This window comes from Mobula hypostoma, chromosome 7, assembly GCF_963921235.1.
Source record: "Mobula hypostoma chromosome 7, sMobHyp1.1, whole genome shotgun sequence".
Lineage (NCBI taxonomy): Eukaryota > Metazoa > Chordata > Chondrichthyes > Myliobatiformes > Myliobatidae > Mobula > Mobula hypostoma.
In genome coordinates this window covers 136,374,892-136,663,249 of record NC_086103.1, presented here as the reverse complement: position 1 = coordinate 136,663,249, position 288,358 = coordinate 136,374,892, and the positions used below count along the sequence as shown (strand labels likewise).

Here is a 288,358-nt window from a genome sequence, read left to right as displayed (position 1 = left end):
TTGAGTTCTTTTTTGTTCTACTTTCATACAATTTCATTGTTCATCATTGTGTTTCTCAGATCTCTTATTTTGGAGAATTTTATGCAAGGTGTAAGTCAGCTTGGAGTCACGGCATGAAAGTGAAAACCGACTACCTGAAGATGACAGCTCTGACATCAAAGCTGATAAGATAACTGGATGTTCTTGATGTCGCAAGCGATGATCAGTGAGATGACACCCCAAATTCAGAAACTACTAAAGCTGACATCTCGGACTCTGGCGGGATATGCAGGCACGACTATGTGTTTACAGTGGTACAGCTGACTGTTGAAATGTGGCTTAGATTTAAAGTCACCCAGCTTCTGTGATTGCCAACTTAAGGAAAGTTAGGTTGGTAAAAATAAATCAAAGCCACCAAAGAATAAAAAAAAATCTAATCTTAACAAATGATGACTTCTTCTTGCCGAACTCGTCAGCAGAAATTGCAGATGTGGTTAGCCAATATTCGACATACAGCACATGCAGAAAGAAAGGTGGCACAGAACATTACAAATCAGAAACAACTATTTTTCTGTGTAAAAGTGGCAAACTACAGCAGCCAATTAAAAATAGAGGAAGAAAAAGCCATTATGGTGTACTGGTTTGTACTACTGACCTACTGACCGAGCAGATTATTGACCTTAACCAAATTGCTCAGAAAATGACCTTGAATCTCATCATGGCAAAAAGTATATAAATTCAGTTCAAAAAGAAAGCTAGAAATAAAAGCTTGACATCAATCAGTAGTTTAAAACAGCATGGTTTCACTATTGTCAATTAGTGAATGAAAGCTGTTGTCCTCAGATGTGACTTGATTCCTATTGATTCACTCCCAACTGTCTCCTGACATGAGCCACAGCCAAACCAAGCAAACTCATAACTAGAGACTTGAACAGAGACAGTGAGGTGACCGGATTTCCAAACAAACATGCATTGATTTGTAAAGCATGATCGTAGCTGGTGTGGATGGAGTCACCTTGTTGACAACATTGTCCTCCAGATTGTTAATATAGATGACCAACACAACATCAACAAATTTCTAGTACATGTAAATGTATTTGGCGAATAAAGTCGATCCTTGAACTTGATCCAAATTGCAGTGCACACAGCACCGATCCCTGTGGCAACCACTAGTCACAGGCCTCCAACATGAATAACTACCACCCACTGTCTCCTTCCATCAAGCCTGACTTCACATGCTGTCTGTGTGAAGTCTGTACCTTTCTTCCTGAGATTGCATGTGTTTATCTGCGTGCTCTGTTTTTCTCCCCCATATCCCAAAGACATACTGGTAAATTAATTGGCTTCTGTACCTACTGCTTAGTGTAAGATAGTGGCAAAGGGATCTAAGGGTATTTGGTAGACATGAGAGGAAGAATAAGGTGGAGTTCAATGGCAGTATGGGATTGCTCCATTGACAGCCAGTATGGATTTGATGGACTAAGTAGCCCCCTTTGTCACAGTGAATGAGTAAGCTCTGCTGTAGAAGCCATGAAAGATGCACACAGATGCTGGAGGACCAAAGCAGCCGGGTGATGTCTATGAACCCGAAGTGTGTATTCAATTGAATAATGCTGAAATCAACAGTTTTATGCATTAAATTTATAAATATTTGACTTTCTAATAAAACCATTTCTTACTGAAATCCCTTACTTTTCTTGTGTGTTCTATCAAGTCTCATTTTTACTTATTATTTTACATATTGCCTAAATGGAATTAAAGGGGAAGAATCAAAGCTAAAGAGAGTCTGCTGAAAATACAAATTTGAAATAACAATGTAGATTATAACTGTTGGAGAATGACTCATAACAAAGCTATTATGCAAGCAAGGACAATCAGATATTAAAAACCCTAACGACATTCTTTAATATGTCTTACCAATGGATTTTAGGCCATGATCAAAAGAGACTTGAAGCGATTGGTGTGCCAGTTTATCATCTGGTATATGGCATATGTCACAGCAGTTAAAATGCCTTTTGGGGGAGTCAGTAGATTAATGCATTATTATTTATATTCATGTGTTGAAAACCAGTAGCTGTACAGATGGTTTTATGAGAGTAACCCTTGTAATCAAAGTTAGCATTTAGGTATAATTATACCACTTCACATGTGTAAATAATCGGTCATTCTATTATCTTCTCCATCATCTATTAGATTGTTGCTGCTTGTTTACTTCCATCTCCCCACATCATGTTGTGCATTTTAAACCTGATTGAGTCATTTCTTGTGTTGCCTTATTAGTTTTTATTTAGGTCTGTTAACCCAATAGAGCTCAATTCAATTAATATCAGAAACTGTTTTTTTTTTAATTTTTCTTGGGCAATTCAATAGGTTAAGAATGATTTAATTCCACTCCCGTTCATCAAATTCTGAAGTGGTTGATGAAACCAATATGGGGCCCACAAATTCTGCCTTCAACTCCTGATGGAATGTATTCTGTAACGATGGTAAAGGAAAGGCCTTTTGCTTCTTACTATGCAACTTGAAACCTGGCTCTGTGATTTCATTTAAATTCTATCTGATAGTTAATTAAGCATCATGGCAAAATAAATGCAATTTGACGAAACAAAGTCAAAAAATTTCATAATTTGGTACATGAGCAAATGAATTGTTATAAACTCATTCTGTATTCTCCTGTGTTTCTCATGAACAATATCAAGAGATTATAAAGTGTGTTTCTGACAGACAGTTTTAAGGTTAACTTTATTCAGATTACTTTGCAAGATTTGATGGTATGGCCAGAAGTTACAATAACCAGTGTTACCATTCCAATAGAAACTCCAATCATTTGATTTATTTATATATGAGTCAGAGTATAAATATTGTGGTGTTTGAAGCCCTACATTGGCTGGGGCCAACCATAGAAGTTGTGTCCCAGCTGTCAAAGTAATATGCAGGTCAGTACGCAAGGCAGGACAGTACGATATGAAGAGCAAGTTGTTTTTTATGTATCAGGCTCCCCCTCTCCACGCAGCTGATGAATCCAAAGAAAAAGCAGAGACCAATAGTTTGGCAGGAGTTGCCTGTCAGCATTGAATTCAACGTAGGACTGCCTTAGGGACTCCAGCTCAGTGTTTATCCCAAAGCCTTCCGCAGGAATAGGTATAGCCGCAAAGGAGCGAAGGTTTGAGATCAGAGTTTTCCTTCTCCTAGATGAACTGCCAACCACAGCTGGTGAGCCCCATATGCCCGAAGTGACTGGTTTTAAGGAGCCAGTAATCCACCTTGCCCATTCTCCTGTCAGTAGAAATGGTTTCTCCAGGCTTAATAGCTAAGCTACACCTGAAGGCCAGGAGTTGGACTTGGCTATCAGAGGGTAATTGAGACACACAGTATTGGGAGCATTTAATAGGTGGTGGGAGCTTATCCCCGCTACCACTCCCCGGCTATAGCAACCTTAAGGAACCCATTATGGTCTAGGTCAGGGGTCCACAAGCTTTTTTATGCCATGGACACCTACTATTAACCGAGGAGTCCACAGACCCCAGATTGCGGACTCCTGGTCTAGAAGGTAAATATACTAAGGAGCACAGAATTAAAAGGCACCACTTCAGTGATATTGCAAAATATTTGCCAAAGTTTTCTTATTTAAACCTGTCATAGCACAAACAAAATAAGCAAATGTGGCCCAATGAAGTCTTAATTTGATTCAAGCCTTACCAGTCACCAACATTTAAACTTCATCCTTTTCATCATGGTATTCCCCAAATTATTTTCTTTGGGAAATCTTAACTCTACAATTCTAATTTAATTCTAAACCAAAGTTAATTAGAATATTACATCCAAGATACACTTAACTCGACAAAATCAACTTTTGCTTTAAATGTCTTCTAATTTTAGACCAAAGTCAAGCTTTTCGTAAAAAGTAATATTTGAGTAATGTACTAAAATCCAAATAACTCTGCTCTTTGAAGGTCACCAATTAACCAAACCTCAACCTTTGAAAATAGTCATCTGTCAATCAGTGTAGAAACTGGTCAAAGCTTGATGTGTTTTCCATTATTAAAGATGAGGAAAATATTCTCATTCTCTCTCATTCTCTCTCTCTCTCTCTCTCCCTCCATCTGCACAGAACATCAGTTCTGTCAATTTACTAGGAAAAAAAGAACTGCTAGAGCAACTCAACAGGTTGAACAGCATCTATGATGGGAAAGGAATTGTCAACACTTTCAATCAGGGCCCCAGAATCGGTGCTCCTAATTGGTCCAGGTTCCAACAACTGCAGTTTCCTGTGTCTCTTGAAACAAACTGTGGCTCATCTACAACTAAATGACAAATAAACAGGAAAAGAGGGGAAGGTCAAAGGGTGGAGATGAGGGGGCAGAACAGAAAACAAATGTCATCATTATATACTTGGATACCAACCTTGCCTTCCAATATTGGAACAAATAACAGGTAAGAAAAAGTAGGATGCCAAAGATTTACCTGAGGAAGATGCCATCAGTAACTGTACAGAGAGAATATGGCAGCACGGTGGTTAATTTCCCGGACTATAACCCAAAGACCAGGACTGCTAATCCAAATATGTGAATTTGACCTTGTTGGACTGGGGTGTAGAATTGTTATTTTCCTAGCATTAACTTTCCTAACTCATGACTTTTTTTTTCATTTTCCTTATAGAGTCATAGAGTCAAAGAAAGCTACAGCACAGAAACGAGCCCTTCAGCCCATCTAGTCCATATTGAAGTACTATCTTTTAACTTAATTTTGCACTAACCACTGTGTTACCATGGCACCTACTATTAATCTGCCTAGTCCCATCGACCTACACCCAGACCATAACCCTCCATACCCTTATAATCCATGTACCTATCCAAATTTCATTTAAGTATTAAAAACAAACCTTCATCCACCACTTCTGCTGGCAGCTCATTCCACACTCTCACCACACTCTGAATTCACCCTCATGTTCCCCTTAAATATTTCATTTTTCACTTTTAACCCATGACCTCTAGTTCTAATCTCACCTAACCGCAATGGAGGATGCCTATTTGCGTTTACCCTATCTATACCCCTCATAATTCGGTATACCTTTATTCAATCTCCCCTTGTATTTCTACCCTCTAGGGAATACATTGCTAACCTATAACTTCCCTAAACTCAGGTCCTCAAGTCCTGGCAACATCCTTATAAATTTTCAGTCTTCAATATATTGACATCTTTCCTGTAGGCAAATGACCAAAACTACAAATTAGGCCTCACCAATGTCTTATAGAACTCCAACATAGCATCCCAACTCCTGTACTCAATACATTGATTTATGAAGGCCAAGGTGCCAAAAGCTTTCTTTTCAACCCGATGTACATATGGCACCACATTCAAAGTTAAACGTTCAAAATAAATTTATTATCAAAGTACATATATGTCACCATATACAACCCTGAGATTCATTTACTTGTGCGCATCCACAGTAAGTATAAGAAACACAAAAGAATCAATGAAAGACCACCCCCACTAGGATGGATTAACAAACTGCAAATACAAAAGGAAAAAAAGAATTGATAATAGTAACAATAAATAATTAAGCAATAGATATCAAGAAGACAAGATGAAGTGTTTTTGAAAGAGAATCTATAAGTTGTGGGAACAGTTCCGTGATGGGGTGAGTGAAGCTGAGTGAGGGTATCCTCTCTAGTGCAAGAATCTGATGGTTGAGGGGTAATAACTGTTCCAGACTTGGTAGTTTAGGTCCTGAAACTCTTGTACCTTCTTCTTCATGGCAGCAGAGAGAAGAAGGCATGACCTGGATGATGGAGGTCCCTGATGATGGATGCTACTTTCCCGCAATAGGGCTCTGTGTGGATGTGCTCAATTGTGGGGAGGGCTTCACCCGTGGTGGACTAGGCCGCATCCACTACTTTCTGTAGGATTTTTCCATTCAAGGGCATTGGTGTTTCTGTACCAGGCTATGACGCAACCAGTCAATGTACTCTCCTCCACACATCCATAGAAGTTTGTCAAAGTTTTAGGTGACATGCTGAATTTTCGCAAACATCTAGGAACGTAACAGTGCTGCTGTGCTTGCTTCAGAGTGGCATTTCCATGTTGCACAGAGAACAAATTCTCTGAAATGATAACACCGAGGAATTTGAAGTTGCTGACCTTTTCCACCTCTGATCTCCTGATGAGAACTGGCTCACAGATCTCTGGTTTCCATCCTCCTGAAGTCAATAATCAGTTCCTTGGTCTTGCTGACATTGAGTGAGAGGTTGTTCTTGTCAGCTAGATTTTCAATCTCCCTCTTTCACGCTGATTCATCACCACCTTTGATTCGGCTAACAATAGTGGTGACATTAGCAAATATAAATATGGCACTGCAGATGTGCTTAGCCTCACAGTCATTAGTGTAAAGCGAGTAGGGCAGGGAGCTAAGCACACAGCCTTGTGGCGGACCTGTGCTGATGGAGATTGTGGAGGAGATGTTGTTGCCAAATGGGGTCTGCAAGTGAGGAAATTGGGGATCCAGTTGCACAAGGAGGTATTGACGCCAAGGTCTAGTAAGGACATATTCAGCACCACTTTGTGGATGAAGGGCCTGCATTGTGCTGTAGGTTTTCTATGTTTTATGTCTAGAAGCTTGTTGTTGTTGAGTGCCGTTGAGTCACCGTTGAGTCACCGTTGACTCATGGTGACCCTATAGATAGCGTAGTTGTCCATATGGTTTTTGTGGCAAGATACGGAGGCAGATTGCCAGGCCTTTTTCTGCACACATACTGTCTGCTGCCCTTGTTGAGATCCAACAAGATTCGAACTCAGGACCATTGCCCTGAAGCTCAGTGCTGATGTCACTATACCACCGGCTGTCCCAATTCATTAATTATTAATTAGTTTTGAAGGGATGATAGTATTGAATGCCGAGATGTAGTCAATAAAGAGCATCCTGATATATGCATTTTTGTTGTCCAGATATTCCAGGGTTGAGTGAAGAACCACTGAAAAATCATCTGCTGTTGATCTGTTGTGATGGTAGGCACATTTGGAAAAGATCCAAATTGCTTCTCAGGCTGGAGTTGATGTGTTTCTTCACCAACCTCTCAAAGCACTTCATCACAGTGGATATAAGTGCTACTGGACAATAGTCATTGAGAGAGGTTATCACATTCTTCTTAGGCACTGATATAATTGAAGTCTGCTTGAAGCAGGTGGGTACATCAAACTGCCGAAGGGAGAGGTGAACGATTCAGTGAACACTCCAGCCAGTTGATCAGCACAGGTCTTTAAAACTTGGGCAGGTAGCCCATCTGGGCCGGATGCTTTAGTCATGAAAGATGTTCTCACATCGGCTTCAGAGACTGAAATCTTAAGGTCATCAGGGGTTATTTGAGTTTCTTATGGTGACCTCATGTTTTTTACGGTCAAAGTGAGCATAAAGGCTTTGAGCTCATCTGGGAGTGAAGCCTTGTTTTCACCTATGTTGCTTGGTAACACTTTGTGGGAGGTGATAGCATTCAAGCCCTGTCACAGCAACTGAGCATCCTTCAGTGACTCAAGTTCGGTCCATAATTGTAACTTTGCACATGAAATGGCTTTCTGAAGATCGATCGTGGACCTTTTGTATTTTACTTGGTCTCCAGACCTAATAGAGCTAAGTGCCATTGATTTGGCCCTCAGCAGATTGCACAACCTATGGTTCATGCAGGGCTTCTGGTTGGAGAAGACTCTGAATGATATTGTGGGAACACACTCATTTACAACTGTTTTACATGACTACTGTCATGTATTTGCTCAGATCTCTGAAAAGTCCTTGAACGCGGCCCAGTCCACCAACTCATAGCAATTCCATAGCTCAAGGAATTATGGATCTGTATTCCCAGATCCCTCTGTTCTACCACCCTTCTCAGTGCCCTACAGTTCACTGTGTAAGTCCTACCCCGTTTTGCCCTTCCAACCTGCAATATCTCTCACTTGTCTGCATTAAGTCCATCTACTACTTTTTTGCCCCACTTTTCCAACTGGTCCACATCCAGCTTCAAGCTTTGATAGTCTTCTTCACTGTCCACAACACCCCCAATTTTGGTGTCATCTGCAAATTTGCTGATCCAGTTTACTGCATTATCATCCAGATCATTGATATAGATGATAAACAACAACAGATCCAGCACCAATCCCTGCGGTACACCACTAATCCCAGGCCTCCAGTCAGAGAAGCAATCATCTACTACCACGCTCTGGCTTCTCCCACAAAGCCAATGTCCAATCTAATTTACTAGCTCATCCTGATTGCCAAGCAACTGAACCTTCTTGACCAGTTGCCCATGCAGGACCTCGTCAAAGGCTCAGGCTAAAGTCCATGTAGCCAACATCCACTGACCTGCCTTCGTCAACATTCCTGGTAACTTCCTTGAAAAACTCGAAGATTGATTAGACACTGCCTACTACACACAAAGCCGTGTTGACTATCCCTAATTAGTCCCCATCTATCCAAGTACTTATATATCCAGTCCCTTAGGATGTCTTCCAATATCTTACCCACTACTAATGCCAGGCTCACTAGCCTATAATTTCCCGACTTAATCTTAGAGCATTTCTTGAACAACAGAACAACTTTGTTCTCGCAGCTCCCTCCTGTTCATTTTCCATTCTTATAAAGTTTAATAAAATGACCATAAACAATAAGTTTCATGCTTCATCCTTGACTTCTGAAGAAATTTTGGAACCCAAAAAGCATCAGGTTCTAAAAAATCCCCATGACAGATACTGGACAACTTAAATTCAAGTGACTTCATAGATCAAGGGTATAGATATGGTTGAAGTAACAGTGCTCATAAATCATTTAGATTGCCTTAAAACCCTACCACCTTTATGAGCATTCTTTGAAGAAGGAAATGTGTGGTTGCTAACACAGCATGGTGAGTACATGATTCCAGAATTGTTCTATGAAACATTCATTGCTCGGGGGATTCAGGGAGAAGAATGAAATGTTCACTTTCCAGCTCAGGGTACCTGTATTCCTTGAATCAATCTATTAAAAAAACAACTATTTCTAGAGCCACTCTATCTATAATTAAAATGATCTAAGAGAAGCCAGATGTACTCAATTGGAAATAAAGCAAAGGTCATAGCAGAGAATAGTGTGGTCAACCAATGCAGAAAGGCTGTGGTATATAGAGAGTGAAGATACATCACATTCACAGAAAATACTGTAAGTGTAAATGTTGTGCTGTGATGAATGAAACCCCATCTGAAGGGATTCCAAAAGATTGCCGCAGCAAAGATGGGGTTGGATTTGAGAAGCAACTGCAGTATATATCCAGATATTTTGTGGAAGAAGAGCTGGGTGGCGGGGGGGAGGTGTGGGGAGCAGGCCTGTGAGGATGGAGGCACTTAGGCTTGGGATGATATTGGCAGTTCAGGGAATAAAGGCACAGCCTGATGAAAGAGTAATATTTTCTGTGTCAGGAAGAGGAAATATATTTTACGAATAAGCTGACATCAGAAAAGGCGTGGAGATAAATATGACAGAAACAGAGAAAGATAGAAGTTCAGGTCAAATATCTGAAGGTAAATTGTTATTAGTGGGAGTTAAAAAAACTGAAAGAGCCGAACAGAATAGCTGACTTGTGGTATTTTAGGTTTGAAGTTAGGGTGAAGAGAGGCTTAAGAAGAAATTGTAGTCTTTGCTGGCTGGAATAGTTAAGTGTTATGTAGGAGTGATTTTGACAAATTAAAATAAGGACTTTTGGGGCCTTGAAGGGTTAACTCAGTTAATAAGCATTGGTGTGTGAACCAAGTTTCTGCTACCTATGGTAAGGAGAATAAATGGAAAGGGAGTTAAGGTTTGGTTGAAGGAAGAGCATTAAGTAGAGGTGAATGAATAATGGCAAAAGCTAAGTGGTTTGGAACTAATGAAGAGAAAGCATTAAGGAGTTGGTATTTAAATCAGGAAGTTAGGAAAACAAGAAATGAAGGAAGTTAATCTTATCAGCGATAGGATCAATGGAAGTGAAGTGGAAAAAGCAAGATCAAGGATTACACAACATGAGAAATGCAGGGAAGATAAAAAGAGTCATTCTCAAAGTTTCAAGTCTTGTCCCAAAACTTCAACTGTTTGTTCATCTCCATAGATGCTGCCTAACCTGCTGAGCTCCTGCAGTATTTAAGTTCAAAGAAAAGAAAGAAGGTTGCACGGAAGAATTAAATCATCAAGCAGTTGTGTAGAGACTGAAGAAAAATAGAAAAGATACATGAGAGGGAAATGAAGTTGATTTGGCTCTGGCAAGTAAAATGGCAGCACCCTGGATTTTGTTACATTTTCATAGCAGCTCTTGTAAGTCCAAACATGGAAGCCCTGTTCTTACTGGCTCTGATAGTGAGTTCCCAATTGTGCTCACTCATTGAACTCCTTGGGAAGCCAAATGGCCGAGCAGCAGCTTGCTAAGATCCCCCAGCAAGTAACCCTTGGGTTCTGCAGCAGGATTATCATTGGAGGGAGACTGTAGGACTGTGGGAAGAAAAGATTCATGCAATTTTTGTATGATTTATCATTTTAGTTACTTAAAAATAAGAACATAGTATATAAGAAATGGGAGCAGGAGTAGGTAATTCGGCTGCTAAAGCCTGTTACGCTGTTTATTAAGTTCACTACCTCAATGCCATTTTTCTGCACTATTTTTCCTTTTCCAACTTTTTTTTCTGCTTGTCATATTAAGAATGAAAGGTGTTGACCAACAGCAAAACTTGGAGCAGGATTTTGCTCAGTGTCAGTGGGTGGGACTAGTTCTGATCAGCACTTGTCACCTGACAGCATTATCAAAGCACTTTCAGTGCTCACAGGCTCATTGATTAACTCCGGGACTACCTGAACCACTAGCATTCGCCTTCAAGATCCAAGGCGGGAAGCATGGGGCAAGCAGCAAAGATACGCTCTGATAATGAGCCACATTCAGGAAAATACAAGCCATTTTCTTTGATGATGAGAAAAAGAAAGCCAAAATTTCATTTGATAAGCGCCAAAATAGGATTTGTTGTGTGTATGCAGAATAGTACGTCCTTATGAGTTTCCCCAGTAAGGGTAAGTTGCTGAGGCTTTTCAGCTAAATTTCTGATAATAGAAGAGTGAAGATAATAGTATCTTTGTTCACAGGTCAGCAGACATCCTGAAGGAAAATGCAAAAAGATGTTAATTGTTGATTGTCCAGCAGAGTCCCAAGTGGGCAATAATGAGTGAAGTAGGTGGAATGAAAGAGAATGAGAATGTCAAGAGAGACATTGAAGCTAGCTGTACATTTGGTCAAAGAACACTCAGGAGTGTTGGAAGACGAGGGAATCATGATGGATTGGGATCAGGATTAGAGAAGGAAAGCATCTGATATTGAGGGAGTTACAGATGCATGGCTGGCTGATTGAAACAGGAGAACAGATGAGAGAAGTGACCAAGTAGAAGAGGAATGGTAAGCACGTAGTGATTATAGATTACTTGACAGCTTTCACTTTTGGAGTACACTAGAATGGTGTATACTTGCTCACAGTGCTTATAATGATATCAACGGAAAACATAGTTTTCATTATTTGAGGTGAAATGGAGAAGAGATCAGTGTGCTTTTACCCATTATCATTTTTCATTGTACAACTGAATTTATACATTGACGGATTTGTTTTGGAAAGCAATTCCTGATCTGCCTTTCCATTTAGTGGTTAGGCAAGCCATTAATCTGCAATGGTCATAGTTTAAAACATCTGTCCATGTTTATAGCCAACTTTCCAATGTGGATAACCATAATTGTCTCCTTTATTTAGCTCCAGACTGTTTTTATTTTCAGTGTCCATATGTTTCTTCTAATGGTTTATTCTAATTATAGCATTCCTTAGAAAGTAACCACTGATAGTTGAACTTCTTCAGAGTGAGGCGAAAATCTATGATCCACTCCTAAAAGATTCAGTAATCCTTATTTATATACATTAACAATGAAGAGTTAAAGAGAAAAATGCACTTAACCACCATTTAAGTCTGAGGCCTCTGTGTATTATGCTCAACAGAATAAACAGTAATTAGTTGAAGATTTGTATGGTTAGACATTGTGGAAAAGTGATTAAAGTGGAGCTTCCCCCCCACCCCCATAATAGCCACTCCTTAATCTATCTCTGCTGACCTGCTGAGTTCCTTCAGCATTTTGTATGTTGCTCTATCTCTACTAAAACTAGGTCAGGACTGAACATAAGAACATAAGAAAAAGGAGCAGGAGTAGGCCATCTGGCCCATCGAGTTTACTCACCATTCAATAAGATCATGGCTGATATGGCCATGGACTTATCTCCACCTACCTACGTTTTTCCCATAACCCTTAATTCCCCTACTCTTCTTCATGGATTGTCATCTTGTTGTGGTGGAGAAGCTTATGTGGTCCTGTGATCCCGAGAGCAGTGCCGTCTGGAGCTATGCTCCTGATAGGGTCACCCATGGCGGTAAGGTCGAGGGTGAGGTCCCTGACAAAGAACAATCCAACCAGGACCTCAACGGTGGAACAGGCAGACAAAGTTACTTCGAACTCAGTGGCTGTGAAGGCGGATGAAGGCTGGAACAAATCCATCAGCTCCAATCGTCATGGTTTCCATGCCATTGGAATCAGTTGGTTGATTTGTGAAGTATCCTGTGCTTCTTGGAGTGCAACATCAAGTACACGTTAAACAAATACACACACAGGTGTCTTCACTCTGTGGGCCACTTCTTCCGAACGAAGACCATCATCCTTGACCTCGAGAGATAGCCACGACGAATTCCCCTACTATGCAAAAATCTATCCAACCTTGTATTATTTACTGAGGTAGTCTCCACTACTTCATTGGGCAAAGAATTCCACAGATTTACCACTCTCTGGAAAAAGCAGTTCCTCCTCATAGAAACCACAGAAAAACTACAGCACAGAAACAGGCCTTTTGGCCCTTCTTGGCTGTGCCGAACCATTTTCTGCCTAGTCCCACTGACCTGCACAAGGACCATATCCCTCCATACACCTCCCATCCATGTATCTGTCCAATTTATTCTTAAATGTTGAAAAAGAACCCGCATTTACCACCTCGTCTGGCAGCTCATTCCACAATCCCACCACTCTCTGTGTGAAGAAGCCCCACCTAATGTTCCCTTTAAACTTTTCCCCCCTCACCCTTAACCCATGTCCTCTGGTTTTTTCCTCCCCTTGCCTCAGTAGAAAAAGCCTGCTTGCATTCACTCTATCTATACCCATCATAATTTTATATACCTCTATCAAATCTCCCCTCATTCTTCTACGCTCCAGGGAATAAAGTCCTAACCTATTCAACCTTTCTCTGTAACTGAGTTTCTCAAGTCCCGGCAACATCCTTGTAATTCTTCTCTGCACTCTTTCAACCTTATTAATATCCTTCCTGTAATTTGGTGACCAAAACTGAACACAATACTCCAGATTCAGCCTCACCAATGCCTTATACAACCTCATCATAACATTCCAGCTCTTATACTCAATACTTTGATTAATAAAGGCCAACGTACCAAAAGCTCTCATTATGACCCTTTCTACCTGTGACGCCACTTTTAGGGAATTTTGTATCTGTATTCCCAGATCCCTCTGTTCTACTGCACTCCTCAGTGCCTTACCATTTACCCTGTATGTTCTACATTGGTTTGTCCTTCCAAAGTGCAATACCTCACACTTGTCTGTATTAACCTCCATCTGCCATTTTTCAGCCCATTTTTCCAGCTGGTCCAAGTCCTTCTGTAGGCTCTGAAAACCTTCTTCACAGTCCACTACGCCTCCAATCTTTGTATCATCAACAAATTTGCTGATCCAATTTACCACATTATCATCCAGATCATTGATATGGATGACAAATAACAATGGACCCAGCACTGATCCCTGTGGCACATCACTAGTCACAGGCCTCCACTCGGAGAAGCAATTCTCTACTACCACTCTTTGGCTTCTTCCATTGAGCCAATGTCTAATCCAATTTACCACCTCTCCATGTATACCTAACAACTGAATTTTCCTAACTAACCTCCTATGCGAGACCTTGTCAAAGGCCTTACTGAAGTCCATGTAGACAACATCCACGGCCTTCCCTTCATCTACTTTCCTGGTAACCTCCTCGAAAAAGTTCAATAGATTGGTCAAATATAACCTGCCATGCACAAAGCCATGTTGACTCTCCCTAATAAGTCCTGTCTATCCAAATGCTTGTAGATTCTGTCTCTTAGTACTCCCTCCAATAACTTACCCACTACCGATGTCAAACTTACCGGCCTATAGTTTCCCGGATTACTTTTCAATCTTTTTTTAAACAACGGGACAACATGAACCATTCTCCAATCCTCCGGCACCTCACCCGTAGACACGGACATTTTAAATATTTCTGCCAGGGCCCCTGAAATTTCAACACTAGTCTCCTTCAAGGTCCGAGGGAATATCCTGTCAGATCCTGGGGATTTATCCACTTTAATTTGCCTCAAGATAGCAATCACCTCCTCCTTTTCAATCTGTACAGTTTCCACGATCTCACTACTTATTTCCCTTAATTCCATAGACTTCATGCCAGTTTCCTTAGTAAATACAGACAGAAAAAACCCATTTAAGATCTCCCCCATTTCTTTTGGTTCCGCACATAGTCGACCACTCTGATCTTCAAGAGGACCAAATTTATCCCCTACAATCCTTTTACTCCTAATATACCTGTAAAAGCTCTTTGGATTATCCTTCACTTTGACTGCCAAGGCAACCTCATGTTTTCTTTTAGCCCTCCTGATTTCCTTCTTAAGTATTTTCTTGCACTTTTTATACTCCTCAAGCACATTATTTACTCCCTGTTTCCTATACATGTCATACAACTCTGTCTTCTTCTTTATCAGAGTTGCAATATCCCTTGAGGACCAAGGTTCTTTATTCCTATTCACTTTGCCTTTAATCCTGACAGGAACGTACAAGCTCTGCACTCTCAAAATTTCTCCTTTGAAATCTTCCCACTTACCGATCACATCCTTGCCAGAGAACAACCTGTCCCAATCCACACTTTTTAGATCCTTTCTCATTTCTTCAAATTTGGCCTTCTTCCAGTTCAGAACCTCAACCCTAGGACCAGATCTATCCTTGTCTATGATCAAGTTGAAACTAATGGTGTTACAATCACTGGAACCAATGTGCTCCCCTACACACACTTCCATCACTTGTCCTAACTCGTTTCCTTACAGGAGATCCAATATTGCATCCCCTCTAGTTGTTACCTCTATATATTGATTTAGAAAACTTTCCTGAACACATTTTACAAACTCTAAACCATCTAGACCCCTAACAGTATGGGAGTCGCAATCTATATGTGGAAAATTAAAATCCCCTACCATCACAACTTTATGTTTCCTGCAGTTGCCTGCTATCTCTCTGCAGACTTGCTCCTCCAATTCTCCATCATAAATCTACTCCCTCGAATCTTGAGGCTAAGACCCCTAGCTCTAGTCTCATCTACCAGTGGAAACAACTTTCCTGCCTCTATCTTAACTACCCCTTTCATAATTTTATATGCTTCTATAAGATCTCCTCTCATTCTTCTGAATTCCAGCAAGTACAGTCCCAGGCCACTCAATCTCTCCTCATAGTCTAAACTCTTCATCTCCGGAATCAACCTGAGCAGGTTACTGTTGGGACCAGAACTTGCAAATACCTGGTTTCATGGATATTAGTCAAGAGAAAAGAAAATAAGGACTAACTATTATCTTTACCATACGTATATATCTGGACTTTTATGAGGTAGATTTTAGATTATGTGCCACATACAGTATAAACTATGTGCAGACAATTCCTGAGCTGATCCCATGGATTACTGTGGTGCAAAGATGACGGTCTCAGGTTTTTTCACTTATCTGTATTAAGCTATAGGTGGGGTAGAGTAAGCGAGGTAAGCCATAGCTCTGTGTCCAGGATGAAATATCCAAAAGAGCCAGATCCTGCTCATTATCCCAATCTTGTGACCAACAACTGCTGCTGAAAGGTCCATCAAAGGGCATAGAATTAAGTTCAGTCACAGAGCATTTTGCAAACTATTATCAAGTAACCCATAGATTGTGAATTAGACATCTAAGGATGGGCTTACAGACAGAATGAATTACGTGATATATAAAAATTATATGGACAAAAAATAGGCGCAAGAAAGACTGCAGAAGCTGGAAACCTGGAGCAACTCAGCAGATCTGGCAGCATCAATAGAGGGAAGTGAACTTTTATTCTAGCTTCTGCCCTCTTCATTTTGAGTCCTTGGTAAAAACATTCTGTGGCCATGTAAAAGTCATCATGTTGTATTGGTACCGCTTGGGTTCTAGGGTCAAAGACATCTCAGAGTAGCTGCAGAATATTCTCAGCAGGAGAGTCATGATACACATTGGCAGCAATGGCATGGGTATAAAGTGGGAGGAAGTCCTGCTCATTGAGAATAGAAATTTAGGAAAGAGTCAGAAAAGCAGGATCACAGTATTATTCCCATTATAAATCCCAATGCCATGTGTCAGACAGGGCAGGAGAAGAAACACAGAACAGATTAATGAGTGAATGAGGAACTGTTTCAGGGATCAAGTTTTCAGGTTCTGGATCTTTGGAACCTCTTCTGGGGCAGGGGGTAGACCTGAACAAAAGGGACAGCTTTCACTTTAACTGGAGAGGAACTAATATCCTGGCCTGGAGGTTCACTAGCGCTACTTGAAAGGGTTTGGCATGGTGATGGGAACCAGATCACCAGTTGATAAAGCGGAGGGATTGAGAGGAAGGCAGATGTCGTGAGCAGATAAAGCAGACAGGAGCAAGGTTAGAGACACAATGGAGAGATGACCTGAAATGTGTGCATTTGAAAGCTGGAGTATGGTAAGGCTGATGAACTTAGCTCCCTGTACTGATCCATGATCTGTGATGTTGTGGCCATAATAGGGACTTGGTTAGAAAGAGACAGGAATGGATGTTGCAGGTACAGGTGGAAAAATGGCAGATGGAGTTTAAGTGGCTACGCAGAGTGGTAAAGCAAATAGAATGCTTGGCTTTATTAGTTGGAACAGAGTTCAAGAGTCAGGAAGTTATGATGCAACTTTATAAAACTCTGGTTAGGCTGCATCTGAGGTATTGCTCATTATAGGAAAGATGTTGAGACTTCGGAGAGGATGCAGAAGAGGTTTACCAGGATGCTACCTGGAGTAAAGGGCACATACTATCAGAAGAAGTTGGACAAACTTGGTCGTTTGTCCTGGAATGATGGAGGCTGATAGAGGTTTATAAGATTATGAGAGGCACAGATGGAGGAGACAGTCATGTCTTTTTTCCCAGGTCGAAATGCCTAGAAGCAGAGGATGCATTTAAGGCAGGAGGAGCTATGTGAGGAAAGTTTTTTTCTGACAGAGTGATGAGTGCCTGAAAGGCACTGCCAGGGGTAATGTTAGAGGTAAATACGATAGAGGCATTCAAGGCATTCTTAGATAGGCACATGAATGTACCAGAAATTGAAAAATATGGACTTTGTGTCAGGCAGAAAGGATTAGTTTAGTTGGCCAGTTGATTACTAATTTAGTTAGATTTGGCACATCATTGTGGGCCAAAGGGCTTGATCCTGTGCTCTTCTGTTGTCAAAGTGTACAGCAGGATATAGCTCAATTGAATACATGGGTGGAGAAATGCACTTGATTAGAAGGAAATACGAGTACTACGGTTTGGAAGATTAAATCAAATGGAAAAGTATATTGTAAATGACAAGTCCCTTGGAGCATTAATATACGGAGATCATTGTGATTCGAGTCATGGCTTCCTGAAAGTGGCAACAGACGTAGGGTGTAAAAAAAAGGGGAATGGCATTCCTGGAAGGGGATGGAAACCTTGGAGAGGATGCAGAAGAGTTTCACCAGGATGTTGCCTGCATTGGGCAGAGTTTGTTATCAGAACAGGGTGGATAAACTTGGACTGGTTTCTCTGGAGCATTGAAAGGCGAAGGGCATCCTGATAGAAGTATATAAGTTACGTGAGGCATCGATAGGGTAGATAGAGTCTTTCAACCAGGATGGAAATGTTAAACATTAGGTGGCAAAGCTTTAAGGTGAGCAAAGGAAATATGAGGTATTTCTTTTTACAGAGTGGTCCGGGCTAGAGATGGGTGATGGAAGCAAATATGACAGTAACATTTCAGAGGCATTTAGACATGTACTGAACATGCATACAATAAAGGAATGTGGATCATGTGTAAGTAGATGGGATTAGTTTAATTTAGCATCGTGGTTACTAAAGGGCCTGTTCCTTGGCTGTACAGTTTTATGATGCAATAAGAGAATGGAAAACATTTCAGCCGATCGATAGTTAAATCATTTGTCCAGACAGCATATTGGCAGCAAAAATTATACAGCTCATCTAATTTTAATTTCAGCCTGAAGATGAAAATATACCTCTCAGTTTTGATAAGAGATAAACAACAACGTTGTAAATCCACCTTTGGTTTTGCAAGCGCTGACTGAGCAAATTTGAGTAAATTCTTTGGTAGTCCAAGGTAACAGATTTCCCAAAGAGAAACAAAGATTCAATGTACAAAAGAATCTGACTGTGGTTCAGTGGGAAAGGACTTTGTAATGGGGAAATATGGGGAGGTAAATGTGATGTCTTTCTTCAACTGAGAAGGCAAGAATCCGCTTTGACATTAGGTGCTGACTGGGTTAGCAAGATCCAGCAAAACCCACAGCCACCACTATCTGCTCCTACAGTCTGGGTGCATTTCCAAATTAGTAAGTTACTTCTGGCACTATGTATTGCTTGCAAAAATTAATCCCGTTAATTACCAAAAAACAAGTGCAACTCAAAATACAGTTATCTAATTACAAAATCAATTGATTCTGCAGATACTGGTAATCCTAAAGAACGCACACAAAAATGCAGGTGGAACTCAGAATGTCAGGCAGCATCTATGGCAGTGAACAAACAGTTGACTTTTGGAGTCAAGACCCTCCATCATGACTATCTAATTACAAAGGCAATTTCAATAAATGACCAATGGTGGGTGCAGAAAAAAAAGTAGAAAAAAAATGGAGAGGTTTGGGTCAGGAAACTCTTATCAAAAGAGGAACTGTTTCATTTAATGTTTCAAGTTAGGCCCTTTATCAGAACTAAGGAGCAGGTAGGATTTGAAGAGAGGGTGAGTGATTGTTTGCATTGTACACCCCTTCCATTGTTTGCATCTGATTTCCGTCTATCCTCAAATAGTTCAGTGCCTTCTCGGATGTTTCTCACCTCTGTTGAGAGGTCTTGGGGCAGGGATTCCAAAGAGTTGGTGAGCACTACAGATAATCTAGTTTAATAAGAAACACAGAACTCAGTCAGAAGCCTGGGATTTGCAAATGACCTCGTGTTTATTTTATTTTAAGTAACATATATCTTAAGATGAATGGACGGTAAATACTTAAATGTTTGATCTTTACTGATAAAGGAGAGACACGACAAAGGATAGGGTCAATAAGTCCTTTGAGACAATGGCACAAGCATGTAGTTTTCAAATTCAATAACAACTGCACGACAACCTTGAAGTGAAACCTTGGTTACTAACAATGCTATAGCCAGTTCCATTCTATTAAAAATAATAGAATAAATGTGTGACTTACTGGAACATACATAGTTAGTTTATGACTAATCAAATACCACACCATCAAATATAGAAACAAAACATGCTGGAAGCACTCAGCAAGTCAGACAACATCCTACTTGACCTCCTGAATATTTCCACTATTCTATTTTTATTTCAGATTTCCAGCCTGTGCGTGATTTTTTTAATTTTTGGTATCTTAACTATCGGTGCTTCAAACTTTAAGTCTCCTTATCACAGACTGATGCAAAATAACATTATCACAGTCCAATATACAGATTAATAATTCAATGTGAGCCTCTGGAAACAGTGATGCATATCTGTGTTATGATTAATCAACATTAGGAAACATTAATTTAATTTTACTGAACATCAGCACTGCTGGTTGAAATTCACAATGCATGAAATCATGTAATATTTTAAGCAGCTAGTTATGAGTTTACTTATAATTATTACTCACAGGACCAGAGAAAAAATTCCAATTTTAACTTTGACAGCAGCTGTTCTGCAAATTTCAGCCAATACCCTTCAATCAAGAAACCTATACTAAATAAAAGCACAATTTTATGAAATACTGGTTAATGTTCTAATTATGAAAATTTACCAGAACAATTAATGAAATGGATCTCAAATTGCCTCACTTTAAGAAATAACTTTCTGTGTGACTTCGCAAGCTTTTATATTTTTATTGATATATAAACTTTACAATTCACTCTTCTGGATAGTAGAACCCTCATTCTCACAATCCTATAAACCATTTGTCATTAAGAAACAATGCATTATAGGCAGAACTCAGCATGGATTCCTTAAAGGAAAATCCTGCCTGACAACCCTATTACAATTTTTTGAGGAAATTACCAGTAGGCTAGACAAGGGAGATGCAGTGGATGTTGTATATTTGGATTTTCAGAAGGCCTTTGACAAGGTGCCACACATGAGGCTGCTTAACAAGATAAGAGCCCATGGAATTACAGGAAAGTTACATACGTGGATAGAGCGTTGGCTGATTGGCAGGAAACAGAGAGTGGGAATAAAGGGATCCCATTCTGGTTGGCTGCCGGTTACCAGTGGTGTTCCACAGGGATCAGTGTTGGGGCCGCTTCTTTTTACATTGTACATCAACGATTTGGATTATGGAATAGATGGCTTTATGGCTAAGTTTGCTGACGATACGAAGATAGGTGGAGGGGCCGGTAGTGCTGAGGAAACGGAGAGTCTGCAGAGAGACTTGGATAGATTGGAAGAATGAGCAGAGAAGTGGCAAATGAAGTACAATGTTGGAAAGTGTATGGTTATGCACTTTGGCAGAAAAAATAAACGGGCAGACTATTATTTAAATGGGGAAAGAATTCAAAGTTCTGAGATGCAACGGGACTTGGGAGTCCTTGTACAGGATTCCCTTAAAGTTAACCTCCAGGTTGAGTCGGTAGTGAAGAAGACGAATGCAATGTTGGCATTCATTTCTAGAGGAATAGAGTATAGGAGCAGGGATGTGATGTTGAGGCTCTATAAGGCGCTGGTGAGACCTCACTTGGAGTACTGTGGGCAGTTTTGGTCTCCTTATTTAAGAAAGGATGTGCTGACTTTGGAGAGGGTACAGAGAAGATTCACTAGAATGATTCCGGGAATGAGAGGGTTAACATATGAGGAACGTTTGTCCGCTCTTGGACTGTATTCCTTGGAGTTTAGAAGAATGAGGGGAGACCTCATAGAAACATTTCGAATGTTAAAAGGCATGGACAGAGTGGATGTGGCATAGTTGTTTCCCATGATGGGGGAGTCTAGTACGAGAGGGCATGACTTCAGGATTGAAGGGCACCCTTTCAGAACAGAAATGTGAAAAATTTTTTTTAGCCAGAGGGTGGTGAATCTATGGAATTTGTTGCCACAGGCAGCAGTGGAGGCCAAGTCATTGGGTGTATTTAAGGCAGAGATTGATAGGTATCTGAGTAGCCAGGGCATCAAAGGTTATGGTGAGAAGGCGGGGCAGTGGGACTAAATGGGAGAATGGATCAGCTCATGATAAAATGGCGGAGCAGACTCGATGGGCCGCATGGCCTACTTCTGCTCCTTTGTCTTATGGTCTTATTATGCTGCTTCACTGCTCCCCAGATTATCTGCACTCCCAAATAGAGTGTTTAATCCTGCCAGTAAATTGAATAAAGCTCAATCACAGCCAAACAAGTTTCAAATAGACATTGCTGGAAATAACCAATATGTTAGAGTGCATCTCTATGAAGAGAAACAGTCAACATTTCAGTTTGGAGACCCTTCTTCAGAACTGGTAAGGAAACAAAACAAGCTTATTAAACTGCAGAGAGGGTGGTGAATGTCTCTAACCAACGGGATAAACTGGAAACAAGTGATTGGGAGCAGCTAATGAGGGAGGACATAGATAACAGAAAATGGACAAAAGAACTTGTGAAATACAAAGCAGGAAGGCATGCCTGGCAAGTCATGTTGGGCATACTCTCCACTCACAGGAGCAAACAAAAAGTGAAAGGAATAGAACAAGTTAATTCAATATTAGAGATGGATGACTAATGAAGACAAAGAAACCAAATTATTTGAAGTTGTAGAATTACCAAAGGTTGCAGTATGTCCTGTTGGAAGATGAGGTTTTATTCCTCAAACTTGAGTTGGGCCTCATTGTAATAGTGTAGCAGGTTGCAGATCGACAAATCAGTATGGGAGTGGGATGGGGGATTAGTGGTTTCCAGTGTCCATCGAGCTCACTGTTGCTTTTATCTCCTGAGAAATTTCTTAGCCTCTTTAAAGAATTTACTTGTGTACATACAGATTTCTAACATACAGCCTCCTCCTGGGAAATTAGTACTACTCCCAAACTTTATCAACCGTACCTGATTGAACCTCTGCTGAAGGAGAAAATTTCTGAACTTGCAAAACTTAAGCAGAAATTCTTCTCTTTTGGCGTAATCTAACCCCGGGAGAGCTAGGTGCTAACAATCATTCACGAAGTACAAGTTCAGAGTAGCACCGGCTTTCATCTGTAAAACAGATAGCTAGAAAATAGCTTCCAAAATGATGACTGTATATATGGTGCACAGGGAAAATCTGTCTGCTCAGAAAGTCAAGTGAGAACTTTTATTAATGGAATAAGCTCACAAACCAATCCCCCCACTCCCACAAAAAAAGCTAAATCTGTAAAAGAGCCACCAAAAGCAGGCAATTAAACAAAACTGAATGAAGGGCTTAAGGTAAAATATTCATTCAAGGTTGTTCTGGTTAGTTGTCTGCACATTGTAGACTGCATGTATTCAAAATTTAAGAAATTTTACTGTCTTTATAGGAGGTCTACTGAGCAGTGATAGCACTTTACGAGAACAACCTATGCACCTATATATCTTACTAACTGACAGTGAGACAGAGACCAACATGTTTATTATGCCATCACTTCAACACTGTTCACAATCTATTCTGGAAAACACTCAATTCTCTATACAGTTGAGTCTTATGTCTACTGCCAGGTGCTCTCCTGGCTAGACTCCCACTTTGCATTGTCTACAAACACAAGCTCATCCAAATCTCCGCAGCCTTTATCCTAATTTGCACTAAGCCCTGTCACTGTGTTCTTGATTGTCTGCCATAGATCCTAAGACCAGTAGGTCACATCATGACATTAAGCCCTCTTAGTATTGTAACTGCACTAAAGCCTTTATTTCCCTCCAGTTGTGGCTTTCTGCATCTCCCATTTTAATCATTCCGCATTCTTTGTCATGCCTGCCTAAGGCCCAAGATCCGAGGTTCATTCATTAAAGAACTGCCTACTTATCTTTCTTTCCTCCTTGAAAACATACAAGGTGCTGCCTTATTGCTGAAGCTGCCTACCCCAGTATCTGCTCAAGTTACTGAATGAGTTGCTGCTTGATCTGGATATTCTGACAAGATGGATTCATGAGTTCTATTTCATGCAGACAAATACACCAGAATGAGATTAGTGTTTGGAAGGCACAGCATGAGAGGGGGACCTGGCCAGTTCTGATGGATGGTCTCCAACAATATAACACTGCAATAGGAAAGGTATCCAGATGTCAAAATAGAGAGACAGAGGGATCAAGCATTAATCCTCTGAAGTGGTGTTAACATATCTGCAGAAGGCTCACTTATGGTCACAGCTGAAGAATATACAAAGCTCGTTGCTGCATTGCAGTCAAGACATCCAGGCATTAAAAGCAGCAGTGAAAAAGCAACCAAACTGATACCCAGCTTAAGGGATTTAAAGAAGGCAGAGGAGTTTTTTAAAAAAAATCTACTGTTTACTTTGGAGCTGAAAGCTCAAGGGAGATGCTATTCAAATAGTCAAGATCACTAAAGCAATAACACATTCATCATTGCCACAAACCAGAGGATATGGGGCAGGAGGTCAGGTGCGTAAACAGTTTCTATTTAATTACTACATGCAGCAGGTGGTGAAAATGAGGAACACACTGTCTCGAGAGATGATGAAAGCAGAGCGTGGAAAATGTAAGGGGACGTTAAATATGCATTTGTGGGAATAGATGATGAGGAATCTGATAGATGTCTGGTTGAGTCTTTTTTGACTTTGAATTTTATTTGAAACGCTACTGAGTTAATTTGCTGGGTATCTGAATGGAAACAGAAAATACTCAGTAGGTTAAATGCCATCAGAAAGAGAGGAGTGCTCTGAAGTGACAGAGAGAACATTTTAACAGAAACGGTTATTCACTTGGCAGTCAAAAGTTAAATTCTAAGATTTGTATAGAATTTTGTGTATGGATCCCTCCTGAAAATACTAGAATCTACTTCATAAATTCATGAAATGTATAAGCAATCCACTTATGATTTAGAAGGGAAAACAACAAAAGAACTTGGGATGGCATGGTAGCATTGTGGTTAGTGTATTGTTATCATGCACCAGCAACCCGGGGTCAATTTTGCCACTGTCTGGAAGGAGTATGTAAGCTCACACACCCTCGCCATGCCTATGGTCACGTGGGTTTCCTCCCACATCCCAAAGATGTACGGGTTAGTAGCTTCATTGATCACATGGGTGTAACTGGCAGCATGGGGTTGTCAGCTGGAAGGGCCTGTTACTGAACGGTATCTCTAAATAAAGTAAGATAAATAATATAATGGGCTGCATCCATTTTAATTGTTAGGTGGTAATGGCCAATTTCAATGCAATGTACATCATTATATGGTTTAGAATTAGGATTTGTCCAAGACCTGAAAGATTTGATTAAAGGGTCTTGGACCAGAAAAGTTAGTGTGTTCATCCTTCCTAAGATTCTGCCCGAACTGCTGACTGTCCCCGGTATTTTCTATTTTTACATTGGACATAGAACAATACAGCCCACAACGTTATGCGGAACCAAATTAATTAGCGTTATCTAAATCACTAACCTTTAACAGCGTTATCTAAATCACTAACCTTTCTCAGAACATAGACTAAGGAGAGCAGGCAGGGTTGTCATCACTGTGCTACAATCAAGACTTGACAAGACTGAAACAACAGGAAGAGAGTTAAGTACAATTACAGAGAAATCTGAACTGGCTGGAATGTGTGCATACTCACATGCATGATCGCTGCCTTCTTTCAGCTGCCCGCCTGCGAGAGAGCCCAGACTCCACTTCAATGTCCATGGTTATGACAGGACACCCCCCCCCCCCCGCCACGCAGGCACAGCTCTCGAGATGTCAGAGGTCTGCCCCTGCTGGAAGTCCCAGATGAGAGATTTGTCCATGATGTCTCATTGACCTGAGCTGGGAAACATGAAACGCTGAGTGAATCTTCATTGATGATAGTAGACACAACCTATAACAGACTCTATTGATAGCCTTCTCCACTATTAATGGGCTCACATAGCCTGGGGCCAAATTGTGGCCTCTACTCTCAATGGAGGATCTCATAGATGCCAGTCAGACGTTTTCCTCTGACTTAAGAGACCTTTCCTGTTGGTGGAGCCGATCAGCCTGCCGGGTATATCGTTTCTGAGCTGCACAGCAGAAGCCCAAGCCCATATACACATGTGCTTGAATGTCGGAGCAACTGTTCAGCAGCAGGTACTCCCATGTCAATCATTTCATCAGGGAAGAGTGTTGGTTGGAATCTCTTTTGGCATTCAAAGGGTTGGAAGAGACAAGGCAATGCAGGGTTGTCTCCAGCTCCTGATTCACTCTCTCAGTCTATCCATTAGACTGGGGGTGGAAACCTGATGAGAGGCTGGCTGTGGCTCCCAAAAGAAAACAGAAAGCCTGCCAAAAATAGGACGTGAACCGTGCTCCTTGATCAGACTCCATGTCATGAGGGAAGCCATGCAGGCTGAACATGTGCTGAACCATGCGAGTGGCAGTCTCACAAGCTGAGAGGAGCTCGCAGAGAGTAATAAAGTGAACTTCTTTAGAGAACCGGTCTACAACTATCAGAATGATAGTGTTCCCATCTGACTGAGGCAAACCAGTGACGAAATCCACTGAGAGGTGGGACCAGACAGTGAGGAACAGGCAGCAGGCAGAGCAAGCCAGCAGGGAGCTGGCATGACATCATGTTCTGGGCACAAGTGGGAGAGGCAGAGACAAAGTCGTGGACATCCTGGGACATAGACTGCCACCAAAATCATCTCTTTATAAATACCAGGGTCTGTTTAATCCCTCTGTGGCCAACCCAAAAGGAAGAGTGACCCTACTCCTCCAATACTCAGGAGCACACAGTGGCAGGTACAAAGAAGTGGCTGGGAGGTCCTCCACCTGGACTGTTGGGTAGCCTTCACCCAATCACCAGATGGGTTCTGGATTGGCATTGTCCTCAGAATTGTCAAAATGATGGGAGGGAGCACTGGCCTTGGTGTTCTTGCTGCCAGCATTGTAGGTGAGGGTGAAGTTAAACTGGGTGAAAAAGAAGCCGAAGGAACTTAACAGGAGTTGAGTCTCTTGGGGTCATGAATATAGGAGAGGTTTTTGTAATCTGTTGTTACCAGAAAGGGTGGTCCAGCCTGTGTCACCATGCCTTCAGGACCTTCTTGACAGCCAGAAGTTCTCACTAACCGACATCATAGTTACTCTCTGCAGGAATCAAGTGAAGAGAAAGCAAAGTATAGGAGTGTGCCTATTATCTGCTAAAGAGCACTGGAATGCTGACATCTAATGCATCAACCTCAACGATGAATGGATGGGATGGGTCTGGATGGTGTAAAGTGGTGAAGCATCACTTTAACCCCGAGAATGCTTGGTCTGCTTCACTCCTCCATTGCAACCCTACAGAGGTCTTCTTGGTGAGGGCACTTATGGGGGCCGCAATAGAACTGAAAATCCTGATGAAGTGATGATAACAGTTTGCCAAACCCATGAAGTGCCTCACCTGTTTGATCACTGATGGGCCGTGCCACTTTGGGATTACCTAAACCTTACATGGGCCCACTGGAAGTGGTGAAGATGTAATCCAAGAATGACAACTGCCCTTGGTGGAACTTGCACTTCTTTGGCTTGGCATAGAGGTTGTTCTTGAAGAGCCATCTGAGAACCCCCTGGACTTGCTGGATGTGTTCCTGGTGAGAATGGAAATAGATCAGAATGTCATCCAAATACACAAACACAAACTGATTCAAAATGTCCTGAAGCAGATCATTGACCAGGGCCTGAAAAATAGTAGGGGCATTGGCCAAACCAAATGGCATCACAAGGTACTCACAGTGGCCAGAGGCGGTGTGCAATGCTGTCTTCCATTAGACCCTTCTCAGATGTGAATCTGGTGGTAAACATTGTGCAGAACTATCTTAGAGAAAATGGTTGTTCCCTGGAGATGTTCAAATGCTGAGGTGAACAGGTGAAGGGGGCAGCGGTTCTTCACCATGATGTTGTTGAGGGGCCGATGCAGGGATGAAGCTTGCCATTCTTGCTCACAAAATAGAAGCCCATCACTGCTGGCAAGGTTGATAGTTGGATAGTTCCAACGGTCAATGCCTCCTTGATGTATTCTTCCATGGCCACAATTTCAGGATGAAAGAGGGAGGATGAGAATTGTTAAGAGGTATGGATAGTGTAGAGGCTGGGAAGTGGTCTTCTTAGATAGATCCAAACAAGTTCACACCAACAGTTGGCTCAAGAGGGGATACGCTGACAGTGGCTTGACCTGGACCCAGACAAGCGGACAAGCATGCTGGTCACCATACTTGGAATGCCTTTTAGGCCATAAGACCATAAGACAAAGGAACAGAAGTCAGCCGTTCGGCCCATCGAGTCTGCTCCGCCATTTTATCATGAGCTGATCCATTCTCCCATTTAGTCCCACTCCCCTGCCTTCTCACCATAGCCCTTGATGCCTTGGCTATTCCGATATCTATCAATCTCTGCCTTAAATACACCCAATGACTTGGCCTCCACTGCCACCCGTGGCAACAAATTCCATAGATTCACCACCCTCTGGCTAAAAAAAATTCTTTGCATCTCTATTCTGAATGGGCGCCCTTCAATCCTTAAGTCATGCCCTCTCGTACTAGACTCCCCCATCATGGGAAACAACTTTGCCACATCCACTCTGTCCATGCCTTTCAACATTCAAAATGTTTCTATGAGGTCCTCCCTCATTCTACTAATCTCTAAGGGATACAGTCCAAGAGCAGACAAACGTTCCTCATATGTTAACCCTCTCATTCCCAGAATCATTCTAGTGAATCTTCTCTGTACCCTCTCCAAAGTCAGCACATCCTTTCTTAAATAAGGAGACCAAAACTGCCCACAGTACTCCAAGTGAGGTCTCACCAGAGCCTTATAGAGCCTCAACATCACATCCCTGCTCCTATACTTTATTCTTCTAGACATGAATGCCAACATTGCATTCGCCTTCTTCACCACCAACTCAACCTGGAGGCTAACCTTAAGGGTATCCTGCACGAGGACTCCCAAGTCCCGCTGCATCTCAGAATTTTGAATTCGCTCCCCATTTAAATAATAGTCTGCCTATTTATTTCTACTGCCAAAGTGCATAACCATACACTTTCCAACATTGTATTTCATTTGCCACTTCTTTGCCCATTCTTCCAATCTATCCAAGTCTCTTTGCAGACTCTCTGTTTCCTCAGCACTACTGGCCCCTCCACCTATCTTCATATCATCAGCAAACTTATCCACAAAGCCATCAATTCCATAATCCAAATCGTTGATGTACAACGTAAAAAGAAGTGGCCCCAACACGGACCCCTGTGGAACACCACTGGTAACCGGCAGCCAACCAGAATAGGATCCCTTTATTCCCACTTTCTGTTTCCTGCCAATCAGCCAATGCTCTATCCACATATGTAACTTTCCCATAATTCCATTGGCTCTTATCTTGTTAAGTAGCCTCATGTGTGACACCTTGTCAAAGGCCTTCTGAAAATCCAAATATACAACATCTACTACATCTCCCTTGTCTAGCCTACTTGTAATTTCCTCAAAAAATTGTAATAGGTTGGTCAGGCAGGATTTTCCTTTAAGGGATCCATGCTGAGTTCTGCCTATCTTGTCATATGCCTCCAGGTACTCTGTAACCTCATCCCTGACAATCGACTCCAACAACTTCCCAACCACCGATGTCAAGCTTACAGGTCTATAATTCCCTTTTTGCTTCCTTGCCCCCTTCTTAAATAGCGGAGTGACATTTGCAATCTTCCAGTCCTCCAGAACCATGCCAGAATCTATCAACATTTGAAAGATCATCGCTAATGCCTCCGCAGTCTCCACAGCTACTTCCTTCAGAACACGAGGGTGCATTCCATCTGGTCCGGGAGATTTATCTACCTTTAGACTATTCAGCTTCCTGAGTACTTTTTCTGTCGTAATTGTGACTGCGCACACTTCTCTTCCCTGCCACCCTTGAGTGTCCGGTATACTGCTGATGTCTTCCTCAGTGAAGACTGATACAAAATACTCATTCAGCTCCTCCGCCATCTCCTTATCTCCCATTACAATTTCTCATGCATCATCTTCTATCAGTCCTATATCTACTCTCACCTGTCTTTTACTCTTTATATACTTGAAAAAGCGTTTAGTATCCTCTCTGATATTATTTGCTAGCTTCCTTTCATAGTTAATCTTTTCCCTCTTAATAACCTTCTTAGTTTCCTTTTTTTAAACGCAAACAACAGGAATTCTGCAGATGCTGGAAATTCAAGCAACACACATCAAAGTTGCTGGTGAACGCAGCAGGCCAAGCAGCATCTGTAGGAAGAGGTACAGTCGACGTTTCAGGCCGAGACCCTTCGTCAGGACTAACTGAAGGAAGAGTGAGTAAGGGATTTGAAAGTTGGAGGGGGAGGGGGAGATCCAAAATGATAGGAGAAGACAGGAGGGGGAGGGATGGAGCCAAGAGCTGGACAGGTGATAGGCAAAAGGGGATACGAGAGGATCATGGGACAGGAGGCCCGGGAAGAAAGACAAGGCGGGGGGTGGGGGGGACCCAGAGGATGGGCAAGAGGTATATTCAGAGGGACAGAGGGAGAAAAAAGAAAGTGAGAGAAAGAATGTGTGCATAAAAATAAGTAACAGATGGAGTACGAGGGGGAGGTGGGGCCTTAGCGGAAGTTAGCTTATCCGTGTAAGCGGAACAAGTGCTACACATGCCCTTACACTTCATCCCTTACCACCATTCAGGGCCCCAAACAGTCCTTCCAGGTGAGGCAACACTTCACCTGTGAGTCGACTGGGGTGATATACTGCGTCCGGTGCTCCCGATGTGGCCTTTTATATATTGTCGAGACCTGACGCAGACTGGGAGACCGCTTTGCTGAACATCTACGCTCTGTCCGCCAGAGAAAGCAGGATCTCCCAGTGGCCACACATTTTAATTCCACATCCCATTCCCATTCTGACATGTCTATCCACAGCCTCCTCTACTGTAAAGATGAAGCCACACTCAGGTTGGAGGAACAACACCTTATATTCCATCTGGGTAGCCTCCAACCTGATGGCATGAACATCGACTTCTCTAACTTCTGCTAAGGCCCCACCTCCCCCTCGTACCCCATCTGTTACTTATTTTTATGCACACATTCTTTCTCTCACTCTCTTTTTTCTCCCTCTGTCCCTCTGAATATACCTCTTGCCCATCCTCTGGGTCCCCCCCCAATTGTCTTTCTTCCCGGACCTCCTGTCCCATGATCCTCTCGTATCCCCTTTTGCCTATCACCTGTCCAGCTCTTGGCTCCATCCCTCCCCCTCCTGTCTTCTCCCATCATTTTGGATCTCTCCCTCCCCCTCCAACTTTCAAATCCCCTACTCACTCTTTCTTCAGTTAGTCCTGACGAAGGGTCTCGGCCTGAAACGTCGACTGCACCTCTTCCTACAGATGCTGCTTGGCCTGCTGCGTTCACCAGCAACTTTGATGTGTGCTGCTAGTTTCCTTTTGTAAGCTTTTAAAAACTTCCCAATCCTCTGTCTTCCCACTAATTTTTGCTTCCTTGTATGCCCTCTCCTTTGCTTTAACTTTGGCTTTGACTTCTCTTGTCAGCCACGGTTGCATCCTTTTACCGTTCGAAAATTTCTTCTTTTTTGGAATATACCTGTCTTGCACCTTCCTCACTTCTCGCATAAACTCCAGCCACTGCTGCTCTCCCATCCTTCCCGCCAGTGTCCCTTTCCAGTCAACTTTGGCCAGTTCCTCTCTCATGCCACTATAATTTCCTTTACTCCACTGAAATACCGACACATCAGATTCCGGCTTCTCTTTTCCAAATTTCACAGTGAACTCAATCATGTTATGATCACTGCCTCCTCAGGGTTCCTTCACTTCAATCTCTCTAAACACCTCCGGTTCATTACACAACACCCAATCCAGTACAACCAATCCCCTAATGGGCGCAACAACAAGCTGTTCTAAAAAGCCATCTCGCAGACATTCTGCAAATTCTCTCTCTTGAGATCCAGTGCCGACCTGATTTTCCCAATCCACTTGCATGTTAAAATCCCCCACAATTATCATTACACTGCCCTTCTGACAAGCCTGTTCTATTTCCTGTTGTAATTTGTAGTCCACATCACTGCAGCTGTTTGGAGGCCTGTATATAACTGCCATCAGGGTCCTTTTATTCCTGCGATTTCTTAGCTCAACCCATTGATTTGGGACCAATCAATCCATGAGTTAGGTCGAGAGAGCCAGGGAAGGCCAAGCAGCACCAGTGACAGTTCAGCTGAATCAACAAAACAGGAGAACTGTTCCTATTGTTGACTTATAGCACAAGTTGGAGAGGTACTGTGGAAAGGTGGATCTTGCTGGTGCCCAGAGGCCAACCATCTACAGCCTTGATATCAATGTTCTCTCTCAATTGTTGAGTGGAAAGACTCTCCACCTTTGGGACTAAGTGATATCAATGAGGTTCCTGGCTGCCTCAGAGTCTGGGCTGAGAAGTGGCAGATGGAGTTCAGCCCAGATAAGTGTGAGGTGGTTCATATTGGTAGGTCAAATATGATGGCAGAATATAGTATTAATGGTAAGACTCTTGCCAGTGTGGAGGATCAGAGGGATCTTGGGGTCCAAGTCCATAGGATACTCAAAGCTGCTATGCAGGTTGACTCTGTGGTTAAGAAGGCATACAGTGCAATGGCCTTCATCAATCGTGGGGTTGAGTTCAAGAGCCGAGAAGTAATGTTGCAGCTATATAGGACCCTGGTCAGACCCCACTTGGAGTACTGTGCTCAGTTCTGGTCACCAGGAAGAACGTGGAAACCATAGAAAGGGTGCAGAGGAGATTTACAAGGATGTTGCCTGGATGGGGGAGCATGCCTTATGAGAATAGGTTGAGTGACCTTGGCCTTTCCTCCTTGGAGCAGCAGAGGATGAGAGGTGACCGGATAGAGGTGAATAAGATAATGAGAAGCATTGATCGTGTGGATAGTCAGAGGCTTTTTCCCAGGGCTGGAATTGCGAGCACAAGAGAGCATAGTTTTAATGTGCTTGGAAGTAGGTGTAGAGGAGATGTCAGGGGTAAGTTTTTTACGCAGAGTGGTGAGTGCGTGGAATGGGCTGCCGGCAGCAGTGGTGGAGGCGGAAATGATAGGGTCTTTTAAGAGACTCCTGGATAGGTACATGGAGCTTAGAAAAATAGAGGGCTATGGGTAAGCCTAGGTAGTTCTAAGGTTAGGCACAGCTTTGTGGGCCGAAGGGTCTGTATTGTGCTATAGGTTTTCTATGAAAGCCAGCTGGACTTAGTCCTTAAACTGCTGGAGAACAGTGCAGAAAGAACCGGTGCTGTTTTTTGTTCCAAGTGCTCCTGCCATGTTGTGTCACTCTGCAACCTTATCCTTCAATCTCTTTGAATTACGGAGGACAGCATGTGTATAAATGTCTCTGTCCAGCAGACTTCATCATGATCATCATGACTCCAGTATTTCTACTATTTTTTAATTGTACATAGATTTTTTTGTGTTCTATCGCTGAGCAGCAGTGAACCATCTGACTGGCCTACCAGAGTTCTCTTTGGGGACTAGTTGACTTGATCAGCATTTCTGATCTGGCTATTGTCCACGATTGCACTTAATAAAAAAAAAGCTCATGGGTTTTTGACCCTCCCCCCCCCCCCCCACTGCAAGGAAGCTGGGAGCATTACTCAATTATAGTAAGATGCAGGGAGAATCCACCCACCAGAATTCCCCTTCTTACTGATGGGTCTCCTCTTTTACTGGACACTAGGGTACATGAGGCCCAGAAGTGTCCTGGAGAGCCATAGTAGAGGCAGCAACCCATCCTTCTGCACTAATTCTCTTTCATCCTGATATAGATGTAGGCCCTCCAACTTGCATGAACTTCTCCGCAAACTGCAAACTGGGTGATGAGAGATGGAGTGAAGACAGGCAGTGACCTGCTGAGTAGGAGACTAGGGACATTCTCTCTCTGCACCACTCTGCTGTCCGGTTGTCAATTGAATGGCCAGATTTATCAGGTGCTGTTCATTACTCACTGCGGTCTCATGTCGAACCTCTATGCCTAGCCCTCACTGGAAACAGTGATGAGAGATCTTTTGTTCCACCCCAACTCAACCACAAGATTGTGGAACTTTACTGCATAGACTCTCACTGACCCTTTCCCTTGGTGCAGGTCCAGGAGTTAGTGGGCAGCCTCCTGACCCCATACTGGATGGTCAAACACTCTCTTGAACTCAATTACAAGTTGCTGGAAAGACTGGGCTGCTGGGGAACCTTGTTTTCACAGGGCGTGGAATAGGCTAAAAGGGGTCTTTCTAAGATTCAGCATGTACGCCAGTTTACGTGCATCATCACTGAACCAACCTGGCTGGGCTTAGCAAGTCAGCTCCCACTGGGTGATAAAGTTCCTGAAGCTGTCAGGGTCACCAGAGTATCTGCCTGCTGGAGGAATGCTCAGTTCAGGTCCAGAAGCTGCCAAGAGAGTCGGGGCATTCGTAGTGGAGGCCAATCAGACTGCAATTGGGAAGGATAGGGGGGTGGAGGGAGGGGTACTGATGCCGGAAGTGGGACTGTCCTGGCAGAGAGCTGCTGAATAGCAGCATTGAGAGCAGTAATGGCTGCCTCCTGATTCTTACTGTCTGTTGTGAGTTGCTGAACTGCCATTGGGAGTGCTGACACCGGTTCTTCTAGCTTGGACAGGGCTTGCTGCTCTGAGAGTAGGAATCGCATTGTGGGAGTCATTTCTGCCAACCGAGCCTCCACTGACCTTAACTTTTCTCCCATCTGACCAATGAAATTCAAGGCTGATTTCAGCCAGCCTCTCTCTGCTGGGTCCACTTTGATGGTCAAGTCTTGCTGACAGGAATTCAGTGATGGCCCAAATGCAGAAGGTGAGACATGGACTAGGAATGAAACATTCACTCCATTTTAATATGAACTGTTCAGAGCAAAGGAAAATAACAAACAATAGGCCAGCAGAGCCACGAACTAAAAACTCTCAAACTAAAAACTAACACCGTCACTGTGGCTCAAAAGAAGTAACCTAGAACTAAATTAAGATGGCTCCTTTAACAGCATCTATCTATATCACTAACCTTCTTTGCCAGGACATGAACTAAGGTGAGCAGAGAGTGTTGTCATCACTGTGCTGCAACAAGACTGAACCAACAGGAAGAGAGTTGAAACGATTAGAAAGAAACCCTAAGTGTCTGGAATGTGTATGTTCTCACCTGTGTGCTTGCCATCTTCTTTCAACTACTTGTCTCTGTGAGTTCCCAGACTCCATGGCAATGTCCTCAGCTGTGACACCTTATGCCTACACAATGTCCACATCCCTCCACTCTCCTCACATTCGCGTGCCTATCTGAAAGTCTCTTAAAAGTCCCTTATATATCTGCCTCTACCACCCCCCCCCCCACCAGGCACACACTGCTGTCTGTGAAAACACTTGCCCGTTACATCTACTTTGAAACTATCCCCTTTCACCTTAAATGCAGGTCCTCTGGTATCAGACTTTTCATCCCTGAGATTTCAGAATTTATTTCAGGTTTCCAGAATCTGCAGGTTTTTATTCATCTTCCATTTGCATGCCTGCATTAATTCTAGGATTTAGCCAGGTTTCCCAGCTGAAGTCTCGGCTTCCAGCACAGGTCTGGCCTGAAGTCATTGATAACGTCACCCTGCTTGATTCCAAGCTGCTGGTTGACCCCACATTACACTCCTCCGCTGGGGTAGCATGAAATTCAGCACCTAAGCTGTGTCTCCTACCTACTGAGCCTAAACCAGGCAAAAGCAGCTGTAAGATTCTCAACTTCCATTCAAATGACTGACTGCTGGGCTGATGCTAAGTGGAGTTTATTTTATTAGTTAATTAAGTTTATTTCAATGTTTTAATTGTTTCTAAGTGTGCTCATTTTTTACTGTTTGAAATGAGTAAGACTAGCTCACCAGTGGCAGAGCCATTCTGGGAATGAAGCAGTTTGCCTGTAGTGAGACAAACACCACACTACACTTAACCAGAGAACTGATAGCCTGAAGAATGGAAGAAAATATTATGACCCATGGACAGGCAGCCATTTTGGGACAACAGAAAATTTTTGGTGATAATTTCCCCCTGATTCTATGAACACTCTTTAAATCATTTAATATGAGAAATTGCTTTCTTTGTTTCCTTCTGTTAAATAACATGGTATGCCACAGAGAAGGCCAGTATTTAGAACATAGAAGTCCACAGCACATTACAGGCCCTTCGGCCCACAATGTTGTGCCAATCATGTAACCTACTCTAGAAACTGCCTAGAATTACCCTGCCGCATAGCCCTCTATTTTTCTAAGCTCCGTGTACCTATTTAAGAGTCTCTTAAAAGGCCCTATTGTATCCGCCTCCACCACTGTTGCCGGCAGTGCGTTCCATGCATGCACCACTCGGTGTGTGAAAGACCCCTGTCATCCCCTCTGTACCTACTTTATTGCCCATTCCTGTTTGCAGTAGAGAAAATGGGACCATGGTGCCTCTTGAACTGCCGCAGAGTCCGGTGTTCCTATTGTATTTAGTTTTATAGGCTACTGATCCAACCACAGTGACAAAATAGCAATGCATTTCCAAGTGAAGATACAGAGCAATCGAGGGAAACTTTCAGGGGAGAGGTGTCAATAGAGCAGTCTGGCTAGCACTGAATGGTGTTGACTTCTTGGATGTTATTACAGCTGCACTGGTAGAGTAGCCTGCTGCTGGTGGAAAAGCTTTGGGGTTAGAAGATGACTCACTCACTCAGTCACAAAAAGTCCAGCTTCTGTGCTCTTGTAAGCTGTAGAATTAATGCGGTTTGTCTAGATCATTTCTGGGCATTAGTGACTCCAAGGATGTTGACACTAAAGGCTAATAAATAGTAACGTCATTGAATTTTGGAAAATTATGTCACGAAGGTAGACACTGGCCTGTCAAATCCACACGAGAGAAACAGATGAGTCCATCTTATTTTTCAGTTCTTTATTGATAGTCTTACAGGTCACAGATTTTAAAAGTTCATCTGAGTATCTTAATATTTTCTGCTTCTACCACTGTGGTGGGTAGTAATTTGCTGATCTGGGTAAAATGAATTCTTCTCAACACCTCGTTAAAACTTCCGTCAATTATTTAAGATCATATTAGCAACCGCACAGCTAATGGAGACGCTTTCTTCGCATGTACACCAACCACCCTCCCCCTTAATAATTTTAAGTAACAGATATGAGAGTATTGCCTGCAAAGTCACTACTTGTTGCCCATTTTCCAGTTCTTAAGAAGCTGCTAGTGAGTTGCCTTCAATCTTGGCAGTCCGTGTGGCAAAAATGCTCTCACAGCAATGTGAGGGAGAGAAGGCCAGGTAGACACCATCTTTCTATTCACCATCATTGGCTGGACGTCCTGTAGTGTGGTTACTTGCAGCCCAAGAAAAACTGATAAGTTTTTGCAGATGGACACTTTGTGCTTCATTACCTGAGGAGTTGTGAACAGAACTGACATCTCTGACCTCATGGAAGGAATATCATCAAATATTGTTACATCCAGGGTTTTGCGTGAAGGACATTGCATTGATGTAGGCTGGACTGGCCTCCTACAGCTGCGGCCAATATGTGTTGTGTTGGCCAGGACGCCAGGCAGTCGAATCTTTTCCAGTAATTCCCAAAGGGTTTAGTTTTGTTTGGGCTCTTTGGTGTTCTTCTTAATGAATGATTGCCAGTGCAGTCACTTCTACTTTCCCTTTGGAACTGGATTCCATCGTACACGTCTGGAGCTTTGTGCTCCTGACAAATGAAGCATTGGTGAGTAAACTATTGGAGAGAAAGGAGTGCTTGATAGCACTATCAATGATGCTTTCAATCACTTTGCTCATCAGAAACACGTTTATTATCGCTGACATACGTTATGAAATTTGTTGTTTTGGGGCAGCAGTACAGTGCAATGCATAATAATTCCTTTAAATTACAGTAAGAATACTTAAAAATAAATAAATAGTATAAAATAGAGAGCAACATAATAATACAGTAGTGTTCATGGGTTCATGCACCATTCAGAATTCTGATGGCTGAGGGGGAAGAATCATTGAATGTACACCTTCATGCTCTTGTATCTCCTCCCTGGTGGGAGTATTGAGAAGAAGGCAATGTCCTTTATGTTGAAGGTGCTCTTTCTTGCAGTATCACCTTTTGAAGATTCCCTCAATGGTGGAGATGCTAGTGCCCATGATGGAGCTGGCTAAGTGTCCAACCCTCTTCAGATTTTCCCATCCCTGGACATTGGTGTGCCCCCGCCGCATACCAGACAGTGGATCACTGTTAGTCCCAGGGTTGAACTTCTGAAACATTGACGCCCAGAAACTAGAAGCTCCTCACCAATGAGAACTGTTGTGTATTGTACAATTTCCTTTTCCTGAAGTCCATACTCAATTCCTCGGGTCTTACTGACATTTAGTGCCAGGTTGTTGTTGCAACACCACTCAACAAGCTGATCTATCTCATTCTCAAACAACAATTGTGTCATTGTTAAATTTATAGATAGCTGATAGGTTGGTAATTAGCTTCATTGGCCTGTTCCTGAATTTTTTTGTGAACAACATTTGCCTGAGAGATTTTTCACCTTGTTAGCTGGATGCCATTTGGCATTTGTGTTTAAACAGCTTGGCCAGAGGTACAGCTGGTTTCATGGTACTACAGACTGGAATATTGTTAGGGCTTGTAAACATCTGAGTTTTGTGCTATCAGACATTTCTTGTATCACATGGAGAGAAATAGATTAAGTGAAGATTGATTTCTCTAATTGATAATAGAGAGATCAGAAGAAAGGATCACTCCTGGCTGAAGGTGATGCAACTATTTTGACATTTCTTCTTTGATCTTCACCATTATTGAAACCCTTAACTTTCCAGCTCTGTTCAAGACTGGATTGGAAGGATCGCAAAACTTTGAACTGATCAATTGGAATTGATCAGTAGTTGTAAAAGAATTCAAATACATCCCTGGATTACTCGTCCTGACCTCTGGACTTCTAGTGTTATTGGGAAAGCTACAAGAATGCTGATCTCTGATCCTCCCCTCTAATACCTTCATTCCAGCCAGGAACCCTGTGAAGCAGAGATATCTTTGCAGAATTGAGGGTTCTGTATTGATAAAACAGCACACCAAATTCAACATTGTTTATCAGAAACTTCCAAAGCAGATTCTTATCTATTTGCTAGTGTGAACTATTTACCAAGTTAAATAAGACAATCAGACTAGCATTTATGGTTACTATCAATATTTGTAGGGCTACTTATGAACAATCTTAGGTGTTGGACCGTGTGTAAAGGAGGAAGCTGGACCACACAGTCAAATGTTTATAATATAACAGGTTCATTATTGTAGCGGCATATGTTGTTCCCTCAATACCACAGCTTGAATGAAGTGCCCATTCTGCAAATGTTGCATAATGTCTTGTCTGTGAATATCACTCTCCACATCATGGAATAGTTTTATGTATCCACAGATGTCTGAAATACAAATAAAATACTTCCTGACAACCGTATAAATAACTTGGTGAATTTTAAAGTTTTAGGCTTGAAACAAACTCTTAGCCTTTGATAAACAACAGCTGAAAATAAATTCCTTTTTTCTACCTCCTAATCGTCAATCATAGCTTTGCTTTCTGTGCTTGCAAAGAATGAAAGTATTACGCATCCTTAGAATTTCCTGAATTTTCTAATTGATTGTGAATTATTTTTGGTATTGTTTGTAATGGAGGAAATAAGGCAGCCTACTTGTGTACTGCAAATCCCATGAACAACATTGAGATGGTAAACAGATAATTTATTTTTACCTTTCTTTCTAAAAATAACAAAGATCATGCATTTTGACACTCAAGTTCAGATAGAGTGTAGAATATGAATAATGTGAGCAGTGATGTTTATAACATTTCAAAAAAGTTGCAGTGAAATTCCCCACCATTTTGGTATCTTTATTGCCCTAGTTGTATCTTGGTTTGCTAGGTTGTCCTCCTTAAATTCACTAAAAGAAATTAAACAAGATACATATTAGATTATGGAAAATTGAATATTTCATCTGCAAATCCACCACAGTTTGGGAGAAGTGAGTTTGGATCGTCTCCTCATCTTGGCTCCATAAACCCTTTCATTGAATTATTTTAAAGACAGTGTTTAAAAGTAAAAGAAAATTCTAAAACAGCCAATTTTCTGGCAATCTCTTTTATCTGAGTTTGGATATTCAGGGATCAAAGACTTGCGCAAATTCCATATGTCAGTTGTCACAATACTCTCATTAGGCTATTTTTCAAGCAGCCTTTTGTACACCATGGTATGGTTTTGATTTATTATCTAAAGTTATTTCTCAGTCTCCAAGTTTTAATTTAGGATTATGTTTTGAGTTTAATCTGAGCAGTTGAAGTGACATTAAAGACACAGCACCTCCCATGTCCACCACTGCAGTTGTCACCTCACAAAATCAACTGGATTAGTCAAACTGGAACTACATTTAATTGAACTGAGACATAATTCTTAGGATCTCACATACTCCAAACATTACAATATTAAAGCCAAGAATCATTCCCTTTTATAACTGTAAGCCAATAACAAAAGGAACTCTGTAAAGCACAGAAAACCACAGTTAGTTTATTTTAAGGTAAGTAAATAATCCAGACAAGTTCTCAAAACATTATCAAACACAATTTGATACTTAGCAACTCAAGGAAATAAGAGGCAAGATGTACAAACGTGCCCTGTTAACTGCTATGAAGCATATTATTCGTACTGCCGACATCTGTGGGTCTATAAACCTATTCATGATTTGGAGAGTAATGTTTACAGTTATCAAGTAACATCTGCAAAATGAACACTAAATTTAAGTTGTGGCACTGTGGGAATATGGAATACCACCAGGATGAAAACATCTGAATGCATAGACCATCTTCATCCTTTCCACAGGACTCAGAGCTGGAGATTGTTCATAAAGCAATGTGCTTTAATGGTTGCCTTTAAAGTAATTCAAAGGAGTTCTAGAGTGAGTACCTTTGCCTTGAATACTGGTAGCTGACTGTATAGTTATTAATGGTACAGTGATTAGATTACTGGACAATCAGGAACCAGAATTGAACGATGCTGGAAATCCGAAAGAAAAGCACAAAATGCAAGGAGGATAGCAGAGAGAAAGCTAATGTTTAAGGTCAATGGCTTCTTATTAGAACTTGCAAAATAAACTGAAATGTGATAGTAGCTTATTGAGAGATGGGTATATAAATGGCAGATCTATGAGGAGACCAACTTTCCTTCTGAGACTTGGAAGGAAGTTGATACTTGTTTATCTCCAACCGTATTTAATGTATCCTGCCATCTTGAACTTTGAATATCAATTGTATGACCTGTCTTCCAATTAAGAATATCATCTTAATGGGTAAAGAATTTAATATTGGATCAAGCTCAGAAATGACATCACCTTGGCTGCACTGGTGTAGCCCATAATGAAGTAAATCTAGCAAAAGAATTCTAAAACATGTACACCAAACAATATTTAATTTGAAAACAATGAATATGTGGAATGAATAGAAATAAAAACCTGCTTAAGAAAGAACTTTTAGGTTATTGTAATTATTCTCTAAACCATATAATGTTTAATAGAATATTTTATTGCTTCTCTGGGCATTGGTTTACCTTAAATCTTTTTCTTAAAGTTATGGTAGTATGGTAGTGTAGCAGTTAGCGTGATGCTATTGCAGCTCAAGGTGTCAGAGTTCAGAGGTCAATCCCAGCATTCTCTATAAGGAGTCTGTAAGTACTCCACGTGTAATGTCTGGGTTTTCTCCGGGTGCTCCACATCTCTCCCACAGTCCAAAGGCCTATCAGTTAGTAAGTTAAATGGTCATTATAACTTGTCCGGTGATTAGGTTAGAGTTAAGTTAGGGGTTATTGAAGGTTTTTGAGCAGTGTAGCTCAAAGGGCCGGAAAGGCCTATTTGGTGCTGTATCTCTAAGTAAAATAATATCAATTAATTAATTAACTTTGTTCATGGTTTAAGTGGCTAGTTATGTAACACGTCATACCTCAAAATCCTAATGGAAATCATTCTTGAATAACAATAAAGAATTTGCTCTACAGTTGCTAAAATCCTTATGTAACAACATCATCCCTTAAAGCAAAACCCCAACTCAATGTTGGTGGTTAGGAATTGTGTACATTTCTCCCAGTTACGCTACCCTACACAGGCCCACCCGGAATTCACTAAAACCAACATTGTGAACCTCTCTGGAGCTTGGACGAGCCACCTGGCACAGGTCCTGTGTTCCATGGGTGGTGTCTCTGGCTCGTCCAGAGGTGAGTTGACGTGCTCATGGGTCATTTTGTGATGCCAGAGGAACAGCCGTGGACTACTCCAAATCTTGGTGGGCCGGTTTAAGGCGATCTACTGAAATACGTTCAGGTTTATTCCTCTTATTTATGACAAAAGTCTTTTCTCCCTGTTCCAAAATGAGGAACAGGCCATCGTAAGGGGGCCTAAGGGGATGTTGGTGTGCATCATGGCATACGAAAACAAACGAGGCAGAAAGTAGGTCAACGGGAACCCAAGAGTGCTGTACGCCGTCATAGGAGGTAGGAATAGGTAGAAAGGAATTGAAATTACTGAGGCGGGTGGAATGCTGTTGAGAGGCTGACCAGGCGGTTGTGACATCAGGAATAAAATCACTTGGCAGTCGTTACAGCCACCTGTACACCTCTCAGCCACGGACGACTGCAGGTCCTCTTTTGGATCAGTCCTAATCACCGGCAGGGCCCACAGGGGACGATCGGGCCAACACTCATCGGTCAGGGCAGTCTTTAAGGAGCAGTGAAATGCCCGCATAGGCCATTGGACTGCCGGTGATACGTTGTGTTGTGATGTAGCCTAACACCGAGGTTCTGGCCATCGTAGCCCAGAGGTCTGAAATTAATTTGTGACTGCAGTCCGATGGGGTGCCAAACCAGGTGCTGATGAACCCTCAAGCCATATCTGCGGCCATTGTCAAGGCCAGAGGGATGAACTCTGTCCACCTGCTGGTACAGTCCACCGGGGTAAGGAGATGCGTGAAACCGCAGGAAGGGTGAAAAGGACCAACAAGGTCCACATTGATATGGTCAAGCTGTTGCTCAGGGACCTCAAAAGGTGCCAATGGCAACCTGAACATGATGATTAATTTTTGCCTGCTGGCACTCCACACAAGTTGCAGTCTAATCACACACGTCCTTGCTGAGGCCATGTCAAAGAAACATTAGTGCAACCAGTTACTGTGAGACATTGTACTGGAGAGAAACCCCAGTTTCCCTGAACTTAATGTCAACCAACTGCAGGCCCGTGACTACTCTTTGGTAAGCCCAGACCTCTGGGTCAGTAACTTGGTCAGCTGCCATGCCGGCATAGTCAACCCCTTTGTATATGGCCTCAATGGTTGGCCATGAGAGGCAATCAGCTATGGCATTATTTCCCCCTTGACATGTTCTATATCAGTTGTGAACTCTGACACGTAGGCCATGTGGTGTTGCTGCCATGTAGACCAAGGGTCTGATATTTTGGCCACCTTGTGCATGAGGGGTTTGTGGTCAATGAATGTTGTGAAATAGCAGCCTTCTAGAAGAAGTTGAAAATGGCAGACAGCCAGGAAGAGACTGCGAATCTCACTGTCAAACGTGCTGTACCAGCTTTCAGAGAGACGGAGCTGCCGGCTGAAGAAGGCGAGCAGCTGCCACACGCCTCTGACCAACTCGTGCACAGCACCCATAGCATAGTCTGAGGCGTCAGTAGTAATGGCTATGCGTGTGTTGGGGAGTAGGGTCACATTAGAAAGAGCTCGTTTGATATCAGCAAGTGCCCTGGTCGTGTCTGCTGACCAGTCAAGTTTGTGATGAGGGGTATTGCCTTTAAGTGAACTATACAGGGGGAGCATCAGTTCAGCAGCTCGCAGAATGAAGCAGTGATAGAAATTCACCATGCCTAAAATCTCCTGTAGTTTTTTAATAGTGTGGAGCTGTGGAAAATACAAAATAGCAGCTACCTTTGATGGGAGGGCTTCCGCACCTTCTGCGGAGATGCAATGGCTGAGAAAGTCAACGGCTGACAAACCAAACTGGCAATTAGCAGGGTTAATTATCAACTTAGCAGGGCTTAAGAGCTTGTAAAGTGTGCAGAGATGAGACATGTGTTCAGATTTGGACATATCAGTGACAAGTATGTCATCCAGATAAACAAAAAGAATATCTAAGTCTTTTATACAAAGTCTACCAGCCGTAGGAAAGTCTGTGCTGCATTTTTCAGTCCAAACAGCATGCGCAGAAACTCAAAAAAGTTAAACAGGGTTATCACAGCTGTTTTGGGATTGTCCTCTGAGCACACAGCAACCAGATGGTAGCTCTTAACTAGATCAACTGAAAAAAAATAACTCCCAGCTAAACGAGTTGAGAAGTCTTGGATGTGTGGGATTGAGGTGGTGGTTTCATTAAGGCACCAATAACCGCAACAAAGGCAGCAACCACCATAGGACTTAGGGACCAAATGGAGGGGTGAGCCCAGGGGCTTTTCAACCGGTGTACAAGTCTTTCCATTTTGGCAAACTCAGCCCTCACAGTGGCCACCTTTTCTGGGTCCAGTCCACATGCACGGGCGTGGACTGGCAGTCCAGTTGTGGGAATGTAGTGCTGAACCCCATGTTTTGTGGCTGCAGTGGAAAATATGAGCCTGGTGAGGTTTGAAGTCCCATGTACAATGTCACCCTCTGAAGCAGAGCATCACACGTCATGTCCAGTAAGTCTGGATCTTGCAGCCTTTGGGAGCCTTCTCATCAATAAGCAATACCGGCAGCACACTCACTTGAGCAGCGGTGCAGTGTCACACAGGAAATGTTGCCCCAAAAAGGTGTCCGTAGTGAATAGTAGATGACCCTGCCAGCTGGAAACCATGGTGTTTACAGACCTCTAAAGTCCTCGTGCACTGGCACTGTCGAGCTGCAAGGCGGCTAGCACTCCCTAGTGTTCTTACCAATGTGAGCTTGGTAAAAACACAGACCCGGCATTGTCTGTTTCACAGCCACAGTCATCTTTATGTAGAGGGCCTTACTGACCGGGCTTATTGAGATCAAGAAAGGAGGAGGAATGATGCATCGCTGCCTGGCCGAGTGTAGACTATCGGCCATTTTAGCAAGCTCCCTATGGTCCATCATGAGTACATTAGTGAGGGCTGCGCAAACTCCACGGGCATTTACTGCATAAAGAGTTCTTTAAAAATAAAACAAGGATGGTGATTTCCCAGAACAGACAGCACGTGTTGCATTAGCTCCAAAGGCCTAGATCGCCAAGGTTAGGTAAGGAGAGCAACCGTTTGGCGCGCTCAGACTCCAAAAGTCCAAAAGTCTATAAAAGATGAGTTTTTAGCGATCGGTATTTATTGTGTTCAGGCAGGTATTCAAGCAAACTCACCACTCTCACCGCAGTGGAATAGCTGAGCAACGCTACCACGTAGCAGAATTTGGTGTCATTGGCAGAGGTTTCTCACAGCTTGTACGAACCCAGCAATGGCATTTTGCTCTCAAAACCCCAGCAGCTGCAAAACAACTGTGTTGGCTGGCATGTTCAAAATCTCTGGGATCATCCCGGAGTATCAGGGGTCCCAATGTAGATTTTTGCAAATAAAATGAAGTAAGGCATTTTATGTTTAATGAAACCTGTAATACATTTTATTGAACTCCAAAAACTAAACAAAAAAGCGTCTTAAAAATCCTTACGTAAGTCATAAAGCCAGAAACCAGCCTCTTAAAATGAAACCCCAACTCAATGTCAGTGGTTGTGAATTATGTACATTTCTCCCTACAATCCCTCCTTTCTTCCATCTCACTGAGCCTTTCTTTTCCCACTACCCTGTCCCACTCCACATTTTCCCATTAAGCAAAATACTGCAGACTCTAGATTCAGAATTGAGGTTATTATCACTGGCTTCTATGATGTAAGATTTGTTGTTTTGCAGCAGCAGTACAGTGCAAAGACAAAACTACTATAAATTTCAAAATAAAGCAGTGCAAAAAAAGGAATGATAAGATAGTGCTCATGGGTTCATGGACCATTTAGTAATCTGTTCCTAAAATATTGAGTGTGAATCTTCAGGCTCTTCCCTGATAATAGTAATGGGTAGAGGGAATCTTCCGAATGGGTCATCCTTGAGGCATTTGAAGTCCTTGAATGGGATGGAGGGGAGCTTGTGCTCCTGATGGAGCTGATGGAACTTATAATAAGACATAAAATTTTAGAAACAATAGACAGGTCATGCAGCATCTCCAGAATTCTTGACCTGCTGAGTACTGCCAGTTTTTTTCGATATATAATGCTTTGTCCCTCTCCTCCACTCCCTCCACTCTTCAATTTCACCTACCCACGCTTCGTTTCCACCCTTACCTTTCCTCCTTTCTTTCTTTCATTTCATCTTTCCTATGCAGCCCTTTACTCATCTTCCTCTTTCTCCTCCTCCATTTCATTGATGCCTCATATTTACTCCCTTGCCCTCATCCAGTCCCTCCTCCTTTGCTCCTCCTACAGGGTCATAGATCCATAAGGATGTACGGCACAGCAAAGCGGTCTCCCAGCCCATCCCATTCATATCAAAATTTTGCTCCTCTACCCAAATCCCATTTACCCACATTGTCTTCTATGTCTTCAGTGCCCATCAAAATGTATCTTACAGTGATTGCACCTGATTCCACCACCTCCTCTAGCAGCAAATTCCAGATGTCAACTACTCTGTGTATAATAAAAAAAAAATTCCCCTTAAATTCATTTTAAAGTTCCTTCCTCTCCCTTTAAATCAAGGTTGCCTTGTTTTTGATACTCATTCCATGGGAAAGAAGAGTCTGACTACTTACCCTATATCGGCTTCTTATGATTTTAATTATTTCTATCAAGTCAAACTTCAGACTTCATTGTTCCAGAGGAAACAAACCCAGCCTCTTCAATAACTAATGTCCTCCAAGATTGGTAACTGGTGAATCTGGTGCATCTCCTCTGTTCTCTTTCCAGAGCAACTATATTCTTTCTATAGTAAGGCAACCAGAGCTACATACAATAGTCCATGTTGGACAGAACATCCTAACATTTTTACTCTCTGTCCCAAGCTATAAACACAGCCGTGTGATGTGCATTCTTCACTATCCTATTGACCTGTGTTGCCACTTTCAGAGCGTTATGGACTTGAACCCCAGTCCCCTTCTGTTCATTAACATTGTTTAGCAACCTACCATTTACTATATATGTCTTACCCCTAAATGACTTTGCAAAATGCATTGTGTCACACTCGCTAAGATTAAATTCTATCTTCACCCAACTTTCCATTTGATGTATATCCTGCTATATCCTTAAACCACCTTCTTTACTATCCACAATATCAGTGTGTACCTCACTGGGAAGAATTCCTTTCAGCAATTCCCAAAAGTTCCAGCTGAAAGGAGCAAGATTGGACAAATTAAAATTTTGATAACCAAGGATCATTTGCAAATTCTTGGCCAGGAATCTATAGAGGAGTTCCAAAGGAAATTGTTCAATTCTAACCTCGTGGGATGGTCAATTTTCCCTTTAAATGTGGAAGTTCTTAGACAACATGTGAATTGACTGACCCAGCAAAGATGTTTGAATTTTCAGAGCTGTCTTGTCCATTATGATGAGTTCTCATTTACATGTGAAATTCAGTGGGACTATTTGTCTGCACTCAAAATGCTGTTATTTTTGTTCTTGAGGGTATAAGCTTTAATGTATTTTGAGTGCAGGGAGATTCTGCTGAGTTTCTCCCTGGAGAGAGTTTTCCACTAGGTCTCCTCCTGAACGTCTAGCTTGTGTTGAACAAAGACTTCTTGCATCTACAGTTCTGATCTTTGTATTGATTACTAATCACAACATCCCTCTTCTGCATCAATTCCCTGTAGCCCTTAACTATTTGATCTCTCCAACTTTTTAAATACCCCTAGTGATCTGACCTCCACAACCCTCTGAGGCACAGAATTCCAGAGATTCACCATTCTCCCTGAGAGGTAGTTCCCATGTGCCATGGTTTTAAATGACCACCCTAATCTTGAAATTATAGAGTTGGGAGTTAGGTAGGTAATGCTGAGAAATGGTTTCCAGCTGTCATTAATCCAGACTTCCTTTATAAATCCAGTTTGTCTGTATTCCACAGAGATGTCTTACACTATTTCATCTGTAACACCAATAAGTACCACTGGTCACAACAGTGCATCATTCCAAATGCAACTGAAATAACATTGACTTACTAAATAACTGGACCATAATTTGCATGTGTGCATGAGATTTCTGCGTAAATCATACAGGCATATCTGTTTCCCAAGGAAAGGGCCTTCAGATTAATTGTGGGCTGGGAAGTAAGTGAGAAGTGTACCATTATATTTTAACTACTGTTCTGACTAGTTCAAAGTTCAAAGCACATTTATTATCAAAGTATGTATATTATATACAACCTTGAGATTTGTCTCCTTACAGGCATAATTGATTAAATCCCTCCTCATAATTGATGAAGGATTTAAAACGTCCATTTTAAATTTAAGTTCTCAATGTTTATCTCAAACAAGTGGCTATTATATAATGGTGTTCTTTCTTACTCCAGTTTAAGTTCAGTTATGTAGTTATTTACTGTGAAATACATCATGATAAAGAAGCATAGCATCCTGATGGTACACTGCTGCAAATGCGTAATGAACAATAAATTAATTTTATTCCATTTAAGCTGACCAAAACACAATACATGATTTTAAAATATAAACATTTTTTGTTCTGATTTGTAGCATCTGCAGAATTATTTGTGTTTATTAACATATTTCATGTTACTTCTCAAATAATAATTTATAAATGACAACCTAATTATCTCTTGAATAGTTTTAGAAAGGAAGATATTTTCTGGAATGTGGCAGATTTAATGCTCAATTTATTCTTAGCTGTAAACTTTGGACATGTTATTTAAGCAACACACTTAGCCTGACATAATGGCACACACATAGTTAGCTTTGCAATTAAATACAAATGCAATGCATAAACAAATAAAGATTGTTTGTTAAAATGTAACAGGCTACTAATCGCATTAGTTCTGGTGTTTTGCATTTAAAATGAAACTCAATAGCACATTGCCTTGTGGTTATGATACTTGCTATTAGGATTTTTTTAAATGCATAGTGAATTTCATTTGCTATCATGATCGCAATTGAAAGGTGTACAGAAAGCTGCTAATTGACTTTTAGGTGAATGCTTGTTGATTGGCAAATATGCTTGTTTAATTTGTCTGCAGTTCTCTCTAATATTATAACAGGTGGAGAAATTTGAGCAGTTTTGGCTTAGTGTCAAACTCACATTGGCTTAAAAGCTTATTGTAAGGTTTGCTGGATTTCTACCAAGTAATAAAGCCAGCATTATCTGTTCTTCAAAGTTCTTTTCTCTATATAACATAAAAGCCATTCAGTTAGCTAAACTAACTTGCTATGACCTGTATTCATCTGTAAGGTGGAACTGCTACAAATTATGTCATAAATAACCATATAGAATTTAGCTCTGTGAAGTGGCCCTTTGCTGGAAGAATCCAAAGCTAATTCGATTGGTTTACTTTCTTGTTACACAATATCTTTGCATGCTCCATTTGTTTCAAATATTCATCCAATGTTTTCTTCAGAGAAGAAATATCTGCAGTTTCAACCATTCCTTGTCTTAAAGCATTAAGTAAAGCATACTCAAACAATGTACTATTCTAGAATAATTTATCAACCTTGTATTCTTAAACTCACTAATGAAAGCTCCTCATCAGTGACTCGAGTGGAAACACACATTCACTAAATATTCTATTAAATCACTTTGTTGTCTAAAAAACATCCAGTACTGTAAACCAATCTTTGAAAAATATCCAATGTGCCTCCAATTCTGGTACCTAGTACCAGCTTGGTAAATCTTCATCATACACTTGCTATGAGTTTAATGGTTTAAAGTTTTGATGAAGGGTTTCCAGGCCACCTGCCATTTCCTTGCTGTAAATTTTGAAAACCCCCTCCTCTGTCCCTCTTAGAACATAGAACAGTGCAGCACAGTATGGACCCATTGTCCCATATTGTTGTGCCGACCTAAATAAACCTAGTCCATGATCAATCTGACCCTTCCTTCCTACTTGGCACACAATCCTCCATTTTTTACATCCATACATCCATGTGCCTATCCAAGAGTCTCTTTAATGTCCCTTTTGAGTCAGACTTCAGCTGTGGGAGTGCAATCCAGGCACCCACCGCAGTCTGTGTAAAAAAAAATCTTTAACATCTCCATTACACTTCCCTCCACTCACCTTTCTGGTTTTGGCAAAGTATTCTAGCCTTATATTCTTCCTAAAAATAGAGCTCAAAAGGACAAGCCCACGTTGCTCTATAGATAAATGTCCTTAAAACGTAATTAACTTTTTGCCCTTGTACTTTATGCACCTCTGTTTAAACCCGTGGCTCTATTTGCTTTTTTATTGTGCAACCCTATATACAACTGTATCTTCAGTATCGATGCAGTTCACTGCTTCAACGTGCACTTATCCAAAATTATCAACAGCAACCCTAGGGAATTTTCAATATCAACCCCTTCAGCAAATCAGGATAAACAATTTAGAAATGGTGAAAAATAGCTATGAAGATGAGCTAAGGAGAGCATTCTGACAAGCTGCATCGCTGTCTGGTTTGGCGGGGGGGGGGGGGTAGGCTACTGCTTAGGACCGAAAGAAGTTGCAGAGGGTTGTAAATTTACTAGCCTACAAAGTACCCAGGACATCTTTAGGGAGCGGTGTCTCAGAAAGGCAGCGTCCATTATTAAGGACCTCCAGCACCCAGGGCATGCCCTTTTCTCACTGTTACCATCAGGTAGGAGGTACAGAAGCCTGAAGGCACACACTCAGCAATTCAGGAACAGCTTCTTCCCCTCTGCTATCCGATTCCTAAATGGACACTGAACTCATGAACACTACCTCAATATTTTAATATATATTACTTCTGTTTTTTGCATGATTTTTTATCTATTCAATATACATTTACTGTAATTGATTTACTTATTTATTTATTTATTTTTTCTTCTTCTATATTATGTATTGCATTGAACTGCTGCTGCTAAGTTAACAAATTTCACGACACATTCCGGTGAAAATCAACCTGATTCTGATTCTGATTCCGATTCTGAATGAAACTGGAAATTTTGTTTTCCAGCAATTTTCTACCATGGCAACGTCAGAAGATAATTTGGGATCGCCTGTGAAAATTCTGCTTACCTACTGAACATTTCCAATAGCACAGGACTATGATACTTGCTTGCCCATTCTATCCTATGGATGATCATTCAATTCTTTCTTTCTAATTGAAACTATTCTGACTGGCATAAGTCCAAATCCAGGAGCCATATAGTATAAGATAATCACTAATAGACCCAAAGGCTTTAGGACAGGGGTTCCCAACCTTATTTATGCCATGGACCAATACCATTTAGCAAGAAGTCCATGGACCCCAGGTTGGACACCCCTGCTTTAGGAGGAAACCCTTCATTGTTGATACTGAGGATATTGAACTTGTTACTGAGGTTACATTGAGCCTTTAAAATGAAAGCTGTAAGACTTAGTAGCCTAAAATATTACTATGGAGGAAAAGCTGAATTCAACTAAACTAAGATTTTATAACTGATTTCATATGTTTACTTCTTAAAGGGTTGATTTATTAATTGTTTTAGAACAGATTTTATAATATAAAATTAATCAAAAACCCTTTAAATGTATCAGTAATATGTGTTGCACGCTGCCGCACTCTGCAAAATTAGGGGCAAAATCAGTTTGCGTAACACTACTACAGCACCAGCAACTGGGGTTCAATTCCCTTGCTGTCTATAAGGAGTTTGTCTGTTCTCCCCTTGACTGTGTGGATTTCCTCTGGGTGCTCCAGTTTCCTCCCACATTCAAAAGACATACAGATTAGTAGGTTAATTGGTCATATGAGTGTAATTGGACAGTGCAGGCTCCTTGGGTCAGAAGGTCCTGTTACTCTGCTGTATCACTAAATAAAAAGAATTAAAAATAAAAATCTGTAAAATGTAAATGCCAGTGATAGTAAACGTGATTCTGACTCTGATTGCTTAATAGCCCAAACAACTTTGTCAGCAAAAAGGTGCATATGGGCAATGGTTTTATCTGTAATGGTAAAGAAAAGACTATTCAACACCTTAAATAGACATGTGTAATTTAGATCATTGTTGCTGAATTCAGGATAATGGATGTGTAAATTATTCCGCACTGGTGTTTTGAGAATACTGTATCCCCATAGTACTTCAAACTCCAAAATTAATCTATCATCCTTCCCCTTGCTGTCGATATTATAAACCATCACCTCAATGATGTGTGAATTTTTCATTGTTTCTTTGTACCATGTAACCTTTGTTGTAGCTGTGCATTCGTGTATTCCACCATGATTACAGTACACACACCATTAAATGTGATTAAGAAGAGTATTTCTGTTGCCAGACATGGATGAGAAAGGTCAAACCCTCTTATATAGAACTGAAGCCTCATTTCAGCTTGACGGAATTTCCTGTGCAAGGGCATACTAGGTATCACCTTGAGACAAGAATAATTAACGGTGACACAAGGGAAATTGGTGGTCTTATGTGCATAATAGGACTTGTTGCAATGAGAAAGTTACATTGAACAGGATATTAAAGGGAATCGTGAGGACAACACTTAATTTATTTCACTGAATCAGGACCACAGTTATTTTATTTCACTAGTAATCGCATAGTTTGATTTCAGTTCATAATGACAGTCTGAAAACTGAATTCTGTTTAAAATATTTATGCATCTTTTATAAATAGTCATAACTTCAAAAGTCCAACTGTTTCATTAATGCCTTTCAGAGAAAGTAATCTGACATTGATAATTCATCTGCCTGATGAACTAATAATGATGCACTTGCCAGCACTTCCCATCTCCTCAAAATGAATGAAAGAAATGATGATCAAATCCTTAAAAGGTGATGAAAAATAATCCAACTGGAATATCAGCAAAGAAGGGTGGTTTGTGACATGTTCTTTATGGAAAATGTAACAGCGGTCAGATTCCTGCAGTACAGAGGGGAATCTGCTGGTAAGTATTCAAATCTACCCACTACTGACTGTGCTACAGTGGCACCAGGAAAGGCGTATTAAATCTGCATTGTGCCTCAAGCCAAGGCAATAAACAACAGGCAATAGGTGCAGGAGTAGGCCATTCGGCCCTTCGAGCCAGCACCATTCTCTGTGATCATGGCTGATCATCCACAATCAGTACCCTGTTCCTGCCTTCTCCCCATATCCCTTGACTCCACTATCTTTAAGAGCTCTATCTAACTCTTTCTTGAAAGAATCCGGAAAATTGGCCTCCACTGCCTTCTGAGGCAGAGCATTCCACAGAACCACAACCCTCTGTGTGAAAAAGTTTTTCCTCAACTCCATTCTAAATGGTCTACCCCTTATTCTTAAACTGTGGCCTCTGGTTCTGGACTCCCCCAACATCGGGAACACGTTTCCTGCCTCCAGTGTGTCCAATCCCTTAATAATCTTATATGTTTCAATCAGATCCCCTCTTATCCTAAATTCCAGTGTATACAACCCCAGTCGCTCCAATCTTTCAACATGTGACAGTTGCACCATCCCAGGAATTAACCTTGTGAACCTACGCTGCACTCCCTCAATAGCTAGAATGTCCTTCCTAAAATTTGGAGACCAAAATTTGATGGTGATGATGATGGTGAGGACAATATGAGTGAGGTTGATGTTCTGGAGCATGCTGATATTAAGGGAGAGGAGGTGTTGGAGTTGTTAAAATACATTAGGACAGATAAGTCCCCAGGGCCTGACGGGATATTCCCCAGGCTGCTCCACGAGGCGAGAGAAGAGATTGCTGAGCCTCTGGCTAGGATCTTTATGTCCTCGTTGTCCACGGGAATGGTACCGGAGGATTGGAGGGAGGCGAATGTTGTTCCCTTGTTCAAAAAAGGTAGTAGGGATAGTCCAGGTAATTATAGACCAGTGAGCCTTACATCTGTGGTGGGAAAGCTGTTGGAAAAGATTCTTAGAGATAGGATCTATAGGCATTTAGGGAATCATGGTCTGATCAGGGACAGTCAGCATGGCTTTGTGAAGGGCAGATCGTGTCTAACAAGCTTGATAGAGTTCTTTGAGGAGGTGACCAGGCATATAGATGAGGATAGTGCAGTGGATGTGACCTATATGGATTTTAGTAAGACATTTGACAAGGTTCCACACAGTAGGCTTATTCAGAAAGTTAGAAACATGGGATCCAGGGAAGTTTGGCGAGGTGGATTCAGAATTGGCTTGCCTGCAGAAGGCAGAGGGTGGTGGTGGAGGGAGTACATTCAGATTGGAGGATTGTGACTAGTGGTGTCCCACAAGGATCTGTTCTGGGACCTCTACTTTTCGTGATTTTTATTAGCGACCTGGATGTCGGGGTAGAAGGGTGGGTTGGCAAGTTTGCAGACGACACAAAGGTTGGTGGTGTTGTAGATAGTGTAGAGGATTGTCAAAGATTGCAGAGAGACATTGATAGGATGCAGAAGTGGGCTGAGAAGTGGCAGATGGAGTTCAACCCGGAGAAGTGTGAGGTGGTACGCTTTGGAAGGACAAACTCCAAGGCAGAGTACAAAGTAAATGGCAGGATACTTGGTAGTGTGGAGGAGCAGAGGGATCTCGGGGTACACGTCCACAGATCCCTGAAAGTTGCCTCACAGGTAGATAGGGTAGTTAAGAAAGCTTATGGGGTGTTAGCATTCATAAGTCGAGGGATAGAGTTTAAGAGTCGCGATGTAATGATGCAGCTCTATAAAACTCTGGTTAGGCCACACTTGGAGTATTGTGTCCAGTTCTCGTCACCTCACTATAGGAAGGATGTGGAAGCGTTGGAAAGGGTACAGAGGAGATTTACCAGGATGCTGCCTGGTTTAGAAAGTATGCAATATGAACAGAGATTAAGGGAGCTAGGGCTTTACTCTTTGGAGAGAAGGAGGATGAGAGGAGACATGATAGATGTGTACAAGATAATAAGAGGAATAGATAGAGTGGATAGCCAGTGCCTCTTCCCCAGGGCACCACTGCTCAATACAAGAGGACATGGCTTTAAGGTAAGGGATGGGAAGTTCAAGGGGGATATTAGAGGAAGGTTTTTTATTCAGAGAGTGCTTGGTGCGTGGAATGCACTGCCTGAGTCAGTGGTGGAGGCAGATACACTAGTGAAGCTTAAGAGACTACTAGACAGGTATATGGAGGAATCTAAGGTGGGGGCTTATATGGGAGGCAGGGTTTGAGGGTCAGCACAACATTGTGGGCCAAAGAGCCTGTACTGTGCTGTACTATTCTATAAAAACTGTACACAATTCTCCAGGTGTGGTCTCACCAGGGCCCTGTGCAACGGCATGCTCCTTGATGGAGTAAAGTTCAGTTGGGCACTAGGCTTGAGAGACTTCCAGTTCTGTAGAACAGATTTTGCATGTTCCAAAGTCAAAGATGCTTTCATTGCTTCCTCAGGGCAAATGTGGTAAACAGTTCTTCATTTAGGTTTAGGTTTTTTGTCACGTGAACTGAGATACAGTGAAAAGCTGGTCTTGCATACTGTTGATACAGATCAATCCATTACACATTGTATTGAGGTAGCACGAGGTAAGACAATAACAGAATGCAGAATAAAGTGTAACATCCACAGAAAAAGTGCATTGCAGATAGACAATAAAGTGAAAGGTCAAACCAAGGTAAATTGTGAGATTAAGAGTCCATCATATCATATTAGGGAAATATTCAATTACCTTAAACAGTGGCGTAGAAGCTGTCCTTGAGCCCCGTGGTACAAACTTTTAGGCTTTTCCATTTCCTCCCAATGGAAAGGGAGGAAAAGAGAATGGCCAGGGTCGATGGGGACTTTGATTATGTTGGGTGCTTTACTGAGGCAACAAGAAGTGTAGACAAGTCCGTGGAGGGCAGGCTAGTTTTTGTGATGTACTGAGCTGTGTCCACAGTCTCTGCAGTTTCTTGCAATCATGCATTCAGATAGGATGCCTTCTGCGGGACATCAATAAAAGCTGGTAAGGGTGGACAGGCACATACCAAATCCTCCTGAGGAAGTAGTGGCCTCAGTGAACTTCCTTGACCATGGTATCTATATGGCTGGAACAGCACAGGCTATTGGCAATGGTCACTCCCAGAAACTTGGAGCTCTTAACCCTCCTGACCTCAGGAGCGTTGATGTAAACAGGAGCATGTGCCCCCCCTTCCTGAGGTCAGTGGCCAACTCTTTTGTTGTCCTGACATGATGAGAAAGGTTGTCATAAAAATATCCTGTTAATAAACTCACTATCTCCTTCCTGTACTCCATCATTTATTAACACATCATCATTTAAGTTGTGGCCCATTACAGCAGTTTAATCTGCAGACTTGTAGAATGGGGTTAGATGGTGCTTACCGGTCAAGAAGTAGCAATATTTGAAGGCATTGGTCAGTCGTGGTATGTGTCACGTCTAGGGTTACATCATGTTATTGGTGAGGAGAAGTTCAAAGGGTCATTATCAGGAGCTTTAAGATCAGGTCAAATTGAAAGCACGGTGATTATGATCAGGAGGGGAAGATGATGGGGCTTGTGGAAGTGCAAGTCCACTCTCACCAGCTTTTATTGATGTCCCGCAGAAGGCATCCTATCTGAATGCATGAGGCTGTTATAAATTCACACCTATCTAAATGCAAATCCTCGTGCTATGCTTCACAGCTGGAACCTACTTGAAGAGCTCCCTCTAAATCAAATCAAAGCAGTCTCATGTAGTCTTGGCCTGTGCTATATGTGTGTCACCGATGATCCAGAGAAACTTACGCATGCCTTTGTATGTCACAATGCATGTCCTCCATACGTCATGAGCAAAGAGCATTCGAAAGGAACATGGCTGTCTTAGTAGGAAGCATTAAGTACCAACTGCAATATGATTTCCAAACAAATGCATCACATTGTTAATATAAATTTTACAATAGCCATCTTACCTTTGGGTGTGATTGTGTGTGAAAATGTAGGTTACATGAATCATAAATGAAGTAAAATATATAATTTAGTATTTTACAGCAACAGCTAACTTCAAATGTATTTTGTGGCTGAGATATCCTGTTGTGATAGAAGGAGCAACATAAAGGCAAGTTCTCTTGAGTGGCCCAAACTACAACATAATCAGCACAAAGCAGCACATTGTTGAGAATTCAATGATCTGATCCCAAGGTTCAGCTGGCAGCTGATTGACAAATTCACCAGGAGACATGAGGGAGTGCAGACGATGGAATCCAGAGTGGCACACAAAATCCCGGAGGAACTCAGCAGGTCAGGCAGCAGCAATGGAGGGAAATGGAGAGACGATGTTTTGTGTCCAGATCCTCAACTGGACCGAAAGGTAGAGGGTAAATAGCCATTATAAAAAGGCAGAAGCGGAGTAGCCAGTACAAAATGTGGGAGTAAAAAAGGATCTTGCTGGCCGGTTGAGTTCCTCCAGTGTTGTGGCGGTTCACTACACATTGGTACTGGCTGGATTAGTGCAGTCTAATCAGGGAAATCTGGTTTGAAATCAGTATGAGAATTGACAGCACCAACTACCTCCTATGCATTGACCCAATACACGCATACCACCTCTGTACTACCATGCTACACAATTTGCCAAATCCTGCAGGATTTGCTAAAATTGTACATTCAAATTTCATTCGGCAAACTGGAAACTAATTGGTACCTGTACTGAAAACACCAGTGCTATGGAAGCCTAACTTTTCAGCCCTTTTCCCCACTGAAATATAAAGTGAGCCACACAATACATTTCCACTGTACAGAACTAGAATTGAATGTGCACTCCACCATGATCACTCACTGGCTTTGAACCATTAACTGGTTAATATGCATAAAATAAAGAAGAAACAATATAGGTTTAACACAATGAGGACATTTATTTCTCTACTTGAAATAATAACATTACATTGTTTTCTCTCTGCACAGATACTCTACCCTAACTAATAAAAACTAAGCTCCTTCAATTTTTGACAGATGGCCCTAATTTTGTTGGCACCTACTTATCTAATATTGCCAAACTATAATTGCACACTTCAGTTCCAGTGGAAATTCAAAATAGGGGAAGTGCAGATTCCCTAAACTAGTCTCCTGTATTCCTCTTTCAATTTGTGTGAACTTCACTGTTTTTTGTGCCTGCAACTCACTATCATTTTGCAATATTCTGTGCAGTAAGCAATATTGATTCTCACTACTAATTTAGTTAAGGTTGATGAGGATTAATAAATATACCTTTTGCAGCATTTTTTTTATTCCATGCTTAATCCTGATGTACTGTGGGCAATGCAAGGTGGTGAATTTTCTCATAACATTCAGGTACCTCTATAGGTGGATTGGAATAATACGGATAGTGAGCATTGTATAGTGGAACACTGTATTCTGCTTTGGGTCACCACACTTTAGGAAAGAAGCGATTCAGTTGGAGAAGGTGCAGAGAAGGTTCACAAAAGTGTTGCCTGGAGATTGGAGAGAATGGACAGGATGGATCTGTTTTCAGGGGAGCAAGGGAGGCTGAGAGGTGGCATGATGGAGATATATAAAATTATGAGAGACATAAATAGGATAAATAATCACAGCCCATTTGCCATAGTAGGGTTGCCTAAAACAAAAGGATACACAGTACTATGCAAAAGTCTTAGGCACATATATATATATATAGATAGGGTGCCTAAAATCTTTGCACAGTACTGCATTTGTCAATGCGGAGTGGTGAGCAAGTTCATAAACCTGGCAGGAGCAAAGATGTTGGGAGTGGCGAAATGGAGCACCGCGGGAGGGGTGGGGGACAGGTGGCAGAGAAGGACACTCGGTGGCGGGGGGTGGTGTAGATGCAGACACACACAGACCTGAGACACCAAGCAAGTCCATTTGATTCCAAACAATTGGTTTATTGGTCATTTCAGAATGTCTCTCTGGTGCTTCCTGCTCATTGTCCTCTCCATTCCTCTTTTCCCAACCAAGATTCCCCTCTTCCTGCCCCCTTCCTACTTTCAGTCCATAATAGAGACTCATATCAAAATCAGAATTATCATCACTCACATATATCATGAAATTTGTTTTTTTGCAGCAGCAGCAGCGGTACAGTGCAATATAAAAAATTACTACATTAATGTGCAAAAACCTTAGGTGCCTAGCTATGTGCCTAAGCTTCTGCATGGCACTGTAGGTAAAAGGTGAGGAGGCAAAGACTTAAAAGGGATATGATAAGTAAATCAGATTGGTATTTAAAATGAGCTGTAAGATTGTATCATTGTATCATCTCTTAAAACATTGTATCATTTCTTAATGCATGTATGCATTTCTAAATGACAATAAAAGAGGACTGAGTGTTCTCATAATCTAAAAAAAAAGAGGAGATGGTGAGATTAGGAACTGTAACAATATTAAAAAGGCATCTTGACACACAGTTTAATGAGCAAGGAACGGAGAGATATGGAATTAATGCAAACAAGTGTATTTAGTACAGAAAGACAGGATGATGGTGTCAATGCAGTAGGCTAAATGTAGATGGATGGCTTGCTCAGCTCCAGGTAAATACTGTTGTTTACATTTAAAAGCGAGAGAAGGGATAGGCTTCAGTGTTCATAAACTTCTTTCAATAATGTTTACAGTGCTGCTAGAAAGTTTGTGAATCTTGTACAGTTGTTTCTATTTCTGCATAAATATGACCTAAAATGTGATCAGATTTTCATGTAAATCCTAAATCTGGATAAGGAGAACCCAATTAAATAAATAACACAAAAATATTATACTTGCTCATTTATTTATTAAGAAAATGATTCAATATTACATGTATTTGTTGGAAAAAGTATGTGTACCTCTGGAGTAATGCCTTCTACGAGAGCTATTTGGAGTCAGGCGTTCCAATCGATGAGATGAGATTGGAGGTGTGAGTTGTAGAGGTGCACTACCCTATAAAAAAGATACACAAAGTCAGGTTACTGACAGAGCCTGCTCTTCTCAAGAAAGATCTGTTTACATGCGCTATGCCTCAATCAAAACAACTTTCAAGGACCTTAGAAGAAGAATTATAGACATGCAAAAGGCTACAAAAGCATTTCTAAAGACATGAGCGTACATCAGTACACAGTAAGAGAAATTGTCCACATATGGAGGAAACTCAATATTGTTGCTACTCTCCCTAGGAGTGGACATCCTGCAAAGATCACACCAAGAGCACAATGTGCAATGCTGAAGGAGATGTAAAAGGACCCAAGGGTAAAAGGAAAAGAACTGCAGAAGTTTCTAGAACTTGATAAATTCTCTGTGCATGTGTCCACTATAAGAAAAACACTGAACAAGAATGGTGTTGATGGAAGGACACCACGGAGGAAACATTTTATAGAAGAGTATCAGGGTAGCAGTCTGTCACCTAGAGCGTTATAGAAGTTGGATAATGCAACAAGATAAAGATTCGAAAGACAAGCAAATCAACAACAGAACATTTCAAAGAAAGGAAAATTCATGTTTTGGAATGGCAAAGTCAAAGTCTTGACCTTAATCCTATAGAAATGTTGTGAAAGGACCTGAAGCAAGCCGTTCATGCAAGGAACCCCACCAATATCCTAAGTAGAAACAGTATTGTAAGGAGCAATGGCCTAAAATTCCTCCAAGTCGATGTATAGGACTGGTCGACAGTTAACTGAAACATTTGGTTGAAGTTATTACTGTACAAGAAGGGTCACAGCAGTTACTGAAAGCGAAGGTTCACATACTTTGTCCAATAAATACATGTAATATTGGATCACTTTTCTCAGTAAATCAATGCACAAGTATAATTTTTTTTGTTATTTATTTAATTGGGTTCTCTTTATCTCGTTTTAGAACCAACATGAAGATATGATCACATTTTAGGTCATACTTATGCAGAAATAGAGACAATTCTACAGGATTCACAAACTTTCTAGCAGCACTGTAAGTTCACCGCAGTTGAAAAAATGAGCTTTTGTGGGCTTTCCTTGGAATTATTTTTTCTCCTCAACAGAAGTAACTAAACACACATACAGTACTGGAGAATTATTTATTACTCAACATTCCTGGCTACTGGATTTGGAAACGAGATGGTGCAGCCAAATTCCAGAGCTGAGCTAAGAGTGATTAATTGTTTGTCTCCAAGTGTCCATCAAGGAGCATTAGTAAGGTTCATATCAAAGGGATCAGTGATTAAATTTGTGCTCAATACAACAGAAGCCAGCTACAGTTGTTGAAGCAACAGACACAAAATGCTGAAGGAACACAACAGGTTAGGCAGCATCTATGGAAAAGAGTAAACAGTCGATGTTTCGGGCCGAGACCCAGGAGTAAAGAGATGAGAAGTAAATGCAAGAAGATGGGGGGGAGGGGAGGAAGAAGTACAAGGTGGCAGGTGATAGGTGAAACCGGGAGAGGGGGAAGGGTGAAATAAAGAGCTGGGAAATTGATTGGTGAAAGATCAAGAGCTAGAGAAGGGGGGATTTGATAGGAGAGCACAGAAGTCCATGGAAGAAAGGGAAGGGGGGAGCAGCCCCAGAGGGGGGTGACAGGCAGGTAAGGAGATAAGCTGAGTGAGGGAAATGTGAATGGGGAATGGTGAAGGGGTTGGGGGCATTGCTGGAAGTTCGAGAAATTGATGTTCATACCATCAGGTTGGAAGCTACCCAAATGGAATATAAGATGGTGCTCCTTCAACCTGAGTGTGGCTCATCGCAGTAGAAGAGGAGGCCATGGACTGACATGTCGGAATGGGAATGAGAAGTGGAATCAAAATGGGTGGTCACTGGAAGATCCCACTTTTTCTAGCGGACGGAGCGTAGGTACTCAGCAAAGTGGTCTCCCAATTTACATTGAGTCTCATCAATATACAGGAGGCCACACCGGGAACACTGCAACAGTATATGACCCCAACAGACTCACAGGTGAAGTGTCACCTCACCTGCAAGGACTGTTTGGGGCACTGAATGGTAGTGAGGGAGGAGGTGTAGGGGCAGGTGTAGACTTGTTCTGCTTGCAAGGATGAGTGCTAGGAGTGAGATCAGTGGGGAGGGACAAATGACAATGGAGTCGCATAAGGAGCGATCGCTGTGGAAAGCAGAAAGTTGGGGGAGGGAAAGATGTGCTTGGGAGTGGTATTCCATGGAGATGGTGGAAGTTACAGAGAATTATGTGCTGGTTGAAGAGGCTGGTGGGGTGATAGGTGAGGACAAGAAGAACCCTATCCCTGGTGGGGTGGCGGAGGATGGGGTGAGGGCAGACGTGTATGAAATGGAAGAGATGAGGTGAGGGCAGCGGTTGATAGTGGAAGAAGGGAGACCCCTTTCTTTGAAGAAGGAGGGCATCTCCATAGTTCTGAAATGAAAAGCCTCATCCTGAGAGCAGATGCAGCGGAGACAGAGGAATTGAGAGAAGGGTTTGGCATTTTTACAAGTAACAGGGTGGGAAGAGTATAGTCCAGATAGGTGTGAGAATCAGTGGGTTTATAAAAGATATCATTAGATAAATTGTCTCCAGAGATAGAGACAGAGAGATCAAGAAAGGGGAGAGAGGTGTCGAAAATGGACCAGGTAAATTTGAGGGCAGAGTGGAAGCTAGAGGCAAAGTTGATGAAGTCGACTAGCTCTACATGGGTGCAGGAAGAAGCACCAATGCAGTCATTGATGTAACGGATGAAAGGTTAGGGAGTGTTACCAGTGTAGGCTTGGAACATAGACTGTTCCACGTAACTGACGAAAAGGCAGTCACAGCTGGGACCCATGTAAGTGCCCATGGCTACACCTTTTGTTTGAAATAAATAGGAGTAGCCAAAGGAAAAATTATTGAGAGTCAAGACCAGTTCCACCAGTCGGAGCAGAGTTGTGGTGGAGGAGAAATTGGTTCGATCTGGTGTCCAGAAAGAAGCGGGGAGTTGTGAGGCCTTCCAGATGGGGGATAGAGGTGTATAGGGACTGGACATCATAGTGAAAATAAGATGATCAGGGCCAGGGAACCTGAAATCATTGAAAAGATCAAGAGCACGTGAAGTGTCACAGATGTAGGTAGTAAGGGATTGAACCGGGGGAATAAAACAGAGTCAAGGTATGCAGATATAAGCTCAGTGGGGTAGGGACAAATAGAAACAATGGGTCTACCTGGACAGGCAGGTTTATGGATCTTGGGTAGGAGGTAGAAATGGGAGGTGTGAGGTGAAGGAACCATGATATTGGTGGTAATGGTTGCAAGAACCTCAGAGTTAATGAGGTCAGTGATGGTATGGGAGACAATGACCTGGTGTTCCTTAGTGGGGTCCTGTTCGAGGGGTAAGTAAGAGGGGGTGTCTGACAGTTGTTGCCTGGTCTAGCTAGATAAAGGTCAGTCCACCAGACTACTACAGCACCCCCCTTAACTCTGGGTTTGATGGTGAGGTTAGGATTAGTGCAGAGAGAGTGGAGAGCAGTGCGTTAAGAAGTAGTGAGGATGGAATTGGAGAGAAGAGTGGTGAAGTTGAGACGGTTTATATCTTATCGGTAGTTAACAATTAAAAGATCCAGAGCAGGCAGAAGACCAAAGCAGGGTATCCAGGAAGAGGAGGAGGGCTGAAGATGGCAGAAGAGGTCATCACTGTGGGGTGGAGAGTCCTTGCCAAAGAAGTAGGCACAGAGCCAGAGGCAGCAGAAGAAGAGCTCACCATCATGGCGGGCATGGAACTCACTGAGGTGTGGGAGCAATGGGACAAAGGTGAGGCCCTTACGGAGGATAGAATGTTTTGCCTCAGAGAGGGGAAGGACAGAGGGAATTGTGAAGACCCGGCATGGCTGAGGGCTGGGATCAGAGGGAGGAAGAGGGTTAGTAGTGTTTGAGGAGAGGGGAAGGTTAGGGTGTTCAGGGAAGGTGGAGTGAGAGGAAGATGGAGACTCAGAGGACCCAAGAGCTGGCGGTGGGATACACAGGACTGCAGAGTGGTGGTGGGGGCAGGGGAGACTGCAGTTCCAGAGGCAGCGCGTAAAATCCAGACCTGAAGGTGCTGCCGGTCAAGGTCCAGGCTGGAATTGGCATTGGAGGTTGTGCAATTGGCACTTTGAAGGTGTCTGAAGTTGTTGGAATGAGCATAATTGAAGGCAAAATCATTTTCATTTACTTTATAGTGAGATTCTCTTCATTAAATATTTGTAGGTGGGGTATTCGTTGCAGTGTTTAATTTAAATTTAAACACCTCAGATAATGAAGAAGTTTGTGCTAGATGCCATATAACATTCACACTATACAACTGCTTGACAATTACCATCTCCAATACTCTAACCACATCCCCTAGGTGTTCAATGCCACAACAACAACAAAATTACTCAGCATCGATAACTTGGCAGTTACCCATTGACTAGAACCTATGTTATGGTCACAACAATGTTATGACAGCCAAGGCAGAGTAAAGGCTGGGCATTCTGTACTTGTAAATATTCACAAACTTCCCATCAGCTTGAAGGTGCAAGTCAGCAGTATAAGGGTCTACTGTCCATTTACCAGCACAAGTACAGCTCTAACAACACTGATGAAACTCAGCATTATCAAGGACAAAATACCCCATTGGAATGACTTCCCCATCTATCAGTTTAAGATTATTGGCACACAGCAGTGAGAGAGCATAACAGCCGGCAGGTTGCAATTCAGAACTAGAGAGGCATAGATATGATAGGTGACCCATATCTTTTCCCCAGATTCGAAATGTCTAATACGAGAGGGCATGCATTTGAGGAGGAAGGGGGAATGTTCAAAGGAGATGCGTGGGGCAAGTTTTTTTACACAGAGTGGTGGGTGCCTGGAATGGGGTGCCAAGTTTGGTGGTGGAGGCAGATAAGAAGTTCTTAGATTGGTACATGAATACACAGAGAATGGAGAAATATGGGCCGGGTACAGGCTGACGGGATTAATGTAATTAGGAATTATTAGTTGAATTGGTCTGGTGAAACACTGTAGCCTGACGAGCTTGTTCTATGTTCCATATAACTATCTACTTTGGTAGCCAATCACATGGATCCCACCTACTTTGTTGCTAGAATAAACAAGAAGTGTTTGGGGGTGCCTGCTGTGGGGGAAGAAGGGGACGAGCGTAATTGTATAGTGAGCTGGCATGGAGAGTCATTTCCTGGAGAAGTAATGTGCATAGCTGTGGTGATAAGAATGGCTCCTATCTGAGACTATTTTGCTCCACCGGTACCTCCAGCTATATGTATATACTGTGTAGTCTTGCAGGCTGGCTCTTACTTTGTTAGCAGTGAAGGTAAAGCCCCTGCTGCCCCACTGCATGGCATGTTTCAAGGCTCACAAAATCTCTGGGCAGCCTTGGTTGAACTATTTCTCCACTTCAGTTGTTGCACAGGGAGCTCCAGCCTCCGTCAAAATGTCATGTTTTCATGTCTCCTTAACTAGTGGAGCTGAAATTGAGTTATGTATGTTGCCATCATGCTCACCCAAGATAATTCACCAAGACATCTGGAAATAATGTGTCAGCGCTGTGGCTTGATTCAAAAGGGCATGGATGTACTGCAGAAACACTGTGCCCTCTGAAACAATTCACTGGCAACAGACTCGACATTAACATTCAACCTCTTCACTTCAATGGAAATTATCCCTTCCTGAGCATAAATTTTACTGGCTTTGCTGATATATTTTCAGGGGTACAGGGGTACAATTAAATACTTTATTAACTTTTTTGTAATTTATAGTAATTATATCATTGTGGTACTGCTGCAACAAACAACAAATTTCATAACATATAAGCTAGTAATAATAAACCTGATTCTAGTTATGTAACTTTTTATTGTGATCGCTACCGGGATCATAACATCACTATTTTTTTTGGCTCTCTTTTTGCTCTACTTATTTAGTTTAATCTATATATACATACATTTCTTATTGTAATTTAAAAACCACAAATTTCACAGCATAAGTTAGTTCATAACATATATTAAACCTGATTCTGATGACATTGATTGTTCTTAAAACAAACAAAGTAAAAGTTGCAGTTGAAATATCAATGAAGAAAAGAGACATATTTATTTGGTGCCTTCTAAATCTTCAGCAGACCCAAAAAGCCATTCAAGCATTTTTGAAGAATATTTACTGTAGTTCTTCTTAAGCATTCCTTTGACAGTAAGGATATGTTACATCTGCTCCAGAGTGGGAGGTTGTGATGTGTCTGATGAGACTAACACAGGGACTGGAGACTCCTCCTCAGATGGGCAGAAGAGTAATTTGTGAACTAGTGAACTCATTGTCTGTTGCAGATTAAGGACAACAGCCAATTTGAATATATTATTCATAATTGAAAAGAATTGGGTGCTAAGCAGATTAGCAGTTAGCACGACGCTATTACTGTTTGGGGTGTCGGAGTTTGGAGTTCAATCCCAGCATCCCCTGTAAGGAGTTTGTACTCCAGGATTTTCTCCAGGTGCTCTAGTTTCCTCCCACAGTCCAAAGACATACCAGTTAGTAGATTAATTGGTCATTGTAAATTGCCCCATGATTAGGTTAAGGTTAAATCGGGGGTTGCTGGGCAGTGCAGCTCAAAGAGCCGGAAGGGCCTATTCTGTACTGCATATCTATCAATAAATAAACTAAATAACATAAACGCGGGAGTTCCAATTTTAATTTATAAACCATGTTTTTAATACACTGTGAGATGGGTATTGAATTATTCTCAGAGGAATTACTCTCTTTGCAACAATAGTCATGAGGAAAATGGCACATTAATTCTGAAATCAACATTTCAACAACCAGCAAAATATATTAATTAAAAGTGTTTAAATTAAGTTAACCATAAAATATACAATTTATCACAACATTTAAAATCCAACTTATTTTTCATTAAGATCTATCATAACAAGATACTTATTTTTATGAAAGGTATGCAATTATAGATGCTCTCTGGTACATCAGCAAAATGGTCCTGCGATTGCCAAATGTTGCTACTTCCATCTATTTCATCTCTTATTGCGACTTTCAGATAAATGTGCCATTTAATAATTTATAGATTACATTTAATTTCTGCACTGTAGTGTGCTGATATATTCTCAAAGACACCTATTCATAAGTTCTATTTAATATTTTAATAGCATTTTATGAATTCTAAAAGATTTCTGTGCAGCAGTGCTTAATAGATGGGAACCACTATAACCTTTAATAAATACACTTACTTGGAGTATCTGATTGAATTCTATATGCATGGTGACCAGAATTGGATTCACTGAGACCAGAATATGGTAAAGAATTCTTGCTTTGGATGAGTTGTCCAAAAGATAAGTCTAGTATTTAATCCCCATCGCTGGTTACCCTTTGGAAGGTGGTCATGTGTGACCTTTTTGAATCCTTCTTGAAACGTTCATGTGGAGGGACTTCCAAGATCTTTGACAGAGGAGAGCTCAAGAAAGTTAACTCAATGAGGCAACAAATAGATTGATATATGATTTGGAGGGGAATCTGGACCTGATGTGCCCCATGCACCAATTTCCTCAACCTTCCAGGCTTGGGGGGGGCTCTTCTTTAGAATGCTTGGCAATTTGCTCCTTTGCTTCTAGGGCAAACTCATACCCATGTTGGGTTTGTTATAGAGGGACGAGATAAATAAGCCAGTTCAATAGTTTCATTTAATATCAGTGAAATATATACAATATACAACCTAAAATTCTTGTTCTTTGCAGATATCCATGAGAACAGAGGAGTGCCCCAAAGAATGAGTGACAGTAAAAATGTTAGAACCCCAAAGCCCCCGTTCTACGCACAAGCAGCAGCATAGCAATAACCCTCCCCTCCCCTACTTACTTCAGCAAAAAAAAAGCATCTGTACCCTCCACCCACCAAGCAAGCAATGGCGAAGTCCCCAAGTAAGACAATGACCTGTGGTAAACAAAAACTAATCATTCACCCCGACAATCTGACATACCACAGACTCACTCTCTCTCTCTCCCCCCAATAAAGGGACAGAGAAGTGTCACCCTTTCACTGCAAGAGGGGAAGCATAATGAAACAACTTGCAATGACAAAGTCTGCCAAGTCGCTTTTTGTTCCACCAAGTTCTCTGACTCGAGAATCGGCAACAAACTCTCTCCCACCAACGACAGAGACAGAGAGAGAGAGAGAGAGAGAGAGAGAGAGAGCATGCAATTCACCGAGTACAGAGCCACTGGCAGCCGATCAGTTCTTCCCGATGTTCGGTTTTCTCCCGTGACACTTTATTTGGCGGCAGTGGCGTAGCGTCAGCTCATCCATAGGGCCACAGAGCCTCAGAACCCATAGGACCATAAGATATAGGAGCAGAAGTAGGCCATTTGGCCCATCGACTCTGCTCAACCATTCAATCATGTGCTGATCTAATTCTTCCAGTCATCCCCACTCCCCTGCCTTCTCCCTATATCCTTTGATGCCCTGGCTGATCAAGAACCTATCTATCTCTGTCTTAAATACAGTACACCCAATGACTTGGCCTCCACAGCCACTCATGGCAACAAATACCACAGATTTACCACCCTCTGACTAAAGTAATTTCTCTGCATCTCTGTTCTAAATGGATGTCCTTCAATCCTGAAGTCATGCCCTCTTGTCCTAGACTCCCCTACCATGGGAAATAACTCTGCCATGTCTAATTTGTTCAAGGCTGTTAACATTCAGAATGTTTCTAAGAGATACTCCCTCATTCTCCTGAACGCAAGGAAATACAGCACAAGAGCTGCCAGATGTTCCTCATACAGTAATCCTTTCATTCCTGGAATCATTCTTGTGAAAATGTGAACCTCAAGCTCCGAAGGTGCGCTCATCTTCTAGGCCACACCCTTGGGATATCCCACCACCGCAAAGCACCAAAGTCTGAGTGTAGCTCGAGCTCACGGTCTCCAATTGAACCCTATCCACCATGAAAAGGAAAAAGAGAGACATTAAAGGTACAAATTAAGCTGTTTCCACAGATAAACATGAAGGAGTCACTGTTCAGGACCATTGTAGCTCCATCCCTCCCCAGTTGATAACATATTAAACAGGAGGACTGCTTCCTTCGGGATATAGACAGGCTTCTTGAATGTTGTGGAAGCTGCACCCACTCAAACAAGTACAGCACATTCCATTCTGTTGCAATCTTGAGGAGAGTGGGTAGTAGAGAAATTCTGATAAGTCAGAAGGCAAATCTTGCTCTACAGAGCAGCCAAACAGTGAACTCTACCAGTAACTTACATTTTCTGGCTGATCTACTTCACTGTCTAGTATACTGATGAAAGATTTGGTAATCAAGTTGTCATTAGATATGAGGCAGTTATAGTTTCTCGGTTGTTGTCTGACCATTGGGTATATGAGCTAATTGCCACACCAATCCAAATCAGATGATGTCCAATCTTGCTACACATGGGACCAGATGACTTCATTATTTCAGAATTATTGCAAAATATTCCATCCATCACATTCATCCATGAAAAATGGAATGTCATGGGTGAAGAAGATGAAATGTTTCTGGACGTTGCCCTAAACGACATCTGCAGCAGCATCCTAGAACTGAGCATATCTATGTATCTCCAATAGTTCAGTGAAGTCCTGTTCCACTGATATCATCTTTTTGGTGAGAAGCTTATACTACAGTTCAAAGTTTGAAGTCAATTTATTATCAATGTATATATATGTCACCATATACAACACAGATTCATTTTCTTGTGGGCATAGTCAATAGAATAATAATCATAATAGAATCAATGAAAGACCACATCAACTTGGGCAGTCAATCAGTGTGCAAAAGACAACAAACTTCAAAATAAAAATGGAAGAAACAATAATAATAATAAATAAATAAACAGTAGATATTGAGAACATGAGATGATGAGTCATTGAAACTGAGTCCATAGGATATGGGAACAGTTGAATGATGGAGTAAGTAAAGTTGAATGAAGTTATCTCCTTTGGTTCAAGAGCCAGACGGTTGAAGGGTAATAACTGTTCCTGAACCTGGTGGTGTGAGTCCTGAGGTACCTTCTTCCTGATGGCAGCAGCGAGGAGTGAGAAGAGAGCCTCTACTGAGTGGTGGAGGTCCCTGATAACAACGCTATGACATTCCCTGCTACGACGCTTCATGTAAATGTGCCCGATGGTGGGTGGGGGGGAGATGCTTCACCCATGATGGATTGGGCCATATCCTCTACCTCTTGTAGGACTTTACATTCAAGGGCACTGGTGTTTCCATACCAGGCTGCAATGCAGCCAGTCAATACACTCTCCACTACACATATATAGAAGTTTGTCAAAGTTTCAAATGTCATGTAGAATCTTTGCAAACTCCCAAGGAAGTAGAGGGACTGCTGTGCTTTTTTCATAATTGCACTTATGAGCTGGGCCCAGGGCAGGTCCTTTGAAATAACACCAAGGAATTAAAGTTGCTGACCTTCTCCACCTCTGATCCTCCGATGAGGACTGGCTTACAGAACTCTGGTTTCCTTCTCCTGAAGTCCATATTCAGCTCCTTGGTTTTGCTGACGTTGAGTAAGAGGTGATTGTTATGGCTCCACTCGGCCAGATTTTCAATCTATCTGCTGATTCATCACCACCTTTGATTCGGCCTATGACGGTGAACTTGAATATGACATTGGAGCTATGTTTAACCACACAGTCATAAGTATAAAGCGAGTAGAGCAGGGGGATAAACACGCAGACTCATTGTGCACCTGAGGTGATGGAGGTGTTGTTGCCAATTAAAACTGACTAGAATCTGCATGTGAAGAAGTCAAGGATCCAATTGCACAAGGAGGTATTAAGGTCAAAGTCTTGAAGCTTATCAATTAGCTCTGAGGAGATGATGGCATTGAATGCTGGGCTGTAATCGATAAAGAGCATCCTGATGTGTGCATCTTTGCTGTCCAGATGTTCCAGTGTTGAGTGAAGAGCTAATGAGGTGGCATCTGCTGTGGACCTGTCGCTCCAGTAGGAAATTGGAGTAGATCCAAGTTGCTTCTCAGGCAGGGGTTGATGTTTTTCATCACCAACCTCTCAAAACACCTCATTGCTATGAATCTAACTTCTGCTGGAAGACTCACTGAGGCAGGAAACCATGTTTTTCTTTGGCACTGGTACAGGTGAAGCACGCCGAAGTGAGAGGTGAAAGATCTCAGTGAACACTCCAGCCAGTTGATCAGCACAGGCCTTTAGTACATGGCCAGGTACCCCGTCTGAGCCGGGTGCTTTCTATGGGTTTACCATCCTGAAGGGTGCTCGCACATTGGCCTCAGAGATATAAATCACAGGATCATTGGCCATGTCAAATTTGGCTGCCTGCAGAAAAATTGAAAGTAATACTCCTATTCTCATGTTTCTCACAGCATAGGAGCCCATTTGGCCCACTGAGTCTATGCCAGCTCTTTGAACAAATCAATCAACTCCATCTCTCAGTTATTTTCCTGTCACTTATTCTGCTCACATGCACATGAACTCCACCCTGATTCTCCTGCTAGCTACGGTAATGGGGGAAATAGGCTTATAGCAGCCGACTAACTTACTAATCAGTGCATTGTTGAAAAGTGAAGGGAAATACATGTGGTGGGAGGGAGAATCTATAACCTCTGCACAGTCAGCAAGAGATGTCAGGATTGAATCTGGATCACTAGAGCAGGAAGACAGCAACTGTATCTGCTGGGTCACTCTGCCACAACTCTACTTGTCCCTCTCAAATGATGACATTATGAAGTTGTTAACACATAAATAAACCCTTCGACCTACCACATTTATGCTGACTGTCAGGCCTATCTATACTAATCCCACTGGTCTGCAATAATTCATTATTGTCTTAAATGTTGCTACTGTTCCTTCTTCCACCACCTTGTCTGGTAGCTTGTTCAAAATACCAACTGCTATGTGAAAAGTTACCCTTCAAGTTTCTTACATCTCCTCTCTCTCACCTTAAACCTTTGTCTTAGACCGTAACATCTACCCCATCAAAGCCTCCTCTAAAGCCAAATAATTTTTAAAATTCAGATATTGAATTCTAAATTCACTATTTGATTCTAATCTGTAGATGTGTAAAATGTTAGGGAGGTAGGCATACAATATTATTGCAATTATAATTTTTATTCTAAAGTGTCTAGGACCAGAAATGTTAACTATCCCATCTCCAGTTTTCATAGAGAATTTTAAAGCCACTCAGTAGTCCTCAATCAAGTCTTCTGGATGTGGGATAAAGCATATTAAGTCTGATTTTCTAAGCATGCAACTTTAAATGAAAGGGCAAAGATATTTATCAAAAGGTCACCCACATGAAGTGTTATTTGCTGTGGCCTAAGTGATGCTAACGTAATGTCAAAATAATTGCAAATAAAAATTCTCTGCCTTGCTAATATTACATTAGTCATAAAAAAATGGAAGGTTTTCCTGAATTATATCTATGGAATAATAAAAATAGCCCCCAGTTCATTCTGGGGTATTTACTCTCTCTGTGGATAAGAGAAGCAGGTATTGGTTATGCTAAGTGAATAACCAATAAAGCCAGATTACTTCTGTCATCAAAAATGAAAATTTATCAAGTCAAGTCCAAAACATCAGGGATAATTTTAGTTGGTCTCTCTCTGCAAATGTCTGAGCAAGAACACTCTTCAACGTGTACAGATGTAGCAAGGTCTTTTACTGTCAAAGTTTATTACTCTTTCCTTCAGGTAGTATTGTCAATCATTACAACTCCAATGGTCCATTCGAGGAGAAAAGACCATGTATTTGATCAGGTACTGGAAAATAATGATGCAGCTATATAAAGAAGGCAAGGCAGTGGTTACACTTCATTAGGAGTTTGAGGAGATTTGGTTTGTCAACTAAAATACTCAGAAACTTCTACAAATGTATCATGGAGAGCATTCTAACTGGCTGCATCATTGTCTGGTATGGGGGGGGGGTGCTGGACAGGATCAAAGTAAGTTACAAAAACTTGTAAAATGAGTCAGCTCTATGGGTACCAGCCTCCGTAGTTTCCAAGACATCTTGAAGGAGCAGTACCTGAGCTTGCGGCATCCATCATTAAGGATCCCCACCACCCAGGACATGCCCTCTCATATTGTTACCGGCGGGAAGGAGGTACAGAAGCCTGAGGGTTCACACTCAGCGATTCAGGAACAGCTGCTTTCCTTCTTCCTCTCTGCCATCCGATTTCCAAATGGACATTAAACTCATGAACACTACCTCACTACTTCTTTTATTTATTTTATTTTGCAATAATTATTTTAATTTAACCATTTAATAGATATATATATATATGTGTGTGTGTGTGTGTTGGCGCGTGGCCAAGTGGTTAAGGCATTCGTCTAGTGATCTGAAGGTAGCTAGTTTGAGCCTTGGATGAGGCAGTGTGTGTGTCCTTGAGCAAGGCACTTAACCACACATTGCTCTGCAATGCCACTGGTGCCAAGCTGTATGGGCCCTAATGCCCTTCCCTTGGACAACATCGGTGGCATGGAGAGGGGAGACTTGCAGCATGGGCAACTGCTGGTCTTCCATACAACCTTGCCCAGGCCTGCGCCCTGGAAACCTTCCAAGGCGCAAATCCATGGTCTCATGAGACTAACGGATGCCTACATATATATATACATACACACACACACTTAATGTAGCTCAGTTTTTTTCCCTATATTTATTTATCATGTAATTCATTGTACTGCTGCCGTAAAGTTAACACATTTTACGAGATATGTTGGTGACATTAGATCCGATATTAAATGTTAAATCACTTGCACTTTCCCAGATCCAAATAGTTAACTTTGTTTAGCCACATGGAAGGATATTTACCACATCACATAACGTTCTAAACCTGTCTGGATCATACAGAACTGACTTAAGTCTTTACTAATACATCCCAATGTATTTGTACATTTTTATATGATCTACAGTTTTATGCATGGTCCTTTGCTAGCTCATCCATATCATAAACAAAGTGAATTAGCATCATCACAGAGTCCTACAAGTTTCTACAAGTGGCTGTGCTCCATGCAGAGTGCGCCCCATTAAAGATTTTTAGCATTATGAAGAGGTTCCCAAAGTCCAAAATTAGAGATCAGAGGGTTATTATACTGTTGAAATAAGTGAAGATTGAACTCATGCATAAACACCTTAACTTACCGTGAAATGAGGTGGGCACATCAATGGTTTATTATTGTCACATGTACTAAGATACAGTAAAATACTTGTCTTGCATACTGTTCATACGGATCAAATCATTACACAGTGCATTGAGCTAGAATAAGATAAAACAATAACAATGCAAAACAAAGTGCAACAGCTACCAAAAAAAAGGTGCAATGCAGGTAAATGATAACGTGTAAGATCATAGCAAGGTAAATTGTGGGACCAAGAGTCCATTTTGTGATACAAGAGGTCCATTCAAGACTCAGATAACAGTGGAATAGAAGCTGTTTTTCAGCCTAGTGGTTTATGCTTTAAAGCTTTTGCGTCTTTGGCATGATGGCAGAGAGCAGAGAGAATATCCAGTATGGGTGAGGTCTTTAATTTTGCTGGCTGCTTTACTGAAGCAGTGAGAAATATATAGAGAGTCCATGGAGGGTAGGCTGGTTCCTGTGATGTGTTGAACTGTGTCCACAACTCTTTGCAGTTTCCTGCGGTCACTTGCAGAGCAGTTGCCATACCAAGCTGCCATGCATCCAGATGATGCATTGATAAAAATTGGTAAGAGTCAATGAGGGAGTGCTGATTTTATTTAGCCTCCCGAGGAAGTAGTGTCATTGGTGAGCTTTAATGACCGTGAAATCACCAGGGTTGGACGAAGACAGGCAACTGATGATGTTCACAACAGGAACCTCAAGCTCTCCACTATCACAACCTCAACACCTTTGATATAGACAGGAGATTGAGCACTGCCTCCTTTTTGAAGTGAATAACCAGCTCTTGTTTTGTTGATATTCAGGGAAAGGTTGCTGTCATGATACCTGAAGCACCTTCAATAACTCCAAAAGACTGAGGTTAGGTAAAATACTGAAAGGCTTTTATTCGCTGTACAATATGACCTCCACAGTGAGTGTCTGCCCCGGACTGAGGGGGAGGGGCAAGGTGAACACCTTTATACAGGACTCTGTGGGAGGAGCCACAGGGGCAGTCAGCAGAGAGGTGTGTCCAGACAGGTAACCCAGTTACAACATATATGGTTTACCACATTCACCCCTCCTTTTTTAAAAAAGAGTCCCGCGGGGTGAAGTGACTGACAATATTTAAAACAAGTATATTTACAGGTCAAGTCTATCAGGCGGTCGAGTCCGTCGCTGTGATCTACGTCGCACCGGCGGTGATTGCACCGGCGACGGCGGTTGTGCTGGCTCCGGCCTGACTTGAGGTGCCGGCACGTTAGGCGTCGGTAATCCCTCGTGCGTGTGCGTCGCGCCCGGTATGGGAGTGTCGTGTGGTGTCTGTGTAGGGCCAGGAGTGCGCGGTGCCTCGTGGGTACATACATCGATGGGTATGGGGTCAATAGTCACCACGGAGTGTTCAGGGTAGGGGCCCAGTGCTCCTGCGGGCACCAGGTCGCGGATGGAGACCGTGTCCTCCCGCCCTTCAGGTAAAACCACGTAGGCATACTGAGGGTTCGCATGAAGTAAGTGAACCCTCTCGACCATCGGGGAGTATTTATTGCTCCTCGCATGTTTCCGGAGCTGCACTGGCCCCAGGGACATTAGCCAAGTTGGTAGGGTGGTCCCAATGGTCGACTTTCTGGGAAATGAAAAGAGCCGCTCATGAGGGGTGGGATTGGTGGCTGTACATAACAGGGAGCGGATGGAGTGGAGTGCCTCGGGAAGGACCTCCTGCCAGCGGGAGACCGGCAGTCCCTTTGACCTGAGGTTTAAGAGTGTGGCTTTCCACACCGTGCCATTCTCCTTCTCCACCTGTCCATTCCCCCGGGGATTATAGCTCGTGGTCCTACTAGTTGCAATTCCCCTAGCCAGTAGATATTGGCGCAGCTCGTCACTCATAAACGAGGACCCTCTGTCACTGTGGATATAGCATGGGTATCCGAACAGAGTGAAGAGCTTGCGCAGGACTTTTATGACTGACGTGGTAGTGGTGTCGGGGCAGGGGATGGCGAAGGGGAACCGTGAGTACTCGTCAATAACATTAAGAAAGTACACATTGCAGTCGGTGGAGGGAAGGGGACCCTTAAAGTCAACACTCAGTCGCTCAAAAGAGCGGGTGGCCTTGATGAGTTGTGCCATTTCGGGTCGGTAGAAGTGCGGTTTGCACTCTGCGCAGACTTGGCAGTCCCTGGTCATCGTCCTGATCTCCTCAAGGGAGTAAGGCAGGTTCCAGGCTTTCACGAAGTGGAAAAGCCAGGTGACCCCCGGGTGACAAAGGTCTACATGCAGGGCGTATCGTCAGTCGATCTGCGCGCTGGCGCATGTTTCCCGGGATAGGGCATCGGAGGGCTCGTTGAGCTTCCCAGGCCTGTACATGATGTCATAGTTGTAGGTGGAGAGTCCGATTCTCCACCTCAGAATTTTATCATTTTTGATTTTGCTCCGCTGTTGATTATTAAACATGAATGCGACTGAGCGCTGGTCAGTTAGCAGGGTGAACCTTTTGCCAGCAAAATAGTGCTTCCAGTGCCTAATAGCTTCCACTATGGCCTGGGCCTCTTTCTCCACCGCGGAGTGCCGAATTTCAGGGCCTTGAAGGGTACGGGAGAAAAACGCCACTGGTCTTCCTGCCTGGTTGAGGGTAGCAGCCAGCGCAAATTCGGAGGCGTCACTCTCTACTTGGAAGGGAATGGACTCATCCACCGCATGCATTGCTGCTTTGGCAATGTCCCCTTTTATGCGGCTGAAGGCCGCGTGGGCCTCGGCAGAGAGGGGAAATGTGGTGGACTTGACCAGGGGGCGGGCCTTGTCCGCATAGTTAGAGACCCATTGGGCGTAATATGAAAAGAAGCCCAGACACCTTTTGAGGGCTCTGAGGGTGTTGGGAAGAGGGAGTTCCAACAGGGGGCGCATACGATCGGGGTCAGGGCCAATGACTCCATTCTCCACAACACATCCAAGGATAGCAAGTCGGGTGGTCCCGAATACACACTTGTCCTTGTTATAGGTGAGGTTGAAAGCTTTGACTGCTTGGAGAAAATTTGGAGGATGCTGTCGTGATCCTGCCGGTTGTGACCGCAGATGGTGATGTTATCCAGATATGGGAACGTGGCCTTCAGTTGGCACTGGTCCACCATCCGGTTCATTGCCCTCTGGAAGACAGATACACCATTCGTGACACCGAAGGGGATGCGCAGGAATTGATAAAGCCTGCCGTCTGCCTCGAAGGCGGTGTAAGGGCAGTCCTCCCGGCGGATGGGGAGCTGATGGTAAGCAGATTTTAGGTCTATGGTCAAGTACACCTTGTACTGTGCTAGCTGATTGACCATATCCGCGATGTGGGGTAGAGGGTACGCGTCGAGCTGTGTGAACCTATTGATGGTCTGGCTATAGTCCACGACCATCCTATTCTTCTCCCCGTTCTGAACAACGACCACCTGGGCCCTCCAAGGACTTGTGCTTGCCTCAGTGACCCCCTCCCTGAGCAGCCGCTGCACCTCCGACTTAATGAAGGCTCTGTCCCCCGCACTGTACCTCCTGCTTTTAGTTGCCACAGGTTTACAGTCGGGGGTCAGGTTGGCGAACAGCGGTGGGGGAGGGATCTTGAGGGTGGAGAGGCCACAAGTGGTGTCCACAGTGCAGATGTTGGCATGGTGTTGGGTGGGATGTGCAGGTCGGTGTGTGGGGGTGGTCAGTAGCGGGGTACGTGACATATCTCTATAAAACTGGGGATTTATGACAGTAATTGGTGGGAGGGGCCCATCATACTTCATTGTCATGCTTTTCAGGTGGCTCTGGAAGTCGAGCCCCAATAGCACAGGGGCATACAGTTGAGGCATGACCAGTAACATAAAGTCTCGATATTCTGTGCCCTGCACCACTAGTGTCGCTACACAACCCCCCCCCGGATGTCTGTTGTATGCGACCCGGACGCCATGGTGACCCTCTGACTTACCGGCCGTATCACGAGTCCGCAATGCTGCACCGTGTCCGGGTGGATAAAGCTCTCCGTGCTGCCTGTGTCAAACAGGCAGCTTGTTCTGCGCCCCTCCACCAGGATGTCCATCATTGACCTTGCGAGCTGGTGGGGAGCGCTTTGGTGGAGGGTCATGGAAGCCAGGGTTGGGTCGCTGTCTTGGTTCGACGCGGTGGGGTGTCCAGTGAGCACCCGTTGGTCGTAGGCAGTTGGGGGGGGGTGCCGCTGACCAAGATGGCCGCCCTCTTATCTCGCACATGGTGACATCGTGCAGGGAAGATGGCGGCAGGCAAGACGGTGACCCCCACGTCTTGCACGCAGCACTGCTCGATCCTGCTCGCGGTTTGGACTTACAGACCTTGGCGAAGTGGCCCTTCTTTCCGCAGCTGGAGCAGGTAGCTTCTTGGGCCGGGCAGCGTTTCCGGGGGTGCTTCTCGAGTCCGCAGAAGTAGCACTTCGTGGACTCACAACTGACAGCAGCCAAGGCCGATTTGCCGGCGGGTTGCAGGGTCTGCAGCGCCCACGAGGCCATCGGGGGATCACGTGCCTGGAGAGCCTCAGAGTTGTGCAGAGCGGCCTCCAGCGTATCGGCCAGCTCGATCGCCGAACTTAAGGTAAGATCGGCTTTTTCCAGCAGCCGCTGGCGCACATACACTGACCTGGTCCCCACGACGAAGGCGTCTCTCACTAGGAGCTCTGTATGCTGTGCTGTCATCAGCTCCTGGCAATTGCAGGCCCGCACGAGCGTCCGTAGGGCCTGGATGAACTCAGCACTCAATTCCCCGGGGCGTTGTTTCCGAGTCGCTAAGCGGTGCCGAGCATAGACGCTGTTTATCGGCCGCAGGTATTGTCCTTTGAGGGCACTCATCGTGCTGTCGCAGTTCGGCTGGTCTCTGATCAGCGAATAGATCCGTGGACTGACCCTGGAGAGTAGAACCCTACGCTTCGCTACGGGGTCGGTCGCTTTAATCTCCTCTAGGTATGCTTCGAAGCAAGCCAGCCAGAGTTCAAAAGCGTTTCCAGCTTCAGGTGTTTGCGGATTGAGGTCTAATTTGTCTGGTCTCAGTGCGTGATCCATGCTTTAAAACGTACAGCGAATAAAATTGAAGCACCTTCAATAACTCCAAAAGACTGAGGTTTGGTAAAATACTGAAAGGCTTTTATTCGCTGTACAGTATGACCTCCATGGTGAGTGTCTGCCCCCGGACTGAGGGGGAGGGGCAAGGCGAAACACCTTTATACAGTAATCTGTGGGAGGAGCCACAGGGGCAGTCAGTAGAGGGGCGTGTCCAGACAGATAACCCAGTTACAACACATATATATATATATATATATATATATATGGTTTACCACAATACCATGTCACTAATCTCTGTCCCTCATTTCTGTACTCTGACTCATTGTTACTTAAGATGCAATCCACTACATGGTATCCTCTGCAATCTAATGGATGGAGATAGGGCAGAATCTGGTTACAGAGTCATGAATATACAGAGAGAATAGTTGGGGGCTGAGAATGCAAACATGTGGAGTACTAGTGTTTAGAATAATGGTGGCAGAAGTGTTCATCCTATCCTTACTGATTGTAGCTTGTTAGGCAAAAGGTCAAGGATCCAGTCACAGAGGACAGCATTAACTCCAGGGTCCAGAGTTTGATGATGAGTTTGCTTGTAGGAAAAGTAAAAGTATTACAGAATGCAATTATTAATTCCTGGTACAAAATGATAAATCCATGAATATTATATATCCATATATTTTTGTTACAGGAGCATAGGAAGTCAAGTCAAGTCGCTTTTATTGTCATTTCAACCATAACTGCTGGCACAGTACACAGTAAAAACGAAACAATGATCCTCCAAGACCATGGTGCTACATGAAACAACACAAAACTACACTAGACTACCTGAAACAACACAAAACTGCACTAAACTACGTGAAACAACACAAAACTACATTAGACTTCAGGCCTACACAGGACTACATAAAGTGCACAAAACAGTGCAAGACAGTAAAATATTTAATAAACAAGACAACAGGCACAGTAAAGTACAAATTACAATATAATAATAAATGATGTAGATGTAAATATAAATGTAAACAATGTTTTTGCAGGAATTGAGAAAGAAATGAGCAAAAATTGCAAAGGGAGTTCTCTGTCTCTCTGTCTCTCTCTCTCTCTCTCTCTGTCTCTCTCTCTCTGTCTCTCTCTCTCTCTCTGTCTCTCTCTCTCTGTCTCTCTCTCTCTCTCTGTCTCTCTCTCTCTCTCTCTCTCTGTCTCTCTCTCTCTCTCTGTCTCTCTCTCTGTCTCTCCCTCTCTCATATGGAACCTTGACACGGAGCATTGACCTACAGCCCCGACACGAAGCCTTCATGCAGAGTCTTGACTCAGGGAAACAGAGTCTCATAGGTAAACCGTGAAACGGGAGTTAGACTTAGAGCAAACGGTTCTAAGCAGCTGGGGAACATAGTGATCTCACAGGAAAAAAGACCAACTAACTGGCGTCTAGTGGTTTTGACGCTGGGGTTCTTATACTGCAGTTCTTGATAGAGACCAGGTGTACTGTTGTCAAAGCAAATTAGCAGTAAATGGAAAATTAACAATTGGAAGCAAGGCATAATCAAAGGAAATTAGAAGCAAGATAGGGGATTAACAATCGGGACCATGACAATTTTATTGTGTATGCCTAAATCCATAATTTCCCACAATGAAATCAATGAATAACTTATTAACACTAGGAACCACTGGTTGTCATTGTGATTTTTTTGCTTCACATCTGGCACCACGTGGTCCTAGAAATAAATATAAAGGTCGCATTTACTTCCTTCAACTCCCACACATTTGTTTAAAACTATTCCAATGAATAACCATATCCTGGATGTGTTTTAGACAGGAAAGTCTAAGTATTTCCACTTATCCAAAAGTAGAATTAGTAAACTTGGCATTGCTAATAAATTGTCTAAGAAACAAGTTGTGGCTGAAGCATTTTGGCTCTGTTGCATCTGTAGAAATCTTTTATTTTACATTGGGCAACAAATCATATGACTCTAAGTTATAGTTAAGCACATGTACATATTGAGGAAAAGCCACTTGAACGACATAATTCTTAATTCTAATGTGACACTTGCCTGAGTTTCTAATGTGTTTACCCAGACTTGTGCAAAATGCTGTATAGCACCACAGAGCAATGACTTGAAACACCAGCTGTCTAGTTTTCCTATATTAGTCTTCATTAAACTCTTTCAGTGGAGAAAGTCTAATGGAGAAACAAAAAATACAAACTAAAGTGATGAATCTTTGTTTTTTTACATACTACAATCTAGTTTCCAACCTTTATTCATACATTAACTTCACAAACATTCTTTACTATGTAATAATTCCTTAACTCCAACATTATAACCATATAACCATATAACAATTACAGCACGGAAACAAGCCATTTCAGCCCTTCTAGTCCGTGCCGAACTCTTACTCTCATCTAGTCCCACTGACCTGCACTCAGCCCAAAACCTTCCATTCCTTTCCTGTCCATATATCTATCCAATTTAATTTTAAGTGACAACATCGAACCTGCCTCAACCACTTCTGCTGGAAGCTCGTTCCACACAGCTACCACTCTCTGAGTAAAGCTGTCTACAAGAAGGGTCAGAGCCGTCTCTATTTCCTGAGGAGACTGAGGTCCTTTAACATCTGCCGGACGATGCTGAGGATGTTCTACGAGTCTGTGGTGGCCAGTGCGATCATGTTTGCTGTTGTGTGCTGGGGCAGCAGGCTGAGGGTAGCAGACACCAACAGAAACAACAAACTCATTCGTAAGGCCAGTGATGTTGTGGGGATGGAACTGGACTCTCTCACGGTGGTGTCTGAGAAGAGGGATGCTGTCTAAGTTGCATACCATCTTGCTCAATGTCTCCCATCCACTACATAATGTACTGGGTGGGCACAGGAGTACATTCAGCCAGAGACTCATTCCACCGAGATGCAGCACTGAGCGTCATAGGAAGTCATTCCAGCCTGCGGCCATCAAACTTTATAACTCCTCCCTTGGAGGGTCAGACACCATGAGCCAATAGGCTGGTGCTGGACTTATTTCATAATTTACTGGCATAATTTACATACTACTATTTAATTATATATGGTTCTATTACTATTTATTATTTATGGAACAACTGTAACGAAAACCAATTTCCCCCGGGATCAATAAAGTATGACTATGACTATGACTGTGACTATGACTATGACTATGTAAAGAAGTTCCCCCTCATGTCACCCCTAAACTTTTTCCCTATAACTCTCAACTCATGTCCTCTTGTTTGAATCTCCCCCACTCTCAATGGAAAAAGCCTATCTACGTCAACCCTATCTATCCCCCTCATAATTTTAAATACCTCTATCAAGTCCCCCCTCAACCTTCTACACTCCAAAGAATAAAGACCTAACTTGTTCAACCTTTCTCTGTAACTTAGGAGATGAAACCCAGGCAACATTTTAGTAAATCTCCTCTGTACTCTCTCAATTTTATTGACATCTTTCCTATAATTCAGTGACCAGAACAGTACACAATACTCCAAATTTGGCCTCATCAATGCCTTATACAATTTTAACATTACATCCCAACTCCTATACTCAATGCTCTGATTTATAAAGGCCAGCATACCAAAAGCTTTCTTCACTACCTATCCGCGTGAGATTCCACCTTCAGGGAACTATGCACCATTATTCCTAGATCCCTCTGTTCTACTGCATTCTTCAATGCCTTACCATTTACCATGTATGTCCTATTTTGATTAGTCCTACCAAAATGTGGCACCTCACATTTATCAGCATTCAACTCCGTCTGCCATCTTTCAGCCCACTCTTCTAACTGGCCTAAATCTCTCTGCAAGCTTTGAAAACCTACTTCATTATCCACAGCTCCACCTATCTTAGTATCATCTGCATACTTACTAATCCAATCTACCACCCCATCATCCAGATCATTAATATATATGACTATGCACTGACTGAAAGCAAATTATAAGTTGTTATAGACATACAGTACTCTGCAAAAGTCTTAGGCAAATGTAAAAAAAATCTGTAAAGCAAAAAAGCCTTCAAAAATAATGAAAGGAAAAGTTTCTAAATATCAAACAATTTACTATGAACAGCAGTAAACAGTAACAAGCTAAATCAAATCAGTATTTGGTGTGACCGCCCTTCGCCGTTAAAACTACATTAATTCGCTTAGGTACACTGTCATGCAGATTTGTAGGAAAATCAGCTGATAGGTTGTTCCAAGCATCTTGGAGAACTTGCCACAGTTATTCTGCAGACTTTGGCTGTCTAGCTTGCTTCTGTCTCTCCAGGTAATGTCAGACAGTCTCACTGATGTTGAGATGTAGGCTTTGTGGAGGCCATACATTCTGAAACCATATAAAAAAACTTGAGTGCCTAAGACTCTACCCTCTTCCTTATCATTTACGTGTTACATAAGCATCAGTAACGAATGGTTAGAGAACCTCAACAGTGCTTCCCCATTTACCAATACTTTCACATTCAAGGCCAAATTTTGTTAATACAAAGTTAACTAATTAGCACTTGAATGTAATAATATATTTGCATAAAACCACTTTAAACCATTCATATGCTAATATTACCACATAATTTTACTCAACATCAACTACTTAATGGACCTTTGGTTTTTTAAACTACACTCTGTATTCTAAAGATACGTAGTGTGAACACACCACTTGAAAGATCATTCATGTGATAACATAATGAATAGAAAAGTAAGAGAATTGAATAGTAGAGGCAAAAACCAACTAATAGTAACAAACCAGACAACTAAAGATTTTTTTTCTCTATGAGGTGTGATGGAGAGTTTAGTAATGTGCATTAATACTAGTGAGGTGATTTGTTGCATCAAGCCAAATGGCATAGACAATACAATGTATATTTTAAATCACCAGTATTTGCCTCAGTTGTCATTGCAAATACCTTGAATTATAGGATGTGCATCTGCAAAGGCCCTCTGGTGCATAAAGCAAGAATCAGATCCTGCAGTTTACATATCTACTCTGCAAATGGTCCTTGAGGGATGCAGCTGGTGGTTGTTTTGTTCTCTCTGATGGTTATACTTGTTATGCTCTGAAATAAAACAGCAGTCTTGACTCTCAGGAGGATCTGCTTACTGAACCACTTTCTTGCATTTTTGGGGGATGCACAAGGCCTATTTTGAACACGCTCGATTGAACATAAATTTCCTCACTATTCTTTCCTGGAAACTTTTGGTCCAGATCTCTGTTGCTGATACAGTACCAACAGTTCTGGTGCTTAGCTGTTTAAATGACAGCAGGCCCCAAACTTACACACACGTGGCATCGAGCACCAAATTTCAAGACTTTGTGATAAATTTAGAATGCTAAATCCTATCAGTTTGTTTCCCCACTGGATCCTCTTAGGTGCTGTGAAGCTCTAGACTGGGAAACAAGATATAGCCAATCCAAACCTCAAGGAGTAGGCTATATTAGATGAAGTAATGAGCAATGAGTCAAATTAGTAAACAGCTAAGTGATACATGAACATTATGTAACTGCATTTAAAATATATTATCATATTTTAGAGGGAGAACCACAAAAGTGCCTCCAAGATTCTAGATTTATTTAAGACTGATACATGCAATGAGGCAGGTACTGTTCACAGTAAAGAAGACAAAATAATAGAATAGAATGGATTTCAAACAGAATTTCTATGATACCACACCAATTTATATATGTAGAAGGTTAGTGCTCTAATTCTTCCATGCACTTCTCATCTCCCACCACCCTGTCAACTCTACTCAAAATAGGTTTAGATAACTGCAATGTTATAGACAATTTTAGAGGCATTCAAAAAGAACAAAAGCCAGCACTGATCCTAGTAACTGATTTGCTTGAGTTCTACCTGGACTTCAGACATCATTACATTTTATTACATTTTACAACTATCCTAGTAGAATTAAATAACTTTAGAAAGTTATTAAAATATTAAATACCTTGAAGTATGAGCAATTAATTATACAGTAATTTGTAAATTGCTTACCTATATTTATCTTTTCACCAAGGCTCTTCTGCCCTCCCTTTTTGCTCCACTCACATATTGCATACAGTCTCCCTCACCCTCATCCCACCCCTGGAATCTGGCTCTTTCTGTTATTGTTGGCCCACAGATGACCCAGGATATTTGGCTGAGGGCTAGGTCTGTGGCATTCAAGACCAGTGATCCAGAACACTACTAGAAGTCCAGGTCCTACCTATGGAAGGGCAAAAAAAAACAATTTCCAATTAAGGTTAGGGATGGAATTGGATGCACGTCAGCACTGACAGGGTTTGCAGGCCATTACTTCCTATAAAGCAAAATCTAACATTCATGAATGGCTGTGATGTTTCACTCCAAGATGCATGCTTTGAAAGGGAGAATAAAACTGCACCTGTGCGACTTGCTGCAGCGTCTGATGGGTGACCCTGTGACCTCCGTCTTGGAGGCCGACATTGGAACATCTTTCAAGAAGGTGAACCCTCGCAAGGCGTCAGACCTTGATGGCGTATCTGGTAGGGCTCTGAAAACCTGTGTCAACCAGCTGACTGGAGTGTTCAAGGACATCTTCAATTTCTCACTGCTGCAGTCGGGGGTTCTCACCTACTTCAAAAGAACGACAAACATACCAGTGCCCAAGAAGATCAGGGTGAGCTGCTTCAATGACTATTGCACAGTGGCACCTACATCTACTGTGAAGAAGTGCTTTGACTGGTTGGTCATCAGTAGAATCAACTCCTGCATGAGCAAGGACCAGAACCCACTGCAATTTCCTATCACTACAATAGCTCTCCACTTGGCCTTGGATCACCTGGACAACAGCAATACCTACATCATGCTGCTGTTTATTGATTATAGCTCAGTGTTCAAGACAACAATATTCAAACGTTCAAAGGTTCATTTGTTATTAAAGCAAGTAACCATATACAGCTCTGAAGTTGGTCTTCTTCAGATAGCCAAGAAAAAAAAGAAAGAACATGAAAATTGTTCCGAAAGAAATATTAAGCCAACCACCCCCCCCCCGCACAAAAAAGAACAGCATCTCAATAATCAACCCTCCCCAAAAGGAGCCCTTCATCCACACAAAAACTAACACAACAGTACATCAACCCTCAAACACCACCCCCTCGCACAACAAAATGGAAAAGGAACGGGCAATAAAAAAGCCATAAGACCATAAGACATAGGAACAGAATTAGGCCTTTTGGTCCAACGAGTCTGCTCCGTCTTTCAATCATGGCTGATCCTTTTTTCCCCTCCTCAGCTCCATTACCCAGCCTTCTCCCCGTAACCTTTGATCCTTTGATGCCGCATCCAATTAAGAACCAATCAATCTCTGCCTTAAATACACCCAAAGACCTGGCCTCCACAGCTGTCTGTGGTAACAAATTCTGCATTTGACTGATGTCTCAGTCTTTTGATGCTTTAATTGGTGATTAATGGGCACTTTAACCGGTGAAATGGAGTTGAGCATCAGCTCACACCCCATCTCAATGTTTCTTCGCATCAGGGCCGTCCGAGTACGTGCTCGCTTCCCAGAATTTTCACAGAGACAGCAAACCGCTGAATCACTCAAATAATCTCTAAACATTAAAAACAGGCCCTTACAGTCCTAGAAATCACATTTAAGGTGCAAAACAGGTGTAAGAGAAGTAAAAAAGGTACTTTTGTAAGTTACCTGAAAGATGTCAACCGAGGGAGTGTTGTACGCTGACACTGTCTTGACAAGTTCTCATCAACAAGCTCCAAAACCTGGTCCTCTGTTCCTCCCTCGGCAACTGAATTGTTGATTTCCTCACTAGGAGACCACAGACTGTGTGGATCAGAAATAACATCCTCCTCACTGACAATTAACAATGGAGCACTTCAAGGATGCGTGCTCAGCTCACTGCTCTAATTTCTGTACACCAGCATTTGTGTGGCTAGACACAGCTCAAACACCATCTATAACTTTGCTGATGACTCAACTATTGTTTGTAAAACTTCAAATGGTGATGAGAAGGCGTACAGGAGCAAGATAGATCAGCCGGTTGAGTTAGGTCGCAACAACAACCTTGCACTCAATGTCAGTAAGACCAAGGAATTGATGTGGACTTCAGGAAGAGGAAGTCGAGGAAACACACACTGTGCTCATTGAGGGATCAGCAGTGGAAAGGGTGAGCATTTTCAAGTTCCTTGCGTTAACATCTGATGATCTGGGTCCAACATATTGATGCAATTACAAAGAAGGCACGATAGCAGCTATATTTTATTAGGAGTTTGAGAAGAATTGGTACGTCACCGAAGATACTCACAAATTTCCACAGATGTACCATTGAGAGGATTCTAATTGGTTGCATCACTGTCTGGTATGGAGGGGCAATTGCACAGGATCGGAAAAAGCTGCAGAAAGTTGTAAACTCAGCCAACTCCATCATTGCTTCTAGCCTCTCCAGCATCCAGGATACCTTCAAAAGGTGATGCCTAAAAAACCTAGCATCCATCTTCAAGGACCCCCATCATCTAAAACATACCCTCTTCTCATTGCTACCATCAAAGAGGAGGTACCAAACCCTGACAACACACATTCAATATTTTAGGAATAGTTTCTTCCCCTCCATTTCCGAATGGACAATGAATCTATGAAAACTACTTCTGTATTTTTCCTCTCCTATTGCACTACTTATTTAACTAAATTTTCTTTTTTATAGATATACAACTACTTCTAATGTGACGACAAACCAAGTTATCAGAAAACACACATCAAAGTTGCTGGTGAATGCAGCAGGCCAGGCAGCATCTCTAGGAAGAGGTACAGTCGACGTTTCAGGCCGAGACCCTTTGTCAGGATTAACTGAAGGAAGAGTTAGTAAGAGATTTGAAAGTGGGAGGGAGAGGGGGAGATCCAAAATGATAGGAGAAGACAGGAGCGGGAGGGATGGAGCCAAGAGCTGGACAGGTGATTGGCAAAAGGGATACGAGAGGATCATGGGACAGGAGGTCCGGGGAGAAAGACAAAGTGGGGGGGAACCCAGAGGATCGGCAAGGGGTATAGTCAGAGGGACAGAGGGAGTAAAAGGAGAGAGAGAGAAAGAATGTGTGTATATAAATAAATAACGGATGGAGTACAAGGGGGAGGTGGGGCATTAGTGGAAGTTGGAGAAGTCAATGTTCATGCCATCAGGTTGGAGGCTACCCAGACGGAATATAAGGTGTTGTTCCTCCAACCTGAGTGTGGCTTCATCTTTACAGTAGAGGAGGCTGTGAATAGACATGTCTGAATGGGAATGGGATGTGGAATTAAAATGTGTAGCCACTGGGAGATCCTGCTTTCTCTGGCAGACAGAGTGTAGGTGTTCAGCAAAGCGGTCTCCCAGTCTGCGTCGGGTCTCGCCAATATATAGAAGGCCACATCGGGAGCACCGGACTCAGTATATCACCCCAGCCGACTCACAGGTGAAGTGTTGCCTCACCTGGAAGGACTGTCTGGGGCCCTGAAAGGTGGTAAGGGAGGAAGTGTAAGGGCATGTGTAGCACTTGTTCCGCTTACAAGGATAAGTGCCAGGAGGGAGATCAGTGGGGAGGGATGGGGGGGGGGAATGAATGGACAAGAGAGTCGCGTAGGGAGCGATCCCTGTGGAAAGCAGAGGGGGGGGAAGGGAAAGATGTGCTTAGTGGTGGGGTCCCGTTGGAGGTGGCGGAAGTTACGGAGAATAATATGTTGGACCCAGAGCCTGGTAGGGTGGTAGGTGAGGACCAGTGGAACCCTATTCCTAGTGGGGTGGCGGGAATTTGGAGGGAGAGCAGACGTGCGTGAAATGGGGGAGATGCGTTTGACAGCAGAGTTGATGGTGGAGGAAGGGAAGCCCCTTTCTTAAAAAAGGAGGACATCTCCCTCGTCCTGGAATGAAAAGCCTCATCCTGAGAGCAGATGCAGCGGAGACGGAGGAATTGCGAGAAGGGGATGGCATTTTTGCAAGAGACAGGGTGAGAAGAGGAATAGTCCAGATAGCTGTGAGAGTCAGTAGGATTATAGTAGACATCAGTGGATAAGCTGTCTCCAGAGATGGAGACAGAAAGATCTAGAAAGGGGAGGGAGGTGTCAGAAATGGACCAGGTAAACTTGAGGGCAGGGTGAAAGTTGGAGGCAAAGTTAATAAAGTCAACGAGCTCAGCATGCGTGCAGGAAGCAGCACCAATGCAGTCGTCGATGTAGCGAAGGAAAAGTGGGGGACAGATACCAGAATAGGTACGGAATATAGATTGTTCCACAAAGCCACCAGAATAGGTACGGAACATAGATTGTTCCACAAAGCCACAGCTATCTGGACTATTCCTCTTCTCTCCCTGTCTCTTGCAAAAATGCCATCCGCTTCTCACAATTACTCCGTCTCCACCGCATCTGCTCTCAGGATGAGGCTTTTCATTCCAGGATTAGGGAGATGTCCTCCTTTTTTAAAGAAAGAGGCTTCCCTTCCTCCACCATCAACTCTGCTCTCAAACGCATCTCCCCCATTTCATGCACATCCGGTCTCACTCCATCCTCCCACCACCCCACTAGAAATAGGGTTCCCCTGGTCCTCACCTGCCAACCCACCAGCCTCCGGGTCCAACATATTATTCTCCGTAACTTCCACCACCTCCAACGGGATCCCACCACTAAGCACATCTTTCCCTCCCCCCCCCACTTTCCGCAGGGATCGCTCCCTACGTGACTCCCTTGTCCATTCGTCCCCCCCATCCCTCCCCACTGATCTCCCTCCTGGCACTTATCTTTGTAAGCGGAACAAGTGCTACACATGCCCTTACACTTCCTCCCTTACCACCATTCAGGGCCCCAGACAGTCCTTCCAGGTGAGGCAACACTTCACCTGTGAGTCAGCTGGGGTGATATACTGCGTCCGGTGCTCCCGATGCGGCCTTCTGTATATTGGCGAGACCCGACGCAGACTGGGAGACCGCTTTGCTGAACACCTACACTCTGTCTGCCAGAGAAAGCAGGATCTCCCAGTGGCCACACATTTTAATTCCACATCCCATTCCCATTCAGACATGTCTATCCACAGCCTCCTCTACTGTAAAGATGAAGCCACACTCAGGTTGGAGGAACAACACCTTATATTCCGTCTGGGTAGCCTCCAACCTGATGGCATGAACATTGACTTCTCTAACTTCCACTAATGCCCCACCTCCCCCTCGTACCCCATCCGTTACTTATTTATATACACACATTCTTTCTCTCTCTCTCCTTTTACTCCCTCTGTCCCTCTGACTATACCCCTTGCCCATCCTCTGGGTTTCCCCCCCACCTTGTCTTTCTCCCCGGACCTCCTGTCCCATGATCTTCTCACATCCCCTTTGCCAATCACCTGTCCAGCTCTTGGCTCCATCCCTCCCGCTCCTGTCTTCTCCTATCATTTTGGATCCCCCCCCACTTTCAAATCTCTTATTAACTCTTCCTTCAGTTAGTCCTGACAAAGGGTCTCGGCCTGAAACGTCGACTGTACTTCTTCCTGGAGATGCTGCCTGGCCTGCTGCGTTCACCAGCAACTTTGATGTGTGTTGCTTGAATTTCCAGCATCTGCAGAATTCCTGTTGTTCAAATTATCAGAAGATTGATGCTAATGAGAAAGAGATAAGGGAGACAATGGAGGAACATTCAAAATGTTAATGAGAGAGAAGCGAGAGATAACGGAAAAGAAACACAGTTCAGAATATTGACAGACCGGTTGCTTTGAACCTAAACTGTTTGAAGTTTCATGGACAGGCGATACCCCAGCAGGGGGATAAAAAGAACAGGTTCGCTAAGGCACGACACACACCAGGAGATCACGAGATAACGAGACCCTGGAAGAGCAGTGTGCCCCCACAAGTTGGTAGGAGTTGGAGGTTTGGTTCGAGGGAACCAACCATAGACTGACAGGGTGAAATGGGACAATCGGCGGGAACCTGGTGTGTGTGTCCGCCCTTGCCTGGGTGCCGGGTTCACCACGGAAGATCGGTCGTATCCGGAACGGAGGGGTCACAGTCGGTGACCACAGAAGACGTAAAAGGGTTCGCCTGAAAGCTAACTGCGAAGAACATCAAAGGTCTGTTTGAATCAAAATTTGCATTCTCTCTCTCTCTCCAACGGCACAACAGCGACTCCTGCGAACTGTACTAAGCTGAGCTGAACTCTGAGTCACTTGAGACTGATCATTTTACCCCTAGACTGCGATAGAGCTTGGTTGATTCCTGTTACCCTAGTTCTGTGTACACATGTGTATTAATATTGCGAACCTGTTGCGTTTACATCCTTACGATTAGAGTACTGTGTTACTTATTTCTTTAATAAAACTTTATTAGTTTCTATTAAACCAGACTGCAACTAAGTGGTCCATTTCTGCTGGTTTGGCAACCCAGTTACGGGGTACGTAACACTAATTGTAATTCATAATTTTCATTGTTATGTATTGCAATGTACTGCTGTAGCAAAACAACAATTTTCATGACATATGCTGGTGATATTAAACCTGATTCTGATGATTGAGGGCTGTCTTAGCATTTGCAAACCTGTGACCAATGATGTATTAATAAGATCAGTACATGGAAATTAGTCTGTAAACAAGTGAGGTGATGCATTTTGGAAGGACTGATATGATAGACACAATGAATGGAAACAACCCAGGAAGTAGTGAAGAACAAAGGTAACTTGGTAGACACGTCCTAAAAGCAGCAACACAGGTAGATATTTCAGAAAGACACACCTTTATAATACTTATCTTTATTAGACAGGACATAGTACATCAGAGCAGGGAGGCTCAACTGTACATTTGTTAGACAGCAGCTTAAGTACTGTCAGCAATTTCGGTCACTACACCATAGGAAGGGTGGGATTGCACTTGTCAGGGTACAGTGAAATTGACCACGATATTGCTTGGGATGGAATGTTTCAGAGACTGGATAAGCTGAATTTGCTTTATTTGAAGTTGAAAATCATAGGAAATACTATTTGTTGTGCACTTGATTATGAGGGATATAGACTGTTTATTCGGCGCGGCAAGTCTCCACTAAGAAATCATGTTTATGCCCCAAAGCACAGGTTTAAAGTAAGGGGTGGAGATTCAGAGGGAATTTGAGGAAGAAAGAGGGAGGTTGAAATCTGAAACCGCCTGAGTGGATGGTAGAATTGGATACTTGCTCAACAAGTGAGAAATATTTATTTAGACAATGACTTGAGTAGAATAAAAGGCTGGTATAGATTGGTAGCTCACAGTCAGCACAGCTATAATGGGTTAAAGGGCCTGTTCCACACTGTATGATCACCTTTAAGCATTTTTAAAATAATCAAAATAAACAATACATTACAAAATTTTAATAAGTATAAACAACAATCAAAACAGATTATTTTTACATGAATAAACTTTCTAGAAGTTTTGCACAATAATACAAATAGCACCTCTTTTTACTTGGCACTGAGTACATCAGCATGAAACATGCACATTGTGCCCAAGTCTCCATTGCCATGATGAACTCCATTAATAACCCAACTGCTCCATGGTGATCTACTGACAGCAGCTTCTAATCTCCACATTGGCAGAGCTGAAGTGCAGACATTTGCCAGTGAAAGCTGGGCCCTTGTCCCATTGTGAATTCATCAGGCCAGGCTGAAGACAAGATTCAAGATTGTTTAATGTCATTTCCAGCAAACAAGTGTAAGGAGAACAAATTAATTGCTACTCCGGATTCAATGTAGCACAAAAGAAACACAAAATGATAAAGAGCACAATAATAAAAAACACTATAAATATTAATGCACAAGATATCTTATATACATAGATTGCTTGTATGTCCATAAAGTGGTGTTAGGCCCAGGAGTGTCTGTACATAAGGTACAATTCATAGTAAAAAGATAAATAAACTAATGCCTGCAGATAAGCATAACAGAAAATGAGAAAAATTTGTGGTGGATGCCAAGGTATCACAACATTATACTGTATACAGGCCAAATACTGAACACCACCAAAGACAAAGGGCTTCATTTCATTTTATTTTGATTCGCAATCTGATTTTGGAAAACATTATGGGGAACAATCTTTAAGTTAATTCAAATAGATGGATAACTTGTAGAAAAATATATCACTTTTGTGTGAATACTGTTCTTGGAAATTGCGTTCAGTTCTAGAAGTTTTTTTTTACAGGACAACATTGGGAATTATACTTTTTATCCATTTGGGTTAAGCTAAACATAACAATCTGTGTAACGTAGTATTGAAGTGGAGCAGGTGCCTCACTTGTCCTTAATTAATAATTTAATTTGAACCATTTCCCTAAAGACTATTTAAATGACATTAAATAATCTGCTTTGTTTGGCTGAGTATTAGATACACGTTGTATATTCCATTTGTTAATCAAATAGCCTAGATTTAGCAGAATAATGAAAGCAGAAGTATCAGAGATTATAATCACCTTGCAAATCTTGACCATAACTTTATGATTTTGGTGCAAATATGAGGAAGCATGGAAATCTGGAAGTTGCTTTCAGTGACTCATTCCAAGCTAGCAGGCTACTCTCCAGTTCTGGAGCCCACATGGAATTCAGCAAGGGAGGGGAGACTTAGGCCACTTGCCCAGCATTTATAAAACAAACTCAACACAGAGTTCTCGCCAAGCCCTAGGACCTGTGAGCAGTAACCTCCTGTTCATTTTATTGGAAGGAAATAGCTGTGAATAATTCAGGTAAGAGTCCGTTATTTAATTTGTCTAAAAATACACTCTTAAATTTTTCCTACTTTTAAAAAATATTAATTGCTTACTAATTAAGGTTCTGTAAATGTTTAACTAAAAAAAAATAAGTGATTAGAAGTGAATTATAGAATGTTACAGCACAGGAGGACAGTCAGACTACCTTGTCTCCATCAGCTCTCTACCAAAGAAATTCTCCAGTTCCATCCAATGGTCTTTTCCCTACAGCCTTATATTATTTTTTTAATTAACCAGTTTAGTTATTCAAATTCCCCCAAAAGCCATCGTAAAACCTACATGCATATCTGTAGCCATTTTATACACCTTTGTAAAGTCTTCCCTCAGACTTCTTTTCTAGGGAAAGTTGCCTCAACTTGTCTTCTCTATCTTTGTAATGCTCATTCCTCCTCCCGTGAACCATTCACATAAATATTTTCAAGCCCCTGTCTAATGACTTCACATCTTTCCAATAATGTGGTGACCAAACTTGAACATGATACCCTGCCTGACACCAGATCTGTGCCGATAAAGATTCAACATAACTCTGCAGTTCTATAATCTGTGTCTTTATTCGCAAAGCCCAGAAACAGTTATGTCATAACCACTGTCTCAACCTACTTTCAAAGATTTGTCTACTCATCTCCAGGTCCTTCTGCTACTGAACCTCCTTCAGAATAGTGTCCTTTACTTTGTATTGCCTCTCCTAATTCTTCCCACCAAAATTCATCACTTCACATTTCTCGATATTAAACTTCATCGTTCAGGTGCCTGACTATTCCACTGTTCTTGCAATGGCTTATCACTATCCTTTTTGCCATTCACAATACTGCTAAGTATTGCATGAACTGCAAACTTAGAAATTGTGGCTTAGACCCCGAAGTCTAAGCTGTAAAAATAATTCAAGAAGTAACCAATAAACCCTGTGCAGCACCGTTGATTCTTCCCAGTTTGATAAACAGTCATGGGAAAGGCAGATGCAAAGTGTGCCCAGAGCAAGCACGTGCAGGTGCATTTTTCTGGCCCGAACAATCCTCTTACCATCCTTTCCCTACTTACACTGTTGACAGTTCAACTTCTTCATGTGTTCTCTTTGCCTCTCCGATTATTTTGTTCTCAGTAGCATGTACAATTCATGTTCTGGTCATTAACTAGTTTTGTTTTGCTTATCCATCCTGGACATGTCTTTTGTCAAACAAGAAGCTCTAGATTTCACTATTCTTCTCTGCCCCTCGTAGGAATGTGCCACATCTTCCTTAAAAGCAGCCTATTGTTCTATTATCGTTTGGTCTTTTTTTATTCAAATTTTACTTGGGTCACATTTCATTGAAATTGGCCTTTCTCCAATTTTTACTTAGAATTGTTCCTTCTCCTTTTCAAATAATTATCCTAAGTATTGTGATATATGAGCATTACCTTTTAAATGATCTCCCAAGTAAATTGAGTACACATGAACGACTCGCCAGATCCAGCAATGCCTCGTTCTGCATGGACTAGAAACATCCTCTAGAAAGTTATCCACAACACTTTTGGAAACTGTGCACCTTTCCTGAACTTAACACAATCATTATCTCTTTTTAATTTGGGATAATTATCGATACTCCACTATATCTACTCCATAGTTTTTGCACTCTGTAATATCTCAGTGTGTTTATTCCTCTCCATCTTGTCCACTCATGGGTGAGTTGTATAATATTTAATACTCTCTCTGCTGTCTTTTTAGCTCTAACCAAACATATTCTGTCTTACACCTTTCTCCCCAGAACTTTAATGTTCTTTTTAATCAACACTGCGACTGCTTCCAATTTCTTTCCTTCTCTGTACTTTCTGAACACGTTTTCTCCAGGAATACTAAGTGCATTATGAGCTTCACATTAGATTATAGAAAAGTACTGCCCTTCAGCCCAAACGAATTAAGCTAGTAATTTAATACCTACTAAACTAGTTTCTTCTGCCTACACAAGTCCATGTCCCTCCATTCTCTACATATTCATATGTCTCTATAAGAGCCCCTGAAATATTTCTATCATATTTGCCTCCACTACTACCTTCAGCAGGCATTCCAGGTACCCAGCGCTCTCTGTATAAAGGTGAAAGCTTGTCCCACTCATCTTATTTGAACTCAGCTCCTCTCACCACAAACCCTCCATTATTAGACATTTCAACTCTGGGGGAAAGAAAAAAGATATAATAGGCAAGTCTATCTATGCCTTTCATAATCTTATAAACATCTCTCAGGTTCTCCAACATTCAAATTTCAAAGTAAATTTATTATCAACGTACATATATGTCACCATATACAACCCTAAGATTCATTTTCTTGAGGGTATTCACAGTAACTACAAGGAAACACAATAAAATCAATGAAAGACCACTCCCAACAGGATAGACAAACGATGTGCAAAAGACACCAAATGTGCAAATACAAAATTAAGATCAAAAGAAATAAATAAATGCATAAATAAATACATACATACATATATACATAAATAAATAAAGATGCAATAAATATCAAGAACATGAGATGAAGAGTCCTTGAAAGTGAGTTTATAGGTTGTAGGAACAGTCCAGCGATGGGGTGAGTGAAGTTGAGTGAAGTTATCTCCTCAGATTCCAGAGCCTGATGGTGGAGAGGTAATAACTATTCCTGGATCTGTTGGTGTGGGGCCTGGGACTCCTGTACTTTCTTCCTAACAACATCAGTGAGAAGAAAGCAAGGCCTGAATGGTGGGGGTCCTCGATGATGGATGCTGCTTTCCTGTGACAGCATCCTAAGTAGCTGTGTTCAGTGGTGAGGAGGCTTTACCCATGATGCACTGGGCTGTACCCTCTACTCTTTGTAGGGTTTTCCATTCAAAGGCATTAGTGTTTCTACACCAGGTTGTAATGCAGCCAGCCCACTGCACATTTATAGAAGTTTTATGTGACATGCCAAATCTTTGCAAACTTATAAAAAGCAGAGGCATTGATGTGCTTTCCTCATAATGGCATTTACGTGCTGGACACAGTACAGATGATCTGAAAAAGAAATTTCAAGTTCCTGTCCCTCTCCACATCCGATGCCCTGATGAGGACTGACTGACTCGTGAATCTTTGGTTTGTGCTCCTGAAGTCAATAATCAGCTCCTTGGTCATGTTGACAATGGGTGAGAGGTTGTTGTTGCGAAACAATGCAGCCAAATTTTCAGTCTCCCTTCTATATGCTCACCATCACTACCTTTGATTCGACCTACGGCAGTGGCGTCTTCAGCAAATTTAAATATGGCATTTGTGTTTAGCCTCACAGTTATTAGTACAAAGTGAGTAGACTGGGAGCTAAGCACACAGCCTTGTGGTGCACCTGTAATGATGGTGATTGTGGAGATGTTGTTGCCATTCCAAACTGATTAGGGTCTGCAAGTGAGGAAACCCAGGATCCACTTGCACAAAGTGGTATTGAGGGCAAGGTCTTGAGGTTTATTGATTAGTTCTGAGGAGATGGTAGCATTGGATGCCGAGCTGTAATCAATGAAGAGCATCCTGATGTATGCATCTTCACTATCCAGTTGGTCCCGGATTGAGTGAACAGCTAATTAAATAGCATCTGCTGTTGACCTGTTGTGATAGTAGAAAATAGTTCAAGTTTGTCCAATCTCTCTTCATAATACATGCCCTCTGACACAGGTCACATCCTGGTAAGCTTCTTCAGGACCACTGAATTGAGGAGGAAAAACTATAACTTACCACTGACAAGCTCTAATTTTTTGAAAAGTTATCTGAATCTTGTATGTCTCTTGCTTTGTGAAAAACTAATCAATCATTTTATTCATCAATGCAAATTTACATTTAAGGTTAATTACTAACAGTGCACCTAGGCTCTTTCTCCAAGGATTGAAAAAACAAGGAACAACCTGTAAATGAAGTGCAATTGTCTACACTGGGGATTTAGAGTTTGCTAATATTAACAGGAGAATAGGTTCTTATCATCATTGCTATGAGATTACATAATGATTAGAATTGGTATTTAATGAATAAAACCATAAGACGTAGGGGCAGAATTTGGCCGTTCAGCCCATCAAGTCTGCTCTGCTATTCCATCATGGCTGATCCTGTGTCCCACTCAACCTCATACACCTACATTCTCGCCATATCCTTTGATGCCCTGACTGATCAGGAAATGATCAACTTCCACCTTAAATATATCCAAAGGCTTGGCCTCCACTGCAGTCTGTGGCAAAGCATTCCACAGATTCACTATTCTCTGGCTAAAAAAATTCCTCCTTCCCTCTGTTCTAAAAGATTGCCCTCTAGTTCTGTATACCCCTACCATAGGAAAAATCCCCTCCAATCCTACCCCACTTAGTCCTTTCAACATGCAGTAGGTTTCAATGAGATCCCCCCACATGCTTCTAACTTCCAGTGAGTACTGGCCCAAAGCTGCCAAATGCTCCTCATACATTAACCCATTCATTCCTGGAATCGTCCTCATGAGCCTCCACTTTACCAAACCTTATCAAATCACTTCTGAAAATCCAAGTTATTGACATCCACTGCCTCTCCTTTGTCCACTCTGCTTGTTATTTCCTCAAAGAACTCTAACAGAAACATCAGGAGAGATTTCCCTTAACAGAAATCATGCTGATGTTGACTTAATTTATCATTAGTCTCCAAGTACTTCCAAAATCTCATCCTTAATAATAGACTCCAACACTTTCCCAGACACTGAAGTTAGGCTAACTGTCCTATAATTTCCTTTCTTTTGCCTTTCTTCCTTCTTAAAGAATGGTTTGGCATTTGCAATTTTCCAGTCCTGTGGGACCATGCCAGAATCAAGTGATTCTTGAAAGATCCTGATTAATGCATGAGCATGTAAATATTAAGAAAGGGGATGTGCTGGAGCTTTTGGAAAGCATCAAGTTGGATAAGTCACCAGGACCAGACGAGATGTACCCCAGGCTACTGTGGGAGGTGAGGGAGGAGATTGCTGAGCCTCTGGCAATGATCTTTGCATCATCAATGGGGACAGGAGAGGTTCCAGGGGATTGGAGGGTTGCAGATATTGTCCTATTATTCAAGAAAGAAAGTAGAGATAGCCCAGGAAATTATAGAATAGTGAGTCTTACTTCAGTGGTTAGTAAGTTAATGGAGAAAATCCTGACAGGCAGGATATATGAACATTTGGAGAGGCATAATACGATTAGGAATAGTCAACATGGTTTTGTCAAAGGCAGATCGTGCGTTATAAGCCTGACTGATTTTTTTGAGGATATGACTAAACACATTGTTGAAGGTAGAGCAGTAGATGTAGTGTATATGGATTTCAGCAAGGCATTTGACAAGGTACCCCATGCAAGGCTTATTGAGAATGTAAGGAGGCATGGGATCCAAGGGGACATTGCTTTGTGAATCCAGAACTGGCTTGCCCACAGAAGGCAAAGAGTGGTTGTAGATGGGTCATATTCTACATTATATGGAGGTTAGTGACCAGTGGTGTGCCTCAGCGATTTGTTCTGGAACCCTACTGTTCGTGATTTTTATAAATGATCTGGATGAGGAAGTGGAGGGGATGGGTTAGTAAATTTGCTGTTGACACAAAGGTTGGAGGTGTTGTGGATAGTGTGGAGGGCTGTAAGAGGTTACAGCAGAACATTGATAGGATGCAAAACTGGGCTGAGAAGTGGCAGATTGCGTTCAACCCAGATAAAAGTGAGGTGGTTCATTTTAGTGAGTTATATCGGACCCTGGTCAGACCCCACTTGGAGTACTGTGCTCAGTTCTTGTCGCCTCACTGCAGGAAGGATGTGGAAACCATAGAAAGGGTGCAGAGATTTACAAGGATGTTGCCTGGATTGGGGAGCATGCTTTATGAGAATAGGTTGAGAGAACTCAGCCTTTTCTCCTTGGAGTGACGGAGGATGAGAGGTGACCTGATAGAGGTATACAAGATAATGAGAGGCATTGATAGTGTGGATAGTCAGAGGCTTTTTCTCAGGGCTGAAATGGCTAACATGAGAGGGCATATTTTTAAGGTGCTTGGAAGTAGGCACAGAGGACATGTCGGGGGTAAGTTTTTTTACGCAGAGAGTGGTGAGTGCGTGGAATGGGCTGCTGGCGACAGTGGTGGAGGCAGATACGATAGGATCTTTTAAGAGACTCCTGGATAGGTACATGGAGCTTAGAAAGATAGAAGGCTATGGGTAAGCCTAGGTAGTTCTAAGGTAAGGACATGTTAGGCACAGCCTTAGTGGGCCAAAGGGCCTGTATTGTGCTGTATGTTTTCTATGTTTCTATTACATTATCCACCTTTCACAGCCCTTTGTCTATATTCTCACTATTTAATTATTCAATTTCCCCCCTCCTTATTAACCATCAACCAACTGACCACCACAAACTAACCCCAGCCTCACCAAATCAAAGATCCAAACTCTCCCACCTTCCCTGTCACTTAAAATTAACTAGTTTTCTTACTTTCTTAGTTCTGAAAGGGCCCTTAACCTGAAACACAAACTCAGCTTTTCTCCTTCTACAGTTGCTGCCTAACTTGTTGAATATTTGTAACATTTTCATTTCAGATTTATCTGATATAGATTTTTTAAAATTCTGATTTTTGGCAAGTTTGGTGTGACAATCCTCTAGGTTCTAACAACCGTGAAAAACTGCATTTTTAACAAAACTTGAACTGAATCTTTAATTAATGATGATTAATGATCCAATCAAAAAATTGCACCTTTGATAAAAGTGGTGAGGCCAGTTTAACTATTAACATATATTCAATTTGTGCTGAAGCAGTTCCACATGGGGCGATATAATAAGAAATATGTATCTGCGATGCTTAAGTGTGAAATGCCACTAAACGACCCATGAAGCTATAATTTATCCTGGTAGTCAAGTCAAATCATATTAATCAAATCATTAATGAAACCATTTAGAGAATAAGATGTTTACTGGTTATTTTTGAACCTTTTTATAAAAATAAGTTTACTCTCTATCACAGTGGGGTTAACTACCTTTTTCCTCTCATTAGTGTAATATTCTCAAGTCATATGCAATTATTATTTTAGATCATTTCTCAATTCAGTCTTTGTATATCCCTGATGTGATTTATTTATTTGAGAATACTGCTTGAATGGCCAATGATGGAATTAACCATGTTAAAAATATTATCAAACAAATGTGAAGCACACTCTACATGGTGCAGAGTTGCTGTATGTGATGCCCTCATATATACCTGGCCTAGAAAGTAGAGGGCTTTGCTTGCAGGCTGAGGCATTACGTAGTCCAGCAGCATGAACTAAATGGCAGCAGGTCTTCCAACAGCATATTGAAGAAGCCCCATCTCTGATACAGTCATGGGGCTTTTGACAGATGTAGCTCCCAAGTTTTGCTGACTGTCAAAGCTGTAAGGGGCTTTAAACACCCTGACATCCAGTGACACTTAAAAACTATTAAAGTGAAGTAACTTTATCTTTAAAATAGTGTAAACCATTTATAAGACAGTATATAGCTGTCCTTTGTCTTTTTTAATCAATAGCTCTGCAATCTCTATTGAGATCAACGGGTCCGCAGATCACACAAGAGGTAAATGTTGGGGAACATCAGTGAGATTAAGCACCCACTATTGAAGGCCATGGAAACACCACTGGTGGAACACATTCACATACACTCAGTGGCCACGTTATATGGTACCTCCTGCACCTCATAAAGTGGTCAGTGATTGTATGTTCATGGTCTTCTGCTACAGTAGCCCATCCACTTCAGGGTTCGACATGTTGTACGTTCAGAGATGCTCTTCTGCACACCACTGTATCAAGTGGTTATTGGAGTTACTGTCACCTTCCTGTCAGCTTGCAACAAGTTTGGCCATTTTCCTGCTAACCTCTCAAATTAAAAAGGCATTTCACCTATAGAACTACCGTTCACTGGATTTTTTTTTTGCACCATTCTCTGAAAACTCTGGAAACTGCTGTGCATGAAAATCCCAGGACATTAGGAGTTCCTGAGATATTCAAACCACCCCGTCTGATATCAACAATCATTCCATGGTCAAAGCTCTTAGATCACATTTTTCCCCATTCTGATATTTGGTTTGAACAACAGCTGAACCTTTTAACCATGTCTGCGTGCTTTTACTCATTGAGTTGCTGCCACATGATTGGCTGACTAGGTGTACAGGTGTATCTAATAATATGGCCACTGCGTGTATATGGCCTTATGTTTAAAAGGAAAATGCCATCAGTTCATTTTGGAACTTCAGGTATTTATTTGCAGGACCTTGCCTTTATATTGTTTTTACCAAATGAAGCAAAATCAATTACTTTGCTCATAAGAAAATCATGTTTACTAAACTCTGCTTATAATTTTAAAAAATAGATTAAGTCTTTTTTTACCTCAATCATTCATTTAGAAGAGTAGACTAAATATACCCGATCTTTTCTCTTCACCCACATTTCCTGTCATTTGCTCCTCAGGTTTTGATAGAACAGCTTCTGATTTTATTCTTAATAATTTTGATCTGTCTCAGTCTCTACAACTCCTCCAAATTCACTACCTCCTGAACACTGTCATTTCCTACGTACCGATAGGCAATGTTTCAATCTCATTACATTTTTATCTTTCTATTCCAGTAGACTCTCTGTGTCAGCTACATCTGAAAATGTGAGTATCTGTCAAACTTCTTGGCTGCCTATTGTTTTTAAAAGTACGCCATCCTGCTTATTCCAAGGAAGAGTACTTCCCTGTTCGCATACACCTACAAAAATAGAAGCACAGAAAATAATATAAGTCAATTAACCCCTCAATCCTGATCAGCCATTCAAAAAGATCATGACCAATCTCCACCTAAATATCATATTCCTGGTCTCATCCTTTAGCATTCCAATGCTTTTATTGTCTGAAAAACCATCCATCTCCTTCTGTAATATTTCAGCTACTTTATCGCCACCACCTTCTAAGTTCGGTAATTTCAGAAGTTTGCTATCTTCTGTGAAGAAATTTCTCCTCCTCTCAGTCCAAAATATCTTTCACCATAGCCTGAGGCAGTGATCCATGGATCTAGACCCTGTCACCTCACACCACCACCTTGCCTGGGGAAATATCCACCTCACATATGGTCTGTCCATTGCAGTTGGAATGTTGATGTTTCCATGGGACCTCTTCTCATACTTCTAGATCCTGGATGACCCAATATTTCCTTCAAGGACAGTCTTGCCATGCCAGGAATCTGTCAGGTGAATCTGCGCTACATTTCTCCTATGGAGAGTATATCTGCACACAATACCTTGGGTCATGCCAGGGGCCTAAATAAAAATAGAAAACATTCTTCTTCCTGCAGTTAAAGTCTTTCGTAATGAAGGACACTTACCATTTGACTTCTTAAATGCTCACTGCACCTGCTCATTTGCTTTAAGTGGAGACACAAGAGAATGCAGATCCTGGAATCTGGAGTCTGAAAATCTGCTGAAAGAGCTCAGTGGATGGAACAGTGTCTATGGAGAGGTAAAGAAAGTGTATGCTTCAGGTCAAAGCCCTGCCAGCCTAGCTTATTCATGGTTTGCCAGTGTACAAGTGACTGGTGTACAAAGATAAAAACATTTCCAAATACATCACCGTTCGAATACCAATCAGCCTTCCTGCCTACATGGACAAATTCTCATTTATGTATATTATTTTAGTATCTGCCACTTCTTTGTCCACCCACTGAAACTGTTCAAATCACCTTGAAGACTCTTGGTATCCACCTCACAACTCTGAATTCCACCCTGCTTCATGTAGGTGGCAAACTTAAAATATCATGGTTCCCCTATCAAGAGCATTATGAGTAACTGTGCAATAAGCACAAGTCCCTGTGAAACCCAATAGTCATCATCTGCCCATTTCTTCCCACTCTTTGTTTCCTGCCTGTCAACTGATTTTCATCCCACGCCATACATTACTCCATCTGGTGTGCTTTAATTTTACGCACTAATTTCTTCCAGGGCTTTTAACAAAACCCCTTCTCTAGATCTCAATACATCACAACCAGAGGTTCTCCCTGATCTATTCTAACAGTCACATCTGAAAAATCTTCAACAGATTTACTAAATACCATTTCACTTCCATAAATCTATGTTGCTCAGTCCTATTGATAATTTAAGATATTCAGTTATCTCATTCCTTATTATGGACACCACTGATATTAGATTAGCCAAGCTGTAATTTTCTGCATTGTGGTTCCTCCTTTTTTGAAACACAATGTTATATCAGCCTCCCTCCAGTATGAAGGAACTATTCAATATTCTATAGAATTTTGGAAAATGACAACAGTTTACCTTTGTCCTAGTTGTAACAGACAGAATGGATTTACCCTGAACTTCCAATTGTCTGTAACTTCCCACTCCTCAATGACACCTTTCTCTGTGGCCCTATGCATCATTACAAGGCCCAACGAAAGCTTTTACCTGGGCACATTGCAGCCTATAGCACTTAATGTTATTAGTTTATTATTGTTACATGTACTGAAATACAGAAAGAAACCTTATTTTGCATTCAGTCCTTAGAGACTATTCCAAATGTAAGTACAGTGAGGAATAAAGAGAAAAGGGAAAATCAATGACAAAAGAATGACTATAGTGTTACAGTTACAGAAAAAGTGAAATGCAGGTGCAAAAGCCATAATGAGATAGATCAAAATAAATTGGTTATCAAAGTATATATAAGCCACCACATACAACCCTGAGATGCATTTCCTTGCAGGCATGTTCAATAAATCCATACACTAACTTTAAAAGAATCAACAAAGAACCGTACAAATTGAGCATTCAACCAGTGTGTGAAAGACAACAAACTGTGGAAATACAAAAATTAAGAAATAATAATAATAAATAAATAAGCAATAAATATCAAGAACATGAGATGAAGTGATTGAAAGATCGGGAATGTATCTTTCTTATACAAGAGTTATGTTTCAGAGTCTTTAAACAGTGGGCTGGATGTTATCCTTGAGCCAGTTGGTGTGTGTTTTAGGTTTTTGTATCCTCTGCCCAGTGAAGGGGAGAGAAGAGAAAATGACTGTGGTGGGAAGGGTCTTAGGTTATTTTGACTGCTTTCTCAAGACAAAACCATTGATAGAGGGAAGGCTGATTTCTATCCTGTTCTGCAACTCTCTCTTCCTATCTGTATCAGAAATAGTTATGTAATCCTCTCACCACTTTGGCTTATTTATTTTTATTTATTTTTCTCTCCTCTGCTCTTTTGGGCATATCCCATAGACTTGTCATTATCAATTAATTACAGAGACAAATAAAATTATGATCAGTTGACAATTGCCCCCATTAACTCATTGAGACTCACTCTGTTAGAGATAAACCCTATCCGGTCTCTTCCACGGAAATCAAAATTATATCTCTTGCTTTTCCAGTTCCAATAAGGGGATCTCAGACCTGAAACTTTAACAGTTTCGCTTTCATCAGCTTCACAATGCCTGCTGTGTGTTTCCAGCGTTTTCCGCTTTTATTTCAGATTTCCAGCATCTACAGTAATTTGATTGTCAGCAGGTCCTCTTCAAATCTAGACTATACTCCTCCATGAAATCCTTCTGCACCTTTCCTCTGCCGTCCATTATCCTTTCCAATACACTCTCCGATTTCAGCTTCCTCCTTATTCCCTCTTGCTCCACTGTTTTGTTCAAGTTCCCGCTAATTTCTATTTCACCTAACCTTCCACTGCCATCTTCTCGTTATATCCTTCTCATTTCAGACACTTTCTTATCCTTCTCAGGTCTAACTCCCTGTTCTACAGTCCTGCGTAATTGCGTACAGTACTCGTCCATACAGGGAGAAATGCATTTCAGTGAGAATAACGGGAACATTTTTTGACACCTAGTCATATGCCAACTCCAGGTCAATCCACAACTGAAGTGCAGCATTTCAAGTAAAATTCATGAGCAGGAGCAGGGAACTATATCTCAGCAATGGAAGCGCTGTCCTAAGATTTCTGTCTCCTCTTTGTAGCTTAGTATCAGATAATGTTACAGGACATTTTCTTTAAAAATTACAAATGGTTATGTCTGAATCTAAATGCTATATTCCCACATATCCTGGCAAACAGAAATAAAATCATACTGTTCTCCAAACACTGAAGATTTGCTTTTTCTTTTAATGTTATCTTAATTTCAGAAGAAATAAATTTAAGCAGTAGGTTATCGGAAAAAAGAACTGGGTGTGTGTTGATGTAATAATTATTGTTTCATGTGGAAATTCTGTGGTTATAATGAAAGCACGAGATGGAAAATTACAGCAGAAAATGTTGATCTCCTGCTGGAAAAACGATGTCTTTGCAGCATTTTGTCTGGTTCCTCCCCACTCCGCTCAATTGTTGGCAAATAATCTTGATGTTGACCACCATCACATCATCACCATATGGGAAATTTGACAGACTGGCCCTGCACCATCATCCCAGCAAATAAACAACCCAATGAAATATTAAACTGTATGTCTATTTTTTTAAAGAAAGAATACATAATGGAGAAAGAATAAGAAAAAAACTTTAAAAGTTATTACATTCTGAAGCAATATCACAAATCACAAAAAATGTTGAGTCCTTTAACTTCATAAAGGATTTTTTAAAGTGAACACTTCAAACAGATATTTGAACCTAGAAACTAGACTGCACCCTAAAACAGTTGTCCAGTGCTAGGGGTGTGACATATGTTCTCACAGGATGTTTGGTGCTGCTCTTTATTTATGCCAGCTGTGTTCCAATGATCATAACACAAAAATTCAGCCAACAACTCCCACGCATAATTTTGGCTGCATGTCTGTTTGGAGGGTCAGTTACCAGCCTTCGCTAATGACAAAAAAGGCCATCAGTTCTTGTCGAGAAAGTGTCGAAAGACACAGACACCAGAGGAAGGCCTTTCAACGCAGTTATGACTGCAGTGAGCACTTTGTGGGTGAGGAGGGGAGGAAGAAGTTTAGAGTTCTCGAAGAGGAAGATCTTATTACACATGGAGGTGAAATCCCTCCAGCAAGGAACTATTTTTAAATGTGGAAAAAGGAGCAGATTAATGAGAGGAATTTAACAGAAAGGATAGCACCTCAACGTTAAAAAAAATCATTCAAAGTCCTCATTTGTATTGTACAATTACAATTATTACTTTCTTAGTCTTTGCAACTCCATCACTTCCTGCCTCAATGCCTGCTGCCAGTTGCCTTCTTTACCAAGGGCCTTACTTCACTTCATTCACTATTACTACAACCTTCACATTGCACCTTTGCTCATTTTACACACTGTGTGTCAGCTACTCTACCAATGATAGGCTGATAAAAATACTTCAGATATGGTAAAATTGGATTGATCATGAACCATTCCTATCTGCTGGCACTGTTACTGGGCAAGTTTGGGAACTGGAAATTTGGGTGCTGGAACAGAAACACTTGTTACAATAACCATAGATCTTCAATTCTGAACAGGTTATTCTTTACAATGACAGCATCTTCATCAATTTTCCAAGGTGCTTCAAAAACAATGTTATAAAAAAATTAATATTGAGCCACAAGGAAGTGTTAAAGCAATATCCAAAAACTTATTCCTAAAAAATGGGATTAAGTTAATCTCTTTAAATTATAGAAAGACTTTTAAGGAGGGAATTGCAGAGATGAGGGCCCTGGCAATTGAATGCATGGAAGCAAAGTACAGAGCAGCTATATTCCAGATGTAAAAAGGCCAAAACCGGAGAAGAAATCAAATGAGGCAAAAGAATATTAGAGACGCGAAATAGTGATCCCAAACTGAGATTTGAAAACTTAATTGATTTGGAAACAACACTTATAATTTTTAAATCGAGCCCTTGTTGAACTGGGAACCACCCCAGGTGATAAATGCCAATGACTAACTCAGTAGATTGGCCAATAGTTCGGAAGAAAACTATAGTCCTGAAGATACATAACACAGCTATGCCAGTGGAAAAATTAGTGTGGGATAGAAAGATACAATGGAAGTAGAAGGAACTGAGAATCTTTTTTTAAAAAATGGACTGGAGATCCTTAATGGAGGAGTCATCAAGTCCACATTAAAACTGTAATGGATTGTGATCAAATGCAATATAACTGGAAGGTGAGAACAGTGTACTTAAGAAGCTAGCTGCAAAGTTTTGTTCCATAACACCATGTTCTTTGTGCTCTGACTGTTAAATTGTTTAGAAACTAGCAAATTTGCGACCTGTCTCAGGTTACCAGCCACACTGAGAAAGGCAATGCTAGTTATAGGCAACAGAGGCAGTTAGTGATTTCAATACTTGTGCCATGCTGTCTCAGTGACCCTATGTGTTAATTTTCATGGACAACCTAATGTTCAGTGGCAGAAAGAAACCTAACAGCAGCCCCCCACCTCCATAACCAGCAGCACTGCTTAAAGGGATCACCAATCTTCTTAGGCACTCCTTCGGGATTAAGGGCAACTTGATTCTACTTCAAGTTTTATACGTTACAAGGTGGCCAATGAGAGATCCATAGACTTTCCCAGGTCATGCCTGACTGAGCCGCATTGCAGGTGGTATGTGATGTGCTGTGGAGGTGAATTGGGAAGTTGGCGTTTTTCATAAAGACTTTTGGAGCTATCTTGAATTTTTCCTTCTGACTTCCTGGAAAATGCATTCAGTGATAGATATCATGATAGAATGTAACTTTCAGGAGTCTGATGTCAGGTGTATAACAGCAACTTGGCCTGCCCACTGTTTATAATTAAGACCTCATCGCTGGTTCATTGGTCTGGGAAATGGCTCTGATAGTTTGCTTGCAGTGAATTTGGAGGAACTGAGGGAGACTGAGTGAGGATGGTAGAGGAGGGTCCCAGTGAACCTTACGCTCCTCTGAGAGGATTACAATATAAAAGCCAGGGTGTAATGTTGAGGCTTTATAAGGCACTAGTAAGGACTCACTTCGAGTGTTGTGAGCAGTTTTGGGCCCCTTATCTAAGAAAGAGTGTGCTGACATTGGAGTGAGTTCAGAGCTGGTTCAAAGACTGATTCCAGGAATGAAAGGGATACTATATGAGAACTGATTGATAGCTCTGGGCCTGTTCTCACTGGAATTCAGAACAATGAGGGGGGATCTCATTAAAACCTATCTGTCAAATGTTGAAAGGCCTCATTAGAGTGGATGTGGAGAGGATGTTTCCTTGCAGTGGGGGAGTCTAGGACCAGAGGGCACAGCCTCAGAATAGAGTGACGTCCACTTAGAATGGCCATGTGGAGGAATTTCATTAACCAGAAAGTGGTGAATCTGTGGAATTCATTGCCACAGTTGGTTGTGGAGGCCAAGTCATTGTGTGTACTTAAGGCAAAGGTTCATAGATTCTCGATTAGTCATGAAGGGACGTGGGGAGAAGGCAGGAAATTGGGACTGAGATGGATCAGCCTTGATGAAATGGCAGACCAGACTCGATGGACCAAATGGCCTAATTCTGCTCCTATATCTTGTAGTCTTATGGTCTTATAATTGCTCAAGTGTTGTTATAACCACATAGCCTCTTTAGAAAGTGATGTTTACAACAAAGACAGCTACAAGGTGACCTTGCTTGAGAGCACCACATTTGGGTGCAGGCAGGTTTCTATCTGTGTTCATAAATGCTGCAACCTAGAATGAGAATTGGAGTGGAATTGGATCACTATGGTCAAGGTATAGGGAGAAGCTCACTTGCGTACTGTTCATACAGATCAAATCATTACACAGTGCACTGAAGTAGAACAAGAGAAAGCGATAGCATCATGCAGAGTATAGTTCAACAGCTGCAGAGAAACTGTGAAAGTATCGCGCTGGTAAACAATAAAGTGCAAGGATATAACAAGCTAGATTGTAAGCGCAAGAGTACATTTTATCATGCTAGGGAACCATTTGATAGACATAACAGTGGAATAGAAGCTGTCCTTGAGCCTAATGGTATGTCCTTCCAGGATTTTGTATCTTTTGCCCAGTGAGGGAGGGGAGAAGAGAGAATGTCCACGATGGGTGGGGACTCTGATCTGGTGGCTGCTTCAGTAAGAAGTGTCAACAGAATCCATGGGGGTGGGGTGGTGGTGGTGTGAGGGGGCTGGTTTCTGTGATGTGCTGAACTGTGTCCACAGCTCTCTGCAGTTTCTTGCAGTCACAGGGAGGGCAGTTTCCATACCAAGCTGTGATGCATCCTATGGTACTTTCTACAGTGCATTAATAAAAATTGGCAAAGGCCAACAGGGACATGCCAAAGCCTCTGATTCTGCCCAGTACAATTGGTAAAGTCCAGGTACTCTGACTTGTCACCACTAGAATTGCTCCAAATCTATTTATCTAACTCTTTATGTAGCTGGGTTTTCAGTACATATGGGACAGGACATAGCTTACATCTGGCTTAATGTGTACATGGACAAAAAGACCTATAACATTTCAATATAGACTTCCTGGGACATTTCTGGTGACTTTCCCAATAACATGTCAAAGTATGATATAGAAGCATCCATGATATCCACCTCATTTCACCCTAGCTTCAACTTTCTGAATCAATCTTTGTCTATGGTGTAATCAGCTACAACTACTGGTAGTTTCGGTAATAAGAAGATAAGAAACAGGAGCAGGAGTAGGCTTGTACAGCCTGCTCTGCCTTACAATGAAATCATGGCTGATCTGACCATGAACTCAGTCCACCTACCTACCTTTATCCATTAACTCCTAATTCCCCTACTATACAATAATCCTCTACCTGTCCCTTAAATATATTTAATGAGGTAATATCCACCGCATCCCTGGGCAGAGCTATTTTGATGTCAGTTTATCAATCACCCGTTAGCCTATTATCTTTAATACCTTCTCTAAACACTGACTAATTTACTATACCTTCTCCTGATATTCCTCCGCTTTTACCATTGCTACCACTAGAATAAATGCAATGTAAACACAGTTCTCCATTGGTTTCAATATTGTTTAGATTTCAGCTCTGTGTCTTTCTTTTTGCTTTGAAATCAAACTATTCTAATGCTTTGCTAACCATATTAACTTTAAATTTGCATGCTGAAGATAACTGCACTTTTTCATCTAACAGTTAAAATATTTTACTGTTTTGAATTGACGTGTGTTAGATGGGCTCTATGCATCTGCAGCAACAATTTGTGTGATTCAAACCCACATGCTTTGTAATTTGCTTCAGAACTCAAGCCTTTGCTATTGCACTTTGACTACAAACAGCTGTGCCATTTGTCCTTACACTTTGCATAAAAGTCTTTGGCATTCATTTTCATAAAGACTCCAATATTACACATGATATCAGAAGGGTTATTCAGTGTATTTAGTGAATGAGATTGCACTTGTTCATCAAAACAATTATTTCATTAAAGCAATGTACTCTATGACAGTCTTGTCTGATGTCTGATGCTAGTTCTACATGTAAGCTCTCCACATTTTCTGATGGCTTAGGATTAAAATGATCCTGTAACTTCTGTATAATTCACTGAACAGACTTGCTTTCTTCTGTATTAAAATCTAGTAACACTCTGTACTCTACAGAACTCGTTTCTATGAAAGAATATCTTACTATCACTCCTAAATGGTATCATTTTGTGTAGGTACTTCCTCACCATTACCATCAAGTTCCACCATGCTATTTGCTCTGAAAAGATGATCACACATGCTAACAAATTCAGCCTGCACCAGCATTTACTTCACCCTATGCTTATGATGTTGTTCTCACTAAAATTCATAAAGTCTGACCAGAGAGCACAACGTTTTCATGTATAATGCCTTTTTAGTTCACTGACCTCAGTAAAACAACTCCTATTTTTCTACCACTAGTCCTTCACTTAGAGCCTTCTTATCCCAGTGCGCGCACACATATACACATAAAGTCATTTGTCCCTCACACTTTATCTGCCCTGCTCTTCTCCATGAGAGATGCAACTCCCTTTGTTCAATGTCCTTAACCATGTTACTTCTCCTTCTTGCCCAGACAGCTGCTATTCTCTTCTGAGCTCTCACTCATTCACGGGTAGCAGCTGCTTAGCTCCGCAATCAGCCAGTGTTTCACTTTGTTACTGTGATCACCGTTCCTACTGCCTTGCAGTTAAATCTTCTTCCTTGTCCAGCTTTAAAATTCTCCACCGTGCTTTCAAATCTCACATCCTTCTGTTTCTGTGATAACCCACAGATCTCTAAAATACAAGGGGTGATTGATAAGTTTGTGGCCTAAGGCAGAAGGAGTCAATTTTAGAAAACCTGGCACATTTATTTTTCAACATAGTCCCCTCCTACATGTGCACACTTAGTCCAGCGGTCGTGGAGCATACGGATCCCTTCTTTGTAGAAGTGGTCCTCAGCAGGGGTGATAGATAAGTTCGTGGCTGTCATGTTCCGGTCCATGAGGTCTGCGTTCCGGTTCACGGTCCGGTCCATTGACCCTTGCTCCAGGTTTTCCTGTCCACCCTGTTTCTGTTCCTGTTGAGCACTAATTGAGACAGCTGATTCTCGTTGGGGCTGGCTACATAAATACCTCCAGAGACCAGGGCATGGCTGCTGGATTTTTCTTGTCCTTACTCCTTGTATCCCTTCCCCTGCCTTCTGTTTCCTCGCCTGAAGCCCTGCCTTGTCTTGCCAGTAACTCTTGCCTCACTTCACCTGTAGTCTTGTCTTGGAGCCACCCTGTACCTAGATCCCTTCCTGTCCCTTGCCTCCGCCGGGTAAGTCAGGCTGTCTTGCCGTTACCCTGCGGTTGGTTCTGTCCCTTTCTGTCCCTTGCCTCCGTCGGGTAAGCCAGGCCGTTTTGCCGTTAACTACCATTGGTTCTGTCCCTTCTTGTCCCTTGCTTCTGCCGGGTAAGTCAGGCCATCTTGCCATTACCTGCGGTTGGTCTTGACCCTTGCCTCCGTCGGGTAAGCCAGGCCGTATTGCCGTTACCCTGCAGTGGGTTCTGTCCCTTCCTGTCCCTTACCTCCGTCGGGTGGAGATCTGCGCCCTGACCAGGAGTAACGCGCCCTGCCCAGGAGGAACTTCAAGACCTCAAGTCTCTAGACAAGCCTCGCCTCAAGTCTCTGGTCTCAAGCCTCGCCTCCAGTTTCCGGTGTCAAGCCTCGCCTCCAGTCTCTGGTGTCAAGCCTCGCCTCCAGTTTCCGGTCTCATGCCTCGCCTTCAGTCTCCGGTCTCATGCCTCGCCTCCAGTCTCTGGTCTCAAGCCTCGCCTCAAGTCTCTGGTCTCCAGCCTCGCCTCAAGTCTCTGGTCTCCAGCCTCGTCCTGACTGCCAGCCAAGCCACGTCCTTGCCTAGTTCTGGGGTCCGAGCCAGAGGCAAGACCCAGGTTCTGGGTCCTTGTCCAGTCTCTGGCTCAGCGGCCAAGCCCGGGCTCCTAGCTCTCTTGTCCAGTCTTGTTCCGGGTTCCCAGTTTTCGTGTCCATGTCCTAGCCCTCACCCTTGTATCCTAGTCCTGTCCCTAGTACTTCAGTGTCTGTGTCTTGCACTTGGGTCCGTTCCCAGCCACCCCCGTATAACAGAACAATCCAGCCAAGCATGGACCCAGCGACACAGACACTGTCGTTTTCCTCTTGCCACCCGGGGTTCCCTTCTGTTAGATACCCTCCCACCCACCCGGGTCGTCCATAGCCTGGATAGCCTGTTTGGTCACCAGGAGGCTCCCGTAGATGGGGAGTACTGTCATGGTCCAGTCCATGAAGACCACAATCCGGTTCACGGTCCAGTCCATCGACCCTTGCTCCAGGTTTTCCTGTCTACCGTTTCTGTTCCTGTTGAGCACTAATTGAGGCAGCTGATTCTCGATGGGGCTGGCTGCATAAATACCTCCAGAGACCAGGGCGTGGCTGCTGGATTGTTCTTGTCCTTACTCCTTTTATCCCTTCCCCTGCCTTCTGTTTCCTCGCCTGAAGCCCTGCCTTGTCTTGCCGGTAACTCTCGCCACTCTTCGCCTGTAGTCTTGTCTTGGAGCCACCCTGTACCTAGCTCCCTTCCGGTCCCTTGCCTCCATTGGGTAAGCCAGGCTGTCTTGCCGTTACCCTATGGTTGGTTCTGTCCCCTGCTTCTGTCGGGTAAGCCAGGCCATATTGCTGTTACCTTGCAGTGGGTTCTGTCCTTTCCTGTCCCTTGCCTCCATCAGGTGGAGTACCGCACCCTGCCCAGGAGGAGCTTCAAGACCTCATGTCTCTAGCCAAGCCTCGCCTCCAGTCTCCAGTCTCCAGCCTCGCCTCCAGTCTCCGGTCTCCAGCCTCGCCTCAAGTCTCCGGTCTCAAGCCTCGCCTCAAGTCTCTGGTCTCCAGCCTTGTCCTGCCTGCCAGCCAGGTCACGTCCTTGCCTAGTTCTGGGGTCCGAGCCAGAGGCAAGACCCAGGTTCTGGGTCCTTGTCCAGTCTCTGGCTCAGAGTTCAAGCCCGGGCTCCTAGCTCTGTTGTCCAGTCCTGTTCTGGGTTCCTGGTTTTCATGTCCATGTCCTAGCTCTCACCCTGTATCCTAGTCCTGTCCCTAGTACTTCAGTGTCTGTGTCTTGCACTTGGGTCTGTCCCCAGCCAGCCCGTATGACAGAACAATTCAGCCAACCATGGACCCAGCGACACAGACACTGTTGTTTTCCTCTTGCCACCCGGGGTTCCCTTCTGTTAAATACCCTCCCACCCCCCCAGGTCGTCCATAGTGTGGATAGCCTGTTTGGTCGCCAGGAGGCTCCCATGGATGGCGGGTACTGTCATGGTCCGGTCCGTGAAGTCCACAATCCGGTTCACGGTCAGGTCCATTGACCCTCGCTCCAGGTTTTCCTGTCTACCCTGTTTCTGTTCCTGTTGAGCACTAATTGAGGCAGTTGATTCTCGTTGGGGCTGACTGCATAAATACCTCCAGAGACCAGGGCGTGGCTGCTGGATTGTTCTTGTCCTTACTCCTTTTATCCCTTCCTCTGCCTTCTGTTTCCTTGCCTGAAGCCCTGCCTTGTCTTGCCGGTAACTCTCGCCTCTCTTCGCCTGTAGTCTTGCCTTGGAGCCACCCTGTACCCAGCTCCCTTCCTGTCCCTTGCCTCCATCGGGTAAGCCAGGCCGTCTTGCCATTACCTGCAGTTCGTTCTGTCCCTTCCTGTCCCTTGCCTCCATCGGGTGGAGATCTGCGCCCTGCCCAGGAGGAGCTTCAAGACCTCAGGTCTCTAGACAAGCCTCGCCTCAAGTCTCCGGTCTCATGCCTTGCCTCCAATCTCTGGTCTCCAGCCTCGCCTCCAATCTCTGGTCTCCAGCCTCGCCTCAAGTCTGAAGACTCCAGCCTCGTCCTGCAGTCAGCCAAGTTACGTCCTTGCCTAGTTCTGGGGTCCGAGCCAGGGGCAAGACCCAGGTTCTGGGTCCTTGTCCAGTCTCTGGCTTGGAGTCCAAGCCCTGGCTCCTAGCTCTCTTGTCCAGTCCTGTTCCAGGTTCCCGGTTTTCGTGTCCATGTCCTAGCCCTCACCCTGTATCCTAGTCCTGTCCCTCGTACTTCAGTGTCTGTGTCTTGCACTTGGGTCTGTTCCGAGCCATCCCGTTATGACAGAGGCCTAAGGTAGGAGGAGATGATTATTCACTTCAAACTTTCTGCATTATCATTCAAAGGGTTGAAGTGCACGTGCATGTAACGACAGCGTCTTGGACCTCCAGGTGGTCCACAGCAGGGGTGATTGATAAGTTCGTGGCCTTGGGTAGAAGGAGATGAGTTATACAGCTCTTGTTACACGCACGTGCGGTTCAACTCTTTGAGTGAAAATGCAGAAAGTTTGAAGTTAATAACATCTCCTTCTACCTTTGGCCACAAACTTATCAATCACCCCTGCTGTGGACTACTTTCTGGAGGTCCAAGACGCCGACTTCTACAAAGACGGGATCCATATGCTCCACGACCGCTGGACTAAGTGTGTAATTGTAGGAAAAATAAATGTGCTAGGTTTTCTAAAATTGACTCCTTCTACCTTGGGTCACGAACTTATCAATCAACCCTCGTATGATCATATTTTTCTATAGGTGCTGCCTGGCCTGCTGAGTTCCTCCAGTATTTTGTGTGTGTTACTCAGATTTCCAGCATCTGCAGATTTTCTTGTTGGCATTTTGTGTGTGTTATTTTGGATTTCCAGTTTCTGCAGAATCTCTTGTGTTCGTATTTAATCAGTCCATCACAGACTTCAGCTACAGAATGCTGGAAATTTTCGTCCAAAACGTATCTATCTCTCTACAGTTCTCCATTAATGTACTCCTTAAAACCTAAGAGTAAATATGAATCTGAATGTGAATCTTATTTAACTACACCTTTGGTTACCTGCTTTAATATCTGCTGAGGTTGGTTCATCACAATTTTCATATCTGAAGCTCCACGCATGTTCTCATTTAAAAATTTATACAGAGATGGAAGCTGCTGCGGCTGCTACCACTGTTAATGTAGTAAGAAAATGCAGTAAGAATTGTGTAAGAAGAATATATTGTGAGAATTACCAGAAAAGTCAACTGAAGTAAAAAGAAAACTATTGTGGAGGTCACCAGGCTTTGCAGCAAGCAGCGAAGAGGCCTGCCCAACGCAAGCTCAAGTATTTGGTAACTGAAGCTGCCAAGTGATAGAGAGTGATGAAAACTATCCCAGTGCCAGTAATATTGAATTGAATTGACCTTAGTACTTATATCCTTCAAATACATGAGGAGTAAAAATCTTTACATTACTTCTCTGTTCAAATGTGCAAAGTGCAATTATAGTAATTTATAATAAATATTATGTACAACAGGATCGTCTATATAACATAGAGATACTGTAGCGTCAGCGTGAATTAAGCAGTCTGATGGCCTGGTGGAAGAAGCTGTCCCGGAGCCTGTTGGTCCTGGCTTTTATGCTGCGGTACTATTTCCCAGATAGTAGCAGCTGGAACAGTTTGTGGTTGGGGTGAGTCGGGTCCCCAGTGATCCTTTAGGCCCTTTTTACACACCTGTCTTTGTAAATGTCCTGGATAGTGGCAAGTTCACAATTACAGATGCGCTGGGCTGTCCGCACCACTCTCTGCAGAATCCTGCAATTGAGGGAAGTACAGTTCCTGTACCAGGCAGTGATGCAGCCAGTCAGGATGTTCTCAATTGTGCTCCTGTAGGAAGTTCTATATAAGGAGACCCTTGAACTAATAATCCACACTCTTTTCATTCATTTCATGTTAGAGGATAATTTGACAAAGTTATATTATTTTTCTATTCATTAACATGGAACATAGATTTGTACTGAAGCACATTTTCAGGACTTGGGAGCAATGAAACTGCTGCTCCAACATTAGCAAGTAGTGAAGCTACAATATGACAAAACTACATCAACAATTTGCATTTTGACTGTGGATAACAGAACTTCCTGTTGCATAACATGTGACTGAGAGACTATCAAACTCATCTAATGAGCAGTCTATTGTCTTCATCCCAATTCTCACTGGCAGCAAGGAGATCCGAGCATGGTTTCTACAGATTGGCAGAGACTTTGATGCTCTGTATCTCTAACACACCATCCAAGTCTTTGAACCAATCAGTGAGGCTCCAAAGGCACCTGGCAACTGGTTAAACTAAGTCTCCCAAAAGAACCACTGTCAGAACATAATGAGTATTTCATAGATACAAAGATTCTGCAGATGCTGGAAATCCAGAGCAACACACAATTGAGTATTCGTAAATATCTTGACTCTTGTAAACATTGAAAAATACACTCAGTGGCCACTTTATTAGGTACCTCCTGTACTTCATAAAATTGCTGAGTGTATGTTTGTGGTCTTCTGCCGCTGTAGCCCACCCACTTCAAGGATTGACGTGACGTGCTTTCAGAGATGCTTTTCTGCACACCAGTGTGGTAACACATGGTTATATGAGTTACTGTCGCCTTCCTGTCAGCTTGAACCAGGCTGGCCATTCTCCTCTGACCTCTCTCATTAACAAGGCATTCTCACCCACACAACTGCCACCCACCGGATGTTTTACATTTTTTGCATCATTCTCTATAATTTCTAGAGACTGTTGTGGATGAAAATCCCAGGAGATCAGCAGTTTCTGAACTACCTAAACCACCCCGCCCGGCACCAACAATCATTCCACGGTCAAAGTCACTCAGATCACATTTCTTCTCCTTTTGACCTCCAGTCTGGACAATAATGTGAACTGCTTGACCATGTATGTACACTTTTATGCATTGTGTTGCTGCCACATGATGGGATGATTAGAGATTGTTTTATTTACTTATTTATATTTATTTTGCAATACAACATGGAGTAGGCCCCTCCGACCTTTCAAATCATGCTGCCCTGCTAGTCCCAATTTTTTTTTAGATTATGAGAACACTCAGTCCTCGTTTATTGTCATTTAGAAATGCATGCATGCATTAAGAAATGATACAATGTTCCTCTAGAGTGATAACACAGAAAAACAGGACAAACCAAAGACTAACACTGACAGAACCAGATAATTATAACATATAGTTACAGCAGTGCAAAGCAATACCATAATTTGATAAAGAACAGACCATGGGCATGGTTAAAATAAAATCTCGTGTCCCGATCGACTCCCGAGTCCCTGATAGCAGACAGCAAAAGGGAGAAACTCCCTGCCATAAACCTCCAACAACTGCCGATGCATTGGAAGCACCCAACCACAGCAGACACCGAGTCCATCCATCCGAAAACTTCGAGCCTCTGACCAGCCCCTCCGATACAGCCTCCCGAACGCCATCCTCTGCCGAGCGCCTTCGACCACAGTATGTGTGCTGGCAACACTGTGTGTCCGACAGAGTGATCAGCAGCACTGGGGCTCCACAGGGGACTGTCTTGTCTCCCTTTCTCTTCACCATTTACACCTCAGACTTCAACTACTGCACAGAGTCTTGTCATCTTCAGAAGTTTTCTGATGACTCTGCCATAGTTGGATGCATCAGCAAGGGAGATGAGGCTGAGTACAGGGCTATGGTAGGAAACTTTGTCACGTGGTGTGAGCAGAATTATCTGCAGCTTAATGTGAAAAAGACTAAGGAGCTGGTGGTAGACCTGAAGAGAGCTAAGGTACCGGTGACCCCTGTTTCCATCCAGGGGGTCAGTGTGGACATGGTGGAGGATTACAGATACCTGGAGATACGAATTGATAATAAACTGGACTGGTCAAAGAACACTGAGGCTGTCTACAAGAAGGGTCAGAGCCGTCTCTATTTCCTGAGGAGACTGAGGTCCTTTAACATCTGCTGGACGATGCTGAGGATGTTCTACGAGTCTGTGGTGGCCAGTGCAATCATGTTTGCTGTTGTGTGCTGGGGCAGCAGACACCAACAGAATCAACAAACTCATTCGTAAGGCCAGTGATGTGGTGGGGATGGAACTGGACTCTCTGATGGTGGTGTCTGAAAAGAGGATGCTGTCCAAATTGCATGCCATCTTGGTCAATGTCTCCCATCCACTACATAATCATAAGATATAGGAGCAGAATGAGGCCATTTGGCCCATTGAGTCCACTCTGCCATTCCATCCTGGCTGATCCAGTTTTCCTCTCATCCCCAATCTCCTGCCTTCTCCCCATATCCCTTCATGTGCTGATCAATCAAGAATCTATCAATGTCTGCATTAAATAAAGACTTGGCCTCCACAGCTGCCTGTGGCAAAGAATTCCACAGATTTACCACGCTCTGACTAAAGAAATTCCTCCTCATCTCCTCATCTAAAAGGATGCCCTCTATTCTGAAACTGTGTCCTCAGGTCTTGGACTCTCCCACCATAGGAAACATCCTCTCCACATCCACTCCATAAAGACCTTTCACCATTCGATAGGTCTCAATGTGATCACCCCTCATTCTTCTGAATTCTAGTGAATTCAGGCCCAGAGCCATTAAACGCTCTTTATATGAGAAGCTATTCAATCCTGGGATCATTTTCGTGAATCTTCTTTGAACCCTCTCCAGTTTCAGAACATCCTTTCTAAAATAAGAGGACCAAACTTGCTCTCAATACTCCAAGTGAGGCCTCACCAGTGGTTTATAAATTTTCACTATTACATCCTTGCTTTTATATTCCAGTACTCTTGAAATGAATGCTGACATTACATTTGCCTTCCTCACCACAGACTACATCCGCAAAAATAACCTTTAGGGAATCCTGCACAAGGACTCCCAAGTCCCTTTGGATCTTAGTTTTTTGTATTTTCTCTTCATTCAGAAATTAGTCAACCCTTTAGTCATAGTCATAGTCATACTTTATTGATCCCGGGGGAAATTGGTTTTCGTTACAGTTGCACCATAAATAATAAATAGTAATAGAACCATAAATAGTTAAATAGTAATATGTAAATTATGCCAATAAAATATGAAATAAGTCCAGGACCAGCCTATTGGCTCAGGGTGTCTGACCCTCCAAGGGAGGAGTTGTAAAGTTTGATGGCCACAGGCAGGAATGACTTCCTATGACGCTCTGTGCTGCATCTCGGTGGAATGAGTCTCTGGCTGAATGTACTCCTGTGCCCACCCAGTACATTATGTAGTGGATGGGAGACATTGACCAAGATGGCATGCAACTTAGACAGCATCCTCTTTTCAGACACCACCGTCAGAGAGTCCAATTCCATCCCCACAACATCACTGGCCTTACGAATGAGTTTGTTGATTCTGTTGGTGTCTGCTACCTTCAGCCTGCTGCCCCAGCACACAACAGCAAACATGATCGCACTGGTCACCACAGACTCGTAGAATATCCTCAGCATCGTCCGGCAGATGTTAAAGGACCTCAGTCTCCTCAGGAAATAGAGACGGCTCTGACCCTTCTTGTAGACAGCCTCAGTGTTCTTTGACCAGTCCAGTTTATTATCAATTCGTATCCCCAGGTATTTGTAATCTTCCACCATGTCCACACTGACCCCCTGAATGGAAACAGGGGTCACCGGTACCTTAGCTCTCTTCAGGTCTACCACCAGCTCCCTCGTCTTTTTCACATTAAGCTGCAGATAATTCTGCTCACACCATGTGACAAAGTTTCCTACCGTAGCCCTGTACTCAGCCTCATCTCCCTTGCTGATGCATACCACTATGGCAGAGTCATCAGAAAACTTCTGAAGATGACAAGACTCTGTGCAGTAGTTGAAGTCCGAGGTGTAAATGGTGAGGAGAAAGGGAGAAATAGTTTCCTTTCTTCTGCCTGTCTCCCTTCTTGAAGAGCGGAGTGCCATTTGCAATTTTCCAGTCTTCTGGAACCATTCCAGAATCTAGTGATTCTTCAAAGATAATTATTAATATCTTCACGATCTCTTCAGCCACCTTTTTCAGAATGCTGTAGTGTAAATCATGACCTTTCTTTATCTATCTTGACCTTTCAGTTTCCCATGAACCTTCTTTCACACATTTCATGTCCTCTGACACCTGGAACTTCCATCATACTGCTAGTGTCTTCCACAGTGAAGAATGATGCAAAGGGCAACTGGGAATGAGCAATAAATGCTGGCTTAGCTGGCTACACCCACATCCTGTAAATGAATTTAAAAAAACTTAATCAGTTCATCCATTATTTTGTTGTCCCCCATTACTACCTCTCCAGCATCGTTTTCATGTGATTCAATATCCACTCTTGCATCTCATTTACACTTTATGTGTCTGAAGAAACTTTTGGTATCATCTTTAATATTACTGCTAGTTTACTTTCGTTTTCCACTTATTCCTTCTTAATGATTTTTTAGTTGCCTTTTGTTGGTTTTTAAAAGCTTCCCAATCCTCTAACTCCCCAATAATCTTTCCTCTATTATATGCCCTCTCCCTCTTTAGCTTTTATGTTGGCTTTGACTTCTCTTGTTGGCCATTTTTGTGTCATCTTTCCTTTAGAATACTTCTTCTTTGGGATGTACTTATTCTGTACCTCCTGAATTGCTTCCAGAAATTTCGGCCATTGCTGCTCTCCTGTAATCCCTGCCAGGTGTTCTTTTCCAATTAATTCTGCCCAACTCCTCCCTCATGCCTCTGTAATTCCCTTTACTCCACTGTAACACTGATACATCTGACTTTAGCTTCTCATTATCAAATTTCAGGATGAATTCAATCATACTATGGTCGCATTCCCCTAAGGGTTCTTTTACCATAAGCTCTCTCATCAATTCTGGTTCATTGCACAACACCCAATCCAGAATAGCTGATCCTCTGGAGGGCTCAACCATGAGCTGCTCTAAAAAGCCATCTCGAAAGCAGTCTAGAAATTCCCCCTCCTGTAATCCAACACCAACCTGATTTTCCCAATCTATCTGCATAGTGAAGTCCCCCCACCCCCAACTGTTGTAACATTGCCCTTTTGGCATTGATTTTCTATCTTCCATTGTAATTCGTAGGCCACATCCTTACTACTGTTTGGGGGGCCTGTATACAACTCCAATCAGGGTCTTTTTACTTTTGCAGTTCCTTAGCTCTATCCACAATGACTTAACACCTTCCAACCCTATGTCACCTCTTTCTAATGATTTGATTTGATTTTTTACCAACAGAGCAACACTGCCCCCTCTGTCTTCCTACCTATCCTTTCGATACAATATGTATTGTTGGACCTTAAGCTCCCAGCTATAATCTTTCAGCCATGATTCTATGATGCCTGCAGCATCATAAGTGCCAATCTACAAACTGTGCTGCAAGTTCATCTACCTTACTCCATATATTGCGTGCATTCAGATACACCATCAGTCCTTTACGATTTTCTTCACCATGCTCAACCTTCTGATTCCTAACTTTATCTGAGATCTTACCAACATCTGCCTCCACAACCTCTCCTCTAAACATTGTCACTTAGCTTCCTATCCCCTCTGCAACTCTAGTTTAAACCCTGTGCAACATTAGTAAACTACTAGAATTTTAGTCCCCCTCCAGTTCAGGTGCACATTGTCCCTTCTGTACAGGTCCCACATTCCCAATGATCTAAAAATCTTATGCCCTCCCTCCTACACCAGCTCCTTAGCCACATATTAAGGAGTATAATCTTCCTAATTCTAGCCTTACTAGCATGTGGCATTGGTAGCAATCCTGAGATCACAACCCTGGAGGTCTTGTCCTTTAACTTAGCACCTTACTCCCTCTTCAGTCATCCTACCCATGTCATTGGTACCTACATGGGCCATGACTTCTGGCTGTTCACCTTCCTACTTAAGAATGCTGAGGACTCGAGCCAAAATATCCGGACCCTGGCACCCAGGAGGCAATATACCATCTGGGAATCTCATTCTCACCTACAGAACCTTCTGTCCGTTCCCCTAACAATTCCTCCATTACCATAGTGTGCCTCTTCTTCCCCTTCCCGTCTGAGTCACAGAGGCAGACTCAGTGCCAGAGATCTGACCACTGTGACTTTGCTCTGTTAGGTCAACTCCCTTACCCCTAACAGTATCCAAAGTGATATACCTGTTGTTGAGAGGGATGTCACAGGGATACTTTGTACTGCTCCATATCCCCTTTGCCTTTCCTGACTTCAGCCAGTTTCCTTTGTCCTGTGTCTTGTAACTACCTCTCTATATGTGCCCTATCTATCACCCTTTCATCTTCCCAAATGATCCAGAGCTCATCCAGTTCCTTAACGCAGTTTGTTAGAAGTTGCGGCTGGATGGCGTTCTCGCAGTTGTAGTGGTCAGGGAGACTGGAGGTCTCCCTGCCTTCCCACATCCTGCAAGAGGAGCATTTCACTGTCCTAGCTGAGCAGATATAAGGAATAGAAGGAATAAAACTCAAGCTTTTCTTTCCCTGAGAGAAGCTTTTCTTTGCTGAAGCCTCGAAGAGCTAAAACCTTAAGACCACTGCTGTGACTCAGATAATGGCCGTTGCGCTTGCCGCTGCCTTCCTTTAATTTGCTCTTGTTAATCAATCCCAAACGCCGATTGGCCGCTGTTCTATTACGCTGCCGTTTACCACTCCTGCCTTTCATCCTTGGGTAGTGGACCTGATAGAAGTCCCCTCCTCCCCAAACTTCTGACGTCCAGATTGACTGCTGGTCAAAGCTCCATTACACTGCTGAAAACCGCTCCAGCCTTTCATCCTCAGGCAGTGGACCTGAGAGAATAGAAAGTACTGATCAAAATCTATAACAAGAAATAAAAGTTTTGTAGATAGATGTAAGATTTTATTTTACATTCAAAGTCATTGGGGTTATTTAAGGACAAAGTAGACACATTTTTGAAAGAATAAGGAACCGAGGGGCCATGAGGAAGTGACACAGAAGATGAGGGACAGATCAGCTGTGATCATTATTGTATGACAGCACAGGCCTGAGGGGTCGCATTCCTGACTCCTGCACTTCTTTTCTTATGTTCTTGAGTGCAATATGTATTTTATTTCAGTAAGTATTTTATTAAGTCAGGTGCCTTGATATGGGTGAGTTCTGCATAGACAAAACTTTCGAAGAATAAAGAGGATTCTTTTCTAGAAAAAAGGTTAACCATAGCAAAGTAACAGTTTTGGAGGTCACCACATTGGAGCAGACAGAATAGAGACATACTCAGTATGATGGAGATAGTTGGTGACTGAAGGAGATAGTGGTAAAAGCTAATGAAAACTTTTCTAACAGTTCAGTTGACTTAATGGTACTGAAACATCCTGAGGAAGTAACTGCACAACAACCAAAGTAAACTCAGCAAACAAACTCACATCTTTGAAACCCAATGTCCACTTGTGAGAGACATTGATGCCTTTAGATAAAAGTTTAATGAGCTGTTATAAGAAACAAAAGACAATTAAATGTACGGCTACCATTTTTTCATAGAACCCTTTTTGCATTTTTGATAAATACTCAGTTACTTGAGGAAAACTATCAGAGTGAAAATTGTGTCAGTGCTCCTGGTCACAAAAGGGGTATAAATGATTTTGAGCATAACTTTAAAAGAACTAATCAATAAAGAGCTATTCAACACAGTTTTAACATCCAAATTTTAAAACAAACTTCATTTTATTTAATTTCAGTTTAATATAAAATAAAATAGATATCCATACCTGTGATGTGATACTGCCCAGGCCAATTTCAGTCACTGATTTTGTTCCTATCTTACAGACAGATATTCAGGTATCACAGCATCTAGAGTACAACCAATTGTGGTCAGAAAGTAATAATGTAGCCATACTAATGTAACCCTCAGGCTCGCCCAGCTCGCGTTCGCCTAGGGGAAACGGCCTTTGGCCCCGCCAAACTGAGAAATCACATTTCTGTGGATGCTGTGTAATGTACCGCCCAGTTACAAACCCACAATGCAAAATATCAGACAGTACACCACATGCAATTAGATGATTGAACTTTATGAATCTTAATCTGAATATATGGTTAGTAATGAAAATTTTAAAAAGGGCCCAATTCAAAGAAAAGTCAAAATTTCACGTTGGAGCTCATACAATAGTCATTTTTCCACCATTCCTCTTCTCGGAGCGTTGCCAACCTTCAGACCCTCAGATCCCAATCCACTCCGTCCGGTGGTCTACCAGCTCTCACCACACGTGTCTTCCCTCTTCATCTCTCCTCGACAAAAGACTGCGAAAAAACATCCTTCCAGATACACAAGACAAAGCAACAATCTCTGATTGGCTAACATGCATTACCACAGTCCTGTTATCTCCAGCCATAACCCAAACATTGCTGCTACAGAAAAACTGTTACCTCAGCAGTGAACATACAGAGAATCCATTGTATTAGCCTTAGCAGTGAAACATTACAAAGAAGCTATTACATTAGCAGTGAATCCTTACAGCACGTTACACTAAGGTAGTTATTTTTTGGTGTGAAGCCATGCTTCTGGACCTCATCCCCTATCTGAAGACCCAAAATTCAGTGATGCACTTGTTGTTACCTGGTCATTGTCATCTATCCATCAGGATTGTCCGATCCATTAGTGATGGAAAATAATTTTTTTCAATCATGCCATCTTGTAACTTATTTCAGAAAATGAATTTGGTTTAATATACTGAACATTCAAACTCTTATATTATTATCTGTTTCATAACAAATGTCTGGAGGAAATGTTCAGCATCTAAACCAGCCAACATCTACAAATGTTCATGAATCAGAATATTTTAAATGCTTATTATTGGTTCATTTAGAATGGCTGTTCCTTATTTTTCATTCAGGTACTTGCTGCATAAGGGCACAGTGTAGAAATACAACTTTGAATATTATCTGGTATCTTTTACAATAATAATAAAATAAACCATTTCTTCCTAAAGTATTAAAATATACCCTCTGATTTTAATCTTCCATCTTTAGACTGAGTTGAAACATGGATGATCAAAGCCATTAAGCCTCTAAATTTGATTAGCAAATATTTTTATTATATATTCTTGGGCTATGTTTCTTTGTACTACGTAGTTAAGCAAATAGCATCCTTGCCAATCAAATTACTTTCCTAACAGTTTCCATAATTTAGTACTTACAAAGTTAGAAGTCAGCATGTTTTACTTTAGTTTGCTGTCTCAAGGGACTTGTCAGAATGTTACAATATAAATAAAAATGCTGAAAATACAAAGCAGGTCCGTAATCAAAAATGGAAAGAAAATTATAAAGCTGTCCAAATGTTATTTTTCTGCAAAATACACTTACTTATGTATTCTTAGCATACTTTTGTCAAGCACTTCTAAAAGCACGCATTTGCTGATTTGTTGGAAACCTATTTGCAACATCCGTTTTAGAATTACAGGAATAGTATCCCTTCATAAGTACTTGTTAGCAGATGTATCAATAAAAAAATCATCTTATCGATAATGTGGGGTGGGGGAGAGGAGGAGAGAGAGGAAGAGAGAGAGAAAAAGAGAAAAAACGGGCTATCTTGCCATTGTATTCAGATGTATTTATGGGTCAAAGGAAAAATGCTTGAGGAGAATCCATCTTACCTAAGGAGGTTGTCATGGTGATTTGCTATATGTTGTTGCAGACAGACAGTGGCTAATTAGAGACAAGGACCCATCTGCATAACCCTACACTTCTCAAACCATCTGAGACCTCATACAATATTATGACAGGTATTATAGTGTCGTTAAAAACAGACAGTAGATAAAGTCATGTTGACATTCAGTATGATGATGGGTGACATTATACCTTGGTGCCACTTTTCTGTGTTAATCCCATATCCTTTGATTTCCTGATCACTGCTCATTTTCAATAGGATTAAGGAAGAAGTGGCATGAAAACCATTGTTTCCCAGCTATGATAGTTTATCTAAACCTTTCTGTCTTCGTCAACATCCTGTTTGTATATACAACAAATCTCCATTTGCCTGGATGACAGAAGCCGCAGACACTTGATCTTTCTACCACTTTGCTATCTAGAACGAGGAAGGCATATAGCTTTGAGACATATAGCTCTCTGACATTCTGTCAAGAGTCACCAAGGAAGATGGGAATTTAAATTCATTTGAATCAATACAACTGGAATGAAACAAAAGCTGATATCAGAGATGGCAATACAAATACTGGGTGGTTGAAAAAGCACATCTGGCTTATTAATCATTCAAGTCTGGCCAATTAGTGACTCAGATTCATTGTGTTGTGATTTATCCTCTAATATTGACAGTTAAGGGGAAGCTGCATTTGGCTTCTGCAAAAGAGTAAGATTGGAAAAGATTAGAGGATTTAGCTTTCTGAGGTGGGGATGGTCATCTTCATGAGTGACTAGGTTGATAATAGATTTGATAAGAAGATGTAACAATAGGTATTTGATGCATTGCAGGGATATCCAATTGTTTCCTAACCATCCCTGAGCCCTAATTAAACATTTTGTGCAGTGTAAATGTAGTGGAAATTTAAAGTCTTTGAATAAAATAGATACATTCCAATGTGAAAGGCTATTTGTAACTTCTCTAGTATGCAAAGAAATTCCATTTTCTGCAAGCACAATGCAGTCTGCTGGAGGTCTGCCATGCAGGCACCAACAGCTCAGAGGCAGCCAAATGGAGAACATGGTGTCCATTACTGAGTGATTCTTTTAAACAACAATCTCCAATTTTCCTCTTCTTTGATCTCAGTTCTGCTCCTCCAGTGCATTGTTATAGTTCAGCACTTGCCAACATTTCTTTATTCACGTATCACCCAAGTAGTTCTTCTCCAGCTGGGAGCTTGAAGTTGGCACTTCCCCAGTTGGCTATTGACACTGAAAAGCTTTCTTTAAAAACAATAAATTTTGACTGTGCATAGAGATCTTAAATTGAAAGGATTTACTCTTTACAGTTGCTGTACTTTGAAGGAGTTACATATTGGTTCAAAAACTTTCAAAGGATATTAGCATAGTTTTTTTTAGCTGCTGAAGGCATAGTAACCAACTGTTATTTGGGAATACAGCTAAGGTTACTTAGATAAACATTTGGTTATAATATTCCTTATCAAGGCTGATAGTATGTGCTATACACTAAAATAATACACTTTAAAATGAATTCAGTCTCCGCTGCCTTAATCCCTGACTCTTCTACTAATTCTGCTGTGTTTGCTGTTTGTATATCCCTTCCGTTTGGGACATACAACTATTGATCTTGAAATAAAGTAATCCACCATTATTCTCAATATTGGTATGAAGTTATTTTATGGATAAGTGCTTTAAACAAATCACTTTAAGAAATTTCCACTGCAATTTGCCTATTTCTGCAATAGGTCTACAGCAGATGCAATCTCACTGGCTCTCCGCTCGGCCTTGGATCACCTGGACAATAGCAATACCTATACCAGGCTGCGGTTTATTGACCGTAGCTCAGTCTTTGACACAATTGTACCCTCAGTCCTAATCAAAAAGCTCCAAAATCTGGGCCTCTGTACCTCCCTCTGCAACTGGATTCTTGACTTCCTCATCGGGAGACCACAGTCTGTGCAGATCGCAAATAACATCTCCTCCTTGCTGACAGTCAACACTGGTACACCTCAAGGATGTGTGCTTAGCCCACTGCTCCGCTCGCTCTGCATGCATGGCTGTATAGATGGGAACACTTCAAATGCCATCTATAAACTTGCCGATGACACAACTATTGTAGGCAGCTGGTGATGAGGAGGCATACAAGAGCAAGATACATCAGCTGGTTGAGCGGGGCCATGGCAACAACCTTGCAATCAATGTCAGAAAGACCGAAGAATTGACTGTGGACTTCAGGAAGGGTAAGTCAAGGGAACATACACCAATCTTCATCAAGGAAACAGAAGTGGAAAGGGCAGGCAGTTTCAAGTTTCTGGCTGTCAACTTCTCTGAAGATCTATCCTGGACCCAACATATTGATGTAATTAAAAAGAAGGCACGATAGCTGCTAAATTTCATCAGCAGTTTGAGGAGAATTGGTATGTCACCAAAAACACTTGCAAATTTCTACAGATGTACTGTAGAGAGCATTCTAACTCATGGCATTATTGTCTGGTATGGAGGCGCCACAGCACAGGATCGGAATAAGCTGCATAAATTTGTAAACTTGGTTAGCTGCACCATGGTCACTAGCCTCCACAGCATCCAGGATACCTTCAAAAGGTGAAACCTAAAGAAGGCGGGAACTAGCATTAAGGACACCCATCACCCAAGATATTGCTTCTCACTGCTACCATCAAAGAGGAGGTACAGGAGCCTGAAGACACACACTCAACATTTCAGGAACAGCTTCTCCCCCTCTGTCATGAGATTTCCGAACAAATCCATGAATAATTCCTCAGTATTTTCCCCTCTTGTTTGTACAACTTACTTAATTTATTTTTTTGTGTATTCTTCTTACTGTAATTTACAGCTTTTATTACTATGTTTTATAATGTACTCCTGCTGCAAAATAACAAATTTCCTGATATATGCCAGTGATATTAAACCCAATTCTGATTCTGACAATTTTCTTTTAAATAATTATGTTACTTTGAATCTCATCTATGAATTCTGAGCATTCGCTAGTATGAAATGTGCATGTATAAAGATCATTCATGATTTCATCTATATAAATGCTGGGAATTAACTAAAGCACATACAGTATAATAATGTTATTACAAAAATAATGAGTTTAAAATTGGAGACCTGTATTTTCATCTTAGTTTTTGCACTTCTAGTAAAAGATTTAAATTTCCATCTATAATGCTCTTATTTTTGAACTAGTTTGCTGTAAAAATTTTAAGTTAGACATACTTAATGTCCATAAATACTAATTTTCTTCTATTCCATTGGATACTTCTTCACAGAACTGAATTAAACTAGTCAAGTACAGCCTGATTTTAACAAATCCATGCTGGTTGTTCTTGGATACTTAAAGGATTTCTAAAAGATGTTATTGAAATGTTAGGTCATAATTTTCTGTGATGAAATATCTAACAGCTTCTGAAATTAAGTTTGCTATAGAAGCACAGACTTTATACAATTTTGGGTGGGAAAAATGCTGAACGTACATGCCAGTAATATGGCAGCAAGGAATAACTGTATGCACATAAAATGGCAATGTGGCTGTACATCTCCTCAACCAAATGGATTGAGGGATTCTGGAAGAAGAGCAAGGCAGTCAAAGTGGGTAAGTTCATTGCCGAATCACATACAAAAAAAAGAGAAGGAAATGAGGTAAAATAAATTAAAATTTACTTGTAAAATCACCAACATTAGCACTCATGTTAAACTGCCTGTATTATCGATAGTCAGTATCTTCAGTGTCATTGAAATTCATTCATAGCATTTCACAACTACCATGATATTCAAAAGGTGTCTAGCATGAAATGAACAGGATTTAACTTTCTGGATCTCTTGACGGGTTTGGGTATTGCTGGCAAGCATTTAGTGCCCATCCATAATTGTCTTTGAGAAGGTGATGGTGAGCCATCTTCTTGAACCACTACAATCTTTCTGGTGGAGGTACTCCCACAGTGATCGAGTCAGGAGTTCCAGGATCTAAATCCAGTGATAATGAAGAAAAGGCTGTATATACTGTCTCTAAGTAGATGTGGAGTGATTTGGAGGGGAATCTGCAGTGCTATGCACCTGCTGCCCTTGCTCTTCTCAGTATTAGAGATTGTGGGTTTGGAAAGTGCTGTTTAAGTGGTATAAGTAACGACAGCGTATTTTATAGAAGGTTCAGGCTACAGACTCTGTTAACAGGCGACTCCATGCCGTGGGGTGGGAGGGGGTTGCTTTCCTAGAAAATGGTCTATATTACAGTTTTCTGTAATACAAAACAGGCAAATATAGTAGGAGATTTACCAGGATGCTGCCTGGTTTAGAGCGCATGCATTATGATCAGAGATTAAGGGAGCTAGGGCTTTACTCTTTGCAGAGAAAGAGGGTGAGAGGAGACATGATAGAGGTGTACAAGATATTAAGAGGAATAGATAGAGTGGATAGCCAGCGTCTCTTGCCCAGGGCACCACTGCTCAAGAGGATATGGCTTTAAGGTAAGGAGTAGGGAGTTCAGGGAGAATATTAGAGGAAGATTTTTTACTCAGAGTGGTTGGTGCGTGGAATACACTGCCTGAGTCAGTGGTGGAGGCAGATACACTAGTGAAGTTTAAGAGACTACTAGACAAGTATATGGAGGAATCTAAGGTGGGGGCTTATATGGGAGGCAGGGTTTGAGGGTCGGCACAACATTGTGGGCCGATGGGGCCTGTACTGTGCTGTACTATTCTATGTTCTATGTAATAATTTAATGCACCTAATGCACCATTCAGTATCCAACTAAATGTTGGTTTGTCCTTAATGATATCTAAAAATATGTAATTCAAATGTTATTCACTGTGGCGTAGTCAGCTGGGGAACCTAGGACCAAAAATGTATTAGCAAATTATGAACCCCATTATAATCCTGTCTGTGATCAGTTCACTCTTCACAGGATAACAAATTCATGGCTAATCATGCCATACTGTATATGCACAAGAACTGAAACCAAACTTTAAATTTAAAAGTTGTACTAAGTTAGAGACCATTGAATATCCAAACAAATGAAATTAGGAAATTGCATAGGTTAGATTATAGTTTAAGTTTCCGATAAAGTGTATTTTTAACTAATAAACATAAAAAACCAGCAGAGTCAGGCAGGATAATTATCTTTTTTTTTCATTAAAAGAAATCCATGATGTACATAAACTCAGTGGCTACTTTATTAGGTACACCTGCTCATTAATGCAAATATCTAATCACCCATTTATAGAGCAACAACTCATAAAAGCACGCAGACATGGTCAAGAGTTTCTGTTATTGTTCAGACCAAACATTAGAATGGGGAACAAATGTGATCTAAGTAACTTTGACTATGGAATGATTGTTGGTGCCAGACAGGGTGGTTTGAGTGTCTCAGAAACTATTGATTTCCTGGAATTATCACGACTTTATGATAAAATGAAGAAAAATCCAGTGAGCAGCAGTTCTGTGGGTGAATATGCCTTGTTAATTGGAGAACTCAGAGGAGAATGGCCAGACTGCTTCAAGCAGAGAGGAAGGTGGCAGTAACTAAGATAGCCATCTGATAGAGTGGTGGTGTGCAGAAGAGCATCTCTGAATGCACAGCACATCAAACCTTGAAGTGGATGGGCTGTAGCAGCAGAAGACCATGAAAATACACTCAGTGGCCACTTTACTAGATACAGGAAGCACAGCATAGATTTGTTATTAAAGCTGAAAGTATTTTCTCTCCAAAAATAAGCATTTTAAATTGTTTAGCCATACCTGTAAAAATTCAATTTAAAATCATTAAGAGTTTTCTTTAAAGAGTACACTAAATATCACAACTAGTGCTGTTGGTGGATAAGTTAAATTTCTTTATATAAAGATACTTCTCATGAGAGTCCACCAGTGCCTCTAATCATAAGAAAGTGAACTCAATTGAAAACCTTTCCCTAACAACCAGAATCTGGGAATATATGACTTGGGGTGTGGTCAGTATTGTGGTCTAGTCACATTACATTATAAGGTTGTGTAAAAAAAAAACTATAAAACACAAACTTCAGTTATTTTGGCATAATTCACTGTGGTGTAACTTTCCTTGATCTGACTGATGAGTTGACAGGGATTGTGGTGAAGTTACCACTGTAAACAATCAGAAAGCCTTTTACTGTCAATTTAAAGGATGTACTGGTATGAGAATATATGGTTAAGTATTTAAAATAACTATTTGTTTCTGGAGTATTTTGATGCTTTAAATGAAAATTGCCAGTTGGGTAGTAATACCTTCCCTCACTCTAAAGTCTCCTCATTATCTATCAACTTTCCCTGGCCAAATTGCCTTGGTGACAGTGTAGTCATCATAAAATCACTCCTTTTGTCTCTCTTTAACTTGGTACTTTCTCCTACGACCTATTTAGACAGTCCCAAGCCCATAGCCACTCATTCATAGTCAATGTTATATATCGCTCTCTGAGCCCTTCTCATTGAGAGCTCCTCCTGAGGGAAAACAATAGATAGGGAGAAGGCTGTGGTTGAAATAGAAGCTGTGATGTGATCAAGTTGAACAGAGTAAGGAAGGCATAATGGGTAGATTTCCATCATCCTTCATTCACCTGGTTCTTCACCAGCCAGCCCCTGTCTCAACCCTCTCTCCCACTTCTATGTACTGACTATCTTTCATCAGCACTCACAGTTGTTATGCAGAGTCACTGATTCACTGATGCTAAGACTTTGTTTCATGATTAATGAAAACAGCAAAATCAAATGCAGCTTCTTTCTTCCAGTATCAAGTACCTCCTTAAACAACCCTTTCTACCTGATAAAATTTTACTTCTTACAAAAATGGAGCAAAGATCACGTGTTTTCAGTAACCAAGATTAAGGCTTTAGGTTCATATTTTGCCTGTTTCATTTGTTTGTAATTTGAATACCAGTACATGATGTTCTTTACTTCGAAACTTATAAAATCCTCAAAACCGACCCTCCACTCCTGATAATTTATCTCTCTCTCTCTCTGTTAGTCCACTTATTTAATATTTATTTGTGTTCTAGATTGAGCACAATTTGTAATAGTACATATATCATGGGGCCCATTGTTGTTTTTTTTATCAATGGCCCCTCAACCACAATGTCCACCATTGTGAGGTCCGCACTACAATCTATCAACCATTCCCATCAAAATGTTGATCTTCCAATATGGCTTCCTAGTTCCAATATCAACAAATAATTCACTTTGTGCAGAAATATTCACCTTTAGAAGCTGCATTTGATCCATTGTATTTTCGACATTCCTACATTTCTTTCCTGTGCAAATTAGGATTCAAAGTACATTTATTGTCAAAGTATATATGCAGTATACAACCCTAAGTTTCATCTTCCCCATAGACAGCCACAAAACAAAGAAAACCATGGAACCCACTCAAAGATAAAAATCAACTGCCCCACAATGCAAAAAAAATTTCGTAAACAACAAAAAAAGAGTGAAAACACTGAATAAAAACATAAAATTGAAAAGCGTCCATATTCAATTACTTAGTTATTGATCCTTTACAAAGCTGTTAATGTAATAGGCTCAGGAGTGAAATATACCTAATTAAAACCTTAAATGTCACCCACCATGACTGAGGCTATTTTACCTTCTTGAGTTCTCTACTTCTTTTCCATGGTTGATTCAATTAACCGCCTCTGCTCCCTCCAAGTGCTGCTAGCTCTGCTCTGGTTTTATTCTATCTTTCCTTAATAAGTAAGACTGCAAGCATAGCAAGCCTTCTCGTGTCTGCATAGCTGTCTATATGTTTCCCCCTAGAATTTGACAATAATATTCAAGGATTACAACCAAATCTTTTTCCCTCCAACTGTGAGGTCTAATAATGCTGCTCCATACTTGTCTGAAAATTTTAGCTAAATAAATCCTGCATCAGACCTGCTCCATCTTTTGCCATCGGAGCAGAAAGCAATCCATCCTGATGGTAGACAAAAAGGAAGAGATTAAAGGCTTTGCTTTGGACAAGGACATTAAAGTGGAGGAGAGAGATTAGCTGAACAGATCAACAGTGAAATATTGCCAGATTTAGAATATAATTGTAAGTTAATTGGAAGGAATACAGTTCAGACAGACTCATGTTTTGATGACAAATCACTCTTGAATACAATTTCAAAGATGTCTAACTATCAAAGTACAGTATTTGAAGAGATAATTATGATACCATTTACTGTGTACTCCTGAAAAACAAGTATCCCCTCCTAAAAATAGACTGTATGTCATCCAGATGTTAGAGCAATGTCTTTCAGAAGATAATATTAAATTAGTAGCCTTGCTTTCTAGAAAGGAGTTGCTAAGGATCTAGGTATACGTTTCTGGTATTACAGATAAAAATACTTAATTCCTTCATCAATTTCAATATCATCTACACATCATCTGCTTAGAAATACGTTCCCTTATTGCAATGCACATAAAATGCAGACGGAACTCAGCAGGTCAGGCAGCATCTATGGAAAGGAGAATATAGTCAATATTTTGGGACAAGATCCTTCACCGGAACTGGAACAGAAGGGGTAAGAAGCCAGAAGAAGAAGATGGAGAGAGAGGAAGTTGTATGAGCCGATTGGTGAGAGGGACCAGTGAGATGGATAGGCGAGGGGTAGAAACTGAGAAGCTGAGAGGTGACAGGTAGAAAAGGCAAAGGACTAAAGAAGCAGGAACCTGATAGGAGAGGATAGGGAAGGAGAAGGGGCACAGAGCAAGATGATCAATGGGTAAGGAGAAGGGGTAAGAGGGGAGGGCAGAGTGCAGAATGGAAGAGGGAAGGCATAGTGGGAAGTAATTAGCAGTAGTTGGACAATTCGATGTTCATGCCATCAGGTTGGAGGCTACTTAGACAGAATATAAGGTGTTGCTCTTCCAATCTGAGCCTCATCATGCCAGTACAGGAGGCCATGTACTGATGTGTCCAAATGAGGATGGGAAATAGAATTTAAATGGATGGCCACCAGGAAAACTACCTTTTGTGGCAGAGGGGTGAAGATCCTCGACAAAGCAGTTCCCCAGTCTACGTTGGGCCTTACTGATGTAGAGGAAGCCATACCAGGAACACCGGTTACAGCAGACAGACCCCGTACAGATCGACAGGAGAAGTGTCGCCTCATCTGCAAGGACTATTTGGGGTCCGGGACAGCAGTGAGGGAGGAGGTATGGGGGCAGGTGTAGCACTTTTTCATTTATGGGGTAAGTGCCAGAAGAGGGATTAGTTCTCTTACTTGAAGCTGCAAAAAGTTTCATGAAAGCTATCACAAATCTCTTCATTGGTTCTAGTGCTTCACACCTTGTCTTATAGCTTCGATTTCTTTCTTACCTGCTGATTTAGCAAACTGACAACGTACATATATTTTGACCTAAAACTCTTGAATTTGAGGTCAAAATATATTGCACCTAAGAGAAGCAATGATTTCAGAAACTCGTTTCATCCCGATTACAAACCAATGCTATTACAAGGAAGACATGATAGCGGCAATATTTCGTTCAGAGTTTGAGCAGATTTAGCATGTCATCAACGACATTTGCAAGTTTCTACTGATAATGCAGTGGAGAGCACCCTAACTGGTTGCATCACTGTCTGGTATGGGGGGTGGGGGGAGGGTCACTGCACAGGATTGAAATTATCTGCAGAGAGTTGGCTCCATCATGGGCACTATCCTCCCCAGCATCCAGGACATCTTCAGGGAGCAATATCTCAAAAATTCAGCATCCACCGTCAAGGAAACCCATCACCCAGGACATGCCCCCTTCTCTTTGCTACCATCAGCGAGGAGGTATAGAAGCCTGAAGGCACACACTCGGCAATTCAGGAATAGCTTCCTCCCCTCTGCCATCTGATTTCTGAATGGACAGTGAACCCATGAACACCACCCCACTACTTTTATTTCTTTTTGCGCTACTCATTTAATTTAATTTTATTTATATGCCATACTTCTTACTATAATTCACAGTTTTTATTATCATGCATTGCATTGTACTGTTGTCGCATAACAACAAATTTTGCCGCATATGCCAGTGATAGTAAACCTGATTCTGATTCTGAAGATCTGAAGTGAACCAGCAGCAGATTGATTGAGGTGGGATTCTCAGAAATTCATTCCTCGTGCGTTGCACTAAACATGCCATATAACTACATCAGCACATTGCATTTGAAATGTGTTCCAGTGAAGTCAATTGAATTAATTTTTAAGGCAAAGTACAACCTGTTGATATTAGAGTAATATTATAAACCAAGGATGAATTTCAAAGCAGAAACTAACCTTCCAGATCTTTTCATATAATACAGTTACACATGATTCGTTTTGAATGTAGAAATAACATTTTGAAATATATTTGTTTAAACACAGACAATGAACTAATCAGTAATGAGAAATTACAAAGCCCATTTGTGTTACAAAATTAATTATTTTTCTCAATTATGTTAAGATTGCTGGAACAGCAAGGTTAATTGACTGTACCTATATGGAAGTTCAATCATCTCACTCGCACAATGAGACTCCAAAGCTCTTTAATGCCAGCACCAATCATAAGTCTAGTATTGCTGACTTCCTCTTTAACTACAAAATGGGACAGGTAGCAAATCATTGGAGACACTGCCTTTATCAGTGAAGATTGATGGTGGATAACTAAGTAACCAAAGGGAAAATATTCCCACCCTCAGGATTTGGAGAATGTAGCAGGGGAGAAACAATAAGAAATATGAAGCTTTTCTGTCTTCAACCAGAAATGAATCATCCCGACCTCCTCCTGAAATTCCTGCTATCGCAGAAGGTTCTTAATGATTTACTCTTTGTGATATCAAGATGCAGCTAGCTGCCTTGATAATATCCCTGCTTTGCTGCTGAATGATTGTACTCCTGAAATCCTCAGAGCAGTGTACTGGGCTCAACCACTCTCAGCCACTTCACATTATGCTCAGAAATGGAGATGTTTGTCAGTGACTGCACCATATTTAGCTCCATTCACAACTCTTCACATAATAAACCAATCTGTCTCTGCACAACTTGTAGAGCTCTCAGCATGAGTTAATAGTATTGACCAACACCAGGAGCAAACTAGTGCCATGAATGGCCATCTCCAATAAAAGATACCCCAGCCATCTTGTTTTGGTGAGTTTTCCGTTATCAATATGCTGGGAGTCATCATTTACAGTACCAGGAATACCACTGGACCATCCACATAAATATACTGAGACTGAAAGAGCAGAACTCTACGATGGATTGTCTCAAACCCGGCTGCAAAAGGAGAAGGGTTGGGCATGGGGCAAGCACCCCCATCCCATAAATATCCAGTGCTAAAGAAATGCCAACAGAATCGCCAGTGGTCTATCATCCCTGGGAGATGAGGGATCATCTATGGGATACACCAGGGGGTAGTTCAAAGGACTGGCCCAGGACAGAGGACACTGCGAGCTGCTGCTAATGGCCTATATCCCAGTAGGGACGAAGGGCTTAATGAATGAAAATGAAATCGCAAGTCAAAATGTTAGTATGCTGAGATTTTTCAAAGTCAAGGTTAGACTTATTGTACTATACATAAGTACATGTATGCACAGGTACAATAAAAAATTTAATCACTGGAAATGCATGAGGCATGTAATAGGATACCTTTATTTTGCTAAGAACAGAGCATCTCCAAAACTGAAGAAGCTCAACTAAATTCAGAACAAAGCAGTACTCACGTATAGCTTTGCATCTGCTTCCGCTGCACAGTTGCTGCAACACATACAATCTATAAGATGAAGTGTAACTACTCACCAAAATTTTAGTCAGCAACACCTCACCATAGTTCAATTCAAATTTGACACAAACTTAAACTTAAAAGTAACTGGAGCTGAAATAACGTACAAGCAATTTCACCCTTAGACTACCATGCAACATACGTTTATGGCAACATCCATATTAATATGGAGTCATATTTTTCCATCATAACAACATTGAGACTAGTGTTGCTGTTAATTTTTTCTAAAATGATATGGAAACTTAAATTAAGAAGATGTCAAAATAAAGCTAGCTGTCCACTGCTCCAGTACTGCTGAGAAACAACTGAGTTTTTCCCCTTTCTCAAATGTAAAGTGATAAATATTTTAGAGTCAATATATTTGCACACAGGCACATTTTACACTTGCTGCAGTAAGCTAGATCCTTTAAGTCTTTATGCATCTTTTTGATTGGTTATTGAGGTAGTTTTGCATTCCCTGCTCACTCAGATTCCAGCTGCTCTCTTTCTCTTGCTGTCCCATTATTGTCTTGCAGCTCCAGTAAATAGTGAGCCAAAACTGTTCAATCCTAAATATGGGCAAACAAATCTAACTATTGTTTCATGCTACACTCCAATGCTGCTAAATCTGGCCAAGTGTTTGTATATATAAAAAGAAGTCTGCATCATACACTCAAATTGACCCATCCACGTATTCAGAATTCAGGCACAGTTTGGAGTCGGCAGCTTAGAAAGTTTGCCCCATAAGAAAGGTTTTGCATATGCACCTTTTATGCAAGAAAAACTTAATTAATTTTTAATATGTTGAAGCTTCAAGTGCTTTGAAATATAATATTAATATATAATATATATTTCATTATATCCCTGTTCTGGGACCCCTAATCTTCGTGATTTTTATAAATGACCTGGATGAGGAAGTGGAGGGATGGGTTAGTAAGTTTGCTGATGACACAAAGGTTGGGGGTATTGTGGATAGTGTGGAGGGCTGTCAGAGGTTACAGCGGGACATTGATAGGATGCAAAACTGGGCTGAGAAGTGGCAGATGGAGTTCAACCCAGATAAATGTGAGATGGTTCATTTTGGTAGGTCAAGTATGATGGCAGAATATAGTATTAATGATAAGACTCTTGCCAGTGTAGAGGATCAGAGGGATCTAGGGGTCCGAGTCCATAGGACACTCAAAGCTGCTGTGCAGGTTGACTCTGTAGTTAAGAAAGCATATGGTGCATTGGCCTTCATCAATCATGGGATTGAGTTTAGGAGCCGAGAGGTAATGTTGCAGCTATATAGGACCCTGGTCAGACCTCACTTGGGAGTACTGTGCTCAGTTCTAGTCGCCTCAATATAGGAAGGATATGGAAACCATAGAAAGGGTGCAGAGGAGATTTACAAGGATGTTGCCTGGATTGGGGAGCATGCCTTATGAGAATACTTTGAGTGAACTCAGCCTTTTCTCCTTGGAGCGACGGAGGATGAGAGGTGTATAAGATGATGAGAGGCATTGATCATGTGGATAATCAGAGGCTTTTCCTCAGGGCTGAATTGGCTAACACAAGAGGGCACAGTTTTAAGGTGCTTGGAAGTAGGTACAGATGAGATGTCAGGGGTAAGTTTTTTACGCAGAGAGTGGTGAGTGCATGGAATGGGCTGCCAACGATGGTGGTGGAGGTGGATATGATGGGGTCTTTTAAGAAACTCCTGGACAGGTACATGGAGCTGAGAATAATAAAGGGCTATGGGTAACCCTAGGTGATTTCTAACGTAAGGACATGTTCGGTACAGCTTTCTGGGCCAAAGGGCCTGTATTGGGCTGTAGGTTTTCTAAGTTCTATGTTCTATATTACTAAATGTATTTCATGGTACCAGTGACATTCAACAGTACTTGTACAGTTGCTATATGGTCACAATTTCTCATTGAATTGAAGATGCCAGATGCTTCAATGATAAATTGTGATCTCGTCAATCTCATCTCTAATTCCCACAGCTTCCTTCTTAGGTGGGTGAAATTATTGTATTCTGGTCTTTGCAAGTTCAGCACCAATCCCTTTTGGGAAACTCGTCAACAGGGATTACCAAGAGCACATTTATATTCTGTCAGCAGTAATTCACTTGTTTATGATACTTAGACATTGCTTCAAATAGCAATGTAGAACTTAGTTTACTTTCTATCATTGATCCTAAAGGTTAGTCAGCTAACAGCAGTGTTAACTCAGCAATGTGATCTATGTACACATATTGCGTTGACTAATCACAGTATTGACACACAACTGGAAGCACCTTGTTTATACTGCTTGGCAGTGAATCTCACTTTCCTGGCAAGGACAGAGCATTACATATCTGCACTTCTAAACATGCCCAGAACTCATTTATCAAACAGCAAAGTTTAAAAGCACTTTAATTTTGTATTTTGATGTGTACCAACTCAACTCATTGTCTGAAAACTTGCCAACAGTTCTACCAGGAGCCACATTTCTATCTCTTCTCAGTAGCAATGCTGATGCTTATCATACTGTGGGATCCAGTACCCCAACCTCCTTTGCTGAGCCAGGTTATAAATTACAAAATGTTTCTGGAAGACTTGTTAGATTATGTAAGATGCTCAGCTGGAGCTATTCTCTGTACAAACACTAGCATTGCTCATAGTCTCCCAAGCAGATTCTGGCCCATGTATTATACCATTGCTTTTTACTGCGTCACTGTGAAATTAAAATAATGCTGTAGGAATATCAGTAAAATAACTCTGATTATGGCGTATCTAACATCACGGGCTGAAGGGCCTGTAATGTGCTGTACCATTCTAATATTAGGAAGCAATTACAACAAGGTGATACACACAAAGTGCTCAGCAGGCCAGGCAGCATCTGTGGAAAAGTGTACAGCTCAACGTTTCGAGCCAAGACCCTTCGTCAGGTCTGGAGAAAATAAGATGAGGAGTCAGAGTAAGAAGGTGGGAGGGGTGGAGGGGAGGTAGGAAAAAAGAGATACAGGGCTGGAGAAGGAGGAATCTGACGGGAGATGACAGAAGGCCATGGAAGAACGAAGAGGGGGAGGAGCACCAGAGGGAGGTGATGGACAGGTAAGGAGATAAGGTGAGAGAGGGAAAAGGGAATGGGGATTGGTGAAGGAGGGGGGGGGCATTACCGGAAGTTCAAGAAATCAATGTTCATGCATCAGGTTGGAGGCTACTCAGACAGAATATAAGTTGTTGTTCCTTCAGCCTGAGAGTGGCCTCTTCACGATAGTAGAGGAGGCCATAGAACATAGAAATCTACAGCACATTACAGGCCCTTCGGACCACAATGTTGTGCTGACCATGTAACCTACACTAGAAACTGCCTAGAATTTCCCTACCGCATAGCCCTCTATTTTTCTAGCTCCATGTACCTACCCAAGAGTCTCTTAAAAGACCCTATTGTATCCACCTCCACCACCATCGCTGGCAGTGCATTCCATGCATTCACCACTCCCTGTGTGAAAAACTTACCCGACATCCTCTCTGTACCTACTTCCAAGCACCTTAAAACTATGCCCCCTCACGTTAGCCATTTCAGCCCTGGGGAAAAGCCTCTGGCTATCCACACAATCAATACCTCTCATCACCTTATACACCTCTATCAGGTCACCCCTCATCCTCTGTCGATCCAAGTAGAAAAGGTCAAGTCCACTCAACCTATTTTCATAAGGCATGCTCTCCAATCCAGGTAACTGTAAATCTCCTCTGCACTCTCTCTATAGTATCCACATCCTTCCTGTAGTGAGGTGACCAGAACTGAACACAGTACTCCAAGTGGTGTCTGACTATAGCTGGAACATGACCATGGCCTAACATGTTGGAATGGGAATGGGAAGCGGAATTAAAATGGGTGGCCACTGGGAGATCTAGCTTCTTCTGGCAGAGATGCTGCCTGGCCTGCTGAGTTCCTCTAGCATTTTGTGTGCGTTACTTGGATTTCCAGCATCTGCAAATTTTCTCTTGTTTGTGATTGGATAACAAGGTGATGCAAAGTTTCAAGGAGTGGGCCAACTACCTGGGGCCACAGGTTTTCTGGCAAAAGCCCAAGAGAGGAAAGAAAGAGAATGATTTCTCAAGTTGGTGGGATCTGTAATGATCTACCTAAAATAATGACCAAATCTAATGATAATTCAAGGATAGGTAATTTAGTATGATAAAAGCTAAGGGTTATGGTCAAAGAACTGTAATGTCTGATGAAGCACAACAGATTTTTTCACACCGATCATTGATGTAAGTTTTTGTGATTCAAATCTGGAGGAATGCAAGATAAATTTCACAATTACTTTCAGAATGCACTGCAAAGAATAAATAAACATGGTTGGATTGTACTGTATCCAACAGGGCTTCAAAACACATCAAAGTTTGAAGAAAATTTTGCGGAAGGCATAGCATTTACTAATATCAGCTTGAAGTTTTGGATTGCTAGAATAAGATGTTGATGAATTCAGTTCCTTTCTAAATCTAACCGGCTATCCCATATGTTCAATACCAGGTAAGAATGAGAGTGCAGTTGACCACAAATATAAACTTTAAACTACTGCCTAAACATGGTGGAATAACTGATCTATACTCGAGGCTTTACAAATTGTTGGAGGGACTTGAGAGTTGCATCTTTTCTTAACACTAACTTCATTATCTCATAGAATGCAAAAAAAAACCTCTAGTGCTTTGCCAAGTCTGTGTCATATAAGGACTGTGCACTATGGATGACATTCTCGGCGTCAAACAGAAAGTGCTACGTGTAGACTTTTTTCCCCTTTTAACGTGAAAGCTTCAGCTGTACTTGCAACGCTTTCCTTTTGTTTATACTGCAAAGTGCTGCTTCCTTAATGCTTTACCCCGCGTATTTCCTCACCAGGACTGTGGGAGCACACGCGCGATCTGCACCGATCGCAGCCTCTGCATTCTGAAACCACATCTATTTTAGGGCTGCCAGGGGTAACTTACCGGGATTCTGTTTTTATTGCGTTTTAAACGCTTTGAAGATGCACTCTCTGAAGATGCGATCTCTCCAGGACGTAGTTTTTGGGTGAAACTTGGACCGAATTATTCCCGGTTTACTAGTCGAAGAATCAACCTGTTACATCTTTTAAGTCTTAGGGTTTATTTTCTGCAGGTCGAGGCACGCAGATCGCTTCCTGCCGCTGCATTAATGATGCAGCAAGACTGTTAAAAAGAGGCACATCAAACTTTCGATAACGTTTTGAAGATTTGAAGGACATCGTCGCCTAAGTGGATTTTATTACTAATTAAGCCGTGGAGCCTAGGAATATAAATCCCAATGTTATTGCTATTCACATTGGCTGTAGTATTTGGTGACTTTCGCCTTCATGGCACCAAAGCTCAAGGTGGTTCTATTAAGGCTTTGCGCTCCTCTACTATCCAGAGAGATGGTAAGTTAATTATTTTGTTTTAATTATTGCATGAAAGTATTTAAAGTTGTAAAAGTAACGTTGTTTTCACTAAATAGAGAGCTGGTGTTGTTTAGCGACTCCTGTTGGACGAAATGCAACGAAGAAAGTACAAAAACTTCCAAAACTTCTCCCCTTCTTTCTCCAAAGTGTATATAGCAATATTTCAACTTCTTGGCAGGACATTTAGTCTGTCTCCGTGAAACACTCCAACTGCTTTTTTCGCGTATTTTGCATTTTTTGTAAGACGTTCGTGTGTTCCTGATGTGTGTCATTCCATTTGGCGCTTACCCTTTTCTTACGGTGCAGCACAATATGTATTTTTCACTGGACCGCTGAGGACTTTAGACGGTATTACCAGGCAGCCGGATAGTACGAGAACTAATTGCATTTATGATCATGGAATTAAAATCTAACCAGAAGAAATAATTTGCTATAAATTACTTAAAACTAAACTCAGATTTAACAAACGATCCGAGACAATCAAGTCGCCAGCTGGACGTTCACCAGTACATGTATTAAATTACATTGTTATCTCTCAGTTGATGTCTGTCTGGATAAAGGACGCACGGTTTCTAAAATTCCTGCCTCTCCCCTCACTATGAACGACTGTTTGTGCTGTGCAATCTCAATAGTGAAACAAACTACAAGCGGCTTGAGAGCTACTGGCGTAGTTCTTGCTCTGGGCGCTTTACTACTGCACTGTTATTTTATGTTAAAGCAGACAGATGCGCGTTCAAGGTGCAGGGGGCTCTGATTTCAGAGCATGTGGGTGCTGCATTCCAGCTAGAAGAATGCGGGTTTTATTCAAGGCAGCAGGAAACATTACGCGGAGGGAGGGAGGAGGCAGTACTGAATTTGCCTTGACCTTATCAGTGTCGTTTACAATGACCATTACACTGTGAGACATACATCAGTGCTCTGCAATGTGAGACTATGCCCACCCTCCAAAACGATCTCTTTGCACATCAATCACTTGTCACCAGCAAATTCCACCGACGTGGGACTGTAACCGTAAAGGCGAGAGACCTAGAGGTGACCATTTAAAGAAGCTGCATCCCTTTGTGCCGGGAAGAAGTCTGCTGCCACCTGACGTCAGCTGTAATAAAGTCTGTGACGTCAAAGGAATACAAGTGCGTTATGACGTCACCGCGACGCAGACGACACTGCAGCCGCCGTCTGGTTTTTCGTCAGAACGCAGCTTGCAGTTTTGAAAGGTGGAGCCACACAAGTAGACTGAGGAAAACTGATGGGCAGCTCGAAGGGAAACATAGTTAAATGCTTCAAATTTAGGATGAAGTTCCATCCTGCAGCAGCCTTGGTTCTTTTAAGTGATAGTGATCAAATATTAGATTGATGGGTAGATTAGACCATTCGAGCGTCATAATCAGTGTCTCAGAGTTACAGTGAATGGTGATTTCGATAGTCAGGTTGATCTCGTTGAATGTTATTATTCACAGCTATATAATATTACTTTGTTAAATGCTCCAAACAAAATAGTTTAATGTATTATCAAAAATGTGCAATTAATTGCAAAGAATATTGTAAAATTATCTTATGCTGATATGTAGTATTCATCAATCTGAAATTAATTTACAACTTTTGTATTTATTTATTTATTTAGAGATGCAGTGTGCAATAGGCCCTTCTGGCCCCTCGAGCTGCACCTCCAGCAACCCATGCATTTAACCCCAGTCTAATGACAGAGCAATTTACAATAATCAATTAATCTGGTATGTCTTTGGACTGTGGGAGGAAACCCACATGTTCCACGGGGTGGATGTACAAACTCCTTACAGAGGACGCTGGGAATGAGCGCCGAACTCTGACACCCCAAGCTGTAATAGTGTCGCACTAGCCACTGCACTATCATGGCAGCCCTGAATATGCATTTAAAATTGAACTCCAGCATTAAAACATTCCTTATTCAGCTATGAAAACTGAATTATGCCTGGCCTTTTATTTGAAAGCACATTTTACATTTTACCGTTTCCTCGTAATTTAACATGTAAATGAGTAGTTTGTCCTTATTTAAATAGCGAACCTTTTAGTTAGATAATTAGGAGTTGCTGGGTAAAGTTATGCTCCAGTTATTGTGGCTTAAAATGCAATTTCACAGTCCAATGAAAATAAATTGCTGATGGATTCACTGTTATTACAACGTTTGAACTTTGGATCTTCGCATTTTAGAAGCTAAGCAATTTTTCAAAGCAGTAGTGAAAGTATTAATATTCAGTGAATAATGATGGTAAACCACAACTAAATACACATGAAAGTTTAAAACTTAAATTATCCAGGTGGTTACCTGCACAGATTTTATTTCAGCTAATAATGCTGCATTGATAATTTCCTTCCTCAGCCACACATCACCTAAGTTGGTCAAGGCAGCACTAGAATTTTCCTAGTTCCTGTAAAATGCTGCTTTTGGTTAACTGTCAATTGAAATATGAGAGAGCTGCAAGCTACTCATTTCTTTTCCTTTATCAACTTTGTGTTATGACTCCTACACCCTGCCCAACTGTTGAGATTAGGAACACGTGGGGTTGAGAAATTGAATGTTTCTGAAAGGTCTCAGCAACACAATAAAGCAAAACCTGCACACATAAAAAACACTTAACAAATGAAATATTCCAAGGTGTATCACAAGAACAATATTGAACTAAATTTGATGCTAAACTGATGAAAAGGAGCTCGGACCAAAATCTTGGTCATTGAACTGAGCTTTAAAGACTGTCTTGAAGTCAGGGAGAGTGAAATAAGAAATAAAGATTAGGGACTAGAATTTGAGGGCCCATCAAGTTGTGGGGCTGGATCTTTTATAGAGAATGGGAGGCCAATGGCTGGAAGGATATGAAAACAAAGATAAGAATTTTTCAAATGGACCATTGCTGAACTGTGAGTCATTGTAGATCACTTTGAACCAAACATTTGGAGTTTGGGGCACCTCTTTTGGAGTTTAAATGCATGTGTTATTTTAAAAACGTCATTTATTAAAATTCTGAAAAAGCCTGCTTTTTGTAAAATGCTTTCTTTACATCTTTACACATACCAGCTACCTTTCAGTAAAAAGTTACTGCATTTCTGTACAATGTAACTATTAGCATGAATGCTCTGTTGTAATTTGATATGATAAGATGTAGAAATGCAATTATTATTAGTTTTATATCAACTTGCCTGTTGAAATACAAGGTATGCCATTCAGCCTTTCAAGAACCTTATCTTTCATGGCTGGTCTATATCTGTGCCATTTTCATTTTCTGGCTTTGATCCATGTCTATTACCTTTACTTACTAAAATTCCAACAGTTTTCGTGTTGAAAATGTCAATTAACCCAACATCTACAACTTTTCATGAGAAATAAAAGTTCAAAACTGTGAAATCTTCCCCTTTTCACAAATTCTTGTGTCTCTCTTGAAGTAGACAAATGAGCAACTTCACCATTTCAGCAATCAGAAACATTACCTTCATTCCTTCTATCTTAACTCTCAGTCTATTATGTGAAAAGTAACGTGTTTGCAATTTTCTTTGTCCCACATAAAAATATGCAGACAATAGATGAACATCTTGTATTTTCATTGAATTGATGCTCTATAATTTTGCATTGAGGAATCATAAATAGTTGCAACTAAAAGCTGATAAACATTACTGTTATTTATATGATTGGAAATTTAGTACAGGTTGAGTGTCTTATCTAAAATTTCAAAATCCAAAGACCTCCGAAATAAGAAATTTTCTGAGCACTGACATGGCCTCACAAATGAAAATTCCAGTGAAGGTTCCCAGGCAATGTGCAGGTCTCTGCATGTCACACAGTTCTGAGAAGTGACCTCACATATTTAATGAACAGAAGTTAATGACAAATAGAAAAACACTGCATAAAGTGAAAAACGAAGATCTCGAATGTGTATTGAAAGAGTGGATTCATCATTGCCTGAGTGAACATATGCTGATTATGAAACAAACGAAGATCTATCACGACACACTGAAAATTGAAGGTAATTGCAAACATTAAATTTTTGAAAATTCATTGATGAGTTTGTGAAGATCATCAATGAAGAAAAGCGGAACAATTCTACAATGTTGATTGCTTTTATATTTTACATAAAAGCTAAAAAAAAAAGTAAAATACAAGTGCAGTGTATTGTAACCTTCTAATCAAAAAATGGCATTGCACTTGGAAACTGAAAGCCTGCCATTGTTTGTTATTTGTTCAACAGCTGATTCAGGTATTCATTCTGATGCAGCGGTGCTGCTTTAGTTACCCTGCACACATTATACTTTAATTATATTAATGGCATGTAATCATTTTTACTCTGAAGCACATATGTGTGATGAACAAGTATAAAACAAAGACTGCTTACCAGTAGCACATAAATTTAGAGTTGGAAATTATGGCCATCCCAGGTTATTTCATTATATATTCCAAAATCTGAAATCCCAAACACTTCTGGTCTCAAGCATTTCAGATAAGCGGTACTCAACCTATAATAAGATTTTTGTTTTCTGTTTTGTGTGATTGCATTATAGTAGTTCACATGGATGCACATCTTTTTTGAAATGTAGTAACATCTTGAAAATCTGGTATCTCTGGTCATCAGATGGCAAAAACAGAGAAACAGTGGTCTCCAGTATTGCTTTTACTTTTACAGAGTAGAGTGGAAGTTCTAGATATAAGAAGCATACAATATGTTTGGTAATACTAGAAAGACAATAATGCTTGACTCCTATTAATTGCTGTGGAACAGCTTCTATAAGGCATCAAACGAGATTGGAAAATGCTCTAACCAACTGGGCACTTCATTAGTTTGAGAATGATTGCAGAAGATTCTAAGTTGTTTATGTTTTCTGTGCCATGCCTGTTGGCCACTATTGGCTCTAACTGGAGCAATAGAACCATTGCTTAGGTAATAAATATTAAATTGAGCTTGATAAAAGATCCAGTATATAATGCATTCTGGTTAATTGGGATACATGGGGACCAGTAAATTTTCTCCAAATTAGCCAAAGTTTCATGAAAATAGTTAAACAAGTATAAAGAAAGACAAACCACTGTTTATCAATGGAGGAATTAATCAGGATGCAAATTCTTTGTAGTTCCTAACTTGCTGGGGTAGTAAAATCATTTGATTTTTCACTAACAACTGTTTCTGGCATCTCCAAGCCTAAATGCTTGAAACAGCAGTGAGCAAAACGGTTCTGAATTATCTTACTGCTTATTTTTCACCAACTGTGAGTGACAAAAATCACTGCTTTTTCAGAAGAAGCACACACAACTGATGCTATTTAAAAACTGTTTGCTCTAAGCACGTAGGGTCTTTAATGGCAACAAAAATGCACGCGACTGACACTAGTTAGAAACAGTTCAGCGACAGTCTCCTGTTCCAATTAATTGGCACACTATGCCACTTAAACAAAGGGAATGCCAGCTATCTTCTTGATTAGTTTTTGTTCTTTAAGAGTTATCCAAAATAATCAGCTGCCCAGATGAACCCCAACACCCTCTAATTGAATTGATGCACTTAGTTAATTGAAAACATTGAAACTTAACTTCAAATGTTGATTTTAATGATACGGTCAAGATCACGCTGAGCTGTGATGTCTGTTGAGGCTATGGCTCAGGCTTGGTGGTTTTCCAGGTTGATAGGAATGGTTTGGGGACAGTGAAGGGAGTTAAGGGTCATGTAAGGGTTTAGGGACAAGGATGATGGGAAGTTAGAGATCAGAGGCAATTAACGAAGAGTCAGGGACAGGAGCCACTGGTCAGAATCCAAGTCGGAGCACAACACAGTTAAAGCCCAGTGACCCCCGTGGATGGATGTCAGGTCAGTAGATGCTGAGGAAAAAATCCTCATGGTCAATGATTGATGTCGATGAGCCCTGAGGACAAAGGGCTGGTGCACTGGTGAACACTTCCCCCCCCGCCCCCCGCCCGGATGGCAAGTACTGGGGACGGAAGTCTACGTGAGTGTGGAGTTCAAAGCTCCATGATTAGCAAGCCCTGGAGGTTGAAGACTGAAGTTGGTGAGTCCAGAGGTCGAGGCCCAATTACCAAAGTCCCTTGGTCAGCAGCATGTCTGGAGTTTGAAGCCCCTGTATCTAGGGTTGCCAACTTTCTCACTCCCAAATAAGAGACAAAAGTAGCAGTCAAATACAGGACACTTGTGTTTACCCCGAAAAGACTACGATAACCATGAAGCCTTGTGCGGGCACTTGTGTGACATTTGCATTCGTGTCGTTCTCATGTGTGTCCTTCGCATACGTGATGTGCGCAGGCGTGTACATGCCGATATTTTTTCTACATATTGGTTTTGGCTTAACCTTCCCGATTTTGGTAAGTGAAACTACACTGTACATACATTATTTCTACTTTATATAGGCTGTGTATTTATCATATCATTCCTGCTTTTACTATATGTTAGTGTTATTTCAGGTTTTATGTGTTATTGGTATGATTTAGTAGGTTACTTTTTGGGTCTGGGAACGCTCAGAAAGCTTTGCCATATAAATTAATGGTAATTGCTTCTTCACCTTACGCCATTTTGGCTTACGAACGGTTTCATAGGAACGCTCTACCTCAGCGGGGGAAATACGGGACAAGGGCGGTCCTGTATGGGACAGACCAATTTAGCCTAATATATGGGATGTCCCGGCTAATACGGGACAGTTGGCAACCCCACCTGTATCTGTGAGTCATTACATCCACTTACATCATCTGTGATGAAGTGGTTTAAGAAGTTGCTGATGAAACATATCAACTCCTGCCTGAGAAATGACTTCTGCTCCAATTTGTCTACCGTCACACCAGGTCCACCGCAGATACCATTTCATTGGCTCTCCACTCAATCCTGGAAGTAAAGATGCATACATCAGGATGTTCTTAATTGCCTACAGCTTGGCATTCAATACTTTCATCCCCTCAAAACTAATTAATAAGCTTCAAGTCCTGAGCCTCAATGCATTTTTGTGCAAATGGATCCTCGATTTTCTCATTTGCAGACCCCAGTCAGTTCGGATTGGCAACAACATCTCCTCCACAACCTCAGTCAGCACAGGTGCACCACAAGGCTGTGTGCTTAGCCCCTCCTCTGCTCACTTCATACTTATCACCGTGGGGCTCACGACAGCTCCAATGCCGTATTTAAGTTTGCTGACAAAACCACTGTCATTGGCCGAATCAAAAGCGGTGACAAACCAACATATAGGAGGGAGATTGAAAATCTGCCTGAGGTGTCACAACAACAATCTCTCACTCAGTGCCAGCAAGACTAAGGAGCTAATTATTGACTCCAGGAGAAGGAACCCAGAGGTTCATGAGCCAGCCATTATAGGGGGTTCAGAGGTGGAGAGGGCCAAAAACTTTAAATTCCCCAGTGTTATCATTTCAGAGGATCTGTCCTGCGCCCAGCATGTAAGTGAGTTCTGTTACGAAAAAAGCACGGCAGTGCCTCTACTTCCTTAGGAGTCTGCAGAGATTCAGCATGACATCTAAAACTTTGACAAACTTCTGTAGATATGTGGTGGAGAGTACATTGACTGGCTGCATCACAGCCTGGTATGGAAACACCAATGCCCTTGAACGGAAAATCCTACTAAAAGTAGTGGATACGGCCCCAGTCTATCACAGGTAAGCCCTCCCACCATTGATTACATCTACACAGAGCGTAGGCACAGGAAAGCAGCATCCATCATCAGGGATCCACACCACCCAGGTCATGCTCTCTTCTCGCTGCTGCCATCATGAGGGAGGTACAGGAGTATCAAGACCCACACCACCAGGTTCAGGAACAGTTATTATCCCTCAACTATCAGACTCTTGAGCCAGAGAGAATAACTTCACTCAACTTCACTCGCCCCATCCCACAATCTATGGACTCACATTCAAGGGCTCTTCATCTTGTGTTCTGGACATCTATTACTTTTTAATTTTTTTGTTGTTGTTGTATTTGTACAATTTGTCATCCTTTGCACATTGTTTGGCCATCTTGTCGGTTGCAGTCTTTCATTGATTCCATTGTGTTTCTTGTATTTACTGTGCATGCCTGCAAGAAAATTAACCACTGGGTTGTACACTGTAACATATGCACTTTGATAATAAATTCACTTTGAACTTTGAACCTCGAGTCTGGACCGGAGACTGTCCTGGGTTTGTTGGTCTGTTTGTGCGTGTGAATGGATGGTTGGGTAGGTGGGTAGGAAGAAAGGGGCTTCAATTGCTGTTGTTATTTTATATTGTTGCTGGTGTTGTCGCTTGTGTTGTTCCACCGAACGTTGTGGGCATGCTATGTTGTTGCTGGAATATGTGGCGTTAACTTGTGGGTTGCCCCCAGCATATCCTTAGGTTGTGTTCGTTGTTAGTGCCTGATATACGTGATGAATAAATTAATCTGGATCTGAATCTGAAAATGCCTCAATAATTAATGGCTGGATGTCAAAAAACGTTCCCTTGGCCTTTATAAGCAGAATCATCCTTCAGCATAAATCATCATTTAATTTACAAGCCATATAAACATAGCATGAAATATTACCATCAGCTGTGATGGCTTTGTTACAAATCTTAATCTTTGTGTGTTTAGTTATAAACTGTTAAATAAGTTTTCAGTACTCAATTGCAATAGAAAATACTAAATCATAAAAATATTTTTTCCATCAGAAATATTTGCGTGTATGATTAAGGAAGCCAACTATAAAAGTCGTTTACTGATAAAGTGCCTTCTTGTTTTTGGTTGCTCAGACTTATTGAATATTGCATTATATACAAGTAGAGTGTGTATATGGATTGGGTCAGTTAAGTGACTTCATGCTCACATTGATGAGATGCAGACATTGCTATGGTGAACAGAGCTGACTGTTTAAAATAACACTGAAGAATTTTTTTTACAAACTCCTGAGGTAAATGACAGGTAGGAAGTAGTAAGGTTTCTTTATTTGAAGGCTCTGTCAAAGATGATCTTAGCATCACTGTTGGCTGTTTTGGAAAATATAAATCAAGGTCCATTTCTAAGCAATAGAGAGCAAATGCAACATTCTCACGCTTCAGTGAGAAGTTGAACCAAGGACCTGCTGTTCACTTGAGTGGATATAGTAGATTCCAGGCACAATTTTGATGAAGTGCAGGGAGTTATTCCCAACGTTTTGGTGGCATTATCCCACAATTAAAGTTACTGAAACAGATTATCTGGTAAACTTATAAATATTTTTCTGGAATATTTATGGTACCTTATGAATTGAAAGAATACTGTAATTATGACTTTCAATGTTTTGAACAAGAGCGTTTTTTGTTAGCAGAATTTGAAACAAAAATGTGTTGGTGAGAGGTTAGATTTAATTCTCTAAGGCATTGGTAAAACCACATTTGGAATAAACTATACATTTTGTTCTTATTTAAGAAAGGTTTACTAGGGTGGGAAGGTTGTCTTTTGAGGAAAGGTTGTATTGGCTGGCTTGTATCTGAAGGAACAGAAGATTAAGAGGGGATATGCTGGAAACACAAGGGCCTTGATGGGGTGGATATGGGGAGAGTGTAATTTTGTGTTGGAGAAACTGCAGCTAGGGATCACTTTTTTAAACTAAGGTATTGCCTATTTAAACAAAAATAAGACTTTTTTCTTGGATGATGAAGTCTTCTTAAAAAGTGGTGGAAACAGAGGCTTTCATTATTTTTACGATGGATGTAGATAAATACAATAAGCAAGGGGGCAGAGCAGGTAGTCAGCAATGCAGCGTGGAGATTACAGTCGGATCAGGCACAATCTTATTAAATAGTGGAGGAGGCCAGAAGAGCTGAGTGGCCTACTTGCTCCAAATTCACATCTTTGTATGTCATACCCTGTTTTTGCTAATATTGCAATATTCAATGTATACATTATCTCTGTTACTAAAACATATAAATATACTTCCCATGTGCAGAATTTAATTTTGTGTCTGATATTTGAGCCACAATTTTCCACCTCTATCACCTACCTCTTTATAAATTTTTAAGAGCACATCTACAGTGGAAGTAACCTGGATAAATCTCTCTGAACTCACATTATCTTAATGGAGCTAGTTAGCTTCATTTTTGCTTCCTGATCTTTGGACGGAATTGTGGAAAACTTCTCTGTCACAATGAACTCTGTTAACAAATTGTAAGATTTTCTTCTTAAATTATGAACAAAATAAAATAAAAGTGTTGTATAAAATAATAATACTTTTGGAAAAAAGATAAAAATGAGGACTGAATTGTGCCCAGGTCCAGTTTATTTTTAAACTTCAACTTGAAGACCACAGTTGACGCTAACTTGTAGATTTTCAACTCTTGCAGCATAACAATTGTTATGGCAAATTACTCAATTTTTAATTCCCTTATTTTCAGCAGGCAACTTATACAATGGATGCCAGCCAGTATTATATCCAAATAACAAGACAAAAATCTATAATCTTTTTATGTGGTACCATTGCAGCATAATTGAATTTTTAATACTCAAGGTTCAAGCTGTTGCTAGATCCAATGTGGATAATGCTCTCTTAAATGAAATAAGTAGTCTTGAAAGAAAATGTTTGGGGACCCATTTGCAGACAGTGGAGGTGGACTGATTGGGGGCAAAGACTGAATAACAGTTGCTCTTATGAGTCCTGGTGGGATGCGATTAAAGGAGGAGATGGAATGTCGGCCTGAATTTCACTATTGCGTCTGCCAGTATCACATCCAACATATCTGTAGGGTGAACTGCTGTGCAGATGCAATGTTGATGGTTCATAATAGCTTCCATATAAAGAGCTCCCTTTTTCAAAGTTTGTTTCTGAAAGTCAAAATATTGCTACTGCTTCAATTTGTTCCAGCATACTGCAGCAAAACCTGATTAGTAGCATTTACGGAATGGTATGATTGGAAAAACTGACTCACAGACCGGCCGAGACTGCACAGTGGCCTGTGGTTATCATCCCACGGAAATCTTAATTGAGGTAGAAGGGAAACTGAATTGTGGCAACAAACAACATGTTATTCCACCCAAAAAGAGAGAAATAGGTTAACATTTTTAGATTCGTGGTTTACCTGATCTATTTTAATTTCAACATTTTAAGAAAACTTTGAAGCTTTTTTTTGATTGTTTGCTCCTGAATGTGACAACAAAGAAAAAAAGGATTCAATATTCGATGATTAAGTTGTTTGCAAATTTCTATTATTTTATCTTATTTAACAAGATCACATAAAAGAGGAAAATAACATAGTAATTAATGATCTAGAGGTTTTACATCTGACTTCATCCCATTAATACATCATCAAGATGTGCTACACTGTGCCAGAACTAATTATGTACCGCATATTTAAAGTGCAATTTTTGCTTTTCTGTGGATAATTGTGTGTGTGTGTGTGTGTGTGTGTGTGTTATAAATACCAGTTAACATGGTTGTAGTCTTTCTGCTGCTGGCTTGATTAATCTGTTTCTTCCTGATTCTTTCACTATATTTGAACAGCTTCTGCTTCTCTTTGCTCCTCTGTCAAAGGATCTTGTAAATCTCAACTTTCCTAACAGAAGCCCAGATGAGAATCTCAACTGAAAGACTCACTAAATCCATTGGAACAAAATGGAAACAGTTTGACCTCAAAAATTTCCAAAGGAATATTTAGGCAGAATTGAAATTTCCTACTACTTGTTCAAATATAAGATCTCTTTTGCAGGCTCTCCTCTCTCCTTCAGGTCTCTGGGATCAAATGCTTTGGCTCGTAGCTTCAAGGTCTGCAAAATCATGTTCCATTTTCATATAGGCATCTTCTCTAGTTTACACTTCCACCATGCAGAATTAGACAATAGACAATATGTGCAGAAGTAGACCATTCAGCCCTTCGAGCCTGCACCGCCATTCTGAGATCATGGCTGATCATCTACTATCAATATCCAGTTCCTGCCTTGTCCCCATAATCCTTGATACCCCTATCCATAAGATACCTATCTAGCTCCTTCTTGAAAGCATCCAGAGAATTGGCCTCCACTGCCTTCTGAGGCAGCGCGTTCTACACCTCCACAACTCTCTGGGAGAAGAAGTTCCTCCTCAACTCAATTCTGGCTAAAGTTGCTGCTGAAGAAATTTAAATGCTGCAGCAGCACAAGATTTCATGCTGTTTTAATCCAAAAGCCAATGGACCTTCATCAAAACCCTGCCCTTTCCATTTAAATGAATTGATCCCTGAAATAAGGTCAGGGTCAACAGAATACATGAGGATGTGGGCAACATTTCAAAAGTTTGAGTGGATAACATCTATTGTCTGTTTATAAAATCATGCGGAGCATAGACATGGTGGATGGTCACAATATTTTTCACAGAAGAGGCAAATATAAAACAAACTGGTATAGATTGCAGAGGATCTGAGGGGTAAATTTTCATACATATAGTATGTGGGTAAATAAAATGAGCTGCCAGAAGAAGTGATAGAGGCACATGCAACAAAACACTTAAAAGGATATTTGGACAGTTTCATGGATAGGATAGATTGAGAGAGATATGGGCCAAATGTGGAAAAATGAGACTAATTAAGGAAAGCATCTTGTTGGCATGGATCTGCTGGGCTATGCAGAACAACCCTGTATCTCTGAAGATCAAACAAATGAGAACAGCTGTCAAGCGTTTTTGCTTTTGCTCATTGGCTAGTGAACTACTTACTTTGTCTGCATTAGTCAATGGAGTTTTATGGTATTCTGCCTTGAAAACCTGGCTGTATAAATAAAACCAACCTTACTTATATTGTAGGTATTGTTGAAAATTGGTCTGAGAGTTATACTGTGACAACACCATAGATCAAGAAGTTTGAAGGACAAAGATAACCCAATGCTGCAAAATGGATAATTTCCCATGTTACATTGACACCAGACATAGGCTTTATTGGACAGGGGTCTGCATCTGTTTTGAAGTTACAGGTTGTTGCCATGTGTCACAAGTGCTTGCCAAACCACTGAAGGGTCTTCTTCAGCAAATTCAGACCCGTTAACACATTCCGCAGAGTCCAGCATGCAACTCATTAAGTAGCCACAAGCCAGGTAGAACATTACAGCCCTGCAAGTATCACTGATGTAACCATATTAGATTAGATTAGATTAATTTTGATGTGTGTTGCTTGAATTTCCAGCATCTGCAGAATTCCTGTTGTTTAGATTAGATTAGATTATGAGGACACGCAGTCCTCTTTTTATTGTCATTTAGTAATGCATGCATTAAGAAATGATACATAGAAACATAGAAACATAGAAAATAGGTGCAGGAGTAGGCCATTCGGCCCTTCGAGCCTGCACCAGCATTTATTATGATCATGGCTGATCATCCAACTCAGAACCCCGCCCCAGCCTTCCCTCCATACCCGCCGATCCCTGTAGCCACAAGGGCCATATCTAACTCCCTCTTAAATATAGCCAATGAACCGGCCTCAACTGTTTCCTGTGGCAGAGAATTCCACAGATTCACCACTCTCTGTGTGAAGAAGTTTTTCCTAATCTCGGTCCTAAAAGGCTTCCCCTTTATCCACAAACTGTGACCCCTTGTTCTGGACTTCCCCAACATCGGGAACAATCTTCCTGCATCTAGCCTGTCCAATCCCTTTAGAATTTTATACGTTTCAATCAGATCCCCCCTCAATCTTCTAAATTCCAACGAGTACAAGCCCAGTTCATCCAGTCTTTCTTCATATGAAAGTCCTGCCATCCCAGGAATCAATCTGGTGAACCTTCTTTGTACTCCCTCTATGGCAAGGATGTCTTTCCTCAGATTAGGGGACCAAAACTGCACACAATACTCCAGGTGTGGTCTCACCAAGGCCTTGTACAACTGCAGTAGTACCTCCCTGCTCCTGTACTCGAATCCTCTCGCTATAAATGCCAGCATACCATTCGCCTTTTTCACCGCCTGCTGTACCTGCATGCCCACTTTCAATGACTGGTGTATAATGACACCCAGGTCTCGTTGCACCTCCCCTTTTCCTAATCGGCCACCATTCAGATAATAATCTGTTTTCCTATTTTTGCCACCAAAGTGGATAACTTCACATTTATCCACATTAAATTGCATCTGCCATGAACTTGCCCACTCACCCAACCTATCCAAGTCACTCTGCATCCTCTTAGCATCCTCCTCACAGCTAAAACTGCCACCCAGCTTCGTGTCATCCGCAAACTTGGAGATGCTGCATTTAATTCCCTCATCCAAGTCATTAATATATATTGTAAACAACTGGGGTCCCAGCACTGAGCCTTGCGGTACCCCACTAGTCACCGCCTGCCATTCTGAAAAGGTCCCGTTTATTCCCACTCTTTGCTTCCTGTCTGCTAACCAATTCTCCATCCACATCAATACCTTACCCCCAATACCGTGTGCTTTAAGTTTGCACACTAATCTCCTGTGTGGGACCTTGTCAAAAGCCTTTTGAAAATCCAAATATACCACATCCACTGGTTCTCCCCTATCCACTCTACTGGTTACATCCTCAAAAAATTCTATGAGATTCGTCAGACATGATTTTCCTTTCACAAATCCATGCTGACTTTGTCCGATGATTTCACCGCTTTCCAAATGTGCTGTTATCACATCTTTGATAACTGACTCCAGCAGTTTCCCCACCACCGACGTTAGGCTAACCGGTCTATAATTCCCCGGTTTCTCTCTCCCTCCTTTTTTAAAAAGTGGGGTTACATTAGCCACCCTCCAATCCTCAGGAACTAGTCCAGAATCTAACGAGTTTTGAAAAATTATCACTAATGCATCCACTATTTCTTGGGCTACTTCCTTAAGCACTCTAGGATGCAGACCATCTGGCCCTGGGGATTTATCTGCCTTCAATCCCTTCAATTTACCTAACACCACTTCCCTACTAACAAGTATTTCGCTCAGTTCCTCCATCTCACTGGACCCTCTGTCCCCTACTATTTCTGGAAGATTATTTATGTCCTCCTTAGTGAAGACAGAATCAAAGTAATTATTCAATTGGTCTGCCATGTCCTTGCTCCCCATAATCAATTCACCTGTTTCTGTCTGTAGGGGACCTACATTTGTCTTTACCAGTCTTTTCCTTTTTACATATCTATAAAAGCTTTTACAGTCAGTTTTTATGTTCCCTGCCAGTTTTCTCTCATAATCTTTTTTCCCCTTCCTAATTAAGCCCTTTGTCCTCCTCTGCTGAACTCTGAATTTCTCCCAGTCCTCAGGTGAGCCACTTTCTCTGGCTAGTTTGTATGCTTCTTCTTTGGAATTGATACTATCCCTAATTTCTCTTGTCAGCCATGGGTGCACTACCTTCCTTGATTTATTCTTTTGCCAAACTGGGATGAACAATTGTTGTAGTTCATCCATGCAACCTTTAAATGCTTGCCATTGCATATCCACCGTCAATCCTTTAAGTGTCATTTGCCAGTCTATCTTAGCTAATTCATGTCTCATACCTTCAAAGTTACCCCTCTTAAAGTTCAGAACCTTTGTTTCTGAATTAACTATGTCACTCTCCATCTTAATGAAGAATTCCACCATATTATGGTCACTCTTACCCAAGGGGCCTCTCACAACAAGATCGCTAATTAACCCTTCCTCATTGCTCAAAACCCAGTCCAGAATAGCCTGCTCTCTAGTTGGTTCCTCGACATGTTGGTTCAAAAAACCATCCCGCATACATTCCAAGAAATCCTCTTCCTCAGCACCTTTACCAATTTGGTTCACCCAATCTACATGTAGATTGAAGTCACCCATTATAACTGCTGTTCCTTTATTGCACACATTTCTAATTTCCTGTTTAATACCATCTCCGACCTCACTACTACTGTTAGGTGGCCTGTACACAACTCCCACCAGCGTCTTCTGCCCCTTAGTGTTACGCAGCTCTACCCATATCGATTCCACATCTTCCCGGCTTATGTCCTTCCTTTCTATTGCGTTAATCTCTTCTTTAACCAGCAACGCCACCCCACCTCCCCTTCCTTCATGTCTATCCCTCCTGAATATTGAATATCCCTGAACGTTGAGCTCCCATCCTTGGTCACCCTGGAGCCATGTCTCTGTGATCCCAACTATATCATAATCATTAATAACAATCTGCACTTTCAATTCATCCACCTTATTACGAATGCACCTTGCATTGACACACAAAGCCTTCAGGCGCTCTTTTACAACTCTCTTAGCCCTTATACAATTATGTTGAAAAGTGGCCCTTTTTAATGCTTGCCCTGGATTTGTCGGCCTGCCACTTTTACTCTTCTCCTTAGTACTTTTTGCTTCTACCCTCACTTTACACCCCTCTGTCTCTCTGCACTGGTTCCCATCCCCCTTTTGTGAACTAACCTCCTCACGCCTAGCCTCTTTAATTTGATTCCCACCCCCCAACCATTCTGGTTTAAAGTCACCTCAGTACCTCTTGCTAATCTCCCTGCCAGGATATTGGTCCCCCTAGGATTCAAGTGTAACCCGTCCTTTTTGTACAGGTCACGCCTGTGCCAAAAGAGGTCCCAATGATCCAAAAACTTGAATCCCTGCCCCCTGCTCCAATCCCTCAGCCACGCATTTATCCTCCACCTCATCGCATTCCTACTCTCACTGTCGCGTGGCACAGGCAGTAATCCCGAGATTACTACCTTTGCGGTCCTTTTTCTCAACTCCCTTCCTAGCTCCCTATATTCTCCTTTCAGGACCTCATCCCTTTTCCTACCTATGTCATTGGTACCTATATGTACCATGACCTCTGGCTCCTCACCCTCCCACTTCAGGATATCTTGGACACGATCAGAAATATCCCGGACCCTGGCACCAGGGAGGCAAACTACCATCCGGGTCTCTGGACTGCGTCCACAGAATCGCCTATCTGACCCCCTTACTATCGAGTCCCCTATCACAACTGCCCTCCTCTTCCTTGCCCTACCCTTCTGAGCTACAGGGCCAGCCTCTGTGCTGGAGGCACGGCCATTGTCGCTTCCCCCGGGTAAGCTGTCCCCCCCAACAGTACTCAAACAGGAGTACCTATTGTTAAGGGGCACAGCCACCGGGGTACTCCCTGTTACCTGACTCATTATTCCTTTGGTGTGATATCACAAACCACAGGACAGACAGTAACTTATACAGATGTGAGAAGCAGAGCTTCATCAGTTTTCTGTATCAATGAAGTATTACAGCAGGTACTGATGCATTAAACTGCTAACAAATTTCAGCCAATGATTTGATATTAGAATGTGCTTCAGTGCAAAAATGAGTCATCTGAACAGAGTTGCCCATAGTCCTGTAATATTAAGGTTCTGCACATGGATAATTAAGCTCATATATGATTAACTGGCTTCTTTGATATTAGTGATAAATTTTATTGAGCTGAACAGATGACTGAAAATATGAAGGCAATATCTGGATCACTGAAAACACCACTTTAGTATTTAAATTTACAAAGTCATTTTCACATTGAGTTGCATTACAGCAAGTATGAAACCAAAACTGTGTGAAATTATCGCCTTGAGACTTTTGTATGCTGCATCAGGAGCTCTGTAAATAGCTGCTATCATTTCCATTTCCTCTCCTGATTAAAAAAAAATTAATGTAAGTATTTGACCTGAGGTGGTAATGTGTTCTTTGTGTTCTATTCTAGTCTCTTTTGTAAGAAATTTCTGATTTTATTATGTGACCTTATGTACGTCTGTTCATGAGAGGGCAAATTATGTCTCATCTTAGAGATCTCTCTGAAGGATGGCACATCTGATATTTGCCATTCTTTGCCCTGTTGGGATTGAGCCTGGTTTTATGTGCTCAAGTCTCTGGACTTGAGCGTGAAGTCAAAGACGAGACTCGTTAGCAGCTGGTACCTGAGATCAAGTATGTGGAAGGTGTAGAAATAGAATGCCAGCAAAGAAAGATTTGGGGAAGCTGAAGGTGAGAAAGACATGCAGGTTTTGGGAAAACATGGGCTGAGTTAGATACAGAGACAAATAGGAGCAGGTGGTGTTGAGGTTGGAGGCTATGTAAGGGATAGAATAGGATATTTAGGTTACAAAATTCTAGACTCCAATCTGAATACCAAGAAAGGGATAAGATTAGTGAAATATTTAAAGAATAAAAAAACAAAATGGGAAATTGTGCATTTTATGTTTTTATGCCAGATTTTCAGTAGCTCCAATTTTACTGATTTTCATAAATGTAGAAAGTTTCTGACCTGAAAAAGGGAGACAGAGTAGGAAGGCTTTGGCTCCTGAGGCTTCGGCGAACTGAGGAAGAGCTTCACTCCAAGTGAGGTAAGGCCGGGTAAGTTCCTTTAATTCAGATCATCGGGGAGGCAGAGGCAGAAATAAACAGGAGTTACAGGGAGATAGTCACCCCTAAGAGTCAGGGGAGGGAAGGGGAATAGACAGAATGAGCAGAGCACCCCTGTGGCCGTTCCCACCAATAATAAGTACTTCGTTTTGAATACTGTTGATGGGGATGACCTACCAGGGATGAGTTGCAGTGGTTGCATCTCTGGCACCGAGATGGGACCCTCAGCTCAGAAGGGAAGGAGGGAAAAGAGGAGAGCAGTAGTGATAGGGGATTCGATAGGGGGACAGATAAGAGGTTCTGTGGAAGAGATTTAGAATTAAGTCTGCAGATCCTGACAGGATATTCCATAGGGCGTTGAGGGAAATTAGTGTGGAAAATGTACAAGGCATTAGTAAGGCCAAATTTAGAGTATTGTGTACAGTTCTAGTCACCGAATTATAGGAAAAATGTCAACAAAATAGGGCAAATACAGAGAAGATTTACTAGAATGTTACCTGGGTTTCATCACCTAATTTACAGAGAAAGGTTGAACAAGTTGGGTCTTTATTCTTTGGAGCGTAGAAGGTTGAGGGGGGACTTGGTAGAGGTATTTAAAATTATGAGGGGGATAGATGGAGTTGACGTGGATAGGCTTTTTCCATTGAGAGTAGCGGAGATTCAAACAAGAGGACATGAGTTGAGAGTTAAAAGGCAAAGGTTTAGGGATAACATGAAGGGGAACTTCTTTACTCAGAGAGTGGTAGCTGGTTGAGGCAGGTTCGGTGTTGTCATTTAAAGTTAAATTGGACAGCTATATGGACAAGAAAGGAATGGAGGGTTATGGGCTGAGTGCAGGTGGATGAGACTAGGTGAGAGTAAGCGTTCGGCATGGACTAGAAGGGCCGAGATGGCCTGTTTCCATGCTGTAATTGTTATATGGTTATATAGGATGTAGTGCTTTCCTGGCGTTTATGATGAATAAACACCTCTTGGAATTCCAGCCAGGTACAAGGATCCCTGATGAAGATGGCAGAGTTTGTCATTGAAATGGCGGTTAAAATCGATACCTGTAACCGGCTGGGATCCTGAGAAGAGTATATTTTTGACTTGAGTTGAAATTAATTCCTTTGGTCTTACTAGTGTTTTACTAGACAAAATTACTATTTATTTGATGCTAGGTAATGAACAAGCAATTTAACACAGGTAGTAGAAGATTCAATGGAAACAGCAGAGAGATTGACCCAAGTGATGTTAGGTACACGTGAATGCTGACCCTGAATTTGGAATTGATATTGCTGTGTGCAACCAGGCAGGGCTAATTTCAGCAAACTGGATAATAAAGAATATGTTGTGGAGGATGATGATGTATCAATGGGGTCATAGAGGTCAAGATGGATAAGGAATAGAAATACATCTTGGTCATGATTGTAAATAGTATTATTTCTGATCAGGGTCATTTTGGTGGTAACGCAAGACAAATTTAAAACAATTCACATAAAAGTGGCAGCGGAATGAGTTACAGCATATTATGGACTCTACAAAAACAGAAACACTTTCCCCATGTCTACTTAATAAAATTTGTTTATTACTTTAAAAACCTGCAGGAAAAGTCCTGAGATATTCAGCCTGTTCAGTTGCTATGTGAACATGATTCCAGTCGCCATATAATATTGATGGAATCAAGAGGTCAGAGGTTTGTAATGAAAACCAGTAATACAAATGTTCTGCAACTCAAATAGTGTCAATATTTCAGGTCACAGACTCTACTTCAGACCTATATTGTACTTAAAATGTCCTATTTAGTATCATCTGCAAATTTTGATCTTTTACTTCTGACTTCTCTGCTGAAATAACTAATAGCCTCAGACATATGTATCCGTTGCCAGCAGGTCAGTGCGGTGTGTTGCAACATGAAAATACAGAATATTGTAGAGGTTGGGTGGTGGGGCATTTCATCTCTTTCTTCTGCCCTTGGATTTGGCACTGAGTCCGTGTGCAGATTTGCAGATGTACTGAAACGAGAGTTTAGATATATATCGTATCTGCTCTTTCCACATTACACTAGCTATAGTTATAATATCTTTGAATGGAGTTGTCGATGTGGATGAAAGTGTTAAATGAAGGCCTAGCGTTAAAATTTTGCCTTATTATAGTTTACATTTTACATAATGTACATCATTGAAATGTATTTTTAAGTAAAGGTATCTTAGCAATTTTTAGAGGTCTCTGATTATCAGTCACATTGAGAAGCTATTGAAACTACCTTTTGGTATTTGCCAAAAGTCCATCATGGAGCGCAGAGCAGTGCCTCGGATTCCACAGCCTGCTACCTACCACTGCTAGGCTAGAGGGTCAGTTAAGACATCAGGCTGCAAAACCCACAGTGCTGGTATGGGGTCAAATACAACATGCAGGGAGGCTCATGCGGAATTAGGGTTGCCAACTTTCTCACTCCCAAATAAGGGACAAAAGTAGCAGTCAAGTACGGGACACTTGTGTTTACCCTGAGAAAGACTACCATGACCATGAAGCCCTGCGCGGGCACCTGTGTGCTCATGCGTGACATATGCATACGTCGTCACGTGTACATGCATGTACGTGCCGATTTTTTTTTCTACAATTTGGTTTTGGTTTAATCTTCCCATTCTGATACACTGTACATACATTATTTCTACTTTATATAGGCTGTATATTTATCATATTATTCCTGCTTTTACTATATTTTAGTGTTATTTTAGGTTTTATGTGTTATTGGTATGATTTGGTAGGTTATTTTTTTGGGCCTGGGAATGCTCAAAAATTTTTCCCGTATAAGTAAATGGTAATTGCTTCTGCGCTTTATGCCATTTAGGTTTATGAACGGTTTCATAGGAACACTCTACCTTAGCAGGGGAAATACGGGACAAGGGCAGTCCCGTATGGGACAAACCAATTTAGCCCAATATACGGGATGTCCCGGCTAATACAGGACAGTTGGCAACCCTATGCAGAATCCAACCCATCATGACAATTCTTCTTATCTTTTCCATTCTGAGTTGTGTCATTAACATCCTACCCTCTATTTAGTAACACTGTTTCGTTTGACTGTATTCATAGATATTCATCTATTGTTGAATGACAATTAAATTTGAACGTGAACTTGAACTTCCCATTTTGTGGCCAGACTCCTATTCATAGTTAGACAGAAATATCATTAGTAGCATCAGTGTAAGGTTTGATGGTAAATGGACTCCTCACAGTCAATTTCTATATTTCCTAGTTAATTTTTTTAAGGTGCAGAATCAGGACTATTACTGTTAATTGGGCCACCAATCAATCAATCAGAACCATCGCTTACTTGGGACAACTCCTAAAGAGCAAAAACTAATCAAGTAAATAGCTGGGGTTCCCTTCATTTATTTGGGACACTATGCCACTTTGTTGGGGTAACAGAATGTCACCGAACAGTTTCTAACTATCATCAGTTGTGTGCACTTGTGTGGCCTCTAGACACTACATCATGCCTGGAATGAAACATTTTTAAATAGCATCAGTTGTGTGTGTATATGCTCAAAAAAGCAATCATTATTGTCATTGATAGTTGGTGAGAAATAAGCAGTAAGACAATTCAGAACTGTTTTGTTCACTGAGGTTTCAACATTTAGTCTTGGAGATGCTAGAAATGGCCAGGAGTGAAAATGAAACAATTTCATTCCTTCGGCAGGTTAGGGCCATGAAGAATTTGAAGGTATTGACAATCATCTTTAATGTTATAATGAAAAGTGAAGATTTGGAGGATGCTGTATTCGAAGGCGGTACATTATCGGCACTAAGCGTCTGTGTTGATTTTATTCATTTACGGTCAATCAAAAGAACATGGCAGTGTACACCAGATGAATTCCTCCTCCTCCGTCGATAATTATTAGGAACTAATATATCCAGTTTTATAGTACTGTAGTAGTATTGGTAGTGCTCTAAGTTGTTCTGCCTTTTGTTTAAATACATAATTTGTAATTCACTTAAATTGAAGTTTGTCTTTCTTATAGCGTTTTAACTATTTCCATGGAGTCCATGAATGGCCCAGCAAAATCAATATATACTCTTCACCATGGTGACATTGGCCACTCCCACGGGTGTTTCAGTGCCTGTAGGGGTGCATTTTGAATTTTTTTTGGTATCCTGAATAGCTTTTGGCCAAGTCTTCAATCTGTTTATCTATTCCCGGCCACCACACGTAGCTCCAGGTGAGACTCTTCATCTTGACTGTACCCAGGTGTCCTTCATGCAGATTCTCTAACACTCTAGTGCAGAGTTCAAAGGGAACCACAACAAGAGAGCTACACAACAGGGTTCTTTAACATACAGACCGCTGGTCTGTCTTGCTGAGAACTCTGGAAAGGTAGGGTTATCATGAGCTGGCCATCCTTACATGGTGATTTCATAGACTTATGACATGTCGGGTCATTTCTTGGTTCCCTTTGTATTTCGGAATTTGTGACCAACAGCTGGTCCACCGACGCAGTGTGGAACACTTCTGCTGGATCACAGTAGGAAGACTTTTCTTCTTCAGTTGCCAATAGTGGAAGATGTGACAAGCCAACAGTGTTACTGTGTTGTTTGGTATCCTTGAACTCTATGTCATAAGAGTGGGCTCCTAGGAATAGTGCCCAACATTGTAACTGGGTAGCAGTCATCACTGGAATTCCCTTCCTGTTTTTGAAATTGGATAGAAGGGGCTGTTGATATGACACTAATGTAAATTTTTGTCCATAGAGGTAGTGATGGAATTTCTTTATTCCCCATACTAGACTAAGGGCCTCTCAGTCGATCTGTGCGTAGTTGCATTCTGCACTCATCAGTGATTTTGAAGCAAGTGCAATCAGACGTTCAGATCCATCTTTCGTAACGTGTGACAAAATGGCATCAATGCAATAAGGGGACACATCGCATGCCAGTCTGATGGGCAGAGGTGGGTCATAATGGGTGAGCAGTTCATTGGATGTTATTAGTCTCTTTGTTTCCTTGAATGCTTTTTCACATCTTTCTGACCATTCCCACTTTGTTCCTCTGTGTGACAGTGCATCCAATGGATGTAGCACTCTCGTAATGTTTGGGAGACACTGGTGGTAGTAGTTTACAAGGCCCAAATATGACCTGAATTGTGACACATTTTCCTGTTTGGGTGCCTGTAGCTCTGCTTCAATCTTCTCTTGTGATTTAAGTAAGCCATGCTTGTCAATGTCATGTCCACAATATTAGATTCCATTCTTAAAAACTCTCATTTCTCTCTCTCTTTGTGCTCAGGCCATACTCACTCAGTCTGATAAGCACTTTACCAAGGTTCTGAGGGTGCTTTTCATCATTTTTGCCAGTGATAATGATGTCATCAAGGTAAGATTGTGTTCCTGGGATATCTTGGAGCTCTTGGTCAATTGCTCTTTGCCAAATTGCTGGAGCTGATGTGACACCGAAGACGAGATGATTATACTGGAACCACCTCTCATGAGTGGTGATTGTGAGGAAGTTCCTGCTTGACTTCTCAATCTCCATTTGCAGATGGGCTTGTGACAAGTCAATCTTTGAAAACCTCTCCCTGCCTGCCAAAGATGCAAAAATCTCTAATATGACTTTGTGATCTTCTTCAGTTATACTGTGCAGTTCTGGGCATGACATTTCACCTTTATCAGACTCTATGATGTCTGATACTGTTTTACATTCAGTAACTATGCATTTGCTTAGTTTTGTGTTTGAGACTTTTCATTTAGTTGTGCTTTTGTCTGCCTTGCACAATCTGTCTGTGTGACCTTTCTGCAGACTTTTTTCTTTGAGCCAACAGTCATTTGCATCAAGGGAGGATTTGCCACATTGATAACATTGTTGGCTTTTTGCACCAGTCAGGGACATTTTGTGCATTTCACATTCTAACCTCTTTTTCTGTAGTTCTGCTGCAGCCTCTAATAATATTGCAATGGTCAATACCCGTTCTAAGGTTAGGTCTCTTTCTGATAATAGCCTCATTTGAGTGCTCTGACTACACATACCACATACAAGTCTCTTCCTTAATGCAGTGGTCCCCAAACTCTGGGCCACGGACTGATACATTGCCGTGAAGAATGCAGCGGTGCAGCGGTAACCGGAATGCACCCAGCACATCTTTAAGAAAAAAGCTGAAATAAACAAGCTAATTAATTAGGTGCTAATTAATTCTTCATGGCAATGTATCGGTCCGTGGCCCAGAGTTTGGGGACCACTGCCTTAATGCATCAAAAGTCCATCTCTAAAGTCACAGTACTGGGAAAGTTTGCACAGTTCTGCAATGTATTCAGAAATGCTTTCATCTTTTGACTGGTTGCTTCTGTAAAATCTAAATCTCTCAGCTATTACCAGTGGTTTAGGGCTCAAGTGATTTTCTAAAATTGCAACAATTTAATTAAATGTCTTGCTTTGCAGGGGTTACCAAGTAGCGTAAGAAACTGTATGTTCTTGAGCCCGTTAAGCTTAGAAGTATAGAAGATTTTTTTGCTTCTTCATGTTGTTCGCATTACAATACAGTTCCACCCTCTTGATATATGACTCCCGGCCTTCACTAGTACTATCAAATTCATCAACTTTCCCAACTGAAGCCACCACCATGTCATTTTCACTTCAAATTCAGCGCGTCTTTCTCTGTGTACGATGTAGGCAGCTATTCACGCTTCCCTTCGTGATGTCCTTCTCGATTCTGTTTAACTCGCACTATTTTGTCTCGTAACTGTTGGTGCAGCTCGTGATATTTTCTAACATCCAGGTTTGTACTCATTGGCAATTTGTTGTGTCTGTGCATAACTACATATCAATTAAATAAAAGCATACACACGGGAGATGGCTTTAACTGGTGTATTTGCACATGCATAGACAACAGTGCATGTGCCGGCAACAGATCAATACGTAGTGCTAAGGGGGGAGGGTGGTCATTGCTCTAAAAGAAATAGATCCATACATTACACTTACATATTCACAGAAGGCACGGTATGTGTCAGTATCAGTGACCTCAGGTCTCATTTGTACAACTTTGTAAATCCTGGAAAGTACCTGGTCAACACAATGCAGAGCCTTAACAAATCACTTGACTGGGCATTGTGCTGACTTTCAAAATGGGAAAGACGAGCAGTACTGATATGTACAGCCTAAGTGCACTTGGGTATTCAGCAACAGGCACACCATTGCTCTCGGCCACACTGCTGGGAGAGTGAGATCACAGTTATTTAGTTTTACATTTGCACAGGCACCAAAGCAACTGACCTGGCGAATTGGAGAGATCGATGGGATATTGTAAATCCGAAACCATTTCCAGTACTTGGGTTGACAGTAAAAAGATTTATAGATAGTAATTTAGGCTTCCGACTGTTGTGTTGAATGAGAATGTCATGGAATTTGGCTATTCAGCCAATGAATATGTGCTATCTCTTTACCAGAGCAATCTAGTAAGTTCCATTTTCAAACTGCTTCTATTATCCTTTCACTTAGTGAATACCAGATTTTGTCTACTTGCTGCCTGGTAAAGTTTATTTTTAGGTCATCTCTGGATTGTGGCAATCATCTTCAGTCTGTATCCCAATCACAAACAAGAGAAAATCTGCAGATACTAGAAATCCAAGCAACACACTCAAAATGCTGGAGGAACTCTGCAGGTCAGGCAGCATCTATGGAAAAGAGTATCGTCAACAATACTCTTTTCCATACAGCACACACAAAATGCTGGTGGAACTCAGCAGGCCAAGCAGCATCTATAAGAAGAAGTACAGTCGACATTTCGGGCCGAGACCTGACGAAGGGTCTTGGACCAAAACGTCGAATCTACTTCTTCCTATAGATGCTGCCTGGCCTGCTGCGTTCCACCAGCATTTTGTGTGTGTTGCTTGAATTTCCAGTGTCTGCAGATTTTCTCGTGTTTACTACTTTTCATAGATGCTGCCTGTCCTGCTGAATTTCTGCAGTGTTTTGTGTGTGTTGCTCAGTCTGTATCCCCTGGTTTTGGAACCTTCTACCAATCCAAACAGCTTCTCTTTGCTGTGTTATCCAGACCTTTGTGGGCTTTGACGTCCTCTATCAAACGTTTACTATAAAAACAGTCCAGCTTTCCCAGTCTGTCTACAGAAACTGAAGTCTCATACCTAATGCTCCATTAAAATCTTATCAGTAGCTTCTCAATGGAAACTATATTTGTATGTTTTGCGACATCTGCACATTTTGAAGTGGTATCCTGTACATCCACATCAAAATCAAGTATGTCAAAAATAGAAGTGGTCCTAATAACGATCTTTAAAGATCCCACTGAAAACTTTCCTCCAATCTGAAAAGCAACTGTTCACCTGTTCTCTTGGACCTATGCCTGAACCAATTTTGCCTCCAGGACTTCTTGCGTAAGTTCTTCTTTCAAATTTAAAGGCAAGCAGGACTTTGCATTGGAATACATCTTGCATTTCTCCACAATAAACAAGTATATAATTATGTTAAATTATCACCATATGGATTTTTTCAGTAACTTCTGGAAATTCTTATGCACAGTTGAATCATGGAATATTGTTGCACAAGAACTGGCCATTTAAGTTAGCAATAATTATGAACAGAAGGGCTTTGACCTTCAAAGATACTGAAGATCTGATGAGCTCTCTAGGCCGTAGAATCATTGGTTGTTCCTCTCCAGCTAAAGAAGATAGCTAGCCTACAGACTACGTTTAAGATTATGTGTGTTAGTCTCATAATATATCAGCTGAGCATAATTCAAACTGCTGGCATGGTAGTGAGTCGAAACATAATTCCTAACTCTCGATAATGTTGGTATGTCTTTTCTGATGTAATGCATCAATACCAGGCCCTATGTAAGCACCTGAAAACAGAGTCAGGACTGTTTCTCTGATTTGGTGCACCCATTGTCTCTAGATAATATTGGCTTGTGAATACTGATTTATAGCTACTTAAAGGAACTAATTTTTAAAATCCTTGCTTTTTAGTAGGATTATCACAATTATTATCAATTATTCTTTATTTCTACAAAAATGCTCACATTCTTAAAAGAAGGTACATATATTTGAAATAAGTAAAGGAATTCTCTATTTTTGATTATTCATCTTTTCATAACAGACTGAAATTTGACATTGGGTATTAGTCTCATCCATTTTACTAAATGACTTTGACTATTGAATAATAAGGTCTATTGCATTCAAAAGCTTCTGCACATTTTGACTGGGTATTTCCTTGCCTTTGATTGCATAATATGATTTGTTTCCAAAGCAATTTCCACAACTAAGTTTGGCAGCTTAAAGGTTTTTTAAATAAAAAGACATCAAATTACAACAAATTAAATAAAGTAGTGGTGCAGGATCAGGTGATGTGTTGTGGCTGCATGGTGTGGGAGGTGGTGTCCCTTTTGCAGTTTCTGGTGTCCATGTCTGCATCAAATCTTGATTGCTCGATGAACTCAGGCTCAAAGGTGATGAATTGGAATCTGAGCTTCAAACACGGTGATGCATCAGGGAGGGAGAGAGGTACCTGGACACTATGTTTTGGGAGGTAGTCACACCCATTAGATTAACTACAGTACTTCAAATTCGATCAGTAGTGAGGGACAAGGGGGTGTAATTGTGAGTGAGGAAAGTAGGGAGATCCAAATGGTAGAGTTAGAGGAGCCTCAGCCCATTAGCTTGTCCAGCAGCTCTGAGATTCTTGCTGCCGGTGAAGATGGGAGTGGGGACTGCAGGAAGGATGAGCAACTGAACCAGGGCACTGTGGTACAGGATGTAATTCTAGACCAGAGACTCTACTATTGGGGTAGTATAGTCAGGAGAACAGACACAAGAGTCGTGAGTCTGTAAAGCGGCATTCCTTGCCTGATGCCTGGGCTCAGAATAACTCATCTAAACTACCAGGGAACTTGGAGTGAGATTGGACAGATCCAGTGGAGCACAATCCTTCCTACCGTCCCCAATCCCAGATGGATAACATTGGCATAGGAAGAACAAGGAAAGAGGTTCTCCTGAGGGAATATGAGCAGCAGAATCAAAAAGGTAATGATCTCTGGGTTGTAACGTGAGCCAAGTGCACATTGGCACAAGGTTAATAAGATCAAAGAATTAAATGCATACTGAAAGATTGGTGTGGGAGAAATGGGCATGAATTTGTGGCACATTCCACAATCTATGGACCAACTCAAGGATTCTACAACTCATTATTTATTTATTTACTTTTTATTATTATTATTATTATTATTATTATTATTATTATTATACTTGTTTTCTCATCTGAAGCTGGTAAAACTTGAGGTTATGATATTGCCAAGCACACTCATTTCTCAATTGCTAGGAACTTCCGGTCTATTCGAGTGGTGTTTAGTATTGTGGTTTTCTGGAGATTTACATAAACGTTGTTGTGTAGGCCTAATTGCTAATGCTCAGGTAGCTCCGCTGGTCAGGCCACAAGTCTCACATGGACAACTCCAGGAGAACTCTCTCCGGGCAAGGGAGATTGTGGTGCTGCACACAAGAGATACAAAGATCAACTTCAGGCAAATATCAAGGTCAACGAGTGGCAGCAGCTGGCTTGTGACAGAAAGCGCGGAAGAATGCTGATCTATGGAGCATAGAAGGATTTTGAGGAATCTGAGGGGCGACTGCTGAAGAGAAGAGGAGACACAGGAAGGATGCTACTACCCAAGCGCCTGTATACCAGCAGGTCTTGTGTCCCTGCTGCTCCAGAGTCTGCAGATCCAGAACTGGCCTCTACAGTCACCAACGATCAAGCCGTCACTCTCGAAGACTCTACTTCCCTCCTGATCTTCGCAAGCGAAGAACCAGCCATCATCATCAGCATCATTATTATGTAATGATTTTGAGATGATACCAGTTGTAGACATTACTGTTGAGACAATGTATACTCTATTCATGTTCCATAGTCTTTCAATTTCCTCCTTTAATTCAGCATATTTCTGGTGTTTTTTATTTATTGATTTCTGTATGTTACATGTGTTTGGAAAGTTATAGCTATTAAGTAAGTTGTTCTTGCTTGTTTATACTGTAATATTAAATCCACACAGTTATTATGGATTGTCCTATCTGTGATAATGGATCAGTTGTAATATGATTTGTAAGACACTGACTCTAAATCTGGATCAGGCTTATATTCATTGTAAGGTGTGGTGTCTTTTTGAGTTTGTATTTTAAAGCAAGATTTTGGTGAATAATGTTTGCAACTTGATTGTGCCTGAGTAAATAATCAGATTGAGTTAGACTGCTGAGGATCCTGTATTTTGTTGAATTGTTTCTGGTTTCTCCTGGTATTTTTAGCATTTATGGCCTTGAATTCGTTAGTCCTTTATTGATACTTCACCACCGCCCCACCAGTGACAGGGTTCCTCTTGCCCTCACCTACCACCCCACTAGCCTTTACGTCCAGCGCATAATTCACTGTAACTATCATCCTCTCCAAGCACATCTTTCCCTCCCTCCCACCACTTCCCGCTTTCCGCAGGAATTACTCCCTATATGTCTCTCTTGTCCACTTGTCCCTCCCTACTGATTTCCCTCCTTGCAAGCAGAACAAGTGCCGGACTGCCCCTACACCTCCTCCCTCACTATCATTCAAGGCCCCAAACAGTCCTTCCAGATGAGGCAACGCTTCACCTGTGAGTCTGTTGGGATCATCTACTATATCTGGTGTTGGGATCACCTACTGTATCTGGTGCTTCCAGTGTGACCTCTTGTATATCAGTGAGACCCGACAGAGATTGGGAGACTGCTTCGCTGAGCACTTACACTCTGTCCGCTAGAAAAAGCAGGATCTCCTGGTGGCCACCCATATTAATTCTACTTCCCATTCCCATTTCGACATGTCAGTCTATGGCCTCCTCTACTGCCGCAATGAACACACTCAAGTTGGAGGAGCAACACCTTGTATTCCATCTGGGTAGCCTCCAACCTGATGGCATGAACATCAATTTCTTGAACTTCCAGTAGTTTCACCACCCTCCCCCTCCCCCCGCCGCACTCTCCTTCACCATCCCCCATTCTCATTTCCTTCTCTCACCTTATTTGCTTACCTGCCCATCACCTCCCTCTGGTGCTCCTCCCCCTTTCCCTTTCTTCCATGACCTTCTGTCCTCCCTATCAGATTCCCCCTTCCCCAGCCCTTTATCTCTTCCACAAATTAATTTCCCAGCTCTTTACTTCACCCCTCCCGGTTTCACCTATCACCTTATACCTTGCATTTCTTCCACCTCTCCCCCTACCTTCTAACTCTGACATTTCATCTTTTTTCTTCTGTCCTGATGAAAGATCTCGGCCCAAAGCATTGATTGTTTGCTCTTTTTCACAGACGCTGCCTGACCTGCTGAGTTCTCTTGTTTGTGGTCTTTTATTATGTATTTTTGATTTTTTTTTTGTGTTAACCTCCTTGTGCTGTATTGCCACAAAGAACCCCTCTGTTTCTCAGAAGAATTCTCCAACTCTGAGCCAGGTGTTCGACACTTCCTTGTTGCCATCTAGTATTCATTATTATTTTCATGATTATTGTTATTTGCACAGCTAGTCTTTTTTTTGCACATTGGCTATTTATCAGTCTTTCTTATCTGTAGTTTTCCATTGACTCTACTATATTTCTTTGTTCTACTGTGAATACCTGCAAGACAATGAATCTCAAGGCAATATTTGGTGGCATATATGTACGTTGATAGTAAACTTACTTTTAACTCTGAAGGATTAGTGGGAAACCAGAGAATTGGAGTGCTTTTAAAACAACCAAAAGGCAACCGAAAAAGCTATAAAAAGAGAAAAGATGAAATATGAAGGTCAGCTGGCCAATAATATAAAAGAGGATACCAAAAGCTTTTCCAGATATAGAGAGAGTAAAAGAGAAATGAGAGTGAACATTGAGCCACTGGAAATGACGCTGAAGAGGTAGTAATAGGGGAACAAAAAAAATGGTGGGCAATCTTAAGTATTTTGTGTCACTCTTCACTGTGAGTCCTAGCGGTATGCCAGAGATTCTAGTGAGTCGGGCAGAAGAGCGTGTAGCCACCATTACTAAGGAGAAGGTGGCTGGGAAGCTGAAAGATGTGAAGACGGACCACATGCTAGAGTTCAGAAAGTGGTAGCTATAGAGTCTGGAGATAATAGCAGTAATCTGTCAAGAACCACTACATTCTGGAATGGTTCTGGAGGTCTGGAAAATCCCAACTGTCACTTCATTCTTTCAGAAATAAGGGGGAAAATAGACGAAATTATAGACCAAACATGAGGAAATCTGCAGATGCTGGAATTTCAAGCAACACACATAAAAGTTGCTGGTGAACGCAGCAGGCCAGGCAGCATCTCTAGGAAGAGGTACAGTTGACGTTTCGGGCCGAGACCCTTCGTCAGGACTAACTGAAGGAAAAGCTAGTAAGAGATTTGAAAGTGGGAGGGGGAGGGGGAGATCCGAAATGATAGGAGAAGACAGGAGGGAGAGGGATGGAGCCAAGAGCTGGACAGTTGATTGGCAAAAGGGATATGAGAGGATCATGGGACAGGAGGCCTAAGGAGAAAGAAAAGGGGGAGAGGGGAAGCCCAGAGGATGGGCAAGGGGTATAGTGAGAGGGACAGAGGGAAAAAAAGGAGAGAGAGAGAAAAAGAATGTTTGTATATAAATAAATAAATAACGGATGGGGTTCGAGGGGAAGGTGGGGCATTAGCGGAAATTTGAGAAGTCACTGTTCATGCCATCAGGTTGGAGGCTACTCAGACGGAATATAAGGTGTTGTTCCTCCAACCTGAGTGTGGCCCCATCTTTACAGTAGAGGAATCCGTGGATAGACATATCAGAATGGGAATGGGGCGTGGAATTAAAATGTGTGGTCACTGGGAGATCCTGCTTTCTCTGGCGGACAGAGCATAGATATTCAGCGAAACGATCCCCCAGTCTGCGTCGGGTCTCACCAATATATAAAAGGCCGCATCGGGAGCACCGGACGCAGTATATCACCCCGGCTGACTCACAGGTGAAGTGTTGCCTCACCTGGAAGGACTGTCTGGGGCCCTGAATGGTAGTGAGGGAGGCAGTGTAAGGGCATGTGTAGCACTTGTTCGGCTTACAAGGATACGTGCCAGGAGGGAGATCGGTGGGGACGAATGGATAAGGGAGTCGCGTAGGGAGCGATCCCTGCGGAAACACCTTATATTCTGTCTGGGTAGCCTCCAACCTGATGGCATGAACATTGACTTCTCAAACTTCCGCTAATGCCCCACCCACCTCCTCATACCCCATCCATTATTTACTTATTTATTTATTTATATACAAACATTCTTTTTCTCTCTATCCTTTTTCTCCCTCTGTCCCTCTCACTATACCCCTTGCCCATCCTCTGGGCTTCCCCCTTCCCCCTTTTCTTTCTCCCTAGGCCTCCTGTCCCATGATCCTCTCATATCCCTTTTGCCAATCAACTGTCCAGCTCTTGGCTCTATCCCTCCCTCTCCTGTCTTTCCCTATCATTTCGGATCTCCCCCTCCCCCTCCCATTTTCAAATCTCTTACTAGCTCTTCTTTCAGTGAGACCTGACAAAGGGTCCCGGCCCGAAACACCGACTGTACCTCTTCCTAGAGATGCTGCCTGGCCTGCTGTGTTCACCAGAAATTATAGACCGGTTAGCCTAACTTCAGTCATTAGTAAGATGTTAGAATCCATTGATAAGTTTTTGGGTTAATTGAAGGCACATGATTAAATAGTTCAAACTAAGCATGATTTCATTAAGGGAAACTCTTGCCTGACAAAACTGTTGGATTTATTTGAGGAAGTAACAGGCAGGATAGACAAAGGAGAATCAGTAGATGTTGTTTACTTGGATTTTCAGAAGGCATTTGACAAGGTGCCACGCACGAGGCTGATAAACAAGATAGGAGCCCAATTGCAGGAAAGATAGAAGATTGGCTGACTGGCAGAAGGCAAAGCGTGAGAATAAAGAGAAACTTTCCTGGTTGGCTGCCATTGACTAATGATGTTCCACAGGGATTGGTGTTGGGTCCGCTAGTTTTTATATTATATGGTAATGATCTGGATGACATAATTGATAGCGTTGCGATCAGATTTGCAGATGATACAAAGATGTATGGGCAGGTGGTGTTGAGGAAGCAGGAAGGTAGCAGAAGGACTTAAAATAGGTTAGGATAATGGGCAAAGAGGTGGCAAATGGAACACAATATAGGGAAATGTATGGTCATGCTCTTAGGTAGAAGAAATAAAGGTGTAAACTATTTGTAAATGGAGAGCGAATTCAGAAATCAGAGGTGCAAAGGTTGAGTCAGTAGTAAGAAAGGCAAATGCAATGTTTAGAATTCATTTCAAGATGATTAGAATATAAAAGAAAGGATGTATGGCTGAACTTTATGAGGCATTTGTCAGACCACATTTGGAGTATTCTGAACAGTTTTGAGCCACATATCAAAGAAAGGACATGCTGGCAATGGTATAGAGTCCAGAGGAGGTTTATGAGAATGATCCTGAGAATGAAAGGCTTACTGTAGGAGGAGCATTTAATAACTCTGGGCCTGTATTCACTAAAGTTTATAAGAATGAGGAGGGTCTCACTAAAACCTACCTATTGAAAGGCTTGGATAAAGTGGACTTGGAGAAAATCATTTCAATAGTGGGAGAGTCTTGGATCAGAGGGCACAGCCTCAGAATAGAAGGATGTCTGTTTAGAAAGGAAACAAGGAGGACTTTCTTAGCCAGAGAGTAGTGAATCTGTGGAATTCATTGCTATTTAGTCATTGAGTATGCTTAAAGCGGAGGTTAATGCATTCTTGATTAGTAATGGTGGCAAAGTTTAGGAACTGAAGTCAGGAAAATGAGGTTGGGAGGGAAAATAAATCATTCATGATCAAAAAACAGAACGCTCAATGGACTGAATAGCCTAACCCTGCTCCTGTGACTTAAAATCTTAAGCCAACATTTGAAAATGAATTACACTCTAGGCCTAGTCCAGTATTTTCAGGGTAGGGTTGTAAGTTGTACTCCTATTTTTTTCCTCCTGTGATCTTGTTGAGAACATGTAACCGTTGAAGTAGTGAGAACAACTAGGAACTTTACTATCAAGTGATGATGCTGCTTATATGTGATCACCAAACTGTGCACTACTGAATTCTGCATCAAAGTATCACCATGCAGAAATAAGCTTAAACTTCCTTCTACTATTTCAAACATTACAGGCTTAGAAGTGTAAAACTACTCCATCTGAGTCAATTTACTTAATTTCTCTTGTCAACAAACCCTTTGAGAGGGCCAGGTCATTAATAATTTGGTGCTAACTAGGAACACAACTTTCTGCCTTTTTCCTGCATGAAATGATTAAGACAACCCACTGTTTTTTTTTCAACATACGCATTAATTAAATTAGAAGGAAAGAATTTGTGACTGTGATATATATTTAAAACTAGATATAGTTGTGCATGTTTTGAAGTATTTCTGATCGGAAGTCCTGGAAATTGTACCAGGCACAGTGTTGAAACTCACTCAGGCTCAGGCTACAAATTTTCCACAGCAGTTCTTGCATGTAATGACATCATCAACATACATGCAGTGACTACGCTATTAGTTACACCTGCATATTTGCTCATTAATGCAGCTATCTAATCAACCAATCATATGGCTGCAACTCTGCATAAAAGTATGCAGGCGTAGTCAAGAGGTTCAGTTGTTCAGACCAAACATCAGAATGGGGGAAGAAATATGATCTAATTGACTTCTGACTCTGAAATAGTTGTTGGTGCTAGATGGGAAGAGTTGAGTATCTCAGAAACTGCTGATCTCCTGGAATTTTCACATACAACAGTCTCTAGAGTTTGCAGAGAATGGTGTGAGAAACAAGAAAAAACATCTAATGAACGGCAGTTCTGAGGGCGAAAAGGCCGTGTTAATGCGAGAAGTCAGACGAGAATGGCAGGCTGATTCAAGCTAACATGAAGAGGAGAGTAACCCAAATAACCACGTCTTACAACCGTGGTGTGCAGAAGAGCATCTCTGAATACACAACACAGGAGAAAATTATGAAGGAAGCTAGGAACTGTAAATGAAAGGCTGTGCCCCCAGTGCCTCCTCTACACTGTTTTCCATCTACTGTCCTTTTTCAGATTGGTAGTCCTGACAAGGAAACAGAATTGTGCACTAAGGGCTTCACTCTTGTTGACCACCGTGGCAACAATGTGATGGTGGCCCAAGACCCAATTAGAACATCAATCAGCATAGTACAGGAACAGGTCCCTTGGCCCATGATGTCTGCACTGTACATGATGCCGAATTAAACTAAATCACTTCTGCTTGCACATGAACCAGATTCCTGCATTCCATGCATATTCAGTTGTCTGACAGCTAGTTAAACCCCACTATCATATCTGCTTCCAGCGCTACTCCTGACAGTCCTTTCCAGTGACCTACCACTCTGTGTATTTTAAAAAAAACTTGCCCTTTAACCTTCCCTTTCCTACCTCAAATGCACGTTCTTCAGTATTATCATCCTCTGAAAAAGATTCTGCCTAGCTACCCTAAGTATAAGACCAGCTGGTGGCGTAGTGGCATCAGCGCTGGACTTTGGAGCGAAGGTTCCAGAGTTCGAATCCAGCCGGCTCCCTTGCACGCTTTCCATCCGTGCTGGGTTGAGCGTCGAGCTAGCAACTTGGCCTCGTAAAAATAAGAATGCCTGCTAAAAAGCACTGTCAAATGACGGCATCCCGATGACTCCACTCGGAGTTAAGGGCCTTCTTCTTCTTCTTCTACCCTAAATATGCCACTCATAATTTTATTAACTTCCATCAGGTCTCACCTCAGCCTCTGCTGCTCCAGAGAAAACAACCCATGTCTGTCCATCCTCGTATTATAATGGATACCCTCTAATTCAGGCAGCCCCTGATAAATCTCTTCCACACCTTTTCCAAAGCCTCCACATCCTTTCTGTAAAAGGGTGACCAGAGTTGCCCACAATACTCCAAATGTGACCTACCAAAGTTTTATATAGCTGCAATACGAACTCAGTGCACCAACCAGTGACGACAAGTATGCTACGCACGTTCTTTTCCACCCTATGTATTTGTGTGGCCACTTGCAGGAAGCTATGAACTTGGAGACCATGATCCCTCTGTATGTTAATGCTGCTGAGGGTACTGCTATTAACTGTATAATTTCCCCTTACGTTTAACCTTTCAGAGTTCCACGCCTCAAACTCCATCAGCTATTTCTCTGTACATATCTGTAGCTGATCTATATTCTACTGTATACTTTGACAGCCCTCTACACTGTCCACAACACCACTGATCTCTGTGTCATCTCTAAACTTACTAATCTACCCATCAACATTTTTATCCAAGTTATTTACAGGTACCGCAAACCACAGAGGTCCAGCACCAGTCCCTGTGAAACAGAACTGGTCATGAACTCCAGCCAGAAATGTACCCTTCTACCATACATTGTCTTCTTTAGGCAAGTCCGTTCTGACCCCAAACTACCAAGTCACCATTCATCTTAATCTTCTGAATTAGTCTACCATGAGGGACCTTGACTAAAATTCTTACTGAACTCCATGTGGACAAATCCACTGCCCTGCCCTCATCAATGACTTTCATCACCTCTGCAAAAAACTCAGGCAAGTTGTAAGAAATACCTTGCCCTGCTGATCCACAGCAAGGAGGGAGCACACTCCACTCCACTGTGCGGTTTAGTGCTTCCCTCTCTTCATTTTCTTCCTTTCTTCTCCCTGTGCTTCTTACTGCTTTTTTTGCCTTGCTACCACTTTGTCAAATTTTCTCATTTTCATATCAGTCGTGAGGCCACCTTGCAGAATTTAACAGTTTCACCTGCTTCCCTGTACACAGTGTGCATTAAAATGAATTATGATGAAAGTGAAGGTACCACAGCTTTGGGATTTTCTAGTTTGGGAAAAGCTGATAGATCCTCAAGAATAAATATTGCAACACTCATTTTACACCAAACATAGGTGAAGTGCAATTTCTACACTTCGATATTTTTGATCAATTATGATTCTTTGACTAGTAGTAGTTTTCTTTAAAGTGATGTAAAATGTGCTGGTCATTTTAAAGAGTGAGTTTTGGATATTAGGAAAGGACCATTTTAGAGCAAGGAGACATCAGCTGGATCAAGAAGTGCCTATCCAATTTTGTGTCTGTTTCTCAATCTTATCAATCTCAGGTAAAATCTAAAATATCACCTAGTTTTCTGACAAGAAGTTTCTCATGTGGAACATATTACTGCAAAACTATAGGATGGGTAACCTGGGTAGGAGTGCCTGGAAACAAAGCAGTTAGTGATATAAAGGAGGGATCCTCAATATATTTGAATAATTCTTGTCTGCTACTCAGATTCATCAGAATCAAACATCTCATTAATTTTCAGTGATTTATCTTTAATTGCTCTGAAAGGAAATGACTCAGAGTTTACTTTCACTTGTATTCATCAAATCAGAGCTATCATGATCTATATCTTCTGCAGCATTGTTCAATGCTGTTTTTTTTATTTTTATTTCATTCTATTTATTTATTCATTTAGGCAAGTAGGCTCTTCCATCCCAACAAGCCACACCACTCAGCTACCCACCTGCAGTATTTAACCCTAGCCCAGTCACAGGACAAATATCAATGACCAATTAAACTACTGACTAGTAGTACGTGTTTGACCTGTGGGAGGAAACCAGAGCACTCACGCACTCACGGGATGAACATACAAACTTTCTTACAGAGGCCACCAGAATTGAACTCCGACGCTCCCAAGCTGTAATAGTGTCACACTGATCACTACCACTGCGCTACTTTTGATTAATACTGAAGTTGCATTCAGGTACAGGTTGCACGTTTTTGACGTCCTACTTGAGGAAATAGTAATCCTGGATTCCATTGAAAGGCATCTGCAGATGGCAGCTGTGCTTCATGTCCCTGCACACAAAATCATGGCACCACATTACCTGGTTTTTGGGCCATTGTACGTTCTGCTTGAGGCAATGTTAACACAATAAAATTATTGAATAATTAATGAAGATTAAATTAACACAAATTTAAAATTTAAAATACAAAATTTTGAATGGGATAGATAAGATAGAAGTAGGAAAGTTGTTTCCATTGGTCGGTGAGACTAGAACTAGGGGACATTGCCTCAAGATTCAGGGGAGAAGATTTAGGACAGAGATGAGGAGAAAGTGTTTTTCCCAGAGAGCGGTGAATCTGTGGAATTCTCTGCCTAGGGAAACAGTTGAGGCTTCTTCACTAAATATATTTAAGAAACAGTTAAACAGGTTTTTACATAGTAAGGGAATTAAGGGTTATGGGGAAAAGGCAAGCAGATGAAGCTGAGTTTACGGACAGATCAGCCATGATCTTATTGAATGGCGGGGCAGGCTCGATGGGCCGGATGGCCTACTCCTGCTCCTATTTCTTATGTTCTTATGTAGAACTTTGCTCTTAACTGTTGAAATAGTTAACTAAAATAGTTGGTTTTTAAATACAGAAATAGTGCCAAAAAGATGGCAGAGTTACTATGAAACAACGTGTAATGCTAATGCAGACAGGAGCTTTCCACTCTGTAGAAACCAACTTTCCTGACATGCAGCATCTAACCTCTTAGATCAAGAATGGCTTGGATCGAGTCTATTGCTGAATATTTTCAGATGATAAATTTCAATCTCACTTCAAACAGAAAACATGAGATTTGGAAAGAGTTGGCTCAGGAGAAGGAGGAGGATTTGTGAGTACTTCAGAACTCAGACATCATCAGATTTGGAGTCTAGTCTATCTGTTCTGACGACTTTGACTTGTATGTTTGTAGTATCTTTTAGATTTTCTGTAAAACAGCTCTGACGACTTTTTTTTACAGATCTTGGAATCAGACTCAAGAGGGGTTACAGCGCACAAGTGAGAGAGCTGAGTGAGACTGTTTTCTGATGAGATACTATACCAGAGTTTCACTTGCCCTTTCAGAAGGATGTAAAAATATCCTCGGCATTTCCACTGAACTGCTGCCCAACATTTACTTCTCAATCATTTTCATGTAAAAGCAGATAGCCTGTCAATTGTTCTTATGTTGTTTGTGGACCCTTGATGTTTGTGCAAATTTAACAAAAATGACTGCATTTCATTCATACTTAATTTACAAAATGGCGATTTTGTGAATAGCAATGGAAATGGATTTTTTTTTCTTTAAGGCTGTCGCTGCTTTGAAGATTGTAGATGCTTGTATGAGTTGGCTGAAGTCGCAAACACAATCTGCCTTCTTTCTAGCAACACACATCAAAGTTGCTGGTGAACGCAGTAGGCCAGGCAGCATCTCTAGGAAGAGGTGCTTCACCTCCCCCTCGTACCCCATCCATTATTTATATACACACATTCTTTCTCTCTCTCTCTCTTTTTTCTCCCTCTGTCCCTCTGACTATACCCCTTGCCCATCCTCTGGGTTCCTCCCCCCTTTTCTTTCTCCCTAGGCCTCCTGTCCCATGATCCTCTCATATCCCTTTTTCCAATCACCTGTCCAGCTCTTGGCTCCATCCCTCCCCCTCCTGTCTTCTCCTATCATTTTGGATCTCCCCCTCCCCCTCCCACTTTTAAATCTCTTACTAGCTCTTTCTTCAGTTAGTCCTGATGAAGGGTCTCGGCCTGAAACATCGACTGTACCTCTTCCTAAAGGTGCTGCCTGGCCTGCTGCGTTCACCAGCAACTTTGATGTATATTGCTTGAATTTTCAGCATCTGCAGAATTCCTCGTGTCTGCCTTCTTTCTATTATGTTCTGTTTTTTACCAGAATTTTTATGCTTCATTCACTTTACATTAACCATTCACATCTTCGCTGAGCCAATTTTCAACCTATCCATTTGCCCTATTCCCAATCTGATCAGCATTTAATCTCTCCTCCCTTCCACACAGGAACAGACTCTCTACACAGAGACCAAATGACCTGGAGGCACTTCCTGCATTTTCTGTTTATATGTTTCATTTATTTGGTGTACTTAATGCACAAAATTAACACCATCAAAGAAAATCAAAGTACTACCTGCAAGGATAAAGTATTGAAATGATTTTCTCCATCCCAGTTAATAGCAATATTACTATATTTTTGTAATCAGCTTTCCAGGAATAAAATATATTTGTACCATGCTGTAGTGCAGCTATACTTTGGCTGGTAGCAAGTTGGTAGATTCATAAAAAGGCATACATCACTTTGAGTTTATACTCGAGGTAAAGAAAGAGCTGTGTGTGTGTGTGACTTTGCATGTCCGTAAAATAAATGCATTTCATGAAAAAATAAATAAAGCCATATTGCAGGGTTGAAAGCCAAATCACAAACTAAATGAACATCCTGAATGGAGGCCGGTGTGAGTTACTGTGAGAAATAACCAAACTTGGTTTAAGTTGTATAATTCAGAATTAGCCTCCCCCTTTTACAAAACAAACTGGCAACCTACCCGAACAGAAAAAAATATAACTACTACATATGTACATTACTTGTCTAGTTTAATTATAAAGCACAGTACACAGGGCAGTACAGTACAGCACAGTACAGGCCCTTTAGTTCATCATGTTGTGTCTACCTTTTAAACAAATCCAAGATCACTCTATGCTGCCCTCCCATTTATCTTTCATCCATTTGCCTCATAAGAGCCTCTTAAATGCCTCTGACGTATCTGCATCCTGAAGAATGTTTCCTGTTGGACCTAATTGGTGATTCTAATTAAAGTTAAATCCATTACAACAGATCTTTGCTTTAAAAATGTTTTACATGATACCATTTCATTCTTACATGCTGATGTGCAGATACAAGCTTCCCATTCCTGTTAGTCTGCTGAAATATAGAGTCATTTCATATTAATATGGATCTATATGATTCCAGTCCTTTTTTATATACAGATTGTGTCTTTTAAGTGAATAGAACTGGGATTCCAAAGTGGTGTGTAGATAGTTCCTTCCCCTTCTACAGTCAGCAAGTATCACATATGATTTTTTAAAAGGATGATACAAGCTAACATGGGAATAACCTATCTGTTATGTATCAGACCTTTTATGAACTCACTTAAGATCCTTACTGAGTCAGGTGCTGTGGCAAGATGGGAATTTGCAGGTAGAACAGGAAGCTGTAATGAGCATCTTTGAGAACAGTTCTCTGCAAAGTATGTGAAGCATTTGGCACAATTGTGGGCCCAAAGAACCCCGTCAGGTCCTTAAAGAACTCAGTGCAGCACACATAATGCCTCACGTTCACTGATGAGAAGGTTTGCAGAGTGTTCTTTTTCCTATTTAGCGTGTGGTGGGTGAACAGTCACGCCTGGTGGAGATAGATTTATAGACCTGCAGGACAGTGTTAATTAGAGTACATTTTCAGCTGCACGGTCATGCATAACTGAAAAGAACATTTTTGATTTTTAAAACTTGGAGTAAGTTTTAGTCCAATGTCATCACATGCTCAATGAGAATGAGGAGAGTGCAGAGAAAGTTCAATTAATCCATGCTGGATTCATAATGACACACTACACATAAGTTCTTTTCCTGAGAAACTCTTTGTGCAAGGACCTTGAGGCCTTTACCCCAGGCAAGGGAAGATCAATGCTGATACAGTCAGATGACATCATTCAGACCCTGAATGTATTCTAACCAGCTGCACAGAGATCACTGCCTGGTGCCAGCCCTCATCAGGGAATCCAGGGCTAAGAACCAATAAGTTCAGAAAAGGGGTTGCAAACATGTGTTATTTTTACTTATATAAAAGTTCCCAAGGGATCAACAAGAGGAGAACTGCTCTGCAAAGAATCTTTACCCTCCCAAGCCAAAATGCTGGGCTCATTTACTGATTAGTTATCTCTCTGGAAACTGCTCCCATGTTGCCTTGGCAGTGTCTCCTGCCTTGCCAGTCTGATATCTGCCCAGCTACCTAATATAAATGTTCCTCTTATGGCAGAACTTTTGCTAGATCTATGTATTTAAATGAGGCCTAACATTAAATGATTAAATGATCTGGGTCTCACCCCGACGGCTTGTTCTCCCGAATTAAGAATGTGCCTTCAGATGACCTGTGCTTCAACTCAGCCAGCTAGGAGCAATAAAAGGAAAAGTGATTTAAATTGCTCTCTACCAAAATATTTGCTACCCTTCAGTGTAATTAATAGTCTGTGAAGTGCTTTCCAATGTTTCACACTCCATAAGTCTCATGAAAATTTTCCATTCTTGTGCTTTGATCCACATGGAAGATATAAATTCTTCTGTGGGATAAAATGGACATTAAGATGGCACTGTACCAACTGTGCAAGGTCTCCTAGTTGTGAGATTCTGTTCTGCATAAACCCAAAGTGTTGTACTTTGTACATGTCTTCCAAGAACAAACCCAAACATTAGCCTTGACTATCTGCAGAAACTGGGGGGTATGCAGGGAAAACATATAGAGGGGTAGATCAAAAGGTAGGGCATAGATGTACATGGTGGTTGATGTGATGGACAGAGATTCTCAGGGTGAGATGACGGGCATGGAAGAGGTGTGGCAAAGGATTAGAAATGGGAAATTGTTGGCAGAAATGTTCATGAGTGTCTGGAAGAAAGTGGGGCCAAGGTAATGATGGAGGGTGCCAGAGGGATGATTGTAGGAGGAATACCTGCCAACATTGAAGGTAGCTACTTGGATTTACTCATAGAGGAGTCAGGCTAACTACAATAGAAGCAGACCCAGCCCTCTGATGAAGACCTGCTTCAGCACTAGTAACTTGTGTTGTTATTGGGTCTCAAGAAGGATTTTCATCAAGTGACACAAAAGCAGTATTGTATGATTTTTTTGCCACGCAGAGAGTTAGATTGACAATCTGGAAGTACAGCATGAACTATTGCATTAAATATTACCATATGCAGTAGTATTTCCAGTTCACTGTATTTCTGGGGAAGATAGAAAGGATTAAGAGTAGGAGTGAACTAGACTGATTTTGAAGTATAATTATAGTGTTAATATATACAAAAACATCTGAGGAGTGTGTATAGCTTTGGTCATCCTCTTACTGGAAAGACATTGTCAAACTAGAGAGGGTGCAGAAGAGATTTACGGGGATGCTACCTGGACTACAAGAACAACAGGAATTCTGCAGATGCTGGAAATTCAAGCAACATACTTCAAAGTTGCTGGTGAACGCAGCAGGCCAGGCAGCATCTCTAGGAAGAGGTGCAGTCGACGTTTCAGGCCGAGACCCTTCGTCAGGACTAACTGAAGGAAGAGTGAGTAAGGGATTTGAAAGCTGGAGGGGGAGGGGGAGATGCAAAATGATAGGAGAAGACAGGAGGGGGAGGGATAGAGCCGAGAGCTGGACAGGTGATAGGCAAAAGGGGATACGAGCGGATCATGGGACAGGAGGTCCGGGAAGAAAGACAGGGTGGGGGGACCCAGAGGATGGGCAAGAGGTATATTCAGAGTGACAGAGGGAGAAAAAGGAGAGTGAGAGAAAGAATGTGTGCATAAAAATGAGTAACAGATGGGGTACGAGGGGGAGGTGGGGCCTTAGCGGAAGTTAGAGAAGTCGATGTTCATGCCATCAGGTTGGAGGCTACCCAGACGGAATATAAGGTGTTGTTCCTCCAACCTGAGTGTGGCTTCATCTTTACAGTAGAGGAGGCCGTGGATAGACATGTCAGAATGGGAATGGGATGTGAAATTAAAATGTGTGGCCACTGGGAGATCCTGCTTTCTCTGGCGGACAGAGCGTAGATGTTCAGCAAAGCGGTCTCCCAGTCTGCGTCGGGTCTCACCAATATATAAGAGGCCACATCGGGAGCACCGGACGCAGTATATCACCCCAGTCGACTCACAGGTGAAGTGATGCCTCACCTGGAAGGACTGTTTGGGGCCCTGAATGGTGGTAAGGGAGGAAGTGTAAGGGCATGTGTAGCACTTGTTCCGCTTACACAGATAAGTGCCAGGAGGGAGATCAGTGGGGAGGGATGGGACGGAATATAAGGTGTTGCCTACCACCCCACCAGCCTCCGGGTCCAACATATTATTCTCCGTAACTTCCGCCACCTCCAACGGGATCCCACCACTAAGCACATCTTTCCCTCCCCCCCTCTCTCTGCATTCCGCAGGGATCGCTCCCTACACAACTCCCTTGTCCATTCGTCCCCCCCATCCCTCCCCACTGATCTCCCTCCTGGCACTTATCCGTGTAAGCGGAACAAGTGCTACACATGCCCTTACACTTCCTCCCTTACCACCATTCAGGGCCCCAAACAGTCCTTCCAGGTGAGGCATCACTTCACCTGTGAGTCGACTGGGGTGATATACTGCGTCTGGTGCTCCCGATGTGGCCTTTTATATATTGGTGAGACCCGACGCAGACTGGGAGACCGCTTTGCTGAACATCTACGCTCTGTCCGCCAGAGAAAGCAGGATCTCCCAGTGGCCACACATTTTAATTCCACATCCCATTCCCATTCTGACATGTCTATCCACGGCCTCCTCTACTGTAAAGATGAAGCCACACTCAGGTTGGAGGAACAACACCTTATATTCCGTCTGGGTAGCCTCCAACCTGACGGCATGAACATCGACTTCTCTAACTTCCGCTAAGGCCCCACCTCCCCCTCGTACCCCATCTGTTACTCATTTTTATGCACACATTCTTTCTCTCACTCTCCTTTTTCTCCCTCTGTCCCTCTGAATATACCTCTTGCCCATCCTCTGGGTCACCCCCCCCCCTCGTCTTTCTTCCCGGACCTCCTGTCCCATGATCCTCTCGTATCCCCTTTTGCCTATCACCTGTCCAGCTCTCGGCTCTATCCCTCCCCCTCCTGTCTTCTCCTATCATTTTGCATCTCCCCCTCCCCCTCCAGCTTTCAAATCCCTTACTCACTCTTCCTTCAGTTAGTCCTGACAAAGGGTCTCGGCCTGAAACGTCGACTGCGCCTCTTCCTATAGATGCTGCTTGGCCTGCTGCGTTCACCAGCAACTTTGATGTATTTTGCTTGGACTACAAGACCTGAGTTATGGGGAGGGTTTGGCCATGCTGGATATTTATTCCTTAGGGGATAAAGGAAGGGGAGGAGACCTCAAAATATTGATAAAATCATGAAGGGAATGGATAAGGTGGATGGCCATATTCGTTTCCCACGGTTGGGGGGTCCAAAACTAGAAGGCACCAATAAAAGGTAAGAGCAAAGAGATTTATAAGAGACCTGAATGGTAACTTATTTACACAGAGGGGAGTGAGTATGAGGAATGAGCAGCCAGAGGAAGTGGTCAGGGTGAGTACATTTAGAATATTTAAGAGACATTTGGATAGGTACATGGAAGAGAAGGGCTTACAGAGTTATGGGCTGAACAAAGGCAACTGGAATTTGCTGGAAAGATGCTGTGGTCTTGGCACTGTTGGGATGAAGCACGATTAGAGAGATTTGGCAATATGTTTACTGAACTTAACCTTGTCTGTTAAGTTCATGCATTTGGATATCGATTGCTTGTTGGTTCAGTTGTTGGCTGTCCATTGCCATTTGACTGCATGACTGAGTTCCAGCCAGCCTAAACAATACCAGCCATGAAAAGCCAAGGTGTTCCTGGTGGGTAACACACAAAAAATACATGGTAATATGATTGCAGAACTGATTTGTGTGCAGTCTGCACTAAATGCACCCCGGTTAATTGTGCATAACAATCTCAGGATCTTTTTTACTTCACATCTCATGGCCTACACACACTAACCACCATTCATTCAGCCGTCACAAGCAAGACACTCAAAGGCAATGTGTGGCTGTCACAATTCCTGCATGACGAGGCGGTACATGTCTGCACCTCCAAAAGAAACCCAGTTGAGAAGAGGCATGGGATTTTCCATTCCCAGGGAGGACAGTGCCTTCACCATCAGAGTGATCATGCCATCAGACCATAGATGTAGGAGCAGATTTAGGCCATTTAGCCCATCGAGTCTGCTCCACTATTTGATCATGGCTAATTTACTTTCCCTCTCAACCTCATTTTCCTGTTTGCGCCACATAACCTTTGATGACTTTTAGTAATAGAGAATCTATGAACCTCCATTTTAGTTTTACCCAATGACAGGCACCTGGGGCAATGAATCCCACAGATTCACCACCATCTGGTTAAAAAAATGTCCTCCTCTTCTCTGTTCTCAAGAGGGTCCTTCTATTTTGAGGCTGCACCCTCTAGTCGTAGACTCTCTCATTACTGAAAACATCCTTTTCATGTTCATTCTATCCAAGTCTTTCAATAGGATTCAGTAGATCCCATCTCATTCTTTTAAAGACCAGTGAGCACTCCACTGGAGCAAATACTATCCTAGTGCTTCTTAACCTCATATATTATAGATTATAGTATTGTTCTGGTGAAAAATGACAAAGATGTACCGTGTCCGGCATTGACAATGACTGGGATAACCACCAACTAATCTGCTCCATTATCTCCATTAACCTGGCTCCAAAACATCAGTGGAAACAGTAGCACTACCGCAAGGCAATTAAAGTCAAGTCACTGATAAGTCATTCAGCAACCCTCACGGTAATGGTGCTCCTTTCTAATTCAGTTCATTTACAGGATATGCAGGACATGACGCAAATAGAATGTTTTATAAGTCAAGAACGATGGCTGCTGGAAATGTGGAATAAAGCAGAAAGAGACCGAGAGATGATGTTTAAGTGTAGATCTCTCGCCCATGAGGAGGTAGTGCTGCACTGCTTCTTGACCCTCGAGACTCCACCACTGAAGGGTAGAAAGAGAGAATAAATATTTGTAATGGTGAATGAGATGTTGGTCAAGACCGTTTTGCCCTGAGTAATGTTGAGCTTCTTGAGGGCTATTGAAACAATATTCATCCAGCATCTAGCCCCGGAGGCATTTCCATCACTTTCGCTACATGCCACGTGGAATTCATATATCACTGTCCATAAAAGAGATTATGTTAAATTGGTACAGTACGTGACTCACAAGGGAGCCTCATTTCCACATACAAGATTAACTTTACATTAGGATGATACGTTACGTCCCTTCCTTACGCTGCACAGGCTGTAGAGGGCTGCATTTCACAGGTTCCAGTCTCCGAGTATGCACTGGCACCAGGGCCATTGCCCATGGAGCCTTTACAGCTGTTGCACTTTTCTCTGCTTCCCTCTGCATCCCTTTTCATATTCATTCAAGGGACGTGGGCTTTGCAGGCTGGGCCAGAATTTAATTGCCCATCACTAGCTGTCCTTGAGAAAGCGGTATTAAGTTGCCGTCATAAAACTCTGTGGTCCTTAGGTCACAAAGCTGTTCGGCAGACAGTTCCAGGATTTTAACCCTGCGACGATGAAGGAACAGCGGTATATTTCCAAGTCAGGTTTGTTGTGTGATTTGGAAGGCACCTTCCAGGTGGTGGTGTTTTACGCAGCCCTTCACCTTCTAAATGGAAGAAGTCATGGGTTTGGAAGATGCTGTCTAGAGTGTTACTGTTGCAATTACTACACTGACGGGGAGAGGGTGAGGTGACAGACATGGGAGCTGGGGGGGAGATGGAAGATAGTGGCGGCTGAATGATAATTGGAAGCAAACAGCGAGAGAAGTAAATTTAGAAAAAAATTGGAGCAAGGTGGGTTGAAGGGAGTGTGAAGGTAGGAGACTGTTGCTGGAGGGAGACCTTCCAGCTGGAGCACGGAGGTGTATAAAGACGAGATGTCCATAGTAAATCTGAGGCCGTGCAGGCCAGGGAATCATAAGTTATCTAAATGGTGAAGCGCATGCAAGGTATGCCGTATGTACAGGAAGGAGACTGGACAGGGAGAGTCAGAATGGAATGAGACATGAGGAGATAGGTTCAGTGGCACAAGAACAGTCAGAAACAATGGGCCAACCAGGACAGTCCTGTTTGTGGATCTTGGATAAGAGGTAGAATTGTAAGTGCAGGGTTGGGGTACTATCAGATTGGAGCTGTGGAGTGAAGAATACACTGGTTTTGGAGGCGGAGCAGAGGAGGTTCACCAGGTTAATTCCAGAGATAGGGGGGTTAGACTATGAGGAGAGATTGAGTCGCCTGATACTGTACTCATTGGAATTCAGAAGAATGAGAGGAGATCTTATAGAAACCTACAGAATTATGAAAGGGATAGATAAGATAGAGGCAGGAAAGTTGTTTCCACTGGTAAGTGAGACTAGAACTAGGGGACATAGCCTCAAGATTCGGGGGAGTAGATTTAGGACGGAGATGAGGAGGAACTGCTTTTCCCAGAGAGTGGTGAATCTGTGGAATTCCCTGCTCAATGAAGCAGTGGAGGCAACCTCAGTAGATATATTTACGACAAGGTTGAATAGATGTTTGCATAGTAGGGTATTAAAGGTTATGGGGAAAAGGTGGGTAAGTGGAGATGAGTCCATGGCCAACTCAGCCATGATCTTATTGAATGGCGGAATAGACTCAACAGGCCAGAAGGCCGACTCTTGCTCCTATTTCTTACGTTCTTATGAAGTTCTCCTAACGTAATGACATCTGTGACCATGTTGGAGATGATGGCCTGGTGTTTGTCAGGGGTTGGTACAATGAGAGATCTGAGAGCTGTTGCTTGGCCTTTGCAAGGTAGAGGTCAGTCTGCAAAACTACAGCAGCACTGACCTTGTCTGCAGGTCAATGACATGTTTACAATTGGTGTGAAGTAAATGGAGGTCTATGCATTCATTTGAACTGGGCAAGGCATGTAGAGAGTCAAGGTGATTTATTTCATGGTGGTAGTTGGAGATGTAAAGGTCTAGGGAGAGTAAAAGGCCCAAAGGTAGTGCCCCAAGAGGAAGGAGAGTGTTGGAGACATGAGAAGGAATCATTAGTGGGGTGTGATGACTGCTTGCCAAAGGGCAGAGATGATGGAGGAAGAGTTCCATGTCATGGTTAATAGCTGGATTTTCTCTAAATGGATATCGTCATTGCCTGGCACTTGTGTGGAAAAAAACATTGTTTTCAAAATATATTCCTAGAACTTGAAGTGTGTCAGTGTTCAGTATTTGATTGTGAACAGTTCCTTGCACCAGAAGTCCCGGAATTCTTGGGTAGATCTAAGGTAGTTAAAGATTAAGGAATCATTGAGTTAATGATATTCCAACCAGAGTTGGCATTTATCCCACTGTGGATACCTATGAACAGAGGATGGTATATATGGTGCTGTGTTACCAGCTGGTGGGATACACTGGAGAAAGTCCACTGTAAGTGCACCTGTGTTCCCATTGATATTCAAGCTGTGCTAGTGAGATGTGAAGGGATATGACAGGGATGGCTCTCCTCACCCCAACCAGGCAATATCCTAGACCTTGTTCAGAAATTCTGGTGAGGAGACATTCTACCATATTACTTTGAGAGTCTGTTTGGGGAAACATCTGACAAGTTCTTTTTTTAAGAGACTTTGAAGACATTGCATGATTCACTTGATTAACTTATTTTGAATGGTGATAACTTGCATGAACTTTTCCATGAGAGCTTAATGTATAAAGTAGAAGAAAAGATTATACAGTCAAAACTCTGGATAGTACAGCAGACTTTAAATTAATGTATTCTTCTGTGGCGTCTTGGGCGAAGTTCTCTTCAACACCAGGTACAGGTCAAAATGACAGCTGTGCTTGTATTCTCAAGGTCTATATACACTTTAATATAGCTGCATTCAGGATAGCTCTCAGAAAACAGACCACTTTGGGTACCTTATCCTCCTTTATCTAGAAGTTTGTACATTTTATCTCTTCAGATACAATATAGTTCCAATCTCCAGATAAAGTGGGAAATAGCTTGGCTGATGCTGCAATACTCAGATGAAGAATAATCTATATCACCTTCAAATGCGGGAACACTGATGACTAAGTTCGTGCCTGTAATTGATAGAGAACTTCATTCTCGACCTCTTATTTGCCTTGGCCGTGTGGTTCACATTGTTCTTGGTAAATTCTCCCAGACTGATTGTGAAGCTGAAGGAATCAAAGGATCAATCAACACAGTGCCAAAGAAGATGGCCTCATTTTTGTTATAATATAATTTGCCTTAAAAAAATACTGCAGTTTAGGCTGCTGAATATCCACATCTCAGTAAGAGATAGAGCCGCCTGACTCATTCATCCTCAAGAAAGTGCACGCAGGAGCACACCAGCTGACAAGCTGCCCAGCAAGCTCCTGCTCCATCTAAGAAAGAGTTTGTTGCTCTCAAAATGGGCTCATCAGCCACCACAAAACCAAACTAAAAGCAAGTCAAGCAAAGAAGAAGAAGAAAGCCAGTATGTATCCTGTCCAACACATATTGTTTAACTTGGTTTCGGAAAATGAAGGGTGCCAAGTATAGGAGTAAATAGGAGCCACAACACCATAGGCTTGAAATAAAAATTAGAAGAAATATAGATTCTAAACTCTGACTTAGAAAAATGAATAGGTTAGCAAAATAAAAGAGAATCTGGACCAAATTAACTGTACAGAAAATCGAACAAAACAGTTGACTGATTAGCAGAGGTAAATCGTAAAATATAATATATTATAACTTTAAATGATATATCAAGCATGGAATTGCACCTTAAATACAAATTTTAAACTCAAATCATATCTAGCCTGATAAAATTCAGTTCAATAATAACATCATACAGCAAAACCAACAACATCATTGTCCTTCCATGCTTTCACACTCTTGCCTTTAGATTCTCTGCTATGCTGTCTGCTCAGTCTTTTTATCTTTATATTAGCGAGCAACATGCTTGTTTGATGTCACCCCAAAAGTGTTTTGGTGAGACGAAATGAGGAGCTTATGCGAAAAAATGCTGAAGGACATCAACAAATTAGGCAGCATCTGTGGAAGGGAATAAACATTTGATGTTTCGAGCCGAGACCCTTCATCGGGACTGGGGGGGGTGGTGGTGAAGCCACTATTCTACCTTCATTTTTTGGTTTCTTCCCCCTTCCTTTCCAGTCCTGATGAAGGGTCTTGGCCCAAAACGTCGACTTTTTATTCCCTTCTATAGATGCTGCCTGACCTGCTGAATTGTTCAGCATTTTGTATATTTTGCTCCAGATTTTCAGCATTTGCAGAATCTCTTGTGCTTATTGCAAGCTTAGGTTCCAGTTATAACTGTAGCTTTGGGCAGAAGACAGGAAGGCTGCTTTTAAACAAAAATAACAAAAACAATCCCAGTGAATGCAGTAAGTGTAGTAAGGCGGCGAAGTGCGGAATTGGAGGAATTTGAAAAAAGACTGTTGGATGATAAGGGAATCATGAATAGTTTTTATGAGGTGAAAAAATGCTGAAAGAGAAGTTTGGACTATGGGATGATTGTGGTTAATCTAATGTTACAAGATAAATGTTTGGCAGTTTGTTAAGTACATACTTTCCATCACATTTTTGATATAGTAGAAGGGAATTTGAACAATTTAATGAAGATACTTTTGTTCCTAAATAGAAGCAAGTGTTGGCAGGGATTCAGTTTGCGGTTTAGGAAGGCACTCTATGACTGCCCAGGAAGGGGTTTGGGCAACACAGTGAGTTGGTGGAAGAGAAGAAATATGTTACAATTATGTAATGGCTTTTTTCAAATGCCATAAACACCATCTGTCCACTAGGAGCATATAACAATTTAATAATATCGCAGTTCACTAATAACATTAGACAGAGCAACAGCGAAGGCAGTTTAAATGTAGCGTGATTCTTCTTTTCAAAGCTGCCATGAAAGGCAGCCTCAGTATTCAATGACAAGGCTAGCTTTGCAAAAACCATTTCCTTTTGTGCTTCATGTTTAAAAATTAACCCATATGCAATGATTAGTACAATAACACAGTGTGGCAGAGCCCATAAGCTGTCCTGTTGTCCTTGTTTAGGCCACCATGGCAAATTTCACGCAGGGGCAGGAAAGAGGCAGATCAGGAACGAAAGCCACCTCTCTAAAGAAGGTCATTTCCCAGAAAGGTGTGATGTGTGGCATTGGAGACAGAGAAAGGAAAGAAAAATATTTACTTGACAAGTTACCCCCTGCAGAAAGAAATGTAAGTCCCAACGCTGCGGTTGATATTCTGGACTGTTTCCCAGGCAGTGTTTCAATGCAAGATCAGAGGATGAGAGTGTTTTCAAGTTGGACTTGCTAAAGTATAGGAATTTTAAAAAAGAAAACAGTCAGAAACTCTACGTTCCCTATGGCCAAACACGAGCCAGGGGAATTATTTTTCTGTCTTAGGCTATTTACATACATCTTCAGATGTTTCAGTTTGAGTGAGAAAGGCAGTAGATGCCTTTAAATGCCTTTTTTTTCTTATTATCCTGTGGTTTCTAAAGAAATTAATCAATGTTTTCACTTCTGCTCCACTATAAACATCCCCACCTCCGTAACATTGCCTCCAGCCCTACCGCAACCAACCTGACCTTTGTCACCTACAGACCTGGCTACTTCAGTGTTTTCCCGGACAGCCTCTCTCCCATCTTCCGTAACATTCGGTCAAAAATCTATTGCCTGTTTTCTATCCCTCACCAGGTCCTGCTCACCTACCATCGCTGACCAAGTGTATTACATTCAGCTGGTGCCCTGAATCCAGCACAGTCTCTGTCCCTGCAAAGCCTATATCATCCTCTGTGTGGAATTTGCATGTTTTCCCTTTGACCATTTGGGTTTCTTCCAGGTGCTCTAGTTTCCTCCCACCTCCCCAAGATTATTTGGCTTCTGTAAATTGACTATAATGTGTGGGTGGGTGGTAAAATCCAAGGGTGGGAGGAGGGTAGTGATGAGAATTTAGAGAGAACAGAAAAATGGATTAATGTAGAATTACGTTAATTGCTGATGATTGATGAGTCAAGAGATTAAAGGCCTGTTTCTGTGCTGTATCTCTGAATGACTCCACATCTACTTCATTGCACTCAGATTGATCTGGTTTTCTAATCGTATTATGGATGCTGTTCCCTATATACAGGGCTTATCTTCCTTTACTCACTCATGTTGCTATTCATCGTACCCTTTGCATAACATAGAAAGATTCATAGAAGCAATCAGCCCACCGATTTTCTGCCAGGTCTCAGAGTCCTGTTCCTCCAATTATTTCCTGTAACCTGTTCTTTTTCACATGCAACCATTCCTGATTCTCCTGCCTACCCGTCAGATGGCATAATTAGAGTAGCCAATTAAACTGCCAATCAGCACCTCTTTGGGATCTGGGGGAGGAAAACCGGAAAACCCAGAAAATGCGGTAACTTCACGCAAGCAGCAACAGAGCTCAGGCTGGAGGTGTGCGGCAGTAGTTCTACTGGCTGTGCAACTGTGCTCCCTGAGAATACCTAGCCCACTTTTCCTGTGCTTTTCTTATTCTGTATTGGTGCTGTGCTTCCTTTGGTCATCCTGCCACTGCCTGTAAGGAGTTTATACGTTCCCCCTATAACCGCATAGGTTTTCCTCCAGGTGCTCCATTTCTCTCCTACAATTCAGAGACGTGCCGGTGGGCAGGTTAACTAGTCTTTGTAAATTATCTTGTGGTTAGGTTAGGCTAAAACTGGGGGATTGCAGCGCGGCATGGTTCAAAGGGCCGGAAGGGCCTATTCTGCGCTGTATCTCAATCAGTCAATCAATCAATAAATAAATCATCTTGAGCATGGCTTTAGGTAGTTCCAGACCCTTGCATGTCTCTGTGCACAAACTATTGTTCACGTAGCAAAATCATTCCTTGACATCATAAACAATCCAGTGTCCATTGAATGAGCCCTTCAAATCTGCCAAACTGGAGTAATCTTCGAAAAATCTGAATAAAGGGAACTAATAAAGTCAACTAGTTTATTTCTAGGTGTGTTAAAATGACCATGTCAAACACCTAATTCATGCTTCAGGGTTTCATTCACATTTTCTGTTATCATACAGTTTCCTTCCCTTGAGGTGAGGTATCTTCATTGTAGTGTGTTCTGGTTAAACGTGTTTTAGCCAACTCTATATGAAGTGTTCAGCATTATATCTGCTTTCTCTATTATGCAACCCATGACTTAAATGGAAATCCAGCCACTTTGCTACCTTTATTTGTTTCATGGCATATTCCATGTGAACCACACACATATCATCTTAATGGAGAGGGATCCCACCTGTGGCATTTGATACATCGATATAAGCACAACATTGAAAGGTTTATGTCAACCAATACTCCTGGCACCGTGCTTTAGTTCAATTCTTTTGTGTTCTAATGGATAGCCGGTAAGTTAAAGTACCAATATCCTTCTTTAAAAAAGGAACTCTAGAGCAAGAGAGAGTCAGTGCTTTTAGGGTTAGAGTGATGCAGCATGAAATCAGGCCCTTCAGCCAAATGTTGACCAAGGTGCCCACCTAAGCCAGTCCTATTTGTCCCTCCAAATCTTTCCTATCTATGTACTTGTTCAAATGTGCTTTCCATCTGTCATTTGCCCAACAGACAGTTGATTGCTACTGATCAGGAGATGAGAGGTCAGTGCAGCGAAGTGGTGGCGAGGATAATCTTATTGAATAGTGAAGCAGACTAGAGGGGCTGAATGGCCTCATGCTACTTCTATTCCTTATTTTCTTACGTTCTTTGGTAGAATTCTTAGAGGGGTACACACTCAATATTATCTGCAGAACAGAGTCGATTCACCTAAAAGAGTGTTCACTCGTTTCTTTTTATATTACAGTGCAGTATTTCACAATGTTTTTTTCCAGTAATAGATGTTCTTGCCGCTATTCATGAAGTCATCACAAAAAATAAGTAAAATGACCTGGATAGTTCTTATGTTGGGAATCCACTTATGAAGAAATTCCCTTCTAGTCTCAAGAGGCTCACATTTTGCATTCGTGCACAATACACAAGTGTACTAGTAGCATAATTACTTGCCAACATTGTGCTATGCGACAACAAATCCAACTTTAAGACTGCAACAGCTGGAATTCAGATGAAGGTTCTTAGGCAACCCATATAATGATAATCAATGAAGTCTGCTCAGTCTGAAACAATCTGTGGAATGCTTGGGAAAAGATAGTTATACAGTTCTAGAGAGTGGACGGAGATTTATATGAGCGAGGGGTTTGCAAAGTCTGGCTGATAAATGAAAAGCAATTAGAGGGCAGGTTTCCATTAATTAAATCTGGAAAAGGTACATCATTCATACACATTAACTTATGCGTGATAAGGTTATAGATATTCACTGAATATTATTGCAGATCTGCCAATAATCTATTAAAGTCAACGATGCCCATTAAAGGAAATAAAAATCGCTGTAGTTTGAATTATGTGGTACAGGAGCAACACACACAAAATTCTGGAGGAACTCAGGAGGTCAGGCTTTATCCTTGAAAATGAATATACAGTCGACATTTCAGGCTGAGACCCTTCATCAGGACTGGAAATGAAGGGGGAGGACACAAGAATAATGTGGTACGGGATTTTAAATTAGACAATATCTAGTAAAGCACAATTTTTACATGAGAGAGACATTAATTTCTGAACACAGCAATAATGAATATAAGGTAGCAAATGTCAGGCAGTAAGATATAAAGCAAAACTCCAACCAAACCATTTGGATGACGTGAACTGCAAGGGTATTGCTTATTACTGTACGAAATGACTGCTCGTTTGATATTCTTCATGGTCCTCATTTATGTGATTCTTTTAAATGTTATATTTTTTTCTTAAGCTCATAGCTGCCAGCTCTAGTGAGAGGCAGCATGAGGTTAGTGAGAGTTAGTGGGGTGAAGATGATCAAAATGTAGGAAATGAGCAGTCATGATCACAGAAGAAACTATGCATTGGAAAATGTTTCAAAGAAAGCAATGCTTCTTGTGCATTTAGAGGAATGTAATGTCTAAAGGGAAAATTGTATGTGTGTGCAGTGGATGTGATTGTGAACTGCATTTTAGGGACATACTGAACACTCCTGACAGCAGCAAGAAAGACTGCTGGACAAAAGGATTAGTAGGAGCACTTTGCAACTACAGAATAAAAAGGAACAGTTTTATTTAGATAAGATCTGTAATTAGTGACCTTACAGAATGGATGTATTTAAAGCATCAGCACTGAAGTGAGATGCTGATCTCCTTAACTGTAAAAGACATTTGGACACGTAACAAGAAGAGTGAGTGGGGAATTTGAAGACAGCATATGATCTGTAGCAGCTCCTTCCATAAGGAATGGAGTGATTCCACAAATACTGCCTACACAGCTTGATAGCGCACTGGAAGCCCCAAGCTATCCCAAATCATCTGCAGGAAATGGCAACCAGCCACAGTGAATCCAATTTTAATGTTGCTTGCTCATTTCAACATCAACAGGGACTTCTCAGGAATAGACTTTTAATTTTTAAACTCATTCCTTTGGATTGATTGCCATTTGGCCAGAATCAGGGAAGTGAGTACAGGTGAAAGGTTAATGGGCCTGGCAGACATATTGCTGCCAGTCACCAACAGGAAAAGTCACTGGTAAGGTGGGAATCAGCAAAGATCGGGAAAAGGAATTGTCCATGGTCCATGCTTCCACGACCAGGAAAAGTACTCCCTCAAAGATTTATATCTGTGTAAATCACTATCAAGTTCTTCCACTGAGAATCACAGCCTATCAGGTCTCTCTTCACAATTAAAACTTTTCATTCCAGGCAACGTCCTGATGAATCTCATTTACACCCTTTCCAGTGTCATTACACTCTTCCTATAATGCAGTGACCAGACCTGCACTTTGTACTCCAGCCGGGGACAAATTAGAGTTTTATAAGGATGTATTCTGTTTTCCATCTAATGAAGGCAATTATCCTGTTTGCTTTCTTCTCTGTCAAGGTTACCAGATACTTTTATTTTTATTTATTTAGAGATACAACATGAAACAGGCCCTTCGGCCCAACTGGCTGCACCACCCAGAAACCCACCTATTTAACAGTAGCCTAATCACAGGACAATTAACTACAATGACCACTTAATATATTAACCGGTACATCTTTGGACTGTGGGAGGAAACTGGAGCAGCCTGGGGAAACCCAGGCCCTCACAGGGAGAACGCACAAACTCCTAACAGACGGTGCTGCAATTGAGATGCAAGCTCCAAAACACCCAGAGCTGTAAGAGTGTCGCTCTAACCGCTATGCTACGGTCAGTATCTCATTTGCAGATTAATTAATCATGTCTCCTGTATTCATATTCAAGTCAAGCGAAACAGTTGTGGTTGCAACACCAGTTATGGCATACCATTGGTCACCAGCTTCCAATCTCAAAAGCAATCATCCGCATCACCCTCTGTCTCCAATTATGAATCCAATTTTCCAACTTGTTTTAGATCTCAATGGCTCTAATTTGGGTTCTAGCCTTCCATTTGGGTTCCTATTTGTCAAAGGCCATACTGAAGTCCATACAGACAAATCAACTGCATTGTATTAATATTATTATTTTTTCACCCTACTCAAACTGTCTAATTCATCAGACAGATTCACCAACAAAGAAAGCCGTGATAACACTTCCCGATCGTTCCTCGCCTTTCCAAGTGTAAGTTAATCCTATCACTCAGAATTTTTTACCACTAACTTCCATTTTACATGTAAAACTCACAAGCTGGTCATCATTTCACTATAAGGCAGTCCTGAATAATGATACCACATTTGCTGTCCTCTAGTATCTCACCTGCAACCAAGAAAGATTTAAAAATCTCCAAGTCCCCAGCAGTTTCTTCCCTTGCCTTCCAGAATACCCTGCAAGCTTATCAGGTCTCAGGTATTAATCCACTTTTATATCTGCTATGATGTCTAGTACATCTTCCTTTATAACGTTAGCATGGTCCTTACATCTTCTTGAAATTTGCAAATAGAATGTCTTTGTCAAATTGCTTAACGTTTCATCTGCAGACCATTATATAAATAATGAAATAACGGATGATAGTCCTGTTCATTCAAAACTGCAGTGATGAAATACAAAGCAAATCTTTATGTTGGATGTAACCAGAAGCCAAGATTTCCAACTGTGTACCTGTAGTTTCGCTGACTAAGCACTATCCTAATGGGGTGTTTTGCAAGGCTCAAAGCACTTCTTTTCTCTCAGCCCTGGTCACTGTTACAAAATAATGGGCCCAACTTGGCATTGTTGCAGTGGTTTCAGTTTATTTGTGTCATGCCTGAAGTTTATCTTACACTCAGCAACCACTTTGTTAGGTACCTCCTGTATCTAATAAAGTGGCCACTGAGCTTATATTCATGATCTTTTGCTGCTGTTGCCCAGTGGCTTCAAGTTCGACATGTTGTGCATTCAAAGATGCCCTTCTGCACACCATGGTTTAGTGCATGGTTAGTTGAGTTAGAGTCAGCACGAGCCTGTCTGGCCATTCTCCTCTGAAATCTTTCATTAACAAGGTATTTGTGTCCACAGAACTGCTGCTCACTGGTATTTTTTTGTTTTTCGCCCCATTCTCTGAAAACTCTCGAGAGTGTTGTACATGAAAATCACAAAAGATCTGAGATGTTCAAACCTCCCCGCCTGGGACAAACAACTATTCCACCGTCAAAGTCACTTAGATCACTTTTCTTCCCCATTCTGACATTTGGTCCAATGAACAACCAGACTTCCTGACCATGTCTGCATGCATTGAGTTGCTGCACATGATTGGCTGATTTGATAGTTATTAATGAACAGGTGTACAGGTATGCCTAATAAAGTAGCCATTGAGTGTGTATTGACTTGAAAGAGAAATGTTCGAGGGGGGTGACTTTTTCCAGTGGATGATTCTTAAAAAAATAAAAACAGGGAATCAGGCCATCTCTCATCTTGAACACACCTAGTTCCCTTATCTCCCTTGACAATACTGAATCCTGTCTGGGAATTGTTCCTCTGGCATCTCTAGTAAACGGCCACGCTTCAGGTGAAAGTCTAGACAGTGAATGCTGGTCGGCTAACCAACATTGGATGGGATTACAAGTAGCTCTAATTTTTATTTTTATTCTCCCAAGTTCAGAAAACAGTTGTACTGCCCTTCCTCCTACCCAGACTGAGGTCATCTCATCTAACCAGGAAGAAAGGCTAAACTGAAGTATTGCCTCACTTCACAGTGAACTTCTCTTGGGATACTTACAGAAAGTGTTCCGTTGTTTTGGTATCCTAGTTTCCTGGAAACCATGACTGGTACTCTTGCAAGAACAATATCATGTGAGCCAAAAGTACTGCACACTGGCAAATTAAATTCTTGGATACGATAAGATTCTATACTTGCTGCTAGACAGTGGGAGGGTGAATTGAGGTGCCGTAGGCTGCATTCTTCATGAAGAACAGACTAGTACAAATTCTTGCCAAAACTGTGCACTTTTTAACATTACTTTTGCAAGAGGAGCTTTAAAAACAAGTGTGAGCAATTCTTTGTGTTCTAACAAATGGAATGCAAATAGTTGCCAATTATTTCCCAAATATTTTATGAAAAATATCTCCATATTCTCTGAAGTTTATCGTAGTACAAACAATAAATGAGAAATGAGGCAATTAAAAAAATATGCTGAGTGTCTGTTCTTGTTTTCTATCACAGACTTAGTGTTTAAAGTAAAGCATCGTGTTTAACTAACACAATCCCAAAACGTCCATAATGTACTGGGGCTAAAAATGAGGCAGATAGTCCATGATTTGCCTGTGGATTTTACTGTTTGATCTATAAGATATATCTTCTGCTTTACATGTTTGAAAGTAGGCCCAGAACAGAAGTTATAAGGTGCATCATCGCAACAAACTTCACAAAATTTTTATTTTATGTTTCTAATTAACAGATAACTGTGAAAACAACAAATTGCAAATGCTAGAAATCTAAAATAAAAACTGAAAATGCTGGAAACATTCAGCAAAATGGGTAGTATTTGTTAACAGAGGAACAAAGTTAATATATTAGGTTGAAGATCCTTCTTCCAGATCAATGGTGTATCGTAACATAAAGGCGCTTGGTGTAATTTGAAAAGAAATCACTGCCATGATGTAGTCAAGAATTTATTTCTTTGCATTGTGCATTGATTCCTCTTAGTGTTTTAGATGGAAGACTCAGTCTTTGCTTTAATTCTACTGTATGCTGAGTAATGACCTAACATGTAATTATGTATTTTAAAATAGTTAAATATGAACAAATTCCTATCAAAATGGATAATTATGTACTTTTTCACACGCTCAAACAATATATCATATTTTAAATAGTTGATGATGTTTTGCAATTTGATTGAACCATATTGTTTAAAGGAATTTGAGCCATCAGCACCCAGTTACACTGCTCACTGGAAATACACTCAAGCTAAGGAAGGCAGAAATCCCAGCACGTAAATGACTGTGAGTGATTGTTTATGCTAAATTACGTGTAAAGTCAACGTGGTGTGAGGCCACCTCCTGGAAATCATTTAAACCTGACAAAAAATATTAAACTTGTATTACTGCAACTACAAGACAAGAAGGAGAGAATTGAGTAGGCCATAAGCTGGGCAGTATGACCTGGTATCATCTGTTTAATGTCTACTTGAAGTTAAAGTCTTCATCATGTGTGACATTATCTTTTTTTCCCACTCAAATCACTAGCTTATCCTACTTTTCTAGACTCATTATCAGCCATCACATTGTCTCCTCATGTTCCTTAAAAATCCAGTTGGGGTGCAGAGGAATTCTTTATTCACGTTTTAGGGGTGTGAATCCTAAATTCTTCTGAGACAGTCATGGTGGAGCCACTTTGAGCTGCTGTGGTGCTTCAGGAGATGAAAGATTTGCTGCTGCCCTTTCAGTGAATGTATTCTTACAGCGCTGGTAGGAAGGGAGCTGTAGGTGCTAGATCTGGCTATGATGAAGAAGTAGTGATCTATATACAAATCAAGATTACTTACAGCTTGGAATGGAACCGACAGCTGGTTCACTTGTGAACTTGTAGTGCTCTTCTTGGTGATGGTGTAATGCATTTGAGAGCTGTCTGAAAAACGTAGCTGAGAAACATTGTTTAGATGTGTGTAGCATGTTACAGCCAGAGTGCAAGTAATGAACGTTGAAGGCAATGCATTGGCTACTTTTCCCTGGTGACGTCAAGCTTCTCAAGTGAGGTTGCCTCTGCACTAATGTAGACAAATGAAGAGCATTTCATTACCTGCCTTGTTGATGGTGACATCACCTCAGGGTGTCAGCAAATGGGAAGTTGAAGACCCCATGACCAAAGCCCAATTGTTTTTACACCTTTCCTTAATCTGCCTTCATAGCTGTTCCTCAGTGCCCCAGTGGCTAATGGGGGGGCATGGATTGGTGTTTGTACCACAACCCCATCAGTGTGATTGCACCCTTTCAATTTTGGATTTGTATATAGAATATAGAACATAGAAATCTACAGTGCATTACAGGCCCTTCGGCCCGCAGTGTTGTGCCAACCATGTAACCTGCTTGCCCTACTGCATAGCCCTCAACTTTTCTATGTACCATGTACCTAAGCTCCATGTACCTATCCAAGAATCTCCTAAAAAACCCTGTTATATCCTCCTCCACCACCTTCGCAGGCAATGCATTCCACACAACTACCGCTCCCTGTGTGAAAAACTTACCCCTGACATCCCCTCTGTACCTACTTCCAAGCACCTTAAAACTGTGCCCCCTCGTGTTAGCCATTTCAGCCCTGGGAAAAAGCCTCTGACTATCCACATGATCAAAGCCTCAGTGGACCCATTATGTCCCCTCTCGTCATGGTTCTGTTGGGTTCTTCCCCTTTAACGCTCCTTGCTCCCTGATTATACCCTTTACAAACATTGGATTTTCAATTGCTGCTAGCTTACTCAATTATGGTACACCTGGTTTGCATCAAAGACTGTGAAATAAGTATGATGGCCTCACTACACAGCTTCGCCAGTTTGTTGGTCAACTCTTGTGAGAGTAAACCTTGTTTCCTATTCCTAAGAACTGTTAGTTCTAGCTTTGCATCGTCTCCTGGATATTGACTCCCCGTTCGCGGAGGTGCTACGCCTAACGACTCTGCCTCAGCATCTGTGTCCTGCACTTGGGTTCGTCCCCAGCCACGTCCTTGCAACAGAACGAGCTGGCCAGCATGAACCCAGCGGACACGACTCCTCTGCAACAAGCCCTCGCCAGCCAAGGCTCCCTATTGGGCTTGCACGACCGGCTGCTCCGGGAAGTCATGGACAACCTCTGTTGCCTGTCAGTAGACGTAATAAAGGTCATTGAACAGGTCAACCGGGTATCCACCCATCTTACCCCATCGACTCCGGGAACACCGTCTGACCAGCCCAGACAGTCTGTGGTGGCGAGGCCCGAGGTGTCAAAAACATGTCCGCTAAGGGAGCCGCACGTCCCGGAACCAGAACCACATGCCGGAGATCTGGGCAAGTGCCGGGGTTTCCTGCTACAATGTTCTCTAGTGTTCGAGCAACAGCCATCCACGTACGCCACGGACAGATCTAAAATAGCTTACATTATGGGGTTGTTACGAGGAAATGCCTTGGCATGGGCCACTGCGGTTTGGGATAATCAGCCAGAGACCTGCTCTTCCTTCCCCACCTTCATCTCAGAAATAAGGCAGGTTTTTGACCATCCCGTCTGCGGTAAAGACGCCCCTAAACCCTACTCACCCTCTATCAAGGCTCACGCAGTGTTGCAGAATACGCCGAGGAGTTCCGGACGCTAGCGGCCGACTCGGACTGGAATGATGAGGCACTCCAGGAGGTATTCCGGCAAGGCCTCTGTGACAAGGTAAAGGATGAGTTGGCGGCTAGGGATGACACTAACAGCCTGGATTCATTGATCTCCTTAGCCACCAGGCTGGACAACCAATGCCAAGAACGACAGAGGGAGAAAACCGGTCGTCCTTTGGCCACCTCATGGCATGCTTTTCCATCTACTCCCAGCCCTAACCTCTCTCCTCCTCCCACTCCTAGAATAGCATCCGGCCCGGCCGTTTCCACCACCCCGGGAGAGGAACCAATGCAGCTGGGACGGAGCTGTCTTTCTCCCTCCAAGCGGCTCTGGAGATTAAGAGCTGGGGAGCGCTTCTACTGCGGTCAGTCTGGCCATTTTCATGACACCTGTTCCTTTCAGCCAAAAGGGAGGGCTCACCAGTAGAAAGGGGGACCCTGGTGAGCCAGAACACATTTCCTTCTGTCCCCCAATCCCGGATGCAAGTCCAAGCCACTGTAAGCCACAACCAACAGTCCCTGTCCTTGTCTGCCTTGATAGACTTCGGTGCTGGGGGGAATCTGTTGGATGAAGATATAGCAACCCAGGCCGGAATTCCTCGAGAGCCGTTGACCACCCCTCTGGAAGCCCGGGCACTGAACGGAAGACTTCTGGCCCGAATCACTCACTGTACCCCACCACTGTCTTTGATTCTCTTGGGGAACCATCAGGAACAGGTACAATTTAACGATCTCTTCCCCTCAAGCCCCAATAGTTCTGGGGTACCCATGGTTGAGCCGCCACAATCCTTGCATTGATTGGTCCACCGGGAGGATAGCCAGCTGGAGTCCATTTTGTCACGCCACCTGTCTGCTGTCAGCCCTTTCCCCTGTGAAAACCACCTCGACCTCACCTGCAGTTGAACCCCCTGACTTGTCCAGGGTTCCAGCAGAGTATCACAACCTGGGACACGTGTTCAGTAAGCAACGCGTCCTTTCCCTGCCTCCAAACCGACCATACGATTGTGCTATCAACCTTCTCCCCGGAGCTCCTCTGCCCACCAGTCGGCTGTATAACTTGTCCCGGCCAGAGAGGGAAGAGGTTACATCAGTGAATCTCTCGCGGCGGGCATCATCCGACCCTCATCCTCACCGGTGGGCGCAGGGTTCTTCTTCATGGGAAAGAAGGATGGTTCCCTACGTCCCTGCATCGACTACCGAGGCCTAAATCATGTAACCATAAAGAACAAGTACCCACTGCCTCTGATAAGTTCTGCGTTCGAACCTCTCCACGGAGCCACCATCTTCTCGAAGCTGGACCTACGAAGCCCCTGCCATCTGGTCCGAATAAGGGAGGGGGACGAGTGGACGACGGCATTCAATACCCCTTTAGGCCGCTTCGAGTACTTGGTCATGCCTTTTGGCCTCACCAACACCTCTGCAGTCTTCCAAGCCTTGATTAACGAGGTACTACAAGACTTTATTAACCACTTTGTGTTTGTCTATCTGGATGACATCCTAATCTTTTCCAGCAGTCCCCAACAACACGTTCTTCATGTCCGTCAAGTCCTGCAGAGACTGGGGGAGAATAAGTTACTCGTAAAGGCGGAGAAATGCGAATTCCACGTAACCCTCGGTCAGCTTCCTAGGTTATATCATCGAGAGCGGACAGGTGAGAGCTGATCCCGAGAAGATCCGGGCTGTGACGGAGTGGCCCAAACCCATGGACCGCAAATAACTCCAACGGTTCCTGGGGTTTGCGAACTTCTATTGCCGGTTCATCAGAAACTACAGTCAGGTGACGGCTCCTCTGACCCGACTTACCTCAGCTGCCACACCTTTCCTTTGGAACTCCGAGGTGGATTCAGCATTCGCGGAACTAAAGAGGCGCTTCACGTCTGCTCCCGTTCTGATTCAACCGGACCCCTCCTGTCAATTCATTGTGGAGGTTGACGCCTCCGACTTCAGGGTGGGAGCGGTACTATCCCAACGTTCGGGCCTGGATCAGAAACTACATCCCTGTGCTTTCTTCTCTTGCCTACTGTCTCCCGCTAAACGAAATTACGACGTGGGGAACCGGGAGCTACTGGCGGTCAAACTGGCGTTGGAAGAATGGAGACACTGGTTGGAGGGGGTGGAACATCCGTTCATCGTCTGGACAGACCATAAGAACTTTGAATATATTCAGACCGCCAAACGCCTGAATTCTCACCAGGCCTGTTGGGCATTATTCTTTGGCTGGTTCAGGTTTACCCTCACATACTGTCCAGGATCCAAGAACGGGAAGCCGGACACACTGTCCCGCCAGCATGACTCCAAGCATGACACCTCCAATCCCGAGACTATCCTCCCACCTTCCTGCGTGGTTGCCACCCTCACTTGGGAGATCGAGGCTAAAGTAAAGGAAGCCCAGCGGGACGACCCTGACCCGGGCAATGGACCCGGCGATCGCCTGTACGTGCCCACCTCCGTCAGGTCCCAGGTTCTCCAATGGGGGCACACATCCTGGTTCACCTGCCACCCCGGGAGTGATCAGACCCTGGCTCTCCTGAGGAGGCACTTTTGGTGGCCGTCCATGGAGGGGGACACCCGTTCTTATGTCTCAGCTTGCTCCATCTGTGCCCGGGGAAAAGTCTCTCATCGACCACCTGCGGGGCTACCTCGTCCTCTACCCGTCCCTGGTCGCCCCTGGTCACACATCGCCTTCGACTTCGTCACCGGTCTACCCCCTTCCTGCGGAAACACCACAGTCCCCACCGTGGTAGACCGGTTCTCTAAGGCGGTGCACTTTGTAGCCCTCCCTAAACTTCCTTCCGCGCAGGAGACCGCAGACCTTCTCGTCACCCACGTTTTCCGACTTAACGGAATCCCTTCGGATATTGTCTCCAACCGGGGACTTCAATTCATTTCACAAGTTTGGAAGTCTTTTTGTCGAGCCCTTGGTGCCTCAGTGAGCCTATCGTCCGGGTTTCACCCACAGACCAACGGGCAGACGGAGTGGGTCAACCAAGAGTTGGAGGCGGAGTTACGTTGTATAACAGCCAACAACCCGTTTACCTGGAGCAACCATCTTGCATGGGTAGAATACGCCCACAACTCTCTGGTTAGCACCGCGACTGGAAAATCTCCTTTTGAATGCTCTCTGGGTTATCAACCCCCACTGTTCCCCGCCCAGGAAGAGGAGATTGCGTTGCCGTCAGTCCAGGCCCATATACACAGGTGTCAGAAAATCTGGGAAGACACACGCACGGCTCTGCTTCGTTCAGCCAACCGTAACCAGAAGATGGCCGACCGCCATCGTACCCCTGCTCCTGAGTATCGACCTGGGCAGATGGTGTGGCTCTCATCTAGAGGCATTCCTCTGAGGAACCAGTCCAAGAAGCTCCCCCCCCCCACTGCTTCCTGGGACCTTTTGAGATTGAGAGCATTATCTACCCCACGGCAGTCCGGCTCAAACTACCTACGTCCATGTGGATCCATCCTACATTTCACGTCTCCCAGTTAAAAGCAGTTTCTGTCAGTCCCTTGTGCCCTCCGACCGAACCTCCTCCAGCCCCCCGGATGATCGATGATCATCCGGTGTACACTGTCTGGCGGTTATTGGATGTCCGCCGTCGGGGCAGGGGTCTCCAGTACCTGGTTGACTGGGAGGGGTACGGGCCGGAGGAATGTTCCTGGGTTCCCCGCTCCTACATTCTGGACCCTTCTCTCATCTGAGATTTCCATCGGGACCATCCAAACAAGCCTGGGGGATCGCCAGGAGGCTCCCGTTTGGTGGTGGGGGGGGGGGTACTGTCATGGTTCTGTTGGGTTGTTCCCCTTTAACGCTCCTTGCTCCCTGATTATACCCTAATTACAAACATTAGATTGCCAATTGCTGCCAGCTTACTCAATTATGGTATACCTGGTTTGCATCAAAGACTGTGAAATAAGTATGATGGCCTCACTACACAGCTTCGCCAGTTTGTTGGTTGACTCTTGTGAGAGTAAACCTCGTTTCCTATTCCTGAGAACTGTTAGTTCCAGCTTTGCATTGTCTCCTGGATATTGACTCCCCATTCACGGAGGGACTACGCCTAACAAGTCTGCCTCAGCATCCGTGTCCTGCACTTGGGCTCATCCCCAGCCACGTCCTTGCAACACCTCTAGTTGCAACTGTGATGTTGTACCTGATTAATAGTGCAAATCCACCCCTCTCTTTTATCTTCCCATCTTTTCTAAAATATCGGAACACTAGGACGTAAAGCACCCATTCCTGTTCCTCTCTAAACCCAGTCTCTGTAATGGCCACAACAACATAGTTTCACATACTGTTCCATGCTCTGAGTTCATCATCATTCCCCATAATACTCCTAGCATTAAAATACGCAACTTCAAAGTATCTGTCACATCACATCTATTACTTTGCACCTGACTTTTTTTTACCGGCTCTAACATCTACCTTCTTCTCCATCCCTCCACTTTCTGACCTGGTACTCTAGTTCCCGTCCACCTGCCTAACTAGTTTCAACCCTCCCGAGTAGCACCGGTGAACCTCCTGACCTAGATATTGGTTCCCCTCCAGTTTAGGTGTAACCTGTCCCTCTTGTACAGATCACCCTTGCCCCAGAAGAGGTTCTAATGATCCAAGAGTCTGAATCCCTGCCCCCTGCACCAGTTCCTCAGCCACTCATTCATCTGTACTCTCATTCTTTTCCTGCCTTGACTAGCACATGGCACTAGGAGTAAACCAGAGATTACTGCCTTGGAAGTCTGCTCTTAAGCCTCTTTCCTAACTCCCTATTCTCACAGTGTAGGTCCTCTTCCCCCTTTCTACCCATGTCATTGGTGCCAATGTGCACCATGACCTCTGGCTGCTCGCCTTCCTCCTTAAGAATCTTCTGCAGCTGCTGTGAGACATCCTGGACCCTGACTTCTCGGAGGCAATACATCATCCTGGCTTCTCTGCACGGCCATTGAATCTCCTATCCATTCCCCGAACTACTGAATCTCCTATCACTATCGCTTCACCTGACTTTACTCTTCCCTGCTGAGCCTCAGTACCGCTGGCCTGGCCTGCTGCTGCTGTGCCCCGATGGATCATAACCCCAGCGGTGTCCCAGTTTGTTGCTGTGGGGAATGGACACAGGAGAACCCTGCACTGACCGCTAAGGTATGTGGCTATTCCTCCTGAATTCTTCATCAGTGGTGACTTTGGATGTTAATGGTGGAAACACAGCTTGCTCAGCTGCTGCAAGTCACCTGAAAAGCAGCAACATTGAATCCTTGTCATGTAATGTTCAAAGCTCAAAGTAAATTTATTATCAAAGTACATATTTGTCAACGTATACAACCCTGAGATACAATTTCTTGTGGACACACTCAATAAATCAGGTAACCATAATAGAATCAATGAAAGACCATGCCATCAGGGTGGACAAGCAGTGTGTAAATGCAAATACAAAAAGAAAGAAAAAATTAATAATAATAAAGAGAAATCAGAAACATTCTAACACATTACAGGATCCTGCAGCAGTTTAACTCAATCTGATTACTCACACAGGCATAATCAAGTGGCAAACATCATTCACCAAAATGCATTATGATGCAAACTCAGAAAAGACACCATACCTTACTATAAGTGTAAACGTGATCCAGTTCTAGTCGGAGTCCTGCAAATTATACTACGGCTGATCCATTGTTACACATAGGACAATCCATAATAACCATTCAGATATACAAGGGGTGATGGATAAGTTCATGGCCCAAGGTAGATGAGTTATACAGCTCTCGTTACATGCACATGCAGTTCAACTCTTTGAGTAATTATGCAGAAAGTTTGGAGTTAATAACTCATCTCCTTCTACCTTAAGCCACGAACTTATCAATCACCCCTGCTCTGGACCACCTTCTGGAGATCCAAGACACCGACTTCTACAAAGAAGGGATCCGTATGCTCCACGACCGCTGGACTAAGTGTGTAAATGTAGGAGGGGACTATATTGAAAAATAAATGTGCTAGGTTTTCTAAAATTGACTCCTTCTGCCTTAGGCCACGAACTTATCAATCACCCCTCATAATATTCTAGGATAAACAAGAAAGGACAACTTACTGAATGCATATAGCTATTCCAAAAACACATAATATACAGAAATCTATTAGTGAAAATCACCAGAAGTAGCTGAATTAAAAGAGGAAATTGAAAGACTATGGAACATGAACAGGGTATACATTGTTCCAATAGTAATATCTACAACTGGTATCATCCCAAAGTCACTATACAATAGCATTAAACAATTAAGTCTACACAGCAATATTTATGTAAATCTTCAGAAAGCCGCAATGCTAAACACCTTTAAATTGTCCGAAAGATTCCAGCAATTGAGAAATGAATGTGCTTGGCTATGCCCATATCTCGGGTTTTACCAGCTCGAACAGAGAAAAAATAAAAATAATAATAAATAAGCAAAAATATCAAGAATTTGAGATGTAGGATCTTTGAAAGTGAGTCCATAGTTTGTGGGAACAGGTCTGTTATGGAGCAGGTGAAGTTTAGTGAAGTTATCCCTTCTGGATCTAGAGCCTAATGGTTGAGGGGTAATAACTGTTCCTGAACCTGGTGGTGTAGGTCCTGAGCCTCTTGTGCCTTCTTCCTGCTAGCAGCAGTGAGAAGAGAGCATGACCTGGGGGTAGGGGTCCAGCATAATGGATGCTGCTTTCCTGCAACAGTGCTCCGTGTAGATGTACTCAGTGGTGGGGAGGGCTTTTTCCATGATGGACTGGGCCGTATCAACAATTTTTTGTTGAATTTTCCATTCAAGGGCATTGCTGTTTCCATACCAGGGTGTGTTGCAGCCAGTCAATATAATCTCCACCACATACCTATCGAAATTTGTCAAAGCTTTGGATGTCACGCTGAATCTTTGCAAACTTCTAAGGTAGTAGAGGAGCTGCCACGCTTCATAATTGCACTTCACATGCTGGGCCCAGGGTAAACCCTCTGAAATGATAACACCAAAGAATTTAAAGTTAATGACCTCGCCACCTCTGATCCCTGATAAAGACTGGCTCATAGACATCTGATTTCCTCCTTCTGAGGTCAATAATCAGCTCCTTGTTCTTGCTGACATTGAGTAAGAAGTTGTTGTTATTCAACCACTCAGCTAGATTTTCAATCTCCCTTCCTTGTGCTGATTCATCACCACCTTTAATTTGGCCTATGACTGTGGTGTGGTCAACAAATCTGGATATGGCATTGGAGCTGTGCTTAGCCACACAGTCGTAAGTATGAAGGGAGCAGATAAGGGGCTAAACATGCAGACCTGTGGTACACCTGTGCTGATGGAGATTGTGGAGATGTTTTTGCCAATCCAAACTGACTGGGGTCTGCAAATGAGAAGTGAGGAAATCAAGGATCCAATTACACAAGGAGGTATTGAGGCCAAGGCCTTGAAGCTTATTGATTAGTCTTGAGGGGATGATAGTATTGAATGCCAAGCTGTAATTGGTAAAGAGCATCCTGATGTACGCATCTTTGCTGTGTAGATGTTCAAGGGTTGAGTGATGAGCCACTGAAATGGCTTCTGCTGTGGACCTGTGTTGATTTGGTTTACATATATCTGTTGGAATAATTCAACAGCACAGGACAATTAATCAGAAAGCTACTTTTATTCACCCACAACCTGTCGCTTCTTTTCCAAATGAAGCTACAGTGGATATAATTGCTCCAGTTGCACTGGTTAATATGCGGTGTATCAAAGCCAAAAACAAACTGCTGGAGGGACTCGGTGCGTGAGGCAGCATTTGTGGAGGTGACCATTTTGGGTCAAGACTGCGCCAGGACTGAGAATCTAGAGGTGAGAAGGAGCGAGATGGAGGGGTGAGACTGGTGCTGACAGGTGATAGGTGGAACCAGGTGAGGAATGGGATGATGGACAGGTGAGATAAAGTGAGAGAGAAGGAGGAAGGTGGGACATAGAACATAGAAACAAAACAGTACCGCAAAGTACAGACCCTTCAGCCCGCAATGTTGTACTGACCTATATAAACTAGCTGAATGATCAATCTAACCCTTCCCTCCGACACAACCCATAACCCTCCATTTTATTTACATCACATGCCTATTTAAGAGTCTCTGACACATTAGCCCCTACCACGAAACCCAGCGGTGCATTCCAGACACATAACACTCTCTGTATAAAAAAAATCTACACCTGATATCTTCCTAAACTTACCTTCACTCAACTTAAAAAGACATCCTGTGGTATTGGCCATTGCTACCCTCGAAAAAGGTGATGAATGTCCACTCTATCTATCCCTCTCATAATCTTATACTCCTCTATCAAGTCTTCTCCCATCCTCCTTTGCTCCAAAGAGAAAAGCCGCAGCTCGTTCAACGTTTGATCATAAGCCGTGCTCTCTAATCCAGGCAGCATCCTGATAAACGCAAACAACAGGAATTCTGCAGATGCTGGAAATTCAAGCAACACACATAAAAGTTGCTGGTGAATGCAGCAGGGTCCTGACGAAGGGTCTCAGCCTAAAACGTCGACTGCACCTCTTCCTAGAGATGCTGCCTGGCCTGCTGCGTTCACCAGCAATTTTGATGTGTGTTGCTTGAGCATCTTGGTAAATCTGCCCTGCACCCTCTGTAAAGACTCCACATCTTTCCTATAATGCGGTGACCAGTATTCCAGGTGTGGTCTAACCAGAGCTGCAACATTACCACACAGCTCTTGAACTCAGTCCACTGACTAATGAAGACTAATACAACATAATCACCCTACAAACTTGTGCAGCAAATTTGAGGGATCTGTAGACCCGGACCCCAAGAGTGCTCTGTTCCTCCACACTGCTAAGGACCCTCCCATTAACCTTGTGCTCCACCTTCAAGTTCAGCTTTCGAATGTGTATCAGATCATACTTTTCCAGGTTGAACTCCGGGTTGCCATCTGTCTTCCCAGCTCTGCATCCTGTCTATATCCCATTGGGGTATTGAGGCTCCTTCAATTACTCCAAAAGACTGAAGTAGGGTAAATACTGAAAGGCTTTTATTCGCAGTAAAATATGACTTCCAGCATGCTGAGTGTCTGCCCCTGGACTGGGGAGGAGGAGCAGGGCGAAATCACCTTTATTCAGGGGTCTGTGGGAGGAGCCACAGGGGCAGTCAGCAGAGGGCCGTGTCCAGACAGGTAACCCAGTTACAACATATATATGTGGTTTACCACAGGTATTTAATGGAAATACAATTATAGAATAAACATGGAGTGAAGCGACTAAGAAGTAAGTGCAGGGGATCGAGACTATTATCCAAAACTTCTAATGATTTTACACATGATTGATTTCAGGCAGGAACAAATGGCATTCTCATCATAATTCAGCGGCAACACCAGACAAGTGGACAGTACTGGCGGCATAATAGCTTCCTTTATCACTTAGCCTCCCCTTGCCTGTGCTCCTGTACTGCTGGAGAGTGACAGTGGAATCACAACCAGAGGCGCTGTAGTGGCTCGGAGGAGGTTCCACTTGAGGTGTAACTCTAAATTGGCCCTGCAGTATTCCCTAGGGAGAAGCTCGCAGATTGCTGTAGTCTATATAACCTTAGTCTGTAAAAGCAGTGGGTGCTTTAGAAGATGAAGAGGAGCTGGCTGGTGGTGGGGAAGAGAGACCTCCTTTGAGTCTGCTGCAGTTCTTTTGAGGACATCACTGAGCTACTCTGGGTACAAACAGAGAGAGACCAGCACAGATCCAGCAATACCTCTGTATCAGAATTTTATGTGGAAATTAACATCCTGCTAGAAAAGTGTTTGGCAGGTGGAATTTTCACCATTCATTCACACGCAGCTGTATCCCCCAGCAGTTCCCAAGTGTAGCAATGACCTGGCCTAGTTCGATAACAGACGCTGATAAGGGTGACTCATCAGCTAGACACTAGTGAAATTCTTTTGTGTACTGTGGATTCCAGTTAACTGGACCATCAGTTAATTGGGGCAGCTGCTTATTTGGGACAGCTCTTAAAGAGCAAAAACTAATTGAGAAAATAGTTGGGATTCATTTATTTGGGATACTATGCCACTTAGTTGGGTCAGAAGACTATTGCCGAACAGTTTCTAATTAGTGACAGTCACGTGCACTTGCGTGATTGTTAGAAATTACAGAGTGAACAGTTTTTAAATGGTGTCAATTGCGTGTGTTGTGTTATATTATCCATTTGGGCCGATGGGCACTGATTCAAAATGTAGTGATTTTTGATACTTTTGTTTTATAATTTGACTTCATGCAGAAAGGCAATGAAGATAGTCCGTTGCCTGCACTAGATGTCTGTGATGTTTCTGTTCATGTGCAGTTAATCAAAACAACACCGCAGTGTGTAGTAGATGAAAACCTCTGGTGATAACTATTAGGAACTAATACACAGTCTTATAGTACTGAATAGTGTTGTTAGTGTTCTAATTTGTTCAGTATTTCATTTAATTGCATAATTTGTTACCCAGTTAAAAGGCAAAGACAAACTACCATTTAACAATTTCCATGGAACTGGCTAATTGGGGTAGCCACTTATTTGGGCCAAAATGTACTGATCCCAATGTGTCTAAATTAACTGGAGTCCACTGCAGGCTCTGCAGGCTGAATCAGCATTTAATTACCTATCCCTAGCCGGGTATAGTCATGACATTTGGGGAAGAAAAACAAAAGGACATACAAACAAATAGCTGCTATGAGATTTTTTTAAATGGCTTGTATAAGGGAAGAGGGATGGAATTTGAGAAGTCAGGGTGGATTTGAATTTAGCACCACCCTTAATGATCTCAGCTCCACTGGCTGTGCCAGCCTCTGTGGCAGCCAAGTTCATGATCACTACACTCCTTCTTCCAACTGTTCCTGACACAGAAGTTGTTCCCTTCGATCCATGACTATCTTCAGAAATTCTGCTGGACATTGTGTAGGGAATGTCTTATATGATTATTCTTTTAGTAGAAATACTGAACAACTGGGATCCACTCACTCAGTATTCTCTGCTCCACTCCAGTACACTGTGTTGTTGCTCTCCTGTGCAAGGGAGAAGGAAGAGCTTTGTAAGATTGCATCAATGCCTCTGTATAACATGGCTGTGATGTTGAATAGCTGTGTGTGAAGCATGAGATTGTGATTAGCTGTAGTCAACATTGGAAGGTAAGTTATATGCCCGGTGCTCACCTTTAACACGCGCGTAGATTTGCTGGCACAGGCACCAGGTTCTAAGGAGCATCACTCTAGCCATCTTCTCACCTTGTGCCTTTCCTCACCTCTTGGAAAACCATAGACTCCCTAGAGCACAGACCTTCACTACACTTAGCCAGCTCCTTCATCAAGAACTCCGGGTCTACATGGCTGAAGGAGGAAACCTGTCCCTGCCATAAACAGCACCACGACTTTCAGCACTGTTTCGTTACAGGTTTACCACTCCTTTGGGAGCTGCTGACATGACCTCAGTCAGGACTGGTCAGCTGTTCATGGAACACACTTGTTTAATGCACATTAAAAACAGAAAAACAAAGTAATCAGTTTGTCCAGCACACAGGCAGACAGTGTTGTCACTGATTAACTCGAGTCTGGAAGCTCAGATTCATTCCTCATTCACACTTCATTTACTTGTGCACGAGGTGAACAGCGTGGCCCCAGTCACCACACTGTTCTGAAGTCTGAACAGAGAAATTATGTTTTTATACATAATTGACTAGCAGTTATGGATATTGAGCAACTGGTAACTTCGTGTATGCTCAAGTTCCTTATTTGCGAGATAAGTCACCATTCTCAATACAAGAATTAACTGAAACTGCAATAGTCATAGTCATACTTTATTGATCCTGGGGGAAATTGATTTTCGTTACAGTTGCACCATAAATAGTTAAATAGTAATATGTAAATTATGCCAGGAAGTAAGTCCAGGAAGTCCAGGACCAGCCTATTGACTCAGAGTGTCTGACCCTCCAAGGGAGGAGTTGTGAAGTTTGATGGCCACAGGCAGGAATGACTTCCTATGACGCTCTGTGTTGCATCTCGGTGGAATGAGTCTCTGGCTGAATGTACTCCTGTGCCCACCCAGTACATTATGTAGTGGATGGGAGACATTGTCCAAGATGGCATGCAACTTGGACAGCATCCTCTTTTCAGACACCACCGTCAGAGAGTCCAGTTCCATCCCCACAACATCACTGGCCTTACGAATGAGTTTGTTGATTCTGTTGGTGTCTGCTACCCTCAGCCTGTTGGTGTCAAACTACCAACTTAGTAAAGTAATTGTCTCTTAGTTGGTGTGTGTGGCTTGCATCCTTCTGTTACATCCTTATCCTGTCTCCCTGGGGAAAATGGCTTTAGTCCTTTGTTGTGCAAAGGGAAGCTATGCTCCTCAAGACCTTTTTTGCCTGGACATTATCTTAACACTTGCCTTGCCACAACTTCTGCACCAGCATCAAAGAAGGCAAATGTAAGCCTCCCAGGTTGTGCCTTTTTAGTCCATGGATTTATGGATTTGCCCTTAAACTAATGCGTAGGTTTTGGAGAATGGGGCCAGAAATGAAACAGCTGAAGGGCTGCTATGTGCTGGGCTAGGACCAATGATGGGGAAGGGGAGAGGCAGCCAGTGCTGACAGGGCAGGGAATGAGTGACATGCTTCCGGGGCTGGCGGTGGGAGGAGATCGGCAGCTGAGGCCAGGTCTAACAGGTGGCAAACAGCAGGTGGCAACACCTGAAACTGGGACTGAGCTAAATGGCAGGAAGCCAAGAAAAGGATTGTAATAAACAGGGTAATGAATAATGCAATTCAGTCTCACATCTGCTTGGTTGCTACCGAGCCATCTGTAAAGATCTGCTTCTCGCCTTCTTTCCAGAGACTGAGAGGATCGACAACAGACATGTTTTAAATGATGTAGGTGTGATAATTCATGCTACCATGAGTTCCTCACTATAGGGGTGTTATGTGCCGCAATCTCCCACACAGAACGTGTTATTTACATAGCCGTTTCACAGAGAGAGCTATCATATAAAGTAATCTTTCTACAGTACACTGGTGGATAGAGCAGAGTGAGTTAGAAAATCTGCTGTGGCGTTTAGCATTTAAACACCAGCTAATTGCGCACCCTGGCTGTTTTAAGCTATCATTTTAGGACAAATCAGCGCAGAGCACTGAGCCCAGGAAAATATCGCCAAGTAATTATTCTTGATTGATAATCTCAGGATGAGATGGAAATAAATTTGGCAGCTGCTAGAAGGCATAATTCTGTTAGAAATGCTCTGTAAATTAATTGGGTAAAGTTGTATTCCTTAATAAGAGACTGACTACAGGCAGCCAACTTTCAATAGGGCAATGATAGGCAATGATTCATGCCTAGTCTGCAGGACTAAATAATCCTAACTTCATTTGAACTTTAAGTGGAAAATTATTAATTCCTTCAAATGGCTTCAGTAATTTATAAATGAAAGGGTAAAACAAAAGACTTTTTGAGTTAAACTGTGACAGGGGTTATCAGTAACATCAGTCAGCCTGCCCTTTATTTTACAGTATGCAGATGACATCACTTTCCCTGTTCAGAAACAGCAGAATAGGATTTTCAGATGTCTGCAAGAACTCCTCCGTTGCAGAACATCTGCTTTGTTCCGTGACATTCTTATGATGAGATTCTTGCTTTCCTAAATGGCAAAGCTTCCAGTCAGTAAGGTGCAGCTGATGCCTAGTCCAGCAATTCAGCATGCAGGGCTTTGCCTGCTTTCCTGACAGTGGCCATGATGCATTTATATTGCGGTCCTATTATCTCCTTAATCTTTGCACCTTTGGCTGTTTACTTCCCAGCCTTCCCAGTTTCTGTTGTCTAATGTGGTGATATTGATCTGGAGCTTCTTTGGAAGTCAAGACTGAGGCATCAAATTGGTCATTTAAGCAGTGTTACAAAAAAAGAACAAAGAATTAAAGACAAAGAGAAAGATGTTGTGGCCATCTCATACTCAAATGAGAGAAAAATAATACTTCAGTGATATCAATAAACTCTTAAATACCCATATTCAACTAATGTGACAGCAGCTGCTGAAAAACTGAGAAGCTTCTAGAAAACACAGATTCAGCTATACCATAGTTACAAGAAAATTTACTGAACATTTACAGGTTATTATATAAATTATAAGCAGGCATAAGAGAGTTAAACTATAAGGAAAATACTATAAATATAACAATTCTGCACTGTAATCCAACACTATCCTCTCCTGAACTTTCTCTTCCTGGCCCAATGTCAGATAAATCCCCACAATCCCAGACACTGCCACCTAGGGTTGCCAACTTCCTCACTCCCAAATAAGGGACAAGAGTAGCAGTCAAATACGGGACACTTGTGTTTACCCCAAGAAAGACTACCATGACCGTGAAGCCCTGCGCGGGCACCTGTGTGCTCATGCATGTACATGCCGAATTTTTTCTACAAATCGATTTTGGCTTAATCTTCCCGATTCTGGTACACTGTACATACATTATATCTACTTTATATAGGCTGTGTATTTATCATATCATTCCTGCGTTTACTATATATTAGTGTTATTTTAGGTTCTATGTGTTATTTGGTATGATTTGATAGGTTATTTTTTGGGTCTGGGAACGCTCAAATAATTTTCCCATATAAATTAATGGTAATTGCTTCTTCGCTTTACGCCATTTCGGCTTACGAACGGTTTCATAGGAACGCTCTACCTTAGCAGGGGAAATATGGGACAAGGGCGGTCCCGTATGGGACAAACCAATTTAGCCCAATATACGGGATGTCCCGGCTAATACGGGACAGTTGGCAACCCTACTGCCACCAGATGATCATGCCAATGATGAGGCCCCAGCTAAGCCTGACCCCATTTTAGGAGAGGTCAGGAATAAAATGCATCAAGTTAGCAATGTGGTCATCAGCATAGAGGAGGGAAAATTAAGAAAGTTCCCAGGTTATTAAAATTGCAATCATAATAAGAAGAAGAACAATAAAGCTGTGTTATCCTGCCTCTTGCCTGCAGGTACATCCTCACTCCACACCCCAGTCACTGCTAGATGTGGGGCTAAGTGCACTGACACTCCTTGTTGGTGTTTGAGCTGACCTGACCCCAGCCTCTGCCCCTGCTCCACACTGCTTGTAGCATAATTATTTTCCTGTATCAAATTCATAAGGAAACTATTCATTGTTTTTTAGATGTGGGAGGTCTTAACAATACATGGGATTTGGAGATTATGCCATGGACCAAACTCCATCCATGAAATATATGATTTTTTTCATGTCAGTTAAGTTTGCTTAACTGATTGGTCAGCTGTAAAATGAGTTAAGAATTTCATATTTTTCTGTCAAAAATAATCAATTATGATATTCAAAAGCATTACAAGAAAAGAAACCAATAACAAAAACACTTAAATCACATTGGAACATCGGTATTAAATTAATTTAATACAGAAATGTATGAATTAATTAGGTTTAATAATTGGGTTCTCTCACAGTCATTCTTCTTTCAAATGAATTGCATTGCTTTTCCTACACCAGGTCTAATCTAACAGAGGTTTTCCAAGTGAATTTCCCAATGTAATTGCTGGAGAACTCAAATAGCCTAGTATTCTGTGAACATTTGCATATTAATTTACAGGAATGCAAACCAACTGGTAGTTGCATAGAAATGCAAAAAGCTTCACATAGAATTTCCTTGTAAAAGTCAGGTCCATATTCCCCTGTAACATAAAGAATTTTTGAGGATATCCAGAATTTTATTAAGAATTCTCAGTGTTTGCAGTATTTTATTCTTGCATCACTGAATATACAAAGCCTTAACAATAAGCGCTCGTCAGAAAGTTCAATGTCTAATTAATCCATTGAGATTATAGTAAATAATTTTAGTCAATATTTACACCCCCTGCTTCACCTGAATAATTCCATCTTTTCCTATTTTTTCCTGTTGTTAGTCATTTTAGAATATGGGATGTTCCAGGAGCATTCTGCCCAATGTTAGTGCTAGCTCTTTATTATATCTGCCCAGAACTAATTTCAGTGATACAGCTTTTCACTATCACCTTGTGTCACAGTCCATTTCAGGTATTTGTTGAACTTTCATCTTAATCCAATTTACTGCTGAAGAACAATTTACATGATGTTTAAACTGCATCAGTTTTGAGAAAGTGTGAAGTGATGTAGGTTGTAAGGAGGTTCACATGGAGCAAACAGCTAAAAGGCCTGTGCTCAAACTGTAAACCAGATGTACTTCTCACCACTTGCCAGGAACCAATCTTAAAAGTGGCTTGAGCACATATAAAGTTCAATGTTCAAAGCTCGAGGTTTAAAATAAATTAATTATCAAAGTACATATATGTCACCCTTAGATTCATTTTCTTGCAAGCTTTCACAACAGAACAAAGAAATAAATAGAATCAATGAAAAACCACACACAAAGACTAACAAACAACCAATGTGCAAAAGAAAACAAATTGTGCAAATATGAAAAAAGAACAAATAATAATAAATAGGTAGAGAATACTGAGCAGATGAGGTGTAGAGTCCTTAAAAGTGAGTTTGTAGTTTGTGTTCCGTGATCAGTTCAACGTTGTGATGAATGAAGTTATATACACTAGTTCAGGAGCCTAATGGTTGAAGGGTAATAACTGTTCCTGAACCTGGTGGTCTAGGACCCGAGGCTTCTGTACCTCCTTCCCAGTGGCAGCAGAGAGAAGAGCACATGGCCCGGATGCTGGGGGAGTTTGATGATGGATGCTGTTTCCTTCTGGCAGCGCTCTTTGTAGATGTGCTCAATGGTTGGGAGGGCGTTTCCTGTGATGAACTGGGCTGTATCCACTACTTTTTGTAGGCTTTTCCATTCTTGGGCTTTGGTGTTTTCTAAACCAAGCTGTGATGCAACCAGTCAGGATACTCGCCATTGTGCATCTGTAGAAGTCTGTCAGAGTTTTAGATGACATGCAGAATCTGCACAAACTTACAAGAAAGTAGAGGTGGTGCTGTGTCTTTGTTGAAAATACACTTATGCTCTCATTCCAGAATGGATCCCCTGATATGATAATGCCCAGGAATTTAAAATTACCAGCCCTCTCAACCTCTGATGCCCTAATGAGAACTCTGGCCTGTCGTTAGCCTGTACATTTTATTTTGCTGCCTCATCTCCATCCCCTTGGTTTTAGTTATTCTCTGTTAGCCACGTACCAGATAATAAAACTGGTAGAACTCTATCAGGCATTGGCTGAACCTAAGCAATCTAATACAAAGAATTGATCCATTCTAAGATATGCTGCTTTGATAAACTCCAGGACAATTTAAAATGCTTTACAGTCAATTAAATACTTTGACATGCCCTCCTTCAAATAAAACTGGAATTTATATGCCCAATTGAAATTGAAGACAGGGACACTGTCTATTGTTAATTTGAAGGGTGCCTCTTCAGCACCCACACAGAATTTCATCAGGGAATTATTTTTGATTATAATTTCAAGTCAAAACACGAATCAATGAGTTTCTACCTCAGAGGCAAGTGTATAACCATCCAGCGGTGAGTTGCTCACAGTCCTTCAGTTTATTCTACAGGATAATCTTGTTAACTACTTTGCTGCAGTGTGCAGAGTGAGATCTGGTACATTGTCCACCTCCTGAGGATATGCAATATTTCCTGGAGAACCCTCAGGATGTTCTTAGAATGGAGAACCAGATCCCAGAAGCCAATGTGAAGATCATGCACTAAAGTCTATTGAAAATAAAACACAAACACGAGGAAATCTGCAGATGCTGGAAATTATAGGAAGAGGTACAGTCGATGTTTTGGGCCGAGACCCTTCGTCAGGACTAACTGAAAGAAGAGATAGTAAGAGATTTGAAAGTGGGAGGGGAAGGGAAAATAAAACAGTAGGTTTTAATTGTAATGTGAAGATTTTGTATGCAAATGAAATATGCTTGACTCTTTCCAAATATTATTGGGATGGCGTCAGGAGATGGTCTTGACAGTGTGATTAAAATTCATTCTAGGTTCTGTCAGAGCACTCAAAGGAAAATGAAAGTGATAGAAATAGATCAATTTGGGAAGCGGGTTAATCTTTTGAATGCTTTTTTTTTCCTGTTTGGATTCTATTCAAGTTGCTCAGAGTGACATTTATGTAATTTTTCTATTCACAGGGCATTTTGCCACTCAGAATCACTTATAAAGGCTTATGCAATAAAGGTGGAAAAATGAGTTGCATTAGTGTGAGGTAGTATCCGTGAAGTTCAGACTTGTAACCTAATCTGCTGGAGTGCCAAGATTAAATTTGAAACACATGATGAACTATAGATAGAAAAAAAATCACAATGATTCCCATTTGTACGGGTTTCTGCAGACTAATTCATCTTTTCATAATCTCCTATGGTCCTATGGCAATGCTATATTATTTATACCATGGAGAAAATTCAATGAAAATAAAAGTCAGCAGAGATGTACTGGTTGCCAACATGCAATCATTTATTTTATGATATCGCACAAATTCTAGATATGATTCAGTGAGTTTAATATCCTGGCCAGGCCATCTATTGGAGATGTTGAACACAGATTCCTGCCTCTCACAGAGAGGGTTGTGATAATGGAGAGAGACAATCTGATGGGTCTCTTAAAGCTGCAAACAAAAAACCTGATCATTATCAGAAACTGATAATTATCAGAAACTGATAATCCCTTGGTATGTGTTATAAATTGATTTATTTAAAAAGTGAGGGTAAGGGATGAACTTTAATTGAAAATGTAAATCTCTAATTACATTATCAGTCATAGAATTACAATGTAATGACTGCAAGCAAGACTATTGCTTCATTGTGTGTACTTTATAATCAGCAAGTTGTCACTAAGTTTGTTACAGAACAAAGTATCATTATTAATAAAAATGTTATTTTAATTATATACTACACTAGATATGCAATCTAAAATTTATTTTTACTCTTTAATTACTTGTTAATTCCTTATTTATGTAGATGGTTTTATGAGTTTGCACGTGTAAGTTAGAGACTTGCTGCTGACATGCAATAAAGAAACTCACAGTATAGTTGATGCACTTTGCTGTGCTCGGGTGCTAAGTGTCAAAATGAAATAGAGTTTGTCCCAACAAATTGGCCATGCTTCAGAATTGATTTCAGTTAAATGATTCGGACAATATCATATACACACTTGCTTGTGTCTACTTCACTGAAACAGATTGGAATTTCAAGAGTACTTTTCATATCTGTTTTTAGAACATTCCAAACTGCTTTACAGCTAACAAAAAAACCTTTGAAGTATGATTACCATTCTTCTGTGGGAAATTCAACAGCTCCCACAAAGTACAAAGTGATAATGACCTAAAACTTTATGTTTCTTTGCAGATGTTCTTTGAGCATAATTATTCGTCAGAATGCCAGGAATAACTATACTGCTCTTTGGTCAAACAATCCCATGGCATCTTTCTCATCCATCTGAGATTACAGACAGGGCATTTTAACATCCTGTTCAAAAGAAAACATTTTAAGGGTAAAGCACTCCCTTGGCACTGCACTGGTGTGTCAGCCTGAAATTTTGAGCTATTAGGTGAAACTTGAGTGGAGGCACAATGCTGCCAAGAGCCACAGCTGACACAACACTGTCAATGATGAAGACAACTCCCTAGTCAAAAAAAAACCACACTTCATGTCCAAATAATGAAGTGCTTTCTGGATTTATATCCCACTGTTTTAAATATTTACCAATGTATTGATTACATTTTTCAGAAAAGAAAACTGACTGAAATGTGCATAAACAATATGTACATAAACATGCAAGGGCCTGTTAGGCATCAAAGCACTCATCCACCATCGTGTGAAAACCAAACCGTTCTGGTGTTTATCCCATTAGATTGTCACCTTTCAGAAACTTCAGTCTGGCTGAAACTCTGTGCCCCAAATCCTTTCTCACACAGTCTCACTGGCACATACTTGCCCAAATATTAAAATTTGACCTTCAAGGCCAAAGTAGCTCTCGTTTAAAATACTCATTCTTGCATTTTTTTTCTCATGTCTGTGGTTTATCAAGTGATACAAACAGCATCTATTCTGATTCAGTTCACTAGTTCTATCTTGTCAACCCAAAAATGCTACATCTCTCAATCTAAACCATATAACCATATAACAATTACAGCACGAAACAGGCCATCTCTTCTGGTCTGTGCTGAACTCTTACTCTCACCTAGTCCCATCTACCTGCACTCATCCCATAACACTCCATTCCTTTCCTGTCTATATACCTATCCAATTTTTTTTTAATGACAAAATCGAACCTGCCTCTGCCACTTCTACTGGAAGCTCGTTCCACACAGCTACGACTCTCTGTGTAAAGAAGTTCCCCCTTGTGTTACCCCTAAACTTTTACCCCTTAACTCTCAACTCATGTCCTCTTGTTTGAATCTCCCCTACTCTCAATGGAAAAACCCTATCCACATCAACTCTATCTATCCCCCTCATAATTTTAAATACCTCTATCAAGTCCTCCCTCAACCTTCTACGCTCCAAAGAATAAAGACCAGTTCCCTTTCCTATTCTACTTTTCTGACTTCCTCTACTAGTTTTGAAAACAAGCTGTTCACCCACCTCTTCTGCTAACTTGGTTTATCATTCAACTTAACCCCATCTTTTTGAGCAGTGTGGAATGTATTTTACATTATTTTCAGCACTTTGAGAGCTCAGACTATCACCATTTGGTAAATTTTTACTAATGTGAGAAATAGAAAATAAGTTGAAATGGAGATCACGACATAATTAACTTCAATTCAAAGTATATAAAAAGCTAATAAAATAAGCAGACATCACTTTATAAATTAGATCATGACAGAGCTTTCACTGAATGAGCTGGATGGAGAAGTGGCAGATGGAGTTCAATCCAGAAAAGTCTCTGGAAGGTCAATCTTGAAGAGGAGCAGAACTGAACCCCATACTAAGTGTTGTCTAACCAGAACTCTACAAAGCAGCAACATTACCTTGTGGATGTTGAACCCAATTCCCTGACTAATGAAGGCCAGCACATCATATGAGTACAGAGTTAATGACAGGATTCTAGCAGTATGGAAGAACACATAGATCTTGGAGTCCTTGTCCATATATCCCCCAAAGTTGCTGTGCAAGTTGATAAGGCAACTAAGAAGGCATATGGTGTGCTAACCTTCATTAGTCAGGGGATTGAGTTCAAGATCCGCAAGGTAATGTTGCAACTCTGTAAAACTCTGGTTAAACCACACTTAAAGTATCGTGTTCAGTTCTGCTCCCCTCATTACAGGAAGGACATGGAAGCTTTCAAGAGGATGCAGAGGAGATTTGCCAGGATGCTGCCTGAGTTAGAGAACATGCCTTATGAGCAAAGGTTGAGCAAGCTCGGGCTTGTCTCTTTAGAGGAAAGGAGGATGAAAGGTGGCTTGACAGAGGTTTGAAAGATTATGTGAGGCATGGACAGAGTCAGCAGCCAGCACCATTTTCACAGGGTAGCATAAACCTGTGGGAAAAGTTAACGAGAACGTGGGAAGGATAAATAAAACCCTATCAAAGAAAGATTAGCATAAGTGGGTTTTTGATGGTCAGTGAGCCGAAGGGGCTGTTTCCATGTTTCTCTCTATGACAATGGCACTGAGTAAGTATCTGAAGCAGTGAGAAATACTTTACTACAGGAAATATATAAATCTAACACAGTGCTGGCTTAATGGCCTCTTTATTCACTGTGAACTATGTTATTTGAGAAAATAAGAGTAAAACATTCTAATCATACAAAACGTGAGGAATCTTCACATAAGAATATTATTCTGATTATGAATTAATGCAGCAACCTCAGCTATTTTATAGTGTATTTACTTACTTGTAAAGTTAGTTCAGGTCCAGATACAGATTTATTTATCATACATACACGGAAACATACAGTAAAATGACTTCCACTTGCACTAACAAGGTGGATATGCTGGGGGCAGCCTGCAACTATGGCCACACAGTCCAGCACCAATATAGCATGCCCCGGTGCTCCACAGAACAACACAAGCAGCAACTGCAACAACAATAAAACAAAGCAAGACAAAAGCAAACCTGGCCTCTTTCCCAGGCCTCCAACCCCAGGACAGGTCATCTCCAGGCATGCAGTCCTTGTTCCTGGGTTTTCAGACACGCAGACATCGGGCTTCCAACAACCGATTTTACCGATCACAAGACTGGCCTTGAGGCCTTGATTCGCCTGGACCTCTGACCCCAGTGATCTGGGCTCTTTTGACACCTTAGGACCTTTGTGGCTCCTTGAAACCTCTGCTTTAATATGTTTCATCTTTGGACTTCTACCTCCAGACAAGCTATTGTTACGAGAATACACATAAAATTAAGATGTTTGCTGGCCTGGGCTAGCATCAGTGGCATCAGCAGTTGGTCTGCCACCTGCCCTCAGGGGAAGGAGAGATAAGGAACAATGGAGCAGCGTCTGGAGATGTGTAATGAAGGGATGTGGGAGAGAGAGCTGTCTGGAGCGGCTCCCCCCTTTGAACCCTGAACTGTTTGAAGTGATGGACAGGCGATACCCCAGCAGGGGGATAAAAAGGGACAGGTTCGCTAAGACAGGGACACACACGCCACCCGAGGTAACGAGACCCTGGAAGCGGTGCGCCTCTCACGAGTGGGTGAGAAGTGCCAGACAACGACAAGGGTGGAAAGGTACGATCAGCGGGAACCCGGTGTGTGTCCGCCCTTGCCTGGGTGCCGGGTTCACTGCAGAGGATCGACCGCATCTGGAGGAGGGGTCACAGTCGGTGACCTCAGGTGACATCACCAAGGACCCGCCCAAATGCTGTTTGTGAGCCATCTCGCTGGTCTGTGAGTGAAGCCGTTCTGAATGATCAGTTGTTCCTATTCTATGTCTCTCTTCCCCCACCTTGTCCATCGCCATGGCAACGATTACTGCGAACTGGACTACTAACTGGACTGAACTTTGAGTCATTTTGAAATTGGTCATTTACCCCTAGACAACGATAGAGCTTGATTGATGCTGTTATCTTAATTCTGTGCACATGTGTGGTTATCATTGTTGAATTGTTGCATTTATTATCCTTTCGATTACTGTGTTGCTTGTTTCTTTAATAAAACTTTCTTAGTTCTAGTACTCCAGACTCCAACTGAGTGATCCATTTCTGCTGGTTTGGCAACCCAGTTACGGGGTACGTAACACTATGTTCTGCACTTTGGTCTTCAACTTTGCTGCCTTTGACCTTCCAGCTGCTGCTTCTGAACTTGCACAGACCTCCGACCACTAACTGTGTTCAATATAAAACTAGACTCCTTGATTCCTTTACCAGCAAAACGTGGTTTAGAGACATGATGGACAAAGGCATAATTAAGTGAGTAAATTGATAAAAAAAGGAACAAAAACAATGAAAATTTGCAGCTGCCCTACCATGTCAGTAGAGTTCCTCTACCTTAATCTTCCTTTCAAAAGTTCCTTAAAATTATTTCTTCAGATGGTCTTCTGGCCCTTTATCTAATCCAGTCTAATCAAACTAGCTTTCTATTCTTTAAAAAAGCAAACACGAGGAAATCTGCAGATGCTGGAATTTCAAGCAACACACCTAAAATTTGCTGGTGGACGCAGCTGACGAAGGGTCTCGGCCCGAAACGTCGACTGTACCTCTTCCTATAGCTGCTGCCTGGCCTGCTGTGTTCACCAGCAACTTTTATGTGTGTAGCTTTCTATTCTTGTCTTATTTTGTTCTCTTTAATATTACAAGACCTCCTGAAGTATCTTCTCCCGCATGAAAACTAATAAATGCTAGTCCTTGTATCTAACCAAGTATTGTTATTAAGGCTGGATGTCTGGCAGATAAAATATTTCACACTCTGATGCTTTGATCACCCACTTTGATTAGTTAAATTAAAAAAAAGACGAGCATATTTTTTATCAATGATTTCTTTTGTAGTTTCTTTAGGGTTAAAGAGTCATTGTGATAATGCAGCACACAAAAACATCATCACATCTCACTCAAAGTGGATTCCTGAACCACAATTTGGGGTGATCGGAGCAGCCAAATATAGACAGAATTTTTGTTTAAAACCCTGCTGATTTACAATCCAGAAACTTAATCTGCACATTTTCCATCCGGATACTTAGTCTGGTTTTACTTTAAATCACTCTTTTTTTAGAACAAGCAATTATATACTAAGTATGGAAACCAAATCAAGTGATAGAAATGTGTATTTCTTGTACTGCTTGGACATACGCTGTCGGAAAGCTGAATCTACCCTGTGTTGCATATCAGCAATCTCATATTTAAGTTGTAAATTGTTTGCATTTTCTAATATTATGTTTTGTATGTGCATTGGTTTGTTGCCACATTTCAGCCTTAGCTGATATATAATAGTCCAGGTGTTAAAATCAGATTGAATCTGATAACATGTTTTACAGTTGCATTTCATCATCTATGTCAATGAAGGACTGATTTATGGCATGTTAGTTGCCGTACTAATTTCATATAAAATTATTAGAAGCATCAGCATTGAAAAATAGGCATTTGTCTTAAAATGCATATGTCCATTCTATCTGTTCAATTAAATTGATCTACTCTCATCCTACTTCCTTGCCCTTACTTTTATATAGCTTCTCTAATGTTTAAGCAATATCCATTTAAATTCAATCTAGTCTTGTGCTACTCTGCAATTTTTAAGTTTATAAAAATATCAATATTCTAAAATGCACACTGCGAATTGTTTAATATCGGTCGGTTGTGCTGTAAATCCCCGTCATCTAACACGGAAGATTTTAAGCTACGTTTATACAATTGCCTTCTACTGACCTCCTAAGTATGGAACAAAAACTATTATGCCACATTTACACATTGTTCTAGTTATCTTATATATATTTAATCAGAAATTAACCATGTCTAGTCCCCACTGACTCACGGTGTCTGTATGTTTGTAACTTTGGACCCATCTCTGATGGTGGCAGCTGAGGACTTTACTTCCTATGTATCTCAGCCTAAAAGGCACTGTGGTAATTATTGTCTTGGTTACAAATGGAGTTTCTAAGTTTAACTTTAATTGTCAAAAGTGTTAAATGTTTAAAGATTTTGTCATTCATTCTTATGCTTGGTGATTTTTTTTGTATTGTTCTTCAATAATTAATCAACCAACTAATTTGTACAAGTTGTGACTACTAACAGAGAGCAATCACCTCACAGCAATTTATCGGAAAGAGGATACAATCAATGTCGTGAATAATGGATATGTACAGAGCCCTCGATTTCCTCTCAACTATCCAAGGAGCATTCTATTAACATGGAGGTTGCTGTCTCCCGAAAACACAAAGATACAGTTGGTGTTCGATACTCGCTTTGGATTGGAGGAACCAGAAAATGATATTTGCAGGTAAGCGGAAGATTTTTGTTTCTGAGAAACTCTATTCCTATCAGTTTTAGACAGTCTAAAGCAAGGTCTGTGCCATGTGCAATGATTAGGTCATAATGTTAATGCTCCTTGGATAAATATCATGTGATAAGTGTTAATGCAGAGATAGGCTTTGGACGAAAATGTACATGGTTTCTGTATCTGCAATGTACTTACAGCGTAGAATACCCTCAAATGGTGGAGGATTATAGAATAAACCATAAAACAATAGAACATTACAGTACAGGACCAGACCCTTTGGCCCATGATGGCCCTACTGACTACAATGCTTCATCTCACTTGTCTGTACATGATCTACAACGTTTGTATATTCGTCCACTGCTCCACTGTTCATCCCTGCTTCTTCATGTGTCTGCCTGAAAGCTTCTTAAATTTTGCTATCATATCCATGGCTGCTACTTTTCTTGGCATCACATTCCAGTGTAATAAATTTTCTCTCACAAATCTGCTTTAAATTTCCCCCATTTCACATTAAACCTATATCCTCTATTATTTGGCATCTGCACCCTGGAGAAAAAAAACTCTGAATGTGTTTTTATATTGATTCCCATCATAATTTTTATCTACTTCTGTCAGGATAGTCCCCTGATGCTCCAGAGGAAACAAACTTGTCCAGCCTCTCCTTATAGCCAATGTACTCCGATCTGGGCAATGTCCTGGAGACCCTCTTCTGCACCCTCTCCAAAGCTTCCACGTCCTTCCTATAGTGTGGAGACCCAGAAATGCACACAAAACTCCAAATACAGCCTTGTTAAGACAATTTCTCATATCTCAGTAAGTAAATGAGGTAGATTTAGAGGTAGCTGCCAAAGGGTAGAAAAGAAGAACGCTAGGAAGCAGAGTTTTTTAGATTAGATTAGATTATGAGGACATGCAGTCCTCTTTTATTGTCATTTAGTAATGCATGCATTAAGAAATGATACAATTCATTCCTCCAGAATGATATCACAGAAACACAAGAGTTTTTATGTGTATTTCACGATGTACTGACTGTAAAGAGGCAGAATACTCCATTCCCAGAATCACTATTTCCTGTATTGTTGACAAAAAAATTATGTCCCAGCAGGAAACACTCAGCAATTCATTGTATCCAAATCAATTAGTTTCATATTTATTTAATTTCTCCCATAAATCACATCTAGTTTCATTTTAGAATCTATTACAAGCACAGCTTGCCACCATTTATCCAGGAAAAACAATGGATGAACAATGCTTCTAAAATATATTCAGGGAAATTATGGTGCTAATCCTGATACAAGGATCTCATTCCAAATTGATGACCATCCATTTGCCTCCATGTACGATGTCTGACCTGCTGAGTTCCTCCAGCAGTTTGCTGTTGTTCCAGACTCCAGCATCTGCAATCTCCAAAGGTACAATCTGTCGAATGGCACGTTAGGCATCTTCAATTGCACGCACAAGATCCTGTACCACAGCAAGAAGGGGGTTATAAAGTGCATTGAATGATGTTTACTCTTCACTCACTGCTACCAAAGTTATGTCATTATCACAATTCTACCCGTACAGCTTATGTGACATACAAGATATTAACCACAAGACTACGCTGATGTAACTCCCTCCAGCTGCTCCAGTGACCACGAGCTGATGTTTCAGCCGGGACACTTTTGGAAGGCTAAGATTTGTTTTAAGGACTTGTACTCAAAGAGTTTTTAATAATCTGTCCATGTAGAGAGAATAACGTTAGAGAAAATCTAATATGAATCCCTGATTGGCAGGATAATTTTACAGAGTTTAAGCGCTGACAGCACTCTTCCCAATGCCCTGCTCCCATCTACTAGTCTCTTCTCAATCCCCTGCTCCCATCTACTAGTCTCTTCTAAATCCCCTGCTCCCATCTGCTAGTCTCTTCTCAATCCCCTGCTCCCATCTGCTAGTCTCTTCTCAATCCCCTGCTCCCATCTACTAGCCTCTTTCCAATGCCCTGCTCCCGTCTACTAGCCTCTTCTCAATCCCTTATTCCCATCTACTAGTCTCTTCTAATTCCCCCACTCCCATCTGCTCGTCTCTTCTCAATGCCCTGATCCCGTCTACTAGTCTCTTCTCAATCCCCTGCTCCCATCTGCTAGTCTCTTCTCCTTAAAGGAAAATCCTGCCTGACAAACCTATTACAATTTTTTGAGGAAATTACCAGTAGGCTAGACAAGGGAGATGCAGTGGATGTTGTCTATTTGGATTTTCAGAAGGCCTTTGACAAGATGCCACACAAGAGGCTACTTAACAAGATTAAGAGCCCATGGAATTACAGGAAAGTTACATACGTGGATAGAGCGTTGGCTGATTGGCAGGAAACAGAGAGTGGGAATAAAGGGATTCTATTCTGGTTGGCTGCCGGTTACCAGTGGTGTTCCGCAGGGATCAGTGTTGGGGCCGCTTCTTTTTACATTGTACATCAACGATTTAGATTATGGAATAGATGGCTTTGTGGCTAAGATTGCTGACGATACGAAGAAAGGTGAAGGGGTCAGTAGTGCTGAGGAAACGGAGAGTCTGCAGAGAGACTTGGATAGATTGGAAGAATGGGCAGAGAAGTGGCAAATGAAGTACAATGTTGGAAAATGTATGGTTATGCACTTTGGCAGAAAAAATAAACGGGCAGACTATTATTTAAATGGGGAAAGAATTCAAAGTTCTGAGGTGCAACGGCACTTGGGAGTCCTCGTACAGGATACCCTTAAAGTTAACCTCCAGGTTGAGTCAGTAATGAAGAAGGCGAATGCAATGTTGGCATTCATTTCTAGAGGAATAGAGTATAGGAGCAGGGATGTGATGTTGAGGCTCTATAAGGTGCTGGTGAGACCTCACTTGGAGTACTGTGGGCAGTTTTGGTCTCCTTATTTAAGAAAGGATGTGCTGACGTTGGAGAGGGTACAGAGAAGATTCACTGGAATGATTCCAGGAATGAGAGGGTTAATATATGAGGAACGTTTGTCCGCTCTTGGACTGTATTCCTTGGAGTTTAGAAGAATGAGGGGAGACCTCATAGAAACATTTCGAATGTTAAAAGGCATGGACAGAGTGGATGTGGCAAAGTTGTTTCCCATGATAGGGGAGTCTAGTACGAGAGGGCATGACTTAAGGATTGAAGGGCGCCCTTTCAGAACAGAAATGCGAAGAAATTTTTTTAGCCAGAGGGTGGTGAATCTATGGAATTTGTTGTCACGGGCAGCAGTGAAGGCCAAGTCATTGGGTGTATTTAAGGCAGAGATTGATAGGTATCTGAGTAGCCAGGGCATCAAAGGTTATGGTGAGAAGGCAGGGGAGTGGGACTAAATAGGAGAAAATGGATCAGCTCATGATAAAATGGCGGAGCAGACTCGATGGGCCGCATGGCCTACTTCTGCTCCTTTGTCTTATGGTCTTATGGTCTCAATCCCCTGCTCCCGTCTACTAGTCTCTTCTCAATCCCCTGCTCCCGTCTACTCGTCTCTTCTCAATCCCCTGCTCCTGTCTACTAGTCTCTTCTCAATCCCCTGCTCCCATCTACTAGTCTCTTCTCAATCCCCTGCTCCCATCATCTACTAGTCTCTTCTCAATCCCCTGCTCCCATCTACTAGTCTCTTCTCAATCCCCTGCTCCCATCTACTAGTCTCTTCTCAATCCCCTGCTCCCATCTACTAGTCTCTTCTCAATCCCCTGCTCCCATCTACTAGTCTCTTCTCAATCCCCTGCTCCCATCTACTAGTCTCTTCTCAATCCCCTGCTCCCATCTACTAGTCTCTTCTCAATCCCCTGCTCCCATCTACTAGTCTCTTCTCAATCCACTGCTCCCATCTACTAGTCTCTTCTCAATCCCCTGCTCCCATCTACTAGTCTCTTCTCAATCCCCTGCTCCCATCTACTACTCTCTTCTCAATCCCCTGCTCCCGTCTACTAGTCTCTTCTCAATCCCCTACTCCCATCTGCTAATCTCTTCTCAATCCTCTGCTCCCATCTACTAGTTTCTTCTCAATCCCCTGCTCCCATCTGCTAATCTCTTCTCAATCCCCTGCTCCCGTCTACTAGTCTCTTCTCAATCCCCTGCTCCCATCTGCTAATCTCTTCTCAATCCCCTGCTCCTGTCTACTAGTCTCTTCTCAATCCCCTGCTCGCATCTACTCGTCTCTTCTCAATCCCCGCTCCCATCTACTAGTCTCTTCTCAATACCCTACTCCCATCTGCTAGTCTCTTCTCAATGCCCTGCTCCCGTCTACTCGTCTCTTCTCAATCCCCTGCTCCCACCTACTCGTCTCTGCTCAATCCCCTGTGCCCATCTACTAGTCTCTTCTCAATCCCCTGTGCCCATTTACTAGTCTCTTCTCAATCCCCTGCTCCCATCTACTAGTCTCTTCTCAATCCCCTGCTCCCATTTACTAGTCTCTTCTCAATCCCCTGCTCCCATTTACTAGTCTCTTCTCAATCCCCTGCTCCCGTCTACTAGTCTCTTCTCAATCCCCTGCTCCTGTCTACTAGTCTCTTCTCAATCCCCTGCTCCCGTCTACTAGTCTCTTCTCAATCCCCTGCTCCCATCTACTAGTCTCTTCTCAATCCCCTGCTCCCATCTACTAGTCTCTTCTCAATCCCCTGCTCCCATTTACTAGTCTCTTCTCAATCCCCTGCTCCCGTCTACTAGTCTCTTCTCAATACCCTACTCCCATCTACTAGTCTCTTCTCAATCCCCTGCTCCCATCTACTAGTCTCTTCTCAATCCCCTGCTCCCATCTACTAGTCTCTTCTCAATCCCCTGCTCCTGTTACTAGTCTCTTCTCAATCCCCTGCTACTAGTCTCTTCTCAATCCCCTGTTCCCATCTACTAGTCTCTTCTCAATCCCCTGCTCCCATCTCTGTCTCTTCTCAATCCCTGCTCCCGTCTACTGTCTCTTCTCAATCCCCTGCTCCCATCTACTAGTCTCTTCTCAATCCCCTGCTCCCATCTACTAGTCTCTTCTCAATCCCCTGCTCCCATCTACTAGTCTCTTCTCAATCCCCTGCTCCCATTTACTAGTCTCTTCTCAATCCCCTGCTCCCGTCTACTAGTCTCTTCTCAATCCCCTGCTCCCATCTACTAGTCTCTTCTCAATCCCCTGCTCCCATCTACTAGTCTCTTCTCAATCCCCTGCTCCCGTCTACTAGTCTCTTCTCAATCCCCTGCTCCCATCTACTATCTCTTCTCAATCCCTAGCTCTCTTCTCTCCCATCTACTGTCTCTCTCAATCCCCTGCTCCCATCTACTAGTCTCTTCTCAATCCCCTGCTCCCATCTACTAATCTCTTCTCAATCCCCTGCTCCCTCATCTACTAGTCTCTTCTCAATCCCCTGCTCTTCTCAATCTGCTCCTCTACTGTCTCTTCTCAATCCCTGCTCCCGTCTACCTCTTTCAATCTGCTCCCATCTACTAGTCTCTTCTCAATCCCCTGCTCCCGTCTACTAGTCTCTTCTCAATCCCCTGCTCCCATCTACTAGTCTCTTCTCAATCCCCTGCTCCCATTTACTAGTCTCTTCTCAATCCCCTGCTCCCATCTACTAGTCTCTTCTCAATCCCCTGCTCCCATCTACTAGTCTCTTCTCAATCCCCTGCTCCTGTCTACTAGTCTCTTCTCAATCCCCTGCTCCCGTCTACTAGTCTCTTCTCAATCCCCTGCTCCCATCTACTAGTCTCTTCTCAATCCCCTGCTCCCATCTACTAGTCTCTTCTTAATTCCCTGCTCCCATTTACTAGTCTCTTCTCAATCCCCTGCTCCCATTTACTAGTCTCTTCTCAATCCCCTGTGCCCATTTACTAGTCTCTTCTCAATCCCCTGCTCCCGTCTACTAGTCTCTTCTCAATCCCCTGCTCCCGTCTACTAGTCTCTTCTCAATCCCCTGCTCCCATCTACTAGTCTCTTCTCAATCCCCTGCTCCCATCTACTAGTCTCTTCTCAATCCCCTGCTCCCATCTACTAGTCTCTTCTCAATCCCCTGCTCCCATCTACTAGTCTCTTCTCAATCCCCTGCTCCCGTCTACTAGTCTCTTCTCAATCCCCTGCTCCCATCTACTAGTCTCTTCTCAATCCCCTGCTCCCATCTACTAGTCTCTTCTCAATCCCCTGCTCCCATCTACTAGTCTCTTCTCAATCCCCTGCTCCCATCTACTAGTCTCTTCTCAATCCCCTGCTCCCATCTACTCGTCTCTTCTCAATCCCCGTTCCCATCTACTAGTCTCTTCTCAATACCCTACTCCCATCTGCTAGTCTCTTCTCAATGCCCTGCTCCCGTCTACTCGTCTCTTCTCAATCCCCTGCTCCCATCTACTCGTCTCTGCTCAATCCCCTGTGCCCATCTACTAGTCTCTTCTCAATCCCCTGCTCCCATCTACTAGTCTCTTCTCAATCCCCTGCTCCCATTTACTAGTCTCTTCTCAATCCCCTGTGCCCATTTACTAGTCTCTTCTCAATCCCCTGCTCCCGTCTACTAGTCTCTTCTCAATCCCCTGCTCCCATCTACTAGTCTCTTCTCAATTCCCTGCTCCCATTTACTAGTCTCTTCTCAATCCCCTGCTCCCATTTACTAGTCTCTTCTCAATCCCCTGCTCCCATCTACTAGTCTCTTCTCAATCCCCTGCTCCTGTCTACTAGTCTCTTCTCAATCCCCTGCTCCCGTCTACTAGTCTCTTCTCAATCCCCTGCTCCCATCTACTAGTCTCTTCTCAATCCCCTGCTCCCATCTACTAGTCTCTTCTCAATCCCCTGCTCCCATTTACTAGTCTCTTCTCAATCCCCTGCTCCCGTCTACTAGTCTCTTCTCAATCCCCTACTCCCATCTACTAGTCTCTTCTCAATCCCCTGCTCCCATCTACTAGTCTCTTCTCAATCCCCTGCTCCCATCTGCTAATCTCTTCTCAATCCCCTGCTCCCGTCTACTTGTCTCTTCTCAATCCCCTGCTCCCATCTACTAGTCTCTTCTCAATCCCCTGCTCCCGTCTACTAGTCTCTTCTCAATCCCCTGCTCCCATCTACTAGTCTCTTCTCAATCCCCTGCTCCCATCTACTAGTCTCTTCTCAATCCCCTGCTCCCATCTACTAGTCTCTTCTCAATCCCCTGCTCCCATCTACTAGTCTCTTCTCAATCCCCTGCTCCCATCTACTCGTCTCTTCTCAATCCCCGTTCCCATCTACTAGTCTCTTCTCAATACCCTACTCCCATCTGCTAGTCTCTTCTCAATGCCCTGCTCCCGTCTACTCGTCTCTTCTCAATCCCCTGCTCCCATCTACTCGTCTCTGCTCAATCCCCTGTGCCCATCTACTAGTCTCTTCTCAATCCCCTGCTCCCATCTACTAGTCTCTTCTCAATTCCCTGCTCCCATTTACTAGTCTCTTCTCAATCCCCTGCTCCCATTTACTAGTCTCTTCTCAATCCCCTGTGCCCATTTACTAGTCTCTTCTCAATCCCCTGCTCCCGTCTACTAGTCTCTTCTCAATCCCCTGCTCCCGTCTACTAGTCTCTTCTCAATCCCCTGCTCCCATCTACTAGTCTCTTCTCAATACCCTGCTCCCGTCTACTCGTCTCTTCTCAATCCCCTGCTCCCATCTACTAGTCTCTTCTCAATCCCCTGCTCCCATCTACTAGTCTCTTCTCAATCCCCTGCTCCCGTCTACTAGTCTCTTCTCAATCCCCTGCTCCCGTCTACTAGTCTCTTCTCAATCCCCTGCTCCCATCTACTAGTCTCTTCTCAATCCCCTGCTCCCATCTACTAGTCTCTTCTCAATCCCCTGCTCCCATCTACTAGTCTCTTCTCAATCCCCTGCTCCCTTCTACTAGTCTCTTCTCAATCCCCTGCTCCCATCTACTAGTCTCTTCTCAATCCCCTGCTCCCATCTACTAGTCTCTTCTCAATCCCCTGCTCCCATTTACTAGTCTCTTCTCAATCCCCTGCTCCCATCTACTAGTCTCTTCTCAATCCCCTGCTCCCATCTACTAGTCTCTTCTCAATCCCCTGCTCCCATCTACTAGTCTCTTCTCAATCCCCTGCTCCCATTTACTAGTCTCTTCTCAATCCCCTGCTCCCATCTACTAGTCTCTTCTCAATCCCCTGCTCCCATCTACTAGTCTCTTCTCAATCCCCTGCTCCCGTCTACTAGTCTCTTCTCAATCCCCTGCTCCCGTCTACTTGTCTCTTCTCAATCCCCTGCTCCCATCTACTAGTCTCTTCTCAATCCCCTGCTCCCATTTACTAGTCTCTTCTCAATCCCCTGCTCCCGTCTACTAGTCTCTTCTCAATCCCCTGCTCCCATCTACTAGTCTCTTCTCAATCCCCTGCTCCCATCTACTAGTCTCTTCTCAATCCCCTGCTCCCGTCTACTAGTCTCTTCTCAATCCCCTGCTCCCATCTACTAGTCTCTTCTCAATCCCCTGCTCCCATCTACTAGTCTCTTCTCAATCCCCTGCTCCCATCTACTAGTCTCTTCTCAATCCCCTGCTCCCATCTGCTAATCTCTTCTCAATCCCCTGCTCCTGTCTACTAGTCTCTTCTCAATCCCCTGCTCCTGTCTACTAGTCTCTTCTCAATCCCCTGCTCCCATTTACTAGTCTCTTCTCAATCCCCTGCTCCCGTCTACTAGTCTCTTCTCAATCCCCTGCTCCCATCTACTAGTCTCTTCTCAATACCCTGCTCCCATCTACTAGTCTCTTCTCAATCCCCTGCTCCCATCTACTAGTCTCTTCTCAATCCCCTGCTCCCGTTCACTAGTCTCTTCTCAATCCCCTGCTCCCATCTACTAGTCTCTTCTCAATCCCCTGCTCCCATCTACTAGTCTCTTCTCAATCCCCTGCTCCCGTCTACTAGTCTCTTCTCAATCCCCTGCTCCCATCTGCTAGTCTCTTCTCAATCCCCTGCTCCTGTCTACTAGTCTCTTCTCAATCCCCTGCTCCCGTCTACTAGTCTCTTCTCAATCCCCTGTGCCCATTTACTAGTCTCTTCTCAATCCCCTGCTCCCATCTACTAGTCTCTTCTCAATCCCCTGCTCCCGTCTACTAGTCTCTTCTCAATCCCCTGCTCCCATCTACTAGTCTCTTCTCAATCCCCTGCTCCCGTCTACTAGTCTCTTCTCAATCCCCTGCTCCCGTCTACTAGTCTCGTCTCTTCTATAACCCATGTTTCAAGAAACAGTCCCTGCAACATATCTCTGATTAATTTCATGCTTTATGAATGGATCACTATAATACTTCTTGGCTAATTATTTAATATGTAATGAAGCTAATTGCGAAATATTCAAAGCTGGTGTCTACTCTCCCATGATTTTCATAATCGTTCCAATTGACTTTTACAAAAGGGAAAACAGTTGACTAAATTGGCTATGAAGTGCAATTTTGAGTGGCTGTAAATGTGAAGTGAATTATCCCAATTATCATCATGAAAATTATTGCACCTGCTTTTGTTAAGTAGATCCTTCAAACCCAAATGCAGGCAGACTGAGGAGATAATTTTATGTTGCTATCATAACTGATGCCACCTTTTAACTTTTATTTTGTATTACAATTATGCAATGTGATTCTATTTGCTTTCAGCCCTCTTGTCAGTATTACGGCAATATTTTTAGAAGTCACAATACCATCACTGTAGTACGATTAACTGATTAGGATTCCCCCAAATTTAGAAAGTTTAAAAAAAACACTAATCAATGTGAACATACTGATTAGAGACAAATTACTTTACCTGGTATGTGAATTCAAAATAAATTGGATGAGGAAGAGGAGGTTGGTGTGGCAAAAAAGTGGGAGAGTGGGATGAGATGCTGCTGCTCAAACTTGCATTGAGCCATAATAACATAATTTATATGAGCAGAATTAGGCCATTCAGCCCATTGAGTCTGCTCCACCATTCCATTATGGCTGACTTATTATCCCTCTTAACTCTATTCTCCTGCCTTCTCTCTTTAACCTTTGATGCCCTTAACAATCAAGAACCTATTAATTTCTGCTTTAAACATACACAATAACCTGGCCTCCAGTCATCTGTGAAATGAATTCCACAGATTCACCATCTCCTCATCTCTATTCTAAAGGGACATTCCTCTATTCTGAGGCTGTACCTTCTGGTCCGAGACTCCCACACCATAAGAAACATGCTCTCCACATCCACTCTATCTAGGGCTTTCAATATTCAATAAGTTTCAATGAGATCACCCCTCATTCTTCTGAATTCCATCCAAACACTCCTCATTCATAAACCCTTTCCTTCCTGAAATAATTCTTGTGAACATCTCCAATGCCAGCACATCTTTTCTTAGGTAAGGGGCTCAAAATTGTTCACAATACTCCAAGATCAGTTTGACCAATGCCTCAGCATTACATTTTTGTTTTTATATTCTAGTCCTCTCAAAATGAATGCTAACATTTCATTTGTCTTTCTTACCACCGACTCAACCTGCAAGTTAGCCTTTGCACCTACATGAGAACTCCCAATTCCCTTTGCACCCTGTGATTTCTAAATTTTCTCTCCATTTAGAAAATATTCTACACCTTTATTCCTTCTACCAAAGTGCATGACCATGCACTTCACTACACTATATTCCATCTGCCATTTCTTTGCCCATTCTCCTAATCTGTCTAAGTCCTTCTGCATACTCCCTGCTTCCTCAAAACTACCTGCCCTTCAACCTATCTTTGCAAAATTGGTCAAAAGTCATCTACTCTACCATCCAAATCATTGACAAATAATGTGAAAAGAAGTGGTCCCAACATCAACCACCTCATCACTGGGAGCCAACCAGGAAAGTCCCCCTTTATTTCCACTCTTAGTTCTTTGTTAGTCAGCCAATCTGTTATCCATGCTAGTATCATTCCTGTAATACCATGGGCTCTTGTTTAGCAGCCTCAGGCACAACACCTTGTCAAAGGCCTTCTGAACATCCAAGTAAACAACACCCATTGACTTACCTTTTGTCTATCCTGCCCGTTAATTCCTCAGAGAATTCCATCAGATTTTACCCCTAAACCTTATTCTTAATAATGGACTCCAACATTTTACCAACCACTGAAGTCAAGCTCACTGGCCTATAATTTCCTTTTTTTTTGCCTCTCTCCCTTCTTAAAGGGTGAAGTCACTTTTGCAATTTTCATGTACTCTAGAATCTAGTAATTCTTGAAAGATCACTACAATCTCTTCAGCTACCTCTTTCAGAACCTTGGGGTGTAGTCTATCTGGCCCGGATGACTTATTTACCTACAGTCCTTTCAGCTTCCCAAGCACCTTCTCCTTAGTAATAACACCTACACTCTGCCCCCGATACTCTCAAATTTCTAGTGTACTGCTGGTGTCTTCCACAGTGAAGACTGATGCAAAAGTTTATCTTAATTGCTTTGTGCCCCCCATTACTATCATTGCAACAATGCAGAGGACACGGACTATTAGATCCGAATGGGAACGAGATGAAAATTGTAAGCAACAGAATGCCCAGGGTTATCTCTGCAGACTGGACACAGATGTTTCACAAAGTGGTTGCCCAAACTGTTAATTCCCGCATTATGCAGAAGACCATGTTGTGAACACCAAATGCAGCACACCAGATTGGAAGGAGTGCCAGTGATTTGCTGTTTCACCCGGAGACGCTGTTAGAGTTTCTGGCTAGTGGGAAGTATAGAAGAATGTGTGGTGTGTTGCATTGCCTATGGTAGCTGGGAAAAGTACCATCAGAAGAGGGGTAGTTGGTGGAAATGGAACAGTCTCTGTGAAATGTTATGGAGACATGAGGGGAAAGTGTATCACCTGGTGGAATTTCTTTGAAGATGGTAAAAATTGCAGTATCAGTGCACTAGAAAAAGCGTTGAAGGAGTGGGCCCAGGTAGGACTGAAATAAAGACTTCCATATTCTAATTGATCAATCCCAGCTGATCTGACTTGATGATATGTAAACATGTAAGCTTGATGAATGAAACCAGGGCAGAGGAAGAACAAAATACTGATGCAGCTGGGAGGTGCAAAACATTGCAGTAACTGGAATTTGGGTCTGTGTTGATCTTCTTGAATGGTTCGACAAGTTCAAGGCCCACTCCAGTGATTCCACTTGCATATTCCCTTCTGCCATCACCCTCTAAATGATCCTCTTTGTTTGATCTGCTGCCTGTGAGAAGCTGAGCATTAGCTACCCTGGCAAAGGTATCCTACAAAAGATAGCATGCATTTCCTTAATAGTGATGTGAACCCACTTCTGAACAAAGATGCTATGATAAACATTATCATCATCTGTTGGACGTTTATGATGCCGTCTCACTACAAGCATGTAGTGTGTAGTTTGGACAACTGCCAGAATCACACAGATATTTTGGTGCCTTCGCATGAGGTGACAAAGACATTCCACTGTTGTTCCACCTGTTCCGGTTCACTTGTGACATATAACAACAACTCAATTACTTTCTCACTGGACCCCTGAAATGTGACTCGCTGACCTTGTACTTGCTGTGTTTGAGTGCTGCAAACGTGCACACACAAGACTGCGTGACCAGTTACAACTGACTGTCTGGGTCAGTTGCACAACTCTGAAGTTTGGCCTTGCTTTTGCCTCTTACATGATGCCTACAGTCACATGGACCTTCCGTGCAAAGCCCTCGAGTTTCTGCTATGGTTGTTCCATATACAAATTATGAGGAGTATAGATGGTGTAAGTACATACGAGCTTTTACCCCTGTGTTTGGGTGAGATGAGAATTAGAGGTCAGAGGTTTAGGGTGAAAAGTGAAATATTTAAGGGGGAACTATTTCACTAAGAGGGAAGTGTAAAACAAGCTGTCAATGGAAGTGGTAGATGCAGATTCTATTGCAAGATTTAAGAGAAGTTTGGATAGGTACAAGGACGAGAAGGGTGTGGAGGGCTATGGTCCAGATGTAGGTAGATAACGACCATGCAGGAAAACATGCTATCATGGACTAGTTGGGCCAAAAGGCCTGTTTATGTGTTGTGGTACTCTATGACTCTGTAAGGCATAGCATTCTGCAACTGTCTGGGCCTCTGACCACAATGAGCTTCTAACCACTCCTGCATCAGATGACCATTCCCCATTGGTCCTGATTGGCTCTATATAAACTTAGAAAAAAAATTGAAAAACATTTACAAAATTAAAAAATATAAAAAACACACACTAAAATATAAAAATAAATTGCTATTAAGCCCCATTCAATTTGGATAAAAATTCACTAAAGTAATGTAAATGTAGAAGACTAACAACTTGCCTTTAAATGGAAGTTTGGCTATGCCTTTGAAATGAATAGGGTTGTGCTTGGCCCTGGGAATAACTGGCATTAGGTTGAAGGTATGCATTGCATCCAGCCCATCAGCTCCATATGGTATTTCACCACTGCTGACTCAGCACCAAATCCAACCACAGAGTGGGAAGTCAAATATACACCCCAAGTCATTCCTATGGTGCAAAGGCAGAATTAGCCAGCACTTTGTTGTGCAACCACTGATGCATCATCAGTTTATCTAGCCCATTGTTTCTCCATATGTTGGGGAGAGGAAGGCCCTGTAGAAGATTAAAGATATGTATTAGAACTTTCAATTTGAAGAATAATGCAGGGCTTCATTGTGCAGTTGATAGCATGTACTCAATATAGTCCACTGGAGTGAATGATGCGTGCAATATAGATAGATAAAATAGAACTCTATCACTAGATTGACCAAAAACTCCACCTTTATTGTAGCCACATTCAATTGTAGATTTCTGATGTAAATGAATGATATCTATGTGCATTGGGATTGAATTGCCTCTTTAAGTGTAAAATACGGATCTTACCTGACTTAAGGACAAGGGATATATATCGGGGAAACACGGCACAGTTTATTTACATTGATATGATGTAAAATGAATCCAAAATTACTGAAAATGTCATGACAACCTAGAAAATAAATCTTTCCTCAAACAGAGTTTTGAGCAACTTCAGTGGGCCTTGTATTCCTGTTTGGAAAGAATCAGCCTGCCTGCTTTGCAGATTACACATTTAAATTATAAACATGGCTAATAAATATGAGACTTCCTGCCGTTTACCCCTGCCTGTGACTATTGCCTCGAGAATCAGGTAATTTAGCATCCTGCGAAGAGCATGACTGGAAATGACTAGCTAAGGAACATTATGAAAAATAAAAAAATATAATGAATGATTGTAAGGGAAGCAAGTGCAATAACATTCCATCACCCTTCGCCTATACGTTTGATGCTTTTATGATTGCTATGTGTTTCTTGTTATAAAAATATGAATCTTACAAATAACATTACATTCTCCACAATTCAGTTCTTTGATATTACAGAAAATATATTTTAAAATAAGGGTCATGACAAAGGTGAAGTTATTCTGCATCTATCAGGACTTTAATAACATACACATGCTTTGATAATTTATGTCTCTGGAGATTAATTTTATGTTTCTGGATACAATATATATGTGTTCTAGCCTTATTATATATTCTGGATGATTATCTGCCATGGTTCAATAAAAAGGACATGATTCTTATTAAAGTTTATATTCTGCAGTGGAAACATGCTTGCAAGCTCTTTTGTCATTTTTCACAAGATGTCAGGCAGCAACTGTGCTGTGACAAATGTGACTTTACAAGCACTTTATTCTTCATTACTGATGGCTTTTTGACCTGTGTGGTCAGCTCACCGTGACGATGTCTTCATGCACAGAGGCAGAGAAAACCTGGCCCTACATTAATTGCAATAATTTGTAGATTTCTGTCCATCTTCAAACATTGGGAAAGAAATGTACATACTCGTCCCAAATTAGCTTTGACTTTGAGATCACCTTTTCGTTCTGTTTTAATCTGCCAGTGTTTTATTCTTAGAAGTTGATGAAAGTCCCTATCCCTTCCAGCGCAGTAGCATTCCAAATGAAACTAAAATAAAAGAAATTTCAAATAGACGTTTTTTAAATTTCAAAGACAAATTGCTTTCACTGCTTTCTTTGAAGAATATCTAATGTTGCTAGTGAATAAATTTGCATGTGAATATTTTGCACGTACCTGAAGCAGCAAGGTGAAATTCTGCTCAAGCTCAATGATTGCAAATTGCTAGATGTCGTCCTTCATTCTATTTTTTATCAATGTCAATAGTCATTTCACCGCAAGTAAATCTTATGTCTTTCGTTGTTGTCTGATACAGCTTCATGGTCAATAAAATCAATAAATGCAGTTCATATTGTAAAAAAAGGACCTTTTTGTCAATGTTTCTCTTGAAGGAAATAATTGCAATTTTTTTGAATAGCCACAATTTTAATCACATTCAAACTGGAAAGTCATATGATTAGACAATTGCAAAATATTTCTATTTGAATGTGTATAGTAGAAGTGAAATTTATTACGGGAAAGGACAAAAAGAATTACTGCTTAAGTGCCCAAGTTATTCGAAGAAGTGTCACTACTTGATCGCCTAGTAACACGCCTTTCCAATTAAGCATGTAATCAACTTGGTTTTCAAATACACATCATTTGCATTTCCAGGTTATGTTTATTCATGTGCAGAGGCAGGTTGATGTTAGTGCATAATATTATGGCTATGAGCAGGATGCACAGATAATATGCTTGTTTCTTTCCTTTGTTAATTCTGCATTTGTGAGCTAGAAAGTGATAGGAATAGCAGGCAAAGGAATTGAGGGTAACAGTAGTGAACAAGAATCACAGCCTAATCCAACTCTATTTGTTCCCAATAATGATATACATACAGTAACCAGCGAAATCAATAAATAATGTTCAGGCACTATATATGTACTCCTTAACTATAAACTATTGTGTCCTGCTGGTAGTAGTGTAATCCCAGATAAACCGAGGTAACTGCTTGTTCATTGATTTTGTGACCTTCATTCATGCCACCTTCCCTTCATCAGATACATTACACACCACTGCTCCCAAAAGCTTTCATTTAGCCATTAAAGCTCCCAAAGAACAATATTGATTTTAAAAGCAGTTACAGTGTTTTCAGAAGTAACTACTAAACTTTGCACTCTCCGTCCTTTAGGTATGACTTTGTAGAGGTGGAAGATATATCCGACACAAACCGAGTTATCCGCGGAAGATGGTGTGGAAATACGGAAGTTCCTCCAAGATTAACATCAAAAAGCAACAAACTAAGGATAACCTTTAAGTCAGATGAATATTTTGTGGCCAAACCTGGATTTCGCATTTATTACTCACCAGTAGAAGTGGTAAGTAATAGCCATTAATAAATTAATAACTAAGGACATAGTTTTGATTCATATTTCCATAAATGGGCTTCATCTGCATGATGCAGCTTGTGTGGATGGGGTGAAGAGATCATCAATCAGGTTAATACTGCAGTCCAGTATGAAAAATGTCATGTCTAAAATATGATGTGGCTTCAAGAGAGAAAAATAACAAGTAAGAACAGCTCAGCTGATGTCAGGAGAGTCATAATGTATTCTCTTTTAACCATTTTAAAAGGTGTTTGGCATCATGATTTTAATTGGAGAGTAGCATTTTGACTTTGGCTGGGAGCTGGAAGTATTTTGTCCAAAATTAATTACGAATCATTTATTTAAGAGAATGAAAAAAACTGTTTGAAGTGATGGAGATTTCCTGTCTTCAAAAAGCAAGAACTTTATCTTAGGAAGGGAATTTCTGAATCCTAGTCAGGTGAAAAGATTCTGTTTCAGAAGAAGTAGGAGCCAACACGAAAAATTGGAATGCTGAAAAAGACTGTTGCCTGCTTTCTTGCTCACCTAACAGTTGTAACTGAGGATGCTTTTCTGTTCAAAGAAGTGGTCCAAAGTCTCAAATACCCTTAACACATAATAGTTGTCATTCTACCCATCTGCACATCAATTCCCACTGTCACTCCCTATACTAGGGCTAATTATCAGTAACCAACTAACCACATGGTCACAGGGAGAACTTGCATATTGATATTACCTGAAATCAGGATCATACTCAGGCTGCTGGAGCTGTGTGTTTCATCACTAATTGAGGTGCCACTGTGCTGCTCAGAAACCTCATGTCACGTTAAAGACATTTCTATCTAGCATTTTATAGTAATTACATTAGATGAAAGCAATCCAAAAGGCTCATTCTAAACTTGTCAGTTCCAGCATTTTTACTTCAGGCTAAAAAAGTTATGAATATCATTGTTGTTGTTATTGGCACTCATTATTGCCATTAAGTATAGGAGATGGGACAGTATGTTGCAGTTGTATAAGTCACAGGTGAGGCTGCACTTTCTAGAAATACCCATAAGGTCCTTTGAAAAATTGCAGAATGTTATTATTTTAACATGGAAGCCATTTCATTAAAATATGAAAGTTACGCAATCAATTTTTTGACAAAGTAATCACCTCAAAAGATTAATATATGTAATATCATCTGCTTTGGCTGAGCTAAAACAGTAACGAGCAGAGTGAGAATATTTACTATTAGTATTAAATCTTGTCAGCTTGTTTATCTTTACTCCTCTTCTCCTGACAATCAGAACATGCAATCAAAGTGTTGTGATAGCAAGAAATGGCAATGTTTGAATAAAATTCCTTCAAAACCAGTAAAGTGAACTGCTGCTTTTCATCTGTGTAGATGACAATTCAAAGGAGATAATGGAGGAAAAAGCTGGACTGAAAAATCTGATAAGGCTTCATGTGAACTCTTACATGCCCTTTCAGATTTTGTTGCCGTATGCTGGGGTTGCCCTGGTTAGACATCTTTTCCTTAAGAAACCCAAAGTCAGAGGCGTGCTTTCATAGTGGATGATGTAAATCTACTCATAACCACTTTTAAAAAATAGTTCTCATAGAAAACACTGTCACATGGGAGGACACAGGATATTAACTGAAGAAAAAGAAAACATTTTCCATTGAACTCCGCATAATAATCGGGCAAAAGGTCTGATGTCAGGTTTGAAAAGACAACTGTATAAACTTTCTGAGACTTGTCTCCTAAAATGAAACCTATATGAGTGTCATTCAGGGAATTAGGGATGAAGATAATTTTACAGCCATTAGTTATCACTAGGAAATTGTAAATGCCATGAATATCAATATCCAGGCCTAATTCTTAAACTGTGCTCTATTCCACAACATTCTATAACAATGGACTTTTAAAGTTCACCTTGAACATTAAAAAAAACAGATTTGAGCAACACACACAAAATGCTGGAGGAACTCAACAGGCCAGGCAGCATCTATGGAAAAAAGTACAGTCGACATTTCGGGCTGAAACCCTTTGGTAGGACTGGATTTCCAGCATCTGCAGATTTTGTTTTGTTTGTGGAAAAAAAACAGATTAATGGATCAACTTAAATCTCAAGGTAAATTCAAACCACTTTAATGTCAGAGCAAATATAATCTATTTCTCCTCATCCAGCCTGTAACAGATACGTATCCTGCTCTGTTTACATTCCAACACACATGACTCACCATTCCCATGGCTGAGAGACTGGGCAGATGATCTGTTCTCAACTTTACTCCTTTTCTGTGCTGATTCAGTCACATGGTTGACCATCATCATCTGTTTTCTTTCATTCACCTTATGGGAAATCCTGGCATCAGCTGCAGATGTTTCAATTTAGACTCAAGTTTGACAAATGAGAAATTATTTGAAAAAATACACTGTGGCACTGTAGGAAAAACTAGCAGGTCTCAAGGTCATTTGCTGAACTTACTGGAAATATACTGTAATGTCATTGATTTGCATGCAATCTACTATAAATTACTTTGAAAATTTTTGAACAATTCGTATTTTCATATTGTTTGATTATATCAATATTTGGTATCAATTGTATATCAGCTTCCTTTATCATTATATGTTTGCTGTTTTAACATGATCTGTTGACCATTATTTTAAATCCAGTTTACACATATTGTAGGTGTCAGATGGATTGAAGACAGGAACCAAGTTAGGGGAATGTTAGCAAGGATATCTGAATATGAAAAATCATCGGGGGTGGGGTGGGGGGGTAAGGCAGTTAGAGGACTAAAAGAACAGAGATAGCACATTCAACCCTGAGCCTTCTCTCCTTCAATGAACCCGTTCACCTGCCTGTATTTTATCCAGCATAACATCACAGGTTAACATCTTGATCATCTGAACTGCGCAGGAACCCACAGCCTAATGGTGGAATAAATTGAATCATTTCATTTCCATTCATATAGCAGTATGGATTCCTGATTCCCACCCTTAAATACTTAGCTTTAGAAAGCTCCAGTAAATTCTAGGTTGCAGGGGGGTATCAGTGGATTGGTTAGGCGACTACAATAAAAATCATTCTGCAGAAACAGGACGTTTTGTATTTTAGGAGAATCAGCAAGATGGAGAAACAGAGTATACTAAAAAGTGTACTTTTTAGAGGAGGAGGAAGTTGTTGAAATGCATGTCCACAAATCCCTGAGGTAGAAAAGCTGGTTAGGCATGCACAGAATGTAAAAGCAGGAGAGCAAAGGAGAATAGTGACAGGCCACAGGTAGAGAACAATGTAGAGCTCTGGTCATGATGGCACTGCAGAGGAGATTTACAAGAATGTTGGCATGGCTGTATAATCATAATCAAGAGGAGACACTGGCCAGGAGGGGGGTACATTCTTACAGACGGCAGAGGTTGAAGGAATGTTTATTAATGGTGGAAGAGATACTGTCACATTTAAGGATGGACCCGTTTCCCTTTGTAGAAAAAAATAAATATGTAGGAGACCTCGATGAGAAGCTTCACCTTATATTCTGTCTGGGTAGCCTCTAACCTGATGGCATGGATATCGAATTTTCCTTCCAATAAACAATTACCCACTCCCACCTTCCTCTATTCCCCACTCTGACCTTTTACCTTTTCTCATCTACCTATTACTTCCCCTGGGTAACCTCCTCCTTCCCTTTCTCCTATGGTCCACTCTCCTTTCCTATCAGATTCCTTCTTCTCCGGCCCCTCCCCTTTCCCACCCACCTGGTTTCACCTGTTACCTTCCAGCTACCCCACTTCCCCTCCCCCCCCCACCTTTTTATTTTGGCATCTTCCCTCTTCCTTCTCAGTCCCGAAGAAGGGTCTCAGCCTGAAACGTCAACTGTTTATTCATTAACATAGCTGCTGCCTGACCAGCTGAGTTCCTCCAGCATTTTGTGTGTTGCTTTTGATTTCCAGTATCCGAGGATATTTTCATGTTAATAATGACTGTAAATTCAGTTTCTTTCTCCTTAGATGCCTGGCCTGGTGAGTAATTCCAGCATTTCTGCATTTATTTCAGATTTCCAGAATCTGCAGGTTTTCACTTTTCAGTTAAATCTCCATATTATGTTGAAAACTTTGTTCACAACTGGAGTTATACTCACCTTCTCTTGAAACTTAAACAACTTCATTTTCAATACAAATGGCAGTCAAGCACAGTAAAATCCCATTTATAAAGCTGAAGCTGGCTATCTCTTTTACAGTCTTAATTAGCCATGAACATCCAAAAGCATACAGCTAGTGACACTGACAACAGGAGTCATTTCAAAATCCATTAGATTCCATTAAAACACTAATTTTATAAAATTGCATACCACTGTAATGAAAAGTTGTTTAACATGAAATACCTTCTTTGGCCGTCCCTCTGGTTGGCAATGAGTTAGTTCCACACTGGTTTTCTGAGCTCTTGAGTTGGGCAGTGAGGTCAACATAGGAACACATACTGTCACGGTCCCAATTCCCCATTTTCTCCTAATTCCCTTTGATTGTGTCACGGACCCAATTCCCCATTTTCTCCTAATTCCCTTTCATGGTGGCACACCAGGTTCTCATCAAAACCTATTATGTTGAAAACCCCAGCTTTGTATCCACTTGGTGCCAGATCGTTGTTTAGCCAGTGTGGTAATTAACATTCCTGGCCGCTTAGGATTGTGTATTCTAAGTTTTATTTCAGTACCGAGGTTTACCTGGGTAACTGTGTCTCTCCGTGTCAAGATAAGGATTCTAAGTTTTACTTCAGTACCGAGCTTTACCTTTGTAACTCCATCTCTCCATGTCAAGAAAAGTATTGTCTACCACTTGTCTTTCTACGCTCCATGTCAAGATAAGTTTTGCCTGCCGCCTATCTCCTGTTGACCGTTCAGTGCCAGCAATGCTCTGTGTCAAGATAAGTTCTGCCTGCCTCCTGCTTTCCTGTTCACCCTCCTGTTTGCCGTTCAGCTCCAGCCACTCTCACACCCTCGTCTGCACCCTAACTAAATCTCCGTGCCAGTGTCCTGCGTTTGGGTTCGCCCCATTCCTTGCAACAGAACGACCTGGCCCAACATAGACCCAGCAGACACAAACACCATCCTACAAGCCCCCACCACCCAGAGTTCCCCACTGGGACAGCACGACCAACTCCTCAGGGAGGTCATGGAGAATCTCCGTTCCATGTCTGCTCACGTCACACAGATCGGTAACCTGGTGGACCGTGTCTCCACTCATATCGCTCAATCCACTCCTGGAACCCCGCCCAGAGAGCCTCACGTACCAGAGCCGGAGCACTACGCTGGAGACCTGGGGAAGTGTCGGGGTTTCCTCCGTCACTGCTCCCTGGTGTTTGTGCAGCAGCCATCGACCTACTCCACAGATACGTCTAAAGTTGTTTATGTCATTGGATTGCTAAGGGGAAATGCATTAGCATGGGCCACAGCAGTTTGGGACAACCAACCGGATATCTGCTCCTCTTTTGTTAGTTTCATTGCGGAGATGAGAAAGGTCTTCGATCACCCAGTCCGGGGTAAAGACGCCGCTAAGCACCTACTCACTCTCCACCAGGGCTCCCGCAGTGTTGCTGAATATTCAGTGGAGTTCCGGACGTTAGCAGCCGACTCGGGGTGGAACGATGAGTCGCTGCAGGGGGTATTTCGGGGTGAACTTAGCGACCTGGTGAAGGACGAGTTGGCGGCGAGAGACAATGCTGACAGCCTGGATTCCCTGATCCCCCTGGCCACCAGGTTGGACAATCACCTTCCGGAGCGCCGTGGAGAGAGAACTGGTCGTCCACCACCTTCAGACACCTCTCGGTTCTCTTTACCGCCTCTCACCAGAACAAGCCTCTCTCCCCCTCCTGCACCCCGAGTAGCTTCCAAGACCTGCCGTTTCCACCGCCCCGGGAGAGGAACCCATGCAGCTGGGATGGAACCACTGTTTCCACCGCCCCGGGAGAGGAACCCACGCGGCTGGGACAGAACCGCCGTTTTCACCGCCCCGGGAGAGGAACCCACGCGGCTGGGGCAGGCCCGCCGTTTCCACCATCCTGGGAGAGGAACCCACGCGGCTGGGGTGGGCCCGCCGTTTCCACAGCCCCGGGAGAGGAACCCATGCAGCTGGGATGGAACCACCGTTTTCACCGCCCCGGGAGAGGAACCCACGCGGCTGGGGCAGGCCCGCCGTTTCCACCGTCCCGGGAGAGGAACCCACGCGGCTGGGGTGGGCCCGCCGTTTCCACCGCCCCGGGAGAGGAACCCACGCGGCTGGGGTGGAACCGCCGTTTCCACCGCCCCGGGAGAGGAACCCACGCGGCTGGGACGGGGCCGCCGTTTCCACCACCCCAGGAGAGGAACCCACGCAGCTGGGACGGAACCACAGTTTCCACCACCCCAGGAGAGGAACCCACGCAGCTGGGACGGGCCCACCTTTCTCACACTGAACGTTTCCGGAGAATGAGAGCGGGCGAGTGGCTATATTGCGGTCAGTCCGGCCACTTCCTTGCCTCCTGTCCCCTTCGGCCAAAAATGGGGGGCTCACCAGTAGCAGTGGGGACCCTGGTGAGCCAGACAACAGTCCCTTCCGTCCCCCGACTCCGGATGCAGCTTCAAGCCACTCTGTGTCAGAATCAGCAGTCCTTGCCTCTGCTAGTGCGAGTGGACTCCGGTGCAGAGGGAAACTTCCTGGACGAAAACCTAGCCCTCCAAGCCGGTTTTTCTCGTGAGCCTCTGTGTACCCCCCTGGATGCCAGTGCGCTAGACGGTAGACTCCTGGCCCGTGTCACGCACTGCACGGAACCCCTGCTTCTGCTTCTCCCCGGAAACCATTGGGAACAGATACGGTTTAATCTAGTTTCCTCTCCTCAAGCCCCTATAGTTCTCGGCCACCCTTGGCTAAGCCGTCACAACCCCCACATCGACTGGTCCACCAGGAAGATAGTCAGCTGGAGCTCATTCTGCCATTCCTCTTGCCTGCAATCTGACCTTCTCCCCGGAGCCTCATTACCCACCAGTGGGCTGTGTAGCCTGTCTCGTCCAGAAAACATGCAAGCACAAGGTGGTGAGAAAGGATCTAAAGAGGGTAATTTTGAAACAACTCAGTCATGTTCTAAGGATAAAGTGCCAGATCTGCGTTGTAATGAGAAATTAGAAGACAAAGAGATCAAGTTGTCAGCTGTTGTATCCAAGCCTCAAACAGATCATGAAGACAAATTGGAGGAGAAATCGGTTGTAGTGGATGAACCTGTGGAAAACATACCAGTTCAAACACAAGGGGAGGAAAGTCCAATACAATTGCAAGAACAGACTACAAAGGTTGAAGATAAAGCAAGAAACCTGACCAGTGATATAAGTAGCAAGAATAAACCAACCACTCGGGCAGCTAAGGAAGTATGCAGTCCTGAGCATGTGTCTATAACTGTGCAAGAAAAGCCTTCATTGACTTCCACAAAGAAGAAACCAACAACTGATTTAAAGTCGGGAAAATCTCCAACACCAGTATCAGTTACAAGAGCAAGAAATCAATCATCTCCTGTGATTAAAAAAGGCGTAAGGGAGAAGCGAGTCCAGAACGCAAAAGACGACAACATAAAACTCAAGCTACCCAGATCCATGCGCATTCATCCCACGTTCCATGTTTCCCAACTGAAACCTGTGTCTGTCAGTCCATTGTGCCCCCCGCCGCCGCTGAATCCCCTCCACCCACCCGGGTCACCGACAATCCGGGCAAGCCTGGTGGTTCGCCTGGAGACTCCCATTTGGGCGGAGTGGGTACTGTCACGGTCCCGACCGTTAATTCCCCATTTTCTCCTAATTCCCTTTGATGGCGGCACACCTGGTTCTCATCAAGACCTGCAGCATAAAAACCCCAGCTTTGCATCCACTCGTTGGCAGATCGTTGTTTAGCCAGTGTGGTAATTAATGTTCCCGGCCGCTTACGATTGTGTATTCTAAGTTTTACTTCAGTACCGAGGATTACCTTTGTAACTCTTATCTCTCCATGTCAAGGTAAGTATTGTCTACCACTTGCCTTTCTACGCTCCGTGTCAAGATAAGTTTTGCCTGCCGCCTGTCTCCTGTTTGCCGTTCAGCTCCAGCCACTCTCACACCCTTGTCTGCATCCTAACTCAATCTCCGTGCCAGTGCCCTGCGTTTGGGTTCGCCCGTTCTTTGCAACACATACTTTTCCACAGGTGGGGCAGGTGCTGACGGATTTGACAAACGGGGTGAGTAGTTTGTGAGGCGACCTGTCCTTTCCACTGCTTATTCAGGCTTTCTGCGTACTAATGGTACATGGCTTTGAGGTCCTCTATACCATCCTGAAAGCTCCTTTCATGCTGTGGGTGAACATGGGCCAGGGTTTCTCAGTCAATAGGGATGCTGCACTTCGGGAAAGCTTCGAACTCATCCTTGAATCTTTGTGTCCACTTTGGTAATCTCCTCCCCTGTTAGAGTCAGAATAGCATATCTGCGCTGGACATGCAAACTAAATGGACAGCCCGATGTAATCAGACCAGGGATATCGATTGCCGATGACACACGAAAATCATTCACCAGCCAGAAAACTTCACATAAAATGCATTAAAATATATTGAAGGAGTATTTTTTTCTTTGTAAGTCGACTGCATTGCAAGCATTGTTTTTTTATTGTAGCAAACCAAATGCTGCCACAAAATCACTGGACTACAGGGCCATCTCAAACTGAGCTTAAGGTTATAGAATATATTTGAGCTCTGTGAGTTCTTAATCTCCAGCAAAGTCCATCACTGAACGTATATATTAGCACAAGCGGCTAAGGCACAAGAAGCTGAACTAATATTTTCAAGGGATCTTTGCCTTCTAATTTGAAACCTTCATTGCACCCCAGACCAGGATGATCCAGCATCAGACCGGTGTAATGCAGATGCCTGGCTTCGTGTTGATTGGGAAGCTGATTAGCAGAGTCCCTCGTGATCTCTATACTTCTGATCTTCCGACCTCTGACCTTTCACCCACAGGGAAGTGAGTTCCCTCTCCAAACCACTGGCTGCTGAATCTCCCAGTCTGTGCACCTTTCTCTCAGCCATCCTAGTCCCACTATGATTTTTCCGTACAATCTGGTCTACTAAGGGTAGAGACCTCTTGACTGAAGGGAGGTCCCAGAAAGAAGTGATCTTGTACTCACTCTGTAAGTTGGGGCAGTAGGGTCTGTCTGGAGCAGTGCATCTGGGATCTGAGAGACATCTGAGGGAGAAGTCTGGTTGGAGCTGGTGGGTTACGTCATCAGTGCTGAGTTTTGGTCACGTGGTTTGTGCAATTAGATGTTTCTGCCTTTTGAGAATGAATAATGCAGGCTGCAACGTGTAATAACTGATCCTCACAAATGATCGACCTCCTCTGCTCTCTCCTTTTTGGGGGGTTTAGGTGTGCATGAGGCCACTCCCTTTTCCTGGAGTGCTGAAATCCGGCAGCACCTTAGCTATTGTTGCCTAGAGTCTGAAAAGACATTTTCCAATCTATTCTCAACTCTGTCCCTAGTTTTTTTTTCATACAGCCATGCATTTCAGCTGTTGTGGAAGATTATGTCCTCCATTTCTCCTAGTATACTTAAGGTCCCAGCAGAAAATGTTCTCAGCTTTTGACATGTTCTGTGCTAGTGTCATCTTCCTGAACTTTTGGTTTATTTGCTTCCCCTCCCATGATGGATCTCTGCTGTGTCAACATTTTAAATGTCTTCTTCAATAATCTTTAATTTCTAAAAATTATGTTTATTTCATCACCACTGGAGGTGTGTACACAATTTAAACTAAAGTCTGTGCATTGCGCATCATCTACAATGTGGTGTAATTCCCCATTGTGGTCTTCTGTTACATTTGATCCCCTCCATTGGGACACCACTTGACTGCCTCTACCTTGTTCGCTGTACTCTGTTTATTCTTGTATTCAGGGGCAACTGCTTTCCAAAGGATCTGAATGCCCTTGAACTGACACTAATTCCCACTGCAGCATTAGCAGCCCTTCCTACCAGAGCTATTTATTCACGTGCTCACTCTAGTGTCCCAGACCTTTGCTCCTGCCATCAGTTTGTATGCCGCACGCACAATAGCATGCAACCAGATTTCATCGCAGTGAATGGTAGTCACAAACAAACCAAGGAATTGCAACTCATTCAGTCTAATATTTAGCTATTATCTAAAGGGCCACTTGGCTCAAAATGAGAATCCTCGCAAGACGGCTCTAAAACAAACTCTGCAGACCATTTACACGCCACTTGAAGACTACACGCCAACTAATTGTGCATCAAACAATGTTCAACCAGCAAAGTGTGTGTGTCTGAAAGAAAAATATTTATAATGTTTTTGGGTTTGATCACTTTTACAAAGCGAGTGATGATAATTTTTCAACAATGCTCCATTTTATTGCTTGGGGAATTTGTATTTTGTTGTTTCTCTCGGAGTACCTTGGTGCTACTTTCTTTCCCTCTTCACCGTGGCAACTATAATGTCTGTCGCTACTGTCTGGCTGCTGTGGGGAGTGTGTCTTTAAGAGATGACTATCTCCACTGAACACTGTACTGCCAAGCAGTGGAAACTGAGTTAAATTGGTTGTATTCAAATCATGATGAAGTGTGTCTCTTTGGATGGAAAACACATTAATATTGTTGCAAAATTGTATGCAGCCAATTTTTCATTTCATTTGGAGGAGCCTGATTTACTGCCATGCTTTAGCTTGCCAAACAAAGGGAAGGCCAATTTCTAGGCATGTTTGTTAACAGCAACAACAAAGGCGGTCAGTAGTCCAGATATTTATTTCATTCTGTTTCAGGAAGATTTGCAGCCGCAACCCTCAAAATCAAACTGGGAGGCAGTCACAAGTTCTGTTCCGGTAAGTAATCTCGAGTACTGTTCTATGACAAAAGCATTTAACACACTGAGAGTCTTAAGTATCAATAAAGCTACTTAAAGGAATATCAACCTCATTTTCAACAGGTAAATTACATTTACACTGTTTCCTTGCACATTAAACTTTACACTGTTTCCTTCCATTTTAGCTCCAGCCTACGTTTAACCTTTGTGTCTTTGTCTGAAAAGCTGGCTTGCTTTCCCAGTCTGGATTGTTATCCACCTACCACATTGGCTCAGCCTGTTTTTTTTTATTATTTGCCATTTCTATTTTTTGTTCTCTCGGAACATGGATGATATGCTCAGCTTGACCCTGTTGGACTTGACCTTCTGCTCTGGATTTCACAACTCCCACATTCTTTTTTCTGTGTTCTTGCTCTCTAACTGTTCCCATTCACCTCCTGACCAGATAACCTCGTTTACCATGATGACCACAGTTTTACTGTATCCCCCCTCCCCCACCCTCTCCACTGCTTTGCAAATTCTTTTTGTGTCATTTCCAGTTCTAACAAAGGGTCGATTCCCCCAGATGCAGCCTGACCTACTGAGTATTTCCAGTATTTTCTGGGTTTTTTTAGATTTCCAGCAACTGCGGTTTTGTTTTTGATTTTTGCAGGCCCAGATGATTCTACTCTTCCCGCTGGTGTGGAGCACGAGAGTGCTTAACTTTGCCTGGAAATTCACTTGCTTAACTCTGCCTTTCACAGTACTACATAAATGAAAATAAATGATTCTAGAAAGTAGGTTCTTCCTGGATTAAACTGCACCAGGGCATTTACTGTGAATGGATTGTTTTTACATGTGTAAGCCATCTTCCACAGTGGTCCCAGATATAATGATAGCATTCTAAATGTCCTGGCAGAAAATATGTCACGTCTATTCAATGTGCCTGTGGCTGGGCACTCACAACCTCACCAGGTTTCTTTGTGTTGCCTGCTTTGCCATTACAAAAATTTAAAGGGGCGGACTGCACCACGTGGAAGCTGTCGCGGTAAGTCACTTTAACTTGCTGATTTATCAGCTCTCTTTCCCATCTCCCAACTTCCATACATCACAGTGCCAACCCGTACAGCTGCTCAAACTTGCAACCCCAGCTTGACACTGCTTGCCCCTTCACAGCTTCCACTGTTGATCATCTGATCTAAACCCTACCTCCAGGATCTCACCCCTTGACTCGAGCAGCTGTCTGCTAAAGGCCATCGAATGTGGCCCCCCCCCCCCCCAACCAACTGGTACCTTCATTCTCTACAAGTGACCACTGGACACTTCACTGCAGTCCACAGCAATCATGGGTCTGACCATCACCTATCAACAGGAGCCAACATTCTCCAAACTCTTCCAACAAATAGGACTACCAACTCCACCTCCCACTCCTTAACACCCATTGGTGCAGGGTGTGATGGAGAGGCTTTTTTGTGTTAGAAGATCAGTGTTGTTACGCTTTGGCCCTTAGGCTTCCAGTGGTGATGGCACTAATAAAGCATCATTAGTGCATAATGCATTGCCCAGTTACTTCGCTTCAGCAGGAGCTGGTCATTATCATCAGAAATGGTTTTAAAAGATTTTGTTCCATTTTGTGGCTGGAAATGACATTAACTACTCAGCGGTCATAAAATAGAAAGAAAAAAAATTACAACACAGACTTAGGCCAGCTCATTGTGCCTGTGCTGATCGCAATGATAGCAGACTAAGGCTCCTGAAATACTGTTTAAATATGACAATGGTTTCTGCTCAAGCACCCTTTTACCCAGTTCCATTACCACATAATGGAAATTAAATATACTTTTGAGTACAGTTAACAGTGAAATAATGTTGCAGCTATGCGAGTCTACATTAGGCAGATGTACGACATTGTCACATGGTAACAGAATTTAAAGGCTGCAGTGGGATTTAAACATCCTTTAACGTATTTGAGAATTTGTTTTGATTACAGATTCCCAAGCACCACATAACTTTCTGGAAAAAGTATCAAATGGAAGCTTCCTGGAATATATGCAATATAGCAGATTAGTTTGGTGCTAGAGACAGCAGTTCAGTAATGCTAGGGGAATGCTGATGCTTTAATTTAACTATGAAGATTTTTAGATTTTATTGAGGAAGACATCAGGATCAATAAGCCTGCAATTAATGACTTGTAATGCGAAAGCTTTTGTAAGCACTTTGCATCTAAGATTATGTTTGCACCTCGGTAATGGTAGTTCTGTATTTGAATTTGAATTCATTTGAATTCCTCAGCACAGCTTCAGCAAGTCCATTGTGTGTAACACACAATTTTCTATTGAAAGATGAGGCATTCCATCCAGAAGGGACCGTGGCTCCTTCCTTCCTCTCAACTTCTGACCTTCTTCATTTGGTCTTCTCCTTCCCTCATTCCACCCATCTCCCTTTTCCATCCATCTTTCTCACTCTCCATGCTCCCCTAACTACTCTCCCTGTCTGCTCCTTTTGCCCCCTTTCCTTTCCTCCCTCGCTTTCTTCAGCCTCCCTCCCTTCCCACCTCTTCTCCTCCTCCTGCATGAATTCCCGGCACTCAAATGTCAGAGTCTGACTGTGGTGTGTGGGTCAGAGACAGACGCTGACCTGGTGCAAGCTGTTGGATGCCCCGGTTGAGGGATGTTGCCAGAGACAGGTCTGCGCTCAAGGCTGAATACTCACCTTGCAGGATACCTTAACAGTTGCCCAGACCCTGGTGAGAGCTTTTCTTTGCAGACAGTGTAGAGCTATAGTTCTCTCCACTGGCTGCAAAACCCCACTACCTCTTTACAATTCTAAACTTGCTCAGTAGTTCAAGCAACACACATAAAAGTTGCTGGTGATCGCAGCAGGCCAGACAGCATCTCTAGGAAGAGGTACAGTTGCTGAGACCCTTCGTCAGGACTAACTGAAGGAAGAGCTAGTAAGAGATTTGAAAGTGGGAGGGGGAGGGGGAGATCCAAAATGATAGGAGAAGACAGGAGGGGGAGGGATGGAGCCAGGAACTGGACCAGTAATTGGCAAAGGGGATATGAGAGGATCATGAGACAGGAGGTCCAGGGAGAAAGACAAGGTGGGGGGGACCCAGACGATGGGCAAGGGGTATAGTCAGAGGGACAGAGGGAGAAAAAGGAGAGAGAGAAAAAGAATGTGTGTACATAAATAAATAACCTCTCGTACCCCATCCGTTATTTATTTATGTACACCTCTCGTACCCCATCCATTATTTATTTATGTACACCTCCCCTTCGTATCCCATCCGTTATTTATTTATGTACACACATTCTTTTTCTCTCTCTCCTTTTTCTCCCTCTGTCCCTCTCACTATACCCCTTGCCCATCCTCTGGGCTTTTCTCCCCCTCCCCCTTTTCTTTCTCCCTAGGCCTCCTGTCCCATGATCCTCTCATATCCCTTTTGCCAATCAATTGTCCAGCTCTGGACTCCATCCCTCTCCCTCCTGTCTTCTCCTATCATTTTGGATCTCCCCCTCCCCCTCCCACTTTCAAATCTCTTACTAACTCTTCTTTCAGTTAGTCCTGACAAAGGGTCTCGGCCCGAAACGTCGACTGTACTTCTTCCTAGAGATGCTGCCTGGCCTGCTGCATTCACCAGCAACTTTTATGTGTGTTGCTTGAATTTCCAGTATCTGCAGATTTCTTCGTGTTTGCGTTAGTAGTTCAGGTGTTCAGAAAAGGAGTCGTAAGGGAAGTAATGTTCTCCACCAAGAGTTTTTCCTTTGGAACAAGCTGAATTCGTTCCAAAGCAAGACTGTTGGCCAACTTCCCTGTTCATCTGTTGCAAGATTAAGAGTCAATAAAAGTGAAGTAAGGGTGGGAATCTTCACAGGTGAAACACTTTGAACAACTAGTCCTTTGTTAAGTTTTTTTGAAATCTTTGATAAGACTTGGAAAAGTATTGAATTTATGGATTACTAATTAGTCATTGCACTTCCTGTTTATGTCAAGAACTTGCATTAGTTAGAATAATTGATAGCTATTTATTAACATTTTGTTTAAACTTGACCAGTCTTTAGGTCAGTTATTACATTAACGTATATTTATCTTTCCGAAGAGGTTAAGAAGTAAGCTTAAGGCTGTGAAGTTCCTCTACACTATAACGCTATAGATAACAGCAATATCATTTTAAGTCTGTACTTCTTTGTTCATACACTGAATTGCTTCAGGATATGTGGCAGTATCATTGCTCTTCATTTCATCTGCTTTGTAAAGCTCCTTTCTACAAGGCAATTTTACTACATTTATCAGTGATGAATTATCAGTTCAAAGGATGTCTGCAGATTATTTTGGTCATCTATCATTCTAAAATCATTACAACACCGAATGATTTCAGGTTGGAAATATATCTGAAATATCTAGTGGGCCCTCATTCTCGGACCTTTTTGCAAATTAATAATCTTACTTTGAGTTAGTGTATATGCATACCTTCACAGCACGTGTATACATACCTTGACAAATTTTTATAAGGTTCGGATTCTAGTTTTTATCACTTCCAAAGCAAAACGGTGGATGATCAATGGTAGCATTGTTATTTTGCCATGTATGAACTTGTATAATTGACTGATTTTCATAAAGAAACAAGTAATCGATAATAATAACCTCAGCATTTCAAATATAGTCATGAAACTTATTTTCTGCAGACATATGATTTATTTGGGAATAGCAAGTGCAACCACCCCCCAAAAATAAACTTTCAAATTAATTATGCATGTGACCCATCTGCTACCAAATTCACTGATCAAGTCAGTGGCATTATAAACGCAGTCTTCCCTGAATGCTTGAACCATTTTTTTTTGCTTTAAATATAAGTACTTGAGTGGATTGTGACCTTTAAGTGAATTTTATATTAGTCTATAATACCTACAGTATTGATTGACCAATGGTTGAACACTGGTGATAATGAGCATAATATACAGTACTGTGTAAAAGTCTTGGGCACATAGATATAGCTAGGGCACTTAAAACTTTTTCACAGTGCAGTATATTGCTTAAAAGAGGAAGGTTGCTGGGAAACAAAAATAAAAGTACTTAGCTTTGGATTAGTGCAGAAGTATTAAGTGATATTTGGTGCCTGGAAAGACATAAAATATTTTGCAAAAGTCTAGGCACCCTAAACATGGTATGTTTTGGGGGACCACTTTGTCTAGCACCTCTGCACCATCAGCCGCAAGTGGGACTTCCTGGTGATTAAATTCTGGTTCCGATTCCTGTTCCAACATGGCCTCCTTTTGTGGAAAGATGAGGCCACCCTCAGGGTGGAGGAGCAACACCTGATATTCCGTCTGGGTACACTCCAACCTGACAATATGAATATCAGTTTCTCCTTCCGGTGCACAAAATTTCACCCTCCCTTTCCCTTATTCCCCATTCTGACCTTTTACTACTTCTCACCTGCCTGTTACTTCCCCCTGGATCCCATCCTCCTACTCCCCACTCTCCACTCCCATCAGATTATTACTTCTCCAGTCTTTGACCTTTCTCACCCACCTGGCTTCACCTATCACTCTCTAGCTAGTTCCTTCCCCTCCCCTCACCTTTTAATTCAGGCACCTGCCTCCTTCCCTCTGAGTCCCGATGAAGGGTCTTGACCCGAAACGTTGACTGTTTACTCTTTTCCATGGGTGCTGCCTGACCTGCTGAGTTCCTCCAGCATTTTGTGTGTGTTGCTTGGGATTTCCAGCATCTGCAAATTTTCTCTTGTTTGTAATTTCCTAAGGACTCTAGCTAGTAAAGACTTTTGCACTTATATTGTTGATGGTTTATATATCTGGCTTGTAGTTTACTGGGAAATTTTGCTGCGGAGCTGTATCAGTGAGTATCAAAGGAATTCATTATGTGAAATACTGATCTAGATAAAGAAAAAAATATTTCTAGTGTTTAGAATGATGGAATGAGTTCAAGGTACCTAAATGCCATTTGGTTTATGGTGTTATGCAGGGATCGTCATTACATCAATCAGCTGCTACAGCTTCACCACTGACTGCAGAGTCTTTGGATGAGGTGATTGCTGGATTTGATACAATAGAAGAGCTCCTGAAGCACTTAAATCCAGACTTTTGGGAAGAGGACCTTAATAATATTTTTCAAGAAACACGCCAGTTTCGAGGCAGAATATTCCACGATGGAACATCCCATCGTCGCCGGAAGACCAAAGGTAAGAAGCTCGTTAATGGTTTAGTTAATTTAATACCTGTCACACATATTGAAGTTATTGAATGGAAACATCCAATGTTCAGACCCTCATTTTAAAGATGTCATAACTTACCTGCTTCGTCAGGAGCGGCTACTTCAGTGTTAAACATGCCCTGTAAGGTTAAAAGTTAATGGAGGAACATTAGTTTCATTTTGGCTACGCTGCCCAGGCCACCCACTGACTCTGCTGAAAACTGCACGTTCTCAGTGCATGTGTCACAAAAATCTGTTCAAGAGAATGAAAACCAAGTCACGATTGCAAAGAATTACATTGAATATATAAACAGGCCACTCAGTCCAGACTATGCCTGTGTTTATGTTCCACACACCTCCTCAGCTAACCCTGAATTAGCTTCTTCTTCTTCACAGAATTCTTGGTCATTACTTTATATTGATGACCACTAATTTTGAACCACACACAAGGAAATATGAGTTCTTTGTCTACTCTATTAAAATTTTCATCCAGAGTGAAGGTAATTAGCTAAATGCCCTATCAATCATGTTTAGTGTTCACAGACATGACTGCTTAATTTTAGGCAGTGTATTCATGAATAACTATATTATTTGATTTTTTTTTCCTGAAGGAATAACCCTGATTTTTAAAGTCAGAAGTTGCTGTAGTTCCCATTTTCTCAGGCAGATCGATTGGTGCACAATCGCTGTTTTCCTGTGAGTCACAGGCTCCTCAGTTCACTGGGTGCTTAAGTATTCATATAAATCAATGCTACACTAATTCAGTGTTAAATGGAATCTGATACAGTAAGGTCTGAGAGTAGCAGTCAGGCAAGACCATAATTTAGAGTGAGTAAAATCAGCCCAGTTTCCAATTCCAACTCATAAACAAGTAATTTCCACTTAAAGTGATAATGCCGGTAATGGCTGAATTATGTGCAGCTGGGAATACTACACCTCTGTATGTTTGAGTAACTTGTCAGCTCTCACCATCCAAGACCAGACAGGAAGAATCACTGCTCGAGATAAAATAATTATTTATTTCCACTGCTAGCATTTTGTGAAACAGCAACATAAGCTCCTAGAGTACTTTTAACAGTGATAGGAAAAGTGACAGTTAGATTTAATATCACTGGCACATGAAGTGAAGTTTGGTGTTTTGCAGCAGCAGTACAGTGCAATACATAATTTAAAAAACTATAAATTACAACAAGTATGTGTATATATGTGTGTTCATATATACTTTATAGGCTGTAATTTATACTTAATTGTAGAAAAGAATATATAAGTACAAAGCATTAATTCCACAGTGATTTATCTTTTTAACATCAGGATGAATTCTGATAGTTTTACCTACAATAAATACAACATATCATATCAGTACAGGGGGAGTATCTGTGCACTGAGGAAGACAAATAGTAAATGAGGGTTGAAAAGAGGAAATGTCTAATTTACAAAAATTAAGATAAAAATCTCTGAGGAAATACCTTAGCAGTAGAGGGTATGGTTGATGTTCTGTTTGTTTCCTTTGAGGAAGATGATTGATGATATGGAGGAAAAGGAAATATTAATGACACTTGTGAACAACAGTACAGTTAAGAGTTTAGAGAAAGAATGTTTATTTTAACATAAAAATGTTTTCATCAAAAAGTAGTTTTTTTCATCATATAAGTGAGGAATGAATTTAAATACAAATCCATTAATCTGTTATGTATTTTTTAGATAGAGCATAAATGGGTTTTCTATTAGAAATAATCTTCTGCCTTTACTTTGTGGAAGAAGAGGGGACGGAAGAACAAGCCCATAAGACTGTCAGACATAGGAGCAGAATTAGGCTATTCAGCTCATCGAGCCTGTGCCGTCATTCCAATCATGGTTGACTGACTGTCCCTCTCAACCCTATTCTCATGCCTTCTCTCCATAACTTTAGCCCTGACTAATCTAATGGAATACTTGACCATATTTTCTTGAATGGAAATGAATGACATCATGAACAGAGAACCCAGCATCAGAGAATTCCTGCAGGAGCTGTTAGCTCCACTTGCCTGAGGAAAGAAAACAAAAGCATAGCTTGACTGGGTTATGAATGATAACATTTTCCTCACTGCGCTGCACATTTACGCCTCCATGATATGGCAGATATTCCTTTGATTTCCACATCTAACCAGTCCACCATTAAAATGCCATCAACTGAACACATTAAGACCCACATTTATAATATTGATGAAAGTCATTCCAAACTTTGACAAGAACATCATCTGCACAGCAGCAGAATGTCTGGATAAACCCCAAGTGGAGAGCCATCAATAAAATTTGCCAATGTCTGTGTTGTCAGTTGTGATTGTCATTACAGGGAGGCAAAAAACAAACTCATTTTCACTTCAGTGGATCCTTTCTACTTGGCCGTTGAAGCTTGTAGTGAGAATAATAGTGCTTGCCAGAAGATAGCCAATACAAATGGTATCATGTGTCGGCATAAGTCAATACTTCTGTTCGAAGAAATATATTATGTTTTAAATTAACAAAAAATGATGAGCTAGCTTTATGGATTTCATGGTTCTCAATTATCGGATATTTTACTGACAATCTGAGAAAGTTGCAACACTGTTTAGTTATTTGAGAATTAACATTTTGTGTCATTGAATGATCGTTTATTCTGAATTCTTTTATGCTTTGATTTTGATTCAAAACTGGGGGTCAGGATAGGTAGCTGCTTTGCTTTGATTGTAATAAGCACTTCAAAGAAAATCTGTTTCTAAAGTGAGAGTTTTCTTTAGGATAACATACGAGGCAATGATTAGAATGATTCCAAAATCTAGACATCAAACTAGTTCATCCTTTATGACAAAAGTCACCTAAACCCCCTGAGTGCCTGGAGTGAATTAGATTTGTGCAGCATTTATCTATTTCTAGTTGTCACCAAAACTTGGCACTAAATAGCACAAAATGGAAAACATCGGATTGCCCAAAACCTCAATATTCAGAAAAACAGAACAGTCATACATCAGTAATGGCAGCTTCTCTTCAAAACATTTAGCAAGTGGTCATTCTGCACCAAAGCTGTCAAGCTCTTAAAAAATTACTGTATTCTCCCAAATACGCTTCTTGTCTCCACAATAACTCCACAAAACTTCCAATTTTGATCCTGCTGATTCCTTTGTGAGGCCTTTGTGTTCATCTTGAAGGACTACAATTGGAATGAATTCACTTACTAACTCATTCAGGATGAGAGTGGCCAGAACACCCATATGAACAAATTTAAAACTGCAGTTTCTTACTTTACAAAGTGAAATCTATTTGCGAAGACAAAATAAAATATCAATGATAGAATCAGGAATAAATCTATTGGCATCTGTAAAACAAGAGATTCTGCAGATGCTGGAAATCCAGAGTAACACACCCACAATGCTGGAGGAACTCAGCAGATCAGGCAGCATCTATGGAAAGGAGTAAACAGTCAACATTGCGGGCCAAGCCACTTCATCAGGAAAGGGGGAAGAGAAACAGAATATGAAGAGGGGAGGGGAAAGCATACAAGCTAGAAAGGTGAGAGGTGAAGCCAGGTGGCTGAGGGAGGGGAGAATGAAGTAAGAAGCCGGAAGGTGATAAATGGAAAAATTCTGGCTTCTTCTCCCTTCCATTCCAGTCTCGATGAAATACTGACTGTTTATTCCTTTCCATAAATGCTGCCTGACCTGCTGAGTTCTTCCAGCATTTTGTGTGTTCGTATTTTTAATACTTATTTGAAAATAAAACTTTTTTCAATTTTCTTTATTGTTATTTGCATTAATGATAACTTTTAAATTTACCAGTTCACTACAAATTAGGTATAATTAGGGGGTAAAATCTAATTTTTTGTGAGAATTATCTATTTTTTCCTGAAAATAATTGTTTCCAGCACTTCTGCATTTTATAACAAACATTTTAACATTGTCTGTTCCTCCGATTTCAATAAATTATTGTTAGCAATAGAGACAACAACCTTTCTACTGAATCTTAATAGAAGAAATTTCACTTTCAGATTGCAGAAATTCCTGCTGAGTAGTATTGATCCAAAAAAAAACAGATTATGTCACTCCTTTAATCATGGGGCATAAATACTGTATCTCTTAGTGTGTAGGTTAAGCTAGTATAGAACTAACTAAAAAAACTTTTTTGGTACTTGCAGTTGCTTATAACAAATATTCTTCATTTTTGAAGAACAGGCTAAAGCTAAAAACACTTAAGCAATTTAAAACATTTTGGCCTGAGGGCATTAGCTGATTAAGATGCGCATCCATTAATTTTGTGAAACTAGAATACAGGAGCAATGGATTTCGCAAAAGGTTTATACCTCAGGACTATTCATAGTAGTAATGTGTGTGTGTGTTTTCACAAGTACAAAGTCATAAAAATAACAGCTCAGTGTGTTTGGCACCTTCTTGTTCTATAATACAGTGATAATGAAATGTGTGATTTTTGCCTAACTTTCTTAAGCTGCTTTTGATGTGGCACAATTTTTTTGCACAAAAAGTAACATAAATTAATCCTGAGTATGTAAATCTTAAACAAAATGGATCCATACAAATTAATGCAATTGTTAAAGAGGCCTGAAAAATAGTTTACTCATAGAAGATGGTGCTTGTCAGGCAGTATCTGTGGGAAAAGCAGCAGAGTTAACATTTCAGATGACTGACCCATCCTCAGAACTGAAAAGGTGGATAGCCAGGTAGCTCAACACCCAGCAGGACATAGCAGCCTGCTTGATAGGCGCCCTCTCCGTAACCAGTCGCTCACTCCACCACAAATGCACAGTGGTAGTGTTTTGTAGTATTGTAACCATCTACAGGATGCATGGCAGAAACTCATCAAGACTCCTTTGACAACACCTTCCAAACCCACAACTTCTACCAAAGGACAGCAGAGGCACGGGAGCACCACCAACTGGCAGTTGCCCTCCAAGCCACACATCATCCAATCTTGGAAATATAGCGCGGTTTGTCACAGTGAAAATCCTGGAACTCTGTGCTGAATGGCATTGTGGGTATACATGGACTGCCATAGTTCAAGAAGGGACCTCACCACCACCTTCTCAAGGGCTGCTGGAGAGGAACAATGAAATGCCTGCCCACAATCCCTGAATGAATATATAAAAAAGTAGAGAAAATGGGAACAAAAGGGAGAAATTAAACAATAAAAGGGGTAATTGTGTAAGATGAAATATGGTACTACTGTAATTGAATAATTAAGGGAACAATAATTATTTGGATGAGGTATAGATGTACATTGATTACCTGAAATTATGTAAAAGAATGTTGCCTAACTCTGAAATATAACTAGGTACAAATTTTTGAGGAAATTACAAGTAGGCTAGACAAGGGAGATGCAGTGGGTGGTGTATATTTGGATTTTCAGAAGGCCTTTGACGAGGTGCCACACATGAGGCTGCCAAACAAGATAAGAGCCCATGGAATTATGGAAAAGTTACGTACATGGATAGAGCGTTGGCTGATTGGCAGGAAACAGAGAGTGGGAATAAAGGGATCTCATTCTGGTTGTCTGCCGGTTACCAGTGGTGTTCCACAGGGGTCCCCAACCTTTTTTGCACCGCGGACCGATTTAATATTGACAATTTTCTTGCCGACCGGCCAACCGGTGGGGGGTGGGGGGTGTTCATGTAGGATTAAACTCACCTCAACATGGCTTTTACAGTTAGGGTTGCCAACTTTCCCACTGCCAAATAAGGGACAAAAGTAGCAGTCAAATCGCAGGACACTTTACCCCAGGAAAGACTACCATGACTATGAAGCCTTGCGCGGGCGCCTGTGTGCGCATGCACGTACGTGCCGATTTTTTTCCCCACAAATCGGTTTTGCCTTCATCTTCCCGACTATACTGTACATACATTATTTCTACTTCATATAGGCTGTGTATTTATCATATCATTCCTGCTTTTACTATATGTTAGTGTTATTTATTTTCGGTTTTATGTGTTATTTGGTATGATTTGGTAGGTTATTTTTTAGGTCTGGAAATGCTCAAAAATTTTTCCCATATAAATTAATGGTAATTGCTTCTTCGCTTCATGAAATTTCAGCACGAAAGGTTTCATAGGAACGCTCTACCTTAGCAGGGGAAATATGGGACAAAGGCGGTCCCGTATGGGACAAACCAATTTAGCCCAATATACGGGATGTCCCGGCAAATACAGGACAGTTGGCAACCCTATCTTCAAGTTCAACAGTGCGTGACAGGGAATGAGGAAAGGAGCAGCTGACTCATATCGTTTCCTCACGGCCCAGTAGCACATGCTTTGCGTCCCGGTGGTTGGGGACTGCAGACCTTAAGGTTAACCTCCAGGCTGAGTCGGTGATGAAGAAGGCGAATGCAATGTTGGCATTCATTTTTAGAGGAATAGAAGCAGGGATGTGATGTTGAGGCTCTATAAGGCACTGGTAAGAGCTCACTTGGAGTACTGTGGGCAGTTTTGGGCTCCTTATTTAAGAAAGGATGTGCTGACGTTGGAGAGGGTTCAGAGAAGATTCACTAGAATGATTCTGGGAATGAGAAGGTTAACATATGAGGAATGTTTGACAACTCTTGAACTGTAATCCTTGGGGTTTAGAAGAATGAGGGGGGACCTCATAGAAACATTTCGAATGTTGAAAGGCATGGACAGAGTGGATGTGGCAAAGTTGTTTCCCATGGTGGGGGAGTCTAGTACGAGAGGGCGCCCATTCAGAATGGAGATGCGAAGAAATTTTTTTAGCCAGAGGGCGGCGAATCTGTGGAATTTGCCACGGGCGGCAGTGGAGGTCAAGTCATTGGGTGTATTTAAGGCAGAGATTGATAGGTATCTGAGGAGCCAGGGCATCAAAGGTTATGGTGAGAAGGCGGGGGAGTGGGACTAAATGGGAAAATGGATCAGCTCATGATAAAATGGTGGAGCAGACTCGATGGCTGAATGGCCGACTTCTGCTCCTTTGTCTTATAGTCTACAAATGCTGATTCTCTTCTGTCACTTCCCTTCTCTTGCTCCATTCCACCCAACCTAACGTCCATGGTTAGGCTCCCAGTCCGTATCCACTACAATCCAATAAGGTGTCACACTCTGTTGCTAAGATGGCTACACATTTTTGCACTGCAATTTTTGTAAGAAGTCCATTCCGTCTTTTTCATCTATTACACCTGCCTCATGCCTGAGGTACCTACTTTATTAACATTGCTCTCAATTGGAAGCAGGGCATTATTACTTGCAAAGCAAAATGTTAGTGGTTGAACTTTGAAGAGAAGAGTGAAATTGCCTGATTATTCATTTATGAGAAATATTTTTGAATAAAGTTTCCATGTTATGACCCAGTATATTCAAATAATTATTAAACATGTTCATTTAAAAGAAAATAGCAGAATTGTGCTATCATGGTGCATAGTTTAATGGTTGTAGCTAATGGAACTATTGTGACAAATTTCTCAAAGGTCTTGTTTTCCAAATGTAGAAATACTGAAAATGTTAAAAGATGAATATTTTCTGAACCCAGTTACAAGAAATATTTATATTTTTAAGACCAAAGTCTAACTTATTTTCATTAAATCTCTTTTTGTAGCTGACTTGAACAGAATGAATAATGATGTAAAACGCTACAGCTGCACCCCTCGAAACTACTCGGTTAACCTTCGAGAAGAGCTGAAGCAAACAAATGCCGTGTTCTTCCCTCGTTGCCTTCTTGTTCAACGTTGTGGTGGGAACTGTGGCTGTGGTACCGAACACTGGGGATTCTGCAACTGCATGCAAGCCAAAACTGTTAAAAGATATCATGAGGTATCTATAACTAAGTTATATTAACCAACACAATGACATAAATCTAATTGTTCCAGAAAGCCATTGCATTATTTTTTTTTCAGATGCATGGCAACACTAAGAGTATGCAGATAGCAGCGTATACTAGAGTGCATAATGTGTCTGACTGCAGAACCACTGTTCATTGCAGTATTGTCATCTTATAATATCTTTTGGTAACTTCCTGCTACTGACATCCCAAAAATTCATAAGAAGGAATGTATGAACTGAGGTACTCAGGCCATGATTTTGATCGCTTCAATTGATAGGAGAGGAACTTTGATATAGACATTTACGAAGGGATGTCTGTGTTCTTTCACCACTTACCTTGTAGACAGAAATTAAAAATTATTGAGACACTGTGTGAGTATGCCTGCTAGATTCAAGCATTGGCAGGGTCATTTTAGCTCTAAAATAGCTTTTATAAAATTAATTTATGATACACGGGTGCCACAAGCAAGGCAGATATTTATTACCCCATTCAGATTTGACGAATGCCGGTAAGCATATCAGCAAGGGGTTCAGTTGGCAAAGTTAGCTCGGCAATGCAGCCATGTGCATCTTAAATTCTTTCATCCCTGTGCTTAATCCTATTTGTTGCTGAACTAAGTGACATGTTGGACCATTCCAAAATAACATTTTCTTAGTTCGTAATGTGGGTCTGGACTTACATATTAAACAGGCAGAAAAAAAAATGCAGATTTCTTATCCTGAAGAACAGTGAACTGGATAGTTTCTATGACATTCCAGAGCTTTTGTGGTTACTGTTGTTGATGCATAAAATATATTATTTAATTCTATATTAATTTGATTGACACATTTCAAATTCCTCTGCTGCCAAAGTGAGACTGAGAAATTTTGTTCCAGATCATTAGTTCAGTCCATGGGTGTAAATCCTACAATTTAACTAGCATGTCTCCAAACCTTGGGGCACTTCTCTAGCTGTGACAAATCTTACCATCATATTTATAGACTTAATCCTTGAAAAATAATCCAGAACCTTCAAGTATTGGACATAAATTGTCACTGATTTAATCACATCAGGATTATATCAAGCTTCTAAAGCTGATTTATATTCATGAACTAATATGCGATGTAAAAGGGAAAATTAAAATTAGAAACTGCTTGTCTTTTGAGTTTAACTTCATGCAGAAGTCCAATCACATCTTTTAAATTCTGACATTTTACATCTGAGAATATAAGATTACTGCTGAGGCCAATTATACTGAACTGTGAAACAGCTCAAACAGGGTAAATTAGTTTTATATATAGACAGGGAGCAGTTATGCAGTTGCTTCAGCTGTAGTCTTGATCACTCAAAGCCCTTTTTGTGCTATTAAGCTGAAAGTGTTTTTTTACATCATGAAGTTAGAAAGGACTTGGTTGAAAGCTCTTTTTGATATTTCTGATACTCAGTTTGGAAATTGCCATGTTCTGAGTAAATAGAAAGGCTCTAAGATATTTTTCACAAGCAGCTCACAGATCCCAACTTACTTAAGCCTTTCCAATAAAAGTAACCATGAGTAATGTTTCAGTTATTGCAGAAGCTCGGGTAATCAAAGATTAAGTAGTTGAATTACGCCAATCACACTGTTAGTAAGGATTCTTTGCTGTGTGAAAGAAAAGGAAGACAATTTTTGAATTGGTCAATTTTAGGATCAAGACTGAAGTATTAACACTTCTGAACATTATACTGATTACCAAAATCATTCACAGTATGCAGGTTGGGATACTGGAAGTTTTCATCCTTTCAGTGACATTAGGTTCCCTAAAACATTATTGACTATAACTTTAGTTTAATGAGCATTTCAGCAATAGAAATATTTGATGCCTTGAATCGTTCAGCTTGTACTTATTAAAAATATGCTTAGAAGCAAACTTTATCCAACTGCACTTTCCATTAGAGAATCATGAAACATTTGAAAGAGACTATCTCATTTAACAACAATGCCCTCAAGTATTTAGCATTCGTTTTATATAGCTGCATCGTCGAGCTAACGTTGCCAACTGAACTCCTTGCTGATATGCTTACCGGCATTCATCAAATCCATGCCGAACACTGTGAAGCAAGGGAAAAGAAGTAACAGAATGAAGTGTTACAGAGAAAGTGCAGTGCAGGAAAACAATAGACTGCAAGGACATGACAGGGTAGATTGTGAGGTCAAGAACCCACCTTATTGTACTAGAGATCTATTTACTAGTTGTACAACAGTACAAGAGTTCTGCTTAACAGTTGGATAAAAGCTGTCCTTGAACCTAGTGGTACATGCTTTCAGGCGTTTGCATAATCTGCCCAGTGGGAGAGGAGAAAAGGTAGAATGTCCAAAGTGGGCGTAGAATTTCTTTGACTGTGTTGGCTGATTTTCTGAGGAAGCAGTAAGTGTAGTCCCTGGAGGGAAGGTTGTTTTTCATGATGTTCTGAGCTCTGGCCAAGACTCTCTGCAATTTCTTGTAGCTTTGGACATACCAGGAGGCTTTCAATGATACATCTGTAAAAATTGGTGAGGATCAACAGGACATGCCAAATTTCTTCAGCCTCCATAATAAGTAAATTATGTAATGAACTAGATTTGATTAGGGAGCTTAAGGTAAGGAAACTGTTGGGAGAAGTGATCACAATATGATAGAATTCACTCTGCAGTTTGAGAGGAAGAAGCTGAAATCAGATATATCAGTATTACAGTGCAGTAAAGGGAATTAGAGAGACATGAGAGAGGATCTGGCCGAAAGGGGGAAGTGGTCCTATGCAGGGAGTACTGGGAGATAGAGAAGAGGCTTATCAGCAAGACCTCCAAGGTAGTATTCTCTGGATTATTCCCAGTATCATGTGCTAGTCAGGGCAGAATAGGATGACAGTACAGATGACTGAGTGGCTGAGGAACTGGGCAGGTTTCCAGATTTCTGGATCATTGGGATCTCTTCTGGGGAAGGTATGATCTTCTCCGACTGAAGGCCTGTGACTAGTGCAGTGCCACGGGGATCGGTGCTGGGCCCACTGTTGTTTGTCATCTATATCAACAATCTGGGTGATAATGCCGTTAACTCGATCAGCAAATTTGCGGATGACACCAAGACTGGGGGTGTAGTGGACAATGAGGAAAACTATGGTGGCTTGCAGCTGGATCTGAATCAGCTGAAAAAAATGGTAGATGGAATTTAATGAAGACAAGTACAAAGTGTTGCACTTGAGGAAGACCAACCAAGGTAGGCCTAAAATAGTGAAATGTAGGGCATTGAGGAGTGTGGTTGAACAAAGGGATCTGAGAATACAGTTGCATAATTCATTGAAGGTGGTGTCCCATGCTGATAGGGTTATAAAGAAAGCTTTTGGCACATTGGCCTTCGTAAATCAAAAGTATTGAGTACAGGAGATGGGATGTTATAACTAAATTGTATAAGATGTTTGTGAGGCTTAATTTGGAGTATTGTGTGCAGTTTTGGTCATCTACCTACAGGAAAGACGTAAATAATGTTTAAAGAGTAGAGAGAAAATTTACAAGAATGTTGCTGGGTCTGAGAACCTGATTTATATGGAATGCTTGAATAGGTTAGGACTATTCCTTGGAACATAGAAAATAGAGAGGATATCTGATAGAGGTATACAAAATTATAAGAGGTATAGATAGGGTAAATGCAAGCAGACTTTTCCACTTAAGAATGGAGGGAGGCAGAAGAAAGGAAATTATAGGACGGTTAGTCTGATTTCAGTGGTTGGAAGATGATGGAATCTATTATTATGGATGAGGTTTTCAGGTACTTGGACACACGTGATAAAATACTTTATACTTTATACTTTATTGTCACCAAACAGTTGATACTAGAGCGTACAATCATCACAGCGATATTTGATTCTGCTCTTCATGCTCCCTGGAATACAAATCGATAGTAAATATTAAAAATTTAAATTATAAATCATAAATAGAAAATAGAAAAGGGAAAGGAAGGTAGTGCAAAAAAACCGAGAGGCAGGTCCGGATAAGCCAAAATGAGCGTGGTTTCCCTAAGAGGAAATTTTGCCTGACAAATCTATCGGAATTATTTGAGGAAATAACAGGCGAGATAGACAAAGGAGAGTCAGTGGATATTGCTTACTTGGACTTTCTGGCCTTTGACAAGGTGCCACACATGATGCTGCTTAACAAGATAACAGCCCATGGTATTACAGGAAAGATGCTAGCATGGATAGAAGATTGGCTAACTGGCAGGGGGCAAAGAGTGGGAATGAAGGGGGCTTTTTCTGGTTAGCTGCCGGTGACTAGTGGTGTTCTGCAGGGGTTATTGTTGGAATCACTTACATGTCAATGATTTGGATGACGGTATTGATGGCTTTGTGGCCAAGTTTGCGGATGATACGAATATAGGTGGAGGGGCAGGTAATGTTGAAGAAGCAAGGAGTCTGTAAAAGGACTTAGACAGATTATGGGGATGGGCAAAGAAGTGGCAGATGGAATACAGTGTAGGGAAATGTATGGTCATGCATTTTGGTAGAAGAGATAAAGCTGAAAAATATTTTCTAAACTGGGAGAAAATTCAAAAACCAAGAGGTGCAAAGTCCTTGTGTAGGATTTCCTAAAGGTTAATTTGCAGTTTGAATCAGTATTAAGGAAGGCAATTGCAATGTTTCCCTTCATTTCAAGAGGACCAGGATATGAGAGCAAGGATATGATGTTGAGGTTTTATAAGACATTAGTCAGATAGCACTTGGAGTATTGTGAGCAGTTTTGGGCCCCTTATCTAAGAAAGTTGTGTTGTCATTGGAGAGGGTTCAGAGGAGGTTCATGAGAATAATTCTGGGAATGGAAGTTTATATATGGAGGAGCATTTGATGGGTCTGGGCCTGTGCTTGCTGGAGTTTGGAAGAATGAGGTGGAATCTCATCGAAACTTATAATATATTGAAGCACCTAGATAGAGTGAATATGGAGAGGATGTTTCCTATAGTGGGAGAGTCTAGGATAGGAGGGTACAGCATCAGAATAGACAGACAACCAATTAGAACAGAGATGAGGAGTAATTTCTTTAGCCAGAGGCTGATGAATCTGTGGAATTCATTGCCACGGAAAGCTGTAGATACCAAGTCATTGAGTATATTTAAAGAAGAGGTTGATAGGTTCCTGGTTAGTCAGGGAATAAAAGGTTACGGGGGAGGCAGGAGATTAGGTTTTAGAACGATAATAAATCAGCCACGATGGAATGGCAGTGCAGGTCAATGGGTCAGATGACCTAATTCTGCTCCTACGTCTTATGGTCATGTATAATGCAAGTGTTTAGAATGCGTAACTTTCTTCTAAAGTTACTGCTTTATGAACAGTGGCTACAATGCCTTTGTAAGTTTAGCCCCAAAGAAGTTGTATTTAGATAGATAGATAGATATACTTTGTTGATCCCGAGAAATATTGGGTTTGGTTACAGCCCTACCAACCAAGAATAGAGCATAAATATAGCAATACAAAAACCACAAACAATCAAACAACAAAATGCAAACTATGCCAGATGGAAAGTAAGTCCAAGTAAATTGGTAAAGTACAGTTTCTAAGATAAAACTATTTTGGTAATGCCCTGTATTTTATTTTTTGCATGATAGTCTATTTGCCTGAACATAGGATATCAGGGACCTTTTCCTTCAGCTAAATACATAAAAAGCAAAAATATAATTATTATGCAAAATTGGATACATAATTTCTGGTCACATATTTCAGAAGTTTGGTAACTAGGACATATTTCAGAAGTTTGGTAACTAGGATGTAGTGGGAGTGGTGAAAATGTTGTCAGTGTTTGACTCATTCAGAGTGTTGGCAGCAGAAACTGGTTAAAAGATCATTGGACACATAACACTGCGGCTGTGCATTTATGCAGTTGTAGAATCATAGTCATAGAGCTCTAGAGCATAGAATCAGCTCCTTCAGCCCATGTAGTCCATGCCAAACTATTATTCTGCCTCATCCCATCACCATAGCATCCATATCCCTCCTATCTAAGTACTTATCCAAACTTCCAATAGCAGCTCGTTCTGCATTCTCACCGTCCTCTGAGTGCAGAAGATCCCCCTCATGTTCCCCTTAAATATTTCACCTTTCACCCTTATCTATGACCTCTAGTTTTAGTTTCACTCAATCACAATGGAAAAAGTCTGATTTGCATTTACTCTATCCATAGCCCTTGTAATTTTGTGTATCTCTATCAAATTTCCCCTCAGACTCCTGTATTCCAGAGAATGAAGTCCTGAGCTGTTTAACCATTCCCTGTAATTCAGGTGCTCAAGTCTCTCTACTCTTCCAATCTTATTGCCATCTTTCCTGTCATTAGGCTACCAGAACTGCACACACCACTCCAAGTTAGGCCTCACCAATGTCTTGTATAACGTCTTATGCAATTGCAATTGCAATTTATGCTGTTATAGCATCCCGAAACCTGCATTCAAATTCTACCATGGCAGGTGTGGAACTTACATTCAATGTGACAATTTGGAATTTGGTGGGGGGGGGGGTGCGGGGGTTGGGGAAGAAAACTAAACTTCATTTTGATGAACTTGAAGAACTATTAAATTGTCATTAAAGCTCAGTTACTTTCAGGGAAAGAAATCTGTCACCGTTAACTGGTCAAGACTATCTGAGGCCAATGCAGAGCAATAAACAATACAAATCTCAGGAGGTTGTTGAAGCTTATCCCAGTCTTTTCCTAGTGACTTGGCATATTACTCTTGGAAGCTATTTCTACTCCTCTTCATGCCTCTCTCAGGATATCTCCAGACTCAGATGACTCAGCTCCTATTCTCAGCTTCATCTACAAGGTTGTAGGTTGATGTTTGTAAAACTGGAGCTTGGTCCCTCACATGCACTGCCTCCTTTGCTGCCAATCAATTCCAACCGCAAAAAAAAACATTTGCAGAAGTCTCCGACTTTGTAGAGAATGACCTTTAAAGCTGAGCCCAGGCTCAATTAGTGAATGAGTTGATGAGTGGTGTCCTATATTTAGTCACTAATCATCAAAATCCCTTTATCAAAAAAGAAAGGCAGCACTGTGCATTCAAAATGTCCATTGACATTTACAGAGCCATCACAACCAAATACCATGTCAAGCCTGCAAGGTGACCACACTATTTAACTCTCTCTAGGTGCAATCCAATTCCTAACAATTTACTACAAAACTGAGATGAAGAGATTGTTCTTGCTAATCTTATATGTGCATTCATATCTCTGTGCTGAATAACTTAGAAATGCAAGGGGGTATGGAATAGGGATGGTAATTGATTTTATTTAATTTAATATTTAGACCATAAGACATAGGAGCAGAACTAGGCATAGGAAACCTCACCTCTCAGAATCATTGTGTGTCATAACTGGCAAAGTTCTGCTTTAACGAGTCAGTCATGGTAACAAAATACATTCTTCCCCCCTGAAACACATAATCCTGCCTTGATTCTTCATAGAAATGCATCTGTACCTACTTTCTGACAGTTTTGCTAAATGCTGGGAAGCTGAAATAGATTTAAAGTTCTGCCATTACATGTGGTTTTAATGGATAATGCTGATAATTTTTCTGTTGACGTCATTCTATTCAGCGTTAGATGTTGGAAAGCTTGCAAGCTTTATCCAGGAGAAAAACAATTTCTACCAATTACATTAGCTGTGTTTTTGCAAGTATATTTGAAAGTTTAAATTTGTAATAATGCAAAAAGTTCTCTGACTGACTGTGAGAAGTGTTTGTAATGACAAATTGTTAATATTCCAAATTGATTCTTCTACACCTTCGCACTATTCTCCAGAAAAAGTGTGAAGTTATGAATACAGCAATAATTCTGTGAGAACTTGTTTTCTTAACTCCATTGAAGTGTGTGCAGTTCCACAGTCTATATTGTGTTGATGTGTTCATATACTTGAAGTTTAGAAAAACACAGGCAGCAAGGTAGCTCAGTTCCATATTGACCATCCCATTAGAATAACCAGTTTACTGGGTTAGGTTACATGAACAAAATTAGAAATATAGGCATGGCTATTTTTGATGCATGGCTCACTTGAAAATTTCCTCCAGTGTAACGTGCTATATCACAGCTTAATTTACCTGAATTCAACAATTCTTTCCATCCATGTCATATTGTTGAGCATGAGGGAAAAACTATCAATTAAAACTGCTTCCTTTTGTTATAATCTCAATGGCTCTCCACACGGCTTTAGACCACCTGGACAACACAAACGCCTACGTCAGGATGCTGTTCATCCACTGTAGCTCAACATTTAACATCATCATTCCCACAATCCTGATTGAGAAATTGCAAAGCCTGGGCCTCTGTCCCTCCCTTTGCAATTGGATCCTTGACTTCCTAACCGGAAGATCACAATCTGTGCAGATTGGTGATAACATCTCCTCCTCGCTGGTGATCAACACTAGCGCACCTCAGGGGTGTGTGCCTAGCCCACTGCTCTATGCTCTTTATACGTATGACTGTGTGGCTAGGCATAGCTCAAATACTATCTATAAATTTGCTGATGATACAACCATTGTTGGTAGAATCTCAGGTGGTGACGAGAGGGCACACAGGAGTGAGATATGCCAACTAGTGGAGTGGTGCCACAGCAACAACCTGGCACTCAACGTCAGTAAGACGGAAGAGCTGATTGTGGACTTCAGGAAGGGTAAGACGAAGGAACACATACCAATCCTCATAGAGGGATCAGAAGTGGAAAGAGTGAGCAGCTTCAAGTTCCTGGGTGTCAAGATCTCTGAGGATCTAACCTGGTTCCAACATATCGATGTAGTTATAAAGAAGGCAAGTCAGCAGCTATACTTCATTAGGAGTTTGAAGAGATTTGGCATGTCAACAAATACACTCAAAAACTTCTATAGTTGCACTATGGAGAGCATTCTGACAGGCTGCATCACTGTCTGGTATGGAAGGGCTACTGCACAGGACCGAAAGAAGCTGCAGAAAATTGTAAATCTAGTCAGCTCCATCTTGGGTACTAGCCTACAAAGTACCCAGGACATCTTCAGGGAGCAGTGTCTCAGAAAGGTAGCATCCATTATTAAGGACTTCCAGCACCCAGGGCATGCCCTTTTCTCACTGTTACCATCAGGTAGGAGGTACAGAAGCCTGAAGACACACACTCAGCAATTCAGGAACAGCTTCTTCCCCTCTGCCATCCGATTCCTAAATGGATATTGAATCTTTGGACACTATCTCACTATTTTTTTAATAGACAGTATTTCTGTTTTTGCATGTTTGTTTTTAAATCTATTCAATATATGTAATTGATTTACTTGTTTATTTATTATTATTATTATTTTTTTTTCTCTCTGCTAGATTATGTATTGCTGCTGCTAAGTTAACAAATTTCATGTCACATGCCGGTGATAATAAACCTGATTCTGATTCTGATTCTGAAGCAATACTTTCAAATGTAGATTTATTAATATGGGTATTAACATTTATGTAAAAGCATATAGTATGTTTGCAAGACACTTGAAGATATACAGTAGCTCTCCCCACACTGCATAAATGTCACAATCAAGAGAAAATCTGCAGATGCTGGAAACCCAAGCAACACACACAAAATGCCGGAGGAACTCAGCAGGTCAGGCAGCATCTATGGAGAAGAGTAAACTGTCGACTTTTTGGGCCGAGTCCCTTTGGCAGGACTGAAGAAAAAAGCTGAGGAGTAATTTAAAAGGTGGGGGAGGGGGAGAGAAACACGAGGTGACAGGTGAAACCTGAAGGGGGAGGAATGAAGTAAGGAGCTGGGAAGTTGATTGGTGAGATGAGATACAGGGCTGGAGAAGGGGTGTCTGATAGAAGAGGACAGAAGGCCATGGAAGAAAGAAAAGGGAGGAGGAGCACCAGAGGGAGGTGATGGGCAGACAAGGAGATAAAGTGAGAGAGGGAAAAGGGGATGGGGAATGATGAAGGGGGGGGGGGCATTACCAGAAGTTCGAGAAATCAATGTCCATGCCATCAGGTTGGAGGTTACCCAGACAGAATGTAAGGTGTTATTCATCAAGTGTGACCTCATTACAACAATAGGGAAAGCCATGGATAGAGGTTTTGGAATTAGAATGGGAAGTGGAACTAAAATGAGTGGCCACTGGGAGATCCCATTTTTTCTAGCAGACAGGGCATAGATGCTCGGTGAAGCGGTCTCCCAAACTACATCAGGTCTTACTGATATACTGGAGGCCACACCAGGAGCATAACTGCACAGATGTATTTTGTTTCTGACCAGACTACAGCTGAAGCAGAGTCACAGTGTCGCACCACACAGAAACAGGTCCTATGGCCCACTGTGCTGATCTTTATTCCCATCTACACTAACCCAATCCCAGTAACATAAGAGCTGTAGCTTTCTATGCTTTGCCTTTTTAAGTTCTGCTCAAATGCCTCGTAAACACTGTTATTGTATCTGATTTCTTTACCTGTCTGATAATGCACTCAATATCAACTCATCTTCTAGAATCCCTGGAAAACTGCTTTGTCTCACCTTAAACATATGCTCTCTTGTTTTGATACCTCATGGGAAAAATGGGTATTTACTCTATTGATATCTTTCACAACTTTATATATTTCCATCAAGACATCCCTTGGCCTCCTTCACTCCAGGAGGGAAAAAAAGCCTGGCCTATCCAACGTCTGCCCGTCACTAAAGTCTCCCAATCAATGCAAATCCTGGTGGATTTTGGTGAACGCAGCAGGCCAGGCAGCATCTCTAAGAAGAGGTACAGTCAACATTTCGGGCCGAGACCCTTCGTCAGGACTAACTGAAAGAAGAGCTAGTAAGAGATTAACTGAATCAAATCTCTTACTAGCTCTTTCAGTTAGTCCTGTTGAAGGGTCTCGGCCCGAAACATCGACTGTACCTCTTCCTAGAGATGCTGCCTGGCCTGCTGCGTTCACCAGCAACTTTGATGTGTGTTGCTTGAAATTCCAGCATCTGCAAATTTCCTCGTGTTTGTGTCCTGGTGGATTTTTTCCGCATTTTCTCCAGCACAATCATATATCTTTAATAGTGAGGTAACAAGAAATGCACACAGTATTCCATCTGTGGCCTTACCAGTGTTTTTGTAAATTTGCAATATAATGTCCCAAATCTTATATTCTTTGCCCCACCATAGGAAGACAGGCATGCCATGTGCCATCTTCACATACCTACTAACATGTAGTGTCATGTTCAGGGAACTATGAACTTGGACCCTTCGATCTCTCTGTTTCTTACTGCCTTACCATTTACTAATATATCCTGACCCCACTTAATGTGAAGTACTGGATATGTATAAGCTAGATATAACCTCACTTGCTACATGTCCATTTGTATAAATTTACCTCACATACCTAATGCAATAGTGAGCCATTTTGTTTGATGCACTGTTCACCATTTGAATTTCTCTAGTTGTCAATATCTCATAAAGAAGCTCAAGAAATAACACTTTAGGGGTGGTCTACAAGGTTATCACTACACTTTAAACTTAAATAAGGTTTGGTAAACATGTTTATTATCTATATTGGATATAATTCAAATTGCCCAGCTGGATAAATGACCTCTCTATTTCTTAGTACTGCATGTTCTGATTCAAGTATTTTTCAGACTGTGAATCACATTGTTATTCATGTTTTTTACAATTACATTTACTTTGATCCAATAATATTTTGTGGCTGCCTTTCTCTGTGGTTTTTCTAAACAGGTTACTTCAAATTTTATCTTAATAATAAGAAAAATCAAAATACTGTATAATCACACAACAGGATATACTAAATGGTATCATGTAGAATGGTGGATAATTGTAGTTGGCTATAAATAGTGAAGTTCTAGAATCTGTACTAGACTGTTCACATACTTTCCTCAAACTATAACCGAAATTATCACTTCGTGGCAAAAAAAAATTAGTAGAAATCTTGGTGTTAATAGCAATTAACTCATTCCTTTGGGTTTGTGTCATTTTCCCCAGACATGGAAGGGAATAGATTCTGTGGAAGTGTATTGCGTAGAAAGATGAGATAGATTAGAAGGTGTGTAAGTTTGATTATTTTTTCACTTAAGCAAATACCAGTATTAAGGATTAGGCAGAGTGCCCTATTTAAATGCTATATATTCTGTGTATTTACATTATTTGTACTTATTTACCTTATGAGTACAGGATCAGATTTTGGTGTAAGAATGTCAAGGCAGCAAAACCATCCTATTTGCTAAAGGTATGTTTTTGTTTCTGTTTCTTAGGTGTGGAGATTTATTCCCGAACCTGGTCAAACACGCAGGCGAAGCAGAAGTAAGAACATGGCCCTTGTTGATATCCAGTTGGATCATCATGAGCGATGTGTCTGCAACTGTAGTTCCAGACCACCCCGATAAAAGAAAAAATGAGAGAAGCTTTCAAGGACCTTATACTTAACAGGATTGCATTTGTGTATAGATGATTGCTGGCATCAGAGTTAATATTTTCCAAGATTACAGAAAGTAATAATTGCAGTGCTTGAATATATTCTTTAACTAGCATTGTGGCAGCAAAACTTTCATAATAATGCCTTGCTTCTTGCAGTCAGTACATTATGAGACTGAGTTTTATTAATGCATCCAGATTAAATGCAAGACAATCCAGATTTTTTCCCTAATGTTTGGAATATCATTTAAATCATTTACTTGGTTTAAATCTGAGACTTTGTTCATTTTAAGGCAGTGTTTGAGGAGAAATTAGTTGTTAAATGTCAAAAAATGCTAGAAATAGTCAGGAAGTCAGATAATTTTTGACAGTATTGAAACAGAGTTTATAGTCAATGGCCTTTCATAAAAGATTTATAATAAAATAACATCCAGCCGGATTGTTAGTTCTGTTTCTTATTCCACAGAGTTTACTGATCTGTCGAGTATTCCTAGCACTTTCTGGTTTTATTTCAGATATCCAGCTTCTGCAGTATTTTACATTTGTTACAATTTATTCACAGGTATGGCTTTCCCATTTTCAAAAGCACCTTGGAAGTTTCACATTGCAATAATGTTTAAGTCATATAACATGTTATACTGCTTATTGGAAACTGCTTTTGTGAAATTATTTAAGGTTAAAATGTTCTCAGGCACTTTGTTTTATTATGGCTTGGATTTCTTTCAACTGCTTTTAATCACTGAACATGTAAAAGATATTTAAAGGTCTTTTTTCTTCCAGTCCATTGTAAGTCTGCTGAAGTATAATGTAAGTTTTTAAATATTGTTGGCCAAGGAAATTGTCTTTATTTCTATTTTTTGGGGTTTGTGTTATATTATCTGATACAACAGATGATAATCAACCTCCACAATTCCCCTTTTAGAGAACAGAACTTCTTTTTTAAATTAAGTAAAAGGATTGACAGTGTCTCTTGGTGTGATCAAACCTCAATGTAAAACTTGCGTTGGGTTCATTCTCCATGTGTTTTAAACATGAAAACTATCCTTTGGTGGAAAATGTAAGGTCATCTAATGTCAATAAAACAGACTCAGATTTGGCATGAGATAATATTCGAGATATGGCATTTTAAATTGATATCATTTTGTTTTGTTCCTAAATAGACAAATAATTGGACTAGTATTTTCTAATCGCATTTATAATTACACCAAATCTTCAAGTATTACATGCACAAATCAATATGAACATCTATCAGTGGTACCAGGCTTTTCACATCTTCACATCTGTTCAATTCAAATCTTTATCAGACCAGAGGAACAATTATTTCAGCCAATTTCTAAATGTTTGATCACTACTTCCATCATTTTAATGGATACAGTGCACAACAAAGAGCATAAACAAATGTCATATGCCTTTGTCAATACCAATTTACTTACTGACGACATTAAGGAAAAATGAAAAGGGTAATGTATTTTAGTTTAAGTCTTTAGTGGGTTATCATGTTTGAAAATGTTAGAGTTTTTTCTCTAATAACTCCAAAATGACAGATTATAAAACATACTGAATTTTTACTGACATTTTTCCATAATCCTTTAGAATCAAATAAGTATGGTGAGTTGAATTTTGAATGATACATATATACAAATGATTTGATTAATGGAATAGGTTTACTTGAGCAGTTCACTTGCACATTATTATAGTGCTGCCAAAGTAGGATCATGAATATATAAGGCTTTCTATACTTTATAAAGTAATGCAATATTATTTTGAATTCATATCCAAAAGCATCTTTCTTAATTTCTTTATCTCATCCATCAAATTACATATTACAAAATAATCAACATCCATAAAAAGTAATCTACTAAGAAAAAAATTGTTTCATCATAAGAATATACAATTTTTAGTTTCCTCTATGTTGTATAGTAATATGCTCTACTATAATGTTCCTACACAAGGGCTGAGAGCCTTTAGAACAATTCTGCAGGGTCCTGGGATGCCGTTTTTGTTCTTGCAATAAAAACAATTTCCTGAAGTGCAATTCTTGTATGTTAACACAACTTATTTTTAATTATTATATAGAGCATTTCAAATAGCTTCTTTTGATTTTTGTATGTATTATTGTTATTGATTAGAATTATCTTGTGCTCTTGTTTTGATGGAATGTAAAGACTGCTTGAGAAAGGGAATTGTAGAGGATTATTTTTTGTTATAAAATAAACTAAAATTCTCAATTTTAATATCTATGTTGCTTCCTAGCTAATTCAAGAGTTTACATGATAGCTAAAAATTAACATAGGGAAATCAACTCTAAGTTTGCACATACATGTTGAGAAAGACCAGCATCTAAAAAAAGTAGCTGGATGTCATTGCCTTTTAGGCACCTGCAATCTTGATTAGTTTCTGAAATGGTAGCTAATTGTAGTGCAAGTTGATCACTTGTCATTGGAGTGCAGAATTCCATATTGAGAGGTCACTGGCATTATTCTGGCTGGTGTAGTCCCAACCTGGTAAAGCTACATGCTCATGACACCTGCTCACAGGAGGAAATCTGCAGATGCTGGAATTTCAAGCAACACACATAAAAATTGCTGGTGAACGCAGCAGGCCAGGCAGCATCTATAGGAAGAGGTACAGTTGACATTTTGGGCTGAGACCCTTTGTCAGGCCCGAAACGTCGACTGTACCTCTTCCTATAGATGCTGCCTGGGCTGCTGCATTCACCAGCAATTTTTATGTGTGTTTCATGACACCTGCTACTATCTTACAAAGGAGAAGAAAATGTGTGTAGGTCTCTTAGAAAAACCTCTCCCCTCCCTAATTTACCAGTGAATGACAAACTGGAAATATTTTGGACACATCTGCCTTTCTGGCCAGAAGGGAACTGTATCTGCGAAATTTGATGGCAGTCATCACTTCTCAGCCACTGGCAATGTGATCTTTACATTGCTGTGTGATTGGAAGTTGGATGTAGCATGTTTCTTGTATCTGAGAGGCCCTTCACACTGAATAAAAGTCACCTCAAATATTGTTCCCAAGATAGACACAGAAATATATTTTAAGTCATTCTAAAACTTTTTTTGAACTGCAGATAGAAGAAAGAAGGGTGTATCCTTTACTGAAAAACTTTATTTTTCCTGTTTCTTTTTTTAGTCTGTCAGCAAAACAATATCTAATTTTTATATAGATCCTTGGCTGTATGATTTGAAATGACAGTAAAATCATTTATGAGTAGACTATCTATAAAAGAACATTATTAATATTTAATGTTCCCATAAATATGCTGCAGTCATCATAAAAGGCCCATCAAGAATATAAATAATTTCACTTATTAAACATGCAAGGAATACTCTTCTTTTTCTGGCATCTATAATCGCTTGTTATATTGACCATATACATATGATAAAATGAACATAATATTGATGGATTGGTCCTAAGGAAGCATTAACAACAACAATTTGCATCCATACAGTGCATTTACTGTGAAATATCATCCTAGGTGCAAAACACTGCAAGAAAAACTGGAACTGGATTCTGAGCTGAAGAACCCAAGTCATTAACCTAAAGCTTAATCA

At 41.8% G+C, this 288,358-nt stretch overlaps 1 protein-coding gene across 3 annotated transcripts; it reads left to right on the top strand.

The window, feature by feature from the left end:
- Positions 1-142,598: 142,598 nt before the first annotated feature.
- pdgfd (platelet derived growth factor d) lies at positions 142,599-287,001 on the top strand. 3 transcript variants are annotated; one of them, XM_063054094.1, is made up of 7 exons: positions 142,599-143,272; positions 231,225-231,411; positions 247,431-247,617; positions 258,400-258,459; positions 264,405-264,621; positions 272,195-272,409; positions 284,630-287,001. In XM_063054094.1, the coding sequence occupies exons 1-7, from the start codon at positions 143,161-143,163 to the stop codon at positions 284,759-284,761; spliced, it is 1,110 nt and encodes a 369-aa protein (XP_062910164.1). In that variant the 5' UTR covers positions 142,599-143,160; the 3' UTR covers positions 284,762-287,001. The 3 variants fall into 3 exon arrangements, with proteins under 3 accessions (XP_062910164.1, XP_062910165.1, XP_062910163.1); XM_063054093.1 differs by having other exon boundaries at positions 142,602-143,272; positions 231,207-231,411; XM_063054095.1 differs by lacking the exon at positions 258,400-258,459 and having other exon boundaries at positions 142,600-143,272; positions 231,207-231,411.
- Positions 287,002-288,358: the final 1,357 nt, after the last annotated feature.

Bases quoted from the DNA above. Each gene is read 5' to 3' on its own strand.
- pdgfd (XM_063054093.1), top strand. From the start codon at position 143,161: ATGTTATTGCTATTCACATTGGCTGTAGTATTTGGTGACTTTCGCCTT. The intron at 264,622-272,194 runs GTAAGAAGCTCG...CTCTTTTTGTAG, and splicing joins TCGTCGCCGGAAGACCAAAG to CTGACTTGAACAGAATGAAT. The intron at 272,410-284,629 runs GTATCTATAACT...TCTGTTTCTTAG, and splicing joins CTGTTAAAAGATATCATGAG to GTGTGGAGATTTATTCCCGA.